Source organism: Schistocerca serialis, chromosome 8 (genome assembly GCF_023864345.2).
Source record: "Schistocerca serialis cubense isolate TAMUIC-IGC-003099 chromosome 8, iqSchSeri2.2, whole genome shotgun sequence".
NCBI lineage: Eukaryota > Metazoa > Arthropoda > Insecta > Orthoptera > Acrididae > Schistocerca > Schistocerca serialis.
This window is the reverse complement of record NC_064645.1, coordinates 258,907,065-259,195,422: the sequence shown is the minus strand read 5'-3', so window position 1 is coordinate 259,195,422 and position 288,358 is coordinate 258,907,065. Positions and strand designations below refer to the sequence as shown.

Here is a 288,358-nt window from a genome sequence, read left to right as displayed (position 1 = left end):
AAGGATCGAGACGTGGCTGCACGATACGTTACAGCCATGCGGATAAGATGCCTGTCATCTCGACTGCTAGTGATACGAGGCCGTTGGGATCCAGCACGGCGTTCCGTATTACGCTTCTGAACCCACCGATTCCATATTCTGCTAAAAGTCATTGGATCTCGACCAACGCGAGTAGCAATGTCGTGATACGATAAACCGCAATCGCGATAGGCTACAATCCGACCTTTTATCAAAGTCGGGAACGTGATGGTACGCATTTCTCCTCCTTACACGAGGCATCACAACAACGTTTCACCAGGCAACGCTTGTCAACTACTGTTTGTGTATGAGAAATCGGTTAGAAACTTTCCTCATGTCAGCACGTTGTAAGTGTCGCCACAGGCGCCAACCTTGTGTGAATACTCTGAAAAGCAAATCACTTGCATATCACAGCATCTTCTTCCTCTCGGTTAAATTTCGCGTCTGTACCACGTCATCTTCGTGGTGTAGTAACTTTAATGGCCAGTAGTGTACACACGTAAGCGGGATCTGATCTCCCACTCTATCATTTACCTGTATTATCATACGGGAGCCGCTGATATTGTTTCTTAGCAGCGTCAACAAAAGTCCACTTAGCTTCGCACCAGCCTCACAATTGCGGGTGCCGTGATCTCAAATACATAAGATCCAAATGGTCTCTCCTCCTACTTCATTTTAGATATTTTTATGCTTACACCTTCATGGGCCTAGTAATTCCCAGAACGTGGGCTTCCGCAGGGCGCGGGGCGTTGCGGTACTATAAGCTCTGTAGGCGCTAGCTCGCGACCTGTCTCCAACGTCCTAGTGGACACGCCTGGTTAAAACAGCACACGCTAGCTTCCCATCGTTTCGGATGCAAATACGGACGGTGTGCCTCTCCCGAGGAGCTTAGCTCGCATGTAATACACGGGGCCCACCTTTTACCTGGCTACTGTTTCCCCTGTTCTAGTGGCGATGCCTGTCCACTGAAGAGAACTGTGGCCCTACTAATGACCTGACACCCACCCACACTCCCCTATTCTGCTGACATGTGTTCACCATTTAGTCAATACGAGCTCCAACTACGCATTTAAACATATTTCCGATTAAGAAAATAATATGGAAATTTAGCAGTTAGATATGACTATCGCCGGCCAGTGTGGTCGAGCGGTTCTAGGCGCTTCAGTCTGGAACCGCGCGACCGCTACGGTCGCAGGTTCGAATCCTGCCTCGGGCGTGGATGTGTGTGATGTCCTTCGGTTAGTTAAGTTTAAGTAGTTCTAAGTTCTAGGGGACTGATCACCTCAGATGTTAAGTCTCATAGTGCTCAGAGCCATTTGAACCATAATTATGACTATCACTGGCGTTAATTTCAACGATTTCAGACACTCGTTTCCAGCTGGTAATTGATTTAGATTGGCTGGGTTTATGAATATAACGGAGTTTGACTGTGGCACAAGACAGTGCTTGCACAAAAGTTCACATAACATGTTGTTTTCAGTTCCATGCTAACTTTACTATGTATTTGGTGTACATACGTATCTGCTGTACTATTGTAAGTGGTAATCAAAAACCCTCACAAAAATTAAATACAGAACAGACTACGAAAAATGACTCTGGTGTTTAAATTTATCAATCTTATGGCTGGTTTCATTCTTCTGCATGAGCTAATCATTTTATATCAACGTGGACGTTATGCACTGCTTCGGCAGTAAATTGCTTCTATACTCCAATCTTCGCACATCGCTTGCATAACTGTTCATGGATGCCTTGGAAACAGTCTTGTCAACTTACCACTAATACTCACCTTTTCATTCTTGTATCCCTCAGTTTTTAATTGATGTCTACAGTACCGTGTTACACTTTCTTTCCTACAATTAAGGGCTTGCTGTCTGATATATAGTCCGTTTAACAATTCTAAGTGGAGTGTCTAAAGTTTTATGTATGATAGTTATATGTCATCCTACTCGAATAAGCAATGATGAAATCAAACCACCCACAGGTCCTCGTTATTGGGCGCTTCAAGGTGAATAAGGTCGTAGAAGAAAATCCACCGTTTAAGGTTCAAGACAGCGACCTGACACAAAGTGAGATTTGCTCCAATGAACGGGGGATGATACTGGTCCATGCGCCGCAAGAAGGGCTCGCCGAGGTAAGTCAGTATCTTTACCACCATGAAGAGTAAGCAGGAGGATAGGGGCTGATAGGGTGAGAGCGAAGAAAGACCAGTTACATCTCCGACTGTACACACTGCAGTATTAGCCACTTAGCCAATTGATATTTATCGAGAATTTCTCACGATCCGCACATATCTCCATGAATGTAAAACGCAGTCGACCTTCATTTTACATGAATGACTAAGAAAGTGATTCACTTTATTACAATCCAATAATACTAACGTTCGTTGGTTAGAAGACACTAAAGCAAATACCAGATCAAATGTTAAAGTTTTCCTGAGGGAATGCGAGGTTCCATTGCGAATTTTACTCAGATTCGGATTATTTCAGGCGTGTGATGCACGGCGGCCTAAAACAAATTAAGATAAACCAATTATACGACTCCATCCTGGCAAGTCACAACTAATGGAAGGCTACTGCCATCGGGGACACATCCGCCTATCAGTATTATAGGTACGAGGCAATGGTGAATCTAAGTTTGGAGAAAAGTCGTTACTAACGTAGCCCAACGTCGCATAGTTGCAGTTTTCTCTGGAATAGGCCATCTTGGTTTGGCTTGTCTCTTACAGAGACTCACAGTTTAGCATCACCCGATCTCGACATGGTTCACAATTCACTGTTCACTGGTTGTAAGCGAATTTAACTATATGTTACTTCACTGAGATTGTATCAAAACTACTTTCTTCCAAGAAGAGTGGAGGTTTCGTAGACGCTGATCTGTAACGTAAGCATAGACCGCAGAAGCATAGACTCGTCTGGTCGATCACACACTGAACAGTGATATTAGTGCGAGGCAGTATCACTATCAAAGGAAAAAAACGCTAGCTTATAAATATACATGAGAGATTAGGGAAACAAGTTAGCAGGACTGAATACTTGATTAGTATAGGCGTCATTGAGTGGATACGAAATAGAAACTGGAAATAAATGACGCTATGTATACCACCAACGAACATGTTACGAAGCAGCAAGGACGGATAAAGCACTCTGAATCAATTACAACACTCTGGCGATTGATCTCATCTAACAAAGACGATTGATATGCAATGAGTGCTACATCTATTCAATACTCTTGGCATCGAGTACAATTGTTTTATTCCTTGAAACAAATGACCAGGATAAATCCGACCTCATAATCATTCCAACGGTATTAATATATTATCCCGCAATAGAAACGAAGACATTCTTCGTCTTTCTTCCAACACAGCTCACGCACTGAGAGCTTCTGTTGTACTACCGTGGGGTCTGTTTTGCTCTGTAACGACCTTGACAAGGATTCTTCGAATGTTGACACAAACGTACTTAATCTTGAAAATGGGTTCTCAGTCTAGACTATTTGTATGAGCTGATGCTAGAGTCCAAATGAAATTAGTGACACAAGTTATGCTTCTCATAGGGGTGAATCAGAGGTCGCCTGCCTCTCATAGGGGTGAATCAGAGGTCGCCTAGGCGTCTCGATATGGTTTCTAGTAGCGACACTGCGAGGACCATGCTGGAAGTCATCTCACCTGTGCGTCCACGTCAGTCTCCATCACCGTTAATACCGAAGTTTTTGAACCTAAAGACAATATATACCTAATGGATTTCAGTCTATAATGTGAAATTACTTTACTTTCTACAAAGTGAAGTATGCTGATTTCGAGTTTAAAATGTATGCAACAAGTTTGCCCCAAACTGGAAAAAGAGTAAAATCCATACTATTGATCCAACCGAAATGCCTACTCCTACCTAAATTTCTGCGGGATTTAACTGATCTCCCCCGATGTTCCCCGCTACTAGTACCTTCAGTAATTTGTGTTAGGTTTTTCGTAAACATTCTGTTAATATCACATTTGTCTGAATTTCGGATCTTTGTGAATGGTATTATTACCTGCTTTTTAAAGTATGAGAATATTTCTTCTGTCTTGCATACCTTATACAGAGTGTTACAAAAAGGTACGGGCAAACTTTCAGGAAACATTCCTCACACACAAATAAAGAAAAGATGTTATGTGGACATGTGTCCGGAAACGCTTAATTTCCATGTTAGAGCTCATTTTAGTTTCGTCAGTATGTACTGTACTCCCTCGATTCACCGCCAGTTGGCCCAATTGAAGGAAGGTAATGTTGCCTTCGGTGCTTGTGTTGACATGCGACTCATTGTTCTACAGTGCATCAAGCACATCAGTACGTAGCATCAACAGGTTAGTGTTCATCACGAACGTGGTTTTGCAGTCAGTGCAATGTTTACAAATGCGGAGTTGGCAGATGCCCATTTGATGTATGGATTAGCACGGGGCAAAAGCCGTGACGCGGTACGTTTGTATCGAGACAGATTTCCAGAACGAAGGTGTCCCGACAGGAAGACGTTCGAAGCAATTGATCGGCGTCTTAGGGAGCACGGAACATTCCAGCCTATGACTCGCGACTGGGGAAGACCTAGAACGACGAGGACACCTGAAATGGACGAGGCAATTCTTCGTGAAGTTGACGATAACCCTAATGTCAGCGTCAGAGAAGTTGCTGCTGTACAAGGTAACGTTGACCACGTCACTGTATGGAGAGTGCCACGGGAGAACCAGTTGTTTCCGTACCATGTACAGCGTGTGCAGGCACTATCAGCAGCTGATTGGCCTCCACGGGTACACTTCTGCGAATGGTTCATCCAACAATGTGTCAATCCTCATTTCAGTGCAAATGTTCTCTTTACGGATGAGGCTTCATTCCAACGTGATCAAATTGTAAATTTTCACAATCAACATGTGTGGACTGACGAGAATCTGCACGCAATTGTGCAATCACGTCATCAACACAGATTTTCTGTGAACGTTTGGGCAGGCATTGTTGGTGATGTCTTGATTGGGCCCCATGTTCTTCCACCTACGGTCAATGGAGCACGTTATCATGATTTCATAGGGGATACTCTACCTGTGCTGCTAGAACATTTGCCTTTACAAGTACGATACAAAATGTGGTTCATGCACGATGGAGCTCCTGCACATTTCAGTCGAAGTGTTCGTACGCTTCTCAACAACAGATTCGGTGACCGATGGATTGGTAGAGGCGGACCAATTCCATGGCCTCCACGCTCTCCTGACCTCAACCCTCTTGACTTTCATTTATGGGGGCATTTGAAAGCTCTTGTCTACGCAACCCCGGTACCAAATGTAGAGACTCTTCGTGCTCGTATTGTGGACGGCTGTGATACAATACGGCATTCGCCAGGGCTGCATCAGCGCATCACGGATTCCATGCGACGGAGGGTGGATGCATGTATCCTCGCTAACGGGGGACATTTTGAACATTTCCTGTAACGAAGTGTTTGAAGTCACGCTGGTACGTTCTGTTGCTGTGTGTTTCCATTCCATGATTAATGTGTTTTGAAGAGAAGTAATAAAATGAGCTCTAACATGGAAAGTAAGCGTTTCTGGACACATGTCCACATAACATATTTTCTCTCTTTGTGTGTGAGGAATGTTTCCTGAAAGTTTGGCCGTACCTTTTTGTAACACCCTGTATATCACTTGCACAACATTTTTCATACTTCCCCCAGTGATCTCAATCGCTTTGAAGCAATTTTGTCTACTCCAGGCCTTTTTTCGACTTGGGTTTTTCACTGCTCTGTGAAATTCTTTTCAATGTATCATATCCCTCTTCCAATCATCGCTGACAGAACATAACATTACTTTCATAACATTATTTTCAAGTTGGCTTCCTTGGCAGGACCCATCCATACATTATATCCAGCTTTCATACTTGCATCCTTCGCTTTGTACTGGCTTGCCATCTGAGCTCTTCAGACTCATGTACTTGAATGTCTTTCCTCTAAAGGTTTCTTTAATTTTCCCATATGTGGTCCATATATTTCCCATCGTTACGCATGCTTGTGTGGTTTCACATTTCTTCTGCATTCAGTCTGCTTTCCGTTTTCAACTTTGTGATAAATGTAGTTTTAGATGCGTGTATGAACGTTTGACGGCCTCGATTGCTGTTTTCCAAATTTTTTCTTTCCGTGATTTTGTTCAATACTTGGCGAGTTAACCACGAATACTACTGCAATTTTCTTTTCTTTTATTTTTTTTTTTTTTTTTTGCCCATTTCATTCTTTACTGCCCTCTCTATTTCAGATCTCCAAGCTATTCATTCGTCTTCTAATACAATGCTTTGCTCTTCCTCAGTCAGTCGTTTCCTAATACTCGTAACGATACAACCGACAACCTGTAGGTTTTTTAACTTATTTGTGTTCCATTTTCCAGATTTCCTACCTTTCTGCAGTTTCTTCAGTTTGAATAAGCCGCAAATGCGCAGCAAATTACGGGCAGAATCCTTAATTGCTCCTGGAAACATTGACCAGTTTAAAATCTGGGTCTCAAATCTGTGTCTTGTTAACACAAAACCTATCTGAAACCTTCTGATTTTTCGAAGTCTCTAAAAAGTATGCAGCCACTTTTCACGATTTTTAAACCAACTTAAAATGATCGCTATGAACATTTTTTTGTAATTCCTTCTCTTCTATAACCTAGACTGAATACCAGCCTCCCCTTCTACGCAATGAATAATTTCTTTTATCTCCTCATACATACTTTCGTAGCACTAAGGATATGGGACTGACCTCGGTGTTTCTTTCGCTACGATAATACATTCACTATGCTGTTCAGCATCATACCAGTTTTTTTATTCGTAATTAGACCAACTCCTGAGGAATTTGCCTTCGTTTTCAGCTGTTCTCTGCATCAATACAGAAATGCTATTTTTATTAACTTTGAAGTGCCATTGTAGCTACTCATTGGGATCACTACCGCTGAAACTATTGAAAATCCTGTGAACCCTCTAGTCTACAGGAATTGTATATTGGTCCGCCCTAACCACAGTCATCCTTTCAATGAGTTTTCATTTAATCCATGGTATCGTCATCTGTATAGACGAAAGTCACGCCAATGTGGCAACTTCATATAAAGGGTGGTCCATTCATCGTGACCGGGCCAAATATCTCACGAAATAAGCGTCAAACGAAAAAACTACAAAGAACAAAACTTGTCTAGCTTGAAGGGGGGAACCAGATGGCACTATGGTTAGCCCGCTAGATGGCACTGCCATAGGTCAAACGGATATCAACTGCGTTTTTTAAAAATAGGAACACCCATTTTTTATTACATATTCGTGTAGTACCTAAAGAAATATGAATGTTTTGGGGACCACTTTTTTCACTTTGTGATAGATGGCGCTGTAATAGTCACAAACATATGGCTCACAATTTTAGACAAACAGTTGGTAACAGGTACGTTTTTTAAATTAAAATAAAGAACGTAAGTACGTTTGAACATTTTATTTCGGTTGTTCCAATGTGATACACGTACCTTTGTGAACTTATCATTTTTGATAACGCATGCTGTTACAGCGTGATTACCTGTAAATACCACATTAATGCAATAAATGCTCAAAATGATGTCCCTCAACCTCACTGCATTTGGCAATACGTGTAACGACACTCCTCTCAACAGCGAATAGCTCGCCTTCCGTAATGATCGCACATGCATTGACAATGCGCTGACGCATCTTGTCAGGCATTACCGGTGGATCACGATAGCAAATATCCTTCAACAACTTTCCCCACAGAAGGAAATCCGTGGACTTCAGATCCGGTGAATGTGCGGGCTTCGACGACCAATCCACCTGTCATGAAATATGCTATTCAATATTGCTGCAACAGCACGCGAGCTATGTGCCGGACATCCATCATGTTGGAAGTACATCGTCATTCTGTCATGCAGTGAAACATCTTGTAGTAACATCGGCAGAACATTACGTAGGAAATCAGCATACATTGCACCATTTTGATTGCCATCGATAAAATGGGGGCCAATTATCCTTCCTCCCATAATGCTGTAACATACATTAACCCGCCAAGGCCGCTGATGTTCCACTTGTCGCAGCCATCGTGGATTTTCCGTTGCCCAATAATGCATATTATGCCGGTCTACGTTACCGCTGTTGGTGAATGATGCTTCGTCGCTAAATAGAACGCGTGCAAAAAATCTGTCATCGTCTCGTAATTTCTCTTATGCCCAGTGGCAGAACTGTACATGACATTCAAAGTCGTCGCCATGCAATTCCTGGTGCATAGAAATATGGTACGAGTGCAATCGATGTTGATGTAGCATTCTCAACATTGACGATTTTGAGATTCCCGATTCTCGAGCAAATTGTCTGCTACTGATGTGCGGATTAGCCGCGACAGCAGCTAAAACACCTACTTGGGCATCATCATTTGTTGCAGGTCGTGGTTGACGTTTCACATGTGGCTGAACACTTCCTGTTTCCTTAAATAACGTAACTATCCGGCGAACGGTCCGGGCACTTGGATGATGTCCAGGATACCGAGCGGCATACATAGCACACGCTCGTTGGGCATTTTGATCACAATAGCCATACATCAACACGATATCGACCTTTTCCGCAATTGGTAAACTGTCCATTTTAACACGGGTAATGTATCACGAAGCAAATACCGTCCGCACTGGCGGAATGTTACGTGATACCACGTACTTACACGTTTGTGACTATTACAGCGCCATCTATCACAAAGCGAAAAAATGGTCCAACTAAAACATTCATATTTCCTTACGTACTACACAAATATGTAATAAAAATGAGGGTTCCTATTTAAAATAACGCAGTTGATATCCGTTTGACCTATGGCAGCGCCATCTAACAGGCCAACCATAGCGCCATCTGGTTTCCCCCTTCAAGCTAGACGAGTTTCGTTCTTTGTGAGATATTTGGCCCAGTCACTATCAATGGACCACCCTGTATAGCATACGGAACCATAAAAAGTAGTTCATACTATTTGAGTGTAAAACCACATGATCATTGTGCTTTACCAATACAAATAAGGGTCAGAGAACTTTACAGAAATATCGAAAGTGGATATGCGAGAAAATACGAAAAAAGTACATAAAAATCTGTAGAAAAGTTCATAATGGTCTCTGAAAGAGGAAATGTTAGATCGCCAAGCCAACCCTACTGACGAAATTAGTCTAATTTCGTCATTTAAGACACCATGTGTCATTACATAGACGTGATCCCAGGTCACAGCCAAATTATGACTGCCCCCTCATCAGGAAATTGGGAGCACTATTCCGAAATGTAGTGTACAGTGGTGACAGCTGACGCTATCTAAGGAATCCATACGGCAGGAGGCAATCACACACAGACTCTCTTGAATACTTTGTCTCGCCTCACTGTTTAGACTGTGGCACACCACAGCTTTACCAGCCACACCCAACTAGCCCCCTCCTAGAAGCATGTGGCGCTGTGCATCACAAGCGACGTTGCTGCATACAGTGAGACTGAGCAGTGGCTACCACGTCACTAATTTCACTGCACCAAATTCCCACATACCCCGATACCCAGATTAATACCATCCCCATCTGTATATGTATAACGTTAAGATGGCTGTCCTGAGAGGACTGGGATCGCTGTGTGCCAAATGTGAGGCACTGTAAATTCAGGGAATAGGACCAAATGAGGAATTCTATAGACTTGTGTATCCCCAAACCACATAACACTTATAATTGACACAGTTTTCTTCAGGTGCTAGTGTACAAAAGAGTCGGGTAACTCCCAGTGAGAAGACTCTTATTTAAACTTCAACATCAGGAGAGAGAATTCCTTAACACTATCCATAGACACATCCAAACCATTTACAACGAAGGTATTAAGTTCTAGATTCAATTTAATTGATAACTTACTAGGGATTAGAGAAACTTTTTCTTTACAGCTCTATTGCCAATATGAGATCCTCAACGTTATCTTGTAGAACAAAATATACACTAAGATCAAACCATATACTAATATCAGAATCTTTAAAGTTTCTATTTGGTATTAATAGTTCTGCATCTTATTTATCAGCTGCCAACCATTACCAGTGCTGTTCAGATTTTGATTTTCTTACTGCTTTTGTATCAGTCGAAAAATAACAATGCTCCATATCAGCTCTTACTACATCATAATTTCTGAATTTTATAATGTATATTCTAGGTGAATAATTTTGTTTGTAGTATAATAATGCAGCTAAATCTATTGTGGTTTCCTAGGTGGATGGTACCAAGATTGAACAAGTCCGTGAAGAGTTGGAGGAAGGTGCAGTCGAGAGTCTCGTGGACGCTGTCAAAGTGGACCAAGCCAGTGAAGAGTTAGAGGAGGGTGCAGCTGGCAGTGCCATGGATGCTCCCAAGATGTACCGAAGAAGTGAGGATGTAGAGGAGGAAGCAGCTGAGAGTCCCGTCGGTGCTGCTAAGATGGACCAAGCCTCTCAAGATTTGGGAGATGGTGCAACTCACAGTCTCATAGATGATGACAGGATGGACCATGGCCATGAAGATGTGGAGGAGGAAGCAGATGAGAGTCTCATTTGTGCTGCCAAGATGGACCAAGCCCGTGAAGATTTGGAGGAGGGTGTAGCTGACTGTGTCACAGATGATGACAGGATGGACCAAACCCATGAAGAATTAGAGGAGGGGGCAACTGAGAGTCAAATGGATGCTGCCAAGATGCATTTAGCCCATGAAGAAGTGGAAGAGGGGGCAACTGAGAGTCTCAGCAGCCATCCTTCGGGTGCGATGTTCACGCACTGAAAAAAAAAGTTTCTTTATTCCTCAAAGTTATTATTTGTTTTCAGTTTCCATTCTGTTTACGTTACTGTTTTCGTCATATGTTCAGCCTTTTGGTTTTTTGTTGCGTTCATGTTAATTTTGTTTCTGTTTCTTCATTTTTTGAGTTTCGTTAGCAAACTTTGGTTTATTTAAAACAAAGCAAAAATTTTACATATTTCACCAACTGTTCTCTCGGTTGTTTTTTTTTTGTCGTGCACCTGCAATGATAGTAGTTGCCCGATCGAAAGTACATATCATTTTCAGTTAATTCTACAACTGACTGCCTGTTCTATCGTTACCATCAATCAACAACATACACTACAAAACCTTAAGAGCAGTCTAAGGTATTTGGGAAGATCTTTTCAGTGGCTGTGACGTAGACGAGCACAGTCACCAGTAAGTACTACATTCACTTCTAGATTGCACACTCTGCTTAGTCCCGAGGGACTCAATCTGATTTTGTAGTTGTTAGAGAGTGTTAGATAATCAACCACCATATCATTATAGCCCAATATCTCTAATCGTTCTGGATGATATAATGGCCTGGACAATTGTCACCACTTGTGACCAATCTGTGTGAGGACATTTAATGGTCACGAAACGTACAGGAGAGCGTTGGATTAAAGACTTTTATAGGGCATTGCGAAGACTTCTATAATCTGTCCTCTCCTATGTAGCTTATTTCTTTATAGTAGAAGCATACATTCTTATCTCCAAGAGTTGATAGATTTGTAACATATTGTTTGTGATTTCCCTGCTTCTCCATTGAGCATTTATCTAGATTATTTGAGAATACTATCATGAAATACTAAAAATTGCTAACGGAAATCAAGCTGCCATGTAGAGGATTTGTCTCCCGCTATTTGCTGATATGAATAGCTATATGATTCTGTGCGAATAATATTTATTAAGTTGGGGTGTTTCAGTTTTCCTCTCGCTGCATTTAGGCAAAATCCCTAGAGAGGAGAAATAGGGTAGGAACGTTGCTGGTATTAATCTTGCATTGGGGAGAACCTGTCTTTAGAGGTCCACATTTGAGCACCTATCCTTCTCTGACCAGGTTCTTATCTGAATCAAACAGTAACATGACCCGCTCTAACGTTACAACATCTAGCAAATTAGGAGCGAAGATATGTTAACGTAAGTGTAATGTTAATTTATTGCACTGGATATGGGCGGGAAATGCCCTCAATAACTAACTGGGAGAGTTGATGGCTGGGTCATAATACACCCACTCCCAAGCTCTCAGAAACCAATTGGGGCACCATACATCTATCAGCCGTTGTCGGCAAGCAGAACACAGACTGAACATTTACAAACGGTACATACAGAGAGCACAGCTGCATACTGGTTGCAGAAGTTAGGTGAGTGGGCATAGCAACAAAAAGAAGGTGAACTGGTTGGTATTTCAGCCTTACAGAATGCACACCGTCACACAGGCCAAAAATGGAGGAACCTCTTTGTCTATGCCGTTGTGACCACAAACGAGCATCGTAAAGAGATGACATATGTTACCCACAAAGAAATCGTCCTTGTCGACTACAACCCACACAAAGGCATTCTCATCAAATTCGCATTAACACACACACACACAGCCTAATCTGAAAGCTATTTAAGAACGGCGGAAGCCCGTTGTCTATGTAGTCATCTCCACGTGGCGTTTGGATGAGAATGGTATATATTACTCAGCATTTAATAGTTCTCTGTTCTGATAAAATTCACACACAAATATTCTCTCTCAATTTACATTAGCACGCACATGTTGCCTAATATGAAAGTCATTCATCAACGATGAGAGCTTATTGCTAGCCACGGCCATGTCAGACATGGGAAACAGTGCTAAACAGGTTACTGACCATGAAATCATTCTTCGTTGCAAGAACGTTCACACGATAGTATTTTTATGGAGCACAAACGAATTATTCGCTGTGAAACGGGCAAGCTTACTGTCTATGTGGCCATGAACGATGACCCATCAAAGGCTATGACTGGCACGTTACTAAAAAGAAATTATCAGTCGACCTTTACAAAATTCGTGCAAAAATAAGAACGATACACCTGTAACCAAATAAAGACAACATCAGCAGTCCTCAGGCTTCAGACTTGGATGAATATTCATGCTTATTGATGATTCAAGGCCTGAATAAAGGAATTCCCATCAGACTGTGCTCTCTCTATTGATTTTTCCAGAAATATAAAAATTAGTGGCCATTGCAACTCTTCCCTACTCTTAACAGACCTGAAAGAAAGCGAATTAATCTGTTTCATAACTGAATAACTCATACTGTAAACTGCAACCTGTACGAGACACTTTGATGGAGTGACCAGTCACTTACAAGGCAAAGACATAATGCCTATCATGGTGGACACACTGAGGCAGCATCCACCTTCTGTTCCATGGTGGGGCAGAATGAATCACTTATCTGACCAACTATGGCACAACACATTTCAGGCTCTTCTATGTCCCAGACATACCTGTTTTCCTTGCAATTTTTCCCATGAACCTAGGTTGCTAACAATCCAAGGCTATATGTGCATTTATGGATGGCCCATGCTAGGGTGCAGTCTGTGACTCATTCCATGCCATCTACACATTAATAAAGGAGGATACATAAGGATAAAAGAAAAGATGTGAACTATTTAATAACTAAACAAATTATTCCCATTCTGCCTCAAGAGACTATTGGTATGAAGGATAGATGAACACGTTAAAAAGAAAGTAGTAGTATTGTTGTGCAATTAATATCAAAAGCCACAGTAATGAAACAGTACCTGAGGTAGCCTTTCAGCATTAATGTAATATTGGAATTATTATTTTATATAGACTTAAAATGTTTAGGTTCTCTAATGTTTTGATTAAATGAACCTCTTCCTTCCATGACCAGGGCCAAATGGTGATTTTATGCAATTTGTGCAACCTTACTGCCACCAAGATACAGAATTGAGTCAAAGGTTAATAGAGACCAATATACCGATGTAAGTTCTCGCTCTGCTAGTTCTTATTTATCCGTTGAGTATAACAGCTGTACTGATCCCATGTCGCTAATCGTTTAAGATTAGAATAAGATTGTCTGCCTATGCTTATCCTCAGATTTTTATCAGTAAAGGCGCAATGGGGTTCCTGGGTCAAATAAGTGCACCATTCCTTCCTCAGAGATTAGTAGGTAGGGACTCCGTCAGTGATAGGAGAAGGTCACACCTCCTTGCCTAAGCAACGCCTATTTCTGTGATGCTATACTGTCCCACTCCTCCAGTCTCAGTCCAGTACTTTACCAGGCAATAAAATGAAACAACCAATCACAGTACAATATTTTACAGGCCATTAAAGTGACGCAGCCATTACCAGGTTTGTTCTCTGTACCTTCCACTAGAAAACAGTGTCCCAAATAAAGTATAATTTTATTTAAGTTTACTGTATTATTTATTACACAATGTAAAGATATTGACAATGTTGGTGTAATTTTCAGGATTTCAATGTCTAAAATATCTGTATTATTTATCAAAATATGCGTGACATGGCCACTGATTGAACTCCCAAGTTAAGCAGCACTTGTCAACAAGTGTAGTTTGATTATTGTACACTTTTCTGTCTCTTAAGTATCTGTAGTAATTAACAAAGTCTGTAATGATATTGGCATCTCGATTGTAGGCCTACTTCAGGCAAAGTAGTCCCTGTATAAAGACAGACTCCTCATAACCTGACTTGTTGAGATTTTTAGTAATGCTTTACCTCGCCGATCACCAATGTAGGGAGTAGACGATAAAGCATCACGTTATTCACTAGAACAATAATGGGCAATGTTACTGAACGCTAATACTATGTTCCTGTTTCATTATATCTTTAGGTTATGTGTGGTAATGTGTTTAACCATCAATGTTACATTTTTATGACACTTAAGCATGCCAAACTATACTAAAAATGATACTTTATGACAAGATGGCTAATGCTTTGTATCACTTGCACTACATATTATCGTAATAAACGAGGAAAGCCTTATAATGTTCCCACTACAAGATGAAAACACATAATACATCAAAATAAAAAGATCGTATAACTTACACTTGATGCCTAAAACCATGAATGTGCACTCTCAAATTAATTGAAACAATAATAATACATTGAAAAGCCAAAGAAATTGGTATAGGCATGTGAGACATGTAAACAGGTAGAACACTGTGCTGTGGTCGGCAACGCCTATATAAGACAATAAATGTCTGGTACAGTTGTTAGATTGGTTACTGCTGCTACAGTGGCAGATTATCAAGATTTAAGTGGGTTTGAATGTGGTGTGATAGTCGGTGCATGAGAGATGGGACCCAGCATCTCTGAGGTGGCGATGAGGTGGGTATTTTCCCATACGACCATTTCAGGAGTGTACCGTGAATATCGGGAATCCAGTAAAACATCAAATCTCTGACATCACTGTGGCTGGAAGAAGAACGCCACCATTGACGACTGAAGAGAATTGTTGAACTTGACAGAAGTGCAACCCTTCCGCAAATTGCTGTCAGCTTGTGAGCTGTTCAACGTAACATCAACAATATGGGCTTTTGGAGCCAAAGGCCCACTCATGTACCCTCAATGTCTGCATGACACAAAACATTATGCCTCGCCTGGGCCTGTCAACACCGACATTGGACTGTTGATGACTGGAAACATGTTACCTGATTGGACCAGTTTCGTTTCAAATTGTATCAAGCTCTATGGGTACAGAGCCTCATGAATCCATGGACCCTGCACGTCAGCAGGGGACTGTTCAAGCTGGTGGACGGTCTGTAATGGTGTGGGGTGTGTGCAGTTGGAGTGATATGGGATCTCTGATACGTCTAGATACGACTATGACAGGTGACACAGACCGGTATGTAAGCATCCTGTCTGATCACCTGCATCCATTCATGTCCATTGTGCATTTCGATGGACTTCAGCAATTGCAGAAGGGCAATGCGACACCCCACACATACAGAATTTCTACAGAGTGGCTCCAGGAACTCTCTTCTGAATATAAACACTTCAGCTCAGTGCCAAACTCCCCAGACATGAACATTATTGAGCATATCTGGGATGCCTTGTGACATGCTATTCAGAAGAGATCTCCACCCCCTTGTACTCTTACGGATTTATGGACAGCCCTGCAGGATTCATGGTGTCAGTTCCCTCCAGCACTACTTCACACATTGGTCGAGTCCATGGCACACAGTGTTGTTGCACTTCTACATACTCGTGGGGGCCCTACACGGCATTAGGCAGATGTTTTAGTTTCTCTGGCTCTTCAGTGTATACCTAAATTGTCATATAACTGTAAAAAAGCACATATTCTGTGCTAAAACAATTTCCTAATCAGGTAGCTGGCAATTAGTGCTAGCCTATAAGAAACTATGCACAAAAACTAACTTGACAAACTATCATTTTAGGGTGACGATTACCATCTGTTGATAAGATCTTTAATGCACTATATCACTTAAACTACAAACTTTTATAGCGCAAAAGGATAACTTTACATTGCTCTGTTATGAGATGTAAACACACAACATGGTCAAAGAAAAAGATGATATACCTTGCAGAATAAACAGCAATTTTCAACATGAATAATTCGATTACTCTATCATGTTCTGCTGTTCAAAATGGACCCTCAAAGTAAGTATTTCCGAATATGAACTGTCTGCATTACTCCTTAAAATACAATTACCTTATATTTTGGCGGCACTAATATAGCTTACATGTTAGTCGATGATTTTAGATCAACTTTTGTACCACAGATTAAAGAAACCAAGAATTATCTGTATTATTTGTTGAAATTCGTAACATTTTGTCGTGTAGGAATACAAAACAAACATGATATCATATCAGTGATGATCTAATTTAGAGCTAAATTGTGTTTGTCAACAAGAATATATTAATGTCTGTATGAAAGTAGACAGCATTATTCTCAGAATTAAACTTTCTGCATTACTTGTCAAAAATAATCTTAGTTCGACTAAAAGCAATGTAAAAGTCAGCCAAATATTAGTGACCCCTATACAAGGGATTCAGAATATCTTTCAGTAGATAACATTTGTCTACTTTTGTTGATTAAGCTGTCTTACTCTGTCACACAGTGGCGACTACATGACATTTTGATGAAACAGCATGCTGAACAGTAGTAATATACATTCAGAGGTGAGAAACATGGGTTGCTGTGCTTTTAACTATTCTTCAGAGTCAATCAAACTTTATAGCGAAAATATGCCAGGTTCTAACTTTATCTTGCAGTACAAAAGTTTATCTTCTTCTGCAGATAATGGTGTCTAATGCTATCGCACTGTGGTAAGGAAATGACACTTTGTCCTCATATCACCATCACTGCACAGTAAAACTGTAACCAATTGGCTGTTACATCGCATATTTACAGCAAAATTGTTACAAATAGCTCCAAACTTGTAAAATTTTTACTGTAACATGACGAAGTATCGTGTGAGAAGTGTCGAGTAGTCTCCACTGTATGATGGCTTATGTTAGCATTATCAGCAGAAGATGTCAAATGTTTGTACTGCAAGATAATGTTGACACCATGTCATGTCAGTTTAAACAAGTAATAGAGACAGTTCAGAAGTGGGAATAATACTGAACAGTTCTAGTAGACAAGTGCACTTTAAAAGTAGGTCTAACTTAGATCTGCAGCTGTGCCATGTGTGTTTACGATGCTATAGAACAATTTTTTACATATTTTAGTAAATACACTCGTCAAAAAAAGTTTTGTATCACTTCTGTTCCAAGAGCTCTGGAACCAGTACAGAAAACTGGAATAGAGGTCAAAACAAACATCATTTCTGCCCTTTTTATTGCTCATAAAAAACACACATTGTCTGTTGTACCACCACACAGCGAGACCTTCAGAGATGGTGGTCTGCTTGCATATCACAATTTTTCTAACTGGTAGTGACCTGGCAATGTACAAGGGGGGGGGGGGGGGTTGGGTTGTTTGGGGAAGGAGACTATAGCGTCCCCAGTGCCATATTACGAAAAGACAATATTTATAAAGAAGACATTCATAATTTGTAAGAGATTTTTTTTTTCTCATGTAGCCTTAAAATAATAATTTCTCTGTGTAGGTTTAGATTGCAAAGAAATAATTTATGACAGAATGATCTAAAGAGACGCCCAGTTACACTCTTTTGTTAATTTTTTAGTCGACCTTACTTCTTCGCTTGTCTTGAATGTGTCTAGAGGGACATTTTGTGTGTGCTGACGAATGTAAGCATATTTGTATGAGTTAAGCATATAATATACTGATTTAATATTATTGTTCACTTTTAATTTGTAAGAGGTGATCCCGATTTCATGTCCGCCTTCCTTGAATTAACCTGCATTCAAGTAATTTACAGCTCAACAATCGCAGCGGCCGATGCAGCCAACGACGCCATTACGTGGCGATATTAACTTATGAAAAATTAGCGGAAGCGGAAAACTCGCCCGCTATTAGCATAATATTAATTTTTCTCCACAGCCGCACGAAGTTGCAGAAATACTTAGCTTTAAGATTCTTATTTTCAGTACCACAGCTGAGAGCCAGAGCCAGGACTCCGACTACAATACAATGGTCAACGGAGGTAAGAAAAATACTCTCGCGCGTGTGTGGGCCGCAATTGTAATTAATAACTAAAGATCTTTTGCTTTAACGTCAACTGACTAGCCGAGGAAATTTATATGAAAAGTTTATTACATTGTTCAACTTAAATATCATTTTTATGAAGGCCCACCACGTAAGTCGGCAACAATCAAAAAATAATAATAACAATAATAATATATACATTAAATTACGACGGCCGACGGACGCGAGATTGGCGCCGCAACTTTGGGGCCCGATTAATATGATTCTATTGTAATGAATGTAATTATGTATGTGTCTAATTGTTGTAAAATATTAATGCTTGTATGAATTCTTTTACATGTACAACAACAAAACCACACCCTGAGGAGATCTGGAGAGGAAAAAGTGTAGAAAAGAAAAAGGATTGCGAGAAAGAAAAATAAGTAAGGTAAGGCCTATTGTGCAAGCATCCTGTGTAGCTCTGTGCGGAATATCGAACCCATGTGCACATGAGATACCTTCGGTGTTTTGTGTATTTATGTGTTTATTTTTTGGAGGGGATAATTATTCGTTTTGTGTATTTATATGTTTATTTTTGGAGGGGATAATTAATCGTGTGTGTATCAGTGTTAAAGATTTGTCAGTGGCTTAAAGTGAATTTAGTATGGGTAAGATAGGACAACCTAAAGCATCTGTACCAGAAGAACAAAATTCTGTTAATATGGAAAGTGAGGATCATTTGCAATACGTAAACGAATCCCAAGCCACCGCCTCGGATAACATAATTTCCGGAGCGGGGGGCGAGGATCTGTGGACGGTGAATGACGCTCCACAGCAGAATGGGAATAGAGTAACAACTCCACTGCCTGGGCAGGGGGGCCAATCGAGTGCTAGATTAAGCGGGGCACCAGTATGCTCACCGATTGCAGACCCATTTGCAGAATTTCTGCGCAGGTTAGAAGAAAGAGATAGGGAAAGAGATCAGAAACTGGCTCAGATGCTACGTGAGCAAGAGCAGCGCAATGAAGCGAAACTAGATAGGATTCAAAGCGAACTAGCCGAGATGCGGGATGCGTGCAAAGAGATCCCCGATCTTGTGCAAAGCTTAGCCGGAGAGATGCAAAAATTACAGATATCGCAGGCTAGGCTTGAAGACAATGTCCAGACTTTAACCAACCGCGTGGATAATGTGGAGATAGATGCACGGAAAAGTATTGACGCATATTTGGAAGTGCAAGCTCAAAAAGTAGAAAAAGAATTAAATGAATGGCTAGAAGTAAAGGATCGCGAGATATCTGCAAAGATTGAAAGCGACGTAAAAACAGCTGTAGAACAAGCGACTGCGGCCGCGAGTGTAAATATTGACGCCAGCGCTGCCGCACTACATGCCGAATTAACACAGATTAAGTCCCGTGTGACTGCGGAGTTGCCAAATTGGCAACAGGAGGTCGCGCGGAGACTGTCTGCGTTGGAAAGCAATGTAAACAGTGGCGGACAGATCATGAATCCGACTCCGCGTACTGATTACTGTAATAACGCTGACGGTAGGCAGGGTGCGAGTGCGCAACCGCAACCTAATGCGAATTATGAGCACGAACAACATGCGATCCCGTGCAGCGCACATCACGAAGTGATGAATGTCCCAGAATGTAGCAATCAGACGTGCAAAAAAGAGGACAATGTAATAAAACACAGGACATTCCAACCCTTCAATAGCGAAAAACGAAATGTCCACCCTGTTGTATTTATTAAGAGCTTTAGGAATGTGTTTCCCAGGACATGGACGGAAAGGCAAAGAATACAGTTCGTGGTCTCCTTTATTCAAGGTGACGCGGCACTGTGGGCCACCGACGTGTCCGAAAACTGTCTAACGATGCAACAGTTTGAAGGTGCATTCTTGCAAAAATTCTGGTCCGATAACGTCCAAGAAAGACTACGAAAGGAGTTGTACAGTTCAGAAATGTACAATCCTAAGATGGGAACGTTACGCAAATATTTCGAAAAGTATATAAACAAAACCAGGTACTGGGACGAGCCAATGTCCGATCGTGATATAATCAGATTAATAAAAATGAAGTTGCCCAGTGAAATTAAAAGATATTTCATCAATGTGCCGGAATACGATATAGAACAATTCATGGAAATAGTGGATTCTGTTGACCTATTGATCGAAGATATGAAAACCGAAAACAAGTGGAACCATGCAGGCTATAATCAACACAAAGCCGATTACAATAGCAGCCACAGTAACGGTAGTAACTTAGTACCAAATGGTAACGGGAATAGGCAAGAGCACCGGCAACAGAATCAAGGCACAAACAATGGCAATGGTTATAACAGCAACGGTTATAATCGTCCAAATCGAAAGAGACATCATGATGGACGCATGAGTAATGGATATAATGGTAACGGCAATCCGCAATGGCGGGACAACCGAAACCAGTGGCGTGGTCGTAACGAACCGATACCACAGTGGCAACAAAACACAGCGCCACAATGGAACGCCAACCCAGGTCCGTCACAGAACATGTCAGGGAGTTACAACCGACCACCACAAAACCAGAGCCATACACAATATCAAAATACACCATCGGGGAGGCAGGGCGGCCAACTCAACAGTAGCAACAACAACCAGAACCACAATGTGAGGTTAGTGGAAGTCACAGACAACTGTCAACCCACTAATGCTCATCCGTTAAACTAAAGACAGCCACAATACGCTCTCCGTTGTTGGCTGCAGGATGGTGTAGTGAGGGCACATTCACAGATGACAGCCATAAACTTTGTATGCTGAGATACAATGAAGGAACAAAAATAGAAAAGGAACTTGTAGACATACCGCAGAAATGTAACCGAACCGACAAAAGTGTTGTGCAGGCTATATTGCAAGCAGATATGTACGGAGCACCAATACACATAATAGTCGATACCGGTGCGTCAACCAATGTCATGAGCGCAAATTTTTACAAGTACTTGAGTCAAAATAATAGAATACCAGTATTGCCAGTGAAGAATTGTCGTGTTACAGGTGCAATAGGTGCACAATCTCATATCATAAAGCACCAGGTGCAAGTCGAGTTTACGGTAGGAAATGAAGCAATGAAAAGCTCGTTCCTAGTAGTTAGGGGATTAGGTGTTGCTTGCATCCTGGGGATGGAATTTTTACGCCAGAGGGACGCAAAAATCGACCTCTTGTGCGGGGAAGTAAGCCTTATGAATGAGGATAGACGTGTAATTTTGCCGTTGTTGAGGACACGGGAAGTGCACGGTAAATATTGCCGGAGCTTTCAAACGAGATTCGAAGGAATACAGGTAATGAATTTATATTCTGACTTAAGTACAAGACAAGCATGTTATAAGGAGTTTATTACTGAAGACAGAGAGGAAAAAAGGAAACTGATAGCCATGAAAGTTAGGGAGTCAGAACATTTGACGGAAGCACAACAAAACGAATTGACTCAGCTACTTACAGATTATGAGAATGTGTTTTCGGAAAAACCCGGTGTTATCGAGGGCTACACCTATAACATCGAAGTGGTACCTCATGATACTTTATGTCACGCAAACTACATCATCCTGTGGTCGAATAAGGAGGCAATTACAAAGGACTCTATCCATACAAAGACTTAAAGAAGTTCGCTCAGTAGAGCAACGTTTACATTTGTGTGTAGTAGGTTAAGTTTATAGTGTATTTTTTCTGTGTGTAAATGTTAAGATTTTAGTGTAACATTTAAAGACAATGAGGCACACAAGATTAGTGCGATTCAATTTTGTAGACGTTAAGGAATAATAGTATTTTTAAGCAATTGCATTTTGAAGAAAAAAATGAACGTAGGTTTAAGAATATTTTACAAATGTCATGTTTAAAAATGCTTTAAAAAAAAATGTTTTAAAAAAAAAGTCAACAGCATGTAACGATGAAAGAATTTTTCATTAGTGTGCCATGAATATTTTTGAACTGTAGTAGTAATGCAACTTATGAAATTCAATATTATAGTGTATAAGTCGTTTCATGTATTTATGTCTATACCGATCTTGAAATATGCTCAAGCATAATTTACTTAACAATATGAGTGCAGGGTGTACATCACCCAAGGTACCTCATGTGTTGTGGACAAGGTACAAAGCAAATCAATAAACGCGACTACCGCTAAGCACTGTTAAAATATATTGCCATCTGCTAAGGCAGAGATTTGCACGAATTTGTAGTGCAAACAAAAGTCACAAATCTAACATTAATCTAGGAACTTGCACGCTAGGCCTAGATTATAAAATGTGTACAATAATGCGAGAGGCAAAGTTTTGTAAAGTCGAGCCTGGCTCTGGAGGGCAAGTACGCAATGAGTGGGCAGACATGACATGGGGACTTACCTCAGATGAGACGGAAATACAATTGTATAGTCAAAAAATCTGAAGGCAAGTACGACTCTAAATGGAAAATGAAAAGAGACAATTAGTGCGAGAGACTGGTAAAATCCAGCACGAGCCAAAATCTAGTTCAGACTGAATGAAATACATTAGTGTTTGTGAACTAATCGAAACAGTTACTTTAAACAGTGTGAAAAACTGTGAAGGTGAAACTGTGATACGGACAGTGAAGTGCTAGTATTGAACGTTCAACAGCGGTAAGGACGCCAAACGCCAATATTACGCACGAAAAACTGTGAATTTGCCTATAAATGTGAACTGTTAACGTGAAGTGAACCCACAGTCAATATTTTTGGGACAGACTGTAGTTTCAGTGAGCACAATAATGCGAGATTGGAATGCGATGCGTGGACTGTTGCAAAACAGCGACCGCAGAAACGGCGAATGTTTGTGCTAAGCTCGTATTGGGACACTCACCAGTGCCTGCGAGTGCGGCGAAAACAAATAATTTTGTCAAGACAAAAACTGACGTGTGATGGAAACAGTATTGCATCAAAACTGCATTCACGGGAGAAGGTCCATGTCATGTATTCTGCAAGACAGTGCTAGCTTGACACTCGGAAACTGGCGAAAACTTAACAACAACTGCCGCGCTAATAAATTCTTCTTTCCCACTAGCGTAACCATCTGCGGCGGGAAACAAATATTACGTTGGTTGTGTGTGTGTTTCATGTACTACGTCGGAGATGCGTAGCAGAGCTGACTCCTGCCAACAAGAGCGGGGGGCGGATATCATCCCACTCCGCCACGCCCGGCCGAGACAGAAGCGCATCGCCAACGGTGCAGCCGATCAGCTGATTCTGACGTTCCGCGACGGCGAGACACACGCTGGCGTCGAGCGGGCGTTTTTCTCTCCGCAGCCGCCGCGAACGCCGAGCACCGAACACACCAACCGACGCCGTCGCGAGCCAAACGTCGCGGCGTAGATCATCAACGACACCGCAATCAATTGTTTTAATGACCTCATTTTTTGCATAGTGCAACAAAAATATTTGTATGCACATCCTGTACTCCAATGACATTCCAGAAACAATTAAGTGAAAGTGACCAAAGCAGTTAGTCTGTCGCTCCGCCGAGGTTTTCCCCAGGTTTCCCTACGGCCGCGCCAAATGGGGAGCGAACAGTTGACACCCCTGGGACTTCAAATATTCCGGACTAACTCGTGGTATACCTTGAACCTCATCTGTATTACACTTTGTGTGCAACACACCTCAGTAATTACAACACACGATGTGACATATATAGACTATGAAAGAAAACTCTGCGTGTGGACACTGTGGACATGAAAGTGGAAATATTTATGTCAAAAAACACGAACATTTTTTATGACATAAACATTTCGGGGGGCAATATAGCGTCCCCAGTGCCATATTACGAAAAGACAATATTTATAAAGAAGACATTCATAATTTGTAAGAGATTTTTTTTTTCTCATGTAGCCTTAAAATAATAATTTCTCTGTGTAGGTTTAGATTGCAAAGAAATAATTTATGACAGAATGATCTAAAGAGACGCCCAGTTACACTCTTTTGTTAATTTTTTAGTCGACCTTACTTCTTCGCTTGTCTTGAATGTGTCTAGAGGGACATCTTGTGTGTGCTGACGAATGTAAGCATATTTGTATGAGTTAAGCATATAATATACTGATTTAATATTATTGTTCACTTTTAATTTGTAAGAGGTGATTCCGATTTCATGTCCGCCTTCCTTGAATTAACCTGCATTCAAGTAATTTACAGCTCAACAATCGCAGCGGCCGATGCAGCCAACGACGCCATTACGTGGCGATATTAACTTATGAAAAATTAGCGGAAGCGGAAAACTCGCCCGCTATTAGCATAATATTAATTTTTCTCCACAGCCGCACGAAGTTGCAGAAATACTTAGCTTTAAGATTCTTATTTTCAGTACCACAGCTGAGAGCCAGAGCCAGGACTCCGACTACAATACAATGGTCAACGGAGGTAAGAAAAATACTCTCGCGCGTGTGTGGGCCGCAATTGTAATTAATAACTAAAGATCTTTTGCTTTAACGTCAACTGACTAGCCGAGGAAATTTATATGAAAAGTTTATTACATTGTTCAACTTAAATATCATTTTTATGAAGGCCCACCACGTAAGTCAGCAACAATCAAAAAATAATAATAACAATAATAATATATACATTAAATTACGACGGCCGACGGACGCGAGAAGACCAGACAACAAGGTCATTGGTATCATCCGATTAGAGAAAGATGGGGAAGGAAGTCGGCCGTGCCCTTTCAGAGGAACCATCCCAGCATTTGCCTGGGGTGATTGAAGGAAATCACGGAAAACCTAAATCAGGATGGCCGGATGCGCGATTGAACCGTCGTCCTCCCGAATGCGAGTCCAGTGTGCAATGTACAAGGCCAATGTATTGAATGAATTTTGGTTTTGCCATTAAATGATTGTACTTTACTGGCGTTTTCAGTTGTGCAATTTAATACATAAGTGACAATGAGTAAGGTTCACTTTTCTCGTGTGTTGTTATTGAAATTACAATTGGAGGCTATCCTGTAGAGTTTCTTGCAGCAGAAGCAGGAGCACAAGGCCATGCTGGAGAGAACATTGACCAGCTGGTAAAATGGCCTCGAGATTCGTCAGCCTACCTGCCCCCCCTTCCCCATCTACAGCAAGTCTGCGGAGGACTGGAAGTTGTATGAGAAACACCTGTGACAACACTTTATGGCCTTTAAAGTAACAGTTGCTGCCTACATTAAAGCTCTTTTTCTGGCCTTGGTCTCTCTCCAAATGTACCACTTGTTTCAGAAGTTAGCCCTCCTTCAGGATCAAGCATCTCCATCATAATATGTGTCATTTATTGACTTCATGTTACCACAAACATAGCCATGTGACTTCCATCATGGCAGAAAGCAACCCCATCAATCATATCAAATTTGGATGACGAAAGCTGCAGTGGTTAAGTCACAAGTGTCATTTTGTTCTACTCAGGCTAAGGAATCATATGCAGACTCCATGATTCAGGATGCTACTGTCCAGTCTACTCCTGATAAGGAGTTCCAGCAAAGGGCATTGCAGTTTGAAGATTCTTCCTCAGAAGAAATACTTACAATAAAGCAAGCATTTGAAGGTTTGCATGCCATAGGGCATCAGTTAGATTCTTTGGCTGTCATACCCACTGCTGATCCTGTTCACTCTGACAGAAACAGGCAGACTCGATCGAATATGCCTTTGGAAGGGAACATTGTGGTAGTGCAGTATGGCTGGCCAACATGTTCCTCACAAACATGGCCTCAGTGGCAGAGTTCCCACATGCGCCTACCCTGATGGCCTGCTTGTTTTGTTTAACACGACTGCCTGGCTTGTCCACAACATTGGGTGCCGTGCCATCTATTTCATAACAAAAGGTCACATTGTATCTGTATGCAGTGCCTGGTAAGTTTTAGCTGTGCCTTCCACATCTCAAATTATTTGTCATTAATGTTCTTAGTCACACGTGTGAAGCTATTGCACCTGTTTGTAACAAATTTTTCATCAATGTGTGTATTGATGGGATCCCCCATACATCTCCAAATGGATATGGGTGCAACAACCTCACTTCTGAATTCAAATACTTGTCTGCATCTTGGTTCCCCTTCACTGTCAGTTGGTTCATGCCATCTTGTCAGTTATGACAGACAGCAGATTCCTGTTGTCAGTGAGTTTATGGCAGCAACAAGGTACAAGACTGTTGTTTGTTCTTAACATTTCTTGTAGTGAACAGTGCATTTATGTAAAATTTATTTATGTAAAATTTATTTGTCAGTGAGTTTATGGCAGCAACAAGGTACAAGACTGTTGTTTGTTCTTAACATTTCTTGTAGTGAACAGTGCATTTATGTAAAATTAATTTGCCTTGGACACTTTCTGGGCTTGTGGATTTACAGTCTTTTATTCTGTTCACTTAGTGTCAGATCTTGTGTCTTATGTATAGTTAGAGGAATTGTTCAAGTAATATTCTGCTCTTTTTTTCCGGGAGTCAGCACGGCTACTGATTCCTTAGCGCATATCACTCTCAGTCCTATGGTGCGACCCTGCTTTTTCCATGCCATCCTGTTCTAGTCACATATCAGGCTTAAGTGAAAGAGGAATTAGAGAAATTAACGGCATTAGGTCTCATGGAACCTTCTTGTCTAATCAGTGGCCTACTCCATTATTAGCCATTATCAAGAAGCCAACATGCAAACTCTGTCTTTGTGGTGACTTCCAGGTGACAGTTAATTCACAGTCCATGGTTGATATGTACCCCATTCCTCACCTTGATGAACTTATGACAAAACTCATGGGCAGCCACTATTTGTCAAAATTTGATTTGTCAGAAGCTTATTTACAGGTGCTGCTTGATGAAGAATCACATCAAGTTCTTGTTGTTAATATGCTGTATGGCCTCTGTAGGTACAAATGATTGGTTTTTGGCATTGCAATCATGAATGCCCCTAGAAACATCATGACGGTGCGTATACAAGTCCTAAGCAAATGCTCCATAAATTGTGGCTATTTGGAGTCAATCAAGTGTATATCGTGCGGTGAAAATGTGCTAAAAGGTGTTAGGTTAAGCTCGGAAGTGCACAAGTGGTATCATTCACAGTATTTAGCCCAGGTGGTCTCAAAAAGGAATGTGTGTAATTGTGAGCATTGTTGTAATGATCACAAAGCAGCAATGGAAATGTGCTATTTAGGACCCGAAGACAACATGTTAAGAGTACTGGAACAGGACATTGCAGCAGTAAGGGCATAATTCAGCATCTTGGAACACATGGCACTATTTTTATCAGAACATGCTTCAGACTCAAAACGTAAGGACAATTACCAGCGCACAGGGCAGAAAAAAACATTCTCGCTGTAACCTTTCAGCGAATCAGTGCTTGCTAACCTGTAGAAATAGATACAGCTGCCCGAGTGTAGACAGTGAATCTACAGATGTTGTACATCAGGATGCATTAAAAAATAATATTTTAAGTGATCACTTACATGCCGTAAACTGTAATCCCATGTCAAACTACAAGCAGGAACAATGCTATGGGAATGCAAGCAAAATTTCTATTCAAACCACTGTGCCAGAAAAAAATACCATAAACAAAACAAAGTATGCAGCCATAAATCATAAAGAAATAGAAATTGTGTCATATGCAGACAGCCATGTCAGAGGAATTACCGAAACTTTGCACTACCAGTATGGACTGAGAGTTACAAGTTTCATGAAATCAGGCGTTTGTATGCAAGAAATCGTAGAAAGTTGTAGGCCTATAAATGAAAATAGCAAGACGTAGAACCTATGCATGGTAATCCATGGTGGTGCAAATGATGTCTTTAGAAATAAATTAAAGGAAGCAACTCGCAATTTGAGTCTTATTCTAAATCAAATACAGAATTAATCTGTTGTTGTTATTGATATTCCACACAGGCACAACCTAATTGCTTCAGCCTATGTAAACAAAGAAATTCAGATAGCAAGCAGGATAAACAAAAAAATTTGCAAATCAACCACAAATGCTTTATTTTTCACCACAGATGACTTCAAAAAAGAGCTCATTTCACAAAATGTGGGCTGCACCTAAACAAAAAGGGCAACATATATTTGGCCCAAAAAGTCAAGGATTCTCTGAAAGCTGCATTAAGTAGTTGGACTGTGGGATCCATTCCTCTACTACCAGAAGGATCACACTCAGAACCTGCAGCAGCAGAAACTGGATTACAAATTGAAGCAGAAATATACAGTTGCTACAATAGCAGCAGCAGAAGAAACAAAAGCAGCGGCTGAAAAAGTTATGAGAGCAGCAGTATCTTCACCAACATTAACAGGAACAACAGCATCAACAACAGTAGAGGCACCTTCAGAAATAGCAATATCACAAAAGGATACCAGCCCATCACAGTGGAGACCACAGCTTCAGACAACAACAAGACAAGGATGAAAAATATCAAGAGGATGCAGACCTCCACCTCACAGCGAGGACTTTCTGTAGGGGGACAAAATAAAAACTCACAGGTAAAATCCAAAGTATGAACTTGGTTCTTTTTCATCAAAATGTACAATCAGTAACCAGTAAAATAAGTGAAATCCAAATCCTCTTAGAAAACAAATTAAAAAGTATCTTAACTGTTGTGTCTCGCAGAACATTGGCTTCATGAGGACAAGTTACATATTGCATCCCTACCTAACTTTGTGCTAGGTGGTTGTTTCTGTCGAAAAATTCTTAAACATGGTGGCAGTTATATATTCATAAGAAACAATATAAACTTTGTAAGTATAAAATTTCCTGTTGAAATAATGAAGGAGAAAGATACAGAGCTATGAGGAGATGAGATAGTAAACACTAAACTAACCATTATTTGTTTATAAAGAGCTTGAACTGGTGACAAATACTTTTCTAAAAAGTTTGGAATATTCACTTAACAGACTAACACAAAGAAACAGAAGAGTTATTCTATGTGGTGATTTTAATATTGACTTTGAAAAGGACACCAAAGAAAAGAATGTATTTCTGGGTCTCTTGCAAACTTTTAACATGAAATCTATGCTGGCCAGAGTGGACGAGCGGTTCTAGGCGCTACAGTCTGGAACTGCGCGACCGCTACGGTTGCGGGTTCGAATCCTGCCTCGGGCATGGATGTGGGTGATGCCCTTAAGTTAGTTAGGTTTAAGTAGTTCTAAGTTCTAGGGCACTGATGACCTCACCAGTTAAGTCCCATAGTGCTCAGAGCCATTTGAACCATTTTTTTGAAATCTACATAGAAACAGCAACTCATATCACAAAGACTCCATCTGCCACCATTGATCAGATATTTGTAACTGTAGAAATGAACTATAAAACAGGAATACTAAACACGGGCTTTGTGGATCACACAGCTTAAAAACTCTATTTGAGTATGGAAACTGAGCTGCAATTTAAACACTACCTAACAAAAAATTGGCAATAAAGTTATGAAATTTTCAATCTGTTTGTTTCCAGTTTTTTTCCCCCCCAAGTAATGGAGAAAGTGATTTATATTTTCATTACTGTAGTTTCTACTGGTGGTTGTTAGGCAGTGTTATAATTTTCTCAGTCTCTTTTTTTGTTTCTCCTGCTGCTGTTGCTATTGTAGCTGCTCTCCCAGTTGACCCTGCGATATGGCATAATCTTTTGGGGAAGTGCGTCTGGTAGCAAAAGTTGTTTTATATGCCAAAAGATAGTTGTAAGAACCATAGAAAATGCTGCCCCAAGAAGCTCATGCAGGCTCTTATTTAAGAAACTTCACATCCCTCCACTACATGTCTAAATATATTACAATTAATAAAATTTGTTAGGAAAACCTTAGAAAATACCAACAATCTTGTATCGACTAACCAGAGCATCAATCTGTATAACACAAGAAGAAAACAAGTTATACATGTTCAACATGCATATGCAACACAAACAGAATGAACCACTGCAAACAGGAGACAGAGAATACAATAAGCTACCTAATAACATTAAAATAACAAAAGATACTTCAAAATTGAAAACTGCCATCCATAGATATTTATTGCAAAAGTGGTGTTATAGTATAGATGAGTATCATGAAACATAAAAATTTATTGCCAAAAATTAAAAAAAGAATGAATGAAATGTTAATCAAAAGTTTCATGTAAAATCACTGATTGAATTACATGTGTTAAATATCATATATGAAAGCTGAATTTGCAGTTGTGATAACATTAAGCCTATGTGAATATACTTGTATGATTTAAAAATGTACCTATTGTAAATCACATTAACTTGTCCAATATTATGTTGTATATCTTCTACAACAAATGATTAAAATGACCAATGAAAAATGAATTGAAATTAAGTTAATTTTCTCAGCACTATGTAGAGCAACTTATTCAATGCATTCCTTGTTGTGTCAACTACCTTGATGACATAGTCATTACCAGTTCCACCACTGAGGACCATCTTCACGATCTTCATCCTTTGTTTCAAACTTTGTGTGTTGCAGATCTTAAATACAGTTAGGAAAAGTTAGAGTTCTTCCAGCCCTCTACAGAATAGTTGGGCATGTAATTTGTCTTCGGGGGATTCAGGTGACCAGCACTCTCATGGTAGCTATTGCAGCTCTTCCACACCTTACAAATGTGAAGAACGTCCAAATATTCTCGGGCAAAGTCACATATTACCACAAGTTTCTTCCACAGACCACACCCGTGCATCAGGAGCAGTGCACACAGCTGCTGTCCAGCACTACTGTGAGGGAATGTCTAACACTTTTCTATTCAACCCCAGAGTGGAGTGGTCTCACTCTTGTTTTGTGATGTGCTAATTAACATCACTCTACCCATAGATCATTGTTTATCTAACTGGCAATGAACAAAGATGATGGATTAAATGTATTTTTGGATTCAGCATTCAAGTGAATGCATTTTTATTGGCATTTTCATTTGTCGTAAGTTACTAAAACTTCAAAATTATATACAGTAAATTGGGAGAATAGAAGTTCATCATCTTTTGAGTCACTACTCAGAGAGACTACATTGGTGAGCTGGGTCAAATAGTGAATTTTAAATTCTAATCATTTATTTCTTATTGGATGAATGTTTTGATAAAAAGTAAACAAAAAATGGGACTGAAATTGCTGTTCTCAAACGACTTATCCTGTGGGTTTTCTTGTCCTTTTGGCATTGACTAAAAATTATTGAGGCAAAGAGGTAGCACTGTTTTTCTTCCACTTCTTTTGGTTCCTCTGCTGTTGATGTTCACAATGATGATCTTACTGAACTTGGTAACAATGATGGTTCCACTAATGTGTTCTGCTGATGGGGGCGATCTGTGAATGATGTCTGTAGTTGCTGCTATTCATTTTGTTACTGTTTGACATTCAGATGCTGCTGCTGCTGCTGAAAACTTGTCATGCAATGTTTCCTCAGTTGATGATTCTTCTAACATAACTATTGGTGTGTCTTGTTCTGTTTCCATTACAAGTGGGATGATGGCTGTCTTACCTGTATTCTCAGCTTTAAGTTTTTCTCAATATTCCCATACTCATTGGTCACTTCACTTTGGTGTTGCTTTAGAGATCATGCTTTTCTGATTTGTTCACTAATGATACCATACTACTTACCTCCACGAATGTTGCATTTCCACTACTTCGACATGTGTTTTTGAATTTCCTGTTTGTGGTAGTCAGCTGAATGTTGACACACAATGTTTCAATTATGACATAACTCTGAGGCAGGCTGACTGCATAAAACTTCACTATAGGTAATTTCTCAATTGTATCCTTCATCATTCTCATAGTATGCTGAGCCTGATTATGGTCATCATCATGGATGCCACAAATTATGATACAATTACTGTGTGTCATCAATTTTAGAGCTTAATAGAGAACTGCTCCGGGTTTAATTAGTCCACTTATTTCAAAGTTACACAGTTCATTTCTTCAGTTTTGATGATTCCCCTCCCATGATTATGTACAATACCAAGCACTTTTTCTTTTCTGCTTCATATGTATCTGTTAATGATTTGTTTATAATCTGAACTTGAGTTTTTTCTTCTATTAACTGAGTAGTTCACTCGCAGTCTACACGTACTGTCATAATTCTGTCTACACATACTGTCCACACATACTGTTGCATACTGAAACATATCAGACAAAATATGAATATCAGTTCACAGAGACAGTCCTGTCACTCCACAAATTCCTCCTAAATTCTAACATTCCAGTTCTAGAATTTTAAGTTTCACATATATAAGCTCTTTAAGAATTCAACCAAATTAAATAACATTTTTTTCTCAATGATACAATACTAATATACACGTCTGTCTGCTTGAGACCAAGTCACTATTAATAATAATCTTTTTTTTTTCTTCCGTTGTCTCTCCACAACACACAACAATCACCAATGTTTTTCGTGCATGAAATTCGTCTGTGGAATTCTGAGCCGGAAGTTTTTCTTTTCTCTTTGCTGCAACCGAGCGCGTCACTTGTTGGCCAGGTTTTGCTCTTCTTTCTCGGTTAGCCTGCACAAATAACGTTCTGCGGCAGTGTGTATCTATTCATGCTACAACCCACTACAAAATAACGTGTGTTTCAAGCAGCTGGAACACACGTGACTCCACACTTACGTAAAATTCTGGGGGCACTACATATCCCTCCCCTTAGGTCAAACACTTGTTATTTTAGATACAACATATAATATCTTTTGCACTTATTATTCACACAAAACTTTTAGCACAGAAATAAAAAATACATTTGTCTCATTGCTATCGTTGCCTCAGATGGTCAGTCATTTTACCAATAGACTTAATAGTACAAGCAATTTAAGCTACAACAAATCTTGACCAGTTAATCAAATATAAGCCTTCCTTCGAGGCTATTTTAGGATTGTGCAAAATAAATTCCTCCCCTTAGCCAGTCACAAATTTCAGGTGTTGTTCTCATCAAATAACTCTTTCCATCTTTATTCTACGGCTGCAACAGTAGCCACCTGTTCTTTCAGAATGCATCGTCTCTAGATAAGGAAAAAAAGAATTCAAAATTACCAGGGGAAACTTTTCCACAATAAATTAGAATTACGATACCTCCCATTTCCTGCGGGTACAGTATCTATCAGTGACATAAGGTATGATCCTATGAACATAATTTTCTTCCTCACATACAGGTAGGTATGCCCCTTCCACTTACTTAAAACTATGGTGCAGGTCAATCCCCTTCTGGTGCCCCTGCCCGCACAGTATAGGTCACAGCCTCCTCCGGGTCTGCCTACCTGTCACTTTCTCTCATTTCAACAATATCAGATGCACCCTCCTTATCCTCTCTCAACAGTGTTCATAGTCACTCCTCTGTCATATACCTCTTCATACAATTCTCTTTAAAATTACCTGGTCAAATATACATGTCCTCCTTGATTTTTTTTTCTTACAAATTGCTTCCATAGCTTTAACACTTAATTATCCTCCACCTATTTTTTATTACTCTATTGTTTCTTATCATGCTATTCGGGATGCACAATCCTCTTCTTATCCTCAGAAACTTATGAACTCCATCTGTTGATACAGGTTCTGGTAGTGTTTTTCTTCTCTGGCTTAACTTTTATCTTCCCTTAGCTCTACTTATTCTACAAGGTACTACCACATCTAGGAACAGTTTATTTTAATTTACTCTAAACACATCATAGGAACAGTTTATTTTAACTTACTCTAAATGCATCATTCCTTCTGAGAAGTGCAACCGTCATCCTCATAACCAAGTGCTCTAGTCCTTGACTTAACAACCTTGCTTTTCTTTCCTGTTATTCCGACAATATATACTCCTGTTACAGGTAACACTGGTAAATTATTCTTAGTCCTTAACGTATCAAAATATTCTTTAGAAATTAAAGACACTTCGCTACCAGAATCAATAAATATTTCTACTTTGTGTTTCTCTATTTCTCCTTCTATTATAGGGTGCGGTGTTGTAGCTATTTCATTCATTTCCTCCTGCAACAGCCACTCTTTTGAAGGTACTTTGTGCATAAAGGATACCTGTAACCTCCTGTTTAGGCCTCTCGATGAATTTCAACGATCTGGGCCCCGGCCCTGGGTCCAGATCGCTCCATGTTTTCCTCACGGGTAGCAACCACAGGCCTATTTCCAAAGGTCGGTACAGCGTTACCCATACCACAGCTGTTGTTGGGCACAAATTCCTGCGTGGTTACTGGACCGAGGTTAGACGAGAATTGTGATCTCGAGCCACCCCCTCTATTACCATTTCTCCCTGGTCGGTGAACTTGGGCAAGGTTAGTTTCATATCGTTTTGATTGATTATTATTATTCATGTTACCCCTCCTAAAATTCTGATTTTCTTGTGCATGTAACTTCTCATTTCTAACCTTATTAATGGCATCTAATGCATCTACAAAAGATAGCAGCTCCTCTACTGTCTTCCACCCACTACATAAGATATCTTTCCATGCATAAGTAGGTAAACGTCTTATTAAAATTCTTACTAAACCTTCCTCTTCCATTGGTTTGTCTAAATACTTGGCCCTCATCAAGTGCCAGTCGAAATACTTACGCATCGAACCCCAGGCGTTGCTGTAGTATTTCGGGTCCCACAAATCTGAAATTAACTTCTCTTGTGCACTGGAACACCAATATCTTTCTTTAAATTTTCTTTGAAAGTCTTCCCAGGGCGTGAAGTTCTCTTATGTTTACTGTGCCCCATACTGAATCTTCACCCTCCAAATAACCTATCACAAATTCTATATACTTAGCTTCTTCCCAACTTTTAGGCATGGCCTGATCAAATCGTTTTAGGAAATGTGTAAGTTGTACCTCCCCGTCTGGTTTAAACCTAGGGAACTGTCTGGAAAAGCCTGAATTTGATCCCCATTGCAAATCGTTAATTATTTTTTTATTTAGAACAAGATTTTGAGACACTGTACTCTTTTCAAGTTTCTCCTGAATAATTTTGAATTCCCTTCTTAGGTTATCTAAGTCTTTTTTAGTTTGATCTAATTTGGAGATCATTATAGGCGAAGGAACGTCAACGCTTAATTTTTCTTCCACTTTTTATTCTATTAGCTCATCCACCTGTTCCTCTATACCGGTTAGATTGATCAACTCAGTTGTAGTTAACTTTTCTTTGAGATTTTGTTCTACAGTTTCTAAACATGAGCTAACTCCTGAAATTTGCACCTGAACTAATGGGAGCAATTTATCTTGTTTATGTACATTTGTTTTAATGTTACTTAATTCCTGTTTAACCACATGAAATGTGACCTTACAGACATCTTTCAAGTATTCAAAATTTTCGTTGACTCTGGTTTCTAGGCAATTACATTTACACTCGACATCATACTCTAATTTCTGGGCTATTTGCCGTAAATTTTTCTCCTGTCTCTCCTCTAAGCCTTTAAACAAAATATTTACTCTTTCACTTAGAGAGTCAGACAATTCTTTCTTCAAGTCTAACTTGAGGTGTTGCATTTGAGTGTTCTGCAAATCTAATTTAGACTTTAATTCTGAGTTCTGTAAATCTAGTTTAGAATTTAATTCTGCCTTCAGTTCATCTTGTCTTGTGTTCTGTGACTCAAACTGAGTTTTGATAAACTTCATTAATTCACCCAAATCAGGTCCTGGGTTTCCTATCCCCATAGCCCCAACATGCTCTTCTGATTGTTGATTATCTCCTTCCATCTTATTCTTCTAAGCCTTAAGTCAAGTCAACATTTACAGTACCCCCTACTCACAATTCTTACACTGCACAATTCAACAAAAGTCAAAGTTCGCTCACCCGGTGTGACTTGACGATCTGCTACCGGCAGCGACGGAGGCGTCATTGTAGACAGTCGTGGTGGCGTTGTAGACGGCGGCGGCATTGTAGACGGCGGCATCGGCATTGTTGAAGGTGGCGTCGGTGTTTGTGAATTAATGGATTGACTGTAGCGTTCATTCTACTTGATTTCCTTGCTTCTATCACCATTAACCAACAGAACAATTTTCGTTAATATCTTCGAATCTTGTTCGCTGTTACTCGTTGCTATGGCAACACTCATCAATCTTTTCAACTTGATTTCATTAATCTTCCGCCTTTTTCACAAGTCCTTTCTTTACCAGTTGCCACGTTATGCAGTGCCCCGTTGTATCTTCTCTAAAACTTAGAGCCGTGCTCCTTGGACTATCAATGTGAACTTACTTGAATGCCAGATACAGGCTCAGCTTCCCCGCAGCTCTGGCGTCTTCTGCCTGCATCAAACTCTTCTCCGAAGATTCTGTATTTTGAAGAAGGTGAAAGTTCATCTACTATTCCAAAATCCTATTATCTAGACCAAATAAAGACTCTCTCAAAATTCAGTTGCTGTTAACATATTCTATATTCAAAATTCAATACACCATTTCACTGCCACATTAAACAGTAAGCCCACACTTTCTTAGCGCATTCACACACGACTGAATGCAACCAAATTAAATAACATTTTTTCTCAACGATACAATTCTAATATACTTGTCCGTCTGCTCAAGACCAAGTCACTATTAATAATAATCTTTTTTTCTCTTCCGTTGTCTCTCCACAACACACAACAATCACCAATGTTTTTCGTGCATGAAATTCGTCCACGGAATATTGGGCCGGACGTTTTTCTTTTCTCTTTGCTGCAACCAAGCGCATCACTTGTTGGCCAGGTTTTGCTCTCTTTCTCGGTTAGCCTGCACAAATAACGTTCTGCAGCAGTGTGTATCTGTTTGTGCTACAACCCACTACAAAATAACGTGTGTTCGAAGCGGCTGGAACACAAGTGACTCCAGACTTTCGTAAAATTCTTGGGGCACTACAATACTTCAAGGACAAGTTGCAAGTTTGGTGATATCTATGATCCACAGTTGACAGGAATCTCATGATGAATGCCGCTTTATGGATGTTCTGGATCGTCAAACTGCTACAGCAGTTACAACTGATGTTGGTACCACATGAAGTGAAAGTGCTTGGTTCTTGCTGATAGGCTGATCATGCTATTAAAGCACAGACATTGTATCAGCCAGCTAGCCACATCACTCTACAAATCGACAAGCTGCCTCACACACAGGACAGCTCTGAGTGCAGCTGAATTCCACCAAAGTTGACCAGCACCGGACAATATAACAAAGGTCGCAACAGTCGATTCAGTGTTACTAGCCTGCTGATACCACAACCAGTTCAGCAACACTGTTTGCAAATGGCATAGCCCATGAAATTTCCCAAACTGCAAGTGTGAGCCATTGGAGACGTGCTGGCTTGCACAACTACATCACCACCACCAACCGCCACATGTGTCACAAATATGCTCTTCCTCATATGATCATCAAGGAGACAGGTTATACATCCTCGATCTCAACCCTGGTGAATACTTCCTCATCAACATCAGTATGGATATCAGTTCCATGCCATGAAATGACTGCTGACTGCACACAGTCACTCCAACTGCATGCAGCCGACAACTCCATGATCTGAGTATTTGGATCCATGACATTTAATTTACACATTGCAAGTCAACACAAACTCCCATGGACATTCTACATCAGTGATGTTACCAGATGTATTGTGCATTAATTTTCTTCACCATTTCCAATTCTTGCCTGACATCCAACCACCTTTACTCATACAGGGTGATACCAGATAATGCATCCCAGGGCTTCTAGCACTGACTGCACCTCAACCCCTTGATTCAGCATGCATCCCTACCTGGCAAATTGAAAACCGTTCTGTGCACACTGACATACTCTGCAACTGTGTCACACTGGGACAGGAACTTCTCGTAAGTCATCAGCGTTACAAGAACTTCCACACAGATAAAGTTGTGCTCTGCACACGAAATGTTTCTCTACTCCAAGGCATCAATGACACTTTTGACTGTCCTCGCATTAGTGCATGAAAAGCTGCCGTGTATTTTGATCAAGCACAGCATCACATATTGTGCAAATGCATCCAACTGCATTTCACTGGTGCCACCATATAGTACAAAGGTTAGTGCTGGATTATCTGCTTCACCTTGTACCACCTTGCACTTTGTCTCTACTTCATTCCCCAGACCTCACATAATTTAGGCATGCATAATCTGTTTGTATGGCATAAAACACACCACCACCACCTAATCTGCATGCTACTGAAAAAGCAACTGATGAAATGCTTCCAGTTGACATTGTTCATCCGCCTGGTAGCCCATGAATGTTGGCTATCAAATTAGTATCAGAGAAAGATGACAATCTTTGCCTCTGTTGCAATTACAGAGCCCTCAATAATTGTACAGTGTATGACAATTACCCAGTACCAAATATACAAGAGTTTACTCACGTAACGGCAGGCACATCCACCTTTATCGTACTTGGCTGCTAAAAATACTATTTACAAATCCCTGTGCACACTGGAGATACCATGAAAATGGCAATTATCACCATCTTTGGCATGTGAGAAAACTTTTTCATGCCTTACAGATTGAAAAGTGCACAGACTTGCAAAAATTTATTGAATACAACCTCTTCCACCTCAATCAATGTTATACATATTTTGATGACATCCTTATTTTTTCCATCATTCCTGAAGAATATGAGACACATCTCAAGCAAGTTCTCAGAACCTTACAAGAAAGTGATGTGTTAGTCAAACATGACAGAATCTCAATTACATAAAAAAGAAACCACTTTCTTTGGATACTTAGTCAGTGTCACAGGCATCAAACCAACACCAGACAGGGCTGACACCATATGACAGTTCCTATTACCACTAACTTACAATGAACTTTGACATTTCCTCAGAAGTTTAGATTTCTGTTAACGCCCACCTGCCACAAGCTGCTGCATTACAAGCACCATTCACAACAAAAACAAAAAAGTAGAGTTGAGTAGATCTAAGACTATTAAATACTTTTGATCACACAAAAGAATGTCCCCCTAATCCAATCCCATCCTGGATGCTCAACTGACTGTTACCACTAATGCCATAGGCATTGGTGGGCAGTGAAGCCCGAACACTCTGGTTTTCCTCTCACAAACTAACAGCTTCCCAATCCAAATGGTCGGCATTTGACAGGGAACTCCTTGTCCTTTATGAGGCAGTTAATTACTTCTGCAAAGACATTGAAGAGCAGAACATCACTGAAGTCATGGACCACAAGCCACTTGTTGATGCTATAAAATACCTGCAAAGGAAGTCATTTCAAGACATTTTCAACATCTGGATTTCACTTCACAGTACTCAACAGATGTATGGCTCTTACACAATGCAGACAATATCATTGCCAATTACCTAGTGAGGGTGCCGTAAATACGACAAATAGCTGTCACCCACAAATTGACATTAGCATTGCTGAACTACAACACAGCAATGACAACAACCCCAAAACTGAAAGACACACAATCCCTGGATGTGGATCACAGATCCTTTGCGATGTCTCTCTCAATGAAATTTGACCAATTGTACCACCAACAATGCGACGTGAAATCTTTAACCCATTGCGCGGCCTTTCACATCTTGGCATTCATCCCAAGTCCACCTCATCACTGAACATTTCGTGTGGCCTAGCAGTAAGAGGGACTGCTGCATCTGGGCACAGATGTGTGAATCTTGTCAACATAGCAAAGTAGGGTGACATACCAAACCACCACTCAGGCAATTCAAGATACCCATGCTCACTTCCACCATCTTCACATTGATCTCGTGGCCCCCTTCCCTAGGTCAGAAGGTTACAAATTCCTCCTTTCCATGATAAATAGAGCTTCACATTGGGCAGAAGCAACACCCTTTAAAGACATTACAACTGAAATGACAGCACATGCTTTTGTTGACACATGGATATCATGCTTTGGCACACCAGAAACCATCACAACAGACCAGGGCTGCCAACTTCAGTCAGCACTCTTAAACATACCCACTCCACAGACAACACCACCTGCAGAGCAACAGCCTGGTCAAGAGATGGCACAGGTCTCTTAAGGCTGCTATCATGTGTCATGGCAGATACCGGACAGAGGCTCTACTATGTGTCCTTCTTGGAGTGTGTTCAGCCTACAAAGAAGACCTACAAGCATTGTTGATGGAAACCTGCTTATGGTGAATCTGTGGTCCTGCCAGCAGACCTCATACTACCAACACAAAACAACAAATATCCAACCCCACAGGACTTATAAAATGTGTCAAAGAACACATCCGATGTTCTCATGTACTGCCCCCCAACCCTCAATCTACATCTTGAGTATTTGTACGCAAAGCCCTTTCAGACTGCAGACATGTAATTTTATGCTGTGATAATTGCGGCCTGCACACCAACCTCTTCATTGAGGACCATACAAAGTCATTAGATGAAACATGCACACTTTTGACATCAATGTCAATAATAAAGTCAGTATTGCCATCATCAGTCGACTGAACCCAGTGTAGATACTTCATGAGGACAGCATCCCAGATGATTCCAATAGCCCTGGGTGTCACCTATCTCTAACTATGATGCAGAGGGCTACATTCAAAGCAACACTGTCTCTCATCAACCATCTCAATGTCACTGTCATTGACTCTAATCATGTTTCCGCCAAACCCTTGGACAACGGTATAACAATAATTGTCCTAACAGTGACTCACCTCCAAATGATGCTGCACATATCTGATGACTGGAACAAGCCTGAAGATATGAATTACATTCTCTTCTATACACCTAAGGGGTGCACAAACCTACACGACGTGCTACTTAAGAAAACAGCAATACATGAAGGGGCTTGCTGGAAGAGCCACACGAGCTGCTTCTAACATACAAATCCAAAAGCTAACAACTACAGTAGCATTCAAAATGAGCTAATAGCTCTTAGATGAGGAGGGTCAAGACATGGTGGGCCCTTGGTGGCTTGCAACCTTCATTCAGCAGAATCCACTGGCATGGGAAAAACCTCTTCAGTGGTGCACTTCGTGGTAAAGGAGCGCCAAACAGCTGGGGATAGGATAGTAGTAAATCGGACTGCTAGACTTGGCGAGCACTGCACTTCACTGCACTATTTGCACCACACTACATGGAATACTCCAATTGCTGATAACCAGGGTGATGAACCGGGCATCTGGCACAGGCTTTGTACTCCTGTAGCCAGCTGAATAAAAAAATAGGAGCATGGATAAGTTACTACAAACAGCATAGTGAACACGTTATTGTAGCCAAGATAGACACAAAGCCCATGCCTACCACAGTAGTATGAGTATATATGCCATCTAGCTCTGCAGATGATGAAGAGATTGAAGAAATGTATGACGATATAAAAGAAATTATTCAGGTAGTGAAAGGAGACGAAAATTTAATAGTCATGGGGGACTGGAATTCGATAGTAGGAAAAGGAAGAGAAGGAAAAGTAGTAGGTGAATATGGAATGGGGGTAAGGAATGACAGAGGAAGCTGTCTGGTAGAATTCTGCACAGAGCATAACTTAATCATAGCTAACACTTGGTAAAAGTGGCAGGTCGCTATGCGTGGGTAGGTTAGAATTCCTGGAGATCTTGTGGAATTCCAGACAGAGCATCAGGGAACAACTGACAAGAACGGGGGAAAGAAATACCATAGAAGAAGAATGGGTAGCTTTGAGAGATGAAATAGTGAAGGCAGCAGAGGATCAAGTGGGTAAAAAGACGAGGGCTAGCAGAAATCCTTGCATAACAGGAGATATACTGAATTTAATTGATGAAAGGAGAAAATATAAAAATGCAGTAAATGAAGCTGCAAAAAGGAATACAGGTGTCTCAAAAATTAGATCGACAGGAAGTGCAAAATGGCTAAGCAGGGATGGCTAGATGACAAATGTAAGGATGTAAAGGCATATATCACTAGGGGGTAAGATAGATACTGCCTACAGGAAAATTAAAAAGACCTTTGGAGAAAAGAAAACCACTTGCATGAATATCAAGAGCTCAGACAGAAAACCAGTTCTAAGCAAAGAAGGGAAAGCAGAAAGGTGGAAGGAGTTTATAGAGGGTCTATGCAAGGGTGATGTACTTGAGGGCAATATTATGGAAATGGAAGAAGTCGTAGATGAAGATGAAATGGGAGATATGATAATGTATGAAGAATTTGACAGAGCACTGAAAGACCTAAGTCAAAACAAGGCCCCAGGAGTAGACAACATTCCATTAGAACCACTGATAGCCTTGGGAGAGTCAGCCTTGGCCAAAATCTACCATGTGGTGAGCAAGACGTATGAGACAGGTGAAATACACTCAGACTTCAAGAAGAATATAATAATTCCAATCTCGAAGAAAGCAGGTGTTGATAGGAGTGAAAATTACCCAACTATCAGTTTAATAAGTCATGGTTGCAAAATACTAACATGAATTCTTTACAGACAAATGAAAAAACTGGTAGAAGCTGACCCTGGGAAGATCAGTTTGGATTCTGTATAAATGTTGGAACATGTGAGGCAATACTGACCCCACGACTTATCTTAGAAGATAGGTTAAGGAAAGGCAAACCTATGTTTCTAGCATTTGTAGATTTAGAGAAAGTTTTTGACAATGTTGACTGGAATACTCTCTTTCAAATTCTGAAGGTGGCAGGGGTAAAATACAGAGAGCAAAAGGCTATTTACAATTTGTACAGAAACCAGATGGCAGTTATAAAGAGCCAAGGGGCATGAAAGGAAAGCAGTTGTTGGGAAGAGAGTGAGACAGGGTTGTAGCCTATCCCCGATGTTATTCAACCTGTATATTTAGCAACCAGTAAAGGAAATGAAAGAAAAATTTGGAGCACGAATTAAAATCCATGGAGAAGAAATAAAAACTTTGAGGTTTGCCAATGACATTGTAATTCTATCAGAGACAGCAAAGGACTGGAAGAGCAGCTGGATGGAATGGACAGTGTCTTGAAAGGAGGATATAAGATGGAACTTCAACAAAAGTAAAATGAGGATGATGGAATGTAAATCAGGTGATGCTGAGGGAATTAGATTAGGAAATGAGAAACTTAAAGTAGTACATGAGTTTTGTTATTTGGGAAGCAAAATAACTGATGATGGTCAAAGTAGAGAGGATATAAAATGTAGACTGGCAATGGCAAGGAAAGCGTTTCTATAGAAGAGAAATTTGTTAACATTGAGTATAGATTTAAGTGCCAGGAAGTCTTTTATGAAAGTATTTGTATGGAGTGTAGCCTTTATGGAAGTGAAAAATGGATGCTACAGAAGAATACTGAACATTAGACGGGTAGATCACATAACTAATGAGGAGGTACTGAAAAGAATTGGGGAGAAGAGGAATTTGTGGCACAACTTGACTAGAATAGGGGATCGGTTGGTAGGACATGTTCTGAAGCATCAAGGGATCACCAATTTAGTATTGGAAGGCAACATGGAGGGTAAAGATCATAAAGGAAGACCAAGAGATGAATACACTAAGCAGTTTCAGAAGGATGTAGGTTTCAGTAGTTACTTGGAGATGAAGAAGCTTGCACAGGGTAGAGTAGCTAGCTGCATCAAACCAGTCTGTGGACTGAAGACCACAACAACAACAACAACATCGTCAGCGTGGACTTTCTGATGAAGAAGTGTTACATCTCTTAGAGAGTTCCAAAATTCAGTTGAAAATTGACATCACTGATGAAGATGATTATGTACCTGACACAAGTGAAGATGAAGACTTGTGAATGAGGAGTGATTAGTGGAAGAGGATTCAGATGCTGATAGATGTCAATCACCACCTCTTTCACCATAGCAGGCACAGTTTAAAGCACTACAAAGATGATTACAAGGGATGGAACCGTGTGGAGGATTGGAAATTATTCATCTTGTGGAAGGTGGTCAGCTATGAATGTTCTGAAAGAGAGAGGAGGTCCCACTGCTTATGCTTGCCAATGAGTAGACAGCTCTGCCTTCCATCTTATTTTTGACGAAGCAATGCTACATCTCATGAAGAAATACACAGAACCAAATGCACAAAAAGTACAAAAAAACAATGACTGGTCTGTGTCACTTCAGGAACTGGAGAAACTGATAGCCATCATGTACATTTGGGGTGTATTTTACACAAAAGGTACGTTTGTGGATGATCTCTGGTTGCACCGTTGGGGGCGTACTTTTGTTAAGGACATTATGCCAAGGGACAGATTTCAGGAGCTTCTCAGATTTCTCCATTTTGATGAAAAATCAACCTGGGCGAATGCCTGGCAGCCAACAAATTTGCTCTTGTATCTGAAATTTGGGTAAAGTTCATTGAAAACAGTATTTGCACTTACCATCCTGGAGAAAATATAACCACTGATGATGAATTCATGTGCAACAAACCAGACAATATATGGTATCAAATTCTGGCTGGCTGTTGATGTAATGACAAGGTACATATGTAATGCTTGCCCATACCTCAGCAAAGAGGACTTGTATAGAGAGCAACAACCACTTGGAGAGTATGTCATTCTGCGTCTCATGGAGTAGTTTGTAAATCAAGGGAGAAATGTGACCACAAACAACTTCTTTACATCTCTTCAACTTGCTAAAAAACTCAAAGAAAAGAAGACTTCATTAGTTGGTACAATGAACAAGATCTGTCATGAAATCCTTGATGAAGTAAGGAAGCCGAATGCTGAAACACACTCCACCACCGTGCTGCACAATAGTGGCAACACAGACTGTATCTTTATGTATACCAATGTAAGAAGAATAAAAATGTCATTCTTCTGAGTATTCTGCATTCTTAAGTAGCAATAAGCAAAGAAGGAAAGAAAAAAACCTGAAATCGTAACATTCTGCAATGCAACAAAGTACGGGATGGACATGGTTGATCAAATGACCCGTAAATATACTACGAAGGTTGCATGTAGGAGATGGCCAATGCATGTCTTCTACAACATACTGGAGATGGTGCCAATAAATGCATGGCTCATCTATAACACAGTATCGAACAAGAAAATGGAAAGGAAGAAGTTCATACTTCAACTGGCAAATGAATTCAAGGGAACGAAAGAGCAAGAACATCAGGATATGCGACTGAAGTCACCTATAAAGTGGATGAAGTGCCAAATCAGCCTCTGGAAAGGCAACAAGACCAGCAAAAACTGTGTAAAGTGCCACAACGCTGTGTGCGCAAAATGTGCGCGTAAAACTGAAATCGCCTGTGCTAAGTGTGCCTAGCAGCTTTAAATGACTTGAGTGAAAAGAAATACAGCTGTTTGTAAAACAAATATGAGAGTAAAAAGGCCCAAATATACTAAATGTGTCTAAAATCTATGGTTAAGAATCTTGTTAGCAGGAGCCGCAATACATTTGTATGATACATTGTTGTTCATATAAATTAGTAATTATTATTTATAATTGTAAATAATTGTTGTGGGATGAAGAAACACTAAAAAAAGTACTTGTTTAAGTCATGTGGGGTCAAAATAACCCCTTTCTGTCGTTTTAGGAATGTCAGAAACTCCGCCGTTCTAGTGTTAATATAAACTGGCTTTCAATTTTCTAGGCCATCCTCTAATAATTTAAGACTAAACACATCATCTACACATCATCAGCCAGATTTTTAGCAATACAGAGATTGTTTTTCCAAAGATATGTGCTCTTTTATGACTATATATCTATACAAGAACACAATAGTAATGAAATTCACAAAGAAGCTATGAACAAGTAAATCTATTACTTTATATTCCAAGATTATAAGTATGAAAATGTGTAAGCCAAATCAGCATACAAGAGAGCATCAGCACAGGCTGTGATGTTGTATGGACCAAACAACTGGTTCATCATCACATGAAGAAAATGCTAAAAAAAGGGGGAGGCAGAGGGGAGAAATGGGTCCATGAAATGTGAGTGGGAAAAATTTTATACCTGTGGTAATTCCAGGTGGCAGAAATGACACCCAAGCAGATTGCAGATTAAGATTGATGGTATTTTATCCATAATATTGCTGAGAACATGCAAAGTACTTTGACACTACAGTAAAGCAACGAACATACTCCTCTCACACAACACTTCAAAGGCACAAATCAACTCAAAGAAAATGTCTGAAAAAGATAATTGCACACAGAGTTTATGCAAAATATTTGTCACTTGGAGACGAGGTCTCCACATACTATTTACACAAACATAAATTATGATGAAAAAAAATTAAACAAAGAAAAAAGTAGCAAGCATGAATCTAAATGATAACACAACTCAATAATGGTCATTATAATTGCCACTCTCTTAATTGCTAATGTCAAAGCAAGACATATGCATGTTGTAATAGTTCGTCATGAGCTATGAATTGATAAGAGATCTGTTCAACTAACGTTGGTATTGTTATATCATTTTGTAGCCTCAATACTTTGAAGGCCTCTTCCAGCTCTTGACCCTCAACAGAAGGTGACAAAGTCACATGGCAAGAGTTGATGGCAAGAATAACAGGTCCACTACATCAAGAAAATTTAAGAAAGGCAACCATACTGGAAAGTAATTAAAGTAAAAAGTGTCACAGATAACATCTGGGTGACAGGTCACTGGGAAGCCAACACATCTTATTGGCTCAGTCCAGCTATAGAACAGTGATGATACATTCCAGTTTGGTGACCACGACAGGACGCAGGTTGTAATGTGCAATAAGCCATTTGGGCCATCTATATTCTCAAATTTACAACCTTATCCTTTTTTTGTTCTTACTTGGAATGTTTTAAACTCCACCTGTATAATATGTCATGCTAACACAATTAACCCCTGTGATTAAAGAACTAATTTCATAAAATTACTGTACTACAAAAAGATATAGATATATTTGTTTATGTGATATATATTATCATAAATGTTCTATTGTATGAATGAGTTAATTTCATTTTTTGTAAATTATTTTTGATTTAATGTTTTATGTTCTATGTTTCAATCTTAGTATGAATATATCTTTACTGATGTAATTTGGAATGAAGTTAACTCAGTGTGGTTGGCTTGCATGTCTATGTGGCGGGAAGGAAGGAAGGAGAAGTGTAAAGTTTCCTGGAGTTGCATATAAATGGAATGTATTTCACTCAGTGAACATTGTAAACTTGTGGTAGCAAGGCATCTAGGACTATTAAATATGAAAATTACACGCAAATCAGTTTTGTTATCTACATTATTCTACAAACACATTAGCCTATAGGGCTTCCAGACCTACAAGAGAACCTGGCTTCCAGACAGAAGAAACTCAAGCAACAGATTTAAGGAGATCCTCAAGAAACAAGATGAGTACTCTTAATTTAAAACTACCACTAGACCCAGCCAATATTATTTTAACTCCATGAACAATTATTACAAATAATCATTATCCAATGTATGTAACAAAGGCGGTCGTTAAAAGGTAAGAGGTGTGAAGCAAGAAATATGACATTGCCCAGAGAAACAGAGCAAAACATTAAGGATATGTCAGTGAGGACATGATTTACTGTTGCCCAAAGTAATTTAAATATTTAAGAAAAAATAATTTCCATTTGGTGGCAGCCAAAGGAAACTGAATTGTTGCATGGAATTGAATAAAAGGAAATAGTTGACCATAGTAACCAGGTCAGAAGCAAAACATGTTCATGTCCTTAAATGAAAACTTCTGTCACTTGAGTCAAGAAGGAGTACACCAATGATACAGAAGAATCCTGAGTGTTGATTTCAAGGCTATGACTGCAGCAGCAATCTCCGAGAGAGTCACTGTGGCAACCAACTAACACAATGGCAGCGCTACTCCACTTCACAGCATGACGGTTGGTCAGCTGACTAAGTGATTATTGTAAATAGCCCACACATGATACATTGGCAGCACAGAATAGCTTCCACCCTTTCAGGTGAGTTATAAAAAGCCACAAGTTGAGTTTTTTGTGATTTGTTATGGGGAATTGTGAATATATATTTTTCTAGACTTTTGCAGTGGTGTCAAAGCTGTGTAATGATATGTCAGTGCTATTTAGCAGATATACTGTTGTTATTATTGTATACTCATAATCACCCACAAAATGGAAGAATTATTAGCTCTTGTGAAGGCTCAAGCAGAAAAGCTAAAGCAATTGGACTAACTGTCTAACAGCATTCAAGCTGCTAAACAAGAGTTTTTTGATAGTATGAAAGCTAATAAAGAAGAATTTAGCAGAATTACCTCAGAAGTTATACTCTGAACTAAATAAATAGGTCTGAAGGTACAAGATTTCCCAGAAGTTTTGTGGCCAAAGTTTTTGCAAATAAATCATTTTATTTACTTAGGGAAAGCTCAAGCTGATTTTGAATATCAGTGAACAAGCATTGTTACCAGAAGATCTGTTCAGTTGTTCATCTAGAAAAACTGTACAGAGGTTAAAAGATTAATTATTTTGTGGGAAGATTTGGTGAGGACATGTTTTGTCTCATGTGTTTTGTTATTTTTTGGGAATATTCTGCATGAGCTTTGTGTTGCCCCAGGACCATTAAAGTGGTGATTGGTGTCATGATGTGTGGAATGAACAGCCACAGCAAAGAATCTTCTGCACGAAACATGACATCACAGAATACCAGAAGAATAATAATGTAAATGCTGTTGTGTATACTTTTTTTTAAAGCATGGTAGATTGTACCTAACTGATTAAGTTCAAATCATGTTTGTAATAAAAGGCATAACAAAAGCCTTCATACAAATCAGAGTTGTTGAGTTCAATAAATCAAATGAATGAACAGTTTACAGAGGTATATGATGAACCTAAGATGTTATACATTCAAAACTTGGATACAAGGAATGGATAGAGCTATTAAAGCCAAATAGAGATTTTAGTGAAATAGTTAATGACCCAAATACTTCAACTAGTTTGGAGGAACACCTGTACAAACTAGTTGAACCAAAAGTACAAAAGACTGTCAATTCTACTGACACTACCACAAATTCTTTCAGAGGTAGTGTAGCACACCAGAAGGAATTTATAAAGTTTAAATGTGATGGTTCTGTACACCCACTGACATTTTTAAAGCAATGTAAAGAAGTGTTACTGAAGGGTTAGCCAGATATTACCAAAATCAACTTTATTGTTACGCATTTACAACAGGAAGCAGTAGACTCGTGTTCCAAATATAAAATTAAGTTTAAGATATTAAATCTATTTGAAGTAGCATGTAAGAGAAAATTTGTTTTGTCCTAGTGAGAATACTCTTGAGTTATGTTTGTAAGCCTGCTTCTCAAAAGTATATAAAAAATAATGAATATTTAGAGGAAGAATTACACATTGAATGCTGTGTGCTGAGTACTAGTGTAAGTGGTAAGATGTTTATTATTGATAAGCTTATTTAAATGAGTATATGAACATTAAGATATATTTGGGTAGAATATTAAACTATGAATGCACTTTATGTAATGTATTAAGTCATTATAATCAGTTGAAAGAGGAGAGTTTATTAGCAGTGAGCCATGTGCGAGTTCAGGCATTCTGCATTACGTACATGCACAGTTTTTTTTTTTTTTTGATGCAGTGTGCCTCACATTGCTAGTCACATAGCCAGGAAAGGAAAATTTATTTATTTCAAAAAGTTATACAATGATAGCTACTTTAATTGCTTACCTGAGGTGAAGTTAGCCTATATTTATTTGTTTCTTAAATTGGTTTGTAAATTATGGGAATTTGATTGAAAAGTTTATAAACTTACACAGCATTATGAACGTATTGTGTATTCATTTGTTGTCATTTGCTAGAACTGAAAGTCTGTTATATATAATCTCTGGATCAACAGGAGAGCATAAGCTTAATTTTGAACAAATTTCTTACAGGTGCTAATGTGTTGCTGTGTATTAACTTTAACAATGGAAAATCAAGGTTGGAATGTAACAATATTGTGAAAAGGAAAGTTACTACACACACACACACACACACACACACACACACACACACACACACACACACAAAAAAAAAAAAAAAAAAAAGCAGTGTGGCTTCAGTTGCCAGTGTGTGTGTGTGTGTGTGTGTGTGTGTGTGTGTGTGTGTGTGTCTGAAATATTACATGTATGATATAAGAGTTGCAGTAGTTTGCACAGAAAGATATTTTACTCTAAACTAAAAGATATAAATCAATAAGAAACATTGTATACTACCGATATGATAAAGAAATTTAAATCCCAGAAAAATTTGCACCCTTTTGTAAGTTTGGCAGAGTGATGTCCAAGTTAATTGTTTCATTACTTCATATTTACTTTTCATGAAGCAATTCCTACCCCTTCAGTTTTCCTGTTGTCTGTAATCCATCATTTACTGTCCTCTCCTAAAGCATGAAAGTATCAGGGAAAGCTTGTTATTTGAGCATAAAGAATCCACATAAGTGAATAATGATTATAAGCTTTATTTGAGTAAAACGAAACATGGTTTTGTATGTATGATTTCATATCTTTTCTTTCCACTTACGAATAATGGTTGGGATGACTCATATGTTGTTACCCAATCCCTACTGGCTACACATAGAGGTGTAGTTAGGATCACTTTTCAGTGCCTGTACAGAACTGTTTGTTCTGTAGGGTATGACAACCACAATTCGTCCTACAGTGTCTCAACAAATAACTCATGAGGAAGATACCTTCGAGTAACAGCGCCCATGCCAGGGGTGAAAACTCCCATGGAAAGGAAAAAGCATATTGCAGTCAGGTTTTTTTCTTTCAAGAGAAAGATTGAAAAGATGGTATTCTTCAGGTTTTTAACAGTCAGGACAGGAACTTTTTTATGGCTACTTACAAGTTGCCATTCATCTTTCAATAAATTAAAAGTACTCGATGCTCCCCTTCACCCCTGGGGCCCAGGCATAAGCCGCCCCCCCCCCCCCCCCCTGTCTAACTATCATATGGGTGGGATTGGAATCTGTCTTTGGGGATCTATCTTCTTATTTATTTGGTTCTAATGCACTTATTCTTTCTATTTCTGAAACCCTTTTTTTTTTACTCATGCTGCTTCTTTCCTTTGTGTGTACTAATCCAGAAGATCATTTGTATTTTGATCTGAAATACATGTTGTCAATGCCAATTAAATGGGGCGGAGGGGAGGTGTTATGGATAAAGAAAGGGAACTAATACTTGTACCTAAAGGACATAGTGATATGCTAGAGTATAAGTAAAACTAAAACAGTCTGGCAAGCAAAGTATTTTGCCAGTACCACAGTAGATGGAATTAGTGCATGAATTATAAGAATAAAAAAGGGAGAATGAATGTAGAATGAGTAACATGAGAGAAAGAGCTTCAATATGTAATTCAAAACAGGAGTCAATAGGCTATGGAGAAATTTTGTCATTGGAAGCTATAAAGGTAAGGTTCAGTAGCTAGGCATATGATTAAGATTTTTAAGATGGAGTGGACCTGATTTATGTCGGTAAGGGAGAGAGGAAGGATAGCAGCCAAATGAAACAGATGGCCTAATACTTGGTCAGGGTAATCCACAGAAGGAATGACCTGTACCATATTATTAAAGTATTCTAAAATAAAGGGTATGTGGGCCAGGAGAAGGGATGGCCTATGGCTAGGTCAGGTAAATCCATAGTAGGAATGACCTGTATTGTTTCTTTTATGTAGGGAAGGGGGGGAGAGGGGTAAGAAGAGGGATACACATATCACAAACTCGACAATGTATATATACAGTACCTGTGCGAAGGATAAGGTATAACCACAGCTCTTACAGAGGTATGAAGCTGTAGAGTGGTGGTTAGTTATGCTGTCAAAGTGTTCTCAAAAACAGTTAAAGTATAATAGATTTACTTGAGCAATGACTGATTCTTCGAATCTTTGTTGCGGTGCATGGTCACTTACCACAAATCTGAGATTTGAAATTGTGGAAAATAGTGCAGAGTGAAATATCAGCATGATAAGTAAAGACTGAAATGATTTTTATCACAATAAATGTGAGAACCTTGCACTGTTAACGACAACAATTTTTAAAAAAACTGAATTACATTTGAGAGAAACTAATGAAATAATGATTGAGCCTTGTCAAATAGGACAGGCATGTCTCAAGAGTTTTCTTTACATATGAAATAGCATCAGGGTTAAGTCAATACTCGCTAGGAATTTGAACAAATAATGTTAATAAAGAAACAAGGATATTAAGAAAAGATACAATAACTATTTCCCAAGTAAACTGAATTAGATAACAATATTTATCTAACACGAAAATGATGATATTACTATTGTTTAATCAAATACTTATTAGTTAAAATAACTGGTACAAGAAATATAGTCAGACATGTTTTTAAGTGTGTAGTAAAGGAATAAAATTAAGTTTAGTCTTGTGATATCTTAAGTTTAATAATGATAACAATTTAACAAAATTTACAGGTTATAAAATAATTGTAATTAGTTATGTGAATCACGTCACATGATGTCTTTCATATGGGCTCTGTGGTGTAACATGGCATTCTACAGAATACCATGTTCCACTGTTATCCTCTTAGGTCGACAAAAGATGTTCATAGCAGCTGAAAACATAATTTAGATAGTTTGTAAGGGACATCCCAATGTGGGGGATATTATAAACATGCATACGGATGAGGTGCGAAAGCCACCAGCTCTGGACTTTGGCAAGGTGTGACAGTGATTGTGTTTCTCCATCTACTAAGGAGACTCACTCGTTCCGTGGACATCATAGCATGATGGTCCCTTGGCGGACAAGGAACAAAAAGAAACATGCAAGAATGTAAACAATAAAACAACTGGATAATTATTACTAAACCTGTCTCTCTTTCAATCGCTAGTGTCAACATGAGACATGTGCATGTTGTAATAGTCTGCCATGAGCTATGAATTAATAACACATCTATAACATTGTAATTGTTACATAAGAGCACCAAAATACAGAACAGTTATCTAAAATGCAGTTACATCATTTTGTAGCTTGAATACTTCAGAGCTCTCTTCCAGCCTTTAACTCTCGGCAGAAGCTGACAGAGTCACATGGCAAGAGCTGGTGGCACTGAATAGTAGTTCATTACATTAAGAAAATTCAAGAAAGTCAGTTGTACTACATCAAGAATTCCAGAAAGTCAGTGGTACAAAAAGGTAATTAATGTAAAAGTGTCACAGATAATATCAGGGTGACAGACTGTTTGGAACACATCTTTTTGGCTCAGTCTGACTATAGAAAAGTGTCATTACATTCCAGATGACAATGTTTGCTCTGCTCAACTTGACAACCATGGACACAAGTTTGATACCTTCCTATTTATGATAACACAATAAATCTGTTTAAAGTTGATCTCCATTATAAATGACAATCTAGATAAATATTTTCAAAGTAAAGTCACAATGGCCACACTAATGTTAGCCAATACATTGTGTCTGCTCACTGAAAGATAAAGATGAAGTCTAAGACAACTTGAATTTGGTACTTACAAACTTACCTCACTAAAATAGGATGCATTGGCTGAAACATAAGACAGCATAAACAGTTCCAGCAATTCTTGTATTATGCGACCAGGTCAGTAGTTTAAGATTGAGTTACTTATTTTATATTTAAGTTATACCTGTTTGAAAAACAATGACAGTGGTTCCATTTTTTGGAATGCGAAGGAAATTCTTGTAGTTGATGTCATGGAACATTGGTCAACAATTACAGCTCATGTGTACCAGTACTGCAAAATGCTCATCAAATTGAGATGTTGTTGTTGTGGTCTTCAGTCCTGAGACTGGTTTGATGCAGCTCTCCATGCTACTCTATCCTGTGCAAGCTTTTTCATCTCCCAGTACCTACTGCAACCTACATCCTTCTGAATCTGCTTAGTGTATTCATCTCTTGGTCTCCCTCTACGATTTTTACCCTCCACGCTGCCCTCCAATAATAAATTGGTGATCCCTTGATGCCTCAGAACATGTCCTACCAACCGATCCCTTCTTCTGGTCAAGTTGTGCCACAAACTTCTCTTCTCCCCAATCCTATTCAATACTTCCTCATTAGTTATGTGATCTACCCATCTAATCTTCAGCATTCTTCTGTAGCACCACATTTCGAAAGCTTCTATTCTCTTCTTGTCCAAACTATTTATCGTCCATGTTTCACTTCCATACAAGGCTACACTCCATACGAATACTTTCAGAAATGACTTCCTGACACTTAAATCAATACTCAATGTTAACAAATTTCTCTTCTTCAGAAACGATTTCCTTGCCATTGCCAGCCTACATTTTATATCCTCTCTACTTCGACCATCATCAGTTATTTTGCTCCCCAAATAGCAAAACTCCTTTACTACTTTAAGTGCCTCATTTCCTAATCTAATTCCCTCAGCATCACCCGACTTAATTAGACTACATTCCATTATCCTTGTTTTGCTTTTGTTGATGTTCATCTTATATCCTCCTTTCAAGACACTGTCCATTCCGTTCAACTGCTCTTCCAAGTCCTTTGCTGTCTCTGACAGAATTACAATGTCATCGGCGAACCTCAAAGTTTTTATTTCTTCTCCATGAATTTTAATACCTACTCCTAATTTTTCTTTTGTTTCCTTTACTGCTTGCTCAATATACAGATTGAACAACATCGGGGAGAGGCTACAACCCTGTCTTACTCCCTTCCCAACCACTGCTTCCCTTTCATGTCCCTCGACTCTTATAACTGCCATCTGGTTTCTGTACAAATTGTAAATAGCCTTTCGCTCCCTGTATTTTACCCCTGCCACCTTTAGAAGTTGAAAGAGAGTATTCCAGTCAACATTGTCAAAAGCTTTCTCTAAGTCTACAAATGCTAGAAACGTAGGTTTGCCTTTGCTTAATCTTTCTTCTAAGATAAGTCGTAAGGTCAGTATTGCCTCACGTGTTCCAATGTTTCTACGGAATCCAAACTGATCTTCCCCGAGGTTGGCTTCTACTAGTTTTTCCATTCGTCTGTAAAGAATTCGTGTTAGTATTTTGCAGCTGTGACTTATTAAGCTGATAGTTCGGTAATTTTCACATCTGTCAACACCTGCTTTCTTTGGGATTGGAATTATTATATTCTTCATGAAGTCTGAGGGTATTTTGCCTGTTTCATACATCTTGCTCACCAGATGGTAGAGTTTTGTCAGGACTGGCTCTCCCACGGCCGTCAGTAGTTCCAATGGAATATTGTCTACTCCGGGGGCCTTGTTTCGACTCAGGTCTTTCAGTGCTCTGTCAAACTCTTCACGCAGTATCATATCTCCCATTTCATCTTCATCTACATCCTCTTCCATTTCCATAATATTGTCCTCAAGTACATCGCCCTTGTATAGACCCTCTATATACTCCTTCCAGCTTTCTGCTTTCCCTTCTTTGCTTAGAACTGGGTTTCCATCAGAGCTCTTGACATTCATACAAGTCGTTCTCTTATCTCCAAATGCCTCTTTAATTTTCCTGTAGGCGGTATCTATCTTACCCCTAGTGAGATAGGCCTCTACATCCTTACATTTGTCCTCTAGCCATCCCTGCTTAGCCATTTTGCACTTCCTGTCGATATCATTTTTGAGACGTTTGTATTCCTTTTTGCCTGTTTCACTTACTGCATTTTTATATTTTCTCCTTTCATCAATTAAATTCAGTATTTCTTCTGTTACCCAAGGATTTCTACTAGCCCTCGTCTTTTTACCTACTTGATCCTCTGCTGCCTTCACTACTTCATCCCTCAAAGCTACCCATTCTTCTTCTACTGTATTTATTTCCCCCATTTCTGTCAATTGCTCCCTTATGCTCTCCCTGAATCTCTGTACAACCTCTGGTTCTTTTAGTTTATCCAGGTCCCATCTCCTTAAATTCCCACCTTTTTGCAGTGTCTTCAGTTTTAATCTACAGGTCATAACCAATAGATTGTGGTCAGAGTCCAGATCTGCCCCTGGAAATGTCTTACAATTGAAAACCTGGTTCCTAAATCTCTGTCTTACCATTATATAATCTATCTGATACCTTCTAGTATCTCCAGGGTTCTTCCATGTATACAACCTTCTTTCATGATTCTTAAACCAAGTGTTAGTTATGATTATGTTGTGCTCTGTGCAAAATTCTACAAGGCGGCTTCCTCTTTCATTTCTGTCCCCCAATCCATATTCACCTACTATGTTTCCTTCTCTCCCTTTTCCTACACTCGAATTCCAGTCACCCATGACTATTAAATTTTCGTCTCCCTTCACAATCTGAATAATTTCTTTTATTTCATCATACATTTCTTCAATTTCTTCATCATCTGCAGAGCTAGTTGGCATATAAACTTGTACTACTGTAGTAGGTGTGGGCTTCGTATCTATCTTGGCCACAATAATGCGTTCACTATGCTGTTTGTAGTAGCTTACCCGCATTCCTATTTGCCTATTCATTATTAAACCTACTCCTGCATTACCCCTATTTGATTTTGTGTTTATAACCCTGTAGTCACCTGACCAGAAGTCTTGTTCCTCCTGCCACCGAACTTCACTAATTCCCACTATATCTAACTTCAACCTATCCATTTCCCTTTTTAAATTTTCTAACCTACCTGCCCGATTAAGGGATCTGACATTCCACGCTCCGATCCGTAGAACGCCAGTTTTCTTTCTCCTGATAACGACATCCTCTTGAGATATGCCACTGAAAATTGTTGGCGTGGAAAAGAATCATTCAAGATAGCCCTCATCCATGATATGCACCTCCACACAATGCTGATAGTACCACAGATAAAATTCATCCTTTCCATTGGGAGTCTTACAACCATCCACCCTACTGTAATGATTTTGCAATGAGACTATTACCCTCTCTTGTGTCTGAATCAATAGGTCAGTGTACATTGGTTTGAAGATGTTGGGGAACTCAAGACCACTGTTGCCAACTGGTGCAATTCCCTGGTGAAAACTTCTATATCAAGAGACTGAAGACGCTAAGGCAGCATTACAAAGAGTGCTTGGAACGGATCAGAATAATTGCTGGAGCCCACCCACGGTCATCCTGCAGACATCTATTTAAGGATCTAGGGATCCTAACAGTAACCTCACAGTATATATATTCACTTATTAAATTTGTTGTTAATAATCCAACCCAGTTCAAAAGTAATAGCAGTGTGCATAGCTATAACACCAAGAGAAAGGATGATCTTCACTATGCAGGGTTAAATCTGACATTGGCACAGAAAGGGGTAAATTATGCTGCCACAAAAGTCTTTGGTCACCTACCAAACAGCATCAGAAGTCTGACAGATAGCCAACTAACATTTAAAAATAAATTAAAAGAATTTCTTTTAATAGGCTTGTAGTGAAATGAAGACAGTCAAAAAGTTTCCCAATAAAGGCATAGGCCACAATATTTTATTTGTTACAACTTCAAAAAAGACAATGAATGACAAACGTATTCCAGAACCAAAACGGTTTCACAGGTGGGTCGAAACTACATGTTGCTTAAACTTAGGGTCAGTTTTACACCTCTCTCCTTGCAGCGTGGCTCAAACTCTTGCTGAAGATCATCAATTATGGATGTGAGCTTCTCGTCATGTGGAAGAGATTCCTGAATGGCGATGCTCATGCGACGCAGACCTGAAAGTTGAAAAGAATAATAATAATAAAAAAAATTGTGTGAAGTTCAGAATTACTAGTTCATTGTGCTACAATTATAGATACAAATTCTTGAAGTTCTCTCAGATATATTTCTCCAAACAAATAAGGTACCAATTGCTTGTTGAGAATTTCTTGCTTGTTACCCAAGAGAGAGTGGGAAATGGCAGACTCTGCCCAGCACAGTTGACTGGAATCAGTAGAGTTGTGATGTGCAGAACAGGTTTTGCCTTTCTCAAGCAAAGCTGGGACCACACATGAGCTTGTTACTTGATACTAAACATCAACAAAAGTAGCTGTGACCTTGTAAACAACAACTACTTTAAGGTTCATGACTGCAAGGAGAAGAAAACAGCATCCAAGATTGGTTCATACTTGCTTTGTAATTTATTTTTGCACAAAACACAATATTACATTCACTTCCTAATTATCAACACCATACTTCACATAATTTTGTTATTGTTTGATCTGTGATGTTGGCAATGACTGAACATGATAACATACCATCCCGGAGTCTTCCAAATTCTGCTGATTCAAAAGTATGGAGAAGACCAAAGGAGAACAACCAATGCATGAGCAGAATGAATTTGGCAAGAGAAAATCCTATAACTTGGTGTTATAATACTGTTTATCAGCTGTTGCCTGTAATTCTGCTGGAACTGTGTGCTACAGAGTAATGCATAGGTTTCTGAGAAATTGATAACTAACTCCTCCCATTGCAGAATTTTTTTTTCCTGCCTTGTATCCACTCACTCTTCATTTCTTCATTCATTCATCATGTTGTGTAGATCCCATAAATGAGGAAAACCTTCAGGTGAATGAGCTGTGATACACATTAACAAAAAGAAATCATTTCTTTTAAACTTAGTCTGCATGCTGTATTGACAATAAACTATTACTATAGAGCTTATGCTGCCTAAACATGATCTAGTAATTAGCAGGAAAGGCACTACTTTGAAAAAGCTGCTTCCACAGTTACATGAAATATTTGTTGTTTATGTTCTATTGGTAGCTAAGTACTAACTTGAATAAATAACATGTGGCTTGGGGGCTTGAAGGTAAAGTGCCAGACCACAAATCCAAAGGTCTTAGCTTTGATTCCCAGTCAATTGTAGGATTTTTTGGGTGTCACTTATCACTTCTTTTAGAGCCCTCAATGCTTGCTGATGTGAAGAATGTCAATTTGCATCATGGTTCAGAATCTATATAAAAATATAGGCCTCCCTATAAGTGGCTGAGTAAGTCAGTTCAAATGTCGGAGGAATGCAACAGCAAACCACCTCCAACAGTACCATGTATAGTAAAGCTCTATGGTGTTCTGAACAATCTTCAGATTGATGACTGCTTTTACTGTTACATCTAAGAGGCTTGTTTACTGTACACTGTTACTTGCAAAGCTTTAATAAGAACACTCCTTCTTGCCATGTAACTAACATGAATCTGAAATTTTTGAATCTGGATAATCAGATAATTTCTTGAAGAAGGGGATAATGAAGTATGTTTTGATTTTCTTTTCAGTTGGTAGGAATAGCCCATTACGTGCATTACGTTAAGCCTAGTTTGTGGCAAGACAGGTGATTCAATAACTAAAAGTAAGAGATACATGAGTTCTCTTATTCCTTGTGTTCCTGTTGTCTGCCTGAGGAGAAGCCTTCCCCTTGGTCCATGAGTATAAACGTATGCTGTTGTCTTACAGTCATTTCAACAGTGTCATTTCATTCAAGTAATAACAAAGAAACTACTGAACAGATGCCTATCACTACCTTGCACTTGATTCACACAGTTGCCACCTATAGAGCTTGCTCATACCCATAGTACTGTAGGATCTCAAAGATCAGTAGGTGGGTGATCAAGCAAATATGCTGTATGCCTGAAGGCTTCCAGGTTTTTCTGATTTCTCCTGACTGAGGACTGGAGCAAGATGTTATGATGGAGGAAGCCATCAAAAAAGATGTAAGGTATAAAGTAGCAGAATGGGATGACTATTAACGAAAACTGTGATTCTGATTATATCAAAGTACCCAAAACTACCTCATGATGATTATGCGAAGTAGTATAAACACATGAGCACACGCTGTTAACACTATGAATCCAATATACTGATGTGATTAGAACACCTAGAATGTAATTATGGTGAAATATAACAAAAATTTGACAAAATATATCTACTGTCTGAAAATATGTACAGAAAATGTTAAAACCTGTACTTACAAAGTTCATATACAGAAATCTGATTGTAATTATTGCTTAGCTAAGTGTAAAGATGTAGGATTCATGTTAGTATCAAAATCAAACCCATATTTAAAAAGTTATTAAGATTTGTAAATCAGGTGTTAATGTAGAAAGGTATTTCAAGTAATTTGTCAGCGACCACTGTACTATTTCAGCATGTTAATTATTCTGGAAAAATAGTAACAAATTGTAGCTCATACAAGAAAGGTATTTGCACTTGTGAATATGGACAACCATCAGCTGTATAATGGAATGACGACAATGAAAATTTGTGCCGGATCGGGACTTGAACCTGGATTACCTGCTTATCGCAAGCAGTTGCCTTACCATTTGGCTATCTGAGGACAATTCATGGCCAGACTCCAATTCCATATATCATCAACCATGTGTCTACAACCTATACTCCTACATCCATTATGTATATTCACATACAGGGGAGACATTTTACTTAAAAGTCACTTGCTCAGTGTTGGCACAAATTTTCACTGTCAGCATTCCCTTATATAGCTGATAGTTGTTCATATTGCCAGCTGTGAATACATTTCTTGTATTTCATAATGGCTGTAGTCACCACAGTGTGTTCCTTCAACATGCATTTGTGTCTGATGAAATTTTGCACATAATAACAACAGCACTGCAGTATTGAATGGTTTTTTATTTGATTGTTAAAACATATATCAGGACCAGCAGCAAGAGCTGTGGGATGGCTAGTACTGTCTCAGATTTTGTAGGACCAATGTCACATCATCCTTGTGGCACAAAAAACAATTTTATTCAAACCAAGTAACAATTAAGACGAGTCAGTCCTGACATACGAAGGGCCCAGACTTTCATTTAGGGTTGAGTTAATTTGTAGTGAAGAGAGCCACACCTCAACTTACGAACTTCAAGAAACATTAAGATAAGTATCCAGTTCCAGTAGCCATAAGAGGTGGTTACATTTTAAGGGGAAATGAAATTTACTTGCCCCTCCAGCCATTACTTTTGCTGTTCTCAAATGTGAGTTGGTACGATCCGCAGTGTAAATAAAATGAATTCAAGAATAGGCCTTCTGTGGGTGAACAACAATACTATTGGATCTCTTGTGTCTGTGTACAACTAGTCTGTGTTCATCTAAGTTGAACCCTTATGTAAGCAAATCTATGCTTTGTCCTGCCATTCATTATCAGCTGTATTTCCCAAGCGTGTGGTGTCATAAGACCACTAAAAGGGGTCTTTATTCATGTGCCAGGTATTTCACTGTTATTTTAGTGCAAATTCAACTCTGACACAGGCTAAAACATCAACAGTTGTAAATTTCAATGCCGATCACTGGCTAAAACTTGAAGCCAGGTAATTCTTGTATCAAATATCCATTTTTAGATGGTTTTGCTATAACTGAAAGTCATACCCATGTGGATATGTTATTCATGTGGATGAGTGAATTGGGTAAGTTTGGCAGAGCTGCTGCAGGTTAAATGTTTTGATGATTCGTGGATTTGTTTTAGAGATTGGTGGAAAACATAATTTCAGGTAACTGAGGAATCTGTTCCCAAGAATCAAAAGGAATCAATAATTTATCTGAGAAGTAGAGCATCCAGATTTTCATTTATTTATTCTTTTAACAATTCACTCACGTAATTACAATGCAGTTACAGTAGCCCAACTTTTAAATTAAAACATAAATAAATAAAAACATGGTGATCTTCTCAGAATGAATTTCAACAGATTAACCAAACAAATCTTTTACTTTGTCCGTAACCGCTAAACAAAATCCAACTGGTTTAAAGAAACTGAGAAAGACCTAGTAGAATTAAAGATTTCAGAAAGTTCACTTGTTGATCGAACAGCTAAATTAATTACTAAAGATGAAAACATAAGGTTCCAAGACAAATCTACACAAAAGTCCAAACCCTTCATCTCAGAAGAAGAGAGGAAAAGAAGATCAGAAAGAATGAAGAAATACTGGGCTCTAAGAAAAGAATAACACACAAAGAAATGGTTGATCCAGCATGCCGCAAAGAGGATGAAATGAAGGAAGCAGAAGAAAAACATTACCAGTACATTCATTTTCATTGGTCTTGAGAAGTTCAGGAGGATGTAGGATTAAAATCCAATGATCAGCACATACACCAAGTATATTCTTCAAAACTTTTAGTGCTCCACATTGACAATAAATTAAATTGGTCTTGTGATATTCTGAATTCAACAAAAAGACTTACTTCAGCAACTTATGCACTACACACAAGGTGAGTCAAATGAAAACCTTAAATATTTTTTAAAATATTATTTATTGTGCAGAAGTGGTACAGAGCTGTATCACTTTTCAACATAAAGACTTGCTCCATAGGGTGGTGGGTTTTCGGGTTCTGCTGAATAGGTCAGGAGTTCACTACACTCAGCTGGTGGCTACACGGGTAGCGGAGGCTGTGTGGCGTGAATTGGGCGGTTTTTTAGTTTAGAAGGTCTCAGGAAAGTACGGGGTGGGCTGCAATCTCAAAGGGTGCATGGCAAATATAGGACCTGCTTGGATCAAGGAACAGTCGGAATTGTAGCTGTAAATTTGTAGTTGTGCTGGGAAAGTTCCTGAGCTTCAAGCACTAATGGAAAGCACAGAAGCTGAAATCGTTATAGGTACAGAAAGCTGGCTAAAGCCTGAAATAAGTTCTGCGGAAATTTTTACAAAGTCTCAGATGGTGTTCAGGAAAGATAGATTAGGTAGAATTGGTGGTGGAGTGTTTGTGTCTGTCAGTAGTGGTTTATCTTGTAGTGAAGTCGAAGTAGATACTCCGTGCGAATTGGTATGGGTGGAGGTTATACTTAACAGCCGAACTAAGTTAATAACTGGCTCCTTCTACCGACCCCCAGACTCCGATGATATAGTTGCTGAACAGTTCAGAGAAAATTTGAGTCTCGTAACAAATAAATACCCCACTCATACGGTTATAGCTGGTGGGGACTTCAACCTTCCCTCGATATGTTGGCAAAAATACTTGTTCAAAACCATTGGTAGGCAGAAAACATTTTCCGAGATTGTCCTAAATGCTTTCTCCGAAAATTATTTCGAGCAGTTAGTCCATGAACCCATGCGAATTGTAAATGGTTGCAAAAACACACTTAACCTCTTAGCCATAAACAATCCAGAGCTAATAGAGAGCATCATGACTGATACGGGGATTAGTGATCACAAGGTCGTTATAGCTAGGCTCGATACCGTTTCTTCCAAATCCACCAGAAACAAACGCAAAATAATTTTATTTAAAAAAGTGGATAAAGTGTCACTAGAAGCCTTCCTAAGGGACAATATCCATTCCTTCCGAACTGACTATGCAAATGTAGACGAGATGTGGCTCAAATTCAAAGATATAGTAGCAACAGCAATTGAGAGATTCATACCTCATAAATTGGTAAGAGATGGAACTGATCCCCCATGGTACACAAAACAGGTCTGAACACTGTTGCAGAGGCAACGGAAAAAGCATGTGAAGTTCAGAAGAACGTGAAATCCCGAAGATTGGCTAAAATTTACAGACGCGCAAAATTTGGCACGGACTTCAATGCGAGATGCCTTTAATAGGTTCCACAACGAAACATTGTCTCGAAATTTGGTAGAAAATCCGAAGAAATTCTGGTCGTACGTAAAGTACACAAGTGGCAAGACGCAGTCAATACCTTCGCTGCGCAGTGCTGATGGTACTGTTACCGACGACTGTGCTGCTAAAGCGGAGTTATTGAACGCAGTTTTCTGAAATTCCTTCACCAGGGAAGACGAATGGAATATTCCAGAATTTGAAACATGAACAGCTGCTAGCATGAGTTTCTTAGAAGTAGATACCTTAGGGGTTGCGAAGCAACTCAAATCGCTTGATACGGGCAAGTCTTCAGGTCCAGATTGTATACCGATTAGGTTCCTTTCAGAGTACACTGATACAATAGCTCCCTACTTAGCAATCATATACAACTGCTCGCTCACCGATAGATCTGTACCTACAGATTGGAAAATTGCGCAGGTCGCACCATGTTTAAGAAGGGTAGTAGGAGTAATCCATCAAACTACAGACCTATATCATGAACGTTGGATTGCAGTAGGGTTTTGGAGCATATACTGTATTCAAACATTATGAATCACCTCGAAGGGAATGATCTATTGATACGTAATCAGCATGGTTTCAGAAAACATCGTTCTTGTGCAACACAGCTAGCTCTTTATTCGCACGAAGTAATGGCTGCTATCGACAGGGGATCTCAAGTTGATTCTGTATTTCTAGATTTCCGGAAAGCTTTTGACACTGTTCCTCACAAGCGACTTCTAATCAAGCTGCGGGCCTATGGGGTATCGTCTCAGTTGTGCGACTGGATTCGTGACTTCCTGTTAGAAAGGTCGCAGTTCATAGTAATAGATGGCAAATCATCGAGAAAAACTGAAGTGATATTAGGTGTTCCCCAGGGAAGCGTCCTGGGACCTCTGCTGTTCCTGATCTATATAAATGACCTGGGTGACAATCTGAGCAGTTCTCTTAGGTTGTTTGCAGATGATGCTGTAATTTACCGTCTAGTAAGGTCATCCGAAGACCAGTATCAGTTGCAAAGCGATTTAGAAAAGACTGTTGTATGGTGTGGCAGGTGGCAGTTGACGCTAAATAACGAAAAGTGTGAGGTGATCCACATGAGTTCCAAAAGAAATCCGTTGGAATTCGATTACTTGATAAATAGTACAATTCTTAAGGCTGTAAATTCAACTAAGTACCTGGGTGTAAAAATTACAAACAACTTCAGTTGAAAGACCACATAGATAATATTGTGGGGAAGGCGAGCCAAAGGTTGCGTTTCATTGGCAGGACACTTAGAAGATGCAACAAGTCCACTAAAGAGACAGCTTACACTACACTCGTTCGTCCCCTGTTAGAATATTGCTACGCGGTGTGGGATCCTTACCAGGTGGGATTGACAGAGGGCATCGAAAGGGTGCAAAAAAGGGCAGCTCATTTTGTATTATCACGTAATAGGGGAGAGTGTGTGGCAGATATGATACGCGAGTTGGGATGGAAGTCATTAAAGCAAAGACGTTTTTCGTCGCAGCAAGATCTATTTACGAAATTCCAGTCATCAACTTTCTCTTCCGAATGCGAAAATATTTTGTTGAGCCCAACATACATAGGTAGGAATGATCATCAAAATAAAATAAGAGAAATCAGAGCTCGAACAGAAAGGTTTAGGTGTTCGTTTTTCCCGCACGCTGCTCGGGAGTGGAATGGTAGGGAGATAGTATGATTGTGGTTCGATGAACCCTCTGCCAAGCACTTAAATGTGAATTTCAGAGTAATCATGTAGACGTAGATGTAGATGTAGATCTTCCCCACACTCAATGCAAGTCCTCCAGTGCTTACATAGTGCATAAATTCCTTTAGCAAAAAATTCTTTTGGTAGTCTGCACAACCACTCATGCACCGTGTGACGTACCTCTTCAACAAAACGGAACTTCTTTCCTCCCATTGCATCTTTGAGTGGTCCAAACATATGGAAATCACTTGGGGCAGGGTCTGGTGAGTATGGTGGATGAGTTAGACACTCAAAATGCAGGTCTGTGATTGTTGCAACTGTTGTACGGGCAGTGTGGGGCCTTGCATTGTCATGTTGCAAAAGGACACCTGCTGACAGCAATCCACATAGTTTTGTTTTGATTGCAGGCCGCAGATGATTTTTTTAGGAGATCTGTGTATGATGCACTGGTGACAGTGGTCCCTCTAGGCATGTAATGCTCCAAAATGACGCCTCTTTCATCCCAAAAGACAGTCAGCGTAACCTTCCCTGCTGATGGTTCTGTTCTAAACTTCTTTGGTTTTGGTGATGAGGAATGGCGCCATTCCTTGCTCGCTCTCTTCATTTCTGGTTCATGGAAGTGAACCCAGGTTCATCCCCAGTAATGATTCTTGCAAGGAAGCTATCACCTTCTTGTTCAAAGTGCCAAAGAAGTTCTTCACAAGCATCAACACGTCGTTCTCTCATTTCAGAAGTCAGCTGCCATGGCACCCATCTTGCAGACACTTTGTGAAACTGGAGCACATCATGCACAATATGGTGTGCTGACCCACAACTAATCTGTAAACATGCTGCAATGTCATTCAGTGTCACTCGGCATCCTTCACTATGGCTTCAACTGGTGCAATGTTCTGTGGAGTCACAACTCATTGTGCCTGACCTGGACAAGGAGCCTCTTCCACTGTAGTCACACCATTTGCGAACTTCCTACTCCTATTTGTAGATTTGCTGCTGTGACAAACATGCATCGCCATACTGAACCTTCATTCATCGATGAATTTCAATAGATTTCACACCTTCACTACGCAAAAACCGACTAACAGAACGCTGTTCTTCACTGGTGCAAGTTCCAACTGGGGCGGCCATCTTTATACTGATACTGCGATGGTATGTGTGCATCTGCATGATGCTGATACCTACAGGCCATTCTACATGCTGTTTGTAGCATGCTTACCAACATACAGGATAACGGTGTGAAATTTCGATTTGTTATCACATATTTAAGGTTTTCATTTGACTCACCCTCGTATTATAGCACCAAGTGTTGAAACAGATGCTGTTAATGCTGCTTATTTTGGTTATTTTCATTTATTGTTGCCCTTTGGCATTATATTTTGGGGTAACCAACCATAGGCAAAAAAGTATTTGTTGCTCAGAAAGGAGAAATCCAGATTATAAGCAGAGTTAGAAATCATTCACACAGAAATTTTTTTTTTATTTTTTTTTTAAATTAATAATACTCTTAATGACCTCACAGTATATCCTATACCTTACATGCTTTGTAATTAAGAACCACTCCACATTCAAAACCAATAGTGCCTAATGTGACCACAATACAAGATCAAAACACGACTTGGCTATTTACAGTGAAAGCTTCATTCTTCTGCAAAAGGGGTTACATTAGTCAAGCACAAAGTTGTTCAACACACTCTTATCTGCCATAAAATGTCTTGCCAATGTAATGCCATAATTTAAAATTAAATTAAAGGAATATTTACTGGAAAACTCCTTTTACTCTCTCTCCACTGTAGTTTAGGGATGATACATTGTACATGTAATATTTGTTATTATCACTTTGTAAATGAATACTTAGCCTACTTCATCACTGAAATTTTTTATGCTAAGTTTGTACTTAATTTTAGTAACTTTGTAACTTAATGTGTGGAAGAACTGTACTGTATGACTTTATTGTTTTACACTTCAGTTTCAGTACAGTAAACGCTCACATTTGCAATTATTGGCACATTTTGTTCCTGTACACATGTTATGTTACTGTTTCTAATTGTTAGCTTATTTAATCCACATGTATGGTTACAATATCTCAATTTTTAATTTTTAATTTTGTTAATTACTACATGTTCCATATACATTCAGTTCTTTTGTTCACTAGATCAACAAAACAGGAATATATAAATAGTTGTACCCATTTCTGCAGTTAAATGAATGATGTATACCTTCAAGATGTGGTGTTTTGCATGGCTCACTGCACTGCCACCATCAAAATTGTGAAGTGCATTGTCAATTATATACAGTAAACTGCAGCTAATTTTCTGTTCAAAAAATTAAAGATAATATATGCAGTATTCTTAGACAAGTTAAAGATTGTATCCAAGGAATTTGGGTGGAAGTAGTTTCTAGTTAATAAATGTTATATCCATTTATGTCTAATAGGAAGACGAATTTTGTTTGGGAACATGATGGGATAAAACATGTCTTCCGTTTCAGTTCCTTATCAAAAATTATAAAGTGTTTTGTTCATCTGAAAATATTTTCAGAATATTTTATTCAACTAAATTAAGGCATGTTACCAATCAGCTAAGAGGTCCTAAAAATGACTATTTGACACTAATATCAGCCATTTTTTAAATATGCAAGTCCTTTCCTACTGCCACCGCCACTCTCCTCCACCTCCAAATAAGTGTTCTAGGACAGTCTTATCATCACAGTACTTCTGTTCAGAGAGCAAGTAGTCTGGCTAATATTGCTTCAAGCCTTCCAGAGGTACACAGAAATATACACCCACACATTCATTTTAATGAAATTACATATTGTATGCTATGTGTTCTTTCTATAAGCCTCCTTTATACAGAATGGATGGAAATGAACACAAGCGAACAAGGACTCACTGATACATTGTCAATGCTCATTGTTAACTATCATTTGCTTGACTCAACATTAAACTCTGTGCTTTCTGAGGCCACAGATCACAACATCAGGCTATCAAGTACCTAGTGCTGCCAATAGATGTCACTCTCAGTAAGTCATTCTTAGAGAGCCTACATATGTAGGGAGATTGGCCAATGCTGCTGTGGCAGCAGTATTTTTGTATCCTTTGTAGTCCAATTTCTTGTCTGTGTTAATGTAGATGGGCCATGTGGAATGGTGTCTTGAATGTACTGCCTCTTCAAATACACTGTTCGATACTTCCTATGACTCTGCACACAATGTTATTGGTTATAGGAAGCATACCCCTAGACCACAGACGCCTGCTCAGTTGACACATGGTGTCTCCTGGACAGAAAGCAAATCAACCACCATGACATTTCCCAGTGGCTTCTACCCATATTTCCTGGCCACCCACAGAGATTGTTGCCACTTCCTATTTCATTAGTTATTAAACATCTTCATTATTTTCATCACAACTGTTTGATTTACATTTTACCTACTTCCATTTTCACAATGAGCTTTGAAAGTTAATGGAACATTTCATTCCGTAGTTATACGTATCTGTTCTTGGAAATATAAAATATTTTACAGACTCTAAGATGCTATGGGCTATAAGACGCACCTTAATTTTTAAACATTTTTTTAAAATAACATTTGTACCATTTTTATTACCAACTGCAAAGCCAGAGTAAAAGAAGTTCTTAGTTCATAAAACTGACCTGACCTTTAAAATCCATGAAAATCATCATCTGAACTTTCTTCTTCTTTATCTTCTTGTTCTTACTCATTGTCATCATCACTGTCCGCTCCATATATAAAATGGCCTTGACTGCCATCAAGAGAATTACTTATGCTGCACTTTTTGAAAGTTTTAACAATAATGTCTTCTTTCACTCTAGACCATGATTGTCTTACCCACTGACACACCTGCTTGATTGTACATCATTTTGAAACTCCCTTCGGTGTAACTTCATGTTGGGTTTCATCCATCATCCATTTGTTCCATTACTCTCTCTTATATACTTCAAATGGTTTATTTATTGGGACATCAACAGGTTGCAGTTGTGAAGCAAATCCTCCTGGAATAACAGCAAGCTCTGTATTTCCCTGTCACAATTTCTCTTCCACAGAATTTTTCTAATGGCTATTAAACTGATTTAGTATGAGAAGAGAACTTTTCTTCAGTAAACCGCCTTTCCTTCTCTCCCACACTCTATTAACCCACAATTTCATACCAGCCCCGTCCATCCAACCCTTGTCATGTACATGAACAACAACACTTGGAGGTATTTCAGAAGGTTTTGGATTTGTTTTGTGCTTGGGAATGGTCACTGGATTAAGTTTAGTACCATCAGCACAACATGAAAGGACAACAGTGTAGTGCATTATCAAAATATCCACGGGTATGCTGCCGGTCTATAGTGTCCAACGAGCACAATATTTCGGCGATCAAACATGTCGCCATCATCAGGTGAACTGACGGACTGAGCTCCTGTGAACGCGCCGGCACGGAGATCCGTACGCTATGGCTGCTCAGAGGGAACTGGGTTCGGTCGCGGCGGCGGCCGACTTAAATACCCTCCGCCCACGGCGCGCTCCCTCCGCCGTCCGCGCCCAGCGCCACGGTCGCGCGGTGGAACAGATTGCGACGGCGTCTGAGATGACGTCGGTGTGATGGCTCTGTCCGCCGTGGTCGTCACAACTATACGTCTGCTCGATTTACTCTTGATTAACCCGATCGCTGGTTCCCAAGCCTTGCTAAGATTATAGCCACAGTCACGGTTTATGAGGTCGTCATTGGTGCGAATTTCGATGGCCTCTCTAACAACGCTGTCCCAGTATCTCGACGTCTGTACCAGAATCCTCGTGCGGTCATACTCCACGGCGTGATTTTCCGACAAACAATGTTCAGCGACCGCCGACTTGCTCGGATACATCAGTCGAGTGTGCCTCTGGTGTTCACGGCATCGATCCTCGACGGTACGCATCGTCTGACCAATATACGACTTGCCACATTGACACGGAATCTGGTACACGCCGGCCTTCCTCAAACCGAGGTCATCTTTGGCGCTCCCCACCAGTGCACGAGTTTTATTTGGAGGACAAAACACAGTTGTCCTCCAAATAAAACTCGTGCACTGGTGGGGAGCGCCAAAGATGACCTCGGTTTGAGGAAGGCCGGCATGTACCAGATTCCGTGGCAATGTGGCAAGTCGTATTTTGGTCAGACGATGCGTACCGTCGAGGATCGATGCCGTGAACACCAGAGGCACACTCGACTGATGTATCCGAGCAAGTCGGCGGTCGCTGAACATTGTTTGTCGGAAAATCACGCCATGGAGTATGACCGCACGAGGATTCTGGTACAGACGTCGAGATACTGGGACAGCGTTGTTAGAGAGGCCATCGAAATTCGCACCAATGACGACCTCATAAACCGTGACTGTGGCTATAATCTTAGCAAGGCTTGGGAACCAGCGATCGGGTTAATCAAGAGTAAATCGAGCAGACGTATAGTTGTGACGACCACGGCGGACAGAGCCATCACACCGACGTCATCTCAGATGCCGTCGCAATCTGTTCCACCGCGCGACCGTGGCGCTGGGCGCGGACGGCGGAGGGAGCGCGCCGCGGGCGGAGGGTATTTAAGTCGGCCGCCGCCGTGACCGAACCCAGTTCCCTCTGAGCAGCCATAGCGTACGGATCTCCGTGCCGGCACGTTCACAGGAGCTCAGTCCGTCAGTTCACCTGATGATGGCGACATGTTTGATCGCCGAAATATTGTGCCCGTTGGACCCTATAGACCGGCAGCATACCCGTGGATATTTTGATTATCAAATACGCCGGGAGAAACTCAAGAATCACAGTGTAGTGCATTTTTTATGTCCACTTGTTTTTATAGTTATATCTAAAAACAAAGATGTTGTAACTTACCAAATGCAAGCATTAATATGTTGATAGAGACAATAACAAACACAAACACACACACAAATTTCAAGCTTTTGCAACCCACGGTTGCTTCATTAGGAAAGAGGGAAGGAGAGGGAAAGATAAAAGAATGTGGGTTTTAAGGGGGAGGGTAAGGAGTCATTCCAATCCCGGGAGCGGAAAGACTTACCTTAGGGGGAAAAAAAGTACAGGTATACACTCGCACATACACCCATATCCAGTGTCTGTGTATGTGTGGATGGATATGTGTGTGTGTGCGAGTGTACACCCGTCCTTTTTTCCCCCTAAGGTAAGTCTTTCCGCTCCCGAGATTGGAATGACTCCTTACCCTCTCCCTTAAAACCCACATCCTTTTGTCTTTCTCTCTCCTTCCCTCTTTCCTGATGAAGCAACCGTGGGTTGCAAAAGCTTGAAATTTGTGTGTGTGTTTGTGTTTGTTATTCTCTCGGTCAGCATACCAACGCTTGCATTTGGTAAGTTACAACATGTTTGTTTTTAGAGATATTTTTCCCACATGGAATGTTTCCCTCTATTATATTCATGTTTTTATAGTTACAGTTTTAGCACCTCTCACGGCAACAGTTCTGTTACTCAGCACATCAGATGTCAGAGTTGTTTCGTCCATATTCCCTATTTGGCTTAGTTCCACACTAGTTTTCTATTGGTGATGAATAATAAAGTGATGGAAAGATAATATCTTCTCTTCATTTTCTATTGGTATTTTCTGAGATATTTTGGTTTCTGTTTGCATGGTAAGTCCATGACTTTTTATAAACATGAAGCACGAACCAACTCCACCATTAAAGTCTGTAGAGTTCCACTGTAGTGCTAGTTTGTGAGCATGTATTTGAATCTTTTTTCTATTAATTCCAGTGCCATTTTGACAGTGTGCTTCAATCCATTTCAATAAGTCATCTTCTAGTTTTGACTTTTTTGCAGTCAGTCCTCTATTTGCACTGTTAGTATTCCTCATTTTTTCATTTCTTCCTTACTAGGCCACCAATCTGTTGGTGGAGGGCTGAAGTGTCACTCAGCTGCTCTGTTTTTGTGTTCTTTTGCATATGCTATTACTTTCAATTTATAGCCCATATCAAAATATCAAATGAATACCTTTTTTTTTCCATTACGAAACTAGCTACTAACAAAAGCATTGTACTGTTACAGATAACACCAATCACTGTTGATTCAAGTTCACTGCCATGGCAGACTGCAATGACGTATGACGCATCATGAGCTAGACAGTGTTCTTAGATTGTGGCGAAGGAAAGGGGAGGGGGGCAGAGACAAGGTTAGCAAGCTTGTGAATCCCTGCAACTCATGTCACATTGGTGCACTGCTGCTGCCAGTTGAATCCAATGTTGCCGGATAGAGATAGGTTACCTGCAGCATTGAATATATGGCCATTTTTAAGAATGGTGGGAATTTTAAATCAAACACTGGACATTTTTATATTAATTTCGAGTATGAGATGCATGTGAATTTTGGAGGCATTTTTTTTTTAAGAAAAAAACTGCATATTGTAGTCCGTAAAATGCTGTGTTGTATGTTTTAATACATATATTTCAGTTCCACTTTATACTTTGTTTAACAAATGAAGAAGTCGATGGCATTCCCCAAATTGCCATTTTAAAGGCAGCAGGCACAAAATTAAAACAATTACAAATCTGAAAATTGTAAACTTCGGTCTTTTTTTGTTCAGTGGAAATCAATACACAGGTGAGAAATAAGAAGCAAGAACCAAGAAGTGACAACCTATAAGCCAGAACAAAGAAATAAGAATTAAGAAGTGAGACCCAAAAACTGAAAATATAAAAGTGAGAATTAAGAAGTGAGACAGAAAACAGAGAACTTAAAAGCAAGAACTGAGAAACAAGGACTAGAAAGTAAGAACCAAGATCATCCATCACGAAAAACAGTAACTTTATTAGAATCAAGAACTTTGTAGTTCCTGGTTTGCCCATCACTATTTGTTTCATCAAGAGCCAGCAATGAGGCTGCAGTGTAAACATCCATAATCCTACAGGAGTAGGAGGAACCATTTGGGCTAGAGTATTTGATAGAATAGCAAGTAGAATGGAAAAGAGAACTCAAATTTTTTGTCACAGGGTTATTTGGTAAGTGTGATAGCATTACGGAGAAGTTTAGCAAACTCAATTGGCAGACTCTGCAAGAGAGGTGCTCTGCATCATGGTGTAGCTTGCTGTCCAGCTTTCAAGAGGGTGTGTTTCTGGATGAAGTATCAAATATATTGCTTCCCCCCACTTATACCTCCTGAGGAGATCACGAATGTAAAATTAGAGAGATTTGAGCGTGCACGGAGGCTTTCCAGCAGTCGTTCTTCTCGCGAACCATACGCGACTGGGACAGGAAAGGGAGGTAATGACAGTGGCACATAAAGTGCCCTCCGCCACACACTGTTGGGTGGCCTGGGGAGTATAAATGTTGATGTAGATGTAGAAATAATTGCACCATTTAATCTGCCTTTAATTCTCTGTTAGAACATGCCATAAATAAAAGCTTATATAGTATCTTGAAAATTGTGCAGTCAGTTTTTCTCAGAGATATTGATACAGTGGAGCTGCTTTCAAGTTCCTTGTGAAAGAATTGATGAAGAGCTTTGACATGGCTTCCCATTTAGATTTTTCAGAGATCTTTCAAAGTATGGACTAAGACGTGCTTTTTTATGATACCAGTGGCTGCACCATCTTTTGAACATAGTTTCAGCAATCACATAATTTGCTAAATCTGTGTACAACAAATTGCAGAGAAGTAATTTTACAGGTCCAGAGGGAGAGAATGGTAAGGGGGAGGGGGCACAGCTTTGGAAGTTCTGTCAAGGCCGTAGAATTACCTCAGTATGGCTCTGTATTCAGTGGGATCCTATTTAATCTCTTTGCACCAGAGTTCATAACTCCACTATGAACACTAGACAAGGAAGCAAAGTCTGTATTAAAATTTATTTTGTATCTTGTTCTGATAGTGCAAATTGCATTTCAAGTGAAACTGATTTTTATTATCAGTAAAAGACCTCTTTCATGCAAACATATGCTGTCAAAAATAAATCTTAAAAGAGAATACACACTGAACTATATAAAAAATTCCTAGCTTATTAAACAATGACCTTCATGAAGCTCATGAAGTAATATTATTGATGGTCCTGATGGCAAGCTTTTGAGCTAACAATTAGTCTCAAAGGTAGTGGCATTCAACACCCCTACAGTGTCATGAGAATGTGCCTCATGTGAGCTTAACATGCACTCAATCCCGGAAATATGACATCTTTCTCTTCATTAATGTCACCTTTGTGCAGATACATTAAGTCATCTCATAAAGTATTACACGGGGAGAAACAGAATGTGTTGGGTTTTATTGCAACAGTACACTGGAATTGATTCTGTCTAGTATAAGAGGAGACTTAAAAACATAACTTACACATTATTCTGGCAGGCACAGACACAATCATTGAATGCTGCATTAAATTTCAAAGTGACGTACATACATCACAATCTTTTTCATCATAGTCATGAAGTCTTTGTAAGCAATGGTTTATATCAGTCATTCACTACCTCAATAACAATAATCATCCTCTGGTCATGAAGACATTTGAAAACGGCTGTGTGAACATCCTCATCATTGGAAAATCTCTTTTCCCACCCCAGATGTTATTACTAAGTACATCACTCTTATTCTTTTCTTCAACATTATCATAAATTTTGTTCATAATTTTATTCTTTATTTCCAAACATTCAGTTTCAGTATCTGCAAAGGCATTACTAACATGCTCTTTAATTACCCCCACTTTCTCAATATTAACAGTAGCCATTTGCTTTGCATTGTAAATTATTTCATTACTGTCATACAAGGAACATTTTTTTCACTACTTCTGTTACATCATCACAACAAGAACTGAGAACATCAACTTCCATCTTCTTATTACACTGGTTTTCAATTATGTGTTTGCTCAATAGCTTGTCAGTACCAAAACTGTTTAATTTTGATGCTACTTTTTTGACATTTCTTATAAATTATTTTCTAAACATGTTTTCACTGAGTCTACCTTTCTGTCCACATTTTAAGGTTAACATTAATTACACCAGCTTCTTGGTTAGTATGGTCTAGTTTTGAACCCAGACTACTAATGTCATTCTTAAACTCCTTTTTAATGTCACTACCATCCTTACTCATTTCTGCCTTTAAACAACTTATGTAATTGGATAGATTAAAAATCTACTTACTAAGCGACAGCAGGAGACACACATATAAAAAAAGGTTTTACTCATGCAGGCTTTTGAAACCAGTGCCGTGCCTCCATCTTCCAGCAGAAGGATTGAAGGGGAAGGAAGAGGGCTGAGGGAAAACGACTGGATAGGTTTAGGAAAAGGGGTAGAGTTTGGAAAAATCCCCCAGAATCCAGGGTCAGGGTAGACTTACTGGATGGGATCAGAAGGAAGGACTATTTCCTTCTCATCCCAACTGGTAAGTCTCACCTGACTTGGGTTTCTGCTGTTTTATGGCCATAGCTTCACAGTTATGCATTTACAACTCAAGGTTCAGGAAACATACCCAAGGCTTTGGATCAGCCAAATCTCTGCAATATCCTTTCTTCCGGCACTGCTAGTCCCGCAAGTCACCCAAAGTGACTTCCACAGCCTCCCTACCAAAAAATCCTTAATCCAGTCACATATTTTGCTTGATATACCATATGATCCTACTTTTGATAATAAGTGCAAGTGTGGTACTGAGTCAAATGCTTTTCAGAAATCAAGTAATAGTACATCTACCTAACTGCCTTGATCCAAGGCTTTTAATGTGTCATATGAGAAAAGTACAAGTTGTGTTTCACATGATCGGTGTTTTCAGAATCCACGATTGTAGGCTCGAGGAAATATATTCAAAGGTTCTACAACAAATGGGTTTCAAGCATACTGCATGGTATTTTGTGGGTCACTTCTGCTATCCTTCTTGTAGGTGGGTGTGCGGCTTTCTTCCAACTACTGGGCTTGGCTTTTTGTTTGAGGAATATATAAGTATAGTTAAAACAGGAGCTAACTCAGCCACAAATTCAATATAGCATCTGGCAGAGATTCGATTGGGCTCTGGAGATTTGTTCAAGTTTAATGATTCCAGCTGTTTCACAATGCCACTGACAATAATATCTATGACAATAATACTGACAATAATATCTATGACTGACAATAATATCTGGTATCAGAATTAAATTGTGACAAGACTCCTTAGTTTTCCTTTGTAAAGCAACATTTAAAAACAAGAGTCAAGCATTTCAGCTTTTACTTTGTTACCCTCTATTTCAATTCCTGTCTCATCCACAAATGACTGGATGTTTACTTTACTCTCAGTAACAGCCTTTACAGGTTACCAGAATTTCTTTGGGTTTTGTGGAAGATCGTTTGACAACATTCTGCTATGGTAGTCATTGGAGGTTTCACTCATTGCTCTCCTAGGAGTTAAATAGGTTTCATTTAGCATATCTCTTGTCTCTGTTTCTTTAGAAGTTTTTGTACAGTGACCATTAACTATCCAGTTAATGGTCAACTATTCTTTTAAACTTGAACCACAATTCCTCTACATGCTTCTATCCTGTGCTTAAAGTTCCTTTTTCCTCATTGAGATATGAATCTACTGATTTTATTTAGTTTACTGAACATATAAATCTTTCTACTTGCTTTAGTTGTCTTTGTACCTTGGTAGTCATTGTTATATACAACTGCCTCATGGTCACTGATACCAATTTTAATGTGGACATTCTCAAAAAGGTTAGGTCTGTTTGTTGCCATTAGGTCTAATATATTTCCATCATAAGTGGGGTTCCGAACTATCTGTTCCAGGTAGTTTTCATAGCATTTAGTACTGTTTTATTGGATTTCTTGTCATACTCACATCTAACAAAACTGTAATTTCTCCAATTTGTTGTTGAATGACTGAAGTCTCCTCTGATGATTACAGGACAATTGGAAAACTTACATAGTAGTGAACTGGCATTTTCTCTAACATCTTCAGCCATATGAAGAGGTGAGTCTGGTAGTTGATGGAAGGACAGAATTACAATTTTATACCCATCCCTGACACTGAGTTTTTTCCAAAGAATCTTGCATGTAGCATCAATTTGTATCCCTGTGGATTTGAATTCCTTGTCTATTGTGTCAATTACACCACCTTCACTTTGTATCAGCCTACTGTTTTGATATACACTTAAATTTTCCCAAAAAATCTCACTCATATTTACTTCAGATATTTAAACAAGCTTTCTGTACCTATTTCAATGTGAGCTTCACTGCTTTCCAAAAACACTTCAGACTCTGGCAGTTTGTTGTGAATTCTTCAGCTGTTAACTGCTAGGATTTTTTATGCTGTCACCTGGGGGGGGGGGGGGCATTACTTTAAATCTTACTTTAATGCTTTTGGGTCTCCTACAGCAATCATTATTTGGGCTGGACAGAGAGCTGCCTAGTCTAAAAAACCTTTGTGTGCATTCCACACACAGTCAGCTACCTGGGTATCAGCCTGTGATGTGTAGTGCACACCTGACCCATTTACGGGGACCCTACAGTTCTCAACCCCGTGGCACAAGTCTAGGAAGTTGCAGCCTAGCTTGTGACAGAACTGTCAAAGTCTCTGGTTCAGTCCTTCCACTTGACTCAGAACCAGGGGGCCATGATCAGTTTTGGGGTCAATGAAGCAAATTGTGAGTCTTGTTGAAACTCCACATGCAAGGCCACTCATCTCGATCTGCTTGCAGTCACTAGAATGATCCAACTATTGCGTTAAATAATGATATTGATTTGTTGCAATGGACTGTTGTTTAACAGAGTCATTTTTTGCTTATGAAAGAAAGCAAGGATATTCCTGATTAATGATTGTATGATGATGTGGTAATGAAGCAATGGTAATGATGTAATGAATCAATGAGTATTGTATGTGAAGCAATAAAATGTAATGGAATATTTGAAGTAATAATGGGAAATATGTGAGGTATTGTGTGAAGTAGCAAGAGTTAGGGACCTTGTCTTTAAAGCAGTTTAATTTGCAAATGCACTTCTTCAGTTAAAGAAAGTATTTAATGAAGATACAGGCATAAGTGAACAATACATCTGGCTGTGCGAAGATAAAGATGGTTTTGATATGGTAAAACATCTGTGTGAACTAAAGCTATATGTGAGCAGCACTGGCAGTTTATAGCACTTTAAAGAAGAAATTGAATGAAATATTAAAGTTCTGACCAATTGCTAACCATTTACTTCTGCATATTTTATTTTTCATTATTCTAAAAATTTGCTGTTTATGTCTTTGGTGTTAATGATTTCAAGTAGCAATGCACTAAGAAAAGTATGCTGCTAATTAACCACAGTCAATAAACAAACTGAATATGTGGCATTCTGACAGGATTAAAGCCTAGTAAAATTGTCATTTCAGAGACTTTCAGTAAAGTTTGGTAAATCCAGTAATTCTGATTTTTGTGTGTAATGACGTTGTGTATGGTATAAATGAGATAAGGCATGGTACAGTAGACTTACATTTTATTGAGTGAATATATACACAAATAAAAGACACACAAATGCTCACCATGGACACTAAGAATGACCTAGAGCCTCTGATCAAGTCACAGATATTACACTCACAACATGTCAGTGATGTTTATCGCAGTGGTTGTCCTCACAAAGTATAGGTTTGACGAACACCTTCCAGGCCCTTTAGACTGATTTATGCATGATAATTTAAAAAATTCAGCAAATATTTGGAATCTATATTTCATACATAGAAAGATTGGAGCCATTATGTTCCAGGTGTAGAAGTAAGTATTATTGCTTTACTTAGAGTGTGTTTCATGTATTTTTCCATATGTCTGAATACCTAGAGCTAGTGAACCAAGGTGTCTGGGATATGGATCCACAGTCTGGACCTTTGAAAGGAGTAGGCAGGTCACAACAAAGTGTGTGTTACGTGTTTTAAACAAAACTGTGAGTTACATAATCAAATTTTCAGAATACGTGTAAGACAAAAAAAGAAAACTATTGCGAAAAGAACCATTTTTATTAATCTTTTTCAAGTGTGAATGTGTGCAGTTGCCTATAAAACTCTACAGCATGTCCTTAATTTTTATATAATGATGATGACCACATGACGTTATTATAGGTGCTATGTCTGTAATGTTTTGGATGTCAGATGATTTAAGTTGTAATTATTTTTATGATTATGGAGAAATGTTTAATAATCACTCATATACCACTGAATTATCAAGTCAGCTACTTCGTAATATCTGTCTGTACAACTCCTTTTTCTGGTGGGTAGAGGGAGGAGGGGGAGGGTGTTATGAATTTCCCAATTACTCTCATTGCACCTCTAATTATAATTAATTTTTTAATTTTACTATTTTTTGATTTTTGAACATATTTGAGTAACATTCATGTGACAGGTGCCTAAATATTGCAAAATCTTAAACTCATCATTAAAGGCATTATTTTTAATGTACTGATTCTAATCGTACATGTAGGTTTGCTGAAAATTCCATTAATCAAAAGTTATGACTAAGTGAACTTTTTACTACAGTTCCATTCAACTTCAAAATTTTCATGTTAGCTGGTATCTATTTGTGGACTTGGTGGCAAAACTCATTAGAAATACTGGCATTCCAACTTTTCAGAAACATATTTCTGTAAAACTAACTGAAGTTCAGGAGTAGCTGCATTTTCCATTACAGATTTTGCGTCTGTGCATTTTAGATTCTGACCTTTATCACCATGTTTTTGCTGAGCTAATTTTTATACAACAGATGGCATACTTTACCGTTTGACTAAGTCATCAGTTAATATTTTTGCATAATTTACCATAATTCTCCATATGGACCTTGTATTCATAAACAGGATATTACCAACGTAGATGTATAAAATGGTTTTATAAACTTTTCTAATTTCCTAGACCACGACATATTTCACAAACAAAATCACTGCTGATAGTCCATTCTGAGTGGCAAGATCTAACTTAGCCATTTTTGAAATGATTACCTAATTTTCGAGATCATAATATGTTCTGTCCAGTCTTTAAACACGATGGGCATTCAATAACCACTGCAACACATTTTTTCTCAACCAGTTTCAGTTGAAAAAATTAAGAAATTTTTGTGGGACATCGTGGAATATTCCCACTTCAGCCCCTGTAGTTTCATGAAGTTCTGACAGGTGGTGGTGCTATATGTAGCCTTCAAAATCGCATCTATAAGGAGGTCATTCCTAGCAAAGAGCAGTCATTGAGTTTCGTTTGGTGGAAAACCGTATCTACACAGATATTCATAAGCACTTGCAGAATGTCTATGGAGACCTGGCAGTGAACAAAAGCATGGTGAGACGTAGTGCGAAACGCCAACAAGGTTGCTCAAAACTGTCCAGTCTCCCACATGTCAGCTGGCCGCACACAGCTGTGAAATCGAAGAAATGTCTTCAGCGTGTCCATTGCTACACAAATGCAAATGACCTTCTCCATGCCGCAATAAGGCCTCACACAAGTCTTCGCACCCACGAGGAGCTCACAAAACTTCCTCATCCACCCTACAGCTCAGATTTGCACCTTTCAACTTTCATTTGTTTGGCCCAATGAAGGATGCACACTGAAGGAAGTAATACATGGATGATGGGGAAGTTATTGCTGACATTGGCTCTGATGTCAACAAGCAGAGTGGTACCATGCGGGCATACAGGGCTTTCTGGTAAGACAGAATAAGGCTGTTGAATTTCATGGAGATTATGTTGAAAAATAGGGTTTTGTAGCCAAAAGAGTGGGGGAATGATATTGTGTAGTAGGATCCTGAATAAAACCAACCAGCTTTCATAAAAAAAACCTGTTGTTTTACTTACTGAGCACCTCTCATAGTTAAACACCAACTAAAATTGTGTCTGGCCTCAGACATAGCATCAGTAATATCTAAGTGCAACTAGTCTGTAAAGAGTCTGCAGCTGGGAAGTAAACTCATAACATCTGTGCGTAAATTTATTGCAGCTGTTGGAATATATGTAAGAGTCATGTATTGAAGTTGTAAATATCAAAAAAAAAAAAAAAAAAAAAAAAAAAAATGGTTCAAATGGCTCTGAGCACTATGAGACTTAACATCTATGGTCATCAGTCCCCTAGAACTTAGAACTACTTAAACCTAACTAACCTAAGGACAGCACACAACACCCAGCCATCACGAGGCAGAGAATGTAAATATCATGTCACCTCATATATTATATCTTTGGAAAGCTCTCAGTTAAATTTCAATTAATGCCTAAACATTGATAGGGAAATGCTTCAAAGTTATTATCCGTTTATGATGTTTAGATGTTTCCATGTCTAAAAATAATCTCTGTGTTTTACTACCTGCCATCATGCAACTTAAGATGTCCATTAACAAGTAAAAGTATACTGTGATTGTATTTGCCACTGAGGTATTGTGTTATGGATAGTGTAGATATCTGCTTCACAAAAACATTTTATGTGAAAATGAATATGGTCACAATAGTGTTTTTGGTGGTAATAAATGTGGGAAAATAAGCCATATCATTTGGAAACCTGTATAGTGTATTTCATTTGCACAATTCCTAGAAATAAATTTACAGCTGTTTCACCAGACTCTGGCGGATTAATGGACAATGCAGATAGGCACTGTCACAACCATTAGCCCATTTAACAAGTAAAAATACAAAAATCATCTTTACCCATTACTGAAAAAGTGTTAAACCACTCAATAACAATACCTACTCACAAACAAAAGGATATTAAATCTATTTTAAAAACTGATCAGAACTAGTAATAAGATCATGCTTACCAGCAATCACGTTACAAAGCAAAATGTTGTCAGTACTTTATAGAAATTTACCAAACTTGTTGTCGGTTCACCCTTACTGGCAAAATGAACTTATTTCAAGAATATCTAACATAGAGCAGATTACTCACAATCGGCCGTGTGGTCTGAGGTGCCACGTACCGGACTGCACGGCTCCTCCTGCCAGAGGTTCGAGTCCTCCCTCGGGCATGGGTGTGTGTGTGTTGTTCTTAGCATATATTAGTTTAAGTAGTGTGTAAGTCTAGGGATCGATGACCTCAGCAATTTGTTACCTAGGAATTCACACACATTTGAACATATGAACTCACAATCGCATCGGACACTGCAGGCAAGCCGGCAGAGAAGTCGCAGGTACCGCCTCGGTGCCTGCCTCAGGCAACCATTGAACTCGAGGCAGGCCAGTCGAGGGAAAGAAGCCATGGCCTCCGCCAGCACACCACCCATTGCTTCTCGGTTCCGGAAGAGGTGCAGTGTCAGGCCCTCTGCACACAAAAACACATCATCTGGGATCACATCTGCTTTTCCATTACAACTTTGTAATACGTCAGTGTAAGAGTATGCTTTTCCATTACAGCTTTGTAATATGTCAATGTAAGAGTATGATATCAAGTAGCATTCAGCAGATGTAAAAGGTTAACTGGTGGCAGAGAAGTTATAAGAAGCGACTGAAGTCAATTTTGTAATGTACAACAGAGTAGCAGATGATAAAGCAACTACTGTTCATGCAGCAGCTTCTTTGAAGTGCACTTGAATGTTTTGCTCACAGTGCCATATCCGTACTCTTTAATATGAAAGGTGGGCAGGTAACATTGTGACATGAGACACAGTGGTATAGTGTTCCAGCACCTCTGGCAACTTCAGGCGGGATGATTCTCATAGCCCAGTCAGAGATGAACACCGATCTTAAAATGGATATCAGTACCATGCAGACAATCATTTCAGCCAGGACCGTGTGGTACTCACCACCATCTCTGAATGATAGGTGACACACCAAATCGCATGGGCAGATAATATGATCCTGAGCTGCTTGAACCCTACTACCAACTCAGCTGCCTCACTGTGTGATTTCATTTCAAATCATACAGGTCAAGTCAACTTGTGGTCATGAATTTCTCTGGAAAAATATATATTAGACCTCTATAACATAAGTTTAAAAAATAAAGTATTTTCATTTTATCTTAATTTTTGTAAATTGTACGGCCCATTGAAAAATGCATATTTTGTAAATAACTCTTAAAGCAGCGGAGAACAAAAAATATAACTAATAAACTAAAAGTACTGGAGACATGGCAGATGTTTTGCATTAAAGCTCCTTGTTACTGTGTTGAAATTTAGTTATGGGCTTCCTTTGACTTCCAAATTTGAGACAAAAATACGAGATTTAAGTCAATTGTTCCACTTTTTTTTCTAATTTGGAAAGTCACACAATGCTATCTTTTCTGTCATGTTGGCAGATACTATGATGTAATTATAAACAGTATCTTCTCTGCTCCAGCTATCTGTATCATGTAAATATTTATTACTAAAAATGTAAAAAAATTACTTTTTTATGAGTTTTTACAAGTTATTTACTCAAAAAACCCCATCTGACAACTTTTAGGAATCACACAAAATATAGTTTGGTTAGTATGTTAGTAGTAGTGCAAACACAGTGAGCAATATTTTTCTGTGTAAAGTGTTAAAATTTTCCAACACTTCACATATTTCACATCACTGAATTTCTAGAGTAAAATATGCATATTGGAAACACTGTTTCCAGTGCTCTTCTGTTTTTAACAAACGAATGAGAACTTGTACAGAAACCATTCTGCTTCGATTTTTGTGTTTGGTTTGAAATTTTTGTCAGATTCAATGTCAGTGGGGAAATTCAGTAGTGAAAGAGTGAGGTTTGTGGACTATGAAAAAAGACACAAGATGGTGGTGTTCAAGAAAACTGAAAAACAGTTCATAGTTGTTGGAAATCTGTCAAGGGTACTGCATAAATATCTTGGTCCTCAAGTATCGGTATTAGCATCACATCCATTGTGTGGGAATTGCTGCAAGAAGAAATTTAGTGACAACCTACCTGAATGATTACCATCACCTAAATGCGAAACTGCAGAAGCCAGTGCAGATATTTATATTCCTGAGTGTGCTGTAGCTCCTAATATGTCCTCCTTTAAATGTCCAGGAAAGGTAAGAAGCACAAGAAGAAAAAAGTATGTAAAAATAAAAGTGGAACAAATTGAAACAAGTTTTACACAAGCAACATCTTCATAACTTTGTGAAGTGTATAATGTAGATGCACTTGATGCAGGACCTGAAGATAGTGATATGGGCACAAAATGTGATGTATGGTTTCAACACCTAAGCACTGCTATCTCAGCAGCCACCTATACTGACACAGTTACTGACACTGAAATGAGGTAGCTACTCTAAGCAGCAGATACAGACATACATACCCACTTCTTCATATTATTTGATATCAAAAGCTCGTAAAACAAAGAGTGAGAAAGGTATTTGGACTTGCCCATGTTCTTACTGTGGAAATCTGTTGCAAGATGATATGCTTAATCTTGCTCTGGAATATTACCTAAGTGATGACAAAAGATTGCAGCAGCAAAATCCTAACCAGGCTGGTGTTATCTCTGCTAGAGAAAATAGTAAAAAAGGTAAACAGATATAGGACAAGATCAATAAGAGAAGCATATCTCCTAATGAAAAAGGAGAACTCAAATTTAAAAATTGGTCTCATAAAATTCTACTCCTTATGATCAAAATGGGTAAAATTCCAGCCAGTGAAAGAAATAAGCACATGTATTTACTGCACTAATTTGAAACTTGTTTGTTTCACCATAAGCAGTATCACAGGAAAGAAGTAAACAGAGATAGACCCGATGCTTTTGTGTATATGTCAAGAGCTGCAAGATAAATTTTGGTTGCAGAAGTGTGCAATGTGTCCTGGTGCTAAAGTGATGACTGTTGAAGCAATAAACCTTCAGTATACTGACAGTGACATAACCTATGCATTGTGGGAGGGAGAAGAGTTGGTGAGAAGTTTGTTACAGAGGTTAGGCATTTGGACATGAAAGGAATAGCTCACCATCATATCTCGAGGATTCAGAGATAGGCCTTAGCAGAAGTAAAATCAGCCACATCGCAGAAGACTGAGGCATTAGTTCTTCGTTTTCCGACTTTGCTGAGAACTGTCTGTTGCTTTGCAGAATGAAATTCGAAGTTATCACTGGCACATATCACAGGATCAATATTCACAGGTGTTGCTCACTTCCTTGGAACATCACACTGTTTTGCTATTGTCAGTGATGATCTCATTCATGACAGTGCACATGCATGCTACACTGTCAGCATCATAATTGATGACATAGCATCTAGAGGCCATGCATTTCCTAAACATGTGTATGTGACAGACGAGCATCTGATTTCGAAAACCGCTCTCAGCTTTATGAGCTTGGTCAACCCTGTAGTACGGGAATCAAAACAAAAATGGATATTTTCAGAAACTGGTGGTAATTTCCAAGAATGATTGCCTATCAAAGTCCTGGGTTGCATATCAAATGTGCGATCATAAATCGATCATGCGACTCTGGTGGCGGGCGTTATGACTATGTTTAGGGTGGTCACTATGGCAACAACAAAAGAAGAGCATTACAAAAATACTTGTAATTACAAAGGAAACGACTTACCTTACTCGTCGCTGGTGTTGTCATCATGTGAAAGTCCATGGGATGTGTATGCTACAGGGACAATTTCCTTTTTGCCGTAGCCTGAGTAATTCTGCCAATATCATGCAAGAATATGGGTGGAGTGTCACATGCGTTAACTTTTCCCTGAAAATGCGAGTTGTGGAAACAGAGGTACTGAAACAAGTGTAGTTCATCTCTTTGTCCTGGACACCTTCTCTTTTAATGGGAGACTTCACAGATTTCCACAGCCACTCAAGTGTTCTGTGTGTGCACACTGGGGTCATCCGAAGACATGAACCGTACAGAGTGGTTGACGAACTCGTGGTAGAATCCTTCTGCTCTGAGTGTCTTATAGGACTTAAACCCATCTGTAATGACTTTACTACAAGGCAGTATGAAGTGCTTTATCAGATGCACTAAAGTGACCTCGTCTCTGGACAATACTCTGACAATGAAACACTTCCGGGAATCTTGTTCTCTTCCACCGAATACCCAAATATGATCGATTTCACTCTTTGAAGGTCATCCTCTCTGGTTCTTCCTTCTTGCTATGTGAGAATCATCCACTTCAACAACTTTACTTGGTCCACCGATTGGTGCACTGTCATTCGTCACTACCACATAACACACTTCTCTGCAAAACCTGAAATAGTCGCACACGGTATTAGCAGATAAGTCAGTTTCCAATGCTGTTGCTTGCAAGGTGTAGTCTCAAATCCAGCAAGATAGAAGAATTATGCTGGTCTGGATGGATAATTTGGAAGAGTCAAACCATGTATTCTTCCTGATACTAATTCGTTTTCAGCACTGTCCGCAATGAAATAGTAACAGTATTTCAGCACTGAAACTCTTCTTAAGAAGTTTTACGCACTTTGAACCACCACAGTCTACACAGTCCCTACTTTCCTCATCTGGGAGTACTCTATACTTGTGACAAAAAGTCGAACAATTTTCTACGCTGGATAAGCATGGAATTAGGTTTGTCCATGTGAAAGAATCCGCTGAAGAAATGTCAAGAACACCAGACATCCCACTCACTACCGGCATAAATCGTCTGGGTTTCTAAAGCAACTCACAAATAATATGTTGTGGAATGTAATTTAGAGCAACTAAGGGAACGATGGAAAACAGATAAAAATGATGATCACAAATAATTGATCATAATGCCCACTACCAGATGATCAATTTACGATCACACGTTTGCAACCTGTGACATTGATAGGCAATCATTCTTGGAAATTGCCCAACTGGTCACGGAAAAAGTGCCTTTTATTGGGTAGGCGGTCTCTGTAAACACTTCGCAACAAGATTTAATCTCCAGCATGAAGCTGTTGACACTATGCTACTGGGTTTGTACATACCATATCAACATTAGTAACAATAATATATCTAAAAACAAAGATGATGAGACTTACCAAACAAAAGCGCTGGCAGGTCGACAGACACACAAACAAACACAAACATACACACAAAATTCGAGCGTTCGCAACAAACAGTTGCTTCATCAGGAAAGAGGGAAGGAGAGGGAAAGACGAAAAGATGTGGGTTTTAAGGGAGAGGGTAAGGAGTCATTCCAATCCCGGGAGCGGAAAGACTTACCTTAGGGGGAAAAAAGGACAGGTATACACTCGCGCACACACACACACACATATCCATCCGCACATACACAGACACAAGCAGAATCATGAAACTTTTAATTCTAAATGAAGGTAATTCCATTTAAAAAAGAGAGAAGAGTCATCTGCTATGAAGCCTGTGGTAGAAATTTAATCAAGTCACTACTCAGTTGCATCCCAAAGTGGCACACAAATTGCAAGAATGGTTCACCATGAAATGCAGCCTGTTACTGTGTATGAAATGCAGAGACCACAGAACACATTAAAAGACTTTGTAGTGAACCATTTCATTTCTTATGAGTATGACAATCAGTGGTGGGTGAGACAGATAAAAAGTGTCTCTCATGAGCTACAAGATATAACTGTCTTCTTTTGACACCTCATGGTCCTGCTAATGCTTTCAAATGGCCATCATCAGAAGATCAGTGTGCAGTTCTGATTTCCCAAGTACTGCTCTTGTTGGATCATCCTTGTCTGTGTGCAAATTCAGCTCAGCTATACAAGTTCAATGAGAAACAGATGAAAAAACAAAATGAACTCTTTTCAACAGTCCAGTATTGAGTGTTACATTGTAGGCAATTTTAATTCATGGGAAGTCATGAAGAAGTAAAATCTTGACAGTACACAATAATAATTAGTGAATAATACCATAAAAAGAAAAATGGGTATCAATATTCTATTTTTGTTATAATATGCTTTTGAATAAAATTATGAATTGTTTTCCCACTCACTTATAATGTTGTAAAGTAATTATTTTGATTCAGAAATACCAGTTTTGCATGACATTTACTTAAAATCAGTGATCAATTTAAATATTTAAGAGCCCAGACTTTTTTAATGTTGAGAGTGGAGCTAGGTCTACATAAAAAATTTCTCACATTTTGTACAGACAATTATTGCCCACTCTGATTGAACATTCCCTAAGTACAGTGACCAACTAACATACCATGAAATTTTTAGAACGTTTAGGATGGGGGTTTTAGAGAAAATAATTTATAAATAACCAAGAAATTTCAGATTCTTTCATCTTTATGTACAAATATTGTGACAGTTTAAGAATTTCATGCATTAATGTCATAGCTGACAGTTAGCAGTCCTTCCACTTTATCGCTTATCAAGACAGTTGATATCCTGTGACTATTCATATTTTCAAAACATAATTTTGAAATATGTAAAGTTACACATTTTCATAGTTTATTTAAAAAAGAAAAAGAAAGAAAGAAAGAGAGAAAGCTCAGAAGTGTATATGCATTAAATCATGTTTCATAGTATTGCGAACAAAACATTTACTGAAAAGAAATTCAGATCACCATCACTTACTTTTGGTTCCTTTACTACAGTTTTCCATTTTTCACAAACACTCTCATTTAGAGAGGTCTGTAGCGTTTTAACAAATAATCATAAAATCAAAATATTGTAGTTTTATAGATGTGTCATGTGGAACTTCAACACATATCAGAATACTTTGAAATAGTGATGTGACACATTAACTCCTGATCAGTATGATTTGACATGAAATCACCAACTGGAATTTGAAGTCTCTACCAGAAATCCCTTGGACTCTTCTAAATATTGTAACTGCACAAATCTCTGTCAGACCATAGACTCTCATTGTATGCCTCATGACAACTTGGCCAATCCACGGATCTGATTGTGAAATTGTGCAGTGACTGTATTTGTTGTACTGTGTAAATGAAGGAGTGTCTAGCAATAACTTCACATGGCAACTGAAATGTAATTGCCACACTAGGATTTAATGCTATATCTGATCCACAATTTTAATAGGTATTTAAATCCCTGCATATTTCATGACCTGAAACTTGTCTTTTTGGGAGTATGGCATATGCTTATGTCACATATGTTGTACACATATTTTGTCCGATTCTGTGCTGTTTTACACCATATAACTGCAGGAAGGGTGTTAAATTTATCTACAGTGTTCAGCCATGTGGCACAGTCTTACGTTCTGAAACATGTTGTCAAAGTTATTGGCTTTCTACAGAGCTTATTCTCACAACCTGACTGACACAGTGAACAGCACAAATAAAGACAAATTGCACTTTATACTTTCAAAGTATTCCAAGGTGGAAAAAATTTCTTAAGTGTAACCCATATACACGCAAAAGTAGGCACAAAGAGGCATATTTAGGCCCAGGCAACTGCCAATGGTGGTGGGAATGCAAATCTAACAGTGAAATGTATATAAATAACATGGGCGACAATCAGCTCAAATTTCATGAATGTTTTGGTAAGGCAGTGGAAAAAGGACAGGTTTTGTTTTAATAATGACATAACAGTATGGCAATGTGTCCAGTATTCGCTTTATTCAGTGTCATGTCTTATCATGTGGTATGCACTAGAAAGGCAAATCTCTTTGCTTGCAGTTAAGCTTTTTGATGGGAGATGCACTAAAACTATCAGAGCAGTAACCAGTGTCAACACTCAACAATGCCCATTCAAATTCCAATAAAACAGTGCCAGTCATTCTACCAGCCAGCCAATTGGCTGGCAGTTCTCTTTAATTTGAAACTCTGAACAGTGCAATGATTTAGTGTTTAGTTTGTGATTTATAATTCATTATTAATTAACATGAGTGTCAATCAGAACAGAGTATGTGTTTCCCAATACTGGGAACTTGCGAAAGATAAGGCTTTAAAGAAGGAGGAAATTGAGATAAAGAGTGCAAAAATCAATCTGCTATTTAAAAATAAAACACGGCCAATTAGTTTCAGGCTAATCTCAAGTCTAGAGATGCCAGAGTGTACAAAATGTGGAAGTTGTGAACAGTATCGAAAATGGGCAGTGTGTGGTTTACCAGAGTCAGTCATTTCCCATATTTGAAACAATAATGACAATATGGAAACAATCATTTCAGTTGACCCAAATGATGTATATAAAGTGAGCCATGATAATGAATCAGTTTCTGACGATCCTGCAAAATGGATTACAAATGAATTACTTTGTGATCATTTTGCTAAATCAGGACATGTGGCATGCAATATGGATTGTGATTTCAGTAATTCATACAGGCAATATACAGCATTTCCAAGCTACTTAAATAAAGGTTTGTTTTTGAGTACCATGTGTTAAGAAACAACAAAGATTATTTTTATTTTACTCTCAAAGCAAGGATAGTGTATTTTATGTACCATGTTTGTTGTTTAATGGAACATCTTACTTTCCAACACCTAATGAGGAATTTAATGACTGGAAAAATGGTCAGTTCTGATTAACTGTCCATTTAAATTCAGCCGATCATAGAAAATATGTGTTAACTTTAAAAGCTAGACAAAAAAATCATGGGGAGAATAGGTAAGAAACTAACATCTCAGCTTGAGATGGAAGTAAAGTACATGAGGTACATGTTAAAATGAGTCGTTGCTGTGGTCAAAAACTTTGTCATACAAGGCATGGCATTCAGAAGTCACAACTATGGGGTTTGGGTCAACATACTGCTGAAATTTTGAGATGGCACTACAGCTAATAGTAGAAAATGACCATTTCTAGCTAAAATATAGAACCTTACAAAGAAAATGGAAGTACATCATAGCTTTCATTTCAAACATGTGAAGAGTTTATATTAGTTATGGCATTAAATGAAACAACAAGTTTACAGTTACCAGTCACCATTTTGTTTATTTCCATGACGCGTTTCAAAGGTTTAAACCTCCATCATCAGGTGGATTAACATTAGTTAGTCTGACATTTGTGTGTGTTGTGTTACGATTTTTTGGAGGAACTTGTGGCACTGTCTAGTGGAGAAACAAGACACTATTTCAGAACATGGTTTTGGGTTTCTTCTGACTAAAAATTAATTCCTGAGTCAATGCCGTGCAATTAAAAAGCTCGGTGTGGATTTTTATGTCATGTGGGGCTTTACCCCCACGTACCCGATATCTGAAAATATGTATGTATGCATGTATGTATGTTCAACATCTCCTCCTTAAATGCTGTATCAATTTCAACCAAACTTGGCATACATATCACCTGTTATTTGGAAAAAAGCACTGCGGGGTAAGAACCACCTAACTTTCAAAGGGGTGGGGGTGAGGTTGACAAAGAAGTGTAACACACCATGAGAAAAGACCCAGACTATATTCGTCTAGTATTTGGGAATGTGAGCACTTAGCAACTTGCAACAAACTTTACACATAATTTCAAATGTTAATGAAACTTTTTCCTGACACTTCTCACAAATGATGATAAGAAAAGTTTATTGCTTACATCTACATCTACATCCATACTCCGCAAGCCACCCGACAGAGTGTGGCAGAGGGTACCCCGAGTACCTCTATCGGTTCTCCCTTCTATTCCAGTCTCATATTGTTCACGGAAAGAAGGATTGTTGGTATGCTTCTGTGTGGGCTCTAATCTCTCTGATTTTATCCTCATGGTCTCTTTGCGAGATATACGTAGGAGGGAGCAATATACTGCTTGACTCTTCGGAGAAGGTATGTTCTCGAAACTTTAACAAAAGCCCGTACCGAGCTACTGAGCGTCTCTCCTGCAGAGTCTTCCACTGGAGTTTATCTATCATCTCCGTAACGCTTTCGCGATTACTAAATGATCCTGTAACGAAGCACACTGCTCTCCGTTGGATCTTCTCTATCTCTTCTATCAACCCTATCTGGTACGGATCCCACACTGCTGAGCAGTATTCAAGCAGTTGGCGAACAAGCGTACTGTAACCTACTTCCTTTGTTTTCGGATTGCATTTCCTTAGGATTCTTCCAATGAATCTCAGTCTGGCATCTGCTTTACCGACGATCAACTTTATATGATCATTCCATTTTAAATCACTCCTAATGCGTACTCCCAGATAATTTATGGAATTAACTGCTTCCATTTGCTGACCTGCTATTTTGTAGCTAAATGATAAGGGATCTATCTTTCTATGTATTCACAGCACATTACACTTGTCTACATTGAGATTCAATTGCCATTCCCTGCACCATGCGTCAATTCGCTGCAGATCCTCCTGCATTTCAGTACAATTTTCCATTGTTACAACCTCTCGATACACCACAGCATCATCTGCAAAAAGCCTCAGTGAACTTCCGATGTCATCCACCAGGTCATTTATGTATATTGTGAATAGCAACGGTCCTATGACACTCCCCTACGGCACACCTGAAATCACTCTTACTTCAGAAGACTTCTCTCCATTGAGAATGACATGCTGCGTTCTGGTATCTAGGAACTCCTCAATCCAATCACACAATTGGTCTGATAGTCCATATGCTCTTACTTTGTTCATTAAACGACTGTGGGGAACTGTATCGAATGCATTGTGGAAGTCAAGGAACACGGCATCTACCTGTGAACCCGTGTCTATGGCCCTCTGAGTCTTGTGGACGAATAGCGCGAGCTGGGTTTCACACGACCGTCTTTTTCGAAACCCATGCTGATTCCTACAGACTAGATTTCTAGTCTCCAGAAAAGTCATTATACTCGAACACAATACGTGTTCCAAAATTCTACAACTGATCGACGTTAGAGATATAGGTCTATAGTTCTGCACATCTCTTCGACGTCCCTTCTTGAAAACGGGGATGACCTGTGCCCTTTTCCAATCCTTTGGAATGCTAAGCTCTTCTAGAGACCTACGGTACACCGCTGCAAGAAGGGGGGCAAGTTCCTTCGCGTACTCTGCGTAAAATCGAACGGTATCCCATCAGGTCCAGCGGCCTTTCCTCTTTTGAGCGATTTTAATTGTTTCTCTATCCCTCTGTCATCTATTTCGATATCTACCATTTTCTCATCTGTGCGACAATCTAGAAAAGGAACTACAGTGCAGTCTTCCCCTGTGAAACAGCTTTGGAAAAAGACATTTAGTATTTCGGCCTTTAGTCTGTCATCCTCTGTTTCAGTACCATTTTGGTCACAGAATGTCTGGACATTTTGTTTTGATCCACCTACTGCTCTGACATAAGACCAAAATTTCTTAGGATTTTTTGCCAAGTCAGTACATAGAACTTTACTTTCGAATTCATTGAACGCCTCTCGCATAGCCCTCCTCACACTACATTTCGCTTCGCGTAATTTTTGTTTGACTGCAACGCTTTGGCTATGTTTATGTTTGCTGTGAAGTTCCCTTTGCTTCCGCAGCAGCTTTCTAACTTGGTTGTTGTACCATGGTGGCTCTTTTCCATCTCTTACGATCTTGCTTGGCACATACTCATCTAACGCATATTGTATGATGGTTTTGAACTTTGTCCACTGATCCTCAACACTATCTGTACTTGAGACAAAACTTTTGTGTTGAGCCGTCAGGTACTCTGTAATCTGCTTTTTGTCACTTTTGCTAAACAGAAAAATCTTCCTACCTTTTTTAATATTTCTATTTACAGCTGAAATCATCGATGCTGTAACCGCTTTATGATCGCTGATTCCCTGTTCTGCGTTAACTGTTTCAAATAGTTCGGGTCTGTTTGTCACCAGAAGGTCTAATATGTTATCGCCACGAGTCGGTTCTCTGTTTAACTGCTCAAGGTAGTTTTCAGATAAAGCACTTAAAAAAATTTCACTGGATTCTTTGTCCCTGCCACCCATTACGAACGTTTGAGTCTCCCAGTCTATATCTGGCAAATTAAAATCTCCTCCCAGAACTATAGCATGGTGGGGAAATCTACTCGAAATATTTTCCAAATTATCCTTCAGGTGCTCAGCCACAACAGCTGCTGAGCCAGGGGGCCTATAGAGACATCCAATTACCATGTCTGAGCCTGCTTTAACCGTGACCTTCACCAAAATCATTTCACATTTCGGATCTCCGTCTATTTCCTTCGATACTATTGCACTTCTTATCGCTATAAACATGCCTCCCCCTTCACTGTCCAGCCTGTCTCTGCGGTATACATTCCAATCTGAGTTTAGGATTTCATTACTGTTTACATCTGGTTTCAGCCAACTTTCTGTCCCTAGTACTATATGGGCGTTGTGACCGTTTATTAATGAGAGCAGTTCTGGGACCTTTCTATAGACACTCCTGTAGTTTACTATTAGCACATTAATATTGTTATTCCCTGTTGCATTTTGCCTACTCCCAGCTTGCCACATCTCAGGAGGCGTCTTGTCGGGCCTAGGGAGGGAATTCTCTAACCTAAAAAATCCCCGTGTGCACTCCACACGTACTCCACTACCCTTGTAGCCGCTTCCGGCGTGTAGTGCACGTCTGACCTATTCAGGGGGACCCTACATTTCCCCACCCAACAGCGGAGGTCGAGAAATTTGCACCCCAGATCTCCGCAGAATCGTCTGAGCCTCTGGTTTAAGCCTTCCACTCGGCTCCAAACTAGAGGACCGCGATCGGTTCTGGGAACGACACTACAAATAGTTAGCTCTGATTCCACCCCGCGAGCGAGGCTTTCCGCCTTCACCAATTCTGCCAACCGCCTGTACGAACTGAGGATGACCTCTGAACCCAGATGGCAGGAATCATTGGTGCCGACATGAGCAACAATTTGCAGTCGGGTGCACCCAGTGCTCTCTATCGCCGCCGGTAGGGGCTCCTCCACATCTCGGATGAGGCCACCCGGCAAGCAGACAGAGTGAACACTGGCCTTCTTCCCCGACCTTTCCGCTATTTCCCTAAGGGGCTCCATCACCCGCCTAACGTTGGAGCTCCCAATAACTAATAAACCCCTCCCCCCGTGTGCCTGCTCGGACCTTGTTGAAGGTGCAGTCACATGTCCACTCACAGGCAGAGCGGGCGATGCCACACAGCCAGCCTCCACATTTACCCTCTGCCTCGTGCACTGTGAACGCCGCTGAACCCGCCACTCCCCTTGGGGAGAGGGTGGCCCAACCGCGCCCGGTACCCGCAAAGATGTCTCGACAGCAGGGACAGTGGGTGAAGCATGTAACACCTGGGGTGTACCATGCGACACACCAGACTCCCCACTGCCGCTACACTCCGAGGCAGCAGCCTGAAGACGGTTGACCGCGGCCATCAAAATGCTCAGCTGTTCGCGAACAGTGGCCAGCTCCTCCAGCGTCCGTACACAGCAGTCACACACCCTATCCATCCTAAGGAATCAATTTACTGAAGAGAGTTAATCAACTTTTAACTAGACTGCTAATTCACTAAAGGTGGCTGATTATTGACTAAACTGTGATTGCTAGCCACTTCTTGTAGAAAACAATGAAAATAACACTACCTGTCTCTGGACTGTATTGAAAACAAACACTAACACTACTGGCACTATGGTTGACTAAAGGGACTCTCTCTGACAGTATTCAAAACAAACACAAAATCTATGGAACACTATTAATAGCACTCGACAATTATAGCTTCCTAAAAGCAAAAACACATGGAAGAAGAAGTGACAAGTAAGACAAATATAGTTAATACTTAAATTAAGGTAGCTCGCTGCACAGCAGACGTGAAGCAGACGGCGGTTAGGAAGACACTGACACTACTGGCACTATGGCTGACTAAAGGGACTCTCTCTGACTGTATTCAAAACAAACACGAAATCTATGGAACACTGTTAATAGCACTCGACAATGAAAGCTTCCTAAAAGCAAAAACACACGGAAGAAGAAGTGACAAGTAAGACTAATATAGTTAATACTTAAATTAAGGTAGCTCGCTGCACAGCAGACGTGAAGCAGACGGCGGTTAGGAAGACACTATATTTTCTCTGTTCAAGCAGTAAAACTGTGACAGTTATGACATTTTAGTTTATTACTTCTTTACTATTAATGCCATTTACAAAACATTTTTCAGACTGTACGCATATATACCACAGAATGTACTAGTTCAGGAGATATGATGTCATAAAGATTGAGATGCATGAAAAACTACCACATCCCGCATTAAACTTTAATTTATTACGTATTCTCTATTAATTCCATTCCCGAGACAGTTTGCATGCAGTATCCACATATACAGGGCTACTACAAATGATTGAAGCGATTTCATAAATTCACTGTAGCTCCATTCATTGACATATGGTCACGACACACTACAGATACATACAAAAACTCATAAAGTTTTGTTCGGCTGAAGCCGCACTTCAGGTTTCTGCCGCCAGAGCGCTCGAGAGCGCAGTGAGACAAAATGGCGACAGGAGCCGAGAAAGCGTATGTCGTGCTTGAAATGCACTCACATCAGTCAGTCATAACAGTGCAACGACACTTCAGGACGAAGTTCAACAAAGATCCACCAACTGCTAACTCCATTCGGCGATGGTATGCGCAGTTTAAAGCTTCTGGATGCCTCTGTAAGGGGAAATCAACGGGTCGGCCTGCAGTGAGCGAAGAAACGGTTGAACGCGTGTGGGCAAGTTTCACGCGTAGCCCACGGAAGTCGACGAATAAAGCAAGCAGGGAGCTAAACATACCACAGGATGGTGCTCCACTGCACTTCCATCATGATGTTCGGCATTTCTTAAACAGGAGATTGGAAAACCGATGGATCGGTCGTGGTGGAGATCATGATCAGCAATTCATGTCATGGCCTCCACGTTCTCCCGACTTAACCCCATGCAATTTCTTTCTGTGGGGTTGAGTGAAAGATTCAGTGTTTAAACCTCCTCTACCAAGAAACGTGCCAGAACTGCGAGCTCGCATCAACAATGCTTTCGAACTCATTGATGGGGACATGCTGCACCGAGTGTGGGAGGAACTTGATTATCGGCTTGATGTCTGCCGAATCACTAAAGGGGCACATATCGAACATTTGTGAATGCCTAAAAAAACTTTTTGAGTTTTTGTATGTGTGTGCAAAGCATTGTGAAAATATCTCAAATAATAAAGTTATTGTAGAGCTGTGAAATCGCTTCAATCATTTGTAATAACCCTGTAACACTGAATGTATCTGACAAATTACAACACTGTACAACATGTAGTACATGAGATATGGTGATGTAAACACTGAAAAGTGTGAAAAACTAGGTCGTTGTCGTCGTCGTCGTCGTCGTCGCCTCATCATCATCATCATCATCATCATCACTAGTGTTCTCCCCTAGGGCAGGTCTTTACATGTAGCTCTCCATGCAGTCCCGTTGTTTGCTACCCCTCTTCATTTTCTCATAATTGATTTCTATCCTTATCCTAGCCATCATCTGGTATCTTCTGTGTTTTCTTCTTCTTCTTCTTTTTCTTTCATTTACCATTCCTTCCATAGCATCTATTAGTGAAGAATCTATTCCCTCCAGTGTCCAAACTTGTTGTGTTTCCTTTTCCTAATTACCTTTAAAATTTCTCTCTATCTCCTCATTTCTCACTTTGTCTACCCATTTTATCCCATCCATCCTCCTCCAAATTCACATCTCATCTCAAATGTTTATATTCTTCTTTCTTCCTCTTTCCTCAGTTTCCATGTCTCAGCTCCACATTATGCTATGCTTCATATAAAGTACTTCATGAGTCTTTTCCTCAGGTCCCTATCCATGACCCCATTCACATAGAGGCCTCCTATTTTTATTAAATGCCTCCTTGCAATTGCTATACACATTTTCATCCCCTTATTGCATCTCATGTCTTCTGTAATTATGCTTCCCAGATATTTGAAAGCATTAAATTGTTCCATATCTTTCTGTCCTAACCATATAATTGTTCTTACTTTTCTTGCATTTATCACCAAACATTTTGTCTTTTTCTTATTAATTCTCATTCTGAATTCCTCACAGGTCTTATTTAATTGTTTTAACATTCCAATCATAGTTCACCCACTCTCTGACAATAACACCACATAATCTGCAAATCAAATACATTCTATCCTACTACCACCAAACTGCACTCCTCTTTTCCATTTCACACATTTCTGAATAACATATTCCAAATATATGTTAAACAGTACTGGGGAGAGACAGCAGCCTTGTCTCACTATCCTCTCAATCGTGCTTTCCTCCATCATCTCATTCCCAATCTAGACTTGTATTTTCTGTTGTAGCTATAGATTCTTAATCAACCCATCCCTCCAGTCAACTCCATTGTTCCTCAAACTGTCCATTAGTTTATTCCACAGTACTCTATCAAAGGCTTTCTCCATGTCAATAAAAACATGGAGTGCACATCACCCAGATTATGTTCAGCCATTGTTTGATAATGAGAGTATTTAATGGCTTCCAACAAAATATAAACATAAGTTCAAACTTTTCCTAACTGTTTCTCACTTACAAGCTTAACATCAAATATTTACCTCATTTTGAAGTAATCACAAGTTTGAAGCTGCTTTATACAGGGAGTTCAATTCCTTAAAAAAACTGGGGTTTACGAGAAACAAGCAATGGGGGGTTAAGAACCACCTACATCACATATGAATGGAAATGGAAAGGTGTTGATCTTGAAGCATAACTCAAGATACTTAGAGCAATTTCAACCATATTTGTTAGGTATTATTTACATTAAAATACTGTGGGAGTAATATTCCCCACTACCACTAAGGGTGCAGGTGCATGAAAAAAAGGTGACGGCAATATGTTCAATGATGTTATGGTACATTTATTTCCCGTACTGAGTTGACTTGGAAAACTTTTAGATGTGTGAAGTACAATTTCTCTCTTATTCATGCTGTTCAGTGTGTCAAACAGGATGCAAGAAAGAACACTGAAGTGACCCAGTAATTTTGTCAATGTGTTTTGGGACCTACGAGCAAGTCACACACTGCACACCACACGCGAATTTAAAATCTCCTCTGGGGTTGTATGGTGTAAAACAGCAGGGAATCAGACAAACGTGTGTGATATATGTCACATACGCATATGTTTAACATTTCTTCCTAAGGCCCTGGATTGATTTCGATCAAGCTTGGTGCACATATTTGTTGTTATTTGGAAAGAAATAACTCCCATCAGGGTGGGTGTGGGAGTGATAATGGGGTTATGCACAGAGAAGAGAGGGAGGAGGAATTGGATGGGGGGGGGGGGGGGAGGAGATGAGCAGACAGAGAGAGTGGGGAGGAGGAAGTGGACACAGAAAGTGGGGAGGAGATGGAAGGGAGAAGAGAAGATGCACAAGAGGGGGGAGGAGGAAATGGACAGTGAGAGGGAGGGGAGGAGGCACTGAACAGAGATGGGGGATGGATAGAGAGAGAGGGAGGAGGAGATGGACCGAGAGAGGAAGGAGGAGGAGATTGACTAATAGAAGACTGGAATAAATACATACCCATGCAATGAGATAGATAGATAGAAGAGATTATTTTTTATAAATGTGGAAGTTGATAGTTTCAGATAAAAATATGCACGCAGAGGGTACATAGGCAAGCAAGTGTTAAAAAATGGAAGAAGATGAGGTTCTAATGTCGAAATCAAGGTCAGTAGAGATGGAGTATAAGCTCACAATGTTTCAAGGATGGGCAGGGAAATCAACCACGCCCTTTCGAAGGTACCATCATGAGATTGTGAGTGTTAAACCCCTTTAAAAGTGGAATAATTATTATGTTGACTAATAAATTATGGGACGGAATTGCTGGTCATTACATTCAACAGGCTGAGAGACACATAAAAGTAAAAGTGATGCACTACCTAGCTTTCAGAACTAATAGCTCCATCCCCAGGGAGGAAAGAGGGATTGATTGGGCAAGGTTAAAATTAAGGGCAGGACACTGAAACTCCAGGACAGAAGGGACCCCATCAGTATTGAGGATGAGAATAGACAAATATCCTCATCGACCCTTGTTACTCACTGAACTACATTTTCAAATGTTGCTTTTGTATGGAGGATCCAGCTACAAAGGTTTAGTTTAATTTTCAGACCACTGCAAAGATGAGTGATCCACATATTGAAGGCAGTGGCACTGAGACTCAGCCAAACTTAAAAAAATTTTACACGGTTCCAGGCCATAATCAAATACGTACACAATCTGCAGCTGAATTTGCTCCAATTTTAATCATAGTATACCTAGATCCACCGAACAAAAGTTTTGCTCTTTAGTTGGAAGAAAGCAATGATCACATCCAGCTACAAGAAGTGTAACAGTAGTGATCCATAAAACTATGTAAATCCTTGACATCTGTCTGGTATACAATTTGGAACATATTCTGTGCTCAAACATAATGAGGTATCTTAAACAGACTGACCTGCATGTTGAACAGAATGACCTGCTCCATTTCAACCAGCACAGATGCTGAAAACATTGCTAATGTGAAGACAACTTACACTTTTCTTGCATGACATGCTGAAAGACAATCAGGCATTTGCAGTATTTTTTGACATCCAAACAGCATTTGACTCAGTTCCACACCAATGTTTGTTAATGTAAGTACAGACATAAGGTATATCAAACAAAATTTTGTGACTGGACTGAAAATTTCTTGGTACGAAGGATGCAGAAAGTTATCTTCGATGTAGTCTCTCTCAGAGAAGTACAAGTACCAAGAGTCATGCATCAGAGAATTGTTCTGTTCATGTTGTAAATTAATGACCTGACACAGTTCAGACTTATTGCAGATGGTCAGTTACCTATGTTGGACTGTCTGAAAAAAGCTGCGCAAATATTCAATCAGGTCAATCAGATATCAAAGTAGTGCAATTTTGTAACAATATTATGAAATCAAACAATGAAAAATCCAGGAATATTGTGAAAAGGGTAGCTGCTACTCACCATATAGCAGAGGTGCTGAGTTGCAGATAGGCACAACAAATCACACTGTGAGCAGCAGTACCAGTGCATGATGCGAGTGCAGCTGGGTGTGGGTAAGGAGGAGGCTGGGGCGGGGGAGAGAGGGGGAAGGATAGTAGGGTAGGAGAGGAGACAGTGAAGTGTTGCACGTTAGACAGACGGCAGGGGAGAGGTGGGGAGGAGGGGGCTTAGCAGAAAAGAAGTAAAAAGCATTGTTACATTCCTTCCTGGATTTTTACATTGGTTGATTAGTGCAAATATTGGAAACTTGCTTTAAACATACAGTAACACAAAGTTATTTACTTCACAAAACAAAATAAAAAAATGTAGTATACAATGACTACAATACCACTGTTTCACAATTAGAAACAGTTGACAGGTACGAATACCCAAGTGTAAAAACTTGTAGGTAAGGCAGCCGGCACATTTAGGTGCTTTGATAGGACATAGGGAAAATGCAGTCTGTCTACAAAGGATGAGGCTAACAAATCACTTTTACATCCCACCTTAGAGTGCTGTCTACTGTGTGGGATCCATAACAAATAGGACTAACAGGAGATATTAACATATTCAAAGACGGGCAGCACAAATGTTCATGGATGTGACTCATGGGACAGCATCACAGAAATGTTGAGAAACCTACATACAAACTGTGAAGACAAGCTTAGAATAATTACAGCATACACAGAGGCATTTAAGCAGTCATTCTTCCAGTGTCACATACACAACTGCAATGGGAAGAAACCCTAACATGTTGTTCTATGCCACATACTCTTTGCATGTATTTCACAGCGGTTTGCAGGGAATGTTTGTAGCTGTAGCTGGAGATGCAGATATAGGTTATGGTTGGCTGGTCATAAACAAATAAAGCAAATGTATCAACACACAAGTGTCTGATTTATAATTATAAAAATCCACCATCTACATAATTCTTAAGACAGATATTTTTATTTTGAAATTGTTTGTGCAGTGATAATATGTTCTCACAACTACAAGTAAAATACTAGTAACTTTTCACAGTTGAGGTGAAACTTTAATCACATGTATTGAATTTTCACAAAATAATGCATGAATTTTAACAATATAGGATGTGCAATGGTTCCCTGTTCTTTGACTCAGGCTTGTGATATTGCATCTCATTGCCAGGCAAGTGCCCTGTGGAGGCCAGCAATGGTTTGCACTGGAGTCATTAGGGCTATTATCTTTCGGCCTTTGGTGTTTCATGTGTAATTATTCAGATTTATGACCTGGGAGTGAGCTAGGCAGTTAAGACCCAAGATGTCCCACTGTTTCAGGAACTAGCTCACCTCTAAGGTCAGACATCATGATCTATAAGACTCAAGCCAAGTCTATGCGCATCAACAAAACAGGTGTACAAATCATTGAAGGATACGTACGGACTACAGGCTGCTGCTGTAGGCACGGGCACTGGTGCAACTATACCTAACCCTTTCCAAAACAATGACAGCCTGGTAATGTGTCCCATGGGCACAAGTGATGAAGGGGAATTGGAAAGTGTGGTGCCACAAGAACAAATGACAAGAACCACTCTCCATGTTAGGCTAGGCATCATCTGTGAATAAGGTACTAATTCTCCGTTCCTGGGTCCAGTCACAGTGAGTTAGACACTATATTCACTGAGTCATGTGATGCTTTTATCAAAGGGGAATGCACCGCCAAGTTTATTCCAAATCCCTCAGGTTGTACTTGATAACAGGCAACATCACAGATATCAAGAACATATATTGTTTTGGTTGAAGAAAACAAATTCTAAATGACAGAACACATGACCAAGCAAAAACTACTATATACTGTTGAAAACTAAAATATCAAAATTTGTGTACACTGTGGACAGGTTTTTGAATATGCTTTCTTTCTGTAACTGTCTACCTACCATTATGGCATAAATCCATTCTAACTGACATGGAATGTATTTAAAAAATATCAGAAAGAGACATCAACAATCTTGTTTTGAAAATTTTGAAAGAACTAGAAAAAAATTGGATTAAATAAGTAACTATTGAAATGGGTGAAAGTATGAGCTTATGTTAAAATTATTGATAAGGAGCACTGACAATGTGATGCTTTAGTGGAGTGGCAACTTGAAAATGTTGTAATACGGTGTGATATATTTAAGAATAAATAAACATAACATAACATGTTTGTTTTATTCAAATCTCAATATCACCTCAAACATCAAATGAAGCTCTGGATCTGCAGCTATGGATGAAATTATATTAACACAGGTAGAGCTCAATAGAGTGGACTTTAAAAGAAGGAAGGAGGATTAGTGTTTAACACTTTATTGACAATGAGATCATCAAACACAGAGCACAAGCCCAAATTAAGGAAGGAACGGGAAGAAAATCAGTCATGCCCTTTCAATGGAACCATCTCAGCCTTTGTTTTAAGCAATTTAGGAAAATCACAGGAAACCTAAATCTGGATGACCAGATGTGGATTTAAACCACCAATCTCCCGAAAGCGAGTCCAGTGTGCCAACCACTGTTCTACCTTGCTCAGCATAGACTTTAAAGTATTGATGAAGAGAGTTACCATGATACTGATGTCCTCTCAACCAGTCAACTCGAAGAAGACTCTAATGATACAATAACAGAATGTACACAGTTTTTGTAGTGTTGGCAGAAGAGCCAACACTGTGTTTCTAGAGGAGGCCGAAATGCACGCATTTAATTACACGCTGACTGGCGTGAGGTCTGGAACAGGACAATATCTTGAGAATTGCAAATAAAGTACGTAGATGATGTAATACTTAACTTTAATCCATAATTGTAGAACATCTCTCTTGATGATAAATGCTTCACATAATAAATATCAATTGAATACGGCGCCTTGCTAGGTCGTAGCAATTGACGTAGCTGAAGGCTATGCTAACTATCGTCTCAGCAAATGAGAGCGTATTTGTCAGTGAACCATTGCTATGAACGTCGGCTGTACAACTGGGGCGAGTGCCAGTACGTCTCTCTAGACCTGCCGTGTGGTGGTGCTCGGTCTGCAATCACTGACAGTGGCGACACGCGGGTCCGGCGTATACTAATGAAACGCGCCGATTTAAAGGCTACCACCTAGCAAGTGTGGTGTCTGGCGGTGACACCACAGTTTTAATGTGTTTGATAATTTTTCTGATGTTTCACCAGCATGAGTGGCTGGCATTGTCAAAGCTTCACCCTCCATTGCTGGTGGTGGACTGAAGTGGAGCTTGCAGCTGCAAGTTATATGTACCTGGCACGCCTACATACAAGAGCTTTTCTGTGGTCATTTCCAGTGTGGTTGTTCTCTTGCTACCTGCAACAGTTGTTGGCTGCAGCACAGGAATCCAGGATCCATTCACCTTGAGGCTTTCTTCTTTCTTGTTGAAGATATTCTCATGTTTGTGTGTTTCTATAGCTTCTCAGAATGAGTGGGTGTGATAGCTCTTCTCCACAGCCAGAACTTCCATCTCAGAAAATTTTACTATGAGGTCAGCTTCACATAGCACTTACTACGTCACTGCCAATTTCTCCAACTGCCCCAACCAGCAATGCCACTTATGTTCTGTGATTCTGGTGTTGATTGATCATCCAGTCATTCCAACATAAACTTTTCCACATGTGCATGGTATGCATTATATTTCTGACATTGCAATATTAGAAATATACCGCATATTCCCAACATAGCAATGTGCTCTACCACTGCCAATTTCTCCACCTGCAATGCTGCTTATGTTCTGTGCTCCTGGTGCTGATTGATCATTCAGTGATTCCGACATAAACTTTTCCACATGTGCATAATATGTGTTATATTTCTCATAGCCACAAGCTCCTCTTCAGTCCACCATGAGTAGGGTGGAGCTTTGACAATGCCAGCCACTCATGCTGGTGAAACATCAGAAAAATCATCAAACAATCATCGGCTGAAGAACCTGAGACAGAAGCCAGCAGGCAGTTTGTCAACAAGTGGCCATGAAAGCCTTAACAATTTTCTGCAGTTTAAATACTTAAAGACAACTATACATTACCCAAAAAATAATTTTAAGTGAGATGTTTCTTCTTATGACTTAAAAGCATGCGATATGTACTCTCAGATTTACACAGTTGGAATAATGTTCTGAAATTGAGTTTACCTATAGCAACTCTCTTCCCTGATTCCACAGCAGTGGTGCTACTTCTGTGTTAAACACTGGCACACTCGCTGCCTAGTGGTAAAAGTTATGTCCGATGAGTAACATACAAGAAACATCTCTATGGTGTGGGCAGTAAATGAAAGAAACCTTACCCAGTGAGAAATGGTACCATTTCTGCAAAAGCTGCAACACAAGGGCAGTGTGGCGGTGCTGCTGCGGACCCTTGTCAATACCAGTCGTCAGGTGAAAGCTTTTCAGCGGCATTGATCTGCTCAGGAACAGCCGTATCTGGTCATAGCAAGGGACATTGCCTGGTAATATGAAAGCAGAAGTCACATATATATGTATGAGGCAGAGGTTCTACAGGATTAAATGAAAAAATGCACAAAATTTAGACTTTCTCATAGTTTTCTAGGATGCAAATCACTTCAAGAAATTTAAGCAGTAGACCATTACAGACATAAGTAAAGATAACACATATGCTCCCTAACAGTATTTGTGGCTGACAATAAATGAATTTAGGGTGAATTGTGCAACTCATGGCCACAATACCAGAAGTAAATATAATTTCCCATATAGATAAATGACAGAGTAAAGGTAACACTTCTAATATAATTAAAGTGCTGAGTGACTGACAGTCACATAAACAAGACTGAAAATATTGCTAATTTATCAGATATTATTCTCCTTCAGAGCTGACTAATACAGCTACACTGTCTCAGCTGACTACATTGTACTGGCATTGCAGCTTGATTGTGATAAGGGTTGTGTTGCATGGGGTACGTGAGGAGAGGAAGGACATTAGCAGGGCAGAGGAAGAGTGGAGGGAAGAGTGGTTGTTGGCTAGGAGGGAAAGGCAGCAACAGCTTGGAGAAGGAATGTGGCACCTGAGGATTGCAGGATCATAAGATGTGTTGTAAGACAGTCATTATCCACACAGTTCAGAGAAGCTTATATTGAGGGGTGGGGTGGGGTAGGGCGGGGGTTTATCCACATAGCTTGAGCTGTGAAGCAGTCACTGAAGTCAAGTGTATTGTGCTCAGCAGCACATTCTGCCACTGGGTAGTCAATTCTGCTCTTGGCCATTGTATAGTGGTGGCCATTTATTCGGGGGTGGACGGAGGGGTGGGGGAGGGGGCAGGGGAGGGGGCGGGGGACAGCTGTTTGGGTGTCAAGCCCACATAAAATACATGCAGAAGTTAGAGTTGGTTTATGATACAACTGCTTTCACAAGTGGTCCTGCCTCTGATAGAGCAGTATATGCTTTTGACAGGACTGGAATAGGGTGTGCAGTGGGTATATAGGTAAGGTCTTGTACGTGGGTCTTCCACAGGTGTATGATCTATGTGTGGCAAGTTGTTGGTAGTAGATGTGGTGTAATGATGGACTGATATATTTTGTAGACTGGGTGGGTGGTGGAAAATCAGTCTGGGAGGGATGGGAAGGATTATGGATAGGATTTTTCTCATTTCTATGCACAATGATAAATAATCAAAACTGAGGAGAAGGATATGATTGTATCCACTTTAGGCTGATATTGGGTAAAGAGGGGGGGGGGGGGGAAGAGTTCTTTTTTGCAGCTGGTTCATGGTGGTGGTCAAAAGATTAGAGCATGAAAGATCTTTTTGCAGACTAAGTTTGGAAGGTAATGTAGAGGCACAAGAAGGTCTTCAGCAAGCTGTGAAAGGGATCCCTCATCTACATCTACATCTACATGTATATCTACAGCTACACTCTCAAAACCACTGTGAAGGGCATGGCAGAAGATACATCCCATTGTACCAGTTATCAGGGTTTTTCCCCGTTCCATTCAAGTGTGGAGTGTGGGAAAAAATGATTGTTTGAATTGAATGAAAGGTACATAAGTAAATCTGTGGCATAGCCATGGACATCCAAATGGCACCCTCCTATGCCAACTTGTTTATGTGCCATCTAGAGGAAACCTTCATAGCCACCCAAAACCCCTTGTCTGATTCAGGTTGATTGATGATATCTTCATGATCTGGATTCAGGACCAAGTCACCCTATCCTCATTCCTTCACAACCTCAACACCTTCTCTTTCATCTTCTTAGGCCAGTCTTCCTCAATCTAGCATACCACCTTCCCAGACACTGATCTCCTCATTTCTGATGGCTCCATCCACACTTCTGTTGACACTTAACTCAGAAACAGTACCTGTATTTCAACAGCTGCCATCCCTTCCACACACACAAAAAAGAAATCCTTCCCATAGAGCCTAGCCACCCAGGTTATAACATATCTGCAGTGATAAGAGCTCCCTTGCCCAGTTTGCTGAAAGCCTTCACATATGCTATCCCTCAGACATCATCTGCAAACAAATTTCCCATGCCATACTGCCATACTTTCCCAATCCTCCCACCACCCCCAAGAACAAGCTACAAAGGAGTGCCCCTCCATCACCCAATACCATCCCAGGCTGGAACAACTGAATCACATCCTACATCCGGACTAAAATAAGGGTCACCCCACCAAAGACACTTCCCATCACCCCTAAGGTGGTGTTCGGTTGCCCACCAAACTGCACAGATGGAAGTTATCCTTACAACACATACTCTCCTCCTGAGATCATCCCGGTCTCAGCCTACAGTAACCTACTGTCACCACACCCTCCACACAACGGTTTCCACCCCGTCCATCGTATCACCTTCTCCCAATTCATGTCCTCTCATGCTCATTTTGTACTGCTCTCTGCCACACTCGCACCAGTCTTTCCCCCTTCTCTGCTCCTCTCCTTTTCTGGTGCCTGCTTGCCACATCCCCTCACCTCCGTCCCCTACAGCCCCCAGATGCTGCATCTGCAGCAATATCTTATCACCGTCTAGTCGCTACATGTTCCGCCAGGCAGCACCCATTTCTCTCCCTCTCACCCCTACTCCACTATCCCTCCCCTCCCCTGCACCTCACCTGAATTGCTGCTTTGTTTGATGCAGTTCCATTCAGGTCAGAGCAGCATGAGAGAGCAACAATGTGTGCATGAGGTGTGATTGCTTCTGTGTGTGTTTCCTTTCTGATGAAGGCTTTGGTCTGAATCTTAGTGTGTAACAGTCTTTTCATTGTATCTGTCTGCAACTCCAGTTGTCATCTTTCTGGTGAGTAGCAATGTATCCTTTTCAAAATAATGTTGGTGTTCCAGTGTGGACTTTCCATTGTTAAGAGAGGAAAATAATGAGTCGAAGAGATGGAATGCACTGTAAATCTTAGTTCAAGCAGCAACATTTGTTGAACACAAACAACTTGTTTAACAACAACATGAATTGTCAGTTAGTCTGTAAACCAAACAGTAAAAGTCTTGGTAAAATATTCATCTGAGACAACACAAATAACAAAATTATTCCAAGATAACTCCAGAATAGATGAATTATCCGAGTCCACTTAGCAGAATGCCAACAGCCTTGCCGCAGTGGTAACACTGGTTCCCGTCAGATCACTGAAGTGAGTGAGCATCTGGTCTGCCGAGTGCTGTTGGCAAGCCAAGTGCACTCAGCCCTTGTGAGGCAACCTGAGGAGCTACTTGATTGAGAAGTAGTGGCTCCAGTCTCATAAACTGACGTACAGCCAGGAGAGCAGTGAGATGACCACATGCTCCTCCATATCCGCATCCAGTGACACCTGTGGGCTGAGGATGATACTGCGGCTGGTCGGTACCATTGGTCCTTCCGAGGTCTGTTCAGATGAAGTTTAGTTTAGTTATTTTTTTACTTAGCAAAATAACACATATGTTGTAATTGAAGTTCCCTACAAGCAAGAGTTGGTGGGAACCTCAAGTTCATAATTCATAGCACTAATACAAAGTTAATAGTCAGGGAATTGCACATTCCTCATGCAGAGATGAGTTTGGTAATAATCAGACACCAGGCTGCTTCATATTTGGTTCACTATGGAACCCCTCGAGTATAGCTTTAAGCGTCAGAAAGTCTTTTCTGAAAGCATTTGTATGGAGTGTCGCCATGTGTGGAGTGAAATATGGTCAGTAAACAGGTTAGACAAGAAAAGTACAGAACAGAAGCTTTCAAAATGTGGTGCTTCAGAAGAATGCTGAAGATTAGATGGGTATATCACATAACTAATGAAGAGGTCCTGAACATAATTGGGGAGATTAGGAATTTGTGGCACAACTTGACTAGAAGAAGGGATCAGTTGGTTGGACACATTCTGAGTCATCAAGGGATCACCAATTTAGTACTGGAGGGAAACATGAAGGGAAAAATTCATAGAGGGAGACCAAGAGATGAATATAGTAAGCAGATTCAGAAGGATGTAGATTGCAGTTGTTATTCAGAGATGAAGAGGCTTGCACAGGATAGAGTAGCATTGGGAGCTGCATCAAACCAGTCTCTGGACTGAAGACCACAACAACAATAACGATAACATGGAACCTCATGTGACTGGCATGTGATGTCAGCCTTGTTCCTTCTGCAGGTACCCTCACCAGACAAATGTGATGTTAATATGTGCTGTTACAAATACTGATAGATCATTAGTCTGTATGTCCAATGGGGTTTCTAAAGAACGGTTGGGCACATATTTGCCATGAGTCACTGATTGCTGAAAATTGTAATTGTAGGATGGAAAGAATCAAACAGAGAAGTTGCGATATGAGGATAAAAGGTGCATTACTGTTGATGTAGGATTCATCAGTTGTGCTGAAATGAACGGGATGTCTGACATGTCACAGGAATGTAGAAATGCACCAAAGCAGTCTTAATGTTGAACAAACAACAATAATGCAAAAAGTCCATCCTTTATATGACTACTCTTTCTTGCTGACATTTCACACTCATACAAGCTGTTGCATCTTTTCCTCATGTTGCATGTTTATACTTGTTCCCCCTGATGCTTTAAGTGCTTGAGACTGACATACGGATCAAGTTGCACGTTTATAATTGCTGCCTCTAAAGCTTCCAGTATTTGAGACCATTACATGGGCCCTCTAAGAAGGCATTGCACATGGAATCACTGCTTAAACTGAAAAGGATGTGGACTCACAGATAACGATCTTGACGGTGAGCTTGGGGCAGCAGCGACAGACCTCCCTCCAGGTGGACTCTGGAATGCGGCAGCCACCCTGCAGGCCTCCCACCTCCCAGACACGCTCGCGGTCTGGAAGGTCCCTCTCCTCACACAGCAGCTGCAGCTCACGCAGATTACCTCGTGCCACAGCCCCCACACACAGCAGCGCCACACCACATGCGTCGCTCACGTGTGAATACCTCAGCGACAGCACCACCAGTCCACTCAGGCGAGATAGGGCACACAGGAAGCCTGCCTCCGATGTCATCCGTGTCCGGAAGGCACCTTTGCCTACATTTATACATTCCTCATTTTCTGTATCTCTAATTGAGAAGGAGAACCTTAAGGGATGTGAAATCAACCCACAACACAGATAATTCAATAAAATAGTTAGCATCTGATAAACGTAATGTAATCATGATATGATAGGCAAAGTTACTCCCATCAAAGTAGTATCAAAACAGTACATTTATGAGCACCAAAAGACACAAGAAATCTGAGTAAATATTGCTTGTTTTAACATGGGGTAAACTGCCCAGAAAGCACATTTTACAGTTACTAAGAAAATTCCCAGTATTCCTAGTGTTCACACTTACTATGCAAATACTTTGTTTATGTTAGAGTTCAGAGGCATTGCTTCAGATGATATTTCCATAAGACAGAACAATGAAGGTCACTTCTAAATGCAAAATATATTGAACTGAGCATCCTGATTCATTTACCTGTCATTACTCTTTATTTATGGTGCTTTAAAAGCTATTTTTATTTCTTTGGAAATGAATGGGTCTTTGCTGGATAGTCAGCTGTAGGACTATTTAGCTGTCATCTAAGTTAAGTCTGGTCAAAAATGATTTCTTGTTACTGGTGAGGTTTTGTTTCTTTTCATTTATAAAGCATATGTCACAGTTCTCAATGATGAAGAGACTTAAGGCCGATTTGCAATGGATGCCAAAGGAACAGCATGTAAAGGAGGGTAAAATGATGGCATGTTTGCACTATATGAAACATCAACACCAAATCATGCTATCTACACTACCCAGTAGTGAATACTGAAAGTGATGAAATGAGCATCTCTCCATCACACTAAAAGTCAGAACATAATTTCAGGTACTAAGCATAAATTCACAAAAGGAGCACTGTTAATGTACAGTTGACTGTCAAAGTGCTGTGCTCCTCTTCCATTTTGATGAAGGGACCAGCAATCTACTTTTTCACTGGATTATATTTTTTTTTTTTTTTTTTTTGATGAAGTAAACTTTGTTGAAAAATGATACTCTGCTTTTGGCTTTTGCCATTTTATCTGTCATCAATAAACTCACAGAAAAAATCCAATTTCAATTTTAATAATACTTGTAAAATAGTGTCTACAGTAAGAGAGACTCATGCACTGCAGCTCACCGCGGTACTGGAGAGGCGTCTCATCCAGGGTGAGAGGATTCTGGTCACGTCGTACAAAGTCCCACAGGAACAGACCACGCAGTGTCTGTGCTGAGCCTTCTAAGGCATCCAAAAGTGCCACAGCCTCTCGACGTTCCAGTCGTGCTCCCTCCAGGCTCACTGATACCAATTCGCATTGCTGCCTGTACACACAGCACTCATGCAAATGCTATATGATTTTGTTTCCCTCACAACAATGTCAGTTACTTTAATGACTATACAGGACTATCAAAATCATGAGAATACCCGAATTTGGTCACTTCATTACTGTTTCACTGCTTTTAAACACTTGATGATCAGATTGTTTCCAATGAATTATATAAATTTAACACCACTGGTTGGTGATCTCCATAGGCTATGAATGGTCTAAAAAACTTCACAAGAAGCACAGACAACTAACATAGTAACTTTGTTCTATGAGTGCTAGTTGCCAACTGGCTGACATAGAATTTTATGTATTGAATGACAGGTGGTGACTGACTGACAAGTAACTTGATATGCTGAATGATGGGTGACACCTAACTTTGTTTGGAGCACCTACTTTAAAGACACACATAGGACAGATGTTACAAAAAATTAAAATACACATTATTATGTTTTAGACATTAACATAAAAGACAGGAAAAGATGCACACATATTAGACAGTGAAGTAAATTTGTTTTACCATAAGCTGTATCCTCTTACATAAGTATAATTGACGCTTCTATTTTATCAGGTGAAAGTTTTGGATCACACTGGAATCTACAAAAGCCCACCAGAAATTACTGGAAAATTACAGTTTCTGATTTGAATATTTCACAAAGTAACATGTTATTTTAGTAAATGTACACATTTTTAGAATCAGAAAAAATAGGGCTACAAGGAGATGACACTTAAATTTTAAAAGGATTAATATTGGAACAGTCTAGAATAAGATAATTTTGAACAGGAATAACTTCTGAAATACTAAATTTTGGAAAAAGTAAAATGTTTGTTCAAAAGAGGATCATGAGGGATTTCAAATAATGTAAGTCAATCTTAAAACCAACAGATTTTTGGGGGTTTGATTTTAAAGTGCTTTTTGTTTATTTGACTTAAATTGTGAATATTTCTTTAAATAAAATGTGCCCTCAAAAATAATTACACTATATATGTAGAATAAAAAGGTTTTGAAAATTACCACCTAAGTAAGAACTTGGAGCTTTCACACATTCAAAGTACATACACTCCTGGAAATTGAAATAAGAACACCGTGAATTCATTGTCCCAGGAAGGGGAAACTTTATTGACACATTCCCGGGGTCAGATACATCACATGATCACACTGACAGAACCACAGGCACATAGACACAGGCAACAGAGCATGCACAATGTCGGCACTAGTACAGTGTGTTTCCACCTTTCGCAGCAATGCAGGCTGCTATTCTCCCATGGAGACGATCGTAGAGATGCTGGATGTAGTCCTGTGGAACGGCTTGCCATGCCATTTCCACCTGGCGCCTCAGTTGGACCAGCGTTCGTGCTGGACGTGCAGACCGCATGAGACGACGCTTCATCCAGTCCCAAACATGCTCAATGGGGGACAGATCCGGAGATCTTGCTGGCCAGGGTAGTTGACTCACACCTTCTAGAGCACGTTGGGTGGCACGGGATACATGCGGACGTGCATTGTCCTGTTGGAACAGCAAGTTCCCTTGCCGGTCTAGGAATGGTAGAACGATGGGTTCGATGACGGTTTGGATGTACCGTGCACTATTCAGTGTCCCCTCGACGATCACCAGTGGTGTACGGCCAGTGTAGGAGATCGCTCCCCACACCATGATGCCGGGTGTTGGCCCTGTGTGCCTCGGTCGTATGCAGTCCTGATTGTGGCGCTCACCTGCACGGCGCCAAACACGCATACGACCATCATTGGCACCAAGACAGAAGCGACTCTCATCGCTGAAGACGACACGTCTCCATTCGTCCCTCCATTCACGCCTGTCGCGACACCACTGGAGGCGGGCTGCACGATGTTGGGGCGTGAGCGGAAGACGGCCTAACGGTGTGCGGGACCGTAGCCCAGCTTCATGGAGACGGTTGCGAATGGTCCTCGCCGATACCCCAGGAGCAACAGTGTCCCTAATTTGCTGGGAAGTGGCGGTGCGGTCCCCTACGGCACTGCGTAGGATCCTACGGTCTTGGCGTGCATCCGTGCGTCGCTGCGGTCCGGTCCCAGGTCGACGGGCACGTGCACCTTCCGCCGACCACTGGCGACAACATCGATGTACTGTGGAGACCTCACGCCCCACGTGTTGAGCAATTCGGCGGTACGTCCACCCGGCCTCCTGCATGCCCACTATACGCCCTCGCTCAAAGTCCGTCAACTGCACATACGGTTCACGTCCACGCTGTCGCGGCATGCTACCAGTGTTAAAGACTGCGATGGAACTCCGTATGCCACGGCAAACTGGCTGACACTGACGGCGGCGGTGCACAAATGCTGCGCAGCTAGCGCCATTCGACGGCCAACACCGCGGTTCCTGGTGTGTCCGCTGTGCCGTGCGTGTGATCATTGCTTGTACAGCCCTCTCGCAGTGTCCGGAGCAAGTATGGTGGGTCTGATACACTGGTGTCAATGTGTTCTTTTTTCCATTTCCAGGAGTGTATTTTATGTGTGGAACAAAAAACAGAAAAGAAAAACAATTTTTAAGGAATGGGATTATAGCAAATGGAGCTACCCCATCTTGCTTCGTTTCACTCTGCCAGTTCATCTTAAAGCTCTCATTTGCCACTACCTGCAATATCCATTTCAGGATCTGTGCGACACATCCTAGAGTGTGCTCTAACAGTTCAATCTGTAAGATCACAGTCTACAAAATGCAAAGATGCAGGTTCAAATCCTGGTGTGGCATTGTCATGCATGACAACTTAAAATTGGGTGTCTCTCTTACAATCCTGATGAACGTATGTATGGATCATTCACTACAATTAAGCACATGTCCAGCAAGATCGCTAAGTGTTTCACAGAAGGATAAACCTGATGGTATTGGTCATATGGAAGAACACACGTGGTGCACGTAAGGACTACCACTGACTGCCATGATTTCACTTTTGACTCAGTCAATGTTTACAGCAAGTTGTTGTTATATCTACTGATGATGACTCTGTGTTGCTTGGATTCCCGCTGAACTGTGCACTGGATTTTGTTGTTTCTGACTAATCATGTTTGACTAACATACAGATTTGCCTGTTTGCCTAATGCACGTATGTCTTCATTCCAACCATTGTGTTTTCAGTGAACAAACCTGTAGCACATCACTCTACCAAGAGCATGGTTTGTAACTGTTTCCCAATCCAACCTACAAAAAGTGTTCTCCAGAACTGACTTGTAAGTTATTCAGTAAACATTCAGAGTACTGTACTGACCACAAGGTATCTGCCTCCAGAAGTCTTTTGTGTATTTCCAGAAGAGTCTGTTATTTCATTAATGATAAGGTGAATTTAATAAAATCTGTGTTGTTGAAGAAGCAGGCTCACAAAAGTCTCAAAGCCAAAACCCAATTTTCTGTGGGTGGCATGCAACAAATTTCATTATCTAAGCATGCCTCACAGATTGACCCAAAGCTTCAACTTATCTCTAGTTTCTCTCCATAGCCTCCAACCTCTACAGAAGTGCTCTATAAAAGACCAGGGATCCAAGTTCAAGTCTCAGTTGACACACATTTTTAACTTGTCACAAATGTTAATTGTAATATGTAGTCCACTCAAGACCCTCCCAGGGGACACCGCCTTAATGGGGCGAGAGGCTTTGCATGCTTCGATGAAGTCAAGGGCTATGCCGATGGTAGCGAAGCTATCAGTAGGGCCACCCGAGTTGGACAGGCCTTGACAGAGGAGCCAGACAAAGCGTGTCCCACAACATAGGGCAGGGAGGGCTCTAGAGGCATAGAGAAGCCAGCTTTCCTACGGTAGTAAACCCTTACAAGAAAATCAAGTACGTTGGAAGGCTTTGAAGTGGCAGCCCCACTATCCAACTATACCTTCACAGCCCCTGTAAGGTGGCCAGGTGAAATAAAAAGTTACTGGGAAGCTACATAGGGAAAGCTGGACAGAAAACCATACAACAAACCAGAAAAGGAAAAAGGTTAAAGATTTTGGTATTGCGGAACATGTAAACTTAATAATGTGGAACATCAGAGGGATATCAACAAAGGAAGGAGAACTACATAAAATATTAGAAGAGAGGAGTTGTGATATAGCATTTATCACAGGAACTAAAAAGAAAATGAAGGGAACTAAAGATATAGGAAATTATACTATGATATACAGTGGAGTAGAACAGAGCAAAAGAGCACAAGCTGGCATTGCCATAATAATAAATAAAAATGGACAAACAGATTGATAAGCTATGCATGGATAAACGATCAGATATGCAGCATAAGATGTAAAATTTCTAGAGGATATCTAACCTGTATAGCAGTGTATGCCCCAGAGGAAGGGAGGACTAAGAAAAGCGAGACGTTCTATGGAGATCAACAGAAAACATTAGACAGGATAAATAAGAATGACTATATTTTCATTGGTGGAGACTACAATGCAAGAATAGGAAGGGAAAGATACTTAAGTTGGCTATGCTAAAGAGTCTACAGTCACCAGCAATGGAACCATGTTAAGACTTTTTGCAGCTCTCAACAACTTTATGATATTAAACACTTACTTTAAACACAAATACATATACAAATACACATGGCCCACCAGAGGATTTAGAACCATAATTGACTACTTCATAGCAAACCAAAAAACAGCTGTTCTGATTCAGGATTGCGTGTATATAGAGGGTATGCCATTAACACAGACCACTTCCTGCTACAAGCAAAAGCTGTCCTAAAGCAGAGATTGCATAAAACATAAAAAATCCCCACAACAACTAAGGGAGGTACATAAAGTCTACTTACTAGAACATGAGTCAATCAAGAATCTTTATCAAAAACGCTTTGACACAATAATAGGCACAGCTCCAGAATCAGAGAGTATTGAAAATGAGTGGGAACAGATTAAGATAATGTTAAGAACTGCTGCCAGTGAAGCTTTAGGTAAAACAAAACACAGGAAGAAGAAAAAAGGCCACATGATTAGGGCAAAAGAAATTGAGGAGTCTGTTGAAATAAAGAGCAAACTATATAGAAAATATCTACAACACTCAACTCAGGAGAATAACTAAGTAGACAAGAAGCACACAGCAGAAGTGAAAAAACCAAGCAGATAGCAGAAGTGAAAAAACTAAGCAGGAAGCTCCATCAAGACAGTTGGGATAACTTTGTTACCATGATCAAAAAAGATGTCCATGGGAGACAAGCACTTGCATATAAAATGGTAAGACACTTGAATAACAGTGAAAAGGATGTGGCAGATATCAATGTAATAAAGAACAAAGACTGGCTGCGCAGAAAATGATGAAGATCTTGAAACAAATCCAGATCATCTAGAATTCCAAGAATTAGAACATATTCTCAGATATAAAAAGAACCAAAAGACAGTAGGAAGTGATGGCATTAACAGCAAACTAATAAAATATTCTTCAGTAGCATTTTAAAAAAAAGTTTCTCAAATTTTTGAATCTTTGCTGGATAACAACGGTAATACCAAAAGAATGGAAGATCTCACTTATAAAAACAATATTTAAAAAAGGAGACAGATCAAAACCTGAAAATTATAGAGCATATCACTCTTAAATACAGCATATAAGACCTGTGCTACAATAATAAGTAAAAGACTAAAACCCATAATGGAGTGCCTGCTGCCAGGAGAACAAAATGGATTCAGAAAAGGGAGAAGCTTTACAGACAACATATTTATGCTACAGCAAATTATAGAAAAACATAAGGAATTCAATAAAGAAAGACACATCCTTTTTGTCGATTATGCAAAGGCTTTTGATAAAGTAAATAGACAGCTATTGTGGGAAATTTTAGTAAGAAGATATACCAATACACATTGTACAGATAGTTCAAAAGATCTATGCTAATACAAGAATCCAAATAATTGGGGATAATGAAGAAACAACAAAGGTTATTAATTTAGAGTTCGACAAGATTGCAGTTTCTCTCCACTGCTTTTTAATAAATACATTGACAACATTATACAACAATGGAGAATGAAAGTGAAGAACTATACATATAATTTCAACCAAAAAGATTACATTACGACTTTGCTATTCACAGATGACCAAGTGTTAATTTCGATTAATGAAGATGGACTGCAGAGAGCTGCCTACAAACTATACCAAACATGCCAGCCATGGCACTGTGTGGAAAAAAACCCAGTAAGAACAAAAATAATTATAGATAACAAGATTATAGAGCAAGTAGATAGATTCAAATTTCTAGGAACCATGCTGTTGTACAGGGGAGACTTAAATCAAAAAGGCAAAATTGAGAAATTTAACTACTTAAATGGCACTATCAGAAGAGCCCTCCAACATAAAGTAAGAACAGAAACATATCTAAAATTTTATAAAGTTATGTCAGTATCAACATTACTATATGAAAGAAAATCTTGGGTAATGAATATGAAAGATAAAATAACATTACAAGCCAATGAAATGAAATTCCTCAGGTAAATAGCAGGATATACCAAGCTAGACTACAAAAGAAATACAGATATCGGGAAGGAATTAAATATTTTCGATATAAACAGTAAAGCTGACGAATACTGACAAAAATGGATATCCCATCTGTTACAAATGGACAAATCAAGATTACCACTATATTTTTGGTGATGTACTCTGCAAGATAAAAGATGTATTGGAAGACCTGCAAAATGATGGAAGGACCAGGTGTAGCTGCAATGGACTTAGGGAAAGCCTAATGCATGACGGAAGAAGAGGAAGAAGAAAAAAAGAAGAAGAAGAAGAAGAAGTCCACTCAAGAAAAGTCATCTCCGTGTTCATCTCTATTCTAACTTAATTGTTTTTCTTTCTATGACATTACAACAGAATTGTCCTGACCACAATTAGATCTGAAGTCACTGTTGTGCTGGATTCATCTGTCATCACGTCAAACATTACAGGCTCCCAATATGTGTGCAATCCAGGCTGTCTTCTTCTAATTTTGAAACAAAGTAGAATTTTTTCTTGGTCTGCACAGTCATATCAAGGTTTTCAGTGAGTTACATGGTCAAACTGAAATGAAAGTTAACTAGTAAGTTCTGTGGAACAATTTGAGGTGGTCATGTTCATTCAGTGGTGCAGACATGTGTCAGCTGAAGACTTCCCAAGCAAGGGCATCATCCATACCCAGGTGGAAAGGGCACATCCATACCCAGGTGCAAAGGGCACCATCCCCCACCCCTTTCTCCCCCCCCCCCCTCCCCCTTCCTAGCTCTCACGGAAAGGAAGTACAGTGCCATCAGGTGTTTTTCATTCAAGAATATGATTTGAAAGTCATTAGTACACAGGTTTTTTAACAGTGCTGGAACTGGAACTTTGTTATGTCTACTTACAAATCACCATTCTTCTTCCGAAATATTAAAAATACTCTATACCCCAGGATTAGCCCTGCCCCCCCCCCTTTCCCCAATAAACTATCCTATGGGTGCCCTTGTTTCCAAGATGCTGCTGATGGGTATGTAGGGCAAATAACATGCCTCCAAGAGCTGTGTCATTCAACAATGGCAAATCTGAATAGACTGAATCATTGTTATCTGTACCGCAAAACAAATTTAGAACCAAACACTTTCCTTTCATTTTCTCCCAAGAAACTGGAGCAATTTCTTTGTTATGGGTTGTACAAAATCCCATTGACTACTATGCATGATATATGTAGTCCCCAACCCCTGGAGAATTCAGAATTCATATTTGTCAGTATGGCTTATTCAGTAAATATGATGATGTTGATTATTATTATTATTATTATTATTATTATTATTATTATTATTATTATTATTTTGTTCATTCTCTACATTTGTCAAATAAATTCCACTCAGTCTTACTACTAGAGCGCACAGTTACCTTAAGAAAGTGCTATATTAAAATTTAGTAGTTACAAGGTCACGTTGTCTGTGGTTAGTAAAGAACTGAATTGGAACTTCTTTTACGTGTATAATGTAGTACTTTATCCATCTTCAGCAGCTGTAAGTGCATTTGTTGAAAATTACCAGTTGCTGATTTTTTCAACAAACCTATAACGTACTTTGACAAATCCCTCTAGCAATAAGTTTCACCTCACGGAAAGCACAGTGCCAGCTGCAAAAGTGTTCATGTAGATGGAACTTCCTTTCAACCAATAAGGTTCTCTGATACATCTCTCTAGCCATAAGACTCACCTTAAAAGATGCACAGTGCCGTCTATGAATGCGCAACGTGCAGGTGCATCGGCCTTGTCCAGCTGGAAGAGTTCATTGCACCAGACAACATGTTGTATAGAATGCGGTGGACGGATAGCTTTGGCAGCACTGATTGTAGCAGCAGCAGCAACACTGACATAGCGGCGGTAGGTGGACTGAGGTACAGCACGTGCTGCGTGCGCCCACCACAGATGGCGACCCCTGGCTGATGGTAGTGCCAGTACGGGGTACGGCTGTGGCACAAGCAGCAGCTCACAGTGCCCACGTAATCGCCAATGGCACCGCACTGTGTCTTCAGACCATGGCTCTGGGCTGGATGTGAAACAAGAGAAGCTTAAAAGTGATTGGCCAGCAGTGGGGAAGGTTAGTTTTGTTGTATTTTCTTTTTATATCTAATTAATTTAATTTAATTCTCTGTATAGTTGCATAAATTTTTTCTCAAGCACCTGTAGCTGGCACAGCTATAACCAATGAAAGTAGCAACTGATAACTGAAAGTAGAGTGCTCTTGCAATGAGTGTGATTATAGAAGTATAGATCCCTGTTCAGTTACAGATAAACTTCAGAATGCATGGATATGAAATGAACAGATGCATTGGCATAACGAGCAATATTTGAGAGAAGAATACAATGCAATGTTTGTGTGGTACACACCACTTCTAACAAACACCGAACAACGCGCTCCAGTACGCGGCCACCAAATACATCGCTGGCCGTCTTCACACGCACACTCCCTTACGTGGCCGAGAAATACATCACTGGCCGCACTTCTCTGGGCAGCTCGCGGCTACCATTGCTGGCCGCCTTCGCGCGCGCGCGTTTGTCAGCACACAGCAATTGGCTACGCCAGGAAACATTGCGGTTGTTTTTCCCTGAAAAACAGCAACCCCTGCCGACGGCTCCATTAACTAGCAAGCCTTATATAAACCCAGCCGCCGCCGCAAATGACAGTTCTCATCGGGAAGTCCAGTACGCCATGTTCCAGCTGCTTGTGGATGACTCACCGCCCACTCGAGGTTACCTGGCTGCTCGGCAGAAATCTTGCGACTTCACTCGGAGAGACTGAACTTCACTGGACTTGGGAATAATTACGGAATGTGCACACCACCATGCACATTTGGACATTGGTATAACCAAAATTTAATTATGCATTACTTCTGAGTGTGAGCCTGGGTAGACGCTTGGCTAACATAATTGTTAAAAAGTAATTTGTGATTTAATAAAACAGACTGAAGAGGTTATTATGTTATTCCTGGTTATAACAGTTTGCAAAGGGGAAACATGTTCCAGTGAGCCACTGAGAAGGCCTACAAAAAAATAATTATGTAAATTGTGAACTAAAAACTTACTGATAACATTTAAAGTAAAATTATTGAATATTGGCAGGTTAGACAGAGATGGAAAATTATGTCCATTATGTCCAGCTTCAGTCAACTCACAATTTGGAAATTTCACACCAGTTGGTCTTGATGTAGTAAAGCTGTCTTCCAGTATACTTTAAGCTCAGCTGTCTTTTAGGAGTGTATATGTTTCAAAGTGTGTGTGTTTAAACATGTTCTAACCTTTTACCACAAAAAGTAATAAAAATTATATAACTTTTGTTTTATCTGTAATTAAATCTGACATAAATATTAACTCTGTATTGCTAGCTACTTACAATCTCTGATAGCTGGCTCAAATCAAACTTGCTAGTGTTGGTTTCTCAGACTGTGGCAGTTGTTCACACATGTAAATGTGTTAAGACCAACTCTAGGGCTTATAGCAGGAGGTCTTAATAAAGTCTATATCTTATTTAAAGTGCTTTCCCTGTATTCACCTCTAGCAGTTTAGGTAAAACCAAGGAAAGTATAAATTTGTAACATCAGAGTATTGTAGTGCCAGTACCCAGTATTGGAGCAAAAGTTATGTCTTTATCAAAAGTAATAAAAAGTAGTGAGGAAGCTGCTGAAGAGCATGGCATTAGCAGCCACAGTCTAATACCCAAAATTGTGATGACATGTGACTCACATAAAGACACACAGAGGATTGCAAACCAAGGATAGCTGACAGCAGTGAGCTGCACCACACAGCGGGAACCTGCAGCAACTGGGATGGTGTCAGCACATCAGGGCAATTCTCTTGTTATGCGTCACATGACTAGGTACCAGGTTTTAGTGAAACAAATGTTCCCCAGAGCCATATGAATAAGTTTGGATTTTGAGGCAGGGGGCATTTCTCATTTCCAGAAACCAGACACATCACCATGATGTCAGAGCTATGTTGGGCAGCATTACTAAAGGGCACCACCAGCAGCAGCCATGGGTTCAAAACTGGGCTGCAAGCTTGAGACCGGACTGTGACTGGTGCCAGCAATAAGTTCTTCATAGGACTTGGCACCACAGCCCTGCTGACCTGCCCTCCATGTCTACTGCTGCTGATGCTGAGTTCCTAGTGTGACTCAATGCCACAGCACCATCAGCCATCTGACTCCTGCCAGATGGCAGTGAGTCATTCTCCACAGCCATTTTCAAGCACTGCAGTGGAGACCTGAGAAGAGTGAGGGACTAATTGAAAAAAGCAGTCCACTGCTGATGTCAATGGCCATGGTCTCTAAAGGCTGCTGACTTACAACAAGCCTTCCACCAACATCACAGAGCAGTGGCTCAGCAGTTTGGGCAGGAAACACCACCCACACATCAGCACTGACTAGGGACAACAGAGAAAGGCAAGTTTGCCTTGCTACATCATGTATTAGAGTTAATACAAGCCATTCTTAATTGTCAATGGTGTTCCCACTGGGCCCACGAGTTCACCACTCATCTTACAACCCCTTCAGTATGAATTCAGTATCTTCCTCTCTGCACCACTATATAATAGAGGGAAACATTCCACATGGGGAAAATGTATACAAATAACAAAGAGAAAGCGCTGGTAGATAGACACAATAAAAAACACACAAACACACCCCTAAGGTAAGTCCTTCCGCTCCCGGGATTGGAATGACTCCTTACCCTCTCCCTAAACCCCACATCCTTTCGTCTTTCCTGCTCCTTCCCTCTTTCCTGATGAAGCAACCTTGGGTTGCGAAAGCTTGAAATTTGTGTGTGTGTGTGTGTGTGTGTGTGTGTGTGTGTGTGTGTGTGTGTGTGTGTGTGTTTTATTGTGTCTATCTACCAGCGCTTTCTTGTTTGGTAAGTCACAGCATCTTTATATATATATATATGCGGATGGATATGTGTGTGTGTGCGCGCGAGTGTATACCTGTCCTTTTTTCCCCCTAAGGTAAGTCTTTCCACTCCCGGGATTGGAATGACTCCTTACCCTCACCCTTAAAACCCACTTCCTTTCGTCTTTCCCTCTCCTTCCCTCTTTCCTGATGAGGCAACAGTTTGTTGCAAAAGCTTGAATTTTGTGTGTATGTTTGTGTGTCTATCGACCTGCCAGCGCTTTCGTTCGGTAAGTCACCTCATCTTTGTTTTTATATATATATATATATATATATATATATGTGTGTGTGTGTGTGTGTGTGTGTGTGTGTGTGTGTGTGTGTGTGTGTGTGTGTGTGTGTGTGTGTGTGTGTGTGTGTGTGTGTGCGCACGTGCAAACTAGAAAAAAAAAAAAAAATCATTAAATTGAATGCAGACTTTGTGAATTATTTCTGGGTGAACTACTGAAATACTAAAACACTGTTACACCCCCTTTCCTCAGCAAAGTAAATCATGTGTCATCATTCATCACTGTGTTCTGTAAGTGCCAACAAGAAGGAAAACCTTCAGGAATGTCAAACAAGTCAAGGTATACATTAACAAGCGATAAGAAAATCACTGAATCCTAATCTGCACAATGTTTCAACAACAAAATATCACTACACTGCTTAATGTAGTCACAGTTACGTAACAATATAATAAAAAGGATAGTTGCTACTCACCATATAGCGGAGATGCTGAGTCGCACAAAGGCACAACAAGAAGTCTGTCAGAAAGTTAGCTGTCGGCCAACAAGGCCGAAAGCTAAATTTCTGACTGCCTTTTTGCTGTGCCTTTCTGCAACTCAGAACCCCTGCCAAGATGCTTCTAAAGACAAAAAGACACTGAACAACCCATATTGTTTCTGCTTTGTTCTTGAAGTGTGTTATTTTTTGAACATAGTGCATCAATTTTGCTTTTTCTAATAACAGGATGGAAGGTTTCACAATATCAGTGGTAATGACATTTCAACTCTTGACTACATCTTGCCCTCTGAATTAGATGGAGCTCTTTCTTTCTGGAATAAGATTAATCCCAGGAGCTACCCATCCCTTATCCTTACTTTTGTTTGATTTTATACCTAGTTGTTTTAAAGGAAAATAAGGCTCAAAGAGCTATAACAACATTTTTAAGAAAGAGCTCAATTTTTCATCTACACTGTCTGCTTTATAAATTTCTCACCCGCATTCTTCATCTATTTTCTCTCTAAACACTGTAATCAACTCTTTTTGTTATGGGCCTGCAATTCAGTACTGTTCTTCTACAATCTGAATAAAACTGGAAAGTATATTCTATTGTTGCATTTCACTATCATGGTCAGATAAGGTATTGACTAGTGATTTTAGAGCTAAATCATTGCAAGTTATTGCACTTAAGAACAACTGTCAGTGGCTTTTATACCATGTACTTCAATCCATATAGGGAACTTTAACTTCATTATGAAAAGGATCCAGATGGCACAGGCTGTAAAGCAGTCATTGAAATGAAGAACATCATGTTGCGCAGCTTGCTCAACAACAGTGTGGTCCAGCTGTTTCTTGGCCACAGAACGTTGGTGGCCATTCATGTGGACAGACAGCTTGTTGGTTGTCATGCCCACGTATAGTGCTGCATAGTGGTTGCAGCTTTACATGATTGGTTTCACAGGTAGTCCTGCCTTTGATGGGATAGGCGATGTTTGTGACTGGACTAGAGTAGGTGGTAGTGTTAGGATGTGTGGGACAGGTCTTGCATGTATGTCTATTACAGGGATAAAAGCCATGAGGCAAGGGGTTGGGAGCAGGGGTTGTGTAGGTGGGTTGTTTGGGGAAGGAGACCAGACAGCGAGGTCATCAGTCTCATCGGATTAGGGAAGGATGGGGAAGGAAGTCGGTCGTGCCCTTTCAAAGGAATCATCCCGGCATTTGCCTTGGAGTGACTGAGGGAAATCACGGAAAACCTAAATCAGGATGGCCGGACGCGGGACTGAACCGTCATCCTCCCGAATCCGAGTCCAGTGTCTCACCACTGCGCCACCTCGCTCGGTGGTTGTGTAGGGATGGACGAGGATATTATGTACGTTTGGTGGGTGGTAGAGTACCACTATGGATAGTGGGTATACCTGTGAAACTAGTCATGTGATCTCCACATTAAGCTGCATTTGATATGGGCATGACAACCAACAAGCTGCCTGTCAGCATAAATGGCTACTGACAATCTGTGGCCAAGAAACAGCTGTTGCTGAGCACACTGCCCAACATTACGTTTTCCATTTCAACGACTGCTTTGCAGCCTGTGCCATCTGGATCCTTCTCACTAACATCAGCTTTTCAGAATTGTGCAGGTGGGACTCTCCCTGAAATATATTCTACGTTCCCGTAACACTCCTTACTTCAACATTCATTAGTCATTGTCCTTACCCATCTAGCCACTTCCCTGTTCCCATTCCAGCATTACACAGCCCTCTATTCCACCAATGCACCCAGTTTTTCTGCTTCTCTCCTTTTCCACTACCCCTGCTCTCCCTAGCCCTCCATCAAACCTCCCGCTTGCACCTAGCTGCCCTAGCCTCTCTCCACCTCATCCCTGCTCGCTCCCACAAGCAGCACTTCACTGTCGCCCACCCCTACCCTATTATCCCTTCCCTCCCTGCCCCAGCTTTGTCCTTACCCCCACCACCCAGTTGCCTCTCCCATCATGTGCTGTTGCTTGCAGTCTGGCTTCAGAGAGACAGTGGTCATGTGCGTGTGAGTTGTGTTTGCATGAAAGAGAGAGAGAGAGAGAGAGAGAGAGAGAGAGAGAGAGAGAGAGAGAGAGAGAGAGAGAGAGAGAGAGAAATTTTTTGTCTTTTTTTTTAAAAAAAGGCCTTATTGGCCAAAAGCTCACTTTCCAACAATCTTTTTATTCTGCCTTCCTGTGACTCAGCATCTCTCCTATATGTCGAGTACCAATTATCCTTTTCATAATATTGTTATATTCCATACTGGATTTTCCATTTAATATGAAAAATAATCCGAAGCCGGACATCAGCAACTCTAAGTGCCCTCTATCAAAAACATCTGACATAAAGACAACATTTATATGTCTACATACAATGATAATCTAGTTCATTCTGCACAATTTCATTAAAACTGTTTCTATCTGATTTACAATGGTTAAGATATTTGCTGCTTGTGGCCAGTAAAGTATCCATACTTCAATGTTGAGTGTTCCCTGATTCACTATTGTCGTGCATTATTGAAAGAGTTGTCCAAGATAATATTCAATAACCTGAAGGGACTGCGTACTAACTCCATTTTTCAAACAATGAAAACTCCGGGGAATATCAACAATGTAGGAAAAAATTGATTGGTACTTACCATAAAGACGGCATGTTAAGTTGCAGACAGGCATAATTTAAAGACACACATAAGCTTTTGGCCACAGCCTTCATCAGAAAAAGAAAGAGAAACACACACTATTCATTCTCAGAAATAAGCACGCACACATGACTGCCCACTCCAGCAGCTTGGACCAAGCCAAAATCTTGTGTGTAAGTGTGTTTTAATTGCATCTGCCTGCAATTTAACATATCATCTTTATGATTAGTGGCAATCTATCCTTTCCTACATTGTTACTATTCTAACTCCATTTTTTGAATGTAAATCCACTCCCCTTTCTTCCTACTGGTTCAACAATAATATGATGTTAGCTTCTATTCAACAAGGTGAGTATGTTCAATTTCAGTAATGTTCTGACATGCACAACAAGCCTGGTGGAATCGCATATGTTCCTCCATTTGGCTGATTGGATATGAGAAGTTAACAATGTTTATTAATGAGACTTCTGATGTTTTCAAGTAAGACACTAAATGAATTTTCTTCAATATTTATAGTTCTGTCCAGACTTTTGTATTTAGTTTCATTACTAGCTGTTTGAACCAACTATTTATCCTGTAGCTCTCGCTTTCTGACAGATTTGCTATTGCTATAGAAAAGGCCTAGGGAACAGACTGGAAATCACAGTGATAGGACTGAATGAAAGGTTCATGGGCTTCCAGCTCCGTCAAGTGGTTAAAATGCAATTAGCTTTTGACCAACCACTCATTGGCCATTCTTAAGTGGAATGACTGCTGATGCAGTGGTGGTATGCCCTTACATGTGCCAGCTGTTGCTGTGCTGTCACTGGTGCTCACGACATCACCATATATGGGCATACATTGACGCCACCTGCTTCAACCTCATGATCACTGTATGCCAGGCCGTGCTGAGCTGCAGACCACTGTCTCTATTAAGGATGTTATTACTGACTTTAATTTCAATGGCTTCTTTGATTTCACAGTCCCAGAAGCTGCTAGTACCCCAGTTCTCTGAAAGTGCCATGTTTGAGCTATTTAAGTACACACTTCATTTTATTTTCTGTACAATAGCCAATATTATGATCAGCCAGATTGCACTGTGAAGGGAAGCACATTAGCTCCAGCTCTCACAAACCTTTTTATGAAGAATTTAGAGTATTGCCTTAGACGTGACCTAATTAAAAACTAGCTCTTTCTTATGTTGGTGATAATGTTCATCATTTGGACCCACAGACATGAAAAATTTGGCGAGTTCTTGGAACATCCCTTTCACTATGGAATTAGAAAAAAACAATGAATTGCTCTTCCTTAACATGTTTGTCTGCTGCAAATGAAATTGATGCCTTGACCAAAGCATGTACAGAAACCATAAGCACACTAATCTGTTCTTGCAACCATCAGCCTTCATCATCATCCTGCATAGAAGCGCAATGCCCTAAAAACATTGGTACATTGTACAAAGACAGTATCAGACGCCAATGACCCACCCCATGACCTGAGCCTCCTACGAAAGGTCTTCTGGAACAATCCAGAATGAAATTTTCACTCTACAGCAGAGTGTGTGCTGATATGAAACTTCCTGGGAGGTTAAAACTGTGTGAAAGAGTGAGACTCGAACTCAAGACCTTTGCCTTTCATGGGCAATTGCTCTACCGACTGAGCTTCCAAAGCACGACTCATGACCCATCCTCACAGCTTCAGTTCTGCCAGAACCTTGTCTCCTACCTTCCAAACTCCACATCAGCTCTTCTGTGAACCTCGCAGAACTAGCACTCCTGGAAGAAAGGAGTGCTAGTTTCTATCCACCATGTGATGTGATCTTCTGCATTTACTAGTAGAGTGGATCTATGTTTGCACCCAAAATCCACCATGTTAGCCTATCTGTTATTGGGAAAGAAGATGATGGGGGTGTTGGGGGGAGGGATGGAGGGGGTCATCATGTGCCCTCATTGTGTAAACTCCCCATGTATGCCGCAGAGCAGGTACCTGTCCAACTGGGGCAGCGGGACTCCAGGCAACGGTTACTACTCCGGGTAGCCTTTGCCTTGCTGGGGTGGCACCTGTGGGGAGAGCCTCCAACAGGACTGAGTGACATCATGATGGATGATCCACAATGAAATGGATCAAATTTAGCCATACCAATAGCCGTGACAACATAGCCATCTCAGCAGATACAAAACCAGATGTTATCACAGAGGTTTACAACCCCATAGTGTTTCTGTCTTTGGTCATGCCATGGGATGAGAGTCAGGTAAGGAGAAATAGAGGTGGAGAGTTCACCCAGTTCCTAGTATCCTCTAGAACTCATAGAGAATCACAACAATAAAGCCACTGTTTTTAATTGAAAATGTCACTGGAAAAGAGAAGGTGAGAAATGGGTCTTTATTGATCAAAACTTTGAATGCTAACCAATTAGTATTCAAGATATCATCTTCCATTGGGACCTAATGCTACAAACAGACAAAGGACTACATGCTAATACAGAGTGGCCTAGAGTCCATTTTGTCCATCACATCCAGAAAGGACCTAAGGATAATAGGATGGTCACTGGAGCTTTCATCCTTGCCTTTGATCCTCTGATGTAGAAAGTTAATGTCATGGTATACAGCTGTGGTGTCAAGCTCTATTTTCCTCCTCCTATGAGAGCTCCATGTGAATGTGTGGTTCTTTCTTGGTATTACAAGGCTTGACCTCGGGGCGGGGGGGACATGCTGTGGAAAGGGGTGGGGGGGGGGGGGGGGGGGGGAGCAATCAAATGCAACAGCAGGCCAGGAATTGCTGTTTGAGACCTTGTTATCATACTATGTGCAAATTTGACACAATGTTTGCAAAGTTAGTCATCATATCTAGCAAGTGGAGTCATTCAGAGTTTTACTTAGCACCTTTATAAAACAGGTGGTCAGGTGTTTTATATTCCTGGATTTTCTTCTTCCTCTTGAAAACTGAACATGTCAGTGGATGAGGGGAATGGTGCTCTGGGCAGTTAACACATTTACGGGGTTGTCTACAATGGCTGCCCTCATGTGTTGTCCTGCCATATGCCCCACAAACAGGTTCATTAGTACAACAGGACATGTGTCCCAAGCCTGGCACCAAAAGCATCTCATAGGAGGAGTAAAATAGGGCTTGACAGCACAGCTATAAATCTTGACATTAACTTTCTCAGGTAAAATATTTCCAGTGACGGGTAGGATGAAAGCTCCAGTATCCACCCTATTATCTTTAGGTCCTTCCTAGATGTGATGAACAAAATGGACACCATGACGCCCTATATTAGCATGTAGTTCTTTGCATGTTTGTGATGGTCCGAATGGAAGATGATACCTTGAATCCTATTGAGTTTGTTAAGAAGAGAGCTGGTTCATATCACTCGAGCTTAAGGCAGGCCTGAAAGTTTGTCATTGGTTAGCGTTCAATGTTTTGATCAACAAATATGCTTTTCTCATCTTCTCTATTCCAGCAACTTCCTTGAACCAATACTAAATATTTTCAATGAAAAATAGTGGCCTCATTGTTGTGATTCTCCATCAGTTCTGGAGGACACCAAGAACTGGGTGAACTGTCCACCTCTGTTTCTCCTTAACTGACTCTCATCACATGGCATGGCAAAAGACAGGAACACTATTGAGTTGTAAACCTGTATGGTAAAATCTGGCTTCGTATCTGCTGAGAGCGGTATGTTGGCATGGTCACTGGTATCAGTGAGTTTGATCTGTTTCATTACAGATTATCATCCCTGATGCCATTCGCTACTGTCAGAGGCTCTCCCCACAGGTACCACACTGCCATAGCAAAGGCTACCTGGCATAGTAACTGTTGCCTGGAGTCCCAGTGTTTGAGACTGGACAGGTGCCTACTCTAGAGCATACGCAGGGAGGTTACAGCTCAGGCATCAGTAATACAATCCCTGCATTTGGGGTGGGGTGGGGGGGGGGGGGGGGGGGGGGGGGTACTACAACCATTGGGGTACATGATGATCCCATCCCCTTCCCCACAACAGATTGGCTATCACACTGGATTTTGGGTGCAAATGTAAATCCACTTTACTAATAGTTGCAAAAGATCATAGCACATTGTGGACAGTCTACGCACAACATAAGGTGCTCTCCAGCAAACAGCCCATACTTCAGCGAAATTTAGAAAAGTGCAGGTCAAACCCAACAAGAAGGCCATAATTAATTAAGCCAAAAAGGTTGAGGGAAAGATTATGAAATGACCTGAAATGGATGGGTGTCGTAAAATGGCTGAGTCAGCAACATAAAAGCTCCACTAGGTGTAAGACTCCTTTTAGTTGGCTCTAAGAAGCAAGGAATAACTACAGGTCTATTCTAGCCCACCAAAACCACAGGGGCATGATGGAGTGGACAATCAGAGAATGGAGGACATCATGCCAGTACATCTGCCCCATAACAGATCCCGTGTTATTTGTCAGGTGCCACTGACAAAGTAGAGTGTGATGATCCTACCTTGAGAAAGAAAGGCAGACACATCATCCACATCCTTTGCACAAAGCCCTTTTACAGTCCTAGTGCATGATCAACATCAGGGGCTTCCAATACACAAAACATAAAGATTTAGTTCCATGATGGAAGTAGCTTCATCTGAACATCGTAACCAACATGAATATGCACTATTGTTGCCATATGGAACACTGACTAGACCCAAATCCATAGAACTTTAGTCTGCTTTGAAACAGTGGGTTGTTTCAAGAGGAGGGGGAGCTGTGTCGCATGCTGTGCATCGCCCACCATAATGTAATAGATATAGTTACTGACTGGAGATGTTTGGGCCACTAGTACAGTTCTTGTCTCCCACAATTATTAATCATTTAACAAAGGATATTTCTGGAAGGTTTTGGGACTGACTTATTTGTGGAATATCAAAATTTATTAGAACATTCTATGTATTTAAAAAAGGAGCAACTTCTATATGTGGAAGTAGGAAGTTCAGCTCTGTATATATTTTTGTGTTCGCATAATAATTGTGTTTTTGGTGTGAAGTTTTAGTTCATTTTTTATGACCCTGCTCTCATAACTGGTACTTTATTTTAGATTGTACAGCACAATATTAAGGCCTGAAGTCATCTAAAAGTGAACTATATATTTTCAGAAATGAATGCCCACACAACTGAAAGCAACAGGTGGAAAAACTTATCTTTTTGATCAAAAGAAAGAAAACATGTATCTGTTGCAAAATGACTATACAAAAAAAGAATGTAAATGTGATGGAACTGTTATGCAGTGACAAACTACCAGTACTCGGAAGTTGTGGGGTTATTAGACATTTAATAAAGATAAATACAGTAAGAATGTTACCACAGTTTACTGAGATAAATGGGCTTTTTCTCTGTACTGTAACTAGACAATGACCATTACACAACATATTTGTGTGCAGGCTCTTGGGTGGAATGAAGTCTTGTGAAGGATTACATCCAAGTTGGTGGCCCTTAAGAAGATTTCATTTTCATGAACAGTTTGAAAAACAGGTAACTGAAACTAGTTCCTTTGTTTCTGTTTGTTCAATGCAGCTTTCCATTTATGAATTCCTGTCCTTTCACTGAAGTACATCTGTCTCTTTCCTGTGGATTCCTGCAATTCATAGTTTCCATAAAAATATATTCCTCTCTTTAACCTACAGAGCAGTGTTCTTAATGGGCTGGGTGGTTTCTCATGCAAGCCATGTGAACTGTGAGGATATAGCAATGCTAAAATATAGATCAGTTCACCCAGTGCAACTACTGATGCATACTGGAAGTCCTGTTCTGAAGGGAAATGCAGTATATAAAAGTTACTACTGTTCATAAGTACAGTTGCCCCTGAAGTTGTCACAGTTACAGGCAGGTGTCAGTACCACCTAAAGTAATTGAAGCTGTATTGAATACACAAATTGTAAACTACTTCAAATAGAACAAGATCTTCAATAATAGTTTGGTATGAGATCAGGTATGAGTAAGTCAGAGCTACTGAGCTGTATGTAGCTTATTCCATTAAGTAACAAGAAAACAGGTCACTGGTTCAAAACAGACTTTTTGATTTATGTGAGTGCAGGCTTTCTCGGTGAATTTCATATATGAGGTCTTCACGGGTTGTCAGTCGAGTAGCCGTCTTGTAGCAACGTTTCGATGGAATGCGTCTCCATCATCTTCAGGTGAAGTGTCGGGATATCATCGGTCACAGGCTTATATCTCTGCTGGACCACTCTCCGCTTCCCACGGCTGGCCAATCACATGCCCGCGGAATCGCCCAATGCGCCTGGATCAGCTGGTGGTGGGGGGGGATACGTGTGCGAGGTTCGAGTCCCGGTGTCCATCTCTGTCTGCTCCGTCTGCGGCCCTCGGTGGGACGGAACATTCTTCTCTGATTTTCCTGATTGCAGGCTCCCAGGCTGTGCTGAGATGGTAGCCACTGTTGCGGTTGATTAGGTTGTCATGTAACCATATTTCAATGGACTCTTTGATTACTGAGTCCCAAAATCCATTTGTACTGCATATTTTCTTTGTGTCCTCAAAATCGAAGGTGTGCTTCTCGGCAATACTATGTTCCGCCACAGCAGATTTGTTGGTCTGAAGCAAACGTACATGCCTGATGTGTTCACTGCGGCGCTGTGAGATGCAACGCTGCGTCTGTCCTATATATTGCATCCCACATTCGCATCCGATCTTGTACACACCTGGTGCCATCAGACCTAGTGGATCCTTGGTTGAACCGAGAAGGTCTTTGATTTTTCCTGCTGCACGGAAAATGGTCTTCACTTTATGTTTCTTGAGAATTCTCGCGATCTTGGATGTCGGAGCACCCTTGTATGGCAAGAATGCACAGCCCATTGCTTCATTTTCATCCAGTCTCTCTTCTCGTGGTCGGTCCTCGAGCTCTTCTTATTTGAGTCTCACTGTATCCATTTTTCTTGAAGGTGTCCTTTAGGTGTTGCAATTCTCCTGGCAAACTTTCCTTATCGCAGATGGACCTGGCCCTGTGCGCTAAGGTGTTGAGTACAGCATTGCGTTGCACAGGGTGGTGGCAGCTATTGGTGTTAAGATAGAGGTCCGTGTGTGTTTTCTTTCTATACACTGTGAAGTAAGACCAGATGAAGACGAAGCAATGGGCTGTGCATTCTTGCAATACGCGGGTCCTCCGATGTCCAAGATTGCGAGAATTCTCAAGAAACACAAACTGAAGACTGTTTTCCGCGCAGCAGGGAAAATCAAAGACCTTCTCGGTTCAACCAAGGATCCACTAGGTCTGATGGCACCAGGTGTGGTACAAGATCGGATGCGAATGTGGGATTGCAATATATAGGACAGATGCAGCGTTGCATCTCATGGCGCGCAGTGAACACATTAGGCATGTATGCTTGGGTAAGAGCAACAAATCTGCTGTGGCGGAATGTAGTATTGGCGAGAAGCACTCCTTCGATTTCGAGGACACAAAGAAAATATGCAGTACAAATGGATTTTGGGACTCAGTAATCAAAGAGTCCATAGAAATATGTTACACAACAACCTAATCAACCGCGACAGTGGCTACCATCTCAGCACAGCCTGGGAGCCTGCAATCAGGAAAATCAGAGAAGAACATTCCTTCCACCAAGGGCCATGGACAGAGCAGACAGAGATGGACGCTGGGACTCGAACCCCATGCACACGTCCCCCCCCACCACCGGCCGATACAGGCGCATCGGACGATTCCACGGGCGTGTGATTGGAGGGTTGCGGGAAGTGGAGAGCGGTCCAGCAGAGATATAAGCCCGCGACCGACGATATCCCGACACTTTGCCTGAAGATGATGGCGATGCATTCCATCGAAACGTTGCTACGAGATGACAATGCTACTCGGCTGACAACCCGTGAAGACTTCATATACTTTTTGATTTGTCAAAAGCTTTTTACAGCATGTTCCATGAGACATTATTTAATAAACTGCTGTTCTGTGGTTTTACAGAAAATGCTTTTCATTTAGTGAAATCTTATTTAAGTAGTAGAATACAGAAAGTGGTTGTCAATGGTATAGAATCTAGATACTTGCAGTGCACATGGATATTACTTACGGTTCGTACTGGTTCCTGTCTTATTTATATTAATGACCAGCCATACAACATAATGCAACCATTTACATGGAGTTATTTAAATGCTGATGATATATCAGTCTGTATGACACCAGTGACAATAGAGCTTTTGAAATATGAAATAGATGGAATTGGTGATAATGTTGAAGTGTAGTGTAAAGCAAACTGCCTTATCAAGATAAAGTGCAAGACCTGCATGTTATATTGAATCATGACACACATTGGAACAAGAATCAAGCATTGCTAATTTCCTTGGGATAACAACTAATTTTAAACTGTCTTGGGGATAATAACATTATGAAAGAGACATGTAATATTAGGAGAGGTATATGAGCTCTGTAGAAACAGCTCAGTATTCCAGGGCTGGAAGTTGTCTATTACTCCTTCATACATAATAATATAAAAGCATCAATATTGTGAAAAGGAAAGTTGCTACTCACCATAGAGTGGAGATGCTGAGTCACAGATAGGCACAACAAAAAGACGTCACAAATAATAGCTTTGGTCAGTAAGGCCGCCCCCCCCCCCCCCCCCCCAAACACACACACACACACACACACACACACACACGTGCACGCGCGCGTGAGCAGCAGCACCAGTGCATGATGGGAGTGGCGACTGGGTTGGGCAAGGAGGAGGCTGGAGCGGGAAGGGGGAGAGATAGTAGGGTAGGTGTGGCGGACAGTGGAGTGCTGTTGGGGAGTACAGAGGGATGGTGTGGAAAGAGGATAGGGCAGCTATGTGCAGTCGGGAGGTTAGATGGAGGGAGCAGAGAGATGGGGGTTAGCAGAAAAGGAGAGAAGTAAAAAGACTGGGTGCAATGGAGGAATGAGGGCTACATAGTCCTGGAATGGGAACAGAGAAGGGGCTGGATGGGAGAGGACAATGACTAATGACTAACTTCGTTAGCCATTGTCCTCTCCCATCCAGCCCCTTCTCTGTTCCCATTCCAGCACCACGCAGCCCTCATTCCTCCATCACACCCAGTCTTTTTACTTCTTTTCTGCTATCTCCACTCCTCCCCCCCCCCCCCCCCCTCCATCCCTCCCCACCTCACCGCTTCCTCCGTCAAACCTTCCAACTGCACATAGCTGTCCTACACTCTTTCCACCTCGTCCATCCATGCTCCCTAACAGCATGTCGCTGTCCACCATGCCTACCCTACTATCCCTCCCCTCCTTGCTCCAGCCTCCTTCTTACCCCCACCCCCACACACCACTCCCATCATGCACCAGTGCTGCTGCTGCTCGCAGTGTGGCCTCAGTTGCCTGAGACTGCAGTCATGTGTGTGTGAGTTGCATTTGTATGAGTGTGCATATGTGTGTTTGCTGTCTAATTCTGATGAAGGCGTTACTGGCTGAAAGCTATTATTTGTGACAGTCTTATTGTTCTGCCAATATACGACTCAGCATCTTCGCTATATGGTGAGTAGCAACTTTCCTTTTCACAATAGTGTTACACTCCATCCTATATTTTCCATTGTTTGATAATATAATGCATGGTACTATAGTGGGCACCCATCAAAAGGAAGCAGCTGAGTATTTAAACAACAAAAGAAAGAGATGAGAATAATACGCAGCCTGGCACCCACAACTCACTGCACATCTTGCTTCAGAAAACTAAAGAATATGACTTTGCCATCATTGCATATATTTCAATGAGAAATGCATATAAAGAACTATTGTAGACACCAATGGTATATGACTTTTGTCACAAGTACAGCACCTCAGGCAAAAATGATCTGGTATTATGCCACTGTAACAAAAACAAATTATTTGTACATAAATCAACTAAACTCTTCAATATTGTACCTTAATGCATCAGGGAACTACCAGATCGACAATTCCAAAGAAGGAAAAAAAATCAAAGGTTTTCTACTAAAACTGAGACATTGTGAAACTGATGCATTTTTAATCGAAGACATGAAATGACCATAACATATTTATTATTGTGCTTGTAGTATTACAAAGTGATACATCAGTGACCAGTAATATAATGCAAATTTATTTGTGATATCTGTATCTACGCTGACACTTGTAATGCCTAATATGAGTTCTGGTGTCTCCACAATACTAAAAATGTAATTCAGTTCAGTTTGATAATGAGAGTATCTAAATAAATTATCTAACAAATTTATGCTGTAATTCTTACTTGTTAGATCCATTATTCTTCATATAAATAAATGGAGAATCACTGAACACAAGAACTTTAATTCTGATTTGATGCCGGTGCTTATTATCAGCATGTAAAGCTATAATTGGTTTTTGTTGGGTTCCACTCCATTACTATTAATGGATATAAAAAGCATGCAGTGTGGCAGCCATCCACATTACTTATTTCACCATGATAGTGAAAAATCAACCACCAAACTTGCTCATCAGAAAAATTTAGTCAATAAGGACAAATTTTATGAAAGAATGCAACATAAGTTACAAGATTTTGAATTTTGCCATAAATTGTCAACATTGAGAGTCATTCATAGATTGATATGTGGTACAATGGAATGCATCCTCTGCCCTGTACTTCAAATAGGTTTGTAGCATTTGGGTGTAAATGTAGATGTAGACCATTTTTATGCTGCATATTCTACCATTAAATTTTCTTTGAAGGTAAAAACAGTGTATTGCATGACATCTTGAGATGGCAGGTATTCTGCTGGATATCAGCATATTTCTTGCATGATAATTTGATGATGTGACTCATTATGAAGAAGTCACACTGGCCAAATATCAAGCAAGAATGACACTGATAACTGGCAGAATACCCAACATCCCAGGATGTCAACAGGCCGCTAGGAAAATCTGAAGAATTACAGTATACTGCATCTTCAGGAGATCCTAATTAATAATAAGATTAATAGTCTGTTGAGTCATATGGTGCTTCAAAAACTATACACACTAGTACATATTTAAATGGTCACAACTCTGATTTTAAATATAAAGAAAAGTACTATTGGTTCAAATGTTAATACACAGGCTCATGTCAGCTTCAGACGAGGATCTTCTGCAGACTGAAGTAAAGTACTTGAAGAGAGTTCAAAGTAACAGCTCCAGCCTACTTGAGTTCTGAGTGAAAGTGATTGTGAAATCTAGCTACAAACACACAGTCTGTTGGACATTGAAAGAGGAAAACTGAGGTGTTAACCTCCTCTTTTGCTATTCAGTGACAGCCAATGTAGTATTCATATCAAATAAATCCTGCATCAAATTATATTTTATTCTCTCTTTAAATTAAGAAATACACTGCTGTAAAACATGATTTGAACTATGGAATGCTAGATTTTTACAGAATTCCTTGCAGACATGGGCCAAGCACAGGCAGTGCAGATAATTGCACTGAACACTCCCAGCCCATTAAACCTTCAACTGCTCTGGACGTGTTAACGTGTGCATCTTTGTACCTGTCCCTGTGTGCCCTGAACGTGTTTACTCACGCCACCAGTCCTTCTACCTAGTACTCTGAGCATGTCACCCATAAAGAAGGAACTGGTGGTGCGTGTAAACACGTTCAGGGCACACAGGGACAGGTACAAAGGCATGCGTGTTAACATGTCCAGAGAAGTTAAAGGGATAAATACGTGGAATGGGCAAGTCTGGTCTTGTGAAGCATGCTTTCAAGGCAGATCATGAAGTTTGTGTGGAAGGGAGACCTGCTTGTTTGTGTTGGTGAGTGGGGGTGGGAGGATCTTTTACATGTGGTTAAGTATGCCCCCAGTCTTCATCTGCAGGAGTTTTATCCACTGTCAACATTTTTAAAATCTTTTTTTTAGGATGCAAAGAGTTTTCCTTTAAGTAGGCAAAACATATAACGAATCAGTTACAGATGTGACTACACACTGAGAAATGCCAGCACCACAAGACTTTTTTCACAGTTCTCTGAAGACAGGTAAAAGTTTTTCAATAAAATACTATAACATATGTACTTCTGAAACATGATTTAAATGAGACTGTCTGACCTTGTACACATGTAGCAAGTACAGATGTCCTGCCAGCCATAATCTTTCAGTTCAATAAGCACTTTAATAGCTTGACCTTGATGTTTAGCATCTTCACATTCACATATGTATGGACATTCACATACAGTTTTCAAGGAATGTACATCTGATTGTTCTGTCTGCATAATTTTCTCTAAGTGTGGGATCTTTATAAAAATTTTGAGGACTTTGCAATTTTAAACTACTAAAAAATTTGTTGTTTCATTTCCATGGAAACCAATGAAACAATGAAGGTGTCTATGGTTGTAGTTGTATCTTTATATTAGCTTTCTGTCACTTCCATGAGAGGAATGCAATAGTAAAACTGTGCTATCTGTCTGAAAGTAGGACATGTGATGCTACTGGAACTAATGCATCACAATACAACACATTTAGTTATTTGTGTATGGGTAGAGAATTAGTGTCTACATCAACTCATTTGAGGAGAATTGTGTTATTATCGAGCAGGTTAAAATAGGCAAATACTGATGATGATAATATAAAACATATAATAGAATATACAGTTGGTTTTGCTACTTGGGGACAAACTGCAAAACACAACCCTTGAGAGGATAAACAGGAATTGCAGGTAAGGGGGCCAAGTGCTGGAACAGATTCTGCCTATTTGCTTTGACTGGGGATGTTCTGTGTGATGTTTTGAAGTAACTGGTGTAAATTATGCTGTTTGTACCAAATACCTTATGATTTATGAAAGTGTGGCATGAACCTGAGAGCACTCCTTAAATAGGTGCTAGAGAATTGAGTAGTGACCACATTTACAATTTCAGTTCTCACAAATATTTTTTTGTTTCTTTATGTATGTGTCATGATTTATGAGGGTAAGATTAGGCAGGAACCTAAAAGTACTTTGACTGCAAGTGAAAAAATTAGTGATTACATTTATAACCTTGTTTCTCACAAACATTTTGCTGTTTTTGAATTTGGCACATTTTTTGAGGGGTTGGTTAGGCAGGAAGCTAAGAGCACAGCTTTGATTGGAGTGAGTGAAATGAGTGGTGATCATATTTATAGTCTTTTTTCTTACAAATATTTGGCTTCTTCTTTTTTTAATGTGACGTATTTGAAATGGAATGCTTTTGTAGGGGGCGTGTTGTTGTCCAGTTAAATTTGAGATAATGATTAGTACGGTTCTTTGTGGGGGGGCAAAGTGGGGTGTCTCATATCACTATCTTCATTTGAACTATGTAATTCATTTGAGCTCTATAAGTCAAGCAAAATATTTGGTTCCAATTGTTTGTTTTTGTATTTATTTTTGTTCCATTAGTTTCATTCCATTACGTGACTGAATATATTGAATGTTTTATTTGTTTGTGCCCATAATTGTCATCTTGTGGTCACCATCTACCAGAATGTAAGTGACTTGTTATTAAACATTACCTGTGATTGCCTTAATAGCTGTTATGAACTATGCGGGTCAAAACAGATGGAAAAATCAGACCATTCACTACTCTGCAGATAAGCATCACCTGTGAGGTACTGTGTAAGGATGACTGGTCTCACGAGGTGGTCACCAATAATTCCCACCTACACATTGAGGTTGAACCAGTAATGATGATTCACTGCCACCATGCCGTAGGGATTCCTTCCATAACCCACAGTTGGGTGTTGTGAAAGTTGACATTATCAAGCCTTATTAAGGTGGCCTCATATCTGAATAGTAAGAATGACAGAAATCCCAGCTTCATGGTGGTGTTTGCAATGAACCAGCAATAAAATTGTTAATGCAGAGACAAGTCCACAGATAATAAGGCCTGCACGCATTGGAAAAGATATGGAGAGTGGCAATTGTCATGGAGAATACTCCACATTGTCATCTGGCTTAATTCAAACTGACAAGCCACTTGCTTGGTGATGATACCAGGGTCATAGTCTAAACCAGTGGCCCTGAAAATGCTGCCTGTAGGGTTCATGCAACCCGAATATAGTATTCAGGTGGCCCATTGTTCTCAGCTGTATTAATTAACAATAAGAGCTCTTAAGTGGGTAATTTTCCTGCTCATTAACAAACAAAAATACTTACACAGGCAGCAAAAATTTAGGACATGCTTAATTTTAATTGACATTGGTGAATTCAACCAACAGATAAGTTAAATTGGCCACTTACTTCAGGTGCAGAGCCTCTAAGAGATTAGAGGATGTCAAAGGGGAAGGCTGAAACGTGAAGTAGAAAGCTCTGAGATGTTTAGCGAGTCATGGATCGTATATCGAAAAGACAGATTAGACACCCACAGAGCGGCGGTGTTCATTGCAGCTAACAAAAATACAGCGTGTGGCAATCCAACCTGCATTTATTATTAGTGTGCAGAAGCGGTGTAAGTATTGAAGTATTGGGGGGGGGGGGGGGGGGGGGAGTAATCAAGGTCGCCACTGCGTTCCCCAACACAAAGCATTTCAGTAGCCAAGGAGCTATGGACTGAGCAATAATGGTCGTTTGCAGTGAAAGCGTTCTACCAAAGTGATAGCTATGTAGCCACTCAGCGTCATTTCTGGGCACATTTTCAAATTAATCGTAACAGGGCAGTGCCTTCGGTTAACTCAATAAAAACTTGGCTCGAAAACTTTGAAAACATCAGTAAAACAACAAGGAAAAAAAGATGGCAGAGCGAAGACAGTGAGTACTCCCGAGAATGTAGAACGTGTAAGAATTGCTGTGGGAAGAAGTCCCCAGAGATCAGTGTCTAGACAGAGTGTTGGGCTTGGAATTTCTGATGGGACTGTCCAAAGGATTTTGAGGTTACTCTTACATCACCACCCATACAAAATCCAATTGGTTAATGCTTTTAATAATAACGACTTCATGGTCTGACAGAATTTCTGTGGAAGTCTTTTGCAAATTATTGAAGAAAATGAGCAGCTTGTTCACAACCACTGGATGAGTGATGAGGCAGATTTTCACCTCAATGGATTTGTGAACAAACAGAACTTTAGATACTGGAGTGACCAGAACCCTCACCAACTCCGTGAAAAACTCCTGCACTCAACCAAGGTAACAGTTTGGGGTGCAATGTCTTCATCGGGAATAATAGGCCCTTATTTTTGGAGAATGAAAGAGGGCAATCTGTTACTGTGAATGCTGAGTGCTATTCAACAATATAACTGAGTTTTAAACGACTTGCATAGATAATAGTAGTTCGGGTGGGCAATTGCAGTTTAACATTGACTGGTGACGTGATCTCAATAATTTGATAAGGACTTCTGTAGTTTGTTACAAATTTCTTCATTTTTCCTTTCGCAATGTATGGGGTTAACAGCATCACCCACTGACCGATTTTGTAATTTGGATATTTAGCTTGGGCATTACCTAATCTTTCCTGTTGTTCCAAAGCCTTTGTATTAGATTTCTGAACCTTTTTCCGTACATCCTTCATCATTCGAAAGAAATCTTTTACTGTTTCTCCGACTTTTCCGTTTTTCTGCCTGATTACATCAAAAGGGGACGGCATTTTTCTCCCATAGACCACTTCATAAGGTGACATGCCAGTTGCTTTATGCGTTTTGACGTTGTACACCGACACGATTATTGGTAAATACGTATCCCAATTAGAATGTTGTTCGTTAATATAATAACTAAGCATCTTGCCAATTGTCCGATGAACTCTTTCTGTGCATCCGTCGCACTGAGGGTATAACGGAGTTGTGCGTAATTTACGTTTTTTTAGTAAGTGGCATAGCTGTTTCATTAATTCAGACATAAAATTAGATCCCTGATCTGTGATAATAGCTTCAGGTACGCCAAATTTAAGTATCCAGTTGTTAACTAAAGCTTGGGCAACTGTATTTGCTTGCTGATCTGGAAGACTCACCATAGCTAGATAGCGTGAAAAGTGATCTATAATCATAAGAACATACTTATTACCAGCAGGTGTTTTATGAAATGGTCCGTAGAGATCCATTCCACAGATTTGAAATGGGCATGAAGCCTCGGGGAGCCTCTCTAAGGGTATTTTTAAACGAGAAAGTTCAGCTCGTTGTGCGCACACAATACAATTACGAACGTACTGCGTAACATCCTGCTTTCTGGTTTGCCACCAAAATCGCTCTGCTACGCGTCTTTCAGATGTCCGCTGTCCACCGTGTCCTGCAAGGATATGATCGTGGGCCTCTGCCATTAATTCTTGTCTAAGGTGTTGGGGAACAACAATTCGCGGTCCAAGTTTTGTTTTATGACATAATACACCATCTTCAAAACAAAATAGTTTTTGAGTTGCGTATTTTTTGCATTCTGTATCCTCATCTTGTGTCTTTCTCCAGTCCTCAGTATCTCGGCCTGTTGCTTCCAAAAGTGCTATTTTCCGACTTAGGCAATCTGCATTCGTGTGTTCTTTGCCTGGTTTATGGATAATTTCGAAATCCATTTCGGAAAGACTTAGGGCCCAATGGGTGAGACGACTAGATGGATCCTTTAACCCAAGCAACCATTTTAAAGCTGTGTGGTCTGTAATAACCTTGAATTTCCTACCATACAAGTAGCATTTAAAGTATTTGATGCTATAAATAACACTTAACAATTCCTTCTCCGTTGTGGAATAATTTCTTTCTGCCGTTGTTAGTTGTCTCAAAGTGTAGGCTATGGGGTGTTCCGCGCCATTAATATTCTGACTCATAACAACTCCTACTGAATGACCACTTGTGTCACAGGATAAAATAAATTCTTTATTATAATCTGGGTAGTCTAATACTGGACTGTGTGTTAACTTATATTTAAGGGTTTGAAATGCTGATTCACAATCTTCAGACCAATGAAATTTTGCACCCTTTTTCAATAATTGGGTTAAGGGTCGGGCAATTTCAGCAAAATTTTGAACATATTTTCAGTAATACGATGCGAGACCAATGAAACTTTGTACTTCCTTAACATGTTGTGGTGTTGGGAAGTCCTTAACTGCCAAAATTAATCGAGGCTCTGTTTTAATTCCTTTTACACTAATGACATGCCCTAGGTAGGTAACCTCTGTCAATGCAAAACTACATTTTTCCATATTTAATGTTAATTTAGCTTTTCTAAGTCTCTGAAAAATGTTACACAAATGCACAGCATGTTCATTAATGTCTTTGGAGAATACAATAATATCGTCTAGATACACACAACATTGCTGAGTTTTGAGTCCTCGCAATACTCCATTGAGTAGTCTTTGAAAAGTTGCTGGTGCATTTTTCAACCCGAAAGGCATTCTTTTAAATTGCTAATGGCCTCCAGGGGTAGAAAATGCTGTTTTATGCCTGTCTTCAGGTGCAACTTCCAATTGATGATATCCACTACGTAAATCGATTGTTGAAAAGTATTTACTGTTACCCAAACTGTCAATGATATCTGTAATGTTTGGAAGAGGATAAACATCTGAGATAGTTTGTTTGTTAAGGTGTCTGTAGTCACAACAAAATCTATATCGTTTCATACCGTCAGGAGACTTCTTTGGAATAATTACAATATTTGAATTATAAGGCAAATCAGAATATTCTATAATTCCATCTTTTAGATGCTGTTCTAAAAATTCATCCAGTACTGGCTGTAAATGATGCGGAACTCTATAAGGCTTCCTATAAACTGGGGGCTATTTCCTGTTGGGATCCTATTCTGTGTGATATCTGTTGCTGGCAGTGGACCTTCTGCATTAAATAAATCTTGGAACTCAAATAAACTGCTTTTATTGTGTGTTTATAATTTCCTTTCAAATGCTCAATCTTCTGGTGTAATGCGGTTTTATAGGTGTCTGGTTTCTGACCATCAGTAATATCTGACCAAATGAAATCTTCTTCTTCAAACGTACTGACTGTAGCTACGAATATTCCTTTATGCAACTCTTTGTCCTCCACTCCGAAATTGTCAATATGTACCGGTACTTTTCTTTCACCCTCAACGTCTTGAACACTTCTACATACAAAACAAAGTGATACATCTAATTCCTCATTTTCCTCTAATGGCTCTATTAGACACACTGCATCTGTAGGTACCTCGGGGTCAACGGTCATCCAGAAAAGTTTTCCTGAGCCAAATGGTATCTTATCCCGCGAATCAACCTTAAAGTACGTTGCAAGCAGTGTAGTTGATTTCGCCTTCCGGTTGGGGAAATCTTGCGGCAGTGGGCCCTTTGCAGCAGTGTCACCTAGCTGAAACACTATTCCACTAAGTTCTACAGTTTGCTGTCTGAGGTCGATCTTAGCGTGATGTTTAATTCAGGAAATCCAGCCCTAGGATCGCGTCGTACCCGTCAGCTACCTTTGTTAACACTTCTACGTCTTCTTGAAATTGTACACCGTGAATATAGAAAATCAGTGATGTACATCCTAATGGCTTCACTGTACCTCCTCCTACCCCACTCAATCTATACCCTGGAGGGTCATATTTCTTTTCTCCAATGCATTCATTACTCACTACTGATACATTTGCGCCGGTATCCACCAGTATCCTTGCCTCTTTATCCTGTATGGTGGCAGATAACCAGCATTCCGCCTTCACATTCGCCTTAATGGTATGAAATTTTATTGGGAATGCCTGGCGGCGGCTCTGACATTCCCATTTAGTTTAACTGATTTCTATTTCCAAAAACTTTCTTAGACCTGCATTTCTTGAATGTGTGACCTATTCTTTGATAATTAGTGCACTGAAGTTGTCTGCAGTTTTTTGCTATATGTCCCTGTCAATCGCACCTAAAACATCTTTATATCTGGTGGCAATTTCCATTTCTTCGAAAGGCATCGCCACAGATACAGCTTCTGCTAAAGTTTTAGGAAACTCTGCCCTGACACGACGGGACGTTTCAGGAGGTAACCCACGTTAAAATGTATCCAGAGCTCTATCTTCTGCATCTTGTAAAATAATTATTTGCTTCATCACTAGTTGTCAACTGATAGGTGTTAATATTAGCTTTTCTAATCCTATCTACAAAGCTTTCTAATGACTCGTTTTGCCTCCGAGTGATAGTGTTTAATTTTTCCCGATAAAACCTACAGCTGTTCTGTTTTTTAAAACGTTTAAGTAATCCTTTCTTCAATTTCTCAAATGTTGGAGCATTCCGTAATTCTTCATGGTATAATACGTGTGCTTTAGCCTCTCCTATCAATCTTAACTTTGTCATTTGTCATTTGTAAGAGCTGTTCATCTGACCATGATCCTAACTTTGCAGTTGCTACTAAATCATCAAAAAAGAATGTTATGTCCTCACCAGATTTACCTGAAAAAGGAGTTACCAAGGCTGCTGCTGAGGAATCTAGAGTGGGAGGGATTGAACCGGGTTGCCTAATCTCACACAATTGTTTAAATAATGCATTATCATCATTTTTAAGCTGTGCTATTTGATTAACTAAGCTCTGAATAGCTTCCTCAGTAGAAACCGCTTGTGGTGCTGACTCTGACTTTGTATGATTTCGTGTCATCATTTTACAACTATTAGTTTCACAATCTTACTACACTGAATTGAAAAGATGTTTAAATATTTTCGACAAACTCTTAAAATTATGAGAGAAAATACACTTCTAAATAAAGAAAATATTACGACTGCTATGCAAACCTCTATCCTTTCACACATTAAACAATACCAACTGTGGACCTTTAGTGACTGTCATTCACACCTCATATTGAACCAAGGGTTTTTTCTCTGACACCAAATATAACTGGGTTTTCTCTTTTGATGCTAGTCAATTGTCAGGAAGAGCATTACTGCAAAGGGCATTTAATTCTAAAGCATTTTGTCAGGGTGAAAAACACTAAATAAATTACTTTATCTTTCTTAACAACATGTGGGCAGGGTGGGTTCTTCCTTGGCTCGGATATGAGGTAGAATGAAACAGCATTTTTACGTAAGATAACTTTTATTGAAAGTTTTGTGCAACTGTTTCCTTACTCAATTGTTCTGGCTGGGAGAGCGGCAGCTGTGTTGTCTGCGAAGCCTCTGCTGCGGCAGCGGCGGCGTCTGATTATGCCTGGTGGTGTGTATCTCGTGTCACTGTCTCGCCCAGTTGACTGGAGATGCGCCTCGTGTGGTGGTCCGTTTAATAATTGAGAACGAAGTCGTGAATCGGATACCTTGGATGTGGCATCCCAGTGTTTCTCTTCTCTAAGCGGCCGCGTGTGTTGTGCCTCGGCCAGCGGAGCGGCATGCCAGGGGAAAGCCAGTGTCCCGGACTCGAACAACGGACTCCAGCTCGCCAGTCTTTGGCTGTCCGATCTTCATTCCAGCTCACAGGTGACTGCTGATGTGAGGCCATCTCCTTCCCGTCCTCATGAGTCACCCAGGTACATAGAAATCAGTCTTCAAATACCTTATAACTTCTGTCTTCTGGCAGTGAGGCTGCTGCTTGCTAGTCCACCACAGCAGCGGACTTGGTACTTCTGTGTACGGTGTAGTCTCTTCCTGCATGACGATCTTCAGCTCCGAAACTGAACTGAAAACTACTCTCTTGTCGGGCCCACTGCATCTTGCGTATTTATTCACTTCAGTTCGCTGGAGGTGAACGACTTCACAGTCATTGCCTCCTCTGTCATGTTGAAAAGCTTCTCGAAGAATCTTCTTAACGTCGGTCATTGGCTCTTACATTGAAGGCCTTTGATCACATGTGACAATTGAGAAACACGGGAGCTGGTCAGGCAATGCCCTGACGGCTGAATCAACAGCTTCCGCTTATGTGGGGAGGGCGATGGCTTCTCCTGAACATGCTGACTTCATGGTCATTGGCTCTTCTGTCACTGCTGCTCTGCCCGCTGTTTGCCAGTGTGTAATTCTTCTAAACTAAACTAAGTTTTTCATTTATTTTCTAATTTCTACTTCACTTCACATTGATTTCACTAATTTATTTACCTATCTTAAGTACCACTCAACAACAATGTTAAGGACATTCTTCATACCTTAGCTTCGTCAATATGCACTGAATGACGAAACCTTATTTCAACAAGATGGAGCAACAAGTCATACAGCCCGCGTGAGCATCAATGTTCTTCCTAACCGGGTGATCTCCAAGAATGGAGCGATTGCTGCAACCCCCCCCCCCCCATTCACCCGACCTTACAGCCTTGTGATTTTTTCTTAGGGGGCTACCTTAAAAGCAAAGTGTATAAGGAAAGACCTCATAACGTTGGTGATCTCAAAGCAAGAATCTGGCTGGAGATCACTTAGGGTATGCTCCATCATGCGATGAACAGCTTTGTAAATCGCCTGCATGAATGCCGTGATCAAGAAGGATGCCACCTTGCTGATGTTATTTTCAAACAATGAAAAAAATGTGTCAATGTTTCTTAAATGCTTTTTAACCTAAAATAAAATTGTATGAATAAAATTTTGATACCTACATCTGTGTTTATTTTACACTCATTGAAAAAATGCAGGTTTGACTGCCGCACTCTGTATTATTTCTATTGAGGTTGAAAGAGAGTTTGACAGTTAAGTTATCCAATTGTATATAACGGTCTAGGTGAAACCAAATTAACTGTTGGGCCTTTTTTGCAATCCATTCAGTTCTATTTTGACAGATGTAGTGTCATTCGAAGAAAGTCTACAGTCAGTAGTGTGTAACTACCAAGATCATACAGTACTAGTTGGAGGCAACTTTAACTGCCAGTTATGGAATGGACGTCTATGGATTCACTAAAAGGTGTCCACACAGACAGTCTTGCAAATTACTTTTGAAAACATTTTCCAATAACTGTCTTGAGCAGCTAGTGTGGCAGCCCAGATGCAATGGAAATACCTTAGAGCTTGGAGCTGTAACAGGCTACACCTTATCAGTGGCATCAGTACAGAGATGGGGATTAGTGATCACGATATCATGGTGACTGTGGTCACAAATGTCAGTCAAAAAGATCAGAACAGTGTTTGTGCTAGAAAGAGCAGATAAGGAGTTGTTAGCATCTCACTTACAAGGAACCCCTTGAGTGCGAGGTTGCAAAAGGCTCATGATGCTTAAGGCATTTGACACCCCAAATAACATTTACCATGCAACCACAATATTGGCTGTTAATCGCAACAGGGGACAGGACAGAAGATATCTAATGATGAGCACTGTCTGAGGCTACAGAGCGTAACTGAACTACTTAGTCGATAAGTGACTTACAACAGTGCTACAATGCAAGTGGTGTTGATACAAAGCAGGTCAATTGTAATGATAAACAAAGCAAACATTGGATTATACCTACAACAATTGCCAAAGTTGACATTCCATCAGAAAGGAACCAAAGAAATTTCACAGAGTGAGGAAGAAGTGGCAGAGGAAATATTAGTGTTCCTGCAAGATGAGTCAGTGGAATGTGTGGTGACGTATAGTCTCGACTGTGCAGACATTGTACATGAGGAAAACAATCATTATTATACATGCTTAACAAGCGAAAGTGATACTGAAACAGGCATTAAGCCTTGTAGTTCACTAGTTCCCATCTCCAGTGAAACATAGTAAAGAATAATCATCGCCCTAGGAGAGGGTACTAAATGTTGTTATATACAGGGTGATTATAATTAAACTTTCAAAATGCTGTAGAAATAACACCCCTGGTCAGAATGGCGTCAAATTGCAATGGAACATTTTCGGAGGTGGAAAATGTATGGCACAAGAAAAAAAATAGGGTGAAAATTGATCAATAGATGGTGCTGTATGTGTTAGAATATGTAAATGAAAACACCTGTCATGCGCACGACTCATTGAAGTTGGTATAAACATGACGTGTACATGGCTTTTTCTCCTTTCGCATCTGTGACGTTCGCCATGACTGTCTCAATGCACAATCATGCTCTGCTTATAAAGCTGTATTACAAGAAAGATGATGGTGCACATGTCGCTCTGCACAAGTTCCGGACACTGAAGGGTTTTAAAAAAGGCATTGGTCCAATGACTGCCATGGGTCTGGAGAAAATGATTCAGAAATCTGAAAAGACGGGTTCTTTTGGTATGCGATCTCGTAGAGGGAGGAAATGAATTGATTCGACGTCAGTGGAAGCAGTGGTCACAGCAATACAAGAGGAGACGGATGGTGGTGTGCAAACTTGTAGTGCACAGAGACTTGCGCGAACATTGGACATACCCATGAGCATGGTGCATAAAATCCTAAGAAACATCCTTCTTTGCTATTCATTCAAAATTACACATGTGCGTGAGCTGCTTCCTGTTGAGCTGCCAGCAAGAGATACCTTTGCTTTAGAATTTCTTGCTCGTATGGAAGTGGACAATGATCGGCTGTGGAAGTGTTTGTGGACAGGCAAAGCCCACTTCCATCTGACAGGATATGTCAATACACAGAATTGTCAAATATGGGCAGTAGAAAAATCACACGCAAATCAACCATTACCACTTCAACTTGAAAAGGTCACTGTGCAGTGTGCGTTTACAGCATCATTTATGAAAGGGCCATATTTTTTCAAAGAGACAGGTTTTTACGATTCTGTTACCTGTACCATCACTGGTAAGCACTACAAGTGCCTTTTGCACAACCCCATCATTCCAGCTCTCCAACAATGTGGATGGGATCATTTTTATACAAGATTGCGCACCTCCGCACATTGCAAATCAGTTAAGCAGCTGCTGAAGTGCCATTTTAGAAATGCTAGAATTATCAGCCGCCATTTCCCTATAGCCTGGCCATCCTGATCACCTGATCTTAATCTGTGTGACTTCTGGCTGGAGGTTATCTGAAATACACTCCTGGAAATGGAAAAAAGAACACATTGACACCGGTGTGTCAGACCCACCATACTTGCTCCGGACACTGCGAGAGGGCTGTACAAGCAATGATCACACGCACGGCACAGCGGACAAACCAGGAACCGTGGTGTTGGCCGTCGAATGGCGCTAGCTGCGCAGCATTTGTGCACCGTCGCCGTCAGTGTCAGCCAGTTTGCCGTGGCATACGGAGCTCCATCGCAGTCTTTAACACTGGTAGCATGCCGCGACAGCGTGGACGTGAACCGTATGTGCAGTTGACGGACTTTGAGCGAGGGCGTATAGTGGGCATGCGGGAGGCCGGGTGGACGTACCGCCGAATTGCTCAACACGTGGGGCGTGAGGTCTCCACAGTACATCGATGTTGTCGCCAGTGGTCGGCGGAAGGTGCACGTGCCCGTCGACCTGGGACCGGACCGCAGCGACGCACGGATGCACGCCAAGACCGTAGGATCCTACGCAGTGCCGTAGGGGACCGCACCGCCACTTCCCAGCAAATTAGGGACACTGTTGCTCCTGGGGTATCGGCGAGGACCATTCGCAACCGTCTCCATGAAGCTGGGCTACGGTCCCGCACACCGTTAGGCCGTCTTCCGCTCACGCCCCAACATCGTGCAGCCCGCCTCCAGTGGTGTCGCGACAGTCGTGAATGGAGGGACGAATGGAGACGTGTCGTCTTCAGCGATGAGAGTCGCTTCTGCCTTGGTGCCAATGATGGTCGTATGCGTGTTTGGCGCCGTGCAGGTGAGCGCCACAATCAGGACTGCATACGACCGAGGCACACAGGGCCAACACCCGGTATCATGGTGTGGGGAGCGATCTCCGACACTGGCCGTACACCACTGGTGATCGTCGAGGGGACACTGAATAGTGCACGGTACATCCAAACCGTCATCGAACCCATCGTTCTACCATTCCTAGACCGGCAAGGGAACTTGCTGTTCCAACAGGACAATGCACGTCCACATGTACCCCGTGCCACCCAACGTGCTCTAGAAGGTGTAAGTCAACTACCCTGGCCAGCAAGATCTCCGGATCTGTCCCCCATTGAGCATGTTTGGGACTGGATGAAGCGTCGTCTCACGCGGTCTGCACGTCCAGCACGAACGCTGGTCCAACTGAGGCGCCAGGTGGAAATGGCATGGCAAGCCGTTCCACAGGACTACATCCAGCATCTCTACGATCGTCTCCATGGGAGAATAGCAGCCTGCATTGCTGCGAAAGGTGGATATACACTGTACTAGTGCCGACATTGTGCATGCTCTGTTGCCTGTGTCTATGTGCCTGTGGGTCTGTCAGTGTGATCACGTGATGTATCTGACCCCAGGAATGTGTCAATAAAGTTTCCCCTTCCTGGGACAATGAATTCACGGTGTTCTTATTTCAATTTCCAGGAGTGTATGTTGTGTTCAGTGTTCTAACTGCAAACTTAGCTGCATCGAAGGCATGCATTGCGCAACACATTCTGAACATGACCCTGGAAACACTTTGATCACTTGTGGAACATGCCGTTTCTCAATTTCAACTTGTTGCAGAAAAAGGTGGACAGCATATTGAAAATCGTTTGCGCCAGTCACATAGAAATTAATAATCCAATTTGATTTTGATTGATACTTTTTATGAAGTTTTTGGCCTCGGGACAATTAAAAATCTATGTGATTGATGCTTTTAATGTGGTGTTTGGCCCCAGGACAATTAAAAACCGATATGAGTGATGATTTTTATGCAGTTTTTGGCCCCATGACAATTAAAAACCGATTTTTCTCATCCGATGTAATATGGCCTTGCCGCGGTGGATGGTCTTACAGGACTAACAGTATCACACCTGTATACCCATGCACACTGAGTAGTACAGTTTAACATCAGACGTACATCTTAGGCATTGTTGTATGATTCATTTGTCATTTGTAGTTGACCACTATTAAACCATTATGCTTACAGCACAATCTGTTACTACATTTTGTAACTATTTATTTTTCTTCTGCCACACATTACCTCCCCCCCCCCCCCCCCCCCCCCCCCCCCCACCTTCTCTGATTGTATTCTACTGCAATTTGAGGTCATTCTGACCAGTGGTGTTATTTCTACAGCTGTTTGAAAGTTTAACTTTATTATAATCATCCCGTATCTGGAAAATCATCCACAGCATAGTAAAGGGAGCTTGATACAATTTACAGGATGTGCATCATAGTGACCTAATACATTATACACATCAAAATGAGAGTGGCATAGATTACAGTGATTTCAAGGGAAGCAGAGGATGCTGCATAACTTCAAACAGTGCTACAGAATTGGAAGACATAAGATACGGAAATTTCAAACAAAGCATCAAATTGATGATTCACAGCAAACTGCGGAATCAGTCCAAAAATTTGTAGATGAAATAAAAAAAATTAGCCCATCACTCAGTAAGAATTTGTTTTCAACTCTGATCAATCAGAATTTGAAGAGGAACTGCATGTGAAAGGAATCCTGGAAATTAGAGATACCAAGAGAGTTGTATCAAAATCAACTAACATTAATGCCTTAATGCATTCATATACAATCACTCTGACAGTTAATCTGAGTGGTAAATTGGCTGTAAAGTTACTTATTGCACTGTGAGAAGTTGGAGCTGCTCTGTCACCTACAATTCTTTCTCATGTGATTGATCTTGCAAGGGCAGTAGGGAATATTTATGTCACAGAAAGCGAGATTGGAAAAATGGGCATAAGAGAAGTACAACTACGATATAAGCACTGCTTCTGACCAATAGCCGGTCAAAATAATTTGATTTTGCTTAATTCCTGGTCGGTGCATTAAAATTATACTCCTTTAGAATAACCTATACCTCCTGAAAAGTGAGTGACTTTGCGATTCATACCACCTGGAACCACTGGACAAATTCAGCCTCCAGATGTTTGCTTTTTCCGTGCCTGTAAAACATATTACTGGACTGCCTGCCACTACATCTTAAGGGATATCCAGTTTTACAACAAGCTCCATGAGAGTCTGTTTCACATTCACTTACATGCCATCATATTCCATCAGTTCTCATCACCCCATTACACCACTATGTTCTATATACATTCTTTAAGAGTGGATACCTATGGATACCTAGCTAAATGTCCTGTACGGTTTGTAGCTCTCAAAGAGTTCACCTTCAAATTTGATGGTGCGAACCTGTGTGTTCACTGTGGCATGTCATTCATCCAGTGCTATGGTGCAAGTTAATACTTTATTTTGAACACTGAGTGTTGACAATGTCCTTTTTGTCAAGTGTAATACATATATCCCATAGAAAGTTGATCTCTGCACCTCCCAGACACTCATTTTCTGACACCCTTCTCCAATATTTTTCTTGTCATAATTGTTAACACAACACTTTTAAATGACCCTTAGTAAATATTGAACTTGTGACCTCACATTCAAGGGGTTCCTTGTTAAATAATGAATTGACCACATTTAGTTCTAGGGTGACGCATGTACATGAATTATGGATAAACTGCAAACAGGTCGTAAATCATGCTCTTGAGAAGTATGTGCTTACTAAATAGATTAAGGATGGGAAACACCCACTGTGGTTTAGCAACAAAATTCGGAAAATGTTGACAGAACAAAGGCTGTTGCACTCTTGGTTCAAAAAAGAACATGCAAATGATGACAAGCAAAGGTTAGTAGAGATGCATGCATCTGTTTAAATATCTGTGTGCAAAGCCCACAATTACTGCCACCATCACACCGTCATACCTCAGCAAAAGATCTTGCCGAGAACCTGAGAAAATTTTGAGCCTACATAAAATCACTAACTGCAGCTAAGGCTTCCATCCAGTCAGTCATGGACCAGACAGGTGCAATATGGAAGATAACAAAATGAAAAGTGAAGTTTTAAATTTTTCTTTTAAGAAATTGTTCATGCATGTGAATCTTACAACCATCATTTGATGATTGCACAGGGTCCTTGTGGATGACATAGCAATAAGTATCCCTGGCATAAACAAACAAATGAAAGAATTGATACAAATAAGTCACCAGGTCCAGATGGAATCCCAGTTTGGTTTAATTCGGTTTGGTACTTTACAGCATTTGCCCCTTACTTAGCTTGTATTTATCATGAATCTCGTGCCCAGTGCAAAGTCCCAAGTGGCTGGAAAAATGCAAGGGAACATATTGTGAGTTTTATTATATTAAATTTCCTTGAGGCTGAAAAGCTTCTGTCCATGAATCAGCACAGGTTTAGAAAGCACCTCTAAGGTGAAACTCGCTTGACTTTATCTCACATGATATACTGTGACCTATGGATGAAGAGAAACAGGCAGATTCCATATTTAAACATTTCCAAAAAGCGTTTGACATGATGTCCCATTGCAGACTGTTAATGTAGGTACAAGCACATAGAATAGATTCCCAGATATGTGAGTGGCTTGAAGTCTTCTCAAATGATAAAACCCAGTATGTTGTCCTTGATGGCAAGTGTTCATCAGGAGTGCCACACAGATGTGGGACAGGATTGCTATTATTTTCTATACACACAAATGACCTGGCAGACAGGGTAGGCAGTGATACGTGGTTGTTTGCTTAGGATGCTGTGGTACACAGGAAGGTGTCAAAGTTGGGTGACTAAAGGAGGATACAAGATGACTTCAACAAAATGTATAGATGGTGTGATGAATGGCAGCTATCGCTAAATGAAGGAAAATGTATGTTAATGTGGAGGAGTAGAGAAAACAAATCCATAATGTTTAAATACAGCATTAGTAGTGTACTGCTTGACACAGTCACATTGTTTAAATATCTGGGTGTAACGTTACAAAACAATATGAAATCAAAGGGCATGTGAGGATTGTGTTAGGGAAGGCAAATTGTCGACTTTGGTTCATCAGCAGAATTTTACAAAAGTGAGGTTCATCTGTAAAAGGCACTGGATATAGAATGCTAGTACAACCTATTATGGATTATTGCTCAAGTGTTTGGGATCCCCATTAAGTTGGATTACATTGAAGCAATTCAAAGGTGGGACGTAGATTTGTTACTGGTAGGTTCGAACAACACACAAGTGTTGCGGAGGTGTTTCGGGAAGTGAAATGAGAATCCCTGGAGGGAAGGTGTTATTCTTTTTAGGAACGCTATTGAAAAAAAACTAGAGAACCAGCATTTGTAGCTGATTGTAAACAATTCTACTGCACCAACATACAAGAGTAAGTAAAAAAATTATCCACATTGTTGACATAATTATTCTTACCTTGTTCATACTGACCTCTGCCTTCATTTACTTCACTGTTATGCTGTTGTGGTCCTGCGACGCAAGTTTGATCCTAATTCCTCCATTTGTCTTCCTTTTGTCGCAGACAGATCATGGCCACTCCATTAAAAGTTTGCACCACACAATAACAAAGAGCACTGAACTGGTGTTTGTGATCAAATGGTGTATTGGGGGCTACAATCCATTAAAGACTTTTGGCGCAATACAGGAACAGTTTCTTGCCACAATAGAGTGTCTACGAACGGACTGCAAACTTAAAAAATAATCACACAAGTGTTTCACATGAGGAAGGAGCCGGACAACCATCGACTGTCACAAATGATGACAACATTGAACGTGCATGTGACATGGTTCTGGTAGACAGACAAGTGACTATTGATGAAGTGACACACTGTCTGCAAATTACTCATGGTTCTGCCTACAAAACCATCCCCAACAGACTTTGGTTTCATACAGCTTTGCATGATGGGTCCCAAAACAATTCACAGTGTTGCATACACAAATACATTTGGACTGCTGTGTTAACAATCATGACTGCTTCTCAGACAGAATCATGGTGACAACATGTGGATCCACAACTATGAGCCAGAGAGTAAAACAGCAGAGTATGCAATGGAAATATCCACAATTGCCAAGCAGGAAAAAGTTCAAAACCCAACCATCCACAGAAAAACTGATGCTTGCCATTTTTTGGGATGCACAAGGCCCAGCAGTGGAAAATAACAGAAGGAAGGCATAAAAATAAACAGTGTGTGTTACCATGAGAGGCTTACTGAAAGGCTAAGGCCTGCAATTCTAAGCAAACACTGAAGACTACTGTTGTGTTGTGTTGTGTTGTGTTGTACAACAATGCCCATTAACATACCACTACCCACATGGTTAAAATGCTCCAGAAACTTAAGTCTGAAGTAATGGTTCATCCTCCATAAAGTCTTTATCTTGCCCCTTCTGACTACCACTTGTTTGTTCCCCTCAAAGGGGCATTAAGGGACTGTCAGTTCACCTTGGACCAAGAAGCAAAGGACACGCTGCATGCGCGGCTTGCAGCCCATCCAAAAAACTTCTTTTCCAAGAGCATCAAGAAGCTTGTTCATTGATTGACCAAATTCATTGGGAAGCAAGGGGGTTGTATTGATAAATGATGTTAATTTGTGTGTCCTATTTGTATTCCAATAAAAAGTTACAGCTATAGTGCATATAATTTTTGGATTACCCTTGCATACTTTATGTAAGGACCACAAATATAAGATATGAGAAATTAGGCCTCGAACTGAGACACATGAAAGCCAGTGGCATATAGCATCTAAAAGAATGAGTGTATTAACACACCAGCCATCAAAAAGTAGCTAGTTCTCACAATGGCACTTCAGCCCTCTTTAGCAGCTTTGTTCCACACCATGTAAGTGCAACGTCTGGCAAGTGGTGTATCACAAGAGGACCAATTGATTGATCACAAAGATCACCAGATTTAACACCAGTGTAATTAGTTTCAGTGGCCCCATGTGCAGAATTTGATGCATTTCAGACCTATGGAGAGAGTGGAAGATCTTATGGTTTGAATTTCAATGGCTTTCAAAATTGTCTGTCAGTGGGTTTGATTATAAATAACTTTTCTCTACCAGGCACGATTTTCTTTCATTCGTATTTTACACGAGGTGTTTTGGGAAGTGATTCCTATTTTCAAGTGTGTTTTCTCCTTGTACTATGCCTTTTTCATGAAAAGTTTTCAGTGTGTGAGGTCCTGCTTTATTTTGTTGACTGTATGGTAATGTACAGTAAATTCACTATTTTTTGTTAGTTATTGATGTTTATGCAGTTAGTGGTGAAATTTGGAAGAACTTGTACTTACTGTTTTCTTATGGTCAATTTGTGCAGTCTCACACATATTAAACACCACACACAATTTTCAGTGCACAGTGTACATAGAGAATAATTTACATAAACAAACAGTTACAAAGATGTTTTTAGAAACAGTTGACAGGGATAATGTTACAGGTTTTCCACAGAGTATGATACACTTTCATACAGAGGATATTTATCTTGACAGTATGGATCATAATTCTGTCAGTATCTCGTCTTCTACCTTCCAAACTTTACAGATGCACTTGTCCGGGAAAGGCAAAGGTCCCGAGTTCGAGTCTCAGTCTGGCACACAGTTTTAATCTTCCAGAAAGTTTCATATCAGCGCACACTCCGCTGCAGAGTGAAAATCTCATTCTGGAAACATCCCCCAGGCTGTGGCTAAGCCGTGTCTCCGCAATATCCTTTCTTTCAGGAGTGCTAGTTCTGCAAGGTTCGCAGGAGAGCTTCTGTAAAGTTTGGAAGGTAGGAGATGAGGTACTGCAGAAGTAAAGCTGTGGGGACAGGGCGTGCGTAGTGCTTGGGTAGGTCAGTTGGTAGAGCACTTGCCTGCAAAAGGCAAAGGTCCCGAGTTCGAGACTCAGTCTGGCACACAGTTTTAATCTGCTTATATCTATTTTAGAGTGGTGCTTATTTCTACATGTTAATATTTTTATTTAAGTATATTGTCAAAGCATCTGAAGAAACTGACTGATTCACCTAGAAGTTTTTCATTTAACATTTTGTCTTCATATTTTCTGTAATGTGAATGTATCTCCAGTTCTTTTAACAAATCCATTTTGTGCCCTTTATTTTTTATACACTGCAGTACCGTCAACAAAACAAAGTAGAACCTCCCACATCGAAAACATTTATAAAAAAAATAGCAGGGTACAAAGAGAAAACATTTGAAAATGAGAGTAATTTCCCAAAACATGTCATGTAAAATATGAATAAGAGAAAATCATGACTGGTAGCAGAAAAGTTATTGATAAACAAACCCACTGTTTTCACAGCCACAGGCTTTCTCAAAAACCATTTACAATGGACAAAATCAGATTGTCCATCACATTTCAGATATCTTTGGTTGATTCTAACACTACATATTCAGCAGATGTAATGCCCATTTGCTAGCTGAAGATAGAGACATTGCAAAGGAAAAGGGTATATCAAGGCCTTACATCCACTGCACAATGATGTAAACAACACAATCCTTTCAAAATTATGTGTTTTGCTGGGAAACTCTATGCCTCTTTAAAAAAAAAATTAAAAAATAATGACAATCAATCATACTCCTGCAGATGAATGCTGAAGGCATACTTAACCACACGCAAGAGATCAATCCCCTCCTCCCACCCCCATACGCCAACACAAACAAAATAGTCTCTTTTCCACCCAAACCTTGTGGTCACAACAGCAAACTTGCCCATTCCCCTAATTTAATGTGTTGGGAGAGTTCAGTAATTATCTGCACTGCTTGTGCTCTTTGACCCATATTTGCAAAGAAATGCTGTAAAAGCCAGCAGTCTGTAATTCATATCGTCTTTTACAGCAGTGTATTTCTTAATTTAAAGAGAGAATAAAAATTTAACTTGACGCAGGATTTATTGAATATGAATACTATATTGGCTGTCACTGAATACCAAAAAGGCAGTTTAACACCTTGGTTTTCCTCTTCCTATTTCCAGCACACTGTGTTTTTGTAGCTAAATTTTACAGTCGCTGACATTGAGAACTCACATGGGCTAGAGCTGTTACTTCAAACTCTGTTCAAGTACTTTACTTCAGTCTACAGAAGATCCTCATCTAAAGCTGACATGAGCCTGTGTACTAACATATGAACCAATAATACTTTTCTTTATATTTAAAATAGAAGTTGTGGCCATTTAAATATATACTAGTGTGTTGGGTTTTGAAATATCATATGACTCAAACACTATTAACCTAATTATTAATCAGGATCTCCTGAAGATGCAGTATACTGCAATTCTTCAACTTTTCTAGTAACAAGAAAAATGTTGAATCATTACTGCTGTGGCAATGTCTTGGGAAATAAAAATAATAATAAAAAAAATTACAAAATAATGTATATTCAAGATGCAACAGTCATTGACAATATTTAATTTTCTTCTTCCACTCTGACATTTAGGTTCCTGGGGGCAAAACTGTTGGTTTATACCACTACTTTCTTATCCAAGCAGGTCTTTTTGACATACTTTAGCATCATTTGAAGTTTGTGAAAGCAGTTTTGCTGTATCCTGTGCAATGAAAGAGTAATATGTTAAGTAGTAAATAGTAAGAAAGTGATAGAATTGAACAAGTCAGATTTTCAGTGAAAGTAATTATTTATTCCTTCATTGTACTAAACAACAAGCAACTAGTGCTTGATAAACTTTGTACTACACATAAACAGCAACTTGGTACTTCATGTAGGATTTGCAGGAAGTAAACATATAAAATCCCACCTGTTCCTCTGATACCAGCATCCCTTCTCCCCTCCCGCCACAAGAAATACCAGGTTATGGTACACACATACTTACAATAATGTAGTCATGCCTATTATGATTCTCTTTAAAATGACAATTATTTCCAAGAAGGCATCTATGCACACTACACAAATCAACATTATACACGTACGACAACACAATCTCACCATTGCTAGATCACACAGAAATTCCAGTTGAATTTCCTTTCTAATGTCTTTCTTAATTTTCAAAGTAAGATGAATATTTGTGTGACACTTCCAAAGCTTCATAAAAGGCACTGTTCTGAAGCTTTTAATTACTTTATTAAAAGGCAAGCTGTTGAAAGCAGATATTATATACATCTGTCACTGCCCCATTTTACAGTCACCAGTTTAGATTTTTATCACTGAAATCATGAAAAAATACATCGTTCTCATTGCTAACTTTAAATGCTGAATAGTCTCTCCTGAACATTTTTTTTCTTTCTTTTAATGCAGTAATCCCTGCCAACATCATACAGCAGAATTTGGCAAGAATTTTTGGGGGAAAGAGAGACCTCATCACTTAAAGTAATACAAGCTATCTCTTTGGATATGTTCTACATTTTATTAGTAGCAATTATGTAACACTTTCTGATGAACAAAAAAAAAAAAAAGGCAAAAATCATCGGCTAACAGTAGGCAGATTATACTTATATGACTGCATACAGTAGTTTCAGTGAGTACACAACATCATGATATAGGCACAAGGCTGAAGACTAGTTATGGAAGATGAATAAGTATTGCAATTGACACTCGTGGGAACATGGGTTTGCAGATTTTCAGCTTGGTCATCTACCTCAGAAGCTCTTAAATTCTAATTTTCTTGTGTAAAACACAAGCACAGGTAATTTTTCTGGTGGGGTACCTACAATTTTCATTTAGCTGTGAGTAGTGTTGGAGGAATTGCTGCATAAACATCTTACAGGCTGGGGTCTTTAGAGAGAGACTGCAAGGTTGGATTGGGAAAGGATAAGGCAGAAAATTGGACACTGATCTCTTTCAGGAAAGCATCCTGGGCTTCCTCCTGATGTGATACAGGACAACTATGGAACATCTGTATCTGCATGTCTGCACCTGCCCCCTTAATGTGTTAAGAGTGTAGCCCTTCTATATACCACAGCATTAGGAGGGAGAGAGGGATCATCATACGAAGTACAATTAGAAAATGGTGATGATAAAAAAGTATCTGGCTGCAGACTAAATTAGTGCACTTACGCAGAAAAGTGGCGAAAGGTACAACTTACATAATACCAAACACCATTGTTCTTGTTAATTGTTATTTACCTTTACCTAAAGACTCACTATCTGTGTGATTTTCACATAAAGCTTGTATTACAGCTATCTCTGCATACTGTGAAAACCATTAGTAGACGTAACCTTCTGGTCCACAAAGACAACTAAACTAAACTATAAGACAGCTACAATCGTAATAAACGCTATATAACGGTCTCATAATTTTGTTTGTTAGTGTTGTTCTCAATAATCAGCATGTGTTGTTTCTTTAGGCACAATAGCTAAAAAATATAATCTGCATAAAAGCAGCAAGTCTGTCAGAAAACCAGTATATAAAACTCTAAAAATGAAAAACAGACATTATCTGTTGCATTCATAGTTTAGAACACTATATGCTGTACTTTTAGGTCCGCTTATTTTATGTTCTATGTTGAGAATATTAAATGAAGCTACTATTTCAGATGCTGTATAGTACATTAAATAATTTTCTTATGGCCATTGTATTAGACAGTTACATTTAAACAAAAAATGTAAATCTCGTATGTATCCACTAGTTTTTTCCACACTGGCATAGAGTACCTTATACACCCCAGTATTAAGCTAAATACAGCATTCTACTTATTACTTATTAGCATAATCATTAGTACCCTTCACTGATACTTGTTTCTTTTTCTTGTTTCCACATTGTTGGATAGTCTTCTGTTAAGTAGAATCCAGCCCAGAATAATGACTACAGCAACTGATGTTCAACAGTCAAAAGTGCGCGACCCTTCTTTCTCTCTCACTTTTTATATCAGTCACAAAAATGTTTAATATGTCAACAATGATGAGCACATAATATTGCATAAATTTAGGTTAGAGCCAAGTTCATACACCTGAACAGGAAACAGACATAACTTGTAGAGTTGTCATTTATAATTCTTGTCACAGTGGACAAATCCACTTCTAATATTTGCCAAAATTGCTTAATGTCTTGTGTGGCAGACATAAGTAACATTTTCTACAAAATACAAATATTACAAATCATTCACACCAGAGACACTAAAAAATTCCCACAAAATAGCTCTATTACAGTAGCAAATGTATGTATAATGTATTGACATTACCACAATTAATTACAGAGAACAGTAGATATTTAAGGTGCTTGCTCATTGTTGGACTTGGCCTCAGGTAACTGTTTATGATTTGCTTTTTCTTCAGCTGAACTGACGCTGTTATCTCCTTCTTCAGTTTCCTCAAACAGTTTTTCAGACAACTGGTCAGCCTTTAGTAATTCAACTAGTTCTCCAAAAGTGAGAGCTTGACGTTCTGGTGCAAGACGACGGAATAGGACATTAGAATTGTTTAGAGGTGCATCCAACAAAAGATCTTCAGCTGAATGAGTAGTCCCTTCAGATAGCAGTCTCACCATACAAGATTTGTGAGTTTCATCCAAAGACTGAACCAGGTCTTTCTTTGTTCGCTTCAGCTTCAATCTAGCTAGTTTACTCTCTGAAATCAAACAAACATGTCATAAGTTCAAATATTTGTGTGTGTACAATATGCCACAAAGTCTTTCATAAGGTTTCCTTTTTAATTTTTGTAAATAACTTAGGTCTCCTACTGCTGAACTGTTAAATGGAAGACACAGCAATCAACATCTATTAGTTGGTAGCAATGCCACTTTTAGCAGGTGAGCAGTGTGTCCATGCATGCAGGAGTTCCAGTTTTGACGGTAGACTGAATGACCTCATTTCTGCACTCTTCAAAGTAAACATATCATTCAATGTTTTTTCAACAGGGCACTTAGTGATGGAATACAGAACAACGGAAAATTTAAGAAAATTATTATAATTATCTTTCACTGTTAGCTGGTAGGATTTGATTAACCTTGTAGCAAATGTAAGTAAATGTGCTATTAGAACTGTGTTTATGAGGGCACTGCACTAAATGTTTGTCTGCCGGCTAATGCAACAATGTTTTATAATCTTACAACGCTATGGATTCGGACTTTCATTTTGTTTTCAAAAAAGCTTCAGACACCCACTCCTCTTAGTTTTATCACCCTACTTTTACTGCTGCAGCTGTTAGAATCTAGGCAACAAAGGGCAGTAACAATGAAGAACTGAAAGTACCGTTGCAGCTGACAGCACTGTTGGCTGCACAATGGAAACTTGTTTGGAAATGTCAGATGCAAATGAATAATTGGTAAATAAGGAAGTATGAAGGATGATTAAAGTATGAAGGATGATTAATGTTTTAGGACGTGCAAAAACATATTACACTGCATAACACTTCTGTACTGTTTTGTTTCAATGCAAATTACAACATATTTGTGAACATTGTAAATACACAGCAGTGCTAAAAATATTATTATGACAGAAAGTTACGCATATCAATAAAAATAGTATCCCAATCACAACTAGTTTGGGAATTTCATTGCATATTTAATTACTTGTACTGGATATCATTGCCAGTGGCTATAAAATGTAGCAACCAGGTGACTACGAACCCAGAACCAGGACTGCCTGAAAATAAATTAATAATCAGTGATAGGATTTTGCTTTCAAGGTGCTTTTATGTGTACAGATGTTTATACTGTTATTATACGACTCTGAATTTGTAGAGTATTATTTTGTAGTTGACTCTCTTTAGAACAAATGCAAACAACAGTAAAAGGAGTAAGGCCTTATACATTTTCTTTGCATATGTATAAAATACATGCTCTTAATTTTAAATTCTAGCATCTACAGGCCTTCACCATACGCCAATAAAAATTCACTTTGCACAGTGCATCAACCAGAGCAATAATACAAACTTGATGTATGACACATTGTATTCCATCTTCATGGTCAGCTTTGCCACATATAACACAAGTTACTTGCTTCTTAGTGATCAAAGATTTTTGACCTGAAATGTTAGCATTTATAACACCACATAGAAATGCAGTTGGAAGGTTGTATATTTGATGCAGAGTCAACATGCTTTAATACCATTAAGAATGCAGCTATTTCTTCCAGATTCTACTGCCTCATTAGTAGGTGCCACAATGCAAACCATGATGAGTAACAAAATGTAGCACTTTCGAGGTAAGTCCTTCATACAGAGTATGTCAGGTAGCCATAAATAATCAGTAGCATGTCAATACCTAATATTGCCATGTTGCCAGAGCTACTTCACATATGTGAACCGTCTAACTCTAACATTGACTGTCGCAAAACTCTGCTATCAGGTGGAGAATTGTAGAGTGCTAATCTATAGATGTGTGTGCACTACACAAAGGAAATGGTTATTCTGGTACCATAGTATGTGCAGTGTGCACATTGGGGCTATTTAGTTAAAAGAACCTCTCCTTAGTGTCAATACCAAATTACCTGCTAATATCAAAGATGGATTAGCCAGATTACTCTCAAAAGAAAACTTTATTCCTTGCAGATTGGGAAAAAAATGTTAATGTGGTATTAGTAAACTGCAGGAGCATCCACGTTAAAGGTCAGTGAATTAATATCACTTATTAAAGGTAATGAAACCCTCATAGCATTAGCACCGATTTGGCAGAAACCAGAAGTAAATCCTAAATTCAAAAATCCTAATTTCAAATTGGAAGTTTCCTGATTATGCTGTTGTAATAGGGAAAGACTTCAACTTGCTATTTATACAATGGGAGAGACACACAATTGAAACTGGTGCTGGAAGTAGCAATTAGTGAGAAATTGTTCTGAATGTCTTGGGTGAAAATTACTTCGAGCAGAAAGAGTGCCTGCTCATGAGGGCAAAGTCTTAGACCACACAGTATGAATCAGATGATGTAGAGAAGGGCGTCAGTTGTTATTAGGCTGTAATAACATCAATGACTACAGGTGTAATAAGGAATGTTAAGAAAGGTAAGGAAAATATTTTACTTTAGTAAGATGGACAGGATACAAACTGCAGAGTATTTAAGTTGTCGATACCAAATGTTTACCTCTGAGGATGAAAATGTTTAGCACAAAGAGAAAAAGAATGAATAAATTAATTGGTTTTAAAGTACCCAACTTCAAGGGTCATTGGTCCCTTCATACTGGATATGTCACAAAATTGAGACATGAATTAATAAAAGAGTCATGGGATTAAAGATAATAAGGTAAGGCAAACATTAGGCAGAAACAGCTGTAGACTCATCACACAGTTTGTCATGGGGTGGAAGATTGGGGCCATACTGAGGGCATGGCAAGATAGACCTGTGCAACGGCATACGCACATAGGGGGCATAAAAACTTACCTCGGGGGAAAAAAGCTCTGAGAGAGTCCTCACACTGCTGTCATAGTGTCTTTCCTAAGGTGCAATTTTGTCATAACAGCACAATACAAAAACGACAATCATAAGAGGTCTATTGCTAACACAGTTTATGTGGCAACAGTGCATTTCGGCATGCTGTATTGCAGCATACTACTTGACCATAGAAGGCTTCTGACTTGCCAGCTTCTGCCAACTGAGGACTGGAGTGAGAAAGAGACAGAATGCTTCGTTGTATCTGACTGATATGAAAAATGGAATAAACAGATTTCACATAAATCACACCATTACACCTGACTAATTTCCTATCATGAAACACATTAAATGTAGCTCTATATTATTTTCAGAAATGTGCACCTGACTTTGATGTCAAATATAGTACAGTTATTGGTACAGCAGAGCTAATTAAAGAAACAGCTTATTTCAAATTCTAGATGAAAGAGTTGCTGAAGAGCAGTGACACAGCTTCCCATTTAGATATTTCAAAGAATTTTTCCAAGTATGGGTTAAGAAACACATATGCAAACACTCAAATGGCTTTGAGGATATTTATGAGAATGCCAGTGATTGCTGTTTCAGTAAATTAAAGGTGATAAAAGACTACTTATGATCAAGTATGGTTGGAAGCAGACACTCAAATTTAGCTCTCTTGTCAGTAGAACACAACAAAGTTGGCAAATGTTGCTTCGATGACATAATCAATGAATTTGCTTCGCTCAACAAAAGAAAATACAAAGTCAAATTTATAATTTAAAAAAAAAATCCTGTAAAGGAATATTTTCTAAGCTCTTAATTTTAGCCTTTTTCTTTTATTTCTAATTAGTAACTTGTGCACTCAATTATTGACAAAATTATTTAATTGGATAGATAAAAAAAATGTCACCAAGTGGCGGCAGAGCACACACTTAAAGGACGGTTGTAATTGGCAAGCTTTTGGAACCAGTGGCTCCTTCTTCAGGCAGTGGCTCCTAGCCCTTTTCCTAGACCTCCCCAGTCCTTTTCCTTCAACCCTCTTCCTTCCTCATCTGCCTGAAGGAGCCACTGGCTCCAAAAACTTCCTATTACAGTCATCTTTGATGTGTGTGTTCTGCCGCCGGTGGGTAAGTAGATTTTTTTTATTTACCAAATTAAATAAAGATATATATTTTGGTTTTTTTTCAATTTTTTTAGAAAGTTTATACAACTTTCAGTTTATTTATACTGTAGTGATACGTTTAACTTGTTTTTTACAGTATTTTATATTAAAACAGTTCATTTACTATATGTGATATTTTTCAACAATGTTTCATTTTTATTAAACCTTACAAAATTTGTAAAATCTGTGAAGATGAAATGGATTAATGTAGTTTTATGTGGGAGGTGGGGGGCAGCTTTGGCAATTTTGACAGGAGTGCAGGATCCCATTCGTAAAACTCAGCAAAAGACCAAACTCCACACCAAAACAGCCTCCCTCACCCATTGTACCTATGCAATAGAGTCAACAAGTAAGCTATCTAATATGAAGAGCACAAAACAATTTTTAAAAGCAATTAAAACTCATGGTGCTATTAATGTTGAGTAGATGTGTCATGGGCCATATCAGCCTTCTAGTCTTCCGCTTGGGACAGCCAGAGGTCCTCCAGGGCTAAAACTGCACCAGAAAATGACACGCCACCACTGTCTAACAGCCAGCAGGACCATAACAATGAAAGGTTCAGATGAAAGTATACACTCCATTCTGGTGGATGAAATTTAAAACCTGACTCACGACCTCGACATTATCACACAGGATTTCGGTAAGTGACTCAGTCAGTTGTGAAACACTATGCAGCAACAAAGGTGGGACACCCAAACAGGACATAAGCGGCAACCACGTGAGTGTCTCAAGTACAACAAGGTGGGGTAGCTTGTCACGGAATAGATCAGATTGGTGTGATCAATACACAGACAACAGAGGATGGTGGACACACAGCAAGATGATCACTGGGAAAAACTGCCACAAATTCATAGACTCTTTTATAGTCTATAACTCTTTGTGACCCTGAGACTCCATTCTCTGTTTCATCCTGTCAACAGTCAGTGATATAATGTCGTCTTCATGTCAGATCCTGGTATCTTTAATTCCAGAGCACCCTGTCCACTAGCTTCTTGCAGTGTGGCAGGCTTGTGGTTGGGGAGAACAATCATCCCAGTAGCGGATGCAATAAGGCTTAGAGAGCATCTTCTTGCAGTGGTCATCTGCAGTTACCACATTCATACACTTAGAAGATAATGTGGCCAAATTTAATACCTTGAAGCACCACAAGGTGAGTATTGCATAGGATTTTATGTCACACAGCTTACTTTATTTGGCAATAAGTCACCCTCAGAACTCAACACAAATGCTTTGGTGTCTACTTTGCTACTTTTAGGTCCTAATTTTGGACCAGATGGATAAAATGGACACCACTTCCTTCTAAATTTGCATATATCACAATGCCTCGCCCATTTGAAGTATATATTGACCATACTTAGATTCCTTGGGGAGGCAGGGAGATGGACAGAGAGAGAGGGGGGGGGGGGGGAGGGATGGGGGAGGATTTAATTGTGACTGAGACATCACCAAGCTTGTCACAGGTTAGCAAAGGGCATGACCGATCAGGGACACTGTTTTAATGAGCATGGATCCATCCCGTAGTCTTTTTATTAAAGTGACCTGCCTGTACTTGTCTTCCATTACCTCCGTAAAAACTTAATGGCTCAAATGGCTCTGAGCACTATGGGACCTAACTTCTGAGGTCATTAGTCCCCTAGAACTTAGAACTACTTAAACCTAACTAACCTAAGGATATCACACACATCAATGCCCGAGGCAGGATTCGAACCTGCGACCGTAGCGGTCGCGCGGTTCCAGACTGTAGCACCTAGAACCGCTTGGCCACTCCGGCCGGCTAAAAACTTAATGGCTTAGTATTTAAGAAGGGTTCACCATCTGTCCTGGAACAGACCACAAATCAAGGCACGTATCTCTCTCCTTTAATAGGTTGCTTTCCATTATGATTCTTATCTAATAAGGGAAACATATTGAGGTTATATCTATCTGTCTTAAAGTAACTCTATTGCTCTGATGAGACTGCTGGGGAAATGCAGCCACCAGTGTGGTTCAGTTTGATTCTGTTCATTGTGACTAGTTAATTCATCATGGTGTCACCCACTCAACCAGGAACTCTCCACATAGGTGCCACTTCACATAAACAATTGGCCACTGGCATGGATGTCAGTGCCTAGATTGCTTGTGCCCCAGAAAGTTAGACACATTCTCCTGGAGTGCAGGTACCAACAGCATATTCCCTGCATAGTCAGGACACCACTACCATGCATATATCAGGTGGCGTATCTTCCATCCCCCTTCTGCCTGGGTGTTGGAGTGACATTCCCTACAGAGTCTGCCCTACTGAAAATTTTTGAAAATAAAGTGGAAGTCAAACCCATTAACGGGCCCTTTGTAGGTACTGGTCATCCAAAAGAGGTGCAGGATTTAACAGAAAGAAAAGAAAACTGAGTAACTGTAAGCAGAAACTGGAGGTACGCCTGAGCTGACATTAACATCACTTGTTTGTGAATCCGCAATGAAAAATCAATTTTTTGTTTTTCATCTTACACCAAAGTTTAACGTGTTTTGAACAAATTAATAGTTAAAAGAATTGAATTGGACACCAGGAAGTTGTTTAAAAACCAACTTGAAAATCCCTTGGTGTGTGGCCACACGTTTCCGGTGCTTCCACACGTCAAATGTCGTCTTTGGACCCCCATTGGAGTTAGATATACTCTACATCTACATTTACATCTATATCTACATGGATACTCTGCAAATCACATTTAAGTGCCTGGCAGAGGGTTCATCAAACCACCTTCACAATAATTCTCTGTTATTCCTATCTCATACAGCACACGGAAAAAACAAACACCTTTATCTTTCGGTGCGAGCTCTGATTTCCCTTATTTTATTATGGTGATCATTTCTCCCTCTGTAGGCTGGCATCAACATAATATTTTCACTTTCAGAGGAGAAAGTTGGTGACTGAAATTTCATCAGAAGATTCCACTGCAACAAAAAACACCTTTGTTTTAATGATGTTCACCCCAAATCGTGTATCATTTCAGTAACACTCTCTCCCCTATTTCACGATAATACAAAACATGCTGCCCTTCTTGAGCTTTCTCAGTGTACTCCGTCAATCCTATCTCGTAAGGATCCCATACCATGCAGCACTAGTCCAAAAGAGGATGGACAAGCGTAATGTAGGCAGTCTCTTTAGTAGATCTGTTACTTTTTCTAAGTGTCCTGCCAATAAAATGCAGTCTTTGGTTAGACTTCTCCACAACATTTTCTATTTGTTCCTTCCAATTTAAGTTGTACTTAATCATAATTCCTACATATTTAGTTGACTGATTTATCATGAACCTAAGTTTAATGGATTCCTTTTGACACTCCTGTGGATGACCTCACACTTTTCGTTACTTCGGATCAAATGCCAATTTTCGTGCCATACAGATATCTTTTCTAAATCATTTTTCAATTTGTTTTGATCTTCCAATGACTTTACTAGTCAAAAAATGACAGCATCACCTGCAAACAACCTAAGACAGATGCTCAGACTCTCTCCTAAATCATTTAAATAGATAATAATACTAAATACGAGAAGCAAAGTTGCCACTCACCATATAGAGGAGATGCGGAGTCACAGATAGGCACAAAAAAAAACCCCTCTCACAATTATAGCTTTCGGCCGCTAAGGCCTGCGGGTCACACAAACGCAACTCACACACACAATTGCTGTCTCAGGCAAGTGAAACCACTCTACAAGCAGCAGCACAAGTGTATGATGGGAGTGGCAACTGTGTGGGGGTAAGGAGGAGGCTGGAGTGGGAAGGAGGAGGGATAGAATGGTGGAGGTGGCTGACAGCATAGTGCTGCAGGTTAGACTGAGGGCAGGGAGAGGGTGGGGGGGGGGGGGGGCAGTGGAGAAGGAGAGAAATAAAAGGACCGGGTGTGATTGTGGAATGGCAGCTATATAGTTCTGGAATGGGAACAGGAAAGGGGCTGGATGGGTGAGGACAGTGACTAATGAAGGTTGAGGCCAGGAGGATTACGGGAACGTAAGATATATTGCAGGGAAAATTCCCACCTGCACAATTCAGAAAAGCTGGTGTTGGTGGGAAGGATCCATGTGGCACAGGTTGTGAAGTAGTCATTGAAACGAAGGATATGTTTTGCAGTTAGTTCAGCAACAGGATTGTTCCCTTGTTTCTTGACCACAGTTTGTGGCTGGCCATTCATGGGGACATAGAGCTTGTTGGTTGTCAAGGCTACATAGAATGCAGCACAGTGGTTGAAGGTTAGCTTGTAGACCACACAAGTGGTTCACAGATGGCTTGCCTTTGATGGGATAGATATAGGTGATGTTAGTGACCGGACTGGAGTAGGTGATGGTGGGAGGATGTATGGGACAGGTATGAGCCATTGGGAGCAGCAGATGGACGAGTATATTGTGTAGGTTCGGAGGATGGCAGAATATCACTGTGGGAGGGGTGTGAAGGATAGTGGCCAGAACATTTCTCATTTCAGGGCATGACAAGAGGTAATCAAAACCCTGCCAGAGAATGTAAAATGACAATTGGGTAAGGTTAAGGAATGTGTGTGAGGCATTGTCCTTTAAGATTTCAAATTGTTTCTTTCCTCACAAGCAGAACCACAAGTACACATGCAAGAGTTCTTCCAGAAATATCAGATCAATAACAGACCATATTTTTGCAAAGAAAACTTCCAGTGTAAGAACAAATGATGTTAGAGTCTACAGGGGCACAGAAAGTGGCTCAGACCATATCCTGTTAGGTGCAAACATGATAGTAACATCCACAGCCCAAAGACAAATTAAAGAGGAAAATATTCCCACAAGAGCAGTGGACACTATGAAATACAACTTCAGATAGCTCAAAACAAGAGTCTGTACAATACCTTTATAAATTACGGTTGTATAACAAAGTGAGGCACTTAGAAGAAGTAGTAGTGGAGCATATGTACCAAGGAATTAGAAAATGCACACAAGAAACAAAATTTGAAGCACTGGAGAAGCAAGAAGAAAAACTTGTGGCTCCCACAATGGTGGGCTCAAACCATCGAAAAAAAGGAACTCTAAAAATAACGTTCTATAACAATCGGCTGAGAATACGGCACAAACATGATTGACCTTTGTATGTAAGAATGAATAGAGAAGTAAAAAAGGACATCTGCAAGAGGAAAAATCAAATCTGGGAGAATAAATGCGAGCAAGTCGATCAATGCATGGGTGGCACAAAAAATGGCGGCAGCATGGAAAATGGTTGCGGAGCCAAGGAAAGAAGTAAAAGAAAGAGCAACCTGCTGATCATGAGTTTTACAGAGGAGGGGAAGCATTTTAAAGGCCTACTAAAAAAACAAAGGCCAAAGTACAGGAGAACCAGAATGGTGAAGAGGTAGAGAAAAGAGGTACAGATGGTAGGTACGTAGATAAAAATTGGGAAATCACCAGGGCCTGTAAATGCACCAACAGAATTAGTTAGGTATCACCCAAACATTCTATATGAATATCCAAGCAATTTATTTAATAAATGTATCTGGTATGGGGAGCAAATTCCAGCAGAGTGGAACTTGGTGTATCTAGCCCCCAACATAAAAAAGTAAGCAAGAAAGTGTGTAGCACCTATATTTTCAATTAGCAGGCTGCATGGGAGGATTTTAAAATCAAGAATGGAAATGTATGTAAATGAAGTCGAAGAATGAAGTGGCTTTAGAGGAGATAGATCGTGTAGATAATGTCTTTACTCTAAGACAGACCATGGAAGAGAGATTGAAAAGGAATCTAAGCAGTCATTTGTTCTTCATAGATCTTGAGAAACCACACAACACAGTGCCACTAAAACTATTGTTTAAGGTGCTTTGATCAGGGGAATTGCCAAAAATTTCTGTAAGAAGTACTATAAATCGCAACAAGTTGGCGGAATGTGTCATGAAAGTGGGGAAAGAAATTTTTGAAGAGACCTTCAGAGTAACTGCGGACTGAAACAAGGAGGCTGCCTGTCTCCCACACTCTTTAAGATGTATTTGCACAAGGCACTGGTCTATGGTATAGAAAGTGCAAGAGCTTGCGGACTGAAGTAGGAAGCCAGAGTATGCACACACTTTCCTATGCTGTTGGCCTGGTTGTTGCAGCAAACGGTGAGGAGGATATATCTTACATGCTTAGGAAGTTGTTGGAAGAGTATAAAAAGTGGAGTTTGAAAATTAATTCTGAAACGATAGAATATCTACGTCATGGAGAAGAGGGAAGAAAGAGGGTGGTTTGAAAAATTCTTAGAATCACCACAAGAGGGCAGTGCTATGCAATGAGTTGTTCATGTGATATTCATTGGACTGTTGCCTGTAAACACGTGTCACGCCAGTGTTCTTGGAAGACAGGTGTGGCGGTGACATGGCTCTGTTGTTGTTGTCGCATAGTGATTTGCGAAGACAGGGGGGGGGGGGGGGGGGGGGGGGGAAGAAAAAAAGAAAAAAAAAAAAAAAAACAGTGATCAAGTACTTCATAAAGAAAGGTATGAAAATGAAGGACATTCACACCGATTTGCTGAATACACTGGAGGATTGTGCTCCTTCATATTCAACTGTTCCCAAGTGGACAAATGAATTTAAATTTGGTCAGGAGATCTCAGATGATGATCCGCGCAGTGGTTGGACAAATTTTAACTGAAGAATTGGAAATGAAAAAAAAAAAATCTGCAAGATGGGTGCCACGACTCTTGACGCTGGATCAAAAATGCATGAGAACTGACATGGCACAAACTAAGGTATGAATTTTTGCCACACCTGCCTTACTCATCTGATATGGCTCCGTCAGACTTCCATCTCATCACAAAACTGAAAATTTTTCTTGGTGGATGAAGATTCACTTCAAACAAAGAATTGATAGTCAGAGTCAACAACTATTTTGCAGGCCTGGAGGAAACTCATTTTCTCTACAAAAAGACTACCATGAAAAATAAAAGAGTTTCTATGATGTGAGTACTTTTTTTCTAAAGTGTGTAAAGAGTTTAACTACCTGGGTAGTATCCTTTCATGCGATGGACAGTGTGACAAAGATGCCCAACAATGGATCCAGCAGTGAAGGGCAGCTACACAAAAATCCTGTGTTCTGGTCCTCAAAAATGAGTCTAAATGTTAAAAAGCATTTACACAAATCCATTGTGGAACCAATAACAAGCTACAGAAGTGAGTGCTGGGCAATCAGAGAAAGAAATACAAAGAGCTTTTGAAATGAACCACTTAAGGAAAGCATGTAGATTTTTCCAACTTGACCACATAAGAAATGAGGCAATAAGAAAAAGGATGCACATTCATTACTGCATTACAGACAGAATTGAAGAAAGACCACTAGGATGGTTTTGGCATGTCAAAAGAATGGATGAAGACACATGGCCCAAGAGAGAATTTTCATGGAGAAGAGGAGGAAGACCACAAAAAGTGTAGCTAAAGACTATCCAGGCTGGGGCGGGGAGGGGGAGCGATAGTACGGTGGGAGTGGCGGACAGTGAGGTGTTGCAGTTTAGACGGTGTGCAGGAGAGAAGGTGCGGAGGGGGGAGGGTCAAGTAGCAGAAAGGAGATAAATAAAAATAAATTGAAAGACTGGGTGTGTGAGTGAAATGATGGCTGTGTAGTGCTGGAATGGGAACAGGGAGGGGGCTGGATGGGCGAAGACAGTGACTCATGAAGGTTGAAGCCAGGGAACGTATGATGTATTGCAGGGAAAGTTCCCACATGTGCAATTCAGAAAAGCTGGTGTTGGTGGGAAGGATCCATATGGCAAAGGCTGTGATGCAGTCATTGAGATGAGGGGTATCATGTTTGGCAGTGTGTTCAGCTACAGGGTGGTCCACTTGTTTTTTGGCCACAGTTTGTCAGTGGTCATTCATGTGAACAGACAGCTTGTTGGTTGTCATGTCTACATAGAATGCAGCACAGTGGTTGCAGCTTAGCTTGTAGATCACATGACTGGTTTTCACAGGTAGCCCTGCCTTTGATAAGATAGGTTATGTTAGTGACCGGCTGGAGTAGGTGGTGGTAGGAGGATGTATGGGACAGGTCTTGCGTCTAGGTCTATTACAGGGGTATGAGCCATGAGGTAAGGGATTGGGAGCAGGGGTTGTGTAAGGATAGACGAGTATATTATGTAGGTTCGGTGGACAGCGGAATACCACGGTAGGAGGGGTGGGAAGGGTAGTGGGTAGGACATCTCTCATTTCAGGGCACAACGAGAGATAATCGAAATCCTGGTGGAGAATGTAATTCAGTTGCTCCAGTCCCGGATGGTACTGAGTTATGAGGGGAATGCTCCTCTGTGGCCGGACTGTGGGAGTTTGGGAGGTTGGGAGGTGGTGGGAGACTGGAAAGATAAGGCACGGGAGTTTTCTTTTTTTTGTACAAGGATGGAAGGCTAATTACGTTCAGTGAAGGCTTCAGTGAGACCCTCGGTATATTTAGAGAGGGACTGCTCATCACTGGAGATGCGACGACCATGGGTGGCTAGGCTGTACGGAAGGGACTTCTTGGTATGAAATGGGTGGCAGCTGTCGAAGTGGAGGTATTGCTGGTGGTTAGTAGGTTTGATGTGGACAGAGGTACTGATGTAGCCATCTCTGACGCGGAGGTCTACATCTAGGAAGGTGGCTTGCTGGGTTGAGTTGGACCAGGTGAAGCAAATGGGGGAGAAGTTGTTGAGGTTCTGGAGGAATGTGAATAAGGTATCCTCTCCTTCAATCCAGATAGCAAAGATGTCATCAATGAATCTGAACCAGGTGAGGGGTTTAGGATTCTGGGTTTTTCGGAAGGATTCCTCTAGATGGCCCACGAATAGGTTAGCATAGTATGGTGCCATGCGGGTGCCCATAGCCACACCGTTGATTTGTTTATAGGTAATGCCTTCAAAGGAGAAGTAATTGTGGGTGAGGATTTAGTTGGTCATGGAGACTAGGAAGGAGGTTGTTGGTTTGGAATCCATAGGGCATCTGGAAAGGTAGTGTTAGAGAACAGTAAGGCCATGGGCATTAGGAATGTTAGTGTACAGGGAGGCGACATCAATAGTGACCGTCATTTCACTGCCACACCCAGTCTTTTAATTTCTTTTATTTTTATTTTTATTTATCTCCTTTCCGCTACTTACCCCCTCCGCACCTTCTCTCCTACCCTCCGTCTAAACTGCAACACTTCACTGTCTGCCATTCCCACCATACTATCCCTCCCCCTCCCCACACGAGCCTCCTCCTTAACCCCACCCAGCCGCCACTCCCATCATGCACTGGAGCTGATGCTCACAGTGTAGTTACAGCTCTCTGAGACTGCAGATGTGTATGCAAGTTGCACTGGCGTGAGTGTGTGTGCGCATGCGTGTATGTGTGTCTACTGCTGACAAAGGCCTTAATGGTCGAAAGCTTTGATTGTGTGAATATTTTTATTGTGCCTATCGTGGTTCAGCATCTCCGCTATATGGTGAGTAGTAACTTTCCTTCTCTTGTATTGTTGAAGATGAAGAATGGCAAGATCAAGGATTTGGGCAACAGAGATGCAGTATGAAGCAACAGCTGTAGGATCCCCACAACATGAAGTAGTAAAAAAATATGCATCCAACAGAAATAAGCAAGGGCCTGAATTAAGAACGGAGAAAGGAAACTGTAGAACTATTACACATGTGAAACTAAGGAATGCCCAGAAGAATTCCTGGTTACACTAATTATCCAAATACCAAAGAAACAGGGCATGGTACCAGAAAATTCAGTGAGAACAAAAATGTCAGTTCCTTAATCTTATGCTGTCTACATAGTGGTGTGGATCATAAACAAAAAATTGGAAACATTGAGTATACGTGAAATTGCCTTTCTCACTGGCAGAAATGCTACTCCATGTTGTGTGGAAGTACAAACAACAGTGGGTGACAGGATATTGCCCTTCTGAACAGCTGTACACTGGGTGGAGGCTTTCCAATGTGGGCACACAGCAAAGAAAATGGTGTTATCCAGATTCACCATGTTGACACACGGTGCGACAGACCCCATCGCCTCTTAAGGTGATATCCATTTTGCCATAGGACAGTCAAAGTTTTCTACAGTGTCACTCTTTTATGGACGGCCACACCATCAATGTCCAATACTACCACAACTTTGTGCTGTACCATCTGCAACATACTCTTCGGCAAAAACATCCGGGTTTACTGCACAATACACTCTTATTCCATGGTAATGCTACAGCCCACACTGCAGACATCATCAAGAATTGTGTATAGTGGTGGAGGTGGGAAATCCTCTCTCACCCACCTCATCCACCAGACCGCAACCCATGCAACTCCGACCTCATTCCACAACTGATAAAACCATTGGTTGGCAGGCACTTTGCAAACAGAGCGGATATCCTCACAGCATTTTGGTGACAGGTGGCACACACTGGTGGTGGTGGTGCCAATAGCACTCAATGGCTTTCCCACTTCCCCATAGTTGGCAATGTTGTGCAGATGCACAGTGCGACTAATTTGAAGGACAGTAGTTGATTCATTCTTGTTCCATCTGTATTTGTACACAATAAATTCACATGTAGTTCCAGTGCATTTATTTCTTCTAACTCTTTGCCATGACCTACTGTACTAGAACCCTACTGTAATCGTACATTGGCAGATACACTATGCGCATCATGGAATTCCCATCTTTTTGCATTAATGCAAGATATACCACAGTTGCGATGAATTATGGGCTGACCCCCATATATTGAAGGAAAAATGAATGGACTGGAAAGACACACAGCATCTGTCAGTAAGGGCAATCCAGGAAATAAAGCAAAAGAATACATGCAAGAATCCATGTTGCATACAACTATGCGGACAGCAATTACTCCCTGCTATGCCTAAGAATTTAGCAATGTAATTAACTATCTCACAACCAAAAAGTGTCAGAGTTTATAATACCTCACGTAAAGTACTAAAATCCTATTCTTCATACATGGAGTAATCATGAAGTTTCAATTATCACCTCAAGAAACTCAAGCTTTATCCACAAAACTTGGTGATGAGTTTGTCCTTCTCCAGATATTCAATCTTCAATGTGACACTTTTTTTCCCCAATGATTGCTGACTTGTTTCAAATGACTCTGAGCACTATGGGACTTAACATCAGAGGTCATCAGTCCCCTAGAACTTATAACTACTTAAACCTAACTAACCTAAGGACATCACAGACATCCATGCCTGAGGCAGGATTCGAACCTGCGACCGTAGCGGTCGCCTGTTTCCAGACTGAAGCGCCTAGAACCGCTCGGCCACACCAGCTGACTTGGTCAAGGCTTTGGTTGGAAGTACGTGCATTTGGCTGTTCACCTGAACCATTAGTCTAATCAGCTCATGTACATTTGCTTTCCATTTGTTTTACTTACAGGAGACATGAAAAATTTATATTACAATAATTTTTACACTAATAAATAATAATATAACAGTAAAATGATACTTCTATTAACTGCTATATATTTTAGTGTGTTATAACAGGTTTTACCTGGCTCAAATTACCAATTTGTCCAAAATGGCTCAAATTACCAATTTGTCCAAAATGAATTCATATACTGACAGCATTTAGTATCAGTGCCTCATGTAGCTTTCTTTTCAATAAACCTAAATTAATCTGCATTGACATGTTCACTTTTAATTTATAATAAATTTTTGTTCCCATGTATTGAGGAGCCTGGGCATACGGTTTGAACTGGTGGGTAGCAAGCATGAAGTCTTCTTTCTTTCTTGAGTCGTGTTTGAACAAACTGATTATCTTTGAATAATTCCTGTTTTGTATGCGTAATGATGATAATCTCATAAGTATATTAGGATGAGAAAATTAATTACTGTAGTTTTACAAATAATGGACAAGATGGTTCTTTATGACATAAGTGAACATGTTCCGAAAGATTTCTTTTCGAATCTTTAATATGCACACTATAGTCAAGTTTCCACGAAAAACATACCAGACCTAATAACAGATTAAAGGTAAGCTATATATATGTTGCTTTTAGTGTGTCCATGTCAGTTGCAGTTGTTAATATTTGCATTGCAAATGAAAAGGTGCTCAATTTGTTAGCTAGGAGTTCAATGTGTGCCTGCCATCTCAATTTTTTATCCAAATTTAATCCTAAACTTTTAACCAAGTTAATTTCTTTTATATCTTGGTTGTTGCAAATAGTCTTATTCTGCTCGCATTTTGACTGTTTGATCTTGAATTTCATCATGTGGGTCTTAGAAATGTTTAGATTCAATCCATTTAGTTGAAACAAAGCTTCTAAGGCACTGTGGGTACTGATCCGTCACACGAGAATCCTCCCTGCATCCTGATTTTCAACACAGTAGTATTACCTGCAAATATAACTGACAGGTAGCTGATATTTAATGGTAAACCATTCACATAGAACAAATAATACTGGGCCTAGTATGAAGGATTTGGGGGGGGGGGGGGGGGGGCAGAGCCAATACTTTCCAGTCAAAATAATAATTTGACCATAAAGAAATGCTAATTCTTTCCTTTCTGTTCCATAATGTTTGTTTTGTTCGTAAATAAGGAAGGCATGGTTTACAGAACCAAAGCCTTTGTGCTGTTGCAGAAGCTTTCTCGCACCTTACTGTTTTTGGCCAATTATGTACTCATTTTCCAAGCAAAAATGGTTAGTGTATATAGCGTATTTTCCCTGGCTGAAAACCAAAGTGATTATGTAGGATAATAGAATATTTTGAAATTAAGTTTTGGATTTTGGTATCACCAACTTTTCTGAAACATTTTAGATATCACCACTGTTATGGATGCAGCATGTTGCTTAGTTGGGAGACCATATTGAACTCACAACTTTCTGACTGCTTACAGAGCCATTTTCTCACCTGGTGGCAAAAGGTAGAACTATTTTTTTTCTGCATACTCCACAAGCACACCGATTAATGAACAAACCTACAATGTTTCAGCATCCTGCAATGTATACAGCACGTACTGCAGCACTCAGTACCCGATCAGTTTAACTACAGCCTCCCGACATATAACTTAACTACCATCGTACATCCAAAATGAAGGAATGGTCCTCTTTTCTGATGAAGCTAGTATTATAATGAAGCTTAATGGAGAAACTTCACTACTTGGAAATAAAAATATTTTCTTTAAAATTAATAACCAATTTCCTGCAAATGCACTGTCAATGAACTTGGATAAATCACAATAAATATGATCCTCACTAGTGTGATGCATCTTAGGATATTTCTCAAGTGTGTGGGACCTGTACCAGATAGGACTATCAGGGTATATTGAATGAATACAAAGAAGGGCAGCACGAATGGTCACAGGTTTGTTTTATCCATGGGAGAGTGTCACAGAGATAACGGAAGCCTCATGAAGACAAGTTTCCAGAACCGGCTTTAAATGACTACTCTATGGATATACTACAGCCCCCTACATATCATACACACAGGGATCATGAGCATAAGATTAGAATAATTATTGCAAGCACAGAGGCATTTAAACAATCATTCTTCCCATGCTCTAAATGTGAATGGAACAGAGAAACACTTAATTGGTACAATGGGACCTACTCTCTGCCATGCACCTCCTGTTTGTTTACAGAGTATAGATGTAGATGTAGGGTAAATCAATAAATGAAACAATGCTCTAAGGTCTTAGGTGTTTATGTTTATAAGAACTAGAAATGTAGGTCACACATTACAAATGCTCTTAAACATCCAATATCCGCAATTTGTATGTTATGGGTGGTATTTAGGAGGTGAAAAATGTCAAAAATTTGATTTACTTTTCTTATTGTCATTCACAAATGTCTTATGGCATCATACTCTATTTAATTTCCCAGTGACGAAAAAAAAAAAAAGTTTATTGCACAAAAGTGAGTGGTATCCACTCTAGAACCTCTTGTACACAGCTCTTTATACATTTATGCATGCTGGCAACAGCCTCACAATACACTTACTCCCTTATGAAGTATGTTGTCAACAACCAACCACAGTTCAAACCAACAGTATCATTCATCAATGTAATGCTAGAAGCAGAAATGAGTTACACTATCCATTACCTTGCATTAGTGTAGCACAGAAAGGAGTGAACATTCGCCCATAAAAGCCTTCGGGTCAATTGAATCTATCAATAACAGGCTTTGGCTTTGATCCGTGATGTAACGACATTGTGGCATATGACATTGTGCATGTGCAAACAGAAACAGAACAGCACACTGACAGTATTTGTTTTTGTGTTTACGTTATTTTTTTGACTATTTGTGTAGATGATAGTGAGCTTTAGTGTACCCTGATGTCTAGGTTAGGCAGAAAGATGAAAGTCTGATTGTGTTCTGGCAAAGCCAAAGAATGTGAATACAAAATCTTAGTTGGGAAGACATACTGATCTGTAGAATAGTGTGAAGTCTAGTTTAAGCTGAAAGATGACACTTTGGTTTTGAGATGGTTAAGCAGTATCAAAGAAGTCCAATTATGATCCACAGAACATGCAACTAATTAACCAACCAACCAAGGGTGTCTGCAGAAATGAATCCTAGAGGGGGGGAAGATTCCGAAACTGACGGTTCTGATATAACTGACTTGGTAAGTTTAAGAATTTGCAGTACCCAAGTACTAAATTTGACAAGAAGTACATAAAACAAATAATTGATAGTTTCAAGTCAATACTGTCTGAAGAATCATGAAAGAAGGTTGTATACATGGAAGAATCCTGGAGATACTAGAAGGTATCAGATAGATTATATAATGGTAAGACAGAGATTTAGGAACCAGGTTCTAAATTGTAAGACATTTCCAGGGGCAGATGTGGACTCTGACCACAATCTATTGGTTATGAACTGTAGATTAAAACTGAAGAAACTGCAAAAAGGTGGGAATTTAAGGAGATGGGAACTGGATAAACTGAAAGAACCAGAGGTTGTACAGAGTTTCAGGGAGAACATAAGGGAACAATTGACAGGAATGGGGGAAAGAAGTACAGTAGAAGAAGAATGGGTAGCTCTGAGAGATGAAGTAGTGAAGGCAGCAGAGGATCAAGTACGTAAAAAGATGAGGGCTAGTAGAAATCCTTGGGTAACAGAGGAAATATTGAATTTAATTGATGAAAGGAGAAAATATAAAAATGCAGTAAATGAAGCAGGCAAAAAGGAAAACAAACGTCTCAAAAATGAGATCCACAGCAATTGCAAAATGGCTAAGCAGGGATGGCTAGAGGACAAATGTAAGGATGTAGAGGCTTATCTCACTAGGGGTAAGACAGATACTGCCTACAGGAAAATTAAAGAGATCTTTGGAGAAAAGAGAACCACTTGCATGAATATCAAGAGCTCAGATACAAACCCAGATCTAAGCAAAGAAGGGAAAGCAGAGAGGTGGAAGGAATATATAGGTCTATACAAGGGCGATGTACTTGGGGACAATATTATGGAAGTGGAAGAGGAGGTAGATGAAGATGAAATGGGAGATATGATACTGCGTGAAGAGTTTGACAGAGCGCTAAAAGACCTGAGTTGAAACAAGGCCCCGGGCGCAGACAACATTCCATTAGAACTACTGATGGCCTTGGGAGAGCCAGTCCTGACAAAACTCTACCATCTGGTGAGCAAGATGTATGAGACAGGCGAAATACCCTCAGACTTCAAGAAAAATATAATAATTCCAATCCCAAAGAAAGCAGGTGTTGACAGATGTGAAAATTACTGAACTATCAGTTTAATAAGTCACAGCTGCAAAATACTAACACGAATTCTTTACAGACGAATGGAAAAACTGGTAGAAGCCGACCTCGGGTAAGATCAGTTTGGATTCCATAGAAATATGGGAACACATGAGGCAATACTGACCTTACAACTTACCTTAGAAGAAAGATTAAGGAAAGGCAAACCTATGTTTGTAGCATTTGTAGACTTAGAGAAAGCTTTTGACAATGTTGACTGGAATACTCCTTCAAATTCTAAAGGTGGCAGGGGTAAAATACAGGGAGCGAAAGGCTATTTACAGTTTGTACAGAAACCAGATGGCAGTTATAAGAGTCGAGGGGCATGAAAAGGAAGCTGTGGTTGGGAAGGGAGTGATACATGGTTGTAGCCTATCCCCGATGTTATTCAATCTGTGTATTGAGCAAGCAGTAAAGGAAACAAAAGAAAAATTCGGAGTAGGTATTCAAATCCATGGAGAAGAAATAAAAACTTTGAGGTTCGCCGATGACACTGTAATTCTGTCAGAGACAGCAAAGGACTTGGAAGAGCAGCTGAACGGAATGGACAGTGTCTTGAAAGGAGGATATAAGATGAACATCAACAAAAGCAAAACGAGGATAATGGAATGTAGTCGAATTAAGTCGGGTGATGCTGAGGGAATTAAATTAGGAAATGAGACACTTAAAGTAGTAAAGGAGTTTTGCTATTTGGGGAGCAAAATAACTGATGATGGTCGAAGTAGAGAAGATATAAAATGTAGACTGGCAATGGCAAGGAAAGCGTTTCTGAAGAAGAGGAATTTATTAACATCGAGTATAGATTTAAGTGTCAGGAAGTCGTTTCTGAAAGTATTTGTGGGCGAGAGGGTTTGCATGTTTCAAAGAAGTAGCGTCAGCATAGCTTATGGCAGAGTCTTCCAAGCTGGCCTAGTCTCTGCAGACAAACCATACGAAGAGAGTCTCACAATGTCCCATCTTTCCCACTTCCAGTCTTCGTGTTTACTTTATCTGTTCTGTCAGGTGTGCTGAGCTTAAGGCCCTGGGAAGATACTGTGGCTAGGGAATTACAACCTGATATATTGCCCGATCCTACAGGGTGAGAGTTGAATCAGTGGGCCAGCTCCTCAGCATCCGTAACAAATATTTTCTCAGCTTAAGATCTCAGTCAAAAACATCAGGAAAATACCCAGATTGTATCATCAGAGAGACAAAAATGGCTAAGGAAAAGGACTATGCATGTAACAACATGGAAAGTGCACAGTTTGGGTACAAAGAAAAGAGACGTATTCCAGGAACTAGGGAGGTTGAAGGTAGATGTGTGTGTCCTCAATGAAATAAAACTCAAGGGTATGGGAAATAAAAACATAACAGATTTTTACAGTGGCATTAAAATGGAGGAAAGGATGGGATAATGACAGTAGAAATTTCAAAATATGGCCACAAAGTTATTATTGTCGGTGCTGATTCGCCTAGAAATGATGTTAACAGAAAAATCAGTTGAGGTTTACAGAAAATAAGAAAATATTAGAAACGGGGCTTAGGAGCCGTTGGAGGTTTTTTAAACGTGGATATAAGCGAAAAAAGAAAATCAACAATACCGGTACACAAAGGGAGAAACTTAGAAAACGAAATTGGATTAGGCGTGTACTGAAAAAAACATGACAATTTAGAAAGGCTTTTTAGGATAAGAGATGAAGCGTCACGTACCTAAGAAGACTCAGATATTGGCGATCTGATTAATGGGTTTAAACAAAATCCAAGGACTTGTTCCGAGGGCATAAAACTGATGATGATGTCTAGTAAACAACCACACAATACTTCAAAAATGTCACTGTATACACTAAACATTGTCATTCGAGTCAAAATAATTTCAGATTGTTTTTCGCATTTATGTGGCAGTTGCTATTACATTGTGCGTAGATACGGGCGAAATTACCTAGATTGGCTAAATATTCCACAGAGTCGGGCAGCTTGCCGTCAGGCTCAAAATTATCTTCGAATGTCATAGGGCTGTTCTCCTGCGACTCTACAGCTGGCCACGGATCCATAACAAGATGTTGACAAGCGGAGAGGCGTACTCTTGTCAGTACGCACGTGTCACAAATTAAACATAATGTTCTTTTATCAGTGCTACCAGTAGAAGTTTACGATTACAGGCTGTCACAGGAGTTTAAGTGTGGAACATTTACAATAGTTTGAAAGCAGTTAAGAGACAGTATTACTTTCAAAATACTTCGGCATCTGCATTAAACCCTTTTATCAGCAGTGTTATCCTAAATGTAGTTCGAAATGGCAGTGTCAGGAACGGAGAAAAGCCACAACGCATCCGGTTCGTCGTTTGCTGTTTACCTGTGTAATATTAACAGGTAACGTTATGTAAACATTTTATACATTATTAAAAAATAAATTGGGACATAGACGATGAAATCAGGGTGTTTCTAATCATAGCGCATTGTATTTTTTTAATTGATGGAAAACATTTTTTTCTTAGAATGTTGGCAGAATAGACTAGTTCTATACTGTATGTCAAACAGATTACGATGTGTGAACTATTAAACTAGTCCTAGCAATTGTTGCGAATTACATTTTGCCTCCCATAGCTGTCACTTTTTCCTATATTTGCGTATGCGGTATATAAAAACGGTAATAATTGTAGAATTTCCTTCGTAGAACATTTTTTTAAATGACTTAAGTTTATAATTGTACAATAGTATTCAAAAACTGATAGCTGCAGACGGCATCAAATCTTTCAAATGTGATGTACATGGTATGCCATTAGTACTGAACTTCAGATTTCAGTCATTTCTTGGGATAATGATAGCGACTATAACAATGCAAGTATTTTCCACATATCGTGATGGAATACACCAGTAGTTTTCCAATTCTGCCCATGTACCCTCCACGTAAGTTGATAGCTGTTGCCTGTGAGAAAAATCAAAATACGTCACACACAATATGACAAAAAAATCGTATAAAAAGAGTTAAATTGCATCTGTGAAATTTGTAATTAACCATCTTAATGTAGATTCCTATAGACACTGTAAATGACAAGTGTTCTGTCTAGAATCTAATACACAGCAGATACTTAGCAAGTCATACACAGTGGATGATTACAGACAGCCATTATTTAGACAAGGTATCATCCACATAATTTCCACCACATTGAGAAAGGCATTTCTCCAGCTTCCACCCGTAAAAAATATAAACAGAGAAAAAACCCAGGCATTACTTAGCATGATACAACTGAATGTGTGCAGTACCCTTGAAAGAAAATCAGTATCTTACAGGTATTTGTAAACGAGCATTCGCCACAAGTGTTAGTATTAATTGAACATGGTCTAAAATGTAATGAAATTAACCATTATAAACTAGGTGGTTATGTCCTGGTAAACAGTTATTGTAGGAAACAGCTTAAGGGTGGAGGTATGGCAAATTATAGGCAAACTGGTCCCAATGACCTTACTGTACTTGGACACCTTAACGTTGGTGCAAACTCCAACAACATAGCTAACATGAAACTTGTAGATATATCAGCTTAATACAATCTTAGAAATGTAGTTACCAGAGTCTCGCATTCTAGTTCTACCAGGATAGATTATGCAATTATTAACAAAACTGCTGAAGACACTGTTAAGTATAGTAACAGATTTTCATTACTCAGATCACCGTGCACGACAGATAGAGTATAGAAAAACAATTCCTAAAATAATACCAAAAACTTTTGAAAAGAAACAAGCCAGAAGCGATAGTAACATCAACTCTCTGAAAATTAAACTAGCTGAGGAGAAGTGGGATAGGCTCTAACAAGTGGAAGGATTAGATAACAAATGGGACGAGTTTTATAACATCATATTGAGACACTTTGATTAAGAGTAGAAGAAATAACAAACTCGGACCTCCAGCCAACTTTGTTAAACTCGAAGGCAAAATATTCATGACGTGTATGTCCCGTACAAATGAACAAGACTGGACATTTTCAAATGAAAATATAACACAGCTAAGAAAATCTTTCAAGCGAAACATTCAAACCTTAGAAAACAATATCCATCTTTTTGATTTGCAGCTCCTTGTATTGGCCATGTTTGCAGTTAAATGTTTTTTGGATTTGAGGTCTGCCAGTTTTGCAAAACACCGTTGTTCTCAGTACCCAAACATGTTTCAGCATCACTGTGCCATCATCAGTGGGTTTTCGTTTTTATTTATTCTTTATATTTGGTGAGCATGAATTTTCTGGACCACTTTTGTGTTAATTATTACAGATAGCTTGTCATGTTTTCGTGTGGCAAGCACTTCCATTCTCCGCATCATGCTGAGGTGTTGTGATGCATACGTAGCTATAACAAGTATTTTCCACAAATAATGTAGTAAAACACTTTTCACTACACCAGAACACAGTGTTATTCATGTTCACCAAATGTAAAGAATAATTAAAAACGAAAAGCCACTGATGATGACACAGTAGTGCCAAAACATGTTTGGGTACTGAGAAAAATGGTGTTTTGCATAACTGACAGACCTCAAATCCAAAAAATTCTTAGAAAACAAATCCGCGGTAATGAAATCTCACAATCTACAAATGTAAGCAAGCCATCGTGGAAACTGATAATAAGTATCGAAAAACCTCACAACTAGGGACAACAAAACCGCATGCATTACTCAGCGTCTTAATGTTATAAGAGAACCAAAAGCATTATGTAACCTTTTTAATAAACATTTCATATCACCAACAGGAAATCAAACACAGCCATTAGAAATGCACTGAGAGATACTGAATCACACCCTTCAAGCAGTGAGTTTGGAATTTGATGAGGTTAAAGAAAATGATAGCAGTAAGATAATCCTCACATTAAAGAACAAATACTCAGCTGGGTGGGATGATATGCTGAGTGTAGTAGTTAAAAATTGCATAATAGTTAAATCACTAATGTATCTCATGAACTTTAGTATTAGAGATAGCACTTATCCTAGTAGTCTAAAAATAAGCATTGTTAAACTAGTGCGTAAGAAGGGGACTACAAAAGAGGTTTCAAACTACTGCCCAATATAATTGATCACTACCCTTAGAAAGGATTTTGAAATGGTTATCCTTTCTCAGTGCTCTGCTTATTTTACAAAGAACAAATTGTTAACAGAAACACTGTATGGCTTTAGGAAAGATCGGTGCACAACTACTGCAGTTGCTGAATTTCTCCATAAAGTGTACACCCACCTAGACCAAGATATGAAGACAGCAAACATATTCTTAGATCTTTCCAAAGCCTTCAACTCAGTCAACCATGGGTTGCTCATTAAGAAACTGAAGGCTTACAACATAAAGGGTTCATCTATGCAATTACTTACTACATACCTGACAAATTGCAAACAGGGTACTAAACTTTCATGTAAAATACATAATAAGGTAATAGATTTCCAGTCTTCTAGAGATACAGTAATCCAGGAGGCACCACAGGGATTGATCCTTGGCCCCTTTCTCATCTAGGTTCATGTCAATGCCATGACAGAACCCTTCAACTCACATCTAGTAACCTACACTGATGACACCCACTTATTTTATGATAAAGACTCAGCTGCAACTAAGGGTGTGACAGAAGCGACCACACGTTTTCTACATCACCAACATCAGTAAATCCAAGTTGTTGTTGTTGTTGTTGTTGTAGTCTTCAGTCCAGAGACTGGTTTGATGCAGCTCTCCATGCTATTCTATCCTGTGCTAGCTTCAACATCTCTTAGTACCTACTGCAACCTACAGCCTTTTGAATCTTCTTAGTATATTCATCTCTTGGTCTCCCTCTACAATTTTTACCCTCCACTCTGCCCTCCAATACTGAATTGGTGATCCCTTGATGCCTCAGAACATGTCCTACCAACCAATCCCTTCTTCTAGTCAAGGTGTGCCACAAATTTCTCTTCTCCCCAATTCTATTCAATACCTCCTCATTAGTTATGTGATCTACCCATCTGATCTTCAGCGTTCTTCTGTAGCACCATATTTCGAAAGCCTCTATTCTCTTCTTGTCCAAACTATTTATCGTCCATGTTTCACTTCCACACATGGCCACACTCAATACAAATACTTTCAGCAACAAATTCCTGACAATTAAATCTATACTCGATGTTAACAAATTTCTCTTCTTCAGAAACGCTTTCCTTGCCATTGCCAGTCTCCATTTTATATCCTCTTTACTTCGACCATCATTAGTTATTTTGCTCCCCAAATAGCAAAAATCATTTACTACTTTGTGTCGCACTTCCTACTCTAATACCCTCAGCATCATCCAATTTAATTTGACTAAATTCCATTATCTTCATTTTGCTTTTGTTGATGTTCATCTTATATCCTCCTTTCAAGACACTGTCCATTCCATTCAGCTGTTCTTCCAGGTCCTTTGCTGTCTCTGACAGAATGACAATGTCATCGGCGAACCTCCAAGTTTTTATTTTTTCTCCATGGATTTTAATTCCTACTCCGAATTTTTCTTTTGTTTCCTTTACTGCTTGCTCAATATATAGATTGAATAACATCGGGGATAGGCTACAACCCTGTCTCACTCCCTTCCCAACCACTGCTTCCCTTTCATGCCCCTCGACTCTTATAACTGCCATCTGGTTTCTGTACAAATTGTAAATAGCCATTCACTCCCTGTATTTTAACCCTGCCACTTTCAGAATTTGAAAGAGAGTATTCCAGTTAATATTGTCAAAAGCTTTGTCTAACTCTACAAATGCTAGAAACATAGGTTTGCCTTTCCTTAATCTGTTTTCTAAGATAAGATGTAGGGTCAGTATTGCCTCACATGTTCCAACATTTCTACGGAATCCAAACTGATATTCCCCGAGGTCAGCTTCTACCAGTTTTTTCCATTCGTCTGTAAAGAATTCGTGTTAGTATTTTGCAGCCGTGGCTTATTAAACTGATAGTTTGGTAATTTTCACATCTGTCAACACCTGCTTTCTTTGGGATTGGAATTATTATGTTCTTCTTGAAGTCTGAGGGTATTTTGCCTGTCTCAAACATCGTGTTCACCAGATGGTAGCATTTTGTCAGGGCTGGCTCTCCCAAGGCTATCAGTCGTTCTAATGGAATGTTGTCTATTCCTGGGCCCTTGTTTCAACTCAGGTCTTTCAGTGCTTTGTCAAACTCTTCACGCAGTATCATATCTCCCATTTCATCTTCATCTACCTCCTCTTCCACTTCCATAATATTGACCCCAAGTACATCGCCCTTGTATAGACCCTCTATATACTCCTTCCACTTTTCTGCTTTCCATTCTTTGCTTAGAACTGGGTTTCCATCTGAGCTATTGATATTCATACAAGTGGTTCTCTTTTCTCCAAAAGTCTCTTTAATTTTCCTGTAGGCAGTACCTATCTTACCCCTAGTGAGATATGCCTCTACATCCTTACATTTGTCCTCTAGCCATCCCTGCTTAGCCATTTTGCACTTCCTGTCGATATCATTTTTGAGACGTTTGTATTCCTTTTTCCCTGCTTCATTTACTGCATTTTTATATTTTCTCCTTTCATCAATTAAATTCAATATTTCCTCTGTTACCCAAGGATTTCTACTAGCCCTCATCTTTTTACGTACTTGATCCTCTGCTGCCTTCACTATTTCATCCCTCAAAGCTATCCATTCTTCTTCTACTGTATTTCTTTCCCCCATTCCTGTCAATTGTTCCCTTATGCTCTCCCTGAAACCCTGTACAACCTTTGGTTCTTTCAGTTTATCCAGGTCCCATCTCCTTAAATTCTCACCTTTTTGTAGTTTCTTCAGTTTTAATCTACAGTTCATAACCAATAGATTGTGGTCAGAGTCCACATCTGCCCCTGGAAATGTCTTACAATTTAGAACCTGGTTCCTAAATCTCTGTCTTACCATTATATAATCTATCTGATACCTTCTAGTATCTCCAGGCCTCTTCCACGTGGAACCTTCTTTTATGATTCTTGAACCAAGTGTTAGCTATGATTAAGTTGTACTCTGTGCAAAATTCTACCAGGCGGCTTCCTCTTTCATCTCTTACCCCCATTCCATATTCACCTACTACGTTTCCTCCTCTTCCTTTTCCTACTACCGAATTCCAGTCACCCATAACTATTAAATTTTCATCTCTCTTCACTAATTTCTTTTGCCTCAACATACATTTCATCAATCGCTTCGTCATCTGCGGAGCTAGTTGGGATATAAACTTGTACTACTGTGGTAGGCGTGGGCTTCGCATCTGTCTTGGCCACAATAATGCATTCACTATGCTAGTTGTAGTAACTTACCCACATTCCTATTTTCCTATTCATTATTAAACCTACTCCTGCATTACCCCTATTTGATTTTGTATTTATAACCCTGTATTCACCTGGCCAGAAGTCTTGTTCCTCCCTCCACCCAACTTCACTAATTCCCACTATATCTAACTTTAACCTGTAAATCTCCCTTTTTAAATTTTCTAACCTACCTGCCCGATTACTCCAATCCAGAGAACACCAGTTTTCTTTCTCCTGATAACGATGTCCTCCTGAGTAGTCCCCGCCCAGAGATCCGAATGGGGGACTATTTTACCTCCAGAATATTTTACCCAAGAGGACGCCATCATCATTTAACCATACAGTAAAGCTGCATGCCCACGGGAAAAATTACGGCTGTAGTTTCCCCTTGCTTTCAGCCGTTCGCAGTACCAGCAGAGAATGGCCGTTTTGGTTAGTGTTACAAGGCCAGATTAGTCAATTATCCAGACTTTTGCCCCTGCAACTACTGAAAAGGCTGCTGCCTCTCTTCAGGAACCAAACGTTTGTCTGACCTCTCAACAGATATGCCTCCATTATGGTTGCACCTATGGTACAGCTATCTGTACCGCTGAGGCACGCAAGCCTCCCCACCAACGGCAAGGTCCATGGTTCATGGGGGGAAGCTACTAACATTTAAAACAACTGGTTATCACGAGACTGAAATAAACAATATTTGAGGTATTACATCAGCAGAAACAGATAACATTAAATTTCCTAGTGTCCACCTGGACAAAAATCTCGATTGGGTAACTACATTACATCTATGTTATCTGAGGCTTTCCCCTGGTGTCCTGTTTGAAGGGATCTCACTTGTCCAGCCAAATATGATCATCGAATGCCCATGATGTTTCGGCGAATAACCATTCTGCCATCATCAGATGGTGCTGATGCAATGGTCTGTCTGCTGCCTGCTGTTAGTATTTATGCCTCATGGGTGTAGATGCAGTTCAGTGCACCAACAGCACATGGTGTGTCTGGTGGTGGGGGAAGCAGAGGCTGTGGTAGGTGGTGGGTCTCGCGTCTGCTTGCACCGTTGCTTCTTGATAGAGCTTAGTATTGGTTTCCAGGCCTCACAGAGTTAGTAACAAGGGCCCCTATTGATGAAGTCGTCTGTTAAGTAAATTTCCATGGCTTCTTTGAAGATGCTGTCCCAGTAGTTATTTGTGGAGGCCAGTACTTCTGTCTCGTCAGACTTAGCTGTGTGTGCGATGTTTATGCTATGTTCTCCTTGCGCATAATGGTGTGGTTGACGTAGGTGTTTGTAGTGTGGTGTTCTTTCCATCAATCTTCCACCATATGAACTGTTTGGCCAATACACCTATAATAACATACAGTTCACTGTGGAAATCAAGCTAGATGCACAACTACCTTTTCTTGATGTCCTGGTTAAGACGTGTGCCTTACTAGGAATGGTGAAAGACAATGTTGAAACCAAGCCAGTATGCTCAAGCAGAACATTGCATAAACACTGGACATACAGCAAATTATGATAGACAAAAGTACTGTCCTCCACAAATAACTACTGGCACTGCATCTTCAAAGGGTCCATAGAAATTTGCTTAGTGGACAACCTCGTCGACAGGGGTGCTGGTGACCAACTCCTGGAATCCAGTACTAAGCTCTGTCAAGGATCAACAAAATAAGCAGACATGGGATCATTCCACCATGGCGGTCAAAGAGAGACCGCGGACCCCCTCACCACCACCACCTGCCGCAGCCTCCGCATCCCCCACCACTGGACACACTGCGCACTGTCGGTGCATTGAATTACACCTGGATCTGCAAGGGATAAATACTAGTGGTAGAGAGTGGACAGACCATGGCATCAGCACCACCTGATGATGGTGGAACAGTTATTCACTGAAATATCATGATTGTATCTGGCTGGACATCCGAGAACCCTTCAAACACAGAAAATTAGCAGTAGCTTGTATGTGGTAAGTCAGCTGACAAAAATAGTCCCAAGTCAAACACTAAAAGTTTTGTTCTATGGAACAGTATATCTATTTCTTAATTATGGTACTGAACTGTGGGCTAGGCAGCAGACCTGCACCTGAATAGGATAATAGTATTGCAAAAAAGAGCCATTAGGTTAATGCATGGACTAAGTCCAGAGAGTCCTGTCATGAAACCTTTGTCCAACATAAATATTTAACAGTATAGTCCTTGTATTTGTATAAACTTATAATATTTTTTCTGTATACTAAAAACAAAGTAAATAAGTGCAGCGATACATATAATTATGATACTAGAAGTAAGGGTAACTACTTCAGGCAGAGGACAAAATTAAAAGTAACTGACAATAGTCTTTATGTAAATGAGCAGAAATTGTTCAACAAGCTGCCACATGCTTTGAAAACTGGTGAACAAAAGCTGCTCCACATGGAGTTAAAAGCCTTCTTAGTAAATAAATGTTTATATTCACTCAGTGAAGTCTAATCTACTTGCCCTCTGTTTTACCATGTAATATAGTTAGAATATTAAGATGAATGTATGTACCACTATTGTATGTAAGTATTATCTGTATTAATCTACTCAGCCTGATGTTTGCAGAAGTCATCAGCTTGATGGCCTACATGCAAAAAATGTAAATAAATAAATGTAAGTTGGTTGGAACCAAAGTCATTGCACTTAGACATAGATGGATTTTTTTGTGCTGAAAATTATCTAATAAGAGCATTTGCTTTATAGGAGTATTTTTATGGACCAAATAATCAATTGGTAAGCTCACTACCAGTCTCTAGGAACTGATATACTAATATTTAAAGATCGTTTACACGAGCTAATGACACCGTGGATACAAGTATCCCAGCTTAACCAGAAATCTAATGTGGCTCCCAATACATGAACTTGGGATCTTACTGCAGTTAATATATAAAATCTACATTTCATTGAAGTTTGATGGAAATTGTTGATTTGTGAGTGGGACAATGGATGACTTCTCTAGTGATATTTGTGTACCATAATAGTAAAGAATCCCTTCAGTATTTTCAGTGGTCCTGCAGAGTGTGATATGTTATTGTATTTAGTGAGATATCATCTGGATATTGCCACATCTACATCTATACTCTGCAAACCACCATGAAGTCCATGGCAGAGGGTATGTCCCTTTGTACCACTTATTAGGATTTCTTCCCATTCCATTGATGTATGGAGTGTGGGAAGAATGATTATTTGAATGCTTCTGTGCAGGCAGTAATTATTCTGATCTTATTCTCATGGTCCCAATGTGAGCAATATGAAGGTGACTGTAATATATTCGTAAAGTCATCATTTATAGCTGGTTCTTGAAACTTTGTTAATAGAATTTCTTGGGTTAGTTTATATCTGTCTTTGAGAGTCTTCCAGTTCAGTTCCTTCATTACCACTGTGGCACACTTCCATGGATCAAACAAACCTGTGACCATTCTTGCTGCCCTTCTCTGTATACTTTCAACATCCCCTGCTAGTCCTGTTTTTTACTTTCGGTGAAATATTTCATTCTAGAGGACACACATATAGGAAAAAGTAATGAGCACAAAATTATTCCTCGTATAACAGTCTAAGCAACTAAGGTCCAATTACTTCTCTTTGAACTATACTTTTCTCTTAAGACCAGATAGTATTCCATAAGGCATTCCAATCTCCTAAATTTTGCAGTAACATTAGTACTGGTACGTGAACATTAACATACGCCCATTGTTCCTTTGCTTTTTCGAAAATCAGGCTTTGCAGTTGGAAGTAGTTTTCTTGATTCAAGCCACCATTGCATATGTTGTTTGATAAGGCAATCTAATTTGTGAAGATAGTGAAGTTCTGGAAGTTTTGGTAAAGATTTTCAATGTGAGGTTAAGCGCAACTTCTGGAAGATTTTATCATCATGCGGTAATTTGGTCTATCTACATCAGTGAGTTATTTGTCACTTACTGAGTGCTTTCCTTAGTTCCTTGTATGAAAAAGGAATTAGAAGGGAGTGATCTCTTTTCATTTACTTTGCCACTTCAAGCCCCTTATTGTAAGTGGTCGTTGTTGAAGTTTTGTCCGGTCTGTGAATTGTTCATTATCTGTTGAAATCAACCTTGGGCTTATTTATTGTTCATGAGTGACTTTGTTTCACTCCATATCTAAGTTGAACTAACCAACTTATTTTGCAAAGAACAGAATTGTTTCCAGTTTCCCCTCTCTTTTAGAGCTTTTCTTTTTTTTTCTTGCTTGAATGTTTGTTCTCAAATAATTTTTTTTTTAAACAATCTACATTTTTATGTTTATGTATTGACTGAATTTTCCTCACAGCTGTCCACATATGCATTTGCCACATCTCCTCCTCCCCTTCTCTGTGTCTGCCTCTTCCTTCCTCTGTCTGTCCATCTTACTCTCCCACCCCTCCCTCTGACCATATCCTCCTCCACCTCCTCTTTCCATCTCCTCCCCTCTCTTTCCATCTCTGTCTCCTCCTCTTCCTTTATCACGTGCCCACCACCCCTCTACACCTTCCACCTGCCTCATACATTTCCCTCTCCTCCCCTCTCTCTTACATTTCCTCCTCCCTCAATCTGTATGTAACCACCTCTATTGACATCTACATACATACATACTCCCCCACCATACAGTGCGTGGCGGAGGGTTATCCGGTACCACTACTAATCTTTTTCCTTCCTGTTCAACTTGCAAATAGTGATGGAAAAGTCACTGTTTGTAGGCCTTTGTATGAGCCCTAATTTCTCGTATCTTATCTTCGTTGTCCATACACGAAATGTGTGTTGGTGGCAGTAGAATCATTCTGCAGTCAGCTTCAATTAAATTTTGTCAACAGAATTCCTTAAAAAGAAAATCACTTTCTCTCTAGTGATTCCCATTTGATTCCTCAAAGCATAATCATGATACTTGCATGTTGTTCGAACCTACTGGAACAAACCTAGTAGCCTGCCTCTGGATTGCTGTGATGTCTTTCAGTAATCCTATGCAGTACGGATCCCAAATGCTCAAGCAGTGTGCAAGAATAGTAGTACAAGTGTCCTATAAGCAGTCTCCTGTACAGGTGAACCACACTTTCCCAAATTTGTCACAAAAAACCGAAGTTGGTCATTCACCTTCCCTACCATCTCAGCCTGTCTCCAGCTACGCACATCAGCACTTGTAGTCTCTGGAATACAATTGCAGACTGACATAATTTTTCTAAATTTTTGAGACAATGTATTCTAGAATAGTATCTCACCTTAGCAACAGCAGTATTCTCAGCAAATCAGTTTTGTTCTCAGAAGGGTTTCTCAACTGAGAATGCCATTTACATGTTCACTCACCAGGTTTTACAAGCATTAAATAATGAAATAACACCAGTTGGTATGTTGTTACTATCCACAGCTTTTGTCTGTGTGAATGACATTATCCTCATAGAGATATTGAAGTTTTATGGGATTGATGGTATATGCAACTAATGGATAATGTCACATTTAACCAAAAGAATGCAGAAAGTTGTTCTTAGTAATTCAACCATTAGTCGGCACATTACCTCAGCATGTTCATTCACAGGGATTGCTGCCCTCTGTAATAAAAAAAACTGAGTTAATGGATCAACGATAACCCTGAACAAGTGTCATGGGATATCTGCCCCAAACAAATACCATGAACACCAAAAAGGAAGAAAAAATAGTCTGGGAAGATAATTCTGACTGTGGAAAAATCACATATGCTGTTCCACAAGTTCAGTCTTATGTCCTATTTTCCCTCATACAATTATGTAAACCATCTTCCATCTAATATGTATATTAGAATTGGTTCTTTTTGCAGATGTAATCGATCTAAGCATACATATAGAAACAGAAGAAATGGTAAACAAAGCTCTTAAAAGTATAATTGGCTGTTTTTTTTGTGAATGCTCTCGCTCTCAATTTTCAAAAGATATAACATATTCAGTTCTGCATATACAGGAGTATTACACCAGTGATAAGTGTAACTCATGGTGAGGAAATGATAAATAGGTTGGAAACTTCAAAATTCTTAGGTGTCCATAACAGTGAGAATTTAAATTGGAAAAATCACATTTTGTAACTCCAGAAACAATTCATTCAGCCATATTTGCACTTAGAATCAATGCAAATCATGGGGAGACACAAATCAGTAAGTTGAGATATTTTGCATATTTTCATTCTGTAATGTCATATGGAACAATGTTCTGGGGTAACTCATCTTTAAGAAAGAGAGTCTTCATTGCACAAATATGTGCTGTAAGAATAATATGTGGTGCTCACCCTCAATCATCTTGTAGACATTTGTTTAAGGAGTTGGGCATTCTGACTTCTGCTTCACACTATATTTATTCCCTTACGAAGTTTGTTGTAAATAATCCACTACATTTCAAAAGGAACAATGATGTACATAATAACAATACCAGATGGAAAAGTGACATTCATTACTTCATACTTAAGTATGTTTTTAGCACAAAAAGTGCGCATAATGCTGCATCAGAAATTTTTGTCACTTACCCAGTGATATAAAATGCCTGAAAGATGGCAAAGTAAAATTTGAGAACAGTCTGAGAAAGTTTCTCCTTGACAGCTCCTCCATTCTGTAGAAGAACTTCTATTGATGTAATGTGTAGAAGGTGGTGGGAAGGACTTACTAACACGTAACATATGTATATCTTTTTTCTTTCTGGAAAAAAATTATAAATTTTAAGATCGACATACAAATTAAATTACAATGTGAACATGAAATGATTCATTCCACATCATTACAATGTGTTGTGCAAAATGATCCCTAGAAGTAATTAACTGACTAATCAATACTAATCCCACAGCACACCTGTCATGCAGGGCAGACTACACATCAGGGGCTTGAAAATCATTTAGTTGCCTCTGACGTATAAGCCACCATGCAAAGCAGGTCCAGTAAAACAGGCTGATACTATTCCATCACAACACCCCTGTCATTCTGAGCAGCCTATATGTCGGGGCCCAGAAAACCATTTCTTGCGCCTGATAAGTTTTTTGGAAATTTGTGGTAAGGTCTTAATTGGACCAAACTGCTGAGGTCATCAGTCCCTGCTGATGAGTAGGTAGTCCTGCAAAGCAGATTGATTGGGCAGGCTGGTACTGTTCCCACACAACATACCTGTTGTACAGAGCAGCCAGTATGCCAGGGGCTGGAAAAATGAGTATTTTCCTGTGCCTCGCTCCTATTTATGCGAGGAGATTATGAATCCTATAGTGCTTGTACCTGTGAAGCCTACTGTTTCTGTGCCAGATTTGTTTTAACTCAATCCAGGCATATGTGAGAGTAGGTCCTGGCCATACACTCAGCTTTATATATATTCATATAACAGATTAAATGTATTTTTTTCTCTTAACTACAGCTTGTGAGTATTAAAAATTTCATTGTATGGAGGAGGTTAATAATAACCAGATGATTTAATTTTCCTGGACTGCAGCTCCACAAATTATTGTTTTAAATTAATGCTTATTGAGTTTTTATTATATATCTGAATACCTTATTTTCTCCTGGATAACATCAGTACACAGTGTTTAGTCTGCATGTCATATCCTCCATTTGCTGCTTGGGTATTCAACATTAGTGGATTCTGTGGGCATATCTACTGTAATTTCTGCCCCAAGATGGCCTAAGCCCAGTGAACGCTGTTTAACTGACGAGTTAGTTATTTGCATGAAATCAGTCAAACACATTGTGATATCATTAGTTTTTGTCTTTTATGCATACTGGTGATTATGCTTGCACTTCCATCATGCAGTACCACCAGGTTGTAAGTATCCATGAGTGCCATCAGTATCGTCCCACCTGCATCATTTGTTGCAGAACCCTAAGTTGTGTGATATGTTTGAAATCTCCACAGATGATAAATGGAAACAGTAACTGTTGATAAGTTGATGTGTTAATAGTACGTCATTAATACTGGGGGTGGCTAGTAAACAGAAACAATAATAAAATTGCCTGTAAATGTAATTACTTCTATGGCTACTAGTTGATATGTCACTGCTTACAATGGCCCAACATTTTTATTTTTTATTTTTTTTATTTTTGTTGAGGCCAACTGTTCAACTGTTTTTCATGTTAACACTGCAGCAGCACCTCTTCTATCAGATCTATCATCCCTAACTGCACAAAATCTTTAAAAATGGATTTATTTCACATTCAAACCAGGTCTCAAAAAGTGGTACTACTGAAATTTTTTCAGACATAATTACTTTGTGAAACTTTCTCATGTATTTCACTGCACTATCTTAATCCTCATTGACATCCTTTTATCAGCTAATGGAGCTTCTGATTCCTATTGTTAATTGCAGGTACATTTATTCTCACAATGAGTGACTGAATGTAGATATAGGCCAAGAAGTTTTGATTACTGTTGTGAATCTATGCTGCTTATTTTGTGATGGTGGGAAATGTGGCTGATCCAGATCCCTATTATGGTCTCCTGCCACTGCTGCATAAGATCTGCATCTTGTACATTTCTCCACTTTATTAAACAAAATACTGTGGGTAGCTGCCATTTTTTTAACTCAGTACTGTTTGAGGTATTCTGGACAGTTTTCATTCCTCCATGCATGGTTTTTCTGTTGCAGTAAACACAATGCAATACTTGACTTTTAAAGTGAATTGACTCATGGCTACTTTCATACTTAAAACATCATAATACTTGCCAAGATTATCACATCTGAGATATGAAAGCAGTGGCAGAATGTTACGTTCTATGGCAAATCACATACCATGTACATTGTCCAGTGGCATTAATACGATCACCTGTCCAAAGGCTGAATAACCCACCTTTTGCAGTGGAGACCACTGTGAGATGTGTAGCAAGAGGTTGAATGAGGTTCCGGAAGGTATCAACAGGGATATGATGCCATGCCGATTCCAGTGCCATCACCAGCTCCATTATGTTTCTCAGTTCAGGATCCATTGTGTGAACGGCCTGATCCAGGTGATCCCACGAATTCATGATTGGCTTTAAATCTTAGAAGGTTGATCAACAGGGGCTGCAGTAAACTCATGCTGGTGCTCTTCAGACCCCACAAGTATGGTGCATGCATTGCCCTGCTGGTAGATGCCATCATGCCAAGGAGAAACAAACTGCATGTAATGGAGGACACAGTCCTTAAGGATAGATGCAAACTCCATCGTGCCTTCCAGAATGATGAGATCACCCAGGAAATACCATTAAAACTTTTCCCAACCATACTGCCCTTTCCTCTGGCCTGGCCCCTTCTTATAATCCAACCCATCTGTTCAGTGGCACATAAAACGTGATTCATCTGGAAAGGCCACTCTGTGGATGTCAAATTGCAGTACTGGCATACACATTCCAGTCTTCGTCACTGACAAACAGCTTTCCCAGGGGGCTCGCCACTCTTTGGTGGGCTCGTGCTTGGCTACCACAGGGGCCCCAGCTTGTGCTGCATTTTTTCCCTTCTGCTGATGCAATTGCTGGCCCTGTAAAATCCTTCTCTCGTTTACGGAATGACACTTTGCTTTTGGAGACCACTTCTGATGCTCAGGCACAACTGCTTGCTGCCTCGCTTCTTGATGGTTACCCTGTTCTTGTTGAGGCCCATAGAACTTTGAATTCTTCCCGTTCTGTAATTTGCATCAGGCTGCTCAACGGTCTAACCGATGCCAAAATCCAATCTTAACTCTCTGATCAGGGTGTCATTGCCGTCCATCATGTAATGAGAAAGGTTGATTCCTCCTTAGTGCCCACCTGCACTCTCTTTCTCACCTTTGTTGAAGTGGTGTTTCCGTCCGAGATCAAAGAAGGCTATGAAATTATCACAGTCCGGCCGTACACTCTGAACCTGATGTTTCAACCACACTATAACGTCTTGTCGACGCCCAGCCAAATGTGTCACCTGTGGTAGGGATGCGCATGAGGGCGATTTTCCACCTCCTTCTCCCTGCTGTATCAATTGCAATGGCGGCCATGCTGTCACCTCTTGGGATTATCCTATGTATCTTGACAAGCGGGCTGCTCAAGAGATCTGTGTAAAGGAAAAGGTGCCTTACACAGTCCCTCGCAAGTTACTGGCTAGTCGCAAATCCTGCGTTCCCCCTCTGGTACCTATAGTTCTGTTCTTGGTACCCCTTGCTCCATGAAGGACATGGCCACAGAGACATGTGACCTCCAATTCAGATCTGAGGTTGTGAAATCGCCCAATGTCAAGGTAGCATCACCATCCCCCCGTCCAGCTGTGCAACAATCTGTCAACTCTCACGTCAAGGGGCGAAGCCCCCAGCTGCACAACTGGTAGGCCGGAAAGTACAGGAGGAGTGCTCCCATGAAGACGTCCTCCATCTCTCCAGCTAAACAACAGCCGTGTCTTCCTCTAACTGGAAGGGCTTGAAGAAGTCCACCAAAGGCAAACGGTCTTCTCCTTTGCCAACTCGAAAGTCCTCTTCGACAGTGTCACCACATGGTACCCTAGGCTGGCTGGCCTCAGTATTGCCAGTGCACACCACCAACCGTCTTTCAGCATTGGACTCCACAAACCGACCACACAAGCATGCTGATGTTTCTGTGGAACCCATGGAGCAGAATCCTCCTGCTTCTGTGCCCTGTAGTAGCGACTCTACACTGGCTGTCACCTGGCGGCCGCCCAACATCTCTTCCTCCTCAAGACTGTCTTCCAATGGAACGTTTGTGGTGTTCGGTCCCACAAAGAGGATTTACAGCTGCTTTTAGCATTGCAGGATCCCCTTGTACTCTGCCTTCAGGGAAACAAAATTGCGCCCTCATGACCGGTTTGAGCTTTCACATTACTTACCGGTTCGTTTTGACCTTCCCCCTGAGGTCAGCATTCCATCTCATGGGAGTGTCATGCTGCTCATATGGGATGACATCCATAGTGAACCCATCTCCCTGAGTACCCGTCTTCAAGCTGTTGCAGTTCGCCTTTTCCTGCCCCGTCTAACTTTTTCCCTCTGTACCATTTATGTCCCTCCATCATTTGATGTCACCAGGGCAGACTTCCTTCAGCTTATTGGGCAGCTGCCTCCTGCATTTTCGCTACTCAGTGACTTTAATGCGCATCATCCCCATTGGGGTTCTCCCAGGAACTGTCAGAGGTTTGCCCTCCTGGCTGACCGTCTTAACCAACTTAGCCTCTTCTGCCTTAACACTGGAGCACCCACATTCCTTTCCAACTCCTCACACACCTATTCCCATTTGGACCTATCCTTTTGCCTATTCCCATTTGGACCTACCCTTTGCACTGCCCAGCTTGCCCATTGTCTTGAGTGGTCCATTCTTTCAGACACCTACCTGAGCAACCACTTCACGTGCGCTCTCCATTTGCTGACTCCTACCCCATGCACTCCCAAATGACAGCTTACTAAGGCTGACTGGCAGCTTTACTCCTCCCTGGTGACCTTCGAAGAACAAGATTTCCCCAGTTGTGATGACCAGGTGGACTGTCTCACCAAAGTTATCCTTACTACCACAGATGTTCCATTCCTCACACTTCCTCTTTACCATGTTGTGTCCCCATGCCTTGGTGGACTGAAACATGCCATGATGCAATTCGTGCACGGAAACGTGTTCTTCGCATTTTTAACCATCATCCTATGGTGGCAAACTGCATTCGTTATAAACAGATGCGTACAAAGTGTCGTCGCATTCTTCGGGATAGCAAACGAGCTAGCTGGATTTCATTCACTAGTCATTTTAACAGTCCCATCCATTCCTCTGTCTTGTAAGCCAACCTCCGACGGCTCTCTGGGACCAAAATCCATTCCCCCATTTCCAGCCTCACAATAGCAGCTGATGTTATCGTGGACCCTATTTCTATCTCTAACAACTTGGGCCACCATTTTGTGTAAGTTTCAATCTCTTCCCACAATCACCCTGTCTTCCTCTATCGGAAACGAATGGAGGAGGCTCAGGTGATAATCTTCTCTTCTCTGAATCATGAGTGTTACAATGCCGCCTTTACTATGAGGGAGCTCAATCATTCTCTCAGTTCATCCTGATCCCCGCTCCAGGGCGGGACGCCATCCACATTCAGATGTTACAGCACCTTCCTCTTGTGGGCAAGCACTTTCTGCTTAGTACGTACAACCACATCTGGGCAGAGGGCGCTTTCCCCAACATTGGTGTGAAACCACCGTCATACCCATAACTAAGACCGGTAAGGACGACAACCTTCCTTCGAGCTACCACCCCATCTCCCTTACCAGCTGCGTTTGCAAGGTGACGGAACGTATGATTCATGCCCAAATGGTATGGTGGCTCAAGTCTCACAATTTACTGACAGATGCACAGTGTGGATTTTGAGTGCAGCGTTCTGCAGTTGACCATCTCATTACTTTGTCCACGCACGTCATGAATGATTTTCTGTGGAAATCCTAGATTGTGGCCGTGATTTTCGATTTGACGAAGGCCTACGACACCTGCTGGAGAACTGGTATCCTCCGTACTCTTTACACATGTGGCTTGCATGGCTACGTGCCCTGTTTCCTTCAGGCATTTTTAAAAGATCAAGTTTTTGAGTGCGTGTGGGTTCTGACTTGCCTCGGGGCTCCATTCTGAGTATCGTCCTCGTTGCTATCACCATTAACCCTATCATGGCCTGGCTGGCCGTTGTGGCCGAGCGGTTCTAGGCACTTCAGTCTGGAACTGCTGCGACGGCTACGGTTGCAGGTTTGAATCCTGCCTCAGGCATGGATGTGTGTGATGTCCTTAGGTTTGTTATGTTTAAGTAGTTCTATGTTCTAGGGGACTGAGGACCTCAGTTGTTAAGTCCCATAGTGCTCAGAGCCATTTGAACCATTTTTCTATCATGGCCTGTCTCTCACTGGGAATCTCTGGCTCCCTTTTTGTAGATGATTTTGCCATTTATTGCACTTCTCGACAGACCTGTCTCACTGAGCAGCATCTTCAGCAATGTCATGGTTGTCTTTACTCCTGGAACATCGACAATGGCTTTCGCTTTTCCACTGACAAAACCATCTGTATGAATTTCTGGTGACGCAAGTGATTTCTCCCACCATCTTTACATCTTGAGCCTGTTGCCCTTCTGTTCATTGAAATTACGAAATTCCTGGGGCTCATGCTTGATAGGAAACTCTCTTAGTCGTCCAGTGTGTCTTACCTGGTTGCCCGCTGTACGTGGTTCCTCAATGTCCTACATGCCCTCAATGGTACTTCCTGGGGTGCCGATCGAACCACTCTCTTCCATTTGTTCCAGTCCCTTGTCCATTCTAAACTTCACTATGTGTGCTTTGTTTATGTGTCTGCACACCCGTTGCTCTTATGCCATCTCAACACTGTCCACCATCGTGGCATCCGTTTGGCGATGGGCGCCTTTTACACCAGCCCAGTTGAGAGTCTGTTTGCTGAAGCTGCTGAACTACCACTGTCCTACCACTGTGACTTTCTCATCAGCAGGTATGCATGCTGTTTGTGCTCCATGTGTGGCCACCCATCCTATGCCTCCTTCTGTAATGATTCCTTTGATCATCAGTATGGGTCTCATCCTTCTTCTCTGTTACCTCCTGGAGTATGCTTTCGGCACTTGCTACAGTCGCTTAACTTCACACTACCTGCACCTTCCCCGGTGGGTGTGAACCTCTCCCCACCTTTGCTTGGCCTTCATTTGCTTCCTAAGGACACTACTCCAGCCTTAGTCTATCGGCTTCAGTTTCACGACCTTCGCATGGAACTTCATGACAGTATCTTTGTATACATTGATGGCTCTCGGACTGACTGTGGGGTTAGATGTGTTTTTCTCACTAGCAACCGTGTCTTTCATTATCAGCTTCCAGCCCACTCCTCAGTATTTACAACAGAGCTCTTCGTCTTGTATCAGGCCACACAGTACATCCGGCAACACAGCCTTTTCAATTGTGTCCTCTGCACAGACTCACTCAGCGCCCTTCAAAGTCTATCTGTGCTGTATTCCGCCCACCCATCCCTTAGTGCAGCGGGTCCAGGAAAACTATCACTTGCTCACTCTTGGTGGAGCCAGTGTTATGTTTCTGAGAGTTCCTGGTCATGTCGGTCTGCGAGGCAACGAGGCTACTGATGCTGCTGCTAAAGCTGCAGTTCTAGTACCTCAGCCCGCGAGTACCTATGTTCCGTCCGATGATCTTTGTGTTGCCATCTTGTCAGGAAGTGGTGCCCCTTTGGCATCGCCAATGATCCTCCCTTCCCGGGAATAAGCTCCGGCTGATTAAGCCTCTCCCAGCAGCTTGGACGACCTCCTCTCAGCCCTCCCTCCGGAAAGAGGTTATTTTAACTCAGCTGCGTATTGGGCATTGCCTTTTTAGCCATTGTCATTTGATAAGTGGCGCTACCCCACCACTTCGTACATATTTCGCCCAAGTTTTAACTGTCTGCCACTTCCTGATGGAATGTCCATTTTTTAACCTTTTACATTTCCATTTGGGTTTGCCGTCTGAGTTATGGGCCATTTTAGCAAATGATGTGCGGGCTGTTGACCAGGTTTTACTTTTTGTGTGCCAAAACAATATGGCAATGACCATTTAATTTTTAGTTTTGGACCTCTGTTTCTGTATGGTGTCTTTTTTAGCCCTTTTTCCACATGCCTGTTTTTAACTGTCTTCTATTATGTCAATTGGGACTGATATATAGTCGTTTTTCAACTCCTCTCTGTCTTCGTGTTCTATAGTTTTGACTTGAGTGCATGTGACCCCAGTTGTTTTTGCGCCCTAAAGCATAACAGAACCAAAACCAACTGACAAACAGCAGTCAGCTTGGATGGATGAACGAAGTGCCTGCTCCAGAGACCCATACACAGCAATGTTCACTGCATGGTCATTGAGGAGGCACTGATGGTAGCCCCTTGGTTCATCTAAGCAGCCAGTTGCATATTTATTCATCCACACACATCTCTGCAGCTACTGTTCACTCATGTCTTCTATGGGTGATGCTGCACCACAGTTGCCTTGGCACTAGTTTTGGATACTTTAACCGTGGCACGATGCAAACAGTTTATAAACCTAGCCATTTTGGAAATGCCTCCACTCTTGGGCTGAATGCCAGTGATCATGCCCGTTTGGAAGTCAGACAAATCGCTCCATTTCCGCATTACAACAACAACTGCACTATTTTCCACATCCCCCCGATATGCTTTATATATTCTCAATAACTAGTGCTGCCTTTTCTTGTCCATGAGCGGTTATTCCATGTTGACATCAAACATAGGTGGTGGTCACATTAATGTGACTGGACTGTGTATATTTTTAGATCACTCTTTGAGAAGCATAGGACAAAAGATATTAATATCTGCAATTATAAGATTCTCAGTTTGTCACAATTTGGCATATATGTTATGGTTTGGACCCTTGATCAGTATTCTTGTCATCAGCTAACATTACAGTTTGTGTGTTGCCATGTAAAGTCATTGGATGATCATTTATGTAGCATAGAAATAAGAGTGAGCCAAGTACCAGTCCTTGTGGCCTTTTGCATGTTATGTTTCTCAATTTTGAGATTAGTTTCATGCCTGAGAGACAGTCTGTTACAGAGACCCTCAAGGGCTTTGACAGTCACAGAATAATTTTTCTTTTCTTTTCATTTTTATGGTCTGTTAATACTTTTCTGGGGAGAATCTTTTATGAATGTCAGAGTGAGAGTCAGTTAACAAATTCTGAATTCTGATCAGTTACATGAGTGAGTATTTTTATAAAAAAGAAATAAAGAAGGAAACCACTTTTGAAAGGATAGGAAGAAGTGAAATATGTCTAAATTTTACAATTAGAAGTGATTTGTTTATCTCCACCTTTGTCGATGGGTGGTACTACAGCTTATTTGTCTGTCTGTCTGTCTTATTTGTGTATCTCTGGGAATATTTTCAGTCACTGATTGATTACAAAAACGGCCTAAGGATAATCGTAGCAAATCAACACAAAGTTTAAAATTGTACTAGAAACACCATCACATCTAGCATAATAGTTGGTTAGTTCCTTGTTTCATAGATGAAATTCACAGTAAACATTCTGATTTGGAATGTGTCAGTAGAAAAAGTGTGGAACAGTCATATACAACTTAAAAAGATATAAAAAAATAATATTTATATGGCTACATGCTGGCCATAGAAAACTTTTTTTAGTGACTCATTATCTCTATCCAGTTAACCAGTACTTCTTATTGATGTGATGAATTTTTTAATCTCCTTTGCAGTTGTATATTTGAAACTAACACCTGTTGGTGATGCATGCACTGTCTGCACACATAGATCTAATACATATATGTTTGTTTGTTTATTACTGGGTGCAGTGCAAGAGCGCACATACCTGGGGGCTAAGGAGGGGGGGAGGGTGCCTCCCCCTCCCCTTCCCATCCTAGTTCTCTTCTGCCAAAGGAAAAAATAGAGTATAGTAAAGTGTTTCTTCTTTTTTCGAGACAATGATTTAACAGTCGGTAATACAAAGGTTTTTTATTGGGTCATATCTCTAATTTTTTTATTTATGCTTAAAAATTGCCATTTGCCTTCCAAAAATTAAAATGCTTCATACCTCCAGGTGTAGCATCCTCGCCCCCTTACAAACTGTAACCATTCCTACTAGGGCCATTTTCTTCTAGTAGCTTCTTCAACTGTTCAAGACTTGACGAGAGCAAGGCAACTGCCAGATTTGGGCACCCTGGAGTGGATAAATTTGAGGGAATGATAAAATACAACAATGGATTGAATTTCAAAAACTGGCTGTTGTGCCAGGTTTACTCCAGAAGTCTACCTCTAAGGGATACAAGTGGTGACTCAGAGGACACTAACAGACTGAGGGGCATACTGCTTGATGGAGGGAGGGAGAGAGAGGCACTTATGATCAGGTTGAAACTTGGCTGCTAAGAGAGTGCCAAGTTGCTTCTGGCTTACTGTCATCAGCCTGCTCTGCAGCTCCCACTTGACCATTCGCTCCCCTTTGATTATTGGTAGAGGGTATGTTGGAAGTGTATCTTCATCAGCGATGTCCATCTAAGCATCACATCATCAGCCTGTGCATGAGAACAAGGCAAGCATTGGTCACAATATCCAGTGGTAACCACTGCCGAACCAGCCCAAGTCTTGGCACAGATCTGCATTGAAACACAGTTCCTTTGTATAGAGGACCAAACTGAGAAAAATAAAAATGTTGATTGCAAATAAAGATTTTCGCTATCATTCTGTCAGTCGACCATACACACAGCTGTAACTATATTTATAATGTAGCTCTGTCTTTCAAATGGATTTACTCCAAAGCAGGTTTAGTGAACACATTGGATATGAGTGGGATTTTTCAGACTGAATGCTTCTAGCAATTAGCAAAGCATCTAGCCTCATACCAGAAGAATTCTGATGTAAAGCATTCTGTGTGTTATGCAACTGAATGAGAGATGATGCATCAGTCACATTCATGTTTAATGTTCATCCCCCCCCCCCCCCCCCCCCCCCCCCCTGAGCAATTTTCTGAGCTCTGCGTTAACACATTCCACAGAGCACTTCATCCAGGCCATATTATCCTGCTCAAAGAGTGACACGATCTTGACATTAATATGAGGAGCTTTCTCATGAATGTGCCTAAAGTCATCCTCACTTGTATAATTCTGCTGATGGCCCATGAACTCAACCCCATGGCTGCACTTCGCAGACTTTTCAAATACTATATGCAAGAGTCATGAAATTCAGACTTAATTAATACTCTCACAATACGAATACCTGAAAAACATCACAAACAATAGAATAAGTTAATCAATACTAGTCCACATAGGAAGTCACACAGATACCATTCACTTCTTCATGGAAGCCTGTGAGATCAAAGACTAAATGAAATACCACATAGAAACAGAAACGGCTGCTACACTTGGCGTGTGTAGTCGATTCTATTGCTGCGGGTCTAAACCATCAAGTTGTTGCATGAATAACTCAGAATTACAAGCTCAAGCCCTGTCCATCAACTATCATAGTATTTTTAGTTGGCTCATTATTCATTACCTTAAAAGTTTAGTAGTTTGCTACTACTAACACTTACTTAGCTGTGTTGTTAGAGATACTTTGATTCTTGTGATACAAAAGAATTATCTTAGTTACTTAACTGAAACAATTGCTTGCTGATTGTGGACTATAAATACTAATTTTCATTCAGACATCTAAATATAAACTTATAAACTGTATTAAAAGGAGAAAATATTTGTTAAAGTGACTATTGCAGAAAAAACAGAAAATGCTTTTATTGTGTGTGCTGTAAATGGCATTGATGTATGAATGGCATTAATACTTGTGTATAAGATAGGTACACACTTCAGTCCAGTACAAAATGTTGGAGGGAACAGATAATGAATTCTGTTTCTCAATGCAGACTATAGGCTGCATTTATTAAAAATGTGGTGGGTTAAAACTGTTATTCAACTGAGTTTTGAACCCAGATTACTTCCATGGTACTCACTACTCTTTTGTGAGTAGATGCATGGTGAGCATTGGGCCCCAGGCCATTGGACTACTCCTTGCTTTTGGGTATGACAGTCATACTATTTGACTGAACCTTTTGTCTGACTTGATCTTTCAGATGGCTTCCTTGTTGACAAACAGGCGTTTCTATAGGACCCTGATTGTAGTTAGTTACTTTTATTTGATCCTTGCTTCCAGATTTGATCTCAGTTCTTCCAAAATTTTACAGTTGTGCAGGGAAGATTGTCCAACATAGTGCATATTCCACCCCTTGTGCAACTGTACCTTGAGCACTTCATGTGTGGGTGAATTGAATTCAAACACATTTACCAGTCCATTGCAGGGGTTGTCAGTTACTTGCACACTCATAGCGCCTGACAATGTGCCAGAACTAAAAAAAACCCTATGTTTGCCAAGGGATATGTGTTAATTAAGTCTGGTGTACTCTGGGCAACAGTTTCCCTGCCCGGCAGTTATTACTATGGCAGGGTGCTGCATATGGAGAGAGCTCTCAGTTAGATAGTCTGCAATGAACAGAATCAAACTTTCCCATATTGGAGTCCACAAGACACCAGCAGTCTCACTGAAGAGAACAGACCATTTCAGTGCTGGAAAGTATGACCTCAAGACTTTTCTGTCCCTGGACACACCACAAGAGGAAAGTAGATACAAAAGAAATGGTAAAAAGTATTACCTCCATACATTGTTTGTTGACAGAAAAACTGTTTTTCTTTGTTGAAATATTGAGGAAAAATTCAGGGAAGTAATATCAATCAGCAAAATGTGAAAACCTTTCCTGTGAGAAGCACAGTGACTTTCTCATCACCATCACTCATCACAAGAGTCCAGGGTGTGATTTTTCCATCGTGACTTCACGTTGCAGAGAGCTGAAGAGCTGTGTGCAAACTTGGAACAGTGGAATGTCAATTTCAATTGCCAAATCCTGTGAGGCCCAAAAGATGACAGAGCAAATATAGGTGCTTCTATTTTGGCTTTGAGTCTGACCATCACCACACTCTTGTAGCCCAAAGACAATTTATTAATTTTGAAGTAATTTAATAGTTGGGGCAGCTGGTCACATTTTCACAATGCTTGGCATGCTGATTTAGTGACACACTGCAGCGACAGGTAGCAGTGGTAGAACTTATATAAACAGTTTTCATAATACTCATATTTTATTCTTCTTCTTTATAGTAAGTTGTAGGCTCGTAGTACATTCTGAAATGCAACTTTATATAGTGATCTGGAGGACGCTTAACTTCATTTCTTTTTTCTTTTTAAATAATAATAGGAACACTGGTGGACTTGTTGTTGTTGAATAGATATATTTTCAGTCATTTCACTTCACAGTACAAATCAGTATCAACCACCATGCTATGAAAACACACACAACTTGTACTCCATCCTCACCCTTTAAACTCATACTACAAACTGTCAAAGACAAAGATTTACTTGTATCAACATGTAGCTTCAGTTTGGCAATGATTTACCACTTCAATGTAAAGCTGTATGTTGAGTTGTCCTTGCTGTTTTTTAAGTGTTTGCATTTTGGGAATATATCTTTAGGTTGCACAAATGATGCCATCTGTGGACACTGCAGACAGCTGCTGCATAAGAACACTCTGTGCAGCCAACCACTGGTATGTATCAACTGTAGAGATCATCTTTCCCCTTGGTGTTTGAATTGCTCCATTTAAAGAAGGAAATAAAAATACAGGAGTACAAAAAATTTGACCATCTTTTTTGTTTTGACACAAAGAAAGCATATGAATGCCTACATCCAGCTCAAATGGCAGCAAACTCTGCAAACGTGGTGATTAAGCCCCTGTCTGTTGTGAGGCTGAAGATATCCACATCCCCTGAAATTCTGGGTGCCATGATATCCCCCCCCCCCCCCCCTTATGTTCCTGCTATATCTGTATAGTTGTCTCCAGTTCACCTCCACCTGACTAATCAACTGACATTCCCTGCCATGTGAGACTATCTTCCTCTGGACATACTCATCAGACTAATACTGCCTCATGGTTCTTTGTCAGCCACTGATTGGCAGAGGCACATATTATGGCCTGCAGAACAGTTCACCACACCTTTCTTCCAGATTCATGGCCTGAATCCCCCCGCATTCCCCCTGACACCTAACCAGAGATAAAGCTCGTAAGGAAATTAAAAATGAAAAGAAGACAAGGGAAAAAATGTAAAAGTAGATCCAAAGGGCCTAGCTGCATTGAACTTTCGTCTCCCCATGCACGCACACACACACACACACACACACACACACACACACACACACACACACACACACACACACACAAAATATTTTCTCTCACTTCCTTCCTGCCACCCATGGGTACACCTACAGCCATCATCCAGCAACACTGTTAAGATTATTTTGCAGCACCTACAGGAACTCAGACAACTACAATATCATAGTTTCCAGCAGTGTGCAGTGCTCTTCACCAAACTTGGATCCATGAAACATATACCCCAACCCTTTGTAATCACTATGCATATTTTTTTAGAAGTAGTGTGACATAAAACTCCTCAGCACTCTGGCCTTAGCCAAGACACAACACTGTGACACAATATAATACACTCTCAAATGCTGCAACACTTCTCCGTGGATTCCTGACAGCACGTTCTTGCAGTCGTTAACTGTGTCAGGTATGAGAATGAATTCTTAACCCAGCGTAGGAGAACTATGACTGTCTCACTATGGAAAATAGAAAACCCACATGAAATGGACAGCTATAGACACTCCAGTCTCAAGAATATTCTGTGTCAGTTACTTGAACAAATTGTAAACGAGAAGCTATGTATGTCTCTTGAGACAAGGCGTCTTTTGGCCAACTCCCCGTTTGGATTTCAGGAGAGCTTGCCCACAACTGACAGTTTAATTCACCTGATGTCAGCTATAAGAAAATTTTATGCATTGCCAACACCTCATAGCTGTTTTCTTTTACTTACAAAAGACCTGTTCCACCTCACAGCATTATCACTTCCTTACACATAATATAAGTTTAGGCTCCCTCCCAATTTTTAACCAGAATGCTGTCTCTCTCTCTCTCGCTTCGCTGCCCCCCCCCCCCCCCCTCCCCCCCTCCCCCAGTACTCCAGTATTGTAAATACACAAGAGGTTCTAGCTCTACAGAGGATAATGCAGTCCATTCTTTCTTTATCTTTTTCTTATTTTTAATTTTACGAGGTGCATTCAAGTTCTAAGGCCTCCGATTTTTTTTCTAATTAACTACTCACCCGAAATCGATGAAACTGGCGTTACTTCTCGACTTAATCGCCCTGCAGACATACACATTTTTCACAATGCTGACGCCATGATTCCATGGCAGCGGCGAAGGCTTCTTTAGGAGTCTGTTTTGACCACTGGAAAATCGCTGAGGCAATAGCAGCACGGCTGGTGAATGTGCGGCCACGGAGAGTCTCTTTCATTGTTGGAAAAAGCCAAAAGTCACTAGGAGCCAGGTCAGATGAGTAGGGAGCATGAGGAATCACTTCAAAGTTGTTATCACGAAGAAACTGTTGCGTAACATTAGCTCGATGTGCGGGTGCGTTGTCTTGGTGAAACAGCACACGCGCAGCCCTTCCCGGACCTTTTTGTTGCAGTGCAGGAAGGAATTTGTTCTTCAAAACATTTTCATAGGATGCACCTGTTACCGTAGTGCCCTTTGGAACGCAATGGGTAAGGATTACGCCCTCGCTGTCCCAGAACATGGACACCATCGTTTTTTTCAGCACTGGCGGTTACCCGAAATATTTTGGCGGCGGTGAATCTGTGCGCTTCCATTGAGCTGACTGGCGCTTTGTTTCTGGATTGAAAAATGGCATCCACGTCTCATCCATTGTCACAACCGACGAAAAGAAAGTCCCATTCATGCTATCGTTGCACTTCAATATTGCTTGGCAACATGCCACACGGGCAGCCATGTGGTCGCCCGTCAGCATTCGTGGCACCCACCTGGATGACACTTTTCGCATTTTCAGGTCGTCATGCAGGATTGTGTGCAAAGAACCCACAGAAATGCCAACTCTGGAGGCGATCTGTTCAACAGTCATTCGGCGATCCCCCAAAACAATTCTCTCCACTTTCTCGATCATGTCGTCAGACCAGCTTGTGTGAGCCCGAGGTTGTTTTGGTTTGTTGTCACATGATGTTCTGCTTTCATTAAACTGTTGCACCCACGAACGTACTTTCAACACATCCATAACTCCATCACCACATGTCTCCTTCAACTGTCGATGAATTTCAATTGGTTTCACACAACGCAAATTCAGAAAACGAATGATTGCACGCTGTTCAAGTAAGGAAAAGTCACCATTTTAAGTATTTAAAACAGTTCTCATTCTCGCCGCTGGCGGTACAATTCCATCTGCTGTATGGTGCTGCCATCTCTGGGACGCATTGACAATGAACGCGGCCTCATTTTAAAACAATGCGCATGTTTCTACCTCTTTCCAGTCCGGAGAAAAAAAATTGGAGGCCTTAGAACTTGAATGCACCTCGTATTTTTGGCAATTCATAGGTTCACAGAGGCTAAGAAGTCTGCTGTCTCAATGTCCATATATGTCAATAACTTCTGTATGTACTTCAATTCTTCCACAATGAATGTTGCTGAAAACTTACAAGGTGCTGTAAGGTAAGTGTAGTCCCAGGCCCTCAATCTTGGCTTCCAGTTTTCCACTGCCAAAACCTGTGTTATGCACTACAGCAAACACAGGGATGTTCGCCTACATCCAGAAGTATACTTTCATAATGAACTGCTCGGTATTATAGAGTCAGCTCTCTTTTAGGGGCTTTCATTTCATGCCCGTTTGATGTGATCACCACATATTTGCCAGCTTAAAAACAGTGTTGGTTGAAACTTGACTCTCTCTGCTGCCCCAGTAACACCTGGTGTGCAGACAGCTCCACCCACTTGCATCCTGATGAAGCCCTTGTCTTAGCTCAACTGGATTATCGGTGTCTGGCTTGTGGAGCAGTGGCCCCATTGATGTTACAACTACCATACCCAGTTGTAGTGGTGACTTCTGCCACCGAATGTATCAGGCTGACCAAATATAGCAGGATGAGTTAGAAGGCACCATATTAAGACTCGTCTGAGCTTTCCAAATGATTTATTTGTTTCCACTACAGTGTTCCATTCACCTCAGTACATGTCGCAGGGTGCCGCAATGCTGAGGCTACTGCCCCAGCGACCCAGTGCAATGTGCTGCTGTGCGTCAGCCTTGTAGGACTGCATTGTCAGGGCTGCGCCAGCAGCTGGCTCAATGGTCTTCTTCCCCGTTGACTCAGTGCTGCTCTGCTGGGAGGCGCCGAGTGGCCTGCTGCTTCTTTCCTCACTGGCATAGCTGAGATCACGGCTACCACAAGCGCCTGCGTTCCAGCATCCGAATCTGCAGCCCTCACCTCAGGATGCCCTCGGCATGTGTTGGAAGCCAGGACGACTGCCCAAGGTAGTGAGCCGTGGAGTGGTCTGCCGCTGGTTGGCTGCCTACGGACCCCACGTCACCCTCAGAGGGTCGAACCAACGACCTGCCGTGGACTGGGATGCTGGCACCCCGTCTGCTGCTGCGTGTAGCTGGTGGTGTGACATGCCCCACTGTCCTGGAGAGCTGCAACACTTGAATTGAATCTTGTTAGAAACCCGCACCTATTTATACGTGGCTTTGTGCCTCTGTTTTGCTAACGCACCACTCCGAGTCACATACTGACGACACCTAGGTTATGCCAGTGGACCCCTTCTGCCTGTAACTTGCGCCATGCAAACCGCTACATTTACACTTCTAGCAGTTTGACGGTCCTGTGGCCTCCATTGTACTTCGCAACCGCTGCTCAGCGTAACTTACTGTCAACAGGCCCATGCCCATGTGCTCAGAAATGTTGCACCGAATCTAACTGTCCTATCTTAAACTGTGGTACCACTACTCAATACACAGTGGTGAGGTATGACTTACAAGTTGTGCCTTTAGAATGAGCCCTGTGGACAGACTCCAGACAGAGGCCAGGGGTTCCTCCTCTACGAATCAGATACTTACTTTTGAATTATGCAATATATGTCCCCACTTTCAACAACTGATTCCCCATATCTTTTTCTCTGAGAAGCGGATCCACCTCCCAAAAAGATGACCCATGTCTGCTGTTTCAATAGTAGTTCATCTGGAGTCTCTTCCCTCTGACTTTTTGTCTTTCTCTGTTGAATCCTCATGGCAGTTCGCCTTCCTGAACGCCATGCCATGGTGCAAACATCATCGAAAGATCAACCGTGTCATACCCTCCCAAAAAAAATAGTAGAGACCTCTGTTGTTGTTTGTTCCTCTAAGTGCTTGATGGTTGCAATATTTTTAGAGCAGAATTACTGGCCATTATCGAAGCCCTCCAATATACGTGCACTCTACCTCCTGAAAATTTTTTAATCTGCCGTTATTCTGTAAGCAGGCTACAGGCCATAAATCGAGGTTATCCTTGGGAGCAGTTAGTTTCAAACATACCCTATCTTCTTTCTGACCTCTGTGGTACTGGGAGCTAGTTTTTGTTCTTTTGTACTCCAAAGCTCATTGGGTTTCTGGGGAACAAGCTTGCCAATTGGTTAGCAGAGGAGACTACAAAGACGATAATCTTGGAGATGGGGATACTGGGATCTGAATTTTGATTGAAAGTGTCTCATCAGCTTTTAGAGGGTTGGAATGAGGAATGATGCACTGTGGCCATTTCAAACAAGTTATAAGCAAGAAAAATGTCCATGGCCATATGGCGTTCTACAATCCACCTTTCCTGAAGTGAATCCAGTATCACCCATACCTGGGAGACTCAATGTAACGTACTCAGGTGAGAGGACACACCCCATTGTAGCTGTCATCCTTCCTTTCATAATTAGTTGTTGTCTACATTTTTTACTGTTCTGTGACTTGAGAATTCTGCCAATCTTCTGCAGTCAGTTGGGCGCGGAGGGGTGGCTGCTGGTCGACGTGGTAGTTGACCTCATGCTGCAAGATAAGCTGCTGCTACTTGTGGCTGGTGCTGACTTGATTACTTTTTAATAGGTGTCTTTATGTCACTTCTTATTTCATCCTATACATCCGATGATACCATAGAAGATCAAGTTGGCTGTCCACCCTTTTCTCCTCATGGAATCCTTTATGCCATGATTGTTAAGGGAAGAAAAGACTTGTGAATCTGCTGTTTAGGATCCTTTTAACACCCTTAATCAATTAATCAACCAAATTTTCTTTATTTCTTGGATTACCCTTGTACTTGTTTATGATGAAACTTAAAAGTCTATCATTCTAGAAACTAAAGTTTATTTAAGAAGGGGGGAAGGAATCTTGAAAAATAGATGCTGTTGTAAATTCCTTGCATACATAATATATAACGATATAAAAGGAAGTAAAATTGATATATATCAGAAAGGAAGGAAGGAAAATTAAGATCCAATGTCTTTTGATGATGAGGTCCTTAGATACAGAGAAAACAAAAGGAAGTTGGTTGTCTCCTTTTTAAAGGAACTATCCCAGAAATTGCCTTAAGCTGTTTAGGGGAACTGTAGAAAGGATTTGAACTTCCACTCTCACAAAAGTGAGTGCAGTGTCTTGCCACTGTGCCACCTTCCTTCAATATTTAAAGCAACAGGCTGGAAGAGAGAAGTTTTGAAAAGACAGCTGACAGCTTATCATTGTCCTTGCTGCTTCATCATATCACTCATTTCTTCCTCCTTTACAGTTGATGTTGTTGTGGTCTTCAGTCCAGAGAGAGGTTTGATGCAGCTCTCCAAGCTACTCTATCCTGTGCAAGCTTCTTCATCTCCCAGTACCTACTGCTACCTACATCCTTCTGAATCTGCTTAGTGTATTCGTCTTTTGGTCTCCCTCTACGATTTTTACCCTCCACGCTGCCCTCCAATACTAAACCGGTGATCCCTTGATGCCTCAGAACATGTCCTACCAACCGATCCATTCTTCTAGTCAAGTTGTGCCACAAACTTCTCTTCTCCCCAATCCTATTCAATACTTCCTCATTAGTTATGTGATCTACCCAAATTATCTCCAGCATTCTTCTGTAGCACCACATTTCAAAAGCTTCTATTCTCTTCTTGTCCAAACTATTTATCGTCCATGTTTCACTTCCATGCATGGCTACACTCCATACAAATACTTTCTGAAACGACTTCCTGACACTTAAATCTATACTCGATGTTAACAAATTCCTCTTCTTCAGAAACACTTTCCTTGCCATTGCCAGTCTACATTTTATATCATCTCTACTTCGACCATCATCAGTTATTTTGCTCCCCAAATAGCAAAACTCCTTTACTACTTTAAGTGTCTCATTTCCTAATCTAATTCCCTCAGCATCACCCCACTTAATTCGACTACATTCCATTATCCTCATTTTGCTTTTGTTGATGTTCATCTTATATCCTTTAAGGACACTATCCATTCTGTTCAACTGCTCTTCCAAGTCCTTTGCTGTCTCTGACAGAATTACAATGTCATCGGCGAACCTCAAAGTTTTTATTTCTTCTCCATGGATTTTAATACCTACTCCAAATTTTTCTTTTGATCCCTTCACTGTTTGTTCAATATAGAGGTTGAATAACATCGGGGAGAGGCTACAATCCTGTCTCACTTCCTTCCCAACCACTTCTTCCCTTTCATGTCCCTCACTCTTATAACTGCCATCTGGTTTCTGTACAAACTGTAAATAGCTTTTCGCTCCCTGTATTTTACCTCTGCCACCTTCAGAATGTTCCAGTCAACATTGTCAAAAGCTTTCTCCGAGTCTACAAATGCTAGAAACGTAGGTTTGCCTTTCCTTAATCTAGCTTCTAAGATAAGTCGTAGGGTCAGTATTGCCTCATGTGTTCCTATATTTCTACGGAATCCAAACTGATCTTCCCCGAGGTCGGCTTCTACTAGTTTTTCCATTCGTCTGTAAAGAATTCGCGTTAGTAATTTGGAGCTATGACTTATTAAACTGATAGTTTGGCAATTTTCACATCTGTCAACACCTACTTTCTTTGGGATTGGAATTATTATATTCTTCTTGAAGTCTGAGGGTATTTCACTTGTCTCATACATCTTGCTCACCAGATGGTAGAGTTGTGTCAGGACTGGCTCTCCCAAGGCTGTCAGTTGTTCTAATGGAATGTTGTCTACTCCCAGGGCTTTGTTTCGACTCAGGTCTTTCAGTGCTCTGTCAAACTCTTCACGCAGTATCATATCTCCCATTTCATCTTCATCTACATCCTCTTCCATTTCCAAAATATTGTCCTCAAGTACATCGCCCTTGTATAGACCCTCTATATACTCCTTCTACATTTCTGCTTTCCCTTCTTTGCTTAGAACTGGGTTTCCATCTGAGCCCTTGCCATTCATACAAGTGGTTCTCTTTTCTCCAAAGGTCTCTTTAATTTTCCTGTAGGCAGTTTCTATCTTACCCCTAGTGAGATAAGCCTCTACATCCTTACATTTGTTCTCTAGCCATCCCTGCTTAGCCATTTTGCACTTCCTGTCGATATCATTTTTGAGACGTTTGTTTTTCTTTTTCCTGCTTCATTTACTGCATTTTTATATTTTCTCCTTTCATCAATTAAATTCAATATTTTTTCTGTTACCCAAGGATTTCTAGTAGCCCTCATCTTTTTACCTACTATATCCTCTGCTGCCTTCACTACTTCATCCCTCAAAGCTATCCATTCTTCTTCTACTGTATTTCTTTCCCCCATTCTTGTCAATTGTTCCCTTATGCTCTCCCTGAAACTCTCTACAACCTCTGGTTCTTTCAGTTTATCCAGGTCCCATCTCCTTAAATTCCCACCTTTTTGCAGGTTCTTCAGTTTCAGCCTACAGTTCATAACCAATAGATTGTGGTCAGAGTCCACATCTGCCCCTGGAAATGTCTTACAATTTAAAACCTGGTTCCTAAATCTCTGTCTTACCATTATATTATCTATCTGAAACCTGTCAGTATCTCCAGGATTCTTCCATGTATACAACCTTCTTTTATGATTCTTGAACCATGTGTTAGCGATGATTAAGTTGTGCTCTGTGCAAAATTCTACCAGGCGGCTTCCTCTTTCGTTTCTTACCCCTAATCCATATTCACCTACTATGTTTCCTTCTCTCCCTTTTCCTACTGACGAATTCCATTCACCCATGACTATTAAATTTTTGTCTCCTTTCACTATCTGAATAATTTCTTTTATTTCGTCATACATTTCTTCAATTTCTTCGTCATCTGCAGAGCTAGTTGGCATATAAACTTGTACTACTGTGGTAGGCATGGGCTTCATATCTATCTTGACCACAATAATGCGTTCACTATGCTGTTTGTAGTAGCTTACCTGCATTCCTATTTTCCTATTCATTATTAAACCTACTCATGCATTACCCCTATTTGATTTTGTGTTTATAATCCTGTAGTCACCTGACCAGAAGTCTTCTTCATCCTGCCACCGAACTTCACTAATTCCCACTATATCTAACTTTAACCTATCAATTTCCCTTTTTAAATTTTCTAACCTACCTGCCCGATTAAGGGATCTGACATTCCACGCTCCGATCCGTAGAACGCCAGTTTTCTTTCTCCTGGTAATGACATCCTCTTGAGTAGTCCCCGCCCGGAGATCCGAATGGGGGACTATTTTACCTCCGGAATATTTTACCCAAGAGGACGCCATCATCATTTAACCATACAGTAAAGCTGCATGCCCTCAGGAAAAATGACGGTTGTAGTTTCCCGTTACTTTCAGCCGTTCACAGTACCATCACAACAAGGCCGTTTTGGTTAATGTTACAAGGCCAGATCAGTCAATCATCCAGACTGTTGCCCCTGCAACTACTGAAAAGGCTGCTGCCCCTCTTCAGGAACCACACGTTTGTCTGGCCTCTCAACAGATACCCCTCCGTTGTGGTTGCGCCTACGGTACGGCTATCTGTATCGCTGAGGCATGCAAGCCTCCCCACCAACGGCAAGGTCCATTGTTCATTGGGGGTAAGGGGGGGGGGGGGGTCCTTTACAGTGTGGAAGGATATTACTGAATAAACTTGACCCACAACTTCAGGAGTAAAAGACAGATCAACCCTTTGGAATGACAAGGTTCCTGCAGACAATTGTGAAGAAAATAAGTCGTTAGTCTGACAAGGTTATATCTGACATCTGCTACAAGTAATATGTACAGATTACTGCAATTAGTGGAGAAACAGTTACAAAAATGCCGAACTTGTAACTGAAATCACTTTGTTAGATTCATTGGGCAGATGGAACCTAAATTTTTATTATTTATGACAAATAAAGTTGAACATTTGTACAATTATTAGTTTTCACTAATCAAATCTTATCACTCTAACAAACATTAGGATTTAAACAGGGAAAATGTCAACCATGTAAATTGTTCATTTTTGGGAGAAGAAAAAGCAAGAGAAAGGAAATTTGCTCTTATAAACTGACTGAAGAAACAAGCATAGAGGCAAGTAACTTGTGGAAATGCATGAGATGCTTGAATAGCACAATAAGATGCAAATTTCATATAGTTTTCAGAGGTCATTTGCAGCAGCAGTTTTATAAACAATGTGGTAGGGGAAAGCTTAACACAATTATGTTGTGTTTCTGTAACATTGCTTTTGTAAAAGTTATTTACAGTTCATTATGACAATAATTGACTAGTACAATATCAAAAAAATCATGACTATAGGTAAAGAGACAACTGAATAAAGAGTTCATAAAATTTTGATATCGATATATAAAGCAAATGAAATTTTAGTTGGCATATTGCCATTTCATTGGGTTGAGATGGTGACTAAATAGCTTATCATAAAATGGAAACTCGGGATAGGATAAATGGTCTTTAGTTTTTACTGTAACTGGTTAGAAGCTGTAATGTCTCTAATAATTTTTAGACCTTCAGAACAACAGAATGTATTTGTTCCAAAATATTTCTTTCTATAGTAATCTGCTATGCATTTTGATGCTAGAGAGTAGTTTTAATGTTGTCCAATATTAACAAGAAATCCTCTTGGAATCTTATTTTGAATTGTTTAAGTGTTTGCTGGGAAGTAAGCGGGTGTGCTGAAAAGTAATGCCTCCAAATTTTTTATGTAAACACTCTTGAGGGGTTTTTTTTTTTTTTAGCATGACAATGGTAGACTACACAGAAGTGCTGCGACATCTGCAAAAATCCAACACTGGGGTTCATTGACATCAATCGTCCTCTATACAATTCTGACTTGGCCCCATCCAATTTTCATCTGCTTCCAAACTTAAAGAATATCTTCGAGGTCTTTGCTTTGCTAGTGATGAAGCGGTGCAAGCAGAGGTGGGGTTATGGCTCTGTCAACAAAGTCAAACATTCTACAGTGACAGTGTCAACAAACTAGTCTTTTGTAGGGAGAAATGTGATCGTCACCATGGTCACTATCTTGAGAAATAAATATGTAGCCATGAAGAGTAAACGTGTAGAAAGTTAGTAACATTTGTTTTGCGTATAAAGGCTTAAGAGTTTGCACATAAAAAATTTGAGGCATTACTTTTCAGCACACCCTTGTAATCTGATTTTGCAATGATAAGTAAGTCATTGACATGTGCTAGAACTACAATTTGGGATGAAGATTTTTAACTTAATTAAAGTGTAATATAAGTTTCCTTTAATTTACATCTATGGTCACAATATTTTCTGTTTAACAGATTACCAGTTTCAGTCTTTAATGACTATCATCAGATCTGTCTCATAAAAACAAAGTCCTAATGCACTGCAGCCATTGTGGCATGGTCAACTGTTAAATGCAGAATCAGCTCCAGCATCGTCAGATACATATAAATCACATCACATGCACGAGTCATGTTGTCAGTAAAACATTAGGACTTTGTTTTTATGAGACAGATCTGATGCTGGTCATTAAAGACCGAAACCGGTAATCTGTTAAACAGAAAAGATTGTGACCACAGACGTAAATTAAAGGAAACTTATTACATATACGGGTCACTGTGTTTTGTCGCGACAATGTTGCAGCTTGTGAAAGTGTAATATGTTCACAAACAAATTTTTACTCTTAATTAAGGAGCATGTAGTATTTTAAAAATGAACATCAGAAGAATATTTGTCAGTGTCTTGAACTGGAAAGTAATGACCTTATTCTTTGTTGCAGGGCAAATGCAACATCATCGTTATTGTCATCATCATCAGCAGCAGCAGCAGGCAATATTCAGGAAGGAACATCACAAATTAGTACAGAGGAGGAAGCTTTTGGGTATGAAAGTTTGATAATTTAATAAAACTACATAAAGAAGGTTTATTCATACCTATTACCATTTTTTATTTTTCTACTATTGCTTCTCCATTTTCTAGAAACAAGTTTTAATTTCAATTACACTGTCAGCAGCAGCTTTTACCATTGGTACAAGGTCTAAGGTTTGGAGTGTGAAGAGTTTTTGACATGCCGGTATATGAAATATGCTAGCTAAAATGTAGGATTATACATGTGCATCTGTTCTCTTTCTCTCTCCCTCCATCCCTCCCTCCCTCCCTCCCTCCCTCCCTCCCTCCCCCCCCTCCCCCCTCCCCCCCTCCCTCCCCCCCCCCCCCCGTCCCTCCCTCCCCCCCTCCCCCCCCCCCCTCCCCCCAACACACACATCCTTCCTCCACAGTTATATGTTTCACCTTACTGATATATCACTGACAGATACAGAGAACCAGTCAGCTTAGACAATGAGATCAAATGTAGCAACAGTTGTAGTGTTGTAGAAACATACAATAGAATCACAACAGATGAGTAGGACACAACAGTAGTGTACTGAATACACAAATAACAATAGAACTGGTGAAGTTAGAAAGCGTTGATAACTGAATAGAGATGTAGCAGAAATGATTGTCATGAATAATTTAAAAGAAAGAAATTAAATGTCATCAGCACTGTAGATATTATTTATCATATCAAAAGCATCTCCTTTGTTGCAGGGGTTAATTAAATCATTGGTGCAACTACAATGGAAGGGTATTTTTTGAGAGGGCAGACAAACATGTGGTTCCTGAAGAGAGGCAGCAACTTTTCAGTAGTTGCAGGGGCAACAGTCTCAGTGATTGACAGATCTGGCCTTGTAACATCAGCCAACATGGCCTTGCTGTGTTGGTACTGTGAACGGGTGAAAGCAAGGGCAAACTACAACCGTAATTTTTCCTGAGGGCATGCAGCTCTACTGAGGGCATGCAGCTCTACTGTATGATTAAATGATGATGGCTTCCTTGTGGGTAAAATATTTCACAGGTATATTAGTTCCTCATTTGCATGTCTGTGCGGGCATTACTGAGGAAGACGTCGCCATCAGGAGAAACAAGACTAGCATTCTATTGGTCAGAGCATGGAATGTTAGAGCCCTTAATCGGGCAAGTAGGTTAGAAAATTTAAAACAGGAAATGGATATGATGAAGTTAGGTAAGGTGGGAATTAGTGAAGTTTGGTGGCAGAAGGAACAGGGCTTCTAGTCAGGTGCATACAGGGTCATAAATACAAAATCAAATAGGAATAATGCAAGAGTAGGTTTAATAATGAATAAGAAAATATGAATGCAGGTAAGCAACTATGAACAGTATAGCCAGTCTCAAGTACCATTTTCTGTTCTTGATTGTTATCTTGTACAAGGGCAGAAGAAAGTCTGCTTTACCTCCTCCTCCCATCAATTCATTGTCACTCTTTTTTTCTTGCTGGCCCATTCATGGTTATCTTCTCTTTCTTTTTGCAGTAATTCCTGCTGCATGTCCCAATCAGCTGAATACCTGTCCGATTTGACTCCATATGTACTGGACAATTATCATTCCATTTGACACTGATGATCTTTTTATTACTATCAATGCAGTTATTGTAAGCTACTCTTCCAGCTCATTTTCAAAAAGGTCATCCTCTGATCTTAGTTTTATTGAGTGTTCAGGATGCATAAATGTTCATACTCAACAAATAGGGTAATCAGTTCAGGAGAAGAAAAGAACTATCAAAGAAAACTTTTAAGTTGTAGCTGAATCCTGTGTAAGTTGAAGCTTCCTTCTCCCAAAGGAGGTATTCCTGGTGGAGGTCTACTTGCCCTTCCCATCAAACATTTAATGCCTGTGAACATAACCACTAGTATCTGGCCTGCACCAGCTCTAGTGATAGCTTGTGCAAAATTTTGCCAGTGTGCTGCGATATAAACAAACAGATTGTGTTTCACTGTATCAACAACTTAATATCGTTGCGATATTAGCTTTACCTTATGCACTAAGGTCAAGTTTATTGTTTATGTGTTTATGATTTTGGCCATGGTTTTCCAGCAATGCTTTAACGTGTCCTAGGTCTTTCACACCCCCTTTACCACACACAACAATGACACCAGTAACTGCCACATTGCAGGACTTTGATACATCCTACGATTACTCATTTTCACAATGTTCATAAACAAATGATTCTTATAAATTTCTTCCTTTCTTTCCCTTCAACAGGTCAGATATGTTTGCTAGTGGTTTTCTGTCAAATGAAAAGATTAATTTGAAGTATTGAATTTATCTGAATGTCACTGGCCAGCAGTTTTCAAAGAATTTTATTGGAGAAGTAGTCAGTGTAAGATTTGGGTCGCTAGTTTTAATATTCATAACATCACTAGAGTGAGGTCGTTCTGGAATATCTCTTCCTGCCAATGTCATACAATGTTCCTTTTACATGTAGGTGTTTTTCCACTAACAAGAGAGTTGTTTGCTTCAGGCTGATGGTCATTGTGTAATCGGGTTTGGTTTAATAGAGCTGAATGCTAAAACTGGCCTAGAGGATGATCTATTGGTACTTTCAGATTCATTATTTTCAGTTTCAGAAGAGTCACTACTTTCTACTTCATCCTGCAGTGTATATTCTTCACTAGAGTCACTGGAATCCTCCAAATCACCTTCATTATTCCTATTTAGAATTGGACCTAAAGTTCCCAGCTGTTGTACCATAAAATGCCCTGCAAGAGAATACTAGTTTCAGATCAACTGATTGCATAAGGCAAAAGATTGACTGAGACTGACAGTAAATGCCTTATGTCTACATTACTAGCTTTCAAATATGACACCTGATTTCTATCACATTTACACTGTTTGCTTATCATCTACAATGAAAGACATAAACTTTAGATCATGATTTTTCACCTAAAATAGCAAAGCTTTTTCAAAATAAAGCTTCTTACATACACTTTAGGCATTGTAGAAATTACTTGAAGCATATATTCTGAGTTCACACTGATAACAATTTAGGATTACAAAGATTAAAATCACACACTCACCTGGCACAAATCCCTGTGCATTGTGAAACTGTAACAATCACAGCTTCTCAGTGCTGCCATCTGCAGTCACTGAAGTAAAACGAATATATAGCATTCACTGACCAGAAATACTGAAAGAAGGCTGTCTGTCACAGACTATCCCCTCCTACTCAAAAGTATGTCTGCATTTGTAGATGTTAGATAATAAAGGGTAATGTGTGCAGTCCAGCACTCACTTTGCATAAATTGTATTAGAAAACCCCTCAGTGCTTTCTCTTCTCATAGATAAGTGCCTATTAAGGTATTTTTGATGATAGTTATTGTCTTATGAAATTTCTTTGCTTATAACTTTTTTTTTAGTGTGGAAACTGTTGCCAGAGTAGTGTTTACCCCGCAGGGGACTCGCCATTCTTTGGCGGGATAATGCTTGGCTACCATGGGGTTCCAGCCTTTGTAGCATCTTTTCCCTTCCATGATGCATGTCTATCCTCTTGCCATTCTTTTCCCCCTCCCTTGGGGGAACATTATCTGGGCTGTTTTTGGAAATGTATTCAGGATTTTTGGTAGTCAATATTGGAACACTCTCCACTGTTTTTTGTTCCTTTTTTCTTTCTTTGTTCACCTTTCCCTATCCTTCCTCCTCTTTGGCATTTGTGGTTCCTCTCTTTCTTCTTCCTCACTGTGCACTTCTGAAGGCTGGCCCACGTGTCGGACATGTAACAGGTTACTGGGCAATGCATAATTCCCAGCAGGTAGGATTGCACTTACCCCCTGGTACAGGCCAGGCTCAGGAACGGGTGATTGCCTGAGCTGCTACCTTCCCAGATTGCCAATTGGTCCCTCTGTCGGGTTTTGGGGAGATGTGACCTCAGGTGTGAACAATCACCCAAGGTGGGTGTGCCTACTTCTGAAGAGGGCCCCCAGTTGCAAGGAGCGCACCGTCGGAGATACTGGGAATCTGGAGGATTTTCTCACAATGAGCCAATCACAGTCAACAGCTAGAAACATAAACAGAATGAGGCAAACAATTCAAAGACCCTCTCAGCTGCACCATGGTTCCTCATGGTTTCACATGGTCAGTCCTGCGCTATGGTAAATCTGTTTATTATTCAGAAAGGTGTTGATGCAATTGCTGGCCCTGTGAAATCCTGGTCTCGTTTGTGCAATGGCACTTTTCTTTTGGAGACTACTCCTGATTCTCAAGCACAGCAACAGCTCACAACTTGACCCTTCCATGGCTATTCATGTCGAGGCCCATCAAACACTGAATTCTTCCTGTGGCGTTATTTGTACAAGGCTACTCAATGGTCTGACCAAGGCAGAAATCCAAACATACCTCTCAGATTAGTGTGTCATTGTAGTCCATCAGGTGACGAAAAAAGTAGATGTCTCCTTAGTGCCCACACGCACTCTCTTTCTCACTTTTGATAGAGTGGTTCTTCTGTCAAAGATCAAAGCAGGTTATGAAATTATCACAGTCAGACCATATATTCTGAACCCAGTGTGGTGCTACCAATGTCATTTTTACAACCCCACTTGAGGGTCCTGTCGAGGCCCAGCCAAATGTGTAATCTGTCATAGTGATGCTCATGAGGGTGATTGCCAGCCTCTTCCTCCCCAGTGCATCAACTGCAGTGGTGACCAAGCTGCCTCCTCCCGTGATTGTCCGGTGTATCTCGATGGGCGGGCTGTACAAGAGATACAGGTGAAGGATAAAGTCCCTTACCTGGTTGCTTGCAAGTTGTTGGTTAGTCAGAAACCCCGTGTTTACCATCTGGCACCTAAAGTACAGTTCTTGCTACATCTTGCTCCATGAAGGAAATGACTACACAGACATGTGACCTCAAATTTAGCACCATTGTTGTGAAATCACCTAGCATCATGGTAGCATCCCCATCTCCTCCTCCATCTGTGCAACACGCCACCATAGTTTTGCCTCATGGTGCTAAGTCATCAGCTATGCAATCAGCAGGCCAGAAAGGACAGATGGAATACTCCCTGAAGTCTTCCTGCACTCCTCCAGCCACAAACATCTGAGTTTTCTTCTGTCAACCAGAGAAGCCAGTTTGGTCCCTTAGGAATTCACACACATTCACCAGAAAAGTTCCAAGAAGTTAAACAAGGGAAAACAGTCTTCTCCTTCACTGTCTCGAAGATCCTCTTCTACGGTGTTGCATGTGATACCCTCACCCAACCAACCTCCGTGTCGCCAGTGCGCACCACCAACCGTCTTTCTGCTCTGGGCTCCGCAGGTCGATAGAAGGAGAATGCCGACACTTCTGTAGACCTCATGGAACAGGATCCTCCTGCCTCTGTGCCCTGAAGCAGCAAGTCTTCGAAGGCTGGCACTCAGCAGCTGCTGAGGTGACACCCATTCATTTCTTCCTCATCACAACTCTCCTCCAATGGAATGTTTGCAGTCTTCAGTCCAACAAAGAGGATTTATGGCTGCTCTTAGAATTGCACCATCCACTTGTTCTCTACCTTCAGGAAACAAAATTGCATCCTCACGACTGCTTTGAGCTCTTGCATTTCTTCCCGATCTGTTTTGAACTTCCCCCCGAGGACGGCATTCCATCTTATGGGGGAGTAAGAAATGGCGTCTGACAAGGGGCTCCCGCCAGGTAGACCACTCGCCTGGTGCAAGTCTTTCAATTTGATGCCACTTCGGCGACTTCCGCGTCGATGGGGATGCAATGGTGATGATTAGGACAACACAACACCCAGTCCCTGAGCGGAGAAAATCTCCGACCCAGCCGGGAATCGAACCCCGGCCCTTAGGATTGACAGTCTGTCATGCTAACCACTCAGCTACCTGGGGCAGACACGGGGGAGTCATGCTGCTCACACGGGATGACGTTCATAGTCAATTCATCTCCCTGACTACTCGTGTTCAAGCTGTTGCAGTTTGCCTTTTCCTTCCTCACTTGACATTTCTCTTTGTACCGTTTACATCCCTCCGTCATTTGATGTCAACAGGACAGACTTCCTCTAGCTTATTGGGCAGATAACTACCTCTTTCTGCTGCTCGATGACTTTAATGTGCTCCATCCTCTTTGGTGTTCTTCTGGAACCTGTCCAAGAGGTGCCCTCTTGGCTGACCTTCTCAATCAACTTACCCTCTTCTGCCTTAATACAGGAGCACCCATGTTCCTTTCAGAATCCATGCACACCTATTCCCATTTAAACCTATCCTTCTGCACTGCACAGCTTGTGCATCATCTCAAGTGGTCCATTATCTCTGACACATACTCAAGTAACCATTTCTCATGTGCTATCTGTTTGCTGACTCCTAGCCCACCTATGTGTACACCCAAATGGAAGCTTAGTAAATGGATTGGAGGCTTTACTCCTCACTGGTGACATTGATGGACAACATATCCCCAGTTGTGATGACCAGGTAAATATCTTACAGAAATTATCCTTACTGCCACAGAACATTCCATTTCTCACACTTCCTCTTTACCGCACCATGTCTCAGGCCTCTGGTGCATTGAGACATGCCGCGATGCAATTTGCGCATGGAGACATGCTCTCTGCATTTTTAACCATCATTCTACAAAGGCAAACTGCATCCATTATAAACAGTTGTGTGCACAGTGTCATCGCGTTCTTTGGGATTGTAAAAAAGCTAGCTGGATTTCATCCAATATTTCTTTGAACAGTTCCACTCCCTTTTCCGTCGTGGGCCAACCTCTGACTTCTTGCTGGGACCAAGATCCATTCCCCAATTTCCAGCCTGACAGTAGCAGACAATGTCATTGTGGACCCTATTACTATCTCCGACACCTTGGCCTGCCATTTTGTGGACATTTTGAGCTCCTCCCACTATTACCCAGCCTTCCTCCATCAGAAACAAGTGGAGGCAGCTCGGGCAATATCCATCTCTTCTCAGAATCGTGAGTGCTACAATGCCACCTTTACTGTGAGGGAGCTAGATCATGCTCTCACTTCATCCCGATACTCCACCCCAGGGCCAGACGATGTTCACATTCAGATGTTGCAGAACCTTTCTCTTTCAGGCAAGGACTTTCTGCTTCCATATGTGCAACTGCATCTGGGCAGAGGGCACATTTCCCAGGCTCTGGCATGAAGCCACTGTCATACACCTAATCCTGATAAGGACAAACATCTTCCTTCTAGCTACCACCCCATTTCTCTCACAAGCTGTGTTTGCTAGGTGATGGAACATATGATTCATGCCCAGCTAGTATAGTGGCTTGAGTCTCACAGTTAACTAACCACTGAACAGTTTGGATTTCGAGTGTGCCATTCTGCAATTGACCATCTTGTCACTTTGTCCAACCATGTCATGAATGGTTTTTGCAGGAATCCCAGATTGTGGTCATGTTTGTCGATTTGGAGAAAGCCTACAACACCTGCTGGAGGACTGGTATCTTCCATACTCTCTACATGTGGGGCCTCCATGGCTGCCTGCCCCATTTCCTTCAGGAATTTTTAAAAGACAGTTTTCAAGGTACATGTGGGTTCTGTCTTGTCGGACACCTTTATCCAGAAAAACAGTGTGCCTCAGGGTTCTGTCCTCTTTGCTATCACCATTAACCCTACAATGGCCTGTCTCCCTCGTGCATCTCTGGCTCCCTTTTTGTTGATGATTTTGCATGTCTTGCAGTTTTCCATGGACCTGTCTCATTGAGCAGCATCTACAGTGATGTCTCAATCATCTTTACTCATGGAGCATTGACACTGGCTTTCATTTTTCCACTGACAAAACCATTTGTATGAATTTCTAGTGGTGCAATTGATTTCTTCAACCGTCCTTATATCTTGGGTCTGTTGCTCTTCCGTTCATTGAAACTACGAAATTCTAAGGGCTCATGCTCAATAGGAAACTTTCTTGGTCCTCCCATGCGTCTTACCTGATAGCCCGCTGTATGTGGTCCTTCAATGTCCTACATGTCCTCAGTGGAACTTCGTGGGGAGCAGGTAGAACCACCCTCCTCTATTTATACCAGTCCCTTGCCCATTTGAAATGAGACTATGGGTATTTCGTTTATGCATCCTCACTTCCATCACTCTTACACTGTCTCAATACTACCCACCACTGTGGCATCCATTTGGCCACTGGTGCCTTTTACAATAGCCTGGTTGAATGTCTGTGTGCTGAAGCTGCCGAACTACTGCTTACCTACCACCTTGACTTTCTCCTCAGCAGATATGCATGCTGTTTGTCTGTCGTGCATGGCCACTCATGCTATGCCCCTTCTTCGATGACTCCTTTGATTACCAGTATAGGGTGCGTCCCTGTTCTCTGTTACCTTCTGGAGATCGCTTTCAGCTGTTGCTCCGGCAGCTTAACTCCACGCTATGTGCAACATTCCCGGTGGGTGTAAACTCTTCACCACTTTGGCCCATGTTCACGTTGGCCTTCATTCATTTCCTAAGGGCACTACTTCAGCCTCATTCCATCATCTTCAGTTTCACGACCTTCGTATGGAACTTTGTGATAGTACCTTTGTGTACACTAACTGCTTTCGAACTGACCATGATGTCAGGTGTGCCTTCATCATTGCTGCCAACATTTTTCAGTATCAGCTTCTGGAACACCGCTCAGTATTCACATTAGAGCTCTTCGTCCTGTGTCAGGCCATGCAATACATCCATCAACACAGGCTTTTCAGTTGTGTCTTCTGCTCTCAGAGCCTCTGTGTGTTGTACACTGTCCATCCCTTAGTGCAATGGTCCCAGGAAAGCTGTCACTTGCTCACTCTTAATCGAGCCACTGTGATGTTTATGTGGGTTCCTGGTCATGTCAGTCTGACAGGAAACGAGTTCGCTGATGCTGCTGCCAAGGCTGCAGTCCTTATACCTCAGCCCTTTAGTTCTTAGATTCCCTCTGATGATCTCTGTGTTGCCATCTGCCAGCAGGTGGTGTCACTTTGGCATCACCACTGGTCCTCCCTTCATGGGAACAAGCTCCAGGTTATTAAACCTCTCCCAGCAGCTTGGACAACCTCCTCTCGGCCCTCTCACCGTAAGGAGATCATTTTAGCTAGGTTGCGTATCTGGCACTGTCATTTTAGCCATTGCCATTTGGTATGTGGTGCTCTCCCACCACTTTGTCCTCATTGCACTCAACTTTTGATGGTCTGGCATTTCCTGATGAAATGCCCTTTTTTTTAATCTCTTTCATTCTCGTTTGTGTTTGCTGTCTGAGTTATTGGCGACATGCAGGCTGGCGACCGTGTTTTACTTTTTATCCATCGTAGCAGTATGGCGAAGGCCATTTAATTCTTAGTTCATGGCCTCCGTTTGTCTATGGCATATTTTATAGACCCTTCTCCATGTCCGTGTTTTTAACTCTCTTCTCTTTTGTCGATTGGGATTAATGTGTAGTCTTTTTTAATTCATCTATTTGTCTTTGTATTCTACAGTTCTGATGTGGGTGCATATGACCCTAGTTGTTTTTGCACCCTAAAACAAAACAAACAAACAGAGATGTGTTAACCTGTTCTGTTCACAGTTTAGTTGGATTCCAAACAGCAAGCAACAAAATATGCACTCGACACATAATGAAGACTGCTAGGGGAGTTGTTGAAATATTGCAGAAAGAAAATGACACCATTAACTCTGCTGCAAACCCATAAACTTTATGAATGATGGAAATTCTTTCTGTGTCTTCAAAATGAGCATTTTGCACTTGCACAAGCAACCTCTTCATTTGATGAGCTGCTCTATATATAAGCTTCAAAATGTCTTAAAAGATATAATGAAACTTTAAAGATAAATAAACTCAAGTGTTCGTGGGCCTTCAAAAACAAGCTTAAGTACTACACACCTTTATTATTTTGCTTTCAGGAAAGAGCACTAAATTGGAAGCTTCAAATGTAGAAGATTGTAAGATTTTTACAGAAGTCAGACTTCAAGCTTTTGTTCAGCACAAGTAGTAACCAATTACAAAGATGATTTAGTCCTGTGCTTTCTGCATATCTTAGACATAATTTGTTTTTTATTCTTGAAATACTTTATGTGCAAAGAAGATTATTTCTTGGACCAACCTTCACTTTAGCCAATTCTCATGTAGTCTCGCATAAGGACTAAAATAAAAATAACTTTTGTTTTCAGATTGAAACTCCTCTCATCATCACTTACATCAGAGCAAGAATGTCTGCTGCAATTATTCCTGATAAGACGTCTGAAGAAGGGTGCTATATACACTGGGACAGGGAATTTTTCTGGAATGGAGTTTAGGTAAAGACTAGTGCTGCTTCCAAAATCTGCTTTGTACACAGATTTATTTGCCAATAAACACAATATGAGTAATAAGTGAATTGTAATGTAAATAAGAATTAAATTTTGAGAGTCATTAACTCAGTGTATGAGAAAGACATCTAAATGTTGGAAAAACTGTGACAGAGGTGTTTTTTTTAACATTTGCAGTCAGTTATATTCTGTTGCTGCAGCATCTATTTCAATACAAAGAAAATAAGATGAAAAAGCATGTTTTTGGGGACATACTTGTTGAAAATAGTGATTTTGTTTTCCAAACTGGATACTAAAGTTCAAGAATATCTTGATGAGCATAAAGCTTTGGGAAGTGCAAAACACTGCTCACCTTGAAGAGTAGGTGCAAGCCAAAAGTCAAAAATGCTCTTACTTTGTCATAGTAGGAACCAATGCATAAATTTATATTGCAACCACACTAAATATCACCACCAGAAATGGAATAGTACAAAAAATAGAGACATGGAATTAGTTAACATTCTAGAAGAAGAAAAAAATTAATGTAAAAGTTTTCTTTCTATGGAAATTCCAGGTTGGAATATGAGCAATGCAAGTAAAAGATAGATTGCTACTTCCTGTAAAGATGACATGTGAAGTTGCAGATAGGCATAATTAAAAGACACTTACACATTAGCTTTTGGCCACAGCCTCCATCACAAAAAGAAACACACACACACACACACACACACACACACACACACACAAGGACCATCTCTGGCTGCTCGGGCCAGAACGGTATTGTGGTCTGAGCTGCTGGAAATGGTATGGCAGTTATGTGTGCGTGAGGTGTTCTTACTTGTGTGTGTGTGTGTGTGTGTGTGTGTGTGTGTGTGTGTGTGTGTTTCTCTCTCTCTTTTTCTGACAAAGGCTGCAGCCGAAAGCTAATGTGTAAGTGTCTTTTAATTGTGCCTGTCTGCAACTTACCGAGTCATCTTTACAGTAAGTAGCAATCTGTCTTTTCCTTACAGTGTCAAGTTTTCTTTCTTTCATCCACACCTGTCAACAACTCAACACTTCTGCTTCTCTGTGTCTGGTCTCCTTTACTACAAAAAATTGATTTAGTTAATATAACACACTAAAAATACACTAAAGTGGCTCACAATACATGATTAATAAGATATTGAGAAACATTTAGAGTACTTTTAAAATACAATCAACTGTACATTACAAACATGTTTTTTTTAGTAAATGTGACACCCATAAACACACCTGCTAAGCAAGAACTACGATATCTGTTACTGAATACATTATAGTAAAACTAAAGCTGAAGAGCCATGTCAGAGATATAAGTGTTTTCAGAGGTTATAATATAATTTTGACCATTCTGTATTCATAACAATATTACCATTTTTTAGTTTACAAAATAAAAACATTACCCAAAAACCTTCAAAAGTCTACTTGATAGAAGGGCAAGGAATGATACATCCTTATTAAAGGTATCAGTCAGCTAAGCTGTCAAGTTCAATGATGGTATCAAAGTAGAGTGGTGAAATTTGGACAATCTATTGGAAGGAGGCTGCTTAAGAAATTGTTGAAACAAAAAACTGCTGTCACGAGCAGAGGTCTCTAAAAATTTGAACAGGCTACACAAGAAACTGTAGCCAGCAGCTACCAACCTTAATTGGGAAACATGCAGAAGAACAAAAAGTGAACCAAATGTGGTTGTAGATTTAGTACACCACAAGTCACAGAACAGATCCATTAATAATATTGAGAATTACATACATCACACCCTATGAAAGTATTGAACTCTGCAGATCAAGAATGAGTAAAACTGGATTGTGTCGGAGTGACTGAGTGGCTTATATATTATGGAAAGCTCTGATCTGATGCTAATGCAACAGTGTGTAGCCTCTAGGTGACTAGGTAATATTGCTACAGTGATACAACAAAAGAAAAACTACAAGTAGTCACAAGAGTAACTGAAAATCATAAAACAACATAATGTAGAACTTCTAAAGTACAGTATACCAGCATTTAAGTACAAACTTTTATTTCTTTTTACATCCAGTTAAGTTCCAAAGAACTGGAATAGGATAGTGATTTCCCTTTTTTTAAAAAAGAAAGTAGAATGAATACCGAAAATAAGCCTCTTAGGCACTGGCTACAAATTATGTAGTGTAGGTCTAAACAGCAGTCTAAATGCTATAAAAATCTATTTAATTACAGAGGAGCAAATAGAATTTAAATTGGAAAAAGCATGGTTAGTGGCAGTTTTCACCCATACACAACTGATCAAAATATATAGAGTTCAATTGAAGGCTTTGATATGCCATTTATAGGCTTCTAAAAATCTTCCAGTAACATATCGAAAGCAAAACTATGAGCAGCAATGCAGAAGAGAGTGTGTGTTGCAGCATTTCAAAGCCACACCATAATACACCAATAACTTTAAATCTAGATGGGCATACAACTAAAGAAATTATGACTAGCAGAAGAGTTGTCACACTGCTTAATGTTATACAATACAACATTGTGTACACCGTAGCTGTGCAGAGTGCAAAGCTTCGTAATGCAGAGTTCCCCCACCACCACAAAAAAAAACCACCTCTGCATTATGAAGCTTTGCACTCTGCACAGCAACAGTTATCTTGTATTTCACAAAATAATAAAGGTATATATTTGTAAAACCCAGAAATAAAAAGTAATTTATACATTGACACTCAAACAAACAATTAAATCATAGAAGATATTTTTATTTTACTGAGTACTGTTGTTAACTTATTGTTCATAATAATCTGTACATTCATTCTGATATGCTATGTATTTCTGAATAATTTTTCATTGTGTATATGTATATGTAGTAGGTAATTATCTCATTTTCTTTTGTAAATACATTCCAGCTTGACAGAGAAACCAAGCTCACCAGCCGTTTGCTACTACATCCTGTTACCCTGTGGTTCAAGGAATGCACAGTCAGAGCAAGCTTTAATTTGTCTGCTTGCAGACACTGACACAAATCTGGAAGTATTCAGGCCAGAACTGACTCTATATTGTGAAGCATTAGCTCAAAGGATTCCACAAAATGCAGTATGTATGTTTCAAGCATGTCTGTTCTGGTAAATTATTTGTTTAGAGTTTTGGTGTTGTTTGTAGGCTCACAAAATACTGTAAGTCAAGTGTGTTCAATATTTGGTTTCTAGATAAAATATGACAAGGTCCAGTTTGGACTTTGAGAAACAAACGAAATGAGTACAGCTTTCAGCATTTTACACAAGTGTGCTGTACCCATACAGAAAACAGTTTGTCAATAAAGAAATCTGACATCTGAAAGCTGAAAGCAGATGAGGCTGTTGTCTTTTCCAACTACATTCCAGTGAATTAGAAGTCATTAATACTGAGGGAAGTTCAGTAGAAGATCTTTGCAGCTCTCCGATGCGACCTGCCACTTTGTGATGACTAGGTGACTAGCGGTGCCCCCAAGTTGCATTTAGTCGCAAGCATATAACAGCCATTTCTAAAGATGAAACTGTTTACAAGTGCAGTTCACACCATTATGGGAAACCACATTAAAGTAAGGAAGTTTTTCTTTGTGACTAATCAAACTGAAAAATGAGAAGTAAATGAAAATACAACTGTCACAGAAGAAACTAGTCTGCCGTGAAGAGAAGAAAAGTGCTGCAGTTTCTGGTACTCATTACTGCAGCTCATCAGTCAAAAATTTGTAGTGCCTATTTAACTACAGAAGGCTTCAGTATTCTTCAGTACTCTGTATTGAGTACCTATAGTAGACTTTTTTTTTTTTTTTTGCACAAAAAAGTATCAGCTGATAATGTGGTGATATTCTACAACAAAAGAAATCAATGGGGCATGGAATGACATGTTATTGGTTCAAAATAATGATGAGAGTCATTGAGTGCAGAGAGATTATTACGGAAAAGTAAATAAATGGGGCTGTAATTTGATGCCCCTAGTACTCTTTGTACTTCTTGAATATTAGCAATCATTGAAGGCTTTGTGAAATTCATATAAGGTTTCTACTTCTGGCAGCACTAGGCTACAACGGCTGATAGACTCCTGGAACTTGGGGTTCCATCATCTGCCAAATGTTAGAAGGAAAATATGAAGTATATGAGAATATTCTGGGATTAGGCACAAAAGGTACATATTTATGATAGATGGAGAGAAATAGAATAGAAAAGCATAATGAATGATATTGTTATTAAAAACTTTCCTCCTCCATCTCTGAGCCCGTCATTCCACATCACATTTTTTTCCAGTTCTTGTACAATTTTCTCATCAGATTCTCGAGTGTTTCCATTAGCCTTCAACCTTTCATTGTTCTTTTGCTGGATGAGGCACCCCAAAGTTTTAACACTAGAGTCCTTCAGTTTTTTTGTCTGTACCTATCCTGAAAAATGAAAATCCACAATCACCTTGTGATTTCTGGTCAATCAACAGCTTAACCACTCCATCCAAAGCCCTGGAATATATTTTTCATGACCAAATTACTGAATACTTATGGAAATTCAATTATCATGACAAATATCAGTCCAGCTTTAGTAAACTCTGTAGCACAAACACTGCGTTAATTAAGAGTAACTGATGACCTGAAATATGCCATGGACAATCATGAGGCCCCAATATTGACACTGTTGTACTTCAGCAAAGCATTAGATACTGTCAGCTGTGACATACTGGTCAAAAAATTATACATCTAAAGAAATCAAAGTCTTGTGTGTACGAATTTTTTCCTCAAATTAGATTGTTCTTTTACTTTGTTGTCACAATTGCTGTTAACTTTACATTCCAGCCACTCCTTTGAAAATTTAAGTGCTGCATTCCTTTGTGTTCCCATACAGGTGCACTCATTCATGGCATATGCAAAATCTAAGAAATTTGTTTTTCATTTCAAGTCAAGAATTTTCAGAAGTTAAATATTGGTACTGTTCTTTGTTCTAACAAACAGGAAAATCTGTAGTTTCAAAATTCACCACATTTGCATAACTTTCGTCATTAGTCACATGGATTGAACACTGATTTTCAATAACTTGTGCACTATTTAAGTTCTCAACATACTGCTTTTTACATATAGTTTCATATATCTCTTCTGTGGTTGGTCTTTTCTTCAGCCAATTCATCAAACTCGTGATGACACAGTAAGTACATGATATACAAGTAAAGTTACGTGTCCTTTAATCAGCACATAGGCCACTTCACAAATGCACATACTAATTCCGTTTCCACCCTCCAACGAAAATGGACTTAATACTTACGCTAATAGTGTTGCTCCCATGTAGCTGTAGACTGTAGTTGTGGGAAAACAGACTTGCACTCAATGAATTTCATAATTGTTGATTTCAATAAAACTTACATAGATATGCTTTGGGATAAAGATTTCCAGGAATGCCATTCTCACTCATCCTCATTAAAATAAAGCACTATCTGTAGGGAATAAAAGTGTTGCTGGAAGCATGTTCCCTCAGGAATGCAATGGGGTTCAATTCTGGACCCACAGTTGTTCAAATGGCAATGGTATCTCATGAGTTTTGTGCTCCTATATCATTTCTATGCTGACAAACTCCAGCTTTGCCTAAATGCCAGACATGAAGACATCAATACTGTGATTTTTCAAATGAACGATAATCTGTCTTCATTGGTAAGATGAGCACAAAATGTGGGACCAAAACTAAATACAAAAAAGTCCAAAATACGTTTTAGTATCCTATCATAAATTAATAAGTTATGAATTTAAAGAACAGTTACATCCAATTCAAATACCATATCAAAAAATAGTGGAGAACTTATGGTGCAACTTTAGATGAGCATTTCAACTGGATGTAAAATACTGTCACCTCACGTAGGAAGACTTCTTCTTGCCCCTGTGCTCTCTAGAAGCTTTGGAAGAGATTTCCACAGAATGTGAAACATGGACTTGTGCCATCATTTGTTCTACCAGACCTCCACTATTTCGATGTAATTCAACACTGGGAGCAGTGAAAACTTTAGATGGTTAGAACTAATCATGCATGGGTGTGTGCAATATATCTGCAACATCTATCAGATTGAATGTCTGTGCTTCATACACCCTGTTAGGTTGGTTGCAAACCAGACACATTACTTGACTACCATACAATATGTTTAATTCATTGCCTTCTCAGTGTGCAAGTGCCTCAGAATCTCGTGTCAAAAGTTAAGCATCTTTTATCTCATCATAATCATAACACAATGTCTGACTTACCCAGTAACTAAGCTGCACCCGTCCTTAAAACAAAAACAGTAAGAAACTCCTCCTCTGTAGCTGCAGTTGTAAAATTACAAACTATCAGAGCCACAATGAAATCAGAGACTGTAGTTTTGTCTGTTGCTTGTTTGAAATAATGACACTGAAATTTTCACAAATTTGATAACATTGGTAGTTGCACGTTACTAAAATCTATACATATTATAAATTAAGATTCCCTGCTGTGTTTTTTCTGTCTGTATGTTTGGGCTGGTCTCAAGAACTACTGTAGGGATTTTGATACAGTTTTCACTAATAGACTGATTCATGAGGAAGGTTTGTGAATATTATTTATTAGTGATATCATATGCCAGATAATTTTTCCATTGGTAGATACTTAGTGCTATGTATGTGAAGCCAGAGCATCTCTCTAATAAAAAATAATACTCATCTTGCATGTTCATCATTATGTTAAAAATGGGGGTTACGATCTCTCCACTGCAGCCTCTGCCTTTCTGAGTTTTTAGTATGTGGAATGTAATGGCGACATTCTAAATGGAAAACTGGTTCCACAAATGTCATTTTTTTAGATTTCCAGAAGGCTTTTGACACCGTTTCTCACAAGTGACCTCTAATCAAATTGTGTGCCTACAGAGTATCATCTCAGTCTTGCAACTAGAGTCATGGTTTCCTGTCAGAAAGATCACAGTTTGTAGTAACTGACATAAAGTCGTCGAGTAGAACGGAAGTAATATCTGGCATTCTCAAATGAAGTGTCATAGTCCCTCTGCTGTTCCTGATCTATATAAATTATTTAGGAGACAGTCTAAGCATCCCTCTTAGATTATTTGCAGGAAATATTGTCATTTGCCGCCTTTTAAAGTTAGCAGATGATTAGATTAGATTAGATTAATACTTGTTCCATAGATCATGAATACGACACTTCGTAATGATGTGTCAGGTTAATAAAAGATGTCTGTACAAGATATTACATTACACAAAATATTGCATGACACTAATGTTTAAGTTGGTTTTTTTCCCCCCCTTAATTTATATCTAAAAATTCAGCCAATGAGTAGAAGGAGTTGTCATCTAGAAATTCTTTTAATTTATTTTTATATGTTAGTTGGCTATCTGTCAGGCTTTTGATGCTGTTTGGTAGGTGATCAAAGACTTTTGTGGCAGCATAATTTACCCCTTTCTGTGCCAAAGTCAGATTTAACCCTGCATAGTGAAAATCATCCTTTCTCCTGGTGTTATAGCTATGCACACTGCTATTACTTTTGAACTGGGTTGGATTATTAACAACAAATTTCATAAGTGAATATATATACTGTGAGGTTACTGTGAGGATCCCTAGATCCTTAAATAGATGTCTGCAGGATGACCGTGGGTGGGCTCCAGCAATTATTCTGATTACACGTTTTTGATGAATGAATACTTTTCTACTCAACAATGAATTACCCCAGAATATGATGCCATACGAAAGCAGTGAATAAAAGTAGGCATAGTAAGCTAATTTACTGAGATTCTTATCACCAAAATTTGCAATAACCCTAATAGCATACGTAGCCGAACTCAGACGTTTCAGCAGACCATCAATGTGTTGCTTCCAGTTTAACCTCTCATCAATGGACACACCTAAAAATTTTGAAAATTCTGCCTTAGCTACAGACTTCTGTTCAAAGTCTATATTTATTACTGGAGTTGTGCCATTTACTGTACGGAACTGTATATACTGTGTTTTATCAAAATTTAAAGAGAGTCCGTTTGCTGAGAACCACTTAATAATTTTGTGGAAAACATCATTTACAATTACATCACTTAGTTCTTGGTTTTTGGATGTTATTACTATACTTGTATCATCAGCAAAAAGAACTAACTTTGCATCTTCATCAATGTGGAATGGTAAGTCATTAATGTATACCGAGCGAGGTGGCGCAGTGGTTAGACACTGGACTTGCATTCGGGAGGACGACGGTTCAATCCCGCGTCCGGCCATCCTGATTTAGGTTTTCCGTGATTTCCCTAAATCGCTCCAGGCAAATGCCGGGATGGTTCCTTTCAAAGGGCACGGCCGACTTCCTTCCCTGTCCTTCCCTAATCTGATGAGACCGATGACCTCGCTGTCTGGTCTCCTTCCCCAAACAAACAAACCAACCAACCATTAATGTATATCAAGAACAGTAAAGGACCTAAGACCGAACCCTGTGGGACCCCGTACTTGATAGCCCCCCAGTTTGAGGAATCGGCTGTTGTTTTAACATTACATGAACCACTTACTTCAACTTTCTGCATTCTTCCAGTTAAGTATGAATGAAACCATTTGTGCATTGCCCCACTCAAACCATAGTGATTTAGCTTATCTAAAAGAATTCCATGATTTACACAATCAAAAGCATTTGAGAGATCACAAAAAATACCAATGGGTGATGTCCGGTTATTCAGAGCATTTAATATTTGATCAGTGAAAGCGTATATAGCATTTTCTGTTGAAAAGCCTTTCTGAAAACCAAACTGACATTTTGTTAGTACTTTATTTTTACAAATATGGGAGGCTACTCTTGGATACATTACTTTCTCAAAAATTTTTGATATAGCTGTTAGAAGAGAGATTGGGCGGTAGTTGTTGACATCCGATGTATCCCCCTTTTTATGCAATGGTTTCACAATGGCATATTTCAGTCTATCGGGGAAAACACTCTGCTCCAAAGAGTTATTACATACGTGGCTGACTGCACAGGTATGGCCTCTTCTATTAGTAGCCTTGCCTCTTCTAGTGAAGATCTAGATCCTATTTTCTCCACAACATTTAAAAAATGATTATTGAAAATATTTTCAATTTCTGATTGTTTGTTAGTACACTTATCATTCAGTTTTATGGCACTAAAGTCTTCCTGTGCTCTTGGTTGCCCTGTTTCCCTTTCAATAATATTCCAAATTGCTTTAATTTTATTATCATAGTTACTGATCTCAGACATGATACACATGCTTCTGGACTTTTTAATAACTTTTCTTAGTACCGCACAATAGTTTTATAATATTGAACAATTTCGGGGGCAGTACTCCCTCTTGCTGTTAGATACAGTTCTCTTTTACAGTTGCAAGATATTCTTATTCCTTTAGTTAGCCAAGGTTTTTTATATGTTTTCTTGGAATTATGTTTAACTATTTTCTTGGGAAAACAGTTTTCAAATACCCTTAAAAATGTATTGTGAAATAAGTTGTATTTCAAGTTTGCATTGGGTTCCTTATACACTTCATCCCAGTCTAGCTGCTGTAGGCTTTCCCTAAAGTTTGCAATATTTATATTGTTAATTGAATGCACTGCTTTGAAAGTCTGATTTGATATACTGCATGGAGCTATGTCATGTATTGTAACTAGCTGTGCACCATGATCTGAAAGACCATTCTCAACAGGATAAGCATTTATGTCCTTAAACTTATCTTGGTCTATAAAAAGTTATCTATCAATGTACTGCTGTTCTTTGTTATTCGAGTAGGAAAATCAATGATGGAGCTCAAATTGAAAGAACTGAGTAATACTACAAGGTCATTCTTCCTATTACACTCTTTCAGGGAATCAACATTGAAATCCCCACAAATGATAATTTGCTTCCCCCTGTCTGACAGATAGCACAACAAAGCATCCAAGTTTTCTAGAAATAGCTGAAAACCAATTGTAAAATGATTTAGACAAGATATCTGTTTGATGTGAAAAGTGGCAGTTGCCTCCAGATAGTGAAAAGTGTGAAATCATCCACATGAGTACTAAAAGGAATCTGCTAAATTTTGTTTACATGTTAAATCACACAGATCTGGAGGCTGTAAATTCAACTAAATACTTAGGGATTACAATTATGAATAACTTAATCTGGAATGATCACATGGAAAATGTTGTTGGGGAAAGCTAACCAAAGACTATGTTTCATTGGCAAGATACTAGGAAGATGCAATAGGTCTACTAGAGAGAATGCCTACACTACACTTATCTGTCCTCCATTAGACTATTGCCATGTGATATTATCTCCTTACCAAGTAGGATTGATGGAGGACATTAGAAAAGTCCAAAGAAGGGAAGCTCATTTTGTATTATCACACAATAGGAGAGAGAGTCACAGATATGATATGATATGATATGCAAGTTAGGGTGGCAATCATCAAAACAAAGGCTTTTTCGCTGCGGCATAATCTTTTCACAAAATTTCATTCACGAGCTTTCTCCTTTGAATGGGAAAATATTTTGGGAGAAAAGACCATAGTGATAAAATAAAAGAAATCAGTGCTCGCACGCAAGTACTTAATATTTGTTTTTGCCGTGCACCATTCAAGAGCGGAACGGTAGGAAAACAGCTTGAAGGTGGTTCGAAGAACCCTGTGCCTGGCATTTAAATGTGAATTACAGAGTAATCATGCAGATATAGATGTAGATGAAATTTGTGAACACAACTCTCTTAGTTTTGACTGAAATAGTCCTTTAGAAAAACTAAGTGCTTTTTCCAAACAATCTGAACAGAAACTATATTGTACAGTGTGAAATGAGGTGCCTACATGCACTGTTGTGGGCTGATGTGTACTGGTTTGGTGGACCCAGCCACCATCTGTATTTATCTTTTTAAAAATCAAAACCCTTACACTTTTTATGATATTACAAATTTAATAATGTTATAATTACTAAAATTAATTGCAAATAAAATAGGTCACACTGTGGCATACGTAATAAAGTACAAAAAGACTGGCCACTCATGAGAATAAAAAGTGTAACATTTCAGTTTCACATTTACAATATATTTTTTAACAATCTCAAGTTATTAGTTCTTAATTTAAAATATACTTATTTCCTTACATTATTTGCTAATGTTCCTGGCACAATACAAGATTGGATATTTCCATTTGGTTTGCTTGTTTTTTGGCATCTAATCGAATTTAATCTAATCGAATGAATTTGTGTGTAGCCTGATAATATAATAATGTTTACGTAACAAACACATATAACTTTATCATAATTCATTAATAACAGCATTGTCTGTATTCAAACACAGCTTATTGACCAGAAATTAGCAGGAATAAATAAATAAAGCCATTAGTCAATATTTACAAATGTAACAAAATGTAGCTTGACTGGTATACTTTGTGTGTTATTGAATATTTCAAAATATGCTTTTGGGTCCATTACATTACACTGTCCACCTTTAAGACAAGCTACACCACACTCTATGCACTGTTCAATACCATGTTGCTTTTAAGGAGAAGCTGGACAATTTTCTTCTATCTACCTCATAAAATTTCCCCAAAAATTATTGTATGTGGCCAGTTTCCCCTCTCATCTCCTCCCAGTTACACTTCTTTCTCTGTACATTTTTCAGTCAATCACTCCACTTTCTTTCTCCTATCTTCAGTGTTTTTCATCACTTTCCTCATTCTGTATGTTATATGTAGAATCCAACATTTAGAGATTACAGTAGTGCAGGAGAAACACACACACACACACACACACACACACACACACACACACACAGCTACAGTCATTTATGAGAGGAACAGAGACAAAGGCAAATGTACAGGCAGGTAGGTTTAAACTTCGAGCTCTAGCAGCAATGCACATGAGAGAAAGGGAGAGGGGGAAGGCGGCATGGACCTTGCCATTGGTATGGTGGCTTGTATGCCTCAGTGATAGAGATAGCTGTGCCACAGGTGCACAGCTGAGTGGTATCTGTTGATCTGTTGAGAGGCCAGACAAACATGTGGTTCCTGAAGATGGGTGGTGGCCTTTTCAGTGGTTGCAGGGGCAACAGTCTGGGTTGTTTAACTGATCTGGCCTTGTAACATCAATCAAAATGGCCTTGCTGTGCCCTTAATCGGGCAGGTGGGCTAGACAATTTAAAAATGGAAATGGATAGGTTGGAGTTAGGTGATGGGAGGAACGGGACTTCTGGCCAGGTGAGTACAGGGTTAAAAATATAAAATCAAATAGGGGTAATGCAGGAGTAGGTTTAATAATCAATAAGCCTTTTAATTATATAACAACTCCCCTAATATGAAATTAATCCTGTGTTTCAAAATTATTATTTTAACCACGATTGCTTTTCTCACATACATATTTGTCCTACTCGTCATGGCTCTGGTGTGACTTATTCTTCCATGCCCAATGATCTCCACCTGCAAATCTATCCCTTCTAGGACTATGGGTCAATTCCCATCAGTGATGCCACTGTGCTGTAGCGAAGAAGCGTAGGGGTGAGTCATTGTCACATACAGGATAAATACTTGTAATCTTACAGGGGTCAAGTTAAAGTGTGTGATCTGCAGGTAGACAGGTGGCAGAGGCAGCAGTGAAGAAGACAAGTCACTAAAGATATGGCAATGGATTCTTAAGGGGAAAATTAACACAGTTGTGAACTTTGCCTGATGAAAATCTCACTTGAAAGATCGATTCCCAATCTCAGTACTTATTCTGTACTTTATTTTTCTCTCATTGGGAGCTTTTGAGAACCATTTGTCAGTGCTGCTTTTCATCAATAGCACTGTTCAATTTAATTTAGTTTCTTCTTCCACTAAAGAACAGTTCAAAATTATTTATGCTAGAGCATTTCTATTTTCCGAAATAAAAAAGTGTGTTTTACTTTACCTCGAAGACTGATGTTTTTGGGAGAGTGACCCTTAACAAGGCAACACTAAAGGTAATGTTTGTAAACATCACTAAATTTAATGGCAATCAGGCACTTGTTATGACATAGTTAATGAATTGATTTTTTTCTACTCCAGCTGACTACAAAATGGTATTTGAACTTGTACAGATATATTCTGTGATCATGTTGTTCTCCACATAAATACTTGAGAATGATTCATAATGAAGCTGATCCAGCTAGTAGATAAAACTACAACATAATTAGCAACTGGAGAATTTGATTTCAATGAATTCTGTAACATTCTACATTTATTTGTTCATTTTGTTGTTGTGGTCTTCAGTCCAAAGAATGATTTGCTCCAGCTCTCCATTCTAGTCCATCCTGTGCAAGCCTTTCCATCTCTACATAATTACTGCTTCAAACTTTCAAGATACAGCTTGGATGATAGTTGAACAAGCATACAATGGATTCACAGCAAATGGTTTAAGACTTAATCTCACAAAGACTCTTAACAAGCAGTTTCAGACAAGCAAGAAAGATCCCATTTTCAATGCAGACTGCCCCTTTGTTTGCGATTCAGAGTGGAGTTACATACGCTGGTGCAGATGTATATAGCAAGCTCCCATTTAACATAAAGCAAGAAATAGGAAACTCTACCAATCCCAAAGAAAATTAAAAACAACCTCATTAGCCACTCATACAAATTATCTGATTATCTAGATTCAGGGGCTGAACATCTTTGTTTGGTGAGTGGGAAGTTGAAGTGTTCATTGTAGAGCTGCACGACTAATCATTGTGTATTGTAAACTGCTCTCAGTATTTATACACTGATTGGCACAAAAAATGCTACACATGATAAGAGATGTGTAATTTGCCTCAATGATACAGACAGTGATAGCATAGGAGCAACCGCAGTGGATGGGTATCTGTACAGAGGTCAGACAAGCATGTGGTTCCTGAAGAAAAGAAGCAGTCTTTTCGGTAGTTGCTGGGGCAGTTGTCTGGATGATTGAGTGATCTCTCCTTGTAACATGCCTTCATGGCCTTGCTGTGCTGGCACTGCTAATAGGTGAAAGCAAGGAAAAACTATAGCAATTACTTTCCCTGAGGAAATGCATCTCTGCTAGGTGGTTAAATGGTGATTGCCAGCTGGGGGCAGGGTTATAAATACAAAATCAAATAGAAGTAATGCAGGAATAGGTCTAATCATTAACAAAATAAGAATACAGGTACACTACTATGGGCAGCATAGTGAACACATCATCATAGCCAAGACAGAAACAAAGCCAACACCCAACACAGTACTGCAAGTTTATACACCATCTAACTCCGCAGGTGGTGAAGAGATTGAAGGAATGTATGATGACATAAGAGAAATTATTGAGAATGTTAAGGGATTGGAAAATTTAATTGTGATGGATGACTAGAATTGAGTAGTAGGAAGAGGAAAAGAGGGAAAAATAGTTGGAGAACATGGACTGAGTGAAAGGAATGAAAGAGGAAGTCATCTAGTAGAATTCTGCATAGAGAATAATTTAATCATCACAATCACTTGGCTTAAGAATCATGAATAAAAGTTGTGTGTGAAGAAGAGCCATGGAGAAACTTCAGGTTTCAGATTGTTTATATAATGGTAAGACAGAGATTTCAGAACCATACCATAAACTTTAAGACATTTTTAAGAGCTGTGAGCACTTGTTCATCTTCAATAATGTGTAACATCTCCCTTCTACCATAAGCTCTTTGGTTTCCATGTTTTTGTAGGAGGTAGTGTGAACCAAAAGAAGGCGGAAAAATTGGCAAACAAGGGCTCTAAAGTGAATTGTTTTGGTCCATCTACCTCCTCCAAAGATATGGAAACCAACTTGTAGTAGAAGAGATGTTTCACAGTACTGAAGATGAAAAAGTGCTTATAGCTCTTAAGGTATACATTTTAGATCCCATGTTTACCAGAAATATTTCTTGAGTTTTGGTCCATACTACCATCTCTATCATGGAGTGAGAGACCTGTTAAGAGTGAGAGAATATCTGATTATTCTTTGGAGAAGTATCCCTGACTTTTTGATATGTGTAGTTCTGTGATGAGAAACAAAGTTTGTTGCGGATCTAGCACACTGTTGTTACTATATTTTCACGATACAACATTTTTTGGTCCCTAAACCCAAGATAAAGTGACATGAGAAGAAAAGAACAGAACTAAAAAGATGAGCTGAATGACAAGAAAAGGCAAACCTTTCTCATGCAATACTGATATGTACAACTACAAAACAGTGATACTTCTGGATTACTGTACATGCTCTGTGGCAGTAAGAAGGTAATTTGATGCTTGGAATGTATGTGAGATCTGCATACCATTTGTGTGCTTCTGTCATGTTTAAATAAAATGGTTGTCTTGCTTATAACAATAACAGACACTATTTAGAAATGCTACTGTGAAGGTGCAAATGACTAGTGCTGTATTTAGAGGGTTGTTGACTATACTACTCAGACTTGTGATCCTCAGGTAACACTGATTGAGAAACAGTTCATTGCAAGCCGCCACTGCCATACGTTTCCAAATAACATTACAGATGGACATGATGGATGACAGTTCGGAAGCACAATTACATGGTCTAAAGAGAAAATGCCTTTTGGAACATGGAAGGCTATACTGCCCTATGACTTATCATAAAAGATAAGTAAAAGAAAGGCAAACCTATGTTTATAGCATTTGTAGATTTGGAGACAGCTTTTGACAATGTTTACTGGAATACATACGTTAAATTTTTGAAGGTAGCGGGGATGAAAGGTTATTGACAACTAGTACAGAAACCAAAAGGCATTTATAAGAGTTGAAGGGCATGAAAGATAAGCTTTGATTGAGAAAGGAGTGAAGCAAGGTTGCAGCCTATCCCCAATGGTTTTCAATTTGTACATTGTGCAAGCTGTGAAGAAAAGCAAGGAGAAATTTGGGAAAGGAATTAGAAGTTCAGGGAGAAGAAATAAAAATTTTGAGGTTTGCCAATGAAATTTTTGTTCTGTCAGAGACAGCAAAGAACTTGGAAAAGCAGTTGAATGGAGTGGACAGTCACTTGAAAGGAGGCTATAAGATGAACATCAACAAAATCAAAAGAGGGATAATGGGATGTAGTAAAATTAAACTGGGCAGTGCTGAGGAAATTGGATTATGAATTGAGGCACTAAAAGGAACTGACGCGTTTGATATTTGGCCACTAAAATAACTGATGGTGGCAAAACTAGAGTGGATATAAAATTTATATCAGAAATGGCAAGAAAAGTCTGTCTGAAAAAGAGAATTTTTTTTAGCATTGATTATACATGTTTAAGGGGTATTAGGCCATCCACCAAATCTATACAATATACTCTTCCATCCCTACACAACCCCTGCTCCCAACCCCTTACCCCATGGCTCATATCCCTGTAGTAGACCTAGATGCAAGACCTGTCCCGTGCGTCCTCCCACCACCACCACCACCACCACCACCACCACCACCACTCCGGTCACAAACATCACCTATCCCATCAAAGGCACAACTACCTGAGAAACCACGGGTGATCAACAAGCTAAGCTGGAACCACTATGCTGCAGTCTACATGGGTATGACAACCAAAAAGCTGTCTGTCCGCATGGATGGCCACCAACAAACTGTGGCCAAGAAACAACTGGTCCACCCTCTTACTGAGCATGCCACCCAACATTACATTCTTCATTTCAATGACTGCTTCACAGCCTGTACCACATGGATCCTTCCCATCAACACCAGCTTTTCTGAATTGCGCAGGTGGGAACTTGCCCTGCAATATATCCTACGTTTCTGTAACCCTCGTAGCCTCAACTTTCATTAGTCATTGTCCTTACCCATCAGCCCCATCCCTTTCCTATTTCAGCATTACACAGCCCTCTATTCCACCTCTGTACTTTGTACTTGTCTGCTTTTCCACTACCCCCACACCCCACCTCTCTCTGTCTAACCTCCAAACTGCACCTAGCTGTCTTACCCTCTCTCTGCTTTGTCCCTGCACTCCCCCCAACAGCACTTTATTGTTCCCCACCCCTACCCTGCTAGCCCTCCCCTTCTGCGCCCCGGCCTCATCCTTACCCCCACCCAGTTGCCTCTCCCCATTATTCACTGCTGCTCCTACTCGTAGTGTGGCTTCAGCTGCCACATACCGTGGTCATGTGTGTGTGTGTGTGTTGCACTTGTGTGTGTGTGTGTGTGTGTGTGTGTGTGTTTCGAGTTCGGCCTTTCGGTGCTATATCAAATTCTTCTTGTAGTATCACTATCCCACATAACATTTTCATTTACTTCATGTTCCCTTTCTATAATTTTGTCTTCACGTTTGTTTCCCTTCAGTAGTGCTTCTGTAAATTCATTCTACCTTTCAGCTTTCCTTTCTTTGCTTAGCACCAGTATGGCATCTGAGTTCTTGATATTCTTATAACTGCTTTTCATTTCTCCAAAATTTCCCTCAGTTTTTCTAAATGCAGTATTTATTTTTCATGAATGCTTCTACAACTTTGCATTTCTCTTGTAGCAGTTCCTGCTATGCCATTTTGCACTCATTAGACATCCCTATTCCCTTTTTCCTGTTTCATTTTCTGAATTTTTAATTTTTTTCTTTTGTCATTTATTTTAATGTCTCACACATAATCCAAGGATTTTTGTTGGGCCTTGTCTCTCTGCCTATTTGAGCCTCTGCTATTTGTTCATATGAAACATAAGCACTGCAGGAGGATTGTGAGTTATACAAAATTTATTTTGTGCTCAAACCATTCATGGGAGTCTTAACCGGACTGACAGTACATGATGTTACGCTACAGAAATGTAACTGTAAAAGTCACATACAAGTCGGCGAAGAAATTGCAGAATAAATTTTTAAAAAAGTCTTATGAAACAAAGTTTATTTCCTGTAGAAAAACAGAGTCACCCTTAAATGGAAGAGAGCTCAAGAAAGAATGATTTCAAATGTTATAAAATTGCACTGACTCATTTCAGTGATAGAGGAAATATAAGTTAAAGAAAATAAACTTAAAACTAGTAACATACTTTTATTCATTACACATTATTTATCTCTATATTTTAAATTGTGGATATCAGTATGAACATTTATTTTCTATTAGATATACTTTTCATTCATAAAAGCTCTTTGAGATTTTACAGCAAAAGGTAATGCAGATCTATAAATCAAACAACTTGTTAGTGAACTACAATAATATCCTTTCTGTACATAGTTTTTTTTTCTCTAAATTTATTGTTTATAATATGAATCCTAACAGTTGATTGGTATGGTGAATGTGTGCTTTTTGTCTTTTGTTGCAGACTGAATTTCCCAAAGGACTGCATGCAGAATTATCAACATGGCTGGCAGACTGTGTTTATTATGTGTGCCGTGTACTTAACACTATGGGAGAAGAAGTTGCAATTCTTCTTCAGCTGGTATATATTATCATCTTTGGATGTCCTTTTTCATTTTTTTTTAAATGCTCCATTTGACATTATATAAAAAAACTCTACCTTTACAAGTAATAATATATGTGTTATTCTGCGGTTCAGGATTTACATTCAGTTGGAGAAATATTTAGCACTGAAGATTGACACATGTAGAAATACGTGAGACTATCATAGCTTTCAAAACTATTAGTTACTTTCTTAGGCGAACGGGGGAATAGGATGGGGAAGGTTAGAAGGAGGGCAGGTCACTCAGACATTAGGATGAGAGTGATCCACTTTTAGTGAGGACGGGGGTAAACAAAGGTAACAGAGGATGCATCAGAGAAAGTAGGTCAGAGATGGTGGATTGATAAGTACTCTGCGTGCTTCAGTTTATGTGACTTGTAAATGACATTTTATAATGAATAGTATATATGAAAAAAAAGGAAAAAAAATACTTAGAGAATCGATCATATTCTATCTGGTTTCCAGGTATATTGATGGTGTAATATATGTTGAGTTGGGTGCAGATACAGATGTATTTCAGATACCATCCAATTATCTGTGTGACAATGAGGGTAATCTTCAGTAGTTATGGCTGTCAAATACATCTTGTCTCCAGTTGCCATTAGACTTCACATTGGCTTGTGTCCTGAACTGGTGTAAAGCTGTGCATAGAAGCACATTGTAATTTTATCATCAGTTTGTTTGATCTCAGTATTCATGTTACAACTTAAGGACCCAAGCTCTGTGGCTTCAGATGTGGCAGACAGCTCACCCTTGATTTGTTTAATCTTTGCTGAGACAAAAGAAATAGAAAAAAAGTAGCAGAAAATTAATCAAAATAGAGCACAAAAGCACAATATAAAAATCAGAAATTGGTTACATAGAAAAATTACGAGGCTTTATGGGACGCAAATTCCTTAGAGAAAGAGAGAGGGGAGGGGGGGGGAGGGGAGGGGAGAAGGGATGGGGATAGAAACAGATAAAAATACGAGGTATTTTTCTGGTATGGCACTTTACAGAACAGTAGTGAAGGGTGTATTTTGGAGCAGGGTGATGGTAGCTGGACGACAGATAGAGAAGGAATCATTAGCAGCTTTTTCACACCGTACCTTTTCTTGCCTTAGTTCTCAGGTGGCATGTATTGGAAGTGTTCAAGTAAACAGTATATTTGCTTCAGTAGGCCACTTTGTGGTTTTTAATAAAGGGTATCTAAATCTACCACTGCCATTTCTCCCCTTTTATATCCATTTATAAATAGTGTGTAGGAAGAAAAACGGTCAGTGAAGCTTCAAATGAACTTGAATTGTTCTGATTTTTACCATAACAATTATTTTGGGAGATATATTTATGTGCAGGTAGTGAATTATTGCTTGACTGTTTCTGGAATCTGTGCTCTCAAAATTTTAACAAGTATGTGTGGTGCACAAGAGCTTGAATGAGCATCTCTGTGTTGTTCTTGCACTTTTTAAAAGGACATGTAACTGTAACAAAAGATACAATGTAATGACATACAGTTTTCTTCTTTAGATCTTATCCATTTATGCTGTTAATCTGCACTAGTAATGGTCCTAGGCTGATGAGTAAAACTTAAGAAACCTTTAAGAGAGAAGTATGTAAGATACACTATGTGATCAAAAGTATCCAGACACCTGGCTGAAAATGACTTACAAGTTCGTGGCACCCTCTGTAGGTAATGCTGGAATTCAATATAGTGTTGGCCCACCCTTAGCCTTGATGATAGCTTCCACTCTCACAGGCATACATTCAGTCAGGTGCTGGAAGGTTTCTTGGGGAATGGCAGCCCGTTCTTCATGGAGTGCTGCACTGAGGAGAGGTATCAATGTCGGTCAGTGAGGCCTGGCATGAAGTCGGTGTTTCAAAACATCCCAAAGGTGTCCTATAGGATTCAGGTCAGGACTCGGTGCAGGCCAGTCCATTGCAGGGCGTTATTGTTGTGTAACCACTCCGCCACAGGCCATACATTATGAACAGGTGCTCAGTTGTGTTGAAAGATGCAATAGCCATCCCCGAATTGCTCTTCAACAGTGGGTAGCAGGAAAGTGCTTAAAACGTCAATGTAGGCCTGTGCTGTGACAGTGCCACGCAAAACAACAAGGGGTGCAAGCCCCCTCCATGAAAAACATGACCACACCATAACACCATCGCCTTCGAAATTAACTGTTGACACTACACTCGCTGGCAGATGACATTCACCAGGCATTCGCCATACCCACACTCTGCCATCAGATCGTCACATTGTGTACCATGATTCATCACTCCACACAACGTTTTTCCACTGTTCAATCATCCAATGTTTACGCTCCGTACACCAAGCGAGGTGGCCTTAGGCATTTACCAGTGAGATGTGTGGCTTACGAGCATCCGCTCGACCATGAAATCCAAGTTTTCTCACCTCCTGCCTAACCGTTATAGTACTTGCAGTGGGTCCTGATGCAGTTTGGAATTCCTGTATGATGGTCTGGATAGATATATGCCTATAACACCTTACGACCCTCTTCAACTGTTGTTGGTTTCGGCCAGTTAACAGACAAGGCCTGCCCTTCATGTGTCCACTTCACTATCACATCAGAAGCAGTGGACCTAGGGATGTTTAGGAGTGTGGAAATCTCGCGTACAGACGTATGACACGAGTGACAGACAATCACCTGACCACGTTTGAAGTCCGTGACTTCTGCAGAGTGCCCTATTCTACTCTCTGATGATGTCTAAGAACTACTGAGGTCGCTGATATGGAGTATCTGGCACTATGAGGCAGCACAATGCACCTAATATGAAAAACATATGTTTGTGGGGGTGTCCGGATACTTTTGATCATATAGTGTATCTCCATCACTGACTAATTGAATTTCCTTTCTGGATATTTAAAGATTTCCAATGATTGATCGCCAATTTTGTAATCAAACAATAATGAGTTTTCCATTTATTTATGTATGATACAGTAAATTTGTTTATGTTGAGGGTCAACTGCCAGTCCTTGCACAAGGCATCAATCCTCTGCAAGTCTTCCTGTAATTCACTAAATATCAGAAATGCTGAGTCACAGATAGGAACAACATAAAGACTTTCACAGTTAAAGCTTTCTCCCGTTGGCCTTCGTCATCAATAGACACACACACACACACACACACACACACACACACACACACACACACACACTCTCTCATGCAAATGCAACTCACACATACGACTGCAGTCTCAGGCAGCTGAAACCACTGAGACTGCAGTCGTGTGTAAGTTGCGATAACATGTGTGTGTGTGCGTGTGCGTGCTTGCGTATGTGTGTCTATTGTTGACAAAGGCCAGGCTGAAAGCTTTAATTGTGAATGTCTTTTTGTTGTGTGTATCTGTGACTCAACATCTCCGCTATATGGTGAATAGCAACTATACTTCTCATAATATTGTTACATTCCATCCTGGATTTTCCATTGTTTGGAATTCACTAAAATTTTCTGGCATTGCAGCTTCCCTGTATACATTGATATTAGATGTGATTAACCTCACTGAGCTTTCGATATTTAGAACAACGAACAGTAATAGTCCCCAAAAACACTGTTATAGCACATTTAAGAATTTCTGCCTAATAAGAATTTTGTACTGAGTTGTATTTGCTAAAAAGTCATCAATCCAATGAGAAAACTGGTCCAGTATTTGGTTTATTGTGTACCAACCTTCGCTGTCCAGCAATACAATAGCAAAGTGCCCTACATCACAGCAAGCAGACATAGGGGATTTAATGTTGCTGTTGTTGTGGTCTTCAGTCCAGAGACTGGTTTGATGGAGCTCTCCATGCTACTCCATCCTGTATAAGCTTCATCATCTCCCAGTACCTACTGCAACCTACATCCTTCTGAATCTGCTTGTATATTCATCTCTTGGTCTCCTTCTACGATTTTTACCCTCCACACTGCCCTCCAATACTAAATTGGTGATTCCTTGATGCCTCAAAACGTGTCCTACCAACCAATCTCTTCTTCTAGTCAAGTTATGTCACAAATTTCTCCTCTCCTCAATTCTGTTCAGTACCTCCTCGTTAGTTATGTGATCTACCCATCTAATCTTCAGCATTCTTCTGCAGCAACACATTTCAATAGCTTCTATTCTTTTCTTGCCTAAACTATTTATTGTCCATGTTTCACTTCCATACATGGCTACACTCAACATACACACTTTCAGAAACGACTTCCTGACATTTAATACTGTACTCGATGTTAATAAATTTCTCTTCAGCAATGCTTTCCTTGTCATTGGCAGTCTACATCTTATATCCTCTCTATTTCAACCATCATCAGTTATTTTGCTCCCCAAATAGCAAAACTCATTTAGTACTTCACGTGTCTCATTTCCTAATCTGATTCCCTCAGCATCACCTGATTTTTTAATTCGACTACATTCCATTATCCTCGTTTTGCTTTTGTTGATGTTCATCTTATATCCTCCTTTCAAGACACTATCCATTCTGTTCAACTGCTATTCCAGGTCCTTTGCTGTCTCTGACATAATTACAATGTCATCGGTGAACCTCAAAGTTTTTGTTTCTTCTTCATGGATTTTAATTCCTACTCCGAATTTTTCTTTTGTTTCCTTTACTGCTTGCTCAATAGAAAGATTGAATAACATCAGGGATAGGCTACAACCCTGTCTTGCTCCCTTCCCAGCCACTGCTTCCCTTTCATGCCCATCGACTCTTATAACTGCCATCTGGTTTCTGTACAAATTGTAAACAGACTGTTGCTCCCTGTATTTTACCCCAGCCACTTTCAGAATTTGAAAGAGAGTATTCCAGTCAACATTGTCAAAAGCTTTCTCTAAGTCTACAAATGCTAGAAATGTAGGTTTGCCTTTCCTTAATCTATCTTCTAACATAAGTCGTAGGGTCAGTATTGCCTCACGTGTTCCAACATTTCTACGGAATTCAAACTCTTCCCCAAGGTCAGCTTCTACCAATTTTTCCCATTCGTCTGTAAAGAATTCATGTTAGTATTTTGCAGCCATGACTTATTAAACTGATAGTTCAGTAATTTTCACATCTGTCAACATCTGCTTTCTTTGGGATTGGAATTATTATATTCTTCTTGAAGTCCGAGGTTATTTTGCCTGTCTCATACATCTTGCTCACCAGATGGAAGAGTTTTGTCGGGGGTGGCTCTCCCAAGGCTATCTGTGGTTCTAATGGATTGTTGTCTACTCTCGGGGGCTTGTTTCGACTTAGATCTTTCAGTGCTCCGTCAAACTCTTCACGCAGTATCATATCTCCCATTTCATCTTCATCTACATGTTCTTCCATTTCCATAATATTGTCCTCAAGTACATCACCCATGTATAGAGCCTCTATATAATCACCACCACTATGAAAACTATGAGTTAATAAATATAAAATTGAGGGACTAGGGTCAAAACTGGAAACTGCAATAAGAAAGTAAAATCACCCAACTTGAGAAGTGCTTGATGGTCATCATGAATTTTAGGAGTGGTTGCACCAAAGCAGTATGAGGGGAAAGTTAGTCAAAAACTTGATCAAAAGAGTTGAGTTTGGTGTTCTCCACTGTAGATAGTGGAAGTTGAATGGTAGCACTATAATAAAGATATCCAATTTATGTTATTTGTCTGTCCCTCACTTTGATTATATTTTTAGTTTAATGATGCATCTCACCAACCTTTGTATTCCGAGACTGAATTGTGCTAGCACTCAACAGCCCTCATTTGTAATTTAATTGCAATAGCTGGGACAAGTTAGTGTATTCAACAAGCATTGTAGTGACATGATATTTTAATTGCAGTAATTATTGTTTGATTACAATTAGGAATATGCATGTAGTAGGTCAGCTAATGAGCTTGTCATATTCTTCAGAAAAATTAGTTTTTCGTTAATATGTTTTTGTCAGCTGACATTGTCAATGCTTTGCCAATTATATATTTGGTCAAACAGTATCAGGCACTGTCATCTACATTATTGGCTATTCAATTTTGTGTTTCTTGGGTAAACAAGAGTCTAAATTCCATTTACATTTCATGAAGCACTGTTTGTATTTAATGATTACATTTATTTGTATGTAAGTTTTTGTTGTTTAGGCACAGCAGAATAGAAAAGTAATGGGGAGTGATAATGTAGGTCCAAAAGCAGTAGCTGATGTTCGAAGATTCATCTCTTCTTGTGCTGTTGTTCAATACTTGGGCTCAATTAATAAAGCTGAAGCTACTGACAATTCACCGGTCTTTTTGAAAACTGGAAGTCCTGGAGGAAAACTGAGAATTGATGAAGTTAACTGTAACTCATACTGCATGGACTGGGCACAGCGTCTGTTGTCTTTGGGTGAAAACTGTGAACCTTGGAAAATCAGGAAAGTGCTAGAAGCATTCAAGTTAAAGGTAATTTATGAAACATCTACTTAAAACTATCTCAGTTTTTTTTTCAACTGGTCTGATGAGTGACTAATCGACAGTGTGTAACAAAATTAATAAATTTAGTTTTTAGTAAGTATGTCTATTATTCAGTTACAATGTTTAGATAAATTCTTACACCCTGTTATCTTTACTAAGGAACCAGATAATACGTTATTTATACTAAGAGTGATAATAGTAAGATTGCAGTAGGAATTACACTGTTAAATTCGTGTTAGAGAGCAGAGAGGTGTAAAGAATATATCGAAGGCCTCTATGAAGTGGAGGACTTACCTGATGACATGATAGAAGGAGAAGTTGGAGTCAGTGTGGAAGACAATAGGGGATCCAGTGTTATCAGAATGTAAAATAGCTGTGAAAGACTTGAGATCAAATAAGGCAGAAGGGTTAGATAACATTCCTTTGGAGTTTATAAAATAATTTGAGGAAATGGCAATCGAACGACTATTCAAGTTGACAACAATCTATTAGACTGGTGACACTCCATGAAACTTTCAGAAAAATATCATCCACACAGTTCTGAAGATAGCAAGGGCAGATAAGTGTGACAGCTACTATACAATTAGCTTAATAGCCCATGCATCCAAGCTACTGACAAGAATAATATGCAGAAAAATGTAGAAGAAAATTGAGGATCTGTTAGATAACGATTGGTTTGGCTTTCGGGAAGGTAAAGGCACCAGAGAGGCAGGTTTGATGTTCCATTTGATAATGGAAGAAAGACATGCTATAGTATTGGTCATCCTAGGAAAAGCATTCAACAATGCAAAATGGTGGCAAGTTGTTTGAAATTCTGATAAAAATAAAAATAAGCTATAGAAAAAGACTGGTAACACAATATGTACCAGAATGAAGAGGGAACAATAATATTTGAACACCAAGAACAAAGTGCTCTGATTAAAGAGGATGTAAGATATGAATGCAGTCTTTTGCCCCTACTGTTCAGTCTCTATATCGAAGAAGCAATAATGGAAATAAAGGAAAGATTCAAGAGTGGGATTAAAATTCAGAGTGAAAGGACATCAATTACAAGATTCATTGATGCCATTGCTATCCTCAGTGAAAATGAAGAAGAATTACAGGATCTGTTGAATGGAATGAATAGTCTAAATAGTGCAGGATAAGCATTGAGAGTAAACTAGAAAAAGACAAAAGTAACAAGGAGTAGCGCAATTGAGAATAACAAGAAAGTTAAAACCAAAATTGGTGATCACGAAATAAATGAAGTGAGGAATCTTGCTACCTAGGAAGCAGAATAATCCATGAGAAATGAAGCATGGAGGACATAAAAAGCTCTGTAGCATACACAAAAAGGGCATCCCTGGCAAAAAGTAGTCTGCTGATATCAAACATATCTACATCTACATCTATATGAATACTCTGCAAATCACATTTAAGTGCCTGGCAGAGGGTTCATCGAACCACCTTCACAATTCTCTATTATTCTAATCTCGTATAGCGCGCGAAAAGAACAAACACTGATATCTTTCCGTAAGAGCTCTGATTTCCCTTATTTTATTGTGGTGATCATTTCTCCCTATGTAGGTTGGTGTCAACAAAATATTTTCACATTCGGAGGAGAAAGTTGGTGATGGGAATTTCGTGAGAATATTCCATCACAAAGAAAAACGCCTTTAATGATGTCCAGCCCAAATCCCGTATCATTTCAGTGACACTCTCTCCCATATTTCATGATAATACAAAATGGGGTGCCCCCCTATGAACTTTTTTGATATACTCTGTCAGTCCTATCTGGTAAGGATCCCACACCGCGCAGCAGTATTCTAAAGGAGGATGGACAAGCATAGTGTAGGCAGTCTCCTTACTAGATCTGTTACGTTTTCTAAGTGTCCTGCCAATAAAATGCAGTCTTTGGCTAGCCTCTCGCCCCCCCCCCCCCCCCCCCTGCCATACACACACACACACACACACACACACACACACACACACACACACACACAACATTTACTGTGTGTTCCTTCCAATTTAAGTTGTTCATAATTTTAATTTCTAGGTATTTATTTGAATTTATGGCCTTTATGTTTGACTGATTTATGGTGTAACCAAAGTTTAACAGATTCCTTTTAGCACTCATGTGGATGACCTCACACTTTTCATTATTTAGAGTCAACTGCCAATTTTCACACCATTCAGATATCTTTTCTGAATCTTTTTGCAATTTGTTTTGATCTTCTGATGACTTTATTAGTCGATAAACAACAGTGTCATCTGCAAACAACCTAAGATGACTGCTTGGATTGTCTCCCAAATTGTTTATACAGATAAGGAACAGCAAAGGGCCTATGACACTAACTTGGGAAATGCCAGAAATCACTTCTGTTTTATTCTATGACTTTCCATCAGTTACTACGAACTGTGACCTCTTTGACAGGAAGTCACAAATCCAGTCACATAACTGAGATGATATTCCATAAGCACACAATTTCACTATAAGGCACTTGTGGGACACAGTGTCAAAAGCCTTCTGGAAATCCAGAAATACGGAATCGATCTGAAATCCCTTGTCAATAGCACTCAACTCATGCAAATAAAGAGCTAGTTGTGTTTCACAAGTATGATGTTTTCTAAACCCATGTTGACTGTGTGTCAATAGACTGTTTTCATAATGTTCGAACACAATATATGTTCCAGAACCCTGCTGCATATCAATGTTGTAATTAAGTGGATTACTCCTGCTACCTTTCTTGAATATTGGTGTGATCTGTGCATCTTTCCAGTCATTGGGTACAAATCTTTCATCGAGCAAATGGTTGTGTATGATTGTCAAGTATGGAGCTAATGCTTCAGTATACTCTGAAAGGAACCTAATTGGTATACCGTCTGGACCAGAAGACTTGCTTTTATTAAGTGATTTAAATTGCTTCACTACTCCGAGGATATTTACTTCTGTGTTACTCATGTTGTCAGCTGTTCTTGATTTGAATTCTGGTATATTTACTTCGTCTTCTTTTGTGAATGCATTTCGGAAGGCTGTGTTTAGTAACTCTGCTTTGGCAACACTGTCTTCGATAGTACCTCCATTGGTATTGCACAGAGAAGGCCTTGATTGTTTCTTGCCGCTAACATTTTTCACATACGATCAGAATCTCTTTGGATTTTCTGCCATGTTTTGGACAAAGTTTCATTGTGGAAACTGTATAAGCATCTCGCATTGAAGTCTATGCTAAATTTCGAGCTTCTGTAAAAGATCGCCAGTCTTGGGGATTTTGCGTCTGTTTAAATTTGGCATGTTTGTTTCGTTGTTTCTGCAACAGTGTTCTGACCCATTTTGTGTACTAAGGATGATCAGCTCCATCGTTTGTTAAGTTATTTGGTATAAATCTCTCAGTTGCTGCCGATACTATGTCTCTGAATTCAAGCCACATCTGGTATACACTTACATAACTAATTTGGAAGGAGTGGAGATTGTCTCTCAGGAAGGCGTCAAGTGAATTTTTTATCTGGTTTTTTGAATAAATATATTTTTCCTTTATTTTTGGAGGATTTGGGGGTTACAATATTCAATCTCACCTGTGTTCACTAATCCCTGAATCCGTTGTGATGCTCGTTATTAACTCAGGATTATTTGTTGCTAAGAGGTCAAGTGTGTTTTCACAACCATTTACTATTTGCCTGGGCTCATGAACTAACTGCTCGAAATAATTTTCAGAGAATACATTTAGCTTAATTTTGGATGATGATGTATGCTTACCTCTGGAATTAAACACATATTTTCGCCAACATATCAATGGTAAATTAAAGTCACCACCAACTATAATTGTATGAGTCTGGTACATTGTTTCACGTTATTCGTATTCCTATGCACTTTCAGTCTAGTAACCATTTAAAAATTCACTCTAAGTATAACAACTACATGAGTACACTTCACTCAACAGTTTATCCAACTTTACACTCAAACAATAAAGTACTGTTTTATGCTCATCCAGCATAGAGTTTAGGCTGGATGTTGTTTTCTGCATCTGCGTCCTCGCGATGCATGTGAGAGCTGTCTACTCCCCACATCAGATCTTCTTAGTCAAATTGTTCTCGGCGTATCTCTTCTTAGTCTAATACGTTGAGATCTTCTCTCCTTTCTTTTAACGTTATGACTTTCTTACGTCTTCCCTTTTGTTGCATTTACTAATTTTCTTCATGTGATTTTTTAGGCGTAGTCCAGTTTCTCACAATGGTTCTCTCATCTTGTTATACTCAGTTGCTAAGGCCACACATATCATCTTCTTATCTTGTTTTCGTCTCAAAATTCCTGTTTTCTTCTGTGACCTTCAAAGGTCGCCAAGTTCTAACAGTTTGTGATGTGTTAGGCAAAATAATAATATTTTCTTATCTTTGTAATCTGATGATCACATATACAGATTTTAGTGTCACCATACTCATCGATTAACGATGTATTTGACTCAAAACCAAACAGAATTGTCTGCAGAACATAGGTATATGACTACCAGAAACCAACTAAATAACATTTATAAGAGAGTTGGTTTAATAACCATTCCTCTTCTCACTATGAATCTCAATACACGTCTTTTCCTTTCCAAGTCCAAAACAAGCATTAATTAACAATAATTCAACTGTTCTTTTTTTTTTTTTTTCCCCACTACAATCGTCAAAGTTATAATACAGCACAGAATGCATAAACACTCCTTGTTCTTTCATTATGGCTTCCATGGCATGACTGGCAAACACTTGTAGGTGCTGTTCGACCGCCGCATCTATAGTCGTCTCACGATAAACTTCAAACCTGCACACACAGACAGGTGATGAGCAGTAAATAGGCTCTCTCACACTTATATTTAAAATATTGTGTGTTCAAGATGGCAGAAGGCCAAGTGATTCTAGAATTTACACAGAAATTCTCAAAACACTACAAACTTTGGAAACAGTATGTATTGAAAACTGATACACGCTGACTGATGTGTGCATAAACTGTCAAATCATCACTGAAGCTAGAAAAGAGGGATGATTAATGTTCTCATAATGCACACAAGATGAATGTATCAGCCACAGTGCCTCATACACAAGATGAAACACCTGGAATACGTTCTGAGGAGCAAAGGGTACTCCATCAGTTGCATAAGAAATATCATGAAATATAACTTTTAGCGAAGTGACACATTGGAAGAAGAAATGTGGTGTAGGGGCTTTCTGCCTTACATTCCCAGGGTGATGGACAGAATTGATCATACATTGTGCAAACGTGATGTAAATACTATTTACAAACCAACTGAGAAAATCAAAGAGTGTCTCAGATCAACAAAGGACAAAAGGAACTCACTTTCAGTGTTGGGAATATACCACGTGACTTGTACATGAGAATAAGTCATTGTTGGAATGCCTGTACAATCCATCAACACCAGGATAAATGATATTGTAGGTTGAGACAGGTGGCAAAATCAGCCATGGTGAGTGTGCACTGTGTGAGACAGACCACATAATAAAATTTTCTGATGCTGAAGTTGTCATTGTGGAGAAGACAAACTGTTTCTCCAGGCCAAAAGCTATCTTCTCCCATGCGATCAATGTCTGAAAATGTGGCTCCTTACTAAACCATTCTCAAAACCCATCCGTCACCTGTGTCTTGCTAATGGCCTTAGTACATTGGATACAGCAGTTCTTGCCAGATTACCAAAGTTAAGCAGTGTTGTTATTATTATTATTATTATTATTATTATTATTATGCTTTCATTTATGGACCCACTCATTTTTCACTAAGTGTTCCTCCAAAGTGAAATCACTGGTATCTGCCATTGTCCCTTACCAAACACAGAAAGGCGAATAATGAACTGGTCAACACACAGGCTTTATTCTCTCCCCCGAGCAGTCATATGACAGTTATGTTGCAATTCACAAGAGGAGCACTTTAGCTGTTTTGGTGATGAGGATGAGAGGTTTAAATGTTAACTGTCTTATCAACTCCTTTCATCTTGTTGTGCAGGTGCTGAGTCATCTGCCTTTCCTGCTCCTGCCTCTCAGTATCCCACTAGCCTCTTCTCACATCATGTGTTCTATTCCCTCCTCTCCCACATCCATAAGCTCATGCAAATGCATTCTAATAATCTGTGTAACCACTGTGGTACCATATGGCTAGCACTTATAGTTCAACTACCCTTCAGACAGGTAGCAGAAGTGACCTGCAATCCTTGCCTCTTCATTACACAGACTCTAACAATCAGAAGGAAACAATCCAATCCAAATGTAAATCTGCAGGACTGTTTTACTCCGAGTCTCCAGAGGTTGCCACTTGTCTTGGGATTGCAAGTCTTATCACAGGTGGTGCTGCCAATTCTGGCACTACCTCACTACTCCTTGTGCTGGTCCCAGCACCCATCCATGAACCTGCTGTAAAGGCTGCAGTGCAGCTGAACTACGGAAATTGCACATCAGGGCAGCTCCATGGCCAGATAGTGACCGTTCATGTTTCTTCTGCATGGAGCTCTCTTCAATAAGTGCAGCTCGTCTGTAGTAACGCTATGGCCCACTCACTACAGTTCCTCAGCTTGGAGCTCCCATTGCTGAGCATTCCTGACTCACCTGATTGACATCTGCTCACATTCACAGTCCAAGGACCATCTCACCCGCTACTGCTAGCTGTAATTGAGTGCAGCATCTGCACCATGTCACAGGATGTCACCATTGTCTTCATCATTAAGCTTCCAATCTCGCAGGACATCAGTTACAACCAGGCCAAGAACATTCTACTACACTGTGATGGACACTGCACTCTCACCAAGCCAAATGCCAAAGAAGTATTGTTTTGTTATTCACAGAGAATCCAGAGACTACTGTTCAGTTTGTTCATATGCTAAATCAGCCTTTTCCCTGTGATTCACATCCATATGCATCAACACCTATATTGGACGCACCTCCACAAATGGCTCTGAGCACTATGGGACTGAACTGCTGAGGTCATCAGTCACCTAGAACTTAGAACTACTTAAGCCTAACTAGCCTAAGGACATCACACATATCCATGCTCGAGGCAGAATTCGAACCTGCGACTGTAGCAGTCACGCGGTTCCAGACTGTAACGCCTAGAACCGCTCGGCCACCCTGGCCGGCACACCTCCACTTCCCCCTCTCTGTGTCCACCTCTTCTCCCTCAGTCTGTCCACATCTATTTCTCTTTGCCCATTTCCCTCACATCTTCTCTCTGGCCAACACAAAACACCTGCCCTGATCGACTGCCAATATGTCGGAACCTGGAAAACTATTTCTTGCTCTCAACGTATTGGCTGCTCTGCAAAGCAGATTGATTGGGCAGGCCAGTACTGTTCTCACAATCATATATGTCGTGCAGGACAGCCTATATGCTAGAGGCTGGAAGAAAAAAACGTTTTTGGCTAAATATCCACTTCTGTTGAAGCTAGGAGGTTATAAACTACACAATGCTGATACTTGTAGACCTGCTGCTTCTGTGCCAAATTTGATATATGTACCAAATTTGGTTGAAATCTGTCCAGGGGCTTGGGAGGAGATCCCAGACATCCTCACATACACCTTGCTTTGTATACATAACTGATGAGCATTCATATTGCCTATATCTGTCCTAATGTTCATTAGAGTATCGTATAAGACAATTGAAGTAAGTTGGTCAAGAACTTTTTGAGACTTCTGCTAACAATGTTTCCCCCTTAGTATTCACATTTCGTATTTTATATTTCATATGTACAGGGTTATTACAAATGATTGAAGCGATTTCACAGCTCCACAATAACTTTATTATTTGAGATATTTTCACAATGCTTTGCACACACATACAAAAACTCAAAAAGTTATTTTAGGCATTCACAAATGTTCGATATGTGCCCCTTTAGTGATTCGGCAGACATCAAGCCGATAATCAAGTTCCTCGCACACACGGCGCAGCATGTCCCCATCAATGAGTTCGAAACCATAATTGATGCGAGCTCGCAGTTCTGGCACGTTTCTTGGTAGAGGAGGCATTTTAGGCATTCACAAATGTTCGATATGTGCCCCTTTAGTGATTCGGTAGACATCAAGCCGATAATCAAGTTCCTCGCACACACGGCGCAGCATGTCCCCATCAATGAGTTCGAAACCATCATTGATGCGAGCTCGCAGTTCTGGCACGTTTCTTGGTAGAGGAGGTTTAAACACTGAATCTTTCACATAACCCCACAGAAAGACATCGCATGGGGTTAAGTCGGGAGAGCATGGAGGCCATGACATGAATTGCTGATCATGATCTCCACCATGACTGATCCATTGGTTTTCCAATCTCCTGTTTAAGAAATGCGGAACATCATGATGGAAGTGCGGTGAAGCACCATCCTGTTGAAAGATGAAGTCGGTGCTGTCGGTCTCCAGCTGTGGCACGAGCCAATTTTCCAGCATGTCCAGATACACACGTTCAACCGTTTCTTCACTCACTGCAGGCCGACCCGTTGATTTCCGCTTACAGAGGCATCCAGAAGCTTTAAACTGCGCATACAATCGCCGAATGGAGTTAGCAGTTGGTGGATCTTTGTTGAACTTCGTCCTGAAATGTCGTTGCACTGTTATGACTGACTGATGTGAGTGCATTTCAAGCACGACATACGCTTTCTTGGCTCCTGTCGCCATTTTGTCTCACTGCGCTCTCGAGCGCTCTGGCGGCAGAAACCTGAAGTGCGGCTTCAGCCGAACAAAACTTTATGAGTTTTTCTACATATCTGTAGTGTGTCGTGACCATACGTCAATGAATGGAGCTATAGTGAATTTATGAAATCACTTCAATCATTTGTAATAGCCCAGTATTTAAAAAAACATACAGCCTACATCTGTCCAAATGTTCATTAGAGTATTGTGTAAAAGTCTGAAGTAAATCAGTCAAGTACTTTTTGAGATTTTTTGGTAACAGTGTTAAAAAATGACTTCTCTGTATAGTAGTGTATCTGGATTCTTCAACTGCAGTAGTGTGTGTGTTTGTGTGTGTGTGTGTGTGTGTGTGTGTGTGTGTGTGTGTGTGTATGTGTGTGTGTGTGTGTGTGTGTACGCTTTGTCTGGTTGCCACACATCAATTGGCTAAAGGTGAGTGGTTGCCTTTATTTTATGTATTGTTCCATCAAGGAATTTCCATTATTGTCACTATTTTACACTGTTACATGCATTTAGTTCAGGCGATTAGGTACTTTCTAGCCACCCCATATAGTTTTACTAACTACAATCTCTAATTTTTCCCCCCCCATTTTACACAAATGAAAGTGCTCCAATCAATGCTGAAAACTAGAAAAACAACATTTGTTTACACGATGATATGCTGTTTCCTGATCTTATGACACTTCTGTTGACATATTTTATTCTGTAAATCAGTTATTATTCTTAGCTCCACCACTCAATAATTAGTGTTAAGTTGAAAAAAAAAACATAATCTGAAATACATGTACATGTAATAATGTTACATTGTATCATGATGTACAATAAAGAGACATATTGTGTATAAACACTATTTCTCAGTGTTTTCAGATACAAAAACCACATTTCTCTACATGGTCACCCTTACTTCTCCAATATTTTGTCAACTTTGTAATGTTGTTCAGAAGGGAAAAACTTTACAGTTATACTTTGAGCCATTAACACAACACTTCTTTCATAACACCATTACACAAAAAAGTTTTTATATGCAACTGTTTTCCAAAATCCCGACATGTGAAAGTCAAATTGTGTGTAATCCAAGTGGTGTTTTGGTTGTGAAGAACGTGCACGTACGTTTATTATATTAAATACCCAAAACTGTTTGGAAAAAATTCATATTATGACAGACACTAGATCACAATAAATTCATAAACTCAGTGAGTGGGTGGGTTTCAGGTGTCAATACGCAAATTATTTTGTTGAAAAATGTAAACTCACAAACTGTTCCATCAAGACAGGTGCCATGTTTCTTTAAGATTCATGAGTATTTTAACACATGTGTCTGTGACTAGTGACTTCCAGTAAATTATGGGGAAAATTTTTAGCTGTTAAGTAACACTACCAGAAGTTCAGATTAATGGGTGTACACTGCATGATGCACCATGTGTGAAGTTCCTGGGTGTCCAGATTGATAGTAAACTGTCGTGGATACGTAAGCCAAAAGCTCAGTTCTGCCGGCTTTGCACCCAGGAATCTCTCACTGTGTAGACCTCGAGACAAGTTTGCTAGTGGACCTTCACTGAATTCTGTCCTGCAGCATATGGCATAAAAAACTTTCTATTCTATGGATGTTTTCAGTAACAATACTTGTAAAGTTGATGGCTAAAAATGTCTCGAAATCTCTTCAGGGAGCTTACTAGTATATATAATCTCTAATACTAGTTGTGGTTAATAACCATAGAATGTAAATGAACTCAGCAATTCACAAGCACAATACTAGAAGTAGAAATAATTCCCTATAGACTAAGCATCCTTCTCTAGAGTTCAGAATGACTTTTTATATTCTGGTGCAAAAGTTTGTGGCAGGATACCAGTGTACATAAGATAGGAAATTGAAAATGCCTAAATATTTAAACACAAAGTAAAAGAATACAACTTTCACCCAAAATATACAGCACACTGAGGTGACAACAGTCATGGGGCACCTCCTTTTGCTCAGCACATTTGCAGCAACTCAATGTGACAAGGACTTAACATGTCGTTAGAAGTTCCCTACAGCAATATTGAACAATGTTACCTCAATAATTGGGAAAATGTTGCTGGTGCAAGATGTTGCGGCCAAACTGACCTCTCGATTATGTCCCATAAATGTTCTATAGCATTCATGTCAGGTGGTCCAAGTGGCCAGATAATTCACTCGAATTGTCTAGACTGTTCTTCAGCCGCTCACTAACAATTGTGTCCTGGTAACATGACATCATTGTTTGTGAACATGAAGCCCGTGAATGGCTGCAAAACAGTCTCCAAGTAGCCGGATATAACCATCATCAGTCAGTGATAGGTTCATTTAAACACAGCCCACACCATTGTGGAGCCACCACCAGCTTGCACAGTGCCTTACTGACAATTTGGATCGATGGCTTTGTGGGGTCCGTGCCATACTCAGAACCTACCATTAGCTCTTACTAACTGGAATTGGGACTTGTCTGGCCAGGCCATGATTTTCCAGTTGCCTAGGGTCCAACTGATATGATCATGAGCACAGGAGAGGCACTGAAGATGATGTCATTCTGTTAGCAAAGTCACTCACATCGGTCATAAGCTGCCATAGCCCATTAACACCAAATTTTTTCACACTGTCCTAACTGATATGTTCGTTGTATGTTCCACAATGATTTCTGGGGTTATTTCATGCAGTGTTGCTTGTCTGTTAGCACTGACAACTCTACACCAACACCTCTGTTCTTGGTCATTAAGAGAGAGCCTTTGGCTACTGCCTTGTCCATGGTTAGAGGTAATGGCTGAATTTGGTATTCTTGGCACATTGTTGACACGGTGGATCTCAGAATATTGAATTCCCTAATGATGTCCAAAATGGAATGCTCCAACTATCATTCTGCAATAAAAGTCTGTTAATTCCTGTCATGTGGCCATCATCATGTTGGAAACCTTTTGATGCGAATCACCTGAGTACAAATGACAACTCCGTCAAAGCATTGCCCTTTTATACCTTGTGTATGCAATACTACTGCCATGTATATTTGTGCATATCACTGTCTTCTGACTTTTGTCACTGTTGTGACAGTGCCACGACATTCAAAAGTGCCGCTACGTTAGTACGCGAACACGGCGATAGAGGCGCTCCGCAGCTCGGCCGAGCGCGGGAGCGCCACCTGGTTATGAACGGCGCCGGCCGCATGTCACGGCAGGGCAGTCGAATGACAGATACGGAGTTAGTAACATGTAACCCGCTAGTGTTTCTACTTTTGTATATCCACGCACTTTATTAGTGATTAAAGGTTATAACACTTTTTGGCGACGAGGATGGGATATTTTTTTTTCCTGCGTTGTGGACTTGTGTGTTCGTGTCGGGGCCGACATGGAACAGCTTATGCAAGCGCTTATTGAACAGCAAACACAGCTGACGGCTACTATTCAGGCGTTGTCGACGTCGCTTACTCATCGTCTGTCTTCCTCTTCTCCGCCTCCGTTCCCTCCTTATGACGAGGCCGCTGAAGACTGGGAGGATTATGAGAAGCATTTGCGGCAACACTTCTTGGCTTTCGGCGTTGTCGACGCTCCTATGTGTAAGTCGTTATTTCTATCTTGGATTTCCCCACGGATCTATCAGCTGCTATCTCAGTTAGCCCCTCTGCGGGAACCTGCCTCTCTGTCCTTCCAAGAAATGTGTGACTTATTGTCTAACTATTACCGAAAAAACACCCATGTCGTTGCTGCCCGCGTGGCTTTTTACCGGTGTCGTAAACAGCCCCATCAATCTTACCGGGCTTGGGCGGCGGAACTGCACGGTCTGAGTCGGAAATGTCAGTTTGTCACGGACACTCATCATGAGTCTTATGCTGATTCAATGGTTAGGGACGCTATTTTACGGCTTGCTCCTGATAAAGAAGTTCGGCAACGTGCCTTACAATTGCCAAACCCGTCGTTGTCGGAAGTTCTCAGCATCGCTCAATCGTTTGAGGTGTCTCACGCTGCTGGTGCGCAAATCGACGCGTGGTGTGATGTAGGCGCTGTACAAACCACTTTCGATGCAGACAATGTGCCTGTTTCGCAGGGAAACGACGATGTGGCGGCGGTGCACTCGCGTCAACAACGTCGCGTTGGGCCGCCACGCTCGCAGCGAAAACAGCAACCACAGAAGCAGGTTCGTTCCGCCCTTCCTTCTTGCCCACGCTGTTTCGTACAGCATGACAGAGCCGCGTGTCCAAAACGTTGGGCCACGTGTAATTCATGTAGGAAAAAAGGCCACATTGCTTCTGTGTGTCAGTCCCCTAAAGTTCCTGTCGACGAGGACGAGGCATCGGACATAGAAGTTAACTGTGTGCTTTCTCAAACGAATAAGTTGTTTGTTACTGTTCGTGTTCTGGATAAAGACATTCGCATGCAAGTGGACACTGGCTCTGCAGTAACTCTCATTAATTCTCGCACGTATTTGGAGTTAGGCTCCCCTTCCTTGTCTCCAGTTACGCGAAATCTATGAACTTATAATAAGCAGAAAATTCCTATCGTTGGCCAGTTTGATGCTTCCACTGCCTACAAGTCTGTTGTTAGGCCCCTCACGTTTTATGTGGTGGATCATGCGGGCACTGAAAACCTGTTCGGGTATGATGCTTTCCAGTTGTTCTGGTTTTCCATTGATGATGATGTGCACCTCATATCTGAGGACATTCCTTATCAACAGCTGGATGGCTTGTGTTCTGAATTCTCGTCCGTGTTCTCTGCTGGTCTGGGTCGGGCCAAGGATTTTGAAGCCCACATTACTCTTAAACCTACGGCTCGCCCTAAGTTTTTCCGGGCACGCCCTATTCCGATGACGTTGCGTGCGCCTGTCAAAGCTGAGATAGACAGGTTAACAGCTTCGGGGATTCTCCTTCCTGTTACCTCCAGCGAGTGGGCATCGCCCATCGTGGTGGTTTCTAAACCTAACGGGAGTCTGCGATTGTGTGGTGATTTTAAAGCCACTGTCAACGCTCAAAGCCTCATTGACACTTATCCTCTTCCCCGTCCTGAGGAGTTATTTACCAAGCTCGCTGGGGGCCAGTTCTTTTCCAAACTTGACTTATCGGAGGCGTACCATCAGTTGCCGTTGGATGCATCTTCCAAGGAATTTCTCGTCATCAACACTCCTTGTGGGTTGTATCAGTACCAGCGGTTACCATTTGGCGTCGCTAGCGCGCCGGCCATTTTTCAGCGGTTTTTGGAACAGCTCACGGCTTCCGTTCCTGGCTGCATCAACTACCTGGATGACATTGTTGTCACGGGGGCCTCCACTGAGGAGCACCTTCGCAATTTGCGTTCACTGTTTCGGGTTCTGCATTCAGCAGGGTTGAAGTGCAATCTGGACAAGTCTCAGTTCTTCCAACCCTCCATTGTGTATCTTGGTTTCCACTTGTCCCGTGAGGGTATACGTCCTCTACGACAGCACGTTGCGGCCATTACCGCTCTACCCCGGCCGTCTACGGTCAAAGAACTTCAGGCGTTTCTAGGCAAGGTTGCTTATTATCACAAATTCATTCCCTCCGCGGCGGCGGTGGCTCATCCTCTGCATCAGCTGTTATGCAAAAACGTTCCTTTCTGTTGGTCCGCCGAGTGTGAGCAGGCTTTTGTCCGCCTGAAGGCTCATTTGCAGTCGGCGCCTTGTCTTGCCACATTCCGTCCGGGTCAGCACTTGGTTCTGGCGACTGACGCGTCGCCGTATGGCCTAGGGGCTGTTCTCGCCCATCGGTATGAGGATGGGTCGGAACGACCCATCGCCTACGCTTCCAAGACCCTCAACGATGCCCAACGGCGTTACTCTCAAATAGAAAAGGAGGCGCTCGCTATCATTTATGCTCTGAAAAAGTTCAGCGTTTTTTTGTATGGTTCTAAGTTTCACCTCATCACCGACCACAAGCCGCTGGTCTCTCTGTTCAGCCCCTCTGCGTCGCTTCCGGATAAGGCAGCTCACCGCCTGCAACGTTGGGCCTTATACTTGTATCGTTTTCACTATGAGATTCACTATCGCCCCACGGCCCAGCACGCCAACACTGACGCGTTGTCGCGTTTGCCGATGGGCCCCGACCCGGTTTTCGATCGCGATGAACTCCTCTGTTTCCACATTGATGAGGAAGAACGTCGTGCGGTCGAGGGTTTCCCACTTACAGGTTCGCAGGTCGCGTCGGCTACTGCGCGGGACCCGGTCCTGCGTCAGGTGATCGGTTTTGTTCAGCGGGGTTGGCCGGACAGGACCAAGGGCCGGGCGTCGGATCCCCTTCGCAACTACCATGCCTTGCGCCTTCGTCTGTCTGTTCGTGAGGGTGTTGTTCTTCTGGCCACGGATGGCGCATCTCCACGGGTTGTGGTGCCCGCCTCCCTTCGCAAAGATGTTCTCAAACTATTGCACGAGGGCCATTGGGGGATTTCTCGGACTAAGTCCCTGGCCCGCAGGCACGTTTATTGGCCCGGTATTGATTCGGACATCGCCCACATGGTCGCTGCGTGTGATCAGTGTGTTCAACAACTGGCTGCGCCTCGTACTCTGCCCTCTCCGTGGCCTGATCCGGCGCAGCCGTGGGAACGGGTGCACGCTGACTTTGCCGGCCCCTTCCTCGGCACTTATTGGCTACTGTTGATTGACGCCTTCTCGAAGTTTCCGTTTGTTGTTCGATGTCCGTCGCCCACCACTGCGGCGACGACGCTGGCTTTGTCAAAAATCTTTGCGCTAGAAGGTCTTCCTTCCACGATTGTCACGGACAATGGCCCTCAGTTCTCTTCGCAGGCCTTCGGTGATTTTTGTACTGGACAAGGGATTCATCATGTTACAGCACCGCCCTTCCATCCGCAATCGAATGGGGAGGTCGAGCGCCTTGTCCGCACTTTCAAAAGCCAAATGAAAAAATTCCTTAGTGATTTTTCCACAGATGACGCTCTGTTGCACTTTCTGAGTTCTTATCGTTTCACGCCTCTGGGTGATTGCAGCCCTGCGGAACTCTTGCATGGCCGCCAACCGCACACCCTATTGCATCTGCTTCACCCTGTCAGGCCTTGTACTGTGTCCCCTAGTGCGGGAAAATACCCGGTGGGCGCCGACGTGTGGGCATGGGGGTATGGATCTCGCCCTAAATGGATTCCAGGGGTGGTCCAGGCTTTTCGCGGCCGCCGGCTTTGTGAAATACGTACGGGCGACGGCATGGTTGTTCGCCATTACGACCAGATGCGCCCACGAGTGGTGGCCACGCCGGTACCACCGCCCCTTCTTTCGTCTCCACCAGCCCGAGAAGCCAGTCCTGTCGCTGCTGCCGATCTTCCGGGCGTGTTGCTGCCGCCGCCATCGCTACCGCTTCCGAGTACGCCGGACCCGGCCCCAGTCGCGACGCCGCCTTCTCCGGGACCCATCTCGCTGGAGCACACCCCCAGGTCCACGACACCTATGGATGCTGCTCCGGAGTTTTCACCCATCATCTCGTCCAGGAGGCACGTTCCACGCGCAAGCTTCCGTCCTGGACATTTTCGACCATACTCTCGTGTTTCTCCGCGGGATCTTCTCGGGACCTCTCAAGAGGCCATGGATGTCTCCGCAATGTCCGTGTCTCCACGGAAGTGAGAGTTTTTTTTTTTTCAAGGGGGGAAAAGTGTTGTGACAGTGCCACGACATTCAAAAGTGCCGCTACGTTAGTACGCGAACACGGCGATAGAGGCGCTCCGCAGCTCGGCCGAGCGCGGGAGCGCCACCTGGTTATGAACGGCGCCGGCCGCATGTCACGGCAGGGCAGTCGAATGACAGATACGGAGTTAGTAACATGTAACCCGCTAGTGTTTCTACTTTTGTATATCCACGCACTTTATTAGTGATTAAAGGTTATAACAGTCACCTTAGTGTATATCTGAATATACGAACTCAGGAATGTAACTTCTATATGTCTCCAATAATTTATCAGACAGATCCTGATTTTGTCAGTATATAAACACCTAATTGCAGTCTGGGTAAAATTTGTTTAAGTATTGGATGATAACAGCAGCTGAGTAGTATGGAGGAGGAGCAGTGGCTGTTTTTAAAGTAACTGATTTTCTCCTAACATGCATACATAAGATAATCTAGAAGCACTTACCATAATTATCAGTTGAGTAAATTAGTGCTAGTCATAATTTATTGTTAGTATTCTTATAAAAGTTGCTCATAGCAATTGCTTCTGCCTGTTAATCTATAACTAAGCATGTTCACACCCACCTGAAGGCTGCCCTTTTTGACTGGATTGAGAGAACACTATTGTTGAATGAGTGAATGAACAGATGATGAAACATATACAAAATATCTCACAATAAACACCTGGAAAAGAAACAGTACAGGGATCTCTAATAAAGTTGAGATTAGCATTAACAGTTTTTAACAATCTTATTTGTGTAACGAGGAAGAAGAAATAATCAATGTCACAGTCACCTAGACTGACAGAAAGGTGGTCAAGAGTACTGACATTTGGCGAAAACGGAAAAACCCACCAACACTGGTAATTATCAATGTAACAAAGATCAAAGCTCAAGAGCCATAGCCATAGGTACAGGACCACCATCAATACAGCCCCAAGGAATGTCATGTACTTGTATTTGCTATGGATACATATTTCAGCAAATATTATTATGTGAACATGGCCTTTGGGTCTTGTGATACAAATACAGCTACAGAATCACAACACCCAATGCCTCAGCATCTTGACACTAAAATGTTCCTTGCCTGGCTTCTTGTATAAAGGATTCTGATTAGGTTTATCACATGCATATTGAAAGAAAATGTAATCAACCTATCTCCTGTACAAATGGATGCTTTCGCGGCGATATCTGTTAATAAAACATTTTAACAAACATTTTCGAGTTTCAAGCTGCGTCAAGTGGTTTACTGCCCACAAACTTTCGGCAGAGATCTCCTCTGCCATTGTCAAGTGGATGACAATGGCAGAGGAGATCTCTGCCAAAAACTCATGGGCAGTAAACCACTTGACGCAGCTTGAAACCCGAGAATGTTTTATTAACCTGTTTCCTCTCTTGACATTAAGGATTTCATTGTTGATATAACAGATAATGAAGCCCCAACATCTGTGCACCAAATATTGAGGTAGATGGGAATGATCAAGCCATCAGTTCATCAGATTCTTCAAGGAATTATTTCCTACCCTTATTGCTAAACCATTGTGCAGATATTGATTCCTAATTAAGTATGCTGAATGAACTTGGCCATGATTGCTGACATGAAAACATATAGTCACCCTTTTTCCTCCTTTGAGTATTACAAACAGGTAAGGCAACTTTTTTCCAAGGTGGAATGTACACTTTTTAGGTATAATTTTTGATGAGTAGGAGTGTACATGGCCAGTCTTCCTAACACTGTGTGATGATCAAAGCCCAAGCAGTTACAAATGATAAGTATTTTCTTTGCTCATACTGGCTAGCTGAGAAGACTGATATGTCTTTGTACCCCTTGTTTTTGCAATATGTGCTAGCAGAAATGCAGGATGACGTGCCTAAAAATCACCAATATTTAACTACAGGATGATACGCTACCATCTCGCAGGGAAGATGTACGTACATTTTTAGTAGATGTATAACCAAATCAGTAAATTGGGCAAAATATCATATATATATCGATACCCCTCTCTCCAAATTTCAGATGTCCGACTGTGTAATACTGCCTGCAAATGCTGAGAAGACTATATAGTAGCAATTATTATTACAGACGTGTTGTGGGATATCACAGGCAAATTATTTCAGTGAGTTGCTGCATGAAGTTTGTTCCAGGAAGTTAATTTTGAATAATATCTCTAATATGTATCTTCTGTATATGACATGTACACATTTTGATTGTTGCTGTGTAAATGAGTATAATAACGTGCCACTACTCATTCAGTTCACTTTATTTGTGCCATCTCTGCAGTCACCTTAATAAGTAGGCCATTCCTTTTTCATTGTTTTTATATCTCATTTGCCCTATTCCATGATCTGCAAAAGAGAGACTATACAAGATGGATATGGAAAGATATATGTGACTATGATTTTTTGATACATACCAACCTGGCATTGCGGAGAAAAAAATATTGCTTCTCTGTAAAATCTGGTATGAATTATATTCTCCTGATGCTTTCTTCACTAATTCAAGCCTCCTGTGACTACATGTATTTATCAGTTCTGTACTCCTTTGTTACTGTCACATGTCTTCCTTCCTGCTTTGTTACCAAAGTCTCACATTGAAATTATCTTTGCAAACAAAAAACTTGTCATTAATATTTTTATGCTGGAGAGTTCACGCTCTTATTCTGGGGCCATTCATACCACTATCTATCCCACAAATACAACAGCAGTAGTATTGAAACTGTATTATAAAATGTCTCTTATCTATATTATTTTGGAAATTTCTAAATCTTTGAGTGTTAGTTGTTTTAAAGTATAAAGTGGATATCTTCAGGTGTCGGATTTTACCAAATTATAAAGCAAGAAATGAAGGAATAGTAATAAGTCTCCAGTAAAATGACAGTTATGCTAATTTTGTTACCAAATATTATTTAAGCTTTTATAATAAGCATGTCTTCCTAAAATTCAGGTGTACAACCTACTTCATAGAATGTTAACTTTTTTTTCAGACAATTAAGGACATGAACACACTGAAAAGATTCCTGAAACAATCAGAAACAGATCACTATTCATTATACAGGTAAGTTAACATATGACATTTAGAATATGAATTCTAAATTACTTTATTTCTTTGTCACATACACACATTTATTTACAAGTCTATGTCTATAATATCAATATTTACAGTATTGATCGCCTTCTCACATCAACTTGCATGTGCTTTAAGTTGAAGTATATCTGTGTTATTTATTCATCATCAAATGCTGCAATAAGTTTGATGAATATAAGCTGTATATATTTGCTGTGTAATAGTGTGAAAAAAATATCATATAGTTTCGTGGTGATCACATCTGGAAAACATTTTCAGATGAAAGGATGACATTTAAGATAAAAAGAAGGTGGAGAGCATGGATGGATGGATGGATATTAGTGTTTAACGTCCCGTCGACAATGAGGTCATTAGAGACGGAGCGCAAGCTCGGGTGAGGGAAGGATGGGGAAGGAAATCGGCCGTGCCCTTTCAAAGGAACCATCCCGGCATTTGCCTGAAGCGATTTAGGGAAATCACGGAAAACCTAAATCAGGATGGCCGGAGACGGGATTGAACCGTCGTCCTCCCGAATGCGAGAGAGAGCATGTATTAGGTGCTGAAACCAGAACAGAATTCTCAGAAAGATACAATTAAGAACAAGGAATCTGTAAGCTCCTAAGGCAGATTTCATGAAAGAGGTGTGGTAATTATCTCTAGGGATGGCTGGTTATAGATCTGTTGCTGATCTACCCTGGGTTGGTCATGGCTTAATTCATTATCACTCCAGGCTGGTGTATTCTTGCTGTAACTAATTAAACTGGTATTTAATGCAATAGCAGCATCAACTAGCCAAGACAGGAGCACCAAGAAGGAAGTAACTGATTGTGTGACTTCTATGAGTTCCTAACCAGGAGCGAATTGTATAATTTTATCTGTGCGCTTTGATAGTTTAGTTTCTTGAGTTCCTGCATATTAATTTGATATCTAATAAACAGTTCTCGCATTATCATTTGCGTCGGAAAGTAAACTGCTTTTGTGACATACTACAAGTTCCTAATCAGGGGGAAAGTATTTAGTCTCACATGAGTGCTTCGGTAGTTCAGTTTTTGAATCTCTGCATATTAATCTAACTTATTAGACACAGTTCTTACATTTTTGTCAGGGTCTACAGTAGAGTTCTCTACTCTACAAAAAAGGAAACACCACAGATGTCAATAATTACTGGCCATTATCCTTGCTTACAACATTTTCAAAAATAGTCAAGAAAGTAATGTACTCGAGTGGTTAGCCCTCTCAACAGTAATGGGATACTTAGTAAACCACAGTTTGGATTTCAAAAATGCTGTTGCACTGAATCAGCAATATGCAGTTTCACTGCCAACATAACAGAGTCCTTAAACAGAAAAATGACATCAATAGGAATTTTCTGTGGCTTATCCAAAGCATTTGATTGTGTGAACCATGAATTTTTGTTACAGAAATTACAATCCTGTGGTATAAATGGAACAGTGTATGAATGATTTAAGTCATATCTACAGAACAGGAAGCAAAAGGTTTCTCTATGTGCTTTAAGTGATTTAAGGAAGTTTCCCACTTCATCTAATTGGGGTGAAATTACATTAGGTGTTCCAAAGGGTTCAATCATGGGTCCCCTTCTGTTCTTGACATATGTGAATGACCTCCCTTCTTATCTGGAACAAGAAGCTAAACTGACACTGTTTACTGATGATACAAGCATCATTATTAATCCAGTAAAAGAAATTCCAATAGAAATTTATACAAATACTGTCTTTGGTAAAGTTATTGATTGTTTTTCTGCAAATGGGCTTGCTGCGAATTTCGGAAGAAAAAAAAAGTGCATCCAATTTTCTACTACAAGTTGTACAGTTCCTTCTATAAATATAACACAGTCAGTAGCCAGGGTAGAGCATCCTAAGTTTTTGGGTGTACATACAGTATAGATGAGAATGTTAATTGAAAAATTCATATTATGGATCTCCTAAAGCAATAAGGTTCAGCAACTTTTGCAATCAGAAAAATTGCTAATTTTGAGGGTATAGAGATTATCAAGCTAACATAATTTGCTTACTTTCACTCTCTGATGTCATACGGAATAATATTTTGGAGTAACTCAACACTTAGGCAGAAATTATTCACTGCTCAAAAGAAAATTGTTAGAATAATGTGTGGTGCTCATAGTCGCACGTCTTGTAGGCATCTGTTTAAAAGGTTAGGAATTCTTATAACAACCTCACAGTTCATTTACTCAGTAATGAAGTTTGTTCTCAACAACATGAACCAGTTTATAAACAAAGGTGACATTCGTGATTATAATACCAGAAGAAAGAAGGATTTACACTATCCTCTACTTAACCTATCTTTGGCACAGAAAAGCTGCTGTAAAACGTTTTTGTAAATTACCAGATGAAATACAATGTCTGACAGACAGCAGTAATAGTTTTAAAAATAAACTAAACTCGTATCTCTTTGACAACTCCTTCTATAACACATATTAATTCTTGAATAGGAATAAATAAATCTATAGGTATAAATAAATAAATCTGTAGGTATAATAATATGCATTTTGTGCCATTTAAGGGACGGGGAAGGTAATAAAAATTTTAAGCATTTATTATTATTATTTTTTTTTTTAACAAAAGAAAGAAACCTTGATTCATGTGTGCATTTCTTATGCACTTGACACGTTACCGTGAGATTGAGTGATGGAACATGTAACTAATTAACTAACTATGCTGGCAACAAGACACAATCAATAACATCTCTGCACAATAGCATTGGAAATACTATAGACAACAGTGCTGTCAAAGCAGAGTTACTAAACACAGCCTTCTGAAATTCCTTCACCAAAGAAGACAAAGTAAATATTCCAGAATTCGGATCAATAACAGCTGCCAACACGAGTAATGTAGAAGTAAATATCCTCGGAGCAGTGAAGCAACTTAAATCACTTAATAAAAGTTAGTCTCCTGGTCCAGACTGTATACCAGTTAGGTTCCTTTCAGAGTATGCTGATACAATAGCTCCACAGTCATATACAACCATTCGCTTGACGAAAGATCCATATCCAAAGACTGGAAAGTTGTAAATGTCACATCCATATTCAAGAAAAGTAGTAGAAGTAATCCACTAAATTACAGGTCCATATCATTAAGACTGATATGTAGCAGGCTTTTGGAACTTATATTGTGTTCAATCATTATGAATTACCTCAAAAAAAAAGTCTATTGACACATAGTCAACATGGATTTAAAAAACAACGTTCTTGTGGAACACAACTAGCTCTTTACTCACACAAAGTGTTGAGAGCTATTGACAGGATTTCAAGTTGATTCCATATTTCTAGATTTCCAGAAGGATTTTGACACTGTTCCACAAAAGCGGCTTGTAGTGAACTTGCGTGCTTATGGAATATCGTCTCAGTTATGTGACTGGATTCATGATTTCCTGTCAGAGAGGTCACAGTTTGTAGTAACTGACGGAAAGTCATAGAGTAAAACAGAAGTGATTTCTGGCTTTCACCAAGGTAGTGTTATACGCCCTTTGGTGTTCCTTATCTATGTAAACCATTTAAGAGACAATCTGAGCAACCCTCTTAGGTTGTTTGCAGATGATGCTGTCATTTATTGACTAGTAAAGTCATAGGAAGATCAAAGCAGATTGCAAAATGCTTTAGAAAAGATATCTGTATGGTGTGAAAATTGGCAATTGACACTAAATAACAAAAAGTGTGACATCATCGACATGAGTGCCAAAAGAAATCCGTTAAACTTTGGTTACATGATAAATCTGTCAGATATAAAGGCAGTAAATTCAACTAAATACCTAGGAATTACAATTACGAACAACTTAAATTGGAAGGAAAACAGAAAAAGTTGTGGGGAAGGCTAACCAAAGACTGCGTTTTATTGGCAGGACACATGGAAAATGTAACGGATCTACTAGAGAGACTGCCTGCACTACACTTGTCCATTCTCTTTTAGAATACTACTGTGTAGTGTGGGATCCATACCAGATAGGCTTGAAGGAGTACATCGAGAAAGTTCAAAGAAGGGCAGCATGTTTTGTATTATTGCAAAATAGGGAAGAGAGTGTCACCAAAATGATCCAGGGACATTATTAAAATGGAGGCGTTTTTCATTGTGGTGGAATGTTCTCACAACATTTCAGTTACCAACTTTCTCCTCTGAGTGTGAAAATATTTTGTTGAGGCCAACCTACATGAGGAGAAATGAACGCCATAATAAAATAAAGGAAATCAGAGCATGCACCTAAAGATATAAGTGTTCATTTTTTCCGTGTGCTGTATGAGATTGGAATAATAGAGAACTATTATGATTGTGGTTCAATGAACCATCTGCCAGGCGCTTAAATGTGATTTGCAGAGTATCAATGTAGATGTAGGATATGTGTTTTGCAATGTGGCACAGTTAACTTCTAGAAGAAATACACTTGCATGCATCAAATGGAAAATGTGTGTACTCAGTAATGATTATAATTAAAGTTGGGGCCCTTATAAAGGTAGCTGTCTAGTCAGAGATAAGTGCTGTGAGGTGTAAAAAATTTAGAGAAATAAATAAAGATTAAATGAAATTAAAAGATGTGGAAACTAGACTGAGAAGAAGGAGAAAAAGGACACTGAAAAGAAATGATATGAAAAAGATCAGTTAAAGACCACGTAAAAACAGACTGATGCATGGCCATTGAGATAAATAAGAAAGGAAGGAGAGGCATCAACAAAGACGGAGAGGTCATACTAGAAGTGAGATGAAACTCTTGCAAAATGAACTCATGTAAATGGGAAGATGTTGATGTGTATTAGAAAACATGTATATAAAGGGAGATGTACCTGTTGGAAGGGTAATGAGGCAAGCAGACCAACACATTGACTCATAGTGTTTTGTTGACTGCAACATAGAGGAGAATATTTGTAAATGGGGAATGAGTAAATAGGTACACTATCAGAGGAAAAACAGTTCTTTTAGTATATACATACATGCTGTCAAGAATAATTGTTATTGTAAGTCTTGTTATAGAGTTATTGAAGGACATTGTATTTGCTGAGTGAGTGGTGTACTGGATTCACATTAGCAAGTAGAGTGTTCCAAATTTCCATTCAGCAATGAGATTTAAGATTTTTGTGGGCTCCCTAAATTAGTTAAGGTGAATAACACTATGCAATAGTAAGATCCATGAGTAATTACCTTTTCCGTCCTTCTGTGATCCAAGATTTTGCTCCATTTCTAATGTCCTTAACATTGACAGGGTATCTAATACTAGTGTTTCTGCCGTATTATTTACAAGATTTGTAAATAGGTACATAATTGATCAGATTAGCAGAAAGACTTCCATTGTGGAAGGATCCTCTCCTTTCCCATTAAGGCTAATCAGTCAGTTTATCACTAGAACTACTGTAACAACTAAAACGGCTTCTGACATCCAAATGTAACAGTTGTGTTACTAAATGTGATACTTCTGTCACTCAATGTAACTGGGTTTTCTCTTTTGATGCTGTCAATTGTCAGGATGAGCATTCTAAAGCATTCTGTCAGGGTGAAAATATTAAATAAATCAACTTTTCTCTCTTAACAACGTGTGGGCAGGGTGGGTTCTTCCTTGGCTCGGGTATGAGGTCGAATGAAACATCATTTTTACATAAGATAACTTTTATTGAAGATTTGTACAACTGTATCTTACGGGATGTTCTGGTTCGGAGAGCGGCAGCTGTGTCGTTGTGAAGTCTTCTGCTGCGGCAGCGGCGGCGGCGGCGTCTGATTACGCGTAGCGGTGTGTATCTCGTGTCGCCGTCTCGCCCAGCTGACGGGAGACGTGCAGCGTGAGGTGGCCGGTTTAACTATTGCGAGCGAAGTCGTGCATCGGATGATACCTTGGGTGTGGCGTCCCAGTGTTTCTCTTCTCTAAGCGGCCGCGTGTGTTGTGCGTCGACCAGCGGAGCGGCGCAGCGGGGCAAGGCCAGTGTTCTGAACTCGAACCACGGACTCCCGCTTGCCAGTCTTCGGCTGTCAGGTCTTCATCCCAGCTCACAGGTGACTGCTGAGGTGAGGCCGTCTCCTTCCCGTCCTCACGAGTCACCCGGGTACGTAAAAATCAGACTTCAAATACCTTTTAACTTCTGTCTTCTGGCGCCGCGGCTGCTGCTTGCTATTCCATTACAGCAGCGGACTTGATGCGTCTGTGCATGATGCAGTCTCTTCTTGCATGACGGTCTTCAGCACAGAAACTGAGTGAAAACTACTGCTACTCTTCTTTTCTTCCTTCGTCTCTCGTCTTCGTCTCCGTCCCCGTCTCCGTCTTCATCTTCGTCCCCGTCTTCATCTGTCTTCCTCTGTCGGGCCCACCGCATCTCGTGTATTTATTCACTTCAGTTCACTGGAGGTGAATGACTTCACGGCCATTGCCTCTTCTGTCACGCTGAAAAGCTTCTCGAAGAATCTTCTTAACGTCGGTCATTGGCTCTTGGAATGTAGGCGGGGGCCTCTGATCGCATGTGACGACTGAGAAACACGTGAGCCGGTCATTGCCTCTTCCGTCACGTTGAAAAGCTTCTCGAAGAATCTTCTTAACGTCGGTCATTGGCTCTGGGAATGTAGGCGAGGGCCTTTGCTCACATGCGACAACTGAGAAATACGTGAGCCTGACGGCTGAATCGACAGCGCCCGCTTATGTGGAACTTGCTGACTTCACGGTCATTGTCTCTTCTGTTCTGCTGTTCTGCCCGCCGAATGCGAGTATGTAACTCTCTAAACTAAACCAAGTTTTCCATTTATATTCTAATTTCTAGTTCACTTTGATTTCACTAATTTATTTACTTAAGTACCACTCAACACTACATTATTATATGGAGTTAATGATGCTTATTGATCAAAAGTAGTCATCTATGTACTGTAAGAATAAAGGCATATTTTGTGATGTGTGTTATTTTTTGCACAACTGAAGAGCAAGGTTAACACCTGTTACGATATGTGAGAGTATGTTCTATAGGCAGGAAATGCCAGAAAAATTTATGTCTCTGTGGTAGTTGATCAATGAATTTGATTTTGTAATAGTGTTGGCTTGTAATAAGAATGCAAGTACCAGAATCAATCTGTCACTCCCCAGCAGAGTGTGTGCTGCTTTGAAACCACATGGCAGATTAAAAGTGCATGCTGGTCCCAGAACCTTGCATTTTGCAGGCAATGCTCTCACTGACCAAGCTCTGGAGGCATGACACATGACTCACTTGCATAGCTTTATTTCTGCCGGTTTTTGTCTCTTACCTTCCAAATTTGGATGTTTTATCATGTAAATTTGTTCATTCGTTGTTGAACATATACAACCTTCTCTCCTTTTTGTTGTTCATTATTGCATCACAATACACTTCCTTTAGTTAAAGATAAATTTCTACAAGTTTCATCTTATGAGCATTCGAAAATTGAATGACACTTCTGACATTAGTCTGGGCAATTTTGTATCCCACAGTTCATGTTAAAAATCATATAATGCACAATAAAAAGTTATTTTTATTGCCACTCATGTAACATTGAAACAAAATCTCATGCTAGAAATGTAAGGAATCTATTTGATCTCAGATGGATTACTGATGCCTGCACAGAATTGGTCTGCACAGTAGAAATGTGCATTAGGTTATTGTTTCTTGGATTGTCCTTATACTTCTTTTTACCAGCATGACCAGTATTGAATAGGACTGCCTGAAATGAGCTTATGATGTAGAGTGCTGTATGACCAGTACAGGCTTCATATTTGAACTGAATATTTTAAGTTAAACATATTGACCATATACAAAAATTTTGGTTGTTCTTTCTTTTCTAATTAGCTTGAGTATGAAAATGATTCTTATAAATTTATCCGTATAATGAAAATTCATCTCTTATGGCATAACAGTGCATGATGGAGGCTACATATAATGATTTTATGTTTTACTCAGCATATTGTATACAGCACACAGTTTTAATCATCTCTGTTCTATATTTTAAATAAATAGTGTTAGTGTATAATTGGCATTGGTAATTCATGTTACAGAAACATTAATTTTATGCTAGAAATGTAATTTGTGTTAAGCAGAAATCTATGAAAGCTAATTGCTTAGCTCTGTGCTATTTTAATATTTTGTTTAATTTCTAAAATGGAAATTTATGTTACAGAGCATATACATTCCTCCTCTCTTCGGGCAACAGTGATATTCTACTGAAGCAAGTTAAAATGGAAGGGTCTTCAGCAGGGGATGTAATAGACGTACTTGAGCAACATTTGAATGAAATGAGGCCAAGGCATACTCCTATACATACTATTACCTGAATCTAATGTACACCATGCACAAAATATTTAGGAAGATAAGGATTACCTTAGTTTTACTTTTAACATAAAAAAAATAAAAAAATAAAAAAAATCAGATGTCACCAATACTTTTGTATTTCTTAAGAACTGCTCATTAGTAGCATTAAAAGACAAAATGTTATATATTTTGAGGGAGAAACCTTATAGCTGTGGAGGAAGTCAAGACATACATGTTACCAGGTATGTGACAAAAATCTGCTGTCAGTTGTAAACCACATAAACAGCTGACAATAATTAATTATAGGGAGCTTTCATTACTGATGACACTTTCCATATCCTATTTGCTCTTAAAGATGCTGTTAACTAGTGTCATAAGTAACTAATATAATCGCTGTTACTTAGCTGCTATTATGTACAGTAACAGCTGTTTCTGTTGTGTAGTAGTAGGAGTAGTCAGTATAATGAAACTGTAAATAATGTATAAAGTAATGTATAAATAATACAGATATAAAATATAAATATAAAAGTAATGTATAAAACCAAATTTAAAATATTCAATGTGAGTTAGATTTTTTTAATAATATCTTTGGTTGTTGTTGCTGTGTATTTGCATGTCCTACTTTGGTAGTTGATGTTTAATGCCAAGATCATCATACACCATCAAGAGGATGGCAAAGATAATATGGAAACAGTAGTATTAACACCTCATTCCTGGAGTTTGTTTTATAACTTATCTGCAATACAGTGGTGATGTATTTTTACTTTTCATTTGGGCAACATCATCTCTAGAATGTTCCAAGCTGCTACTACACTCTGAGTATTTAGGTGTAACATTGACAAATGGTCACATACGTACAAATACATTTATATTGAAGTACATGAGATGATTCATAGGCTACTGCATCAGCAAAATAGTCTACAACCCTTCTTATGTAGATGACCTTACTGCAGTGAAGTCACTGAAGAGATATGTTTTATGTAACACTCACATTATTTGACACTTGGTTCTACTAAGTAACCTATCAGTGGAAAGAGAGAGTTGGCCATTAGTAAATCAAAATGCAGAGAGTAGACGGTGTCTGACAAGAATTATCAAATTGTGTGGTAGACACATTATAGGAAAAAGAAGCTGTTGCTACAGATGAACGTTCATAGTAATTTTCAAAAATGAAATAAAAATGGATTCACTAGCTACAGCAAAATTTTAACAGTGATAAAACTATTTTATTTTGGTAGAGGTATTCAGAATGGAAGTAAAACATGTGAGTATTAGTACCCCCAGAACAAAGCTATCGAGTATGAGTCAACATCATTATTAGCAACAAATGCAAATGAGCATTGAACTAAACCTGCTAGTTTTATCACTCATGTAATGCATAAAGTATTGGTGTAACAATCATAAAGTTCAAAATGTCAGACTTGTAGAAAACCAATATAGAAACTAGAATAGTGCAGAAAGTTTCTAATGAATCAAATTTTTGGGAAGCTTGGCCAATAAATTTTGAATAAGTTTTTGTAGATAACATTTGCCCTTAAAATCAAGATCCTTTGCAAAGGCAGAGGCTACTCCAAGTAATTTTGAAGCATGTTCTTCCTGTTGTAGACCAAAACACCATATTTCACTTATAAAATGATTCAAGAAACAGCATACTGAAGCTTTATTCAGAAAATTTGTGTGTCAGATTCACTTTTCTGGTAGGACAAGAGGACTAAAATCAGTATTTTAAATGCAGCTTCCTTCATCATAAATGCCAGGGACGTAATAATAAACAGCCCTTTGTGTATCACGTAAGAAACTGATTTCTTTGTTTTCTTTAAGTATCAACAGGTACCTTCCCAGCATTTTATAAAAATCACAGAAAACCTGAATTAGAAAAAGTGGTACTTGTTATAAAGATTATTTCAATCTGATGTATCGTAAAGATTACTTCAGTTTGATAAGGCTTGCGTGTAGGAACTTGTTTGAAGTCATTATAGTAAAATCAGTCATTATAGTAAAATCTGTCTTTCTGACATGTTCCACACCCATGAGAATCATCTCAGTTTCTGGGTCTAACTGAATGTAATCTAATCTAATCTAAGAATCTTGAGTGCTGTGAAGCTTTAGAAATGTTCATATACATGGAAGTGTACATGGAAAATTAGGCCAATTGTGCCAACTGAAGTTAAAGAAATTGTATTCCATTGGTTGAATGTGCAGTATGATTAATCAGAATCTCATCCCAACACTACTGATTCATTGTAATCATGTCATCTTATTAATTAATTGTTTGACAAAAGCTGCACTGTGGTTGTATTTTATTTCACCAGACTTGTTTCGGGTATTGCCCATCATCAGCAGTATCTGTATTATACAAAAGCTGCAGGACACTGAACATACCCAGACATTCTTACTACTGATTCAATCTGTTCAAAAGTTTGTAGTGTTCTAATCCATCACTTCAAAACACATCAAGGATGGAGAAAGAATTTAGTATGAGCTCATCATTAGGAGGACAAATAACAGGATAAAGGAAAGTCTGTTTATTATTATTATTATTATTATTGGTTTGAGGAACTAAAATGCATGGTTATCAGTCCCTCTGTCACTGTGTGCTTAGCTGCTAATTATTGTGTGTGCGACAGAGACGGCAGCTTTCCATTGAGCTGAAGGTATTGTTTCCAGCATACATCAGTGCTGCAAGTCAAGTATAGTATGTGATAGGTGAAGGAGAATCTTAATATCTAGGGCATTATTTGAGCTACAACATTGGTAGTCTCAGGGTAGGGGTGGAACATGGGGGTGTAGTAAGGACTAGAACTTAACTGGAAGCCCTCCAAGTCCATCTCGATGAGACCATCAGCTGCAAATGGCTGCTTGGTACTTAATGTGTAACCATGTCATTTCCAATGTTTTTACCTTGTGAGTCATTTATATCAGTTGTATTTGCCTGAAACACAATAAATCATAAGATCAGTTAAATAATGGAATGTTTGGAGATGTCAAATTTAGAGGAAGGTCCTACCTCTGTTATTATGGCAGATCCTTGACTAAAGAAAATATGGAAGTCTTACAAGTACCCCTAGTTCCTTTGATCATTCTTAATTTATTGGTAGCTATTGGAGTTTGCCACATCATTTCCCTTATCCTTACAATGAAGTGCTGTAGCTGTGCTCTCGTGTCAGTACCAGGGATTCCAGTATCTAACAGCTCTCTTGTTGTACACTCCTTGGCCCTTTGTTTGAAGGATTAGTTTCATAGAAAACCAATGTAATTTGGTATCCTGGTAAAGGTTTTTTTATACCTGTCTGTCCCATTCATAGCACTGATCAGTTGTTTGTAGGCAGCTCATTGCATCACAGTACACAGTAGAACGTTCTTATTTTCTTGGATTTTGATGCATTGTATAGTTTGGGTACAGGCTATCAGCTCAGCAGTGAACACATCGCAATCACCTAATGGGCATTGTTGTTTGTTGTGCTATAGAAGTATGCAGCAATCATTGACTTTAGTAGTGTCAGTATAGATGGTTGTAGAGTTGAGATACTCATGGAGGACTGAGACAAACAATTATCAGGATATTGGGGAATTTGTATTCTGCTTGTGCTCACAATGTTGAGCAATAAGTATTGCAGGGCAAACTACTCACCATGGTGGTTGTAACATGACAGGCCTAATCGTTCCATTATATTGCAGTGCTATGCTGCAGGTAAAGTAATTGAGTTATATTTTTTGATTTGACATGATACGTTTCTAATGCATTTCTCCCGTTCTTATTTCTGTGGTATTATTACCATAATGTAACATAGTATAATATACTTAAGGGAGTATACAAATATGGAACACTAAATCCTCAGATTACATGCTGAAGTATTCCTTGTTTGTGGAGAATAATATTAATTCTGTGTGCTAGTGGAAGAAAATGAATGGCAGAATTATTGCAAAAAGATAGGGGAGAAAAACAGCTAAAAATTAATTAAGTTATGATACAACAACTACAACTTAACAAGACAGTATTATTTAACAGTGCTTTAATAAGTGGCGTAATCCCACAGGAAGAGGAAACAAAGACAGGCAAATGTCAAACAGCTTCACAAATGCCAGATAAATTAACACTGTCAGTAGAATACAAAATTTACTAATGTTGACAACACTGAACAAAACAATCTGGTGTGAAATTGTGTTCTGCAGCTACTAAAAGAATTTATTTACACACATGCAAGAGGGAATTATGTGTCTCTTTTTTAAATGCAGTACAGCTGCTGTGGTACCAGGT

At 40.1% G+C, this 288,358-nt stretch overlaps 3 protein-coding genes across 3 annotated transcripts; 1 reads left to right on the top strand and 2 right to left on the bottom strand.

Annotated features, from left to right (window-relative positions):
• Window positions 1-57,529: 57,529 nt before the first annotated feature.
• LOC126416959 (uncharacterized) lies at window positions 57,530-158,404 on the bottom strand. Its single transcript, XM_050084840.1, has 7 exons — window positions 158,376-158,404; window positions 119,639-119,971; window positions 111,316-111,497; window positions 109,894-110,208; window positions 105,038-105,196; window positions 82,202-82,375; window positions 57,530-57,676 (listed from the first exon to the last, which is right to left on the bottom strand). The coding sequence occupies exons 1-7, from the start codon at window positions 158,402-158,404 to the stop codon at window positions 57,531-57,533; spliced, it is 1,338 nt and encodes a 445-aa protein (XP_049940797.1). The 3' UTR covers window position 57,530.
• An 896-nt stretch (window positions 158,405-159,300) lies between these two features.
• On the bottom strand, window positions 159,301-183,930 carry LOC126416129 (uncharacterized). Its single transcript, XM_050083666.1, has 2 exons — window positions 183,673-183,930; window positions 159,301-162,204 (listed from the first exon to the last, which is right to left on the bottom strand). The coding sequence occupies exons 1-2, from the start codon at window positions 183,782-183,784 to the stop codon at window positions 161,849-161,851; spliced, it is 468 nt and encodes a 155-aa protein (XP_049939623.1). The 5' UTR covers window positions 183,785-183,930; the 3' UTR covers window positions 159,301-161,848.
• Window positions 183,931-183,966: 36 nt separating this feature from the next.
• LOC126416128 (protein Njmu-R1-like) lies at window positions 183,967-284,603 on the top strand. The gene is made up of 8 exons (XM_050083665.1): window positions 183,967-184,102; window positions 221,543-221,644; window positions 231,744-231,869; window positions 234,746-234,932; window positions 250,016-250,132; window positions 256,223-256,519; window positions 275,767-275,837; window positions 283,970-284,603. The coding sequence occupies exons 1-8, from the start codon at window positions 184,026-184,028 to the stop codon at window positions 284,121-284,123; spliced, it is 1,131 nt and encodes a 376-aa protein (XP_049939622.1). The 5' UTR covers window positions 183,967-184,025; the 3' UTR covers window positions 284,124-284,603.
• The last annotated feature ends 3,755 nt before the right edge of the window (window positions 284,604-288,358 follow it).

Coding starts and splice junctions, on each gene's coding strand:
- LOC126416959 (XM_050084840.1), bottom strand. CDS start 158,404: ATGGGCAAGTTTGCTGTTGTGACCACAAG. Junction 119,972..158,375: donor TTTGCTGTTGTGACCACAAG/GTTTGGGTGGAA, acceptor TTTCACATCCAG/CCCAGAGCCATGGTCTGAAG. Junction 82,376..105,037: donor ATGGTACCATTTCTCACTGG/GTAAGGTTTCTT, acceptor TTTTGTGTGCAG/AGGGCCTGACACTGCACCTC.
- LOC126416128 (XM_050083665.1), top strand. CDS start 184,026: ATGGCAGTGTCAGGAACGGAGAAAAGCCACAACGCATCCGGTTCGTCG. Junction 221,645..231,743: donor ACAGAGGAGGAAGCTTTTGG/GTATGAAAGTTT, acceptor TTTTGTTTTCAG/ATTGAAACTCCTCTCATCAT. Junction 275,838..283,969: donor GATCACTATTCATTATACAG/GTAAGTTAACAT, acceptor TTTATGTTACAG/AGCATATACATTCCTCCTCT.
- LOC126416129 (XM_050083666.1), bottom strand. CDS start 183,784: ATGGATCCGTGGCCAGCTGTAGAGTCGCAGGAGAACAGCCCTATGACA. Junction 162,205..183,672: donor GGAATATTTAGCCAATCTAG/GTAATTTCGCCC, acceptor GTTTGATTTCAG/AGAGTAAACTAGCTAGATTG.